This window comes from Loxodonta africana, chromosome X (genome assembly GCF_030014295.1).
Source record: "Loxodonta africana isolate mLoxAfr1 chromosome X, mLoxAfr1.hap2, whole genome shotgun sequence".
Classification (NCBI taxonomy): domain Eukaryota; kingdom Metazoa; phylum Chordata; class Mammalia; order Proboscidea; family Elephantidae; genus Loxodonta; species Loxodonta africana.
In genome coordinates, this window is record NC_087369.1 from 11,460,288 (window position 1) to 11,748,645 (window position 288,358).

General features: G+C 41.5%; 1 protein-coding gene across 1 annotated transcript; it reads right to left on the reverse strand.

Moving 5' to 3' along the window:
* Positions 1 to 6,509: 6,509 nt before the first annotated feature.
* On the reverse strand, positions 6,510 to 136,747 carry MID1 (midline 1). Its single transcript, XM_064278042.1, has 10 exons — positions 136,001 to 136,747; positions 135,820 to 135,829; positions 81,987 to 82,128; positions 50,395 to 50,502; positions 45,647 to 45,795; positions 38,110 to 38,237; positions 31,201 to 31,386; positions 18,000 to 18,161; positions 15,444 to 15,651; positions 6,510 to 10,166 (listed from the first exon to the last, which is right to left on the reverse strand). The coding sequence occupies exons 1-10, from the start codon at positions 136,692 to 136,694 to the stop codon at positions 9,818 to 9,820; spliced, it is 2,136 nt and encodes a 711-aa protein (XP_064134112.1). The 5' UTR covers positions 136,695 to 136,747; the 3' UTR covers positions 6,510 to 9,817.
* Positions 136,748 to 288,358: the final 151,611 nt, after the last annotated feature.

The following is a 288,358-nucleotide window of genomic DNA, read 5'->3' on the forward strand; positions in this document are numbered from 1 at the left end:
TTATTATGCTCCCTGTTAACTGAAAGGTTGGAGGTTTGGGTCCAGCCAGACGCACCTCAGAAGAAAGGCCTGGTGACCTGCTTCCAGAATATCAGCCATTGAAAACCTCACGGAGCACAGTTCTACTCTGACACACGTGGGGTCGCCGTGAGCCTGAGCCAGCTGGATGGCAACTGGTTAACTGGCTGTGCTCTTTGAGAATTATCTGGCCCTAAGTGTCTACAAGGCAATGGTGGTACAGTGGTAGAATTCTCACCCTCCATGCAAGAGACCCAGATTCGATTCACGACCGGTGAACCTCATGTGCAGCCACCACCCACCTATCTTTGGAGACTTGCGTGTTGCCATAATGCTGAACAGGTTTCAGTGGAGTTTCCACACTAAGATGGACCAGGAAGAAAGGCCTGGTTATCTACTTCTGAAAATCAGGCAGTGAAAACGCTGTGGATTTGCAACCTATCATGGGGATGATGCAGGACCAGGCAGTGTCTCAGTCCACTGCGCATGGGGTCCCCAGGAGTCAGGGGCCGACTCGATAGCAGCTAACAAGTGTCGGTAGCGCTGAGGCGAAGAAACCCTGCTCTAGAGAAGGGAGGGCTTGAGAAAAGACTGAACAGCGATGAAACTGGGCATCAGGAGATGTCCTTCACGGAACAAACGGGGTGAGAAAGGAAACATTTTTAAGTAAAATGTATTCAACAGATACTGGCTTTCTTGTTCTATGTGTCAGTGAAGGGGAGAAGATTGTACTTGGCAATCTCATTAGACCCAAACATATAAGCCAACCCCAAATTCACAATATCCTACATAAATTGAAAATGAAACCTCGACACCCAGATGGTAATTAGCAAGAATGAACAACTTCCTTGTTTTTACCCAATTCACCAGGGTATTTGAACACTCAGTCATCAAATTTCCTTCCAGAACTGTAAAGGTGTCAGGGTTTCAATCTCCATGAAGTGGGGTTTCTGTACAACCCGGAGCCTGACCATTCCGCTTTGGGGACCTTTTTCATGGCTGTGTCCGACAGCATTATGGAAAATTGTTCACATTTGTGTCCCGGATGCTGTCAGGAGCTGTGTTGATTTTTCTCGAATCACGGCTGTCCCTGAGGAGTTCCTGGTTTCAAGGGCAAAAGCCTCAGAAAGAAAGAGCTGCCTTTCAAAGCCAGCCACCCTGGGCGTGGGCAGTAGCTCTGTGAAGTCGTCCAGGCAGACAGAGCGATGTTCATTTGTTGGTCCAGAAAGTGCCACTTCGACCTGATTCCACAGGAAGTGGCTGGCCTGTGGAATTAGTTGCCCCAGGACATTTCCCAGGCTGCCATCTGTAATGTTAGCATTGTCCAAACAACTAAAAAAGGATTGATTGCCTTGGAAATTTTGAAAATACTTGGATTTCAGGGCCTAAAAATCCAGCCTACAGGGGAGGAGGTGGCCTCTTGTTTTTTGGCGCCAAATCCAGCAGCGTTGCTTAATGAGAAGTGCCTGCCTGGTGGCACCAAGGGCTGGGCTCTTCAGGCCAGTTGGCCCCAGTGAACCCTGGGGTTGAGGGTTCACACCCTGGCCCTTCTGATTTCAGTCAATCATTACAAGATTTCAAACATACTCTCAACAGTAGCCTTCTCCATTTCAGGATGTCCTGAGTGCCAGGTCTGGAATGTGGGGAGGGAGCAAGAGGCAACTGGTGACAGATGCTACTACTGGACACCCTCTCCTCCTTGCTCTGAGTATACCAAGTCCCCAGGGCCCAGGCTGTCAGAGTCCTTGACGAGGCTCATCATTCCAAGCTGACGGCTGGACATTTCTTCTTGCTGTCTCTCTTGCTGCTTCTGAACCTGGCCTGACCCAAGATAGACTCACAGGTCTGACATGGGGATTTAAACTAAGAATGTCCATCACCATCATCATCTACATTAAGTTATTTATTAGGTACCCACCACAGACTCTAAAAAGTATTAGGCCCACCAAAATCTACACAGCCAACTCCATTTGCATTAAAAAAAAATTTTTTTTTTGGCCTGCTCCAAATTTTCCAATGCCGGATCGTATTTTTCTCAACTGACTTTGTCTCTCTATTGCTGTCATTCTTTTGAAGGTGAAAGAAAATGAGGATAGAAAGGAATGATGCTTTATTAAGAAAGTGGATAGAATCTAATATGATTTAGGTTGAGTTGCAATAAAATAAAAACTAAAGTTAAAAACTAAATTCAGAATTGTCTTATTTAGATATATTTACTGTTTACATTTTAAGAATTGCCCCATCAGCATTTACAGCCTTCCATTCCACTTGAAAGACATGTAAGAGAATCTGATTTTTTTTTTTTGCATGTGATAAAGCAACAAAATTTTTATGGATTTTTCCCTTTAATTTCAAAAATTAAATACGTGCCCATTGCAACTAATGAAAGAAACCGAAGACATGAAATAGAAAGGTAAATTACCCACATCCCCTTTTCCTACTCCATTTCGATAACCACTGTTAGCTTTAATAACAACTTCTCCATGTTCATATAAAAAATTTGTTGTCGTTAGCTGCCATGGAGCCGGCCTCCAACTGATGACAACCCCACACACAACAGAAAGAAACACTCGCTGTGTTTGATTAGTGTTTGCATGCTATACTTTTTGCCATCCTTTGACTTTTACCCCATCTAGATCTTTACATTTGAAGTAAATCTTTTATAGGTAGCATATAGTGTAGGATAGACAAGCAGTTTTTTTTTCTTTTTTTTTTGGTTCAGTTTTAAATTTGGAAGGCATCTGCACAAATGGCAACTGAAGTTCTGGTGTGGAGAACATTACTTGGTGGGGGTGGTGGGAGCGGTGTTAGAACTAAGTGGTCAACATGCCAAAAGCTACTGTTTGTCAAGATGAGGCCAACCAAACATCTATGCGATATGTATTGATATGGACGCCATTTGGACGTTAGTGAGTGCTGTTTGATGGAGTGAAGACATTAAGTGCTTGTCGGAATGTGGGGAGGTGCAGTGAGAGGCGAGGAAAGAGAAATAGCAAGCCTTCGAAAAGCTTGACAGAGAAGAGGAGGTAAGAGAGGGCAGTAGCTGGAGGGAGGATAAGATTGGCGATGGAATGAGATAACCATTAGTCTGAATTCTTTAGTGAAATTGAACAGCTTTTAATGACCATCATCAAAACTGAGCTTTGAGAATAAACAGACTATGCAAAAGAACCGACGTTCATTAAATCATTTTTCTGTGCAGCTCCTTAATTGGTAAATGGTCTTCAGCCATGACATATTTGTTTGTTCATTGAGATGCTTCCTATTTTATCATACTTTCATAATTCCCTTAGGAGAACATGGCTGAAAAAGACCCAAAGGGAGACCAGAATTCCTTCCCATAAACTGCCTGTATTAAGACAGGACAACTACCGGAAAGGCTTTTTCATAAATCCTCAACCCCATTTTCATTCTACATTCTAGAACATTGGTCCCTCAGTGAGAATGATACTCGAGGGAAAGGGTATGTTCCTACAATTTATGTTCCTATTGTAATCATGGAAACCCTGGTGGTTAAGAGCTACGCTGCTAACCAAAAGGTTGGCAGAATCCACCAGGCGCTCCTTGGAAGCTCTATGGGGCAGTTCTACTCTGTCCTATAGGGTCACTATGAGTCGGAATCGACTCGACAGCACTGGGTTTGATTTTTGGTATTGTAATCATGACCAATTACACTTTTCCACATATTTTACTTGAATGTTCTTTAAAGTTAAAAACAAAAACAAAAAAAGATGGAGATGAACTACCCTCGGAGCGTATGACATGCCCTTCAAGTTGACTTTGAAAGGTGATTAATTACAACAATGTCCATTTAGTTTCAAAAGTTCCGATTAAATAAACTTCAGAACTCTTAATAAAGGGAATACATTTTGTGAACCTGTCACTCGTGAGCAGGGCTGACTGAAGTCAAAATGATGAAGGAGGTAAAGCAAATCATTTGAACCCCAGTACCTGGCACACCGTCATCCGCTGAATGAATGGGTCTCCCAATAATCCTTGAGTGGTGCTGCCTTAAGTGCTCCATGACTAATTCTTTCTGAACATTATTCTCTGTGACTTCTGGGATTTTGCAGAATTGATGTAATTTAAACTTGGAAAGGACTTTAGAACTCACTGAAAGATACTCCACCCTGATGAGAAAAAGGCCAAAGACGTGAAGCGAAGCAGCCGAGTCTTCAGTGAGTGAGGGGATAGTTAGAGGATGTCGGAGGATTTCTGGCTACCTGTCCAGTGCTGTGTCCATTACAGCAGGGGTTGGCACACTACAGCCCAAGGGCCCAATCCAGTCCAATGCCTGTTTTTGTATATAAAGTTTTTTTGGAACATAACCGTGCCCATTCGTTTGTGTTCTGTATGGCTACTTTCATGGTACCACGGCAGAGTTGTGTAGTTGTCACAGAGGCCATATGGACTACAAAGCCAAAAATATTTATTATCTGGCCCATTGCAGAAAAAGTTTGCTAGCCCCTGAGGTTATAGTATTCTCTGCCAATCCTGCTTGAACCTTAGAATCACCTTAAATAAAAGTGTAGGTTGCTGGGCCACAACTGTAACCAGACTAGTTGTCATGTGTAGTACTTGCTCCATAGGGTTTTCCAAGGCTGATTTTTCAGAAGCAGATTGCTAGAACTTTCTTCTGAGGGGCCTCTGGGTGGACTCGAACTTCCAACTTTTTAGTTAGCAGTTGGGTGCTTAACCATTTGTACCATCCAGGGACTCTGGGTTACACTCTTTACATTCTCATTCCTTCTCTTTCAGGAAGGGATCCAGGAATCAAAAAAAATTAAAAAAATTTTTTTATTGTGCTTTAAGTGAAAGTTTACAAATCAAGTTGGACTCATACAAAAAATTTATAAACACCTTGCCATATGCTCCTAATTTCTCTCCCCCTAATGAAACAGCACACTCCTCTATTTCTTTTCATGTCCGTTCAGCCAGCTTCTGACCCTCTCTACCCTCTCATCTCCCCTCCAGACAGGAGATGCCAACATAGTCTCATGTGTCTGCTTGATCCAAGAGGCTCACTCTTCACCAGTGTCATTGTCTATCCCATAGTCTAGTCCAATCCTTGTCTGAAGAGTTAGCTTTAGGAATGGTTCCTGTCTTGGGCTAACAGAAGGTCTGGGGACCATGACCTCTGGGGCCATTCTAGTTTCAGTCAGACCATTAAGTCTGGTCTTTTTACAAGAATTTGGGGTCTGCATCCCACTGCTCTCCTGCTCCCTCAGGGGTTCTCTGTTGTGTTCCCTGTCAAGGCAGTCATCGGTTGTTGCTGGGCACCATCTAGCTCTTCTGGTCTCAGGCTGATGTAGCCTCTGGTTTATGCGGCCCTTTCTGTCTCTTGGGCTCATAATTACCCTGTGTCTTTGTCAAAATTTTTAAAAAGGCTATTTTAATGCTCAGCCAGTTTAAGAATCACTGCATTGCATCATACTGCCTCTAAAGCACATTGCCATAATAACACACCGTAGGCCGGGTACACCTTAAACCTTCTCTGGTATCGGAATCCCCAGAGCACTTGTTAGAACTGATTGCTGGGTCCCACCCCCAGAGATTCTATGAGCAGGTGTGTGGTGAGGCTGGAGAACAAGCATTTTTAACAAACCCTTGGTGTTGCTTATGCTGCAGACCCCTGAACCCCACTTTGCATAGCACTGACCTAGACCACAAGGGCTTGTGGCTCTATTAAGAGGTCAAGTCTGCCGAGCCACAGGGTCAGGATAGGAGGTATATTTACAGACCAACTGCTGGAGTTGTCCCAGAACGCACCGTGAAGACCTCCATGCCTCTGCTTCAGTCAGCATTGCCCCATCCCCCAGTCTAGCTCCTTATGGTTACAACCCTCCTTGCTCTGGGTCTCTACTCCTATATAGGTTTTCTTTTCCTGTGGTTTTAAATTCCCTGGGAACTATTTTGAGTCTGGTAAAAGAACTGTTTGTACTTTTACTAGAGAGGGGTGGCATGGTGCATGCCCGAACGTTTCAGGCATAAAAGACAATGGAATAGATGTTGTAAAAGTAGTAAGAAGAAACAGCAGACATTGAAAAAAATCTTTGTAAAAATCATTAGTGTGGAGACACCAAATGATGGAAAGGCAACACAGGCAGGCAGAGAAAGAGGGCTTGGAACCCCGAAGATGTTTTGATTTTGTACCAGAAAGCAACAGCCAACAAGAGAATCACTGGCCTGAGAGAGGGGCAGTGGAACTCAAGTACCAGGGCTTGCATTTCTGCAGGGGAGAGGAGCGGTGGAAAGCAAACCGATTTTTCATTTCCAGACCAAGCAAAGCTCAGTCAGGTTTTCCTGACACACATCAGTGATCCTCATTCACACAGGCTTGGGTTCTTTGGCAGGTTTCAGATTGGGGTAAACATTTTTAAAGGTGAAGGAGCCACTGCAGTGGTTTTTTTTTTTTTTTTTTTTTTTTTATATATCAGACATTGAATCAATTACTGGAAAATTAAAAGCTTTTTGTGAGAATTGCTTCAAAAACAAAAAGAGTTTCTCCACCTTGGCACTAGTGACATTTGGAGTCCGATCATTATTTGTGGTGGGGACTGTCCCGTGCATTGTGGGATGTTTAGCAGTATCTCTGGTCTCTGTCCACTAGATACCAGTAGCACCCCCGCCCTCATTGTGACAACCAAAAATGCCAAGTGTTCCCTGAGGGAAAAATCACCTGGAAGGCGATTGTTAACATATCAATACCAGAATAAATCTCCACCCAGCTCCTCCCTCACCATTAGATTTCCACTTGAATTATATAGCCAGGCACTTTCAACTTTGGATCCAGATTTCTTTATTTATTTGAGTACAACAGGAAGGGAGGTACCAGGTTTGAGTTCTGAGGATGGGCTACATAATTTGCAGGGCCCAGGGTACAATGAAAACGCGAGCCCCTTGTTCGAGAGTTAAGAATTTCAAGATGGCAGCAGCAAAGCGTTCAACCAAGCGCGGGGCACTGCGAGACTGCAATGTTCATCCGCTCAGGACGCCGGCCCTGGCAGCCTTAGCTGGCTCTGCATCGCTTTTGCTGAATCGACTTTCTTGGCACTGCCATATTTCTCCCCTGCCTCGCCCGCATTGCTTCCTGTGAAGTGAGGACCTCAAAAAATAAAATACCATGACCCAATCCATTAAAAAAAAAAAAAGAGAGAACGCTAAATTGTACTGCAGCACATGTTTATAGAACATATTTTTTAGACTTTCAAAAAAAAAACCCACGTGGAAGTCTTTTCTACATCATTACAGAAATTAAACACTGTGGCCTTTCACCATATACATATTTTCCTGTAAATACGACAACCTGGAACATTAACTGCTACTATCCACAATGTGTTAAGTTAGCAAAGAGTGAGCTTTCCTCCACAAAATTATAACAAAATCTCTCTTATCCTTATAAAAATAGCCAAAACATACGCTAAACGGCTTGCAGTGAAAATTTGAGAAGTAACTTCTTTATATTGCAAAACATTATAGTCATGGAAACACTGTCCTTCTCATAAATGCTTTAGGTAAACATCGTAAGGCAAACTGTAGCATTTATTGGTACCTGGAGACTGTGATTTACAAAACTCAGAAGCTGAGTTTTAGACCCTTTCTATTAAGAACCTGTTAGTGTACAAAGTGCATTAAAATATTTGTTATCCAGCTACCCAAAACAATACGTAAAAATTACCGAGACAATCCTTTCAGTGTCTTCAGGGAAGGCAAATACACAATGTTTCTATATCATTAAAAAAAAAATTCCATTAAGTTTCCAGAGAATGATTAGTTTTTTTCCATTGAGGTGTTCATCATTCAGATGTAAAATTATCTGAAGTAGCTATCAAAATATCCATCTGGGTATAAATAATAGAGCAAATATATAGAATCTATTTGTTAAGAAAAGGAGTGTCTGCAAGTGGAGAAGACAGAAGACACGGTAACCCGGCATGGGCTCCTATGAATTCCAGATTCGCCATCACATAAGCTTTGGCCACGTGATACTGAAACAATGGGTCTATTATTTCAGGAAAACAATTGGTCGGTTTGGTTAAAAATAAAATCACTAGAAACAATGTCTAAATCCATCCCTCTGTTCAGTCAAGATGGCCAACCCAGTAGCCCAGATAAATATTTTCGTAATGGAAACAATTTTTACCCTTCTTCAGGTTGAACCAATGCCAGATTTCCACTCTAAGGGCCACTTTGGAAAGCCTTAATTCATGGACCATTTCAGTGTGTCCGATGAGCATGAAAAAAATTCCATCAGACACTTTATTAGCAGGTTCTATTAGGTCGTATGTGAGAATAACGAGTTTTTCCCCTCTTACAACTCTATGATAAACTATACTAGAATAATGAGAGACTTCTACATCTTTCAAGACATGTTTAATAAAGGTCTGTTTATAATAACTTTTGAGGCATGTGTACTAGTGAATAGTACTTTATGCAACGTCCCTCGTCATTACCAACTCATAAATATTGAGTGTTTTTCGGGTGACTTATATTTGGACGTGCTAGTGGCGGTGCCATGTGCTGACGTACTGGAGAGCAGAATCAAGCCAAAATGGGGCTCCATTTGTGACAGAACAAGTTTCTTTCCTCAGCTCCAGAGACAAAAGGAAAATAATTTGGGGAGGGTGGAACAGGGCAACTATTAAATGTAGTGAAGACATTTCACAAGCCTAAAGAAAGGTATTAGAAGGAAGAACGAAGTAGATTTTATACCATGAAGCAGAATCCTATTTCTGATAAAACACAAGTCAGTCTGAGTTTTTTAATAGTCAGTAGGATTCAAAGTGATTCCTTCTTTCAATTGCAATGTCATTCTTAATGTTATCCCAGAATCCTTAACCCTGGGAGAAGCAGGGCAAAATACAGCCCAAGGTTTCAGAGCCTTTCTTTCCAACATTATCCCACCAGCCATCAGAGGGTAACTAAAGACTTAGCCATGACTGGTCCATTCTCCAGAGTCACCTCCTTCCATCCTCATGCTCTGCATTCTAGTTGATCCAACAGAAGTATTTGACCTCACAGTTAACACATTTCAAAATAAACCAGAGTAAGAAAGCCTGTTCACTTCCCTAAACCAGTTGGTGTCGAGTTGCCTCCAACTCGTGGTGACCCCGTGGGCATCCAGATAGAACTGTGCTCCATAGGGTTTTCGATGGCTGTGACCTTTCGGAAGTAGGTCACCACGCCTTTCTTTTGAGGCACCTCTGGGTGGGCTCAAACCTCTAGCCTTTCGATTAGCAGCTGAGATCTTTAACTGTTTGCACCACCCAGGGACTCCTGTTCAGGAGACTTGAAACTATTTTTGTTTTGAAAATCACTGCATATTCTGGGGGTGTACTGTTGAGGTGACAGGACCTAGCATGGGATGACTATGAAAGCTTATGATGTGAGAAAATGAACAAACACACAAAACTACAAACGATGATTTTTTTTCTCAAGCCCATAGACTGTGATGCAATAAAGGTTCCAAAGAGCTGGTAAACTTGAACAAATGGGCTTCTTAATGTGCAAAACCAAAGAAGTCCTAGGAGTTGTAATCTGATTATGTTTCTTTTATAAATAATCTATAAATTTTCCTGTAAATACAAAAAAAAGTTTGAAGAAATTATTAAAGCCTGCACTTAATACAAAACACAGTAAAAGGAGGGGAGGTGCCCGTTTTCAGACCTATCTGAGCCAATTTTGGGACACTTTTTGGTGAGATTTCGTCAGGCTCTTGAAGCCTGTGCTTTCTCAGTCCCCTAAATGGTGGCCATGCACCTTTTCCTGCCCCAGACAGCGGCTCCACTTGGCCAAATGCTCAGGGCAGTTGCTCCGTGCAGTCCAAGTGGTCTGGGATCGGAAGGCCAGTTATAATGGTCAAACATTTGTTCCACACGGTGAAGGTTGGACACACCGGCTGCGCAAAGGCAATGTCGAAGGTGTAGAGGTGGATGGAGTTCAAAGCATCGTAAAAGGCGACGGAGCCGTTGTCGTAGTCTAGCAGGATGCCGACGCGCCTCAGGTGGGGGGCTGGCTCAATTGGGATCTCCTTGCTATTGTGTCTCACCACCCAGTTGTTGTTACAGCGGCAGAGTGCCCATGAAGCCGAGTTCTTCCCAATCCACTCGTGCTTCGGGGCTGATTTGTAGGCCAGGCCAATGGCATACCTGCAGAAACGAAATAGCGATGACAACAATGGTGAGCCTGGATGCACGTGTACTTTTACATCCACTTGATGGTCCTCAGGGGTCAAGAAACGTGATCCCCTATTGTCCCTGTTCCTTCTCTTTAAGTGAAAGCTTGGCAAGAACCCCGACACATGTGTTTCTCATCTTCTTCCCTCCCCAACATAGAGTGGGTGGAAAGAGGTCATTGTATAGTATCCACATTGCTGTTTTTAGTTCAAACCCTATAATAAAATGTGAACTATGTTTTTTTCTGCCTTTTTTTTTTTAACCTTATGAAAACCTACCTACACAATGAATTCTCTAGACGAGCACTGTCCAATAGAACTTTCTGGAATGACTAAAATGTTCTGCACCTCCAATATGGTAACCACGAGCCACAAGTGGCTACTGAGCTCTTGAACGTGGCTGGTGTGACAAATAACTGAATTTTAAATTATAGTTAATTTTAATTAAGTTAAATTAAATAGTCACATGTGGTTTGTGGCTACCATTATTGGATAGTACAGCCGTAGAGTTTTTCATTTTCATTTAAATGTTTCAACTGAACCCATGTCTGTCATTTTCCATGACTTTAAGTGCATTTTGCAAAAGGCAAGCTTGGAGAATGATTTCCACTTATGGGGATACGTTCCTTGTCATCTGTCAGCCTCAGTTTTCTCATCTACAACACAGGACGATGGTAGCATCCACCTCCGAGGGTTTTTTTGAGGACTAAGGGAGAGAATGCATGTAAATCCCTGGTCACAATGCCTGATATGTAAGATCCAACAAGTGCTATTTTATTATCATTGTTCAATGACACTTTAATATTGAGCCCTAGGATGACTCAAAAGGCCAGGAGCTTAAACAACACTCTACAATGCCTTCCCTCACCAAACCCTGAGTAATTCATCACTGCCAAGAATCCTTCTGACTATATTTCCTACCACATTAAAAAAAAAAATTCTAAATCTCTTCTCTGATGTTTTAATTTGAGCAGACAGATAACCTGGTTATTCAAAATGTTCTCTCGCTGCTCAAAAAATAATTTTAAGAGTTCTTTCCACAATGTTCTAAGCTTCTTAATCACTGTTTCCCCTTGAGGTATATCTCTATGATATTTGTAATATTTCACAGTTATTAAGTTAAGCAAAACCCATCACTTTAAATGAAAAGTGTATAATTCAGAGTCCATGTTTAATATGTCATAGTAGAAACCAGTCTAACTGGATATTGACATATGGCGCCTAAGAGAAAAACTTAGTCTTTGAGAAATGATATTCTTCAAAGACTTGTATGTTAGATTTAAAATACAATCACTGTAAAGGGTGGTCTTTTAAAAAAGAAAATACAAAATGCCCTCATTGAATTCACAAAGAGGATGGAATCGGTAATCTGGTAAGCCCAGCATGCCAGCCTGTCTACCATCAATCCAGCAGCCTCTCTTCCCTCTATATCCTCTCTGCATCATGGGGAGGAGCCTGGAGCTACATTTCTCAGAATCCCCTTTCCATTAGGGGCCCAGACCAGGTTCTGCTAGTGTGAACCTCTTACACAAGATCCAGAAGGTCTACAAGTAGGCAATAGACGGCAGACGGGAGGCTTGTGCAGCTTCTGGGGAAGCTCCTGGATGCACCTTCCTCTCTGCTTGTCAACCCCTTTCCCTTGACCACAGCTCAGCCCGACTTCATAAACTCCCTAGTCCTTCCAGGAGTCATGTAAGCTTCTGGCTCCTTACTCCTTGGAGTATGTCACTTTAGTGACTTCTGTTTCCCTGCTGAACCCTAACTCATATACCTAGGAAAGGTTTTCATTTTGCCATTTTAAGCATTTCCCCCAAAGACGCTCTCTGTGCCCTGGTAGACACTGTTTCCATTTTTCAGAGAATTTGGAACCTGCGTTTGCATCGCAAAATGATCCTTAGAGGTCTGTATTATTTCCTTCTTGTAGCACGTCATTTTCATTTTTTTTTATTAAAGAACGTTGACGTTTGGCTCCCATTTGAACCTTACCTGAACCCTATGAAGTAGCTGTGGCAGGTATGACTGCCTTCATTTAGCAAATGGGAAAACATATCAAAGGTTAATACAGTTAATGAGGAGCAAAATCCAGACTCCCGCCCCCCAGACTTCTGACCTACTACTCTTTGCAGGAGCCTACTGTTGCTCGTTTAGTTCACGCCATTTCATCAAACACCAAGCCCCCATTAACAGCATCAGAGAGTAAGAAAATAACTAAGTGTATAGTCCATTAACCAAAGGAAAATACCATTATATGATCATTAATCTGTACAACTATGTACATATTTCCATGGAGCTTGAAAGGTGCAGGCAGAATGTAATGTTCCATTAAGTCATGCAGTGAAACATAGAGAATTCCCAAAGTATAAAAATTACGTTTCACAGAGCAATGCTAGCACGCCCCATTGCACGGATCATAACATACATGTTCATTTAAAGTCCAGACTACATTTCATGAGAAAATATATATGTCATTAGCTGCTGCAAATCACGATGTCCATGGGCATTTAATCCTAGAGGTCACCTCTTCCTCACTAACGTCTCCCTGGAAACGGCCAACAACTTTCAACGTGAAGATTTTCAGGAATTGACAAATTCGGCTTTGGAAAAACCCAAAATGCCGTTATTAATTTTAGACCCCCCCCCCATGAGTTAGTTTTGACATCTGGAGGGTATTTTCAAGGAATACTGCTGACCCGTGTTTATATAACTGGAGTGGTCTGGTGGAATTTCCCGCGCTATTCATCAATGGCGGTGAGATCATAACGATCAGGTATCATTTATCATAAATAATTATTAATGGGGGTGTAATTATTTAGACACTGGATTCCAGCCCAGATTAATATAGCACACGAATTAACAAGAAACGTTTGCTTTTTTGCACCTGCCATCCACTGTATTTTCCTTTGTGCTTTTATCTTGCCCCAGTGCAGCTAAAAACTGGAAATGTCAGTGGAGTTCTGAGCCTAATGGGGTAGAAGGATTTGTTCTCAACTCTCTGGCAGTACATGGGAGCAGGAAATGATCTGGGCGAGAGGAATTGTGAGGATAACTTAGAACAGAGGAAAACCTACTAGTTCGGCCAATATTGGTACCATTATTAGGAGACATGATTCCAGTTCTTAGATTTTGATTGGCTTATCCTAACACTATATGAGAGCTACATGCATTGCATTATTTGAATAAACTTGAATCAAAAGGTTTTTTTAAAAAAATATATATATAAATAAGAAGTGTTTGATCATTACATCAAAAATAACACTGTTAGAATACTCAACACCTTCAGGTTTTGCAGTTTTAAATTTTGGTTTTATTTTTAAAGCAAGGATTAAGCTGTCGACTCACTGAGTATGCCATTGGAAGCCCTAAAGAATCCTTATAATGTTTCTAAAATATATCACCCTGTTTTGGATAGTAGCCTAGCCTTAGCATGGTGGTTAAGAGCAGGGATCAGCCATCTATGGCCCGCGGGCCAAACCTAGCCCACCTTCTGCTGTTGCTTTTTTAATGATGGAAACAAAACATTTGCCATTTCAATAATTTTTACACGAATGCTTCAGGGAAGTTAATTATGCTCATTATGTTGTGTAACCATCACCACTATCCATTTCCAAATTTTTCTATCACCCTTAACAGAAGCTTACTGCCTCCTAAGTCACTGGTTCTTATAAATAAAGTTTTACTGGGACGCAGTCACTCCTATTCATGTGTCTGTGGCTGCTTTCCCTCTACAACGGCAGAGTTGAGTAGTTGCAACAGAAACCATATGGCCCCAAAATCGGGAAGTACTGATTCCCTGGTCCTTTAGACAATGTTTGCTGACCTCTGGTTAAGAGCTTGAACCCTGACTGCAAGCTTCCAGGCTCTGCCACCTAGAAGCTTGGTGCCTGGGGCATGTGCCTCAGTCACCTCATCTGTAGAATGGGATAATACTAGCACCTCCCTTGTTAGTTCTGTTAGGATAAATAAATAAGTTCACATTTGTAAAACACTTAGACCAGGCCCTGGCACATAAAAAAAAATAGTTGTGCTAAATAAGGGCTTGCTAAATAAAAATAAAATTGCTCCCTTTTTGATCAATAGCAAGCAGACAGTTGTGAGGCTGACAGCCAGAGTAAGGGGTGCAGTTTGTGGCTATGGAGTAGGCTTTTCTTTGTGAGGTTAACTGACTCAAATGTAGAAAATGTAGATTGCTCTCTGACCTCTGTCCTTCAGCTTAGAGAACTCAGCGGGCTAAGGTCAGTGGCCTGGCTCTAACTGCCTTTGTAATGATTTCCAGTCTATAGTCACTGCTTCACGCACACTCCTCACCCCGTAGCTATTTGCACCAACTGGCTCAGTCTAGAGTCAGAAGACATAGAAAACAACAGAAATCAGTTTTTTTTTTTAATGATGATGAGTAATGTGTTAGAGCAGGGCTCAACAAACTTTTTCCGTAAAGGGCCAGGAGTAAATATTTTCAGCTTTGTGGGCGATACAGTTATGTAGTATTTACTCAACTCTGCCACTCTGCCCTTGTGGCTCAAAAGCAGCCATAGGCAATAAATACCTAAAAGACTGGAGGTGGCTGGGCTCCAATAAAACTTTATTTGCAAAAACAGGAGGCAGGCTGGATTTGGCCCATGGGCCATAGTTTACAGACCTCTGTTACAGGGCATGAAAGAGCAGTGTCAGCATACTAGCTCTTCCAGGGACCTGGGTTCTATAATCTTGGCTGCAATTCTTGCCATAAATAAAAAAAATGAGTGGATTTAAAACAAGTTATTTTTCGAATTGGTCAAATGGGGATTAGATGATTGCTTGGCAAATATTCACATTCTCCTCCCAACTCCATGGGAGGGATACACTTTGCTACACCATTGGCTTTGGACTTGGCCATGTGACTTGCTTTGGCCAATGTTCTTGGGTTTCTGCCACCAACTTGAGAAGGACATGGCTTGGGTAGCCCAGTGGTCCAAGTCAGACAAGAAAAAAACACAGAACAGACCTAGACCGAATCTACCATGTAAAGCAAAACCCCACTGAAGTTAGCCTCAATTAGCTAACCCACAGATGTGTGAGTGAGTAAAATGAATGATTGCTGTTTGAAGCCACTGAGTTTTGGGGTGTTTGTTAGGCAGCATTATTGTGAAAATAGCTGACTGATAAGCTTTTCTGCATATTATTCTTCACGATGGATCTTGGTTGATGCTCTGACAAGGTACAGAATGAGATATGCCTTCTCATAACTGGAGGACAGTAGATGTAAGTTGCCTACCACGTGCTTCCACTTATGACCACTTCCCAGTAATGCCGGCCACTATCAATGAACACATTTCCAGCTACACCATAGCTCCCTTGGCTCGTGAAGCGCTCAGGCGTGTGGCTCTTTTTGGATGACGACTCATCACGTTCTACTGTCAAGTTATCATGGGACACCTTCAGTTTTCGATGTGCAGACTTGGGGTCCAGTTTAAATGGTTGGCCTGGAAACAAGTTCGCAAAACAAAAAGAGCAAGGAATAGTTCATTGACATGAACAATAACATATTTTCACAACCAAATTTTAAAAATGGGAACAATTCAACTGTCCCTGGATCACGTTTTCTATCACAAGGTGACATCTGAATAGTGATTTCAAATTTATAAACAACTTTCAAAGACATTTGCTTGCTCAGTTTTCATGATACTTAAGGTATACGTAAGGAGCACCAACTCAGTAAAGTATCATGCTCGGCACTAAAGTAAAATGGTGAATAAGAACATGTCCCTGCTTTCGTGAGCTTCCAGTCTGTCCGTTCTAATGAATACAAGTACCTTAAGTAAAACCGATGAAGCATCAATCAGATGTCTCAGAGACATGCTCTGCAGAATTTCACCTCTGTGTATGTATTTAGTCTTTGTTTTCCTACTTATTCTCTAAAAATGTTTCCATCTTTACCAGGAGAAACATTGAGAGGTGAAAGAAGCTTAATGTTTAAAAGCATGCGTCTCAGTTACTTATTTATACAATGAACTTTTTTCTTCCTGTCCTACGGATTTGGGGACACAAGAGTGCAGGTATGTCCAGCCTGTTGCCTGACCTACAGATTTTGGACTTGCCAGCCCCCCCATAATTCCTTAAAATCTCTCTCTCTTTACACACACACACACATGCATACATACATATGTGCGTGTGCGTGTGCGTGTATTATGCTTCTGCTTCTCTAGAGAACCCTGACTAAGATGGTAATAAGGATTGATGGGCTTTATCCCCCAATAGGCTCCTTGAGGGAAGTATATCTTAAGGAGCTGAACGAGTTCAGTTTGCCATACTATCCTCAGTATCTTGCACACCGTCTCAAATACAGTAGGTGCTGAGTAAATTTTTTGAAGATACAAATACATGTTTTAATGCAATCAAATAAAAGCTGTTGATCTGAGTATGCATAGGTACTACGCCATGGGCTGTGCAGTTGCAAAGAAACCTGTATTTTCTTATGCATTTACAATTGTTTTGAGCTTGTCTTTGTGATAGCTCCTAAAACCAAAACCAAACCCAGTGCCGTCGAGTCGATTCCGACTCATAGCTCCTAAAAGAAACTAAAATGGCCCCATTTTAAAAGTAAAAAAATACTACAGGCAATGTGGGATCTGGAGGGGATCCTGGAACAGGAAAAGACACCAGTGGAAAAACTGGCAAAATTTGAATGAAGTCTAGACTTTAGCTGAGAATAATGTACCAATGTTATTATCTCAGTTGTGACAAATCTATCAAGGTTATGTACAATGTTAACATTAGGGGGAACTGAGTGAAGAGTATACGGAATTCTCTGTACCATCTTTGGCACTTTCACATAAATCTAAAATTATTCAAAAATATAAAGTTTATTTTTAAAAAAGTCAGAAAAATGAAGAAACCATCCACAAGGCCACATGGGTACCAAGTGGTGGAACCTCAGTCTTCTCCACCTGCACCCAGTGCTCGCTTTACACCCCCTTGCCATTTCTGAGGCCCAACCTGTGCTCTACAAGGTGCTGGGAAACCAAGGATATGGGTTAAATGGAGGCTTCTCTTGAAAAGCAGTTAATCGTTCCTGTTGACCGGCTGGCAACCCCATTACATGGCGTCATATTAGCATACTCCAATTTGCTTTCTCTTGGGAGGCCTTACCACAAAGAAATACCATGTTACATAACACAGCATTTCTAGACGAAAAGACGTTAAGAAGAAAGAGAAAACACAACAAACGTGGACAGGGACAGAGAGAGGGAAACGGCAATATCACAAGGCTCGCACATAGGCAGGATCATTCTCTGTGGTGGCAGCTGTCCTACGCATCGTAGACCAGCGTCCCTGGTTTCCACCTACTACATGCCAGTAGTCCCCGTCCCCGCCCCCAACCATGACAACCAAAAAATGTCTCCAGACATTGCCAAATGTCCCCTGAGGAGCAAAATCATCCCCAGCTGAGACCCACTGACTAGAGAGATAGCTGAAGCAAAAGAAACAATTTCTGAAGAGCTACTCATTTGCTGTTCTGCTATGGAAAACAATCATATCTGCCATTGATATAGCCCCTGTACTGACAGCAGATATTACTGTGCCAGGCTATATATATGTATATTTGGATTCTCACAGGAACCCTTCCAGGTTGATTTATTGGAACCAGGAAAGGCCGGAAGTGCAGAGATGTTAAATGGGATAGAGTTGGCTGGCTCCCTGCTTGCCTTGAGGGGCTTGCTAGCTTTGGTCAAGATGCCCAAGAGAGAAAGGAGGAAAAGAAAGGGGGAGAGAGGCAGCTGAAAGGAGAGCAGGTGAGGGAAAGGCATTCTGCTGTGCTCATGTCACTTACTGTTTGTCTTCAGCTTCCCAGGCTCGCTGCTGCGGCTGCCTGCCTGGTTGATGGCCTTGACGATGAAGATGTACTTGGTGCCACTCTGCAGACCGTGCACCGTGTAGTGGTTCTGCTTGATATTGGGCACGATCATCCAGCTATCGGCTGAATTACACAGACCTGCAGAGCCAACCAGACACAGCACTACTGTTTAGTGCAAGCGTGGGGCAAAATTCCCATGGCTGAGTAATTTCAGGTTATTGGAACCGTAAGAATTGGTAAATGGAGTGCTTTGTCACCTGCTCTTGTTCGCCCAGACCAGAGTTTGCAGCATAATAATTTCAGTGGCTTTTCCATCTAAAGCACACAATGTTGTTGGGTGCCGTCAAGTTGATACGGACTCATAGCGACCCCATGGGACAGAGGAGAACTTAGTTGAGTCAGTGAATAAACCTGGGTGCTCTTGGCTCAGGGCTCTGCCCATATGTGAAGATCAGCCTGGATCTATTCCCATATATTCCTATTGTGTTTTATGGCACTCTGGTGGCACAATGGTTAAGCACTCAGCTGCTAACTGAAAGGCTGGCAGTTCAAACACCCCCAGTGGCTCTACCGGAGAAAGACCTGGTAATCTGCTTCTGTAGAGATTATAGCCTAGGAAACCTTATGGAGCAGATCTACTCTGTCACAAGGGGTTGCTGTGACTCCGAATCGACTTGATGGCACGCAACGACACAACAACATTGTGTGCTTTAGATGGAAAAGGCACCCAAAATTATTATGCTGCAAACTTGGGTCTGCGTGAGCAGAGGCCGCAAAGGCAGTCTGCTCAAGGTCTTAAGCACTGAATATGTGCATAGGGCGTTAGGAGCCGCTGTGGGGGGAGGGGTGAAAAGAAAGCAGAAAAGAACCACTGATTCCTCCCACTCCACCCCATCACCATTCTTAGTACTTATGCTGAGCACCGAATTTTGGACCTCACTAAAAACAAGGTTGGAAGAGACCCAAGCAATGTATGAGAAACTGACTTCACTAAGATAGATGCAGTAGATTGCATTTTTGCTGCCAATTCTTTACCCAGCCCTTATCCAGGTCTAAGTGACTTTGCAGTTGCTCCCACTAAAGAGGGAGAATGCACTGCCTTGCCACATGATTTTGGACTTGCCCATATGACTGGATTTGGCCAACAGGATGAAGCAAGGATGACAGTCCATCTAGTAAGAGGGGTTACTTGGCCTTGAGGGTTTCTGCTTGCGCTCTTATTCCTCTGTCTTGCCACAGGGAGAACATGCCCTGGAAAGCCTGCTCATCCCAGCAGGGGGACAAGAGACTCAGGGAACGCCCAGCCAATGCAGAAGCAAGTCCCGTTGAGAGCTGTAGAGGGATGCCTTGGAGCTTAGCTTAGATCAGCCAACCCCAACCCAACCTTCAACAGAGGAGCTTAAAGGAAATGATCATCGAGGTTGCTTGGGATCCAGCATTACTGTGGTTCTAGTTAAATGACTTGAGGTAGCATAGGTGGTTCAGTGGTAAAATTCTTGCCTCACATGTAGGAGACCTGGGTTCGATTCCTGATCAGTGCACCTCATACGCAGCTACCACCTGTCTGTCGGTGAAGGTTTGCCTGTTGCTATGATGCTGAACAGGTTCCAGCACAGCTTCTAGAATATGACAGACTAGGAAGAAAGGCCTGGTGATCTACTTCCAAAAATCAGCCAATGAAAACCCTATGGATCACAGCGGTCTGATCCACAGCCAATTATGGGGACGGTGCAGGACCAGGTAGCATTTTGTTCTGTTGTGCATGGGGTCACCATGAGTCAGGGGTTGACTCGATGGCAGTTAACAACTGTTAACTGATTCAAGAGACAAATGCCTACAAGAGCCTTGGGGCAGCAGCACCTAGAGATGCTCAGGGCCGTCGACCTTGGAAAAGCATTGATGGGGATTTTTGACCAGTTGCATCCCTACGAGGGCTGGTCCCAGAGTTGAGGGGGGCTGTTGCTCTGGTCACGCTTCACAGGATGTGGGTTGGGGAGCCAGTTGAGGATTTATGATGCTTGGAGGGACATGTAGGAAAAAGGAAGCTGGTTTTGTTTTGTAGCTGGCTGAGGGTGAAAACATCGCTTTGGTACCAGGCCCAACTCTCCCCTCTCCACCCTTCATGCTCCACTCCAATAGGACCTTTTTCCAGCCCCTGGTGTCTGGGCTGTCAGGAAGTTTCCTCACTGTTGAATTTCCTTCGCCAGCCAGTCCGGGGGAGAGGGCTGGGCCCCTCCACTTCCTGAGCTGCTCCCAACTGGCCTCCAGCCTCCTTCCCTTTCAGTGTATTTGCAAGTCAAAGGGTTAGCTCTTTTGATCTGGAGGCACCTTCCATCTTAGGATACTCTCAAGAAAAATTAGCCCCTTAACCTTGTTTTTGGTTTCATCTCTTTGAGAATCTAACAAAACCTTTCTGCAGAAAGAAAAGCACAAACTCATACCTCCACACATCCACAAATATTTGCTTGGCATTTCAAGATATTCCCAGCCCTGCTAAAATCTGTCTTTGAATCCTACTAAACACTTTTCTACAAAGTTTGAGTTAAAATTGTTCACGGTATACTCATACTTAAGAAAAACTTAAAAGTGTTTTGTTGATTATGAAAATTCACCTCATAGGATCTGTATCTTGGGTGCATTGTAATTTTAGGCTCATCTCAGTCTTTTTTTTTTTTTTTTTTAACTTGATCTTGTCAATTTTCTTTCACCTCTTTTCATTTCCACCTGTGAATATTTTCACCAGGACTGCCAATCTTGATTTGAGTTTGAGTGTGTGTATGTGTGAGAGGGTGTCTGCTTATATTTGGAGAAGTAGAGAAACTGGAGGCACAATTCCCGCCCCCACCCCTCCAGTTTTCCCTAGCTCCTAGCCTTCTGTTCCTCTACCAGTTCTCACTGGTATGTTGTTAGTTGCCATGTTGAGTTGGCTTTGACTCATGGAGACTTTGTGTATAACAGAATGAAACATTGCCAAGTCCTACAACCTCTTCATGATCATTGGTGTGTTTGAGTCCATCGTTGTGACTATTGCGTCAGTCCATCTTACAGAAGATTTCTCTCATTTTTTGCTCACGCTCTGCATTACTAAACATAAATCCTTTTCTAGTGATTGGTCTTTCCTGATGACATGTCCAAAGTGAGTGGAAGTCTTGCCGTCCTCACTTCTAAGGAGCATTCTGGTACTATTTCTTCCAAGATTGATTTATTCATTCTTCTAGCAGTCCATGGTATATTCAATATTCTTTGCCGACACTACAGTTTGAATGCATCAATTCTTCAGTCTCCCTTTTTCATTGTCCAATTTTTGAGTGCATCTGAGGCGATCAAAAAACCGTGGCTTGGATTGGATACTCCTTAGTTGTCAAAGTGACATCTTTGTGTTTTAAAACTTTAAAGTGGTCTTTTGCAGCATAATTGCCCAATGCAATACATCATTTGATTTCTTGACTGCTGCTTCCACGGATGTTGACTGTTGATCCAAGTAGAATGAAATCCTTGATAACTTCTATTTCTTCTTCATTAATCATGATGTTGCTTATCAGGAATTGGTAACATAAGAATATATTCCCATGTATAGTCACACGTAGCAGGAAGATTCCCTACTATATATCCCTTCTGAGCCCTCTCACCTTACGTTTCCCTTGAACAAAGCTATAATAAATAGTACTTCTGGATAATCCCACAGCCAAATATTAGATTTTGATCCAACCCACGAAGGGTCATTTTGATCTCTGACTCTGGGCCCCAAGAGGCCTGTAACTCACTTTAGGTATTTAATAAGAGTATTATAACTACAGTAATAAAACAAAAAATTAAGTTTTTATATTGCCTAGGATAATCCACTCATATTCCTCGACCTCTGTCAACAGCAAGCAGGCAGGCAGGAATGAAAACAATCACAGCATTCAGTAGAATCAAACGAGAATCCTCTCAATTTTACTGGTTTTACACTGTTCCCGTTTAATTGCATATGTTACAATAAAATGACTATTGTGGTCAAAGAAAGCAAATGTAAAAATGTTTCAATAAACTTTACATCACTGAACAACCCAAAAGTTGGAGTTTAATGTGGTGGTGGGAATGCTTTCAGCAACATCAGAAAGCAGATGTCTGAAATTGCTTCAAACTGCCGCTTGGCCTATAATCCAAAGTCTTAACCCAACCAAGATTGAATGTTTCAAAAACCTTTTCCAAACAAAAAGAGGGACTTGGCTATCCTTATTATTTTGAAGAGGTCACTAATTTTCCTTGAATATTAAAACAGCAAGAATGTTATGGAGTACTAAAATTTGAGTGGATAGCTTTACACCAGTATAGTCTGCCTTCATGAATATTAATAACTATTACTGCTTAGGCTTGCCTTTATATTATTATTATCACCAGGATAATAATTGAGAAGTTGATTAAAAATTCCAAGAAAGCAACATTGGCAATTTTCTTTGGGTGGCTGGAGGAAGTGGGGTGCTTTGGAGTGCACCATTATTACCTTGCTAGTCTTGGTCTTCCGCCAGTACCGCTTAACTTCTTGCATATGGCATCTAGTTTGCTTAAGGGAGTCTTCTCTGCCTTGATACCCCACTGTGTCAGGACTGTTGACTAGGTTTTATTCATCTCTTTATGAAACACCCACACAACCATCCAAACTGAAACTTCACTTTTCTCCAAACTCGTTTCCAGTCATCTTTGGGAGTGTTCTAACAGTCACCTTCTCCAATCCAGCTTTCAAGTATTAAAACAATGGAACTTGGAAGATAATTAGTTTATAACGAAACTGAATTAAGTTATTCAGTTTTGTACCTTTTTTTTGTTACTGTTGTTCACAAAGCTTTTTGGTTGTGAGGTACAAAGCATTCCTCTGTGCAACGCTGCTCATTAAAAAAAATAGGAGATCCTAATTACACATGGGATTACAGAGCCTCCTACAGCAACCATCATCCTGCTATAAAACCCTGTGTGTAAAATGTCATGCGACATGGACACCCTTCAGACTGCACTCCAGCTTCTCACACCCTTTGTGTCTTCTAACAGATTGGACAGAAGAGAACATTCTTTTCCTTCTCTATAAAAATAGTATATGTCTAATAACATTCATGAACTTTTTCTAAATGACTAAAATAAATTAAATACAGTACTCTCTGCCATGAAGACTTGAAGGTTTTTAAAAACATTTTTTAAAAATAATAAAAGTAATCTATAATACTCCTGGGAAAAGGCCTCAACTTAAGATTTTACGTGAGGCATTTAAAGTCGTTTTTGAACATTAAGTACGTATCAATTTATTAATAAGCAATTCATTAACATAATTCTATTAATAAAAATTAACAATGTCATTCATTTTGCTTTTGAATTATGCATTAGATTAGTGATAGCCTTTTTATGAGATTAAAAAGTTCCACAAGTATTATCTAATTCTCCTTCACGAAACCCTATTGAAGGGAATTAACTACAAGTTACTATGACAAATAGAGGAATCTAGTGTTATGGTTTGAATTGTGTCCCCCCAAAAGTTATGTGGAAGTCCTGATCCCTGTACTTGAAAATATGACCCTGTTTGGAAATAGGGGTTTTCCTCTGTTATGTTAATGAGGACCTTAGGAGACTAGGGTGAGTCCTAAACCTAATCCCTTCTGAGTGGTGTCTTATAAAAGAAGCGGAATAGACACAGAGACCCACGGGGAGACCGGGGGAAATGTGCCATGTGAGGACCTGTTATCTGTCATATCCTAGGAGAATGGCCCACAGAAGGAACGGACATGGCTGAGACCCTGATTTGGACTTTTAGCCTACAGAACTGTGGCACAGTAAATTTCTACTCTTTAAAGCCACCCACTTATACCATTTTTTGTTACAGCAGCACTAGGCAACTAAGACTTCTAGGGACAGTAAAAGATTCCCCAGTGTCATAAGGAGCTACGGTCACTGTCTTAGTCACCTAGTGCTGCTATAACAGAGATACCACAAGTGGATGGCTTTAACCAACAGAAGTTTAGTCCATCACGGTGAAGTAGGCTAAAAGTCCAAATTCAGGGTGTAAGCTCCGGGGGAAGGCGTTTTCTCTCTGTTGGCTCTGGAGACAGTCCTTCTCATCAATCTTCCCCCAAACTAGGAGCTTCTCTGCACAGGAACCCCGGGTCCAAAGGACGTGCTCTGCTCCTGGTGCGGCTTTCTTGGTCGTATGAGGTCCCCAATTCTCTGCTTGCTTCCCTTTACTTTTTATCTCTTGAGAGGTAAAAGGTGGTGCAGGTCACACCCCAGGGAAACTCCCTTTACATTGGATCAGTGATGTGACCTGGCTAAGAGTGGTGTTACAATCCACCGTAATCCTCTTTAACATAAAATTACAATCACAAAACAGAGGATAACCACACAATACTGAGAAGCATGGCCTAACCAAGTGGACACATATTTTGGGGGGACACAGTTCAAGCCAAGACAGTTTTTTGAGTATTATATCTTCTAACTTGCAGTAGAGTGTTATAATTAGATCTGTCGTTCAAGGTAACATCTGCAAAGGATACTCCCCCAAATCATAGGATGGATGAAGTTACAACATTAAAGGAAGACTTTCCGCGTGAGATGGTGTGAAATACTAGCATGTAGGTAATTGTGGCAAGTTGCATGATGAACCTTTATTATCGTAGCATGAAAAATCAGCTTTTAAAAAAATACAATAAAAGGTAAGTACGGTTTCTCTTTTTGTAGGAATGATAGCTTTGACTACCTCTGCGCTACCACTGTGGGAACAGAATGCTAGGCTTTTACCTTCATTATCTCAACCATCTGAGGTTCAAATATCATCCCTTCTTATAGATTCAAAGGAGGTTAAATAATTTGCCCAACATTACAGAGCTAGTGAGTTCCAAAGTTAGGATTCAAATCCAAGTGTCCCTCAATCACTACAAATGTATATTATATTTAAGAAAAAAAATCATTTGAAAAGGTTAGCTTTTTTTCTCTGAATTTGCTCTTTCATTGTTGCGATTTATTTCCATAAGTATCGGGACTTCACTATATTGGTATAATGGCGGTAAAGAGACGACTAAATTCCGATTCTAAGGAAACCGATAAACGCCCCCCCCCACCCCATTTGACCAGCATTGCAGTTTCACTCTTTTCCATCCGGTCCTGGGGGAGAACAGGTCTTTTCAGCATTTGTGTGATAAATGAGGCAGGTCCATCAGTGTCAGTGAGCCACTTGCATTTAGTTTCTTTTGGGAACCAATTTCCAGGGACAGAATGCCTTCTCTAGAATCACCCAACATAGAGCTATGGTGGATTCATTATGCCCAGTTGTTTTGCTTTTGTTGAATTTCTCTAGGTGTGGCCTTTTTGCATCTATTCCATGTCTGTGTCTTATTTCGTTACTGTCCTCCACGCCAACAGCATGAAAGTGAAGTCAGTCACAGTTTAGCCAACTGGGAAACCCTAAGTTTTAAGCAATAGATATCGTCCATTCATTTCGAGGATGGAGGGAAGCTCTGGTATTGAGTTAGGGCTCTAAGGTAGATTATGATCGTGGCCCCAATTCCTCACCCCTCCTATTATCCATACCCTTTGCCATGTAACTCTGTAGGCCCTCTCACTTTGACTCTGGGCTCAGCCAGGGGACTTGTTTTGGCCAATGGAATGTTAGGTAACATGTCACAGACAAGGCCCGAAAAGTGACTGTGCAATTGAGTTGGCCCTTCCATGTTCACCTCTGCAATCACCAGGAGAACAAGCTGAGCTAGTCTACAGGAGGCTGAGAGAGTCGTGCAGCAGTCAAGTTGCACCAGCCATCAACCTGACTGTGAGTGAGCCTAACCAAGATCAGCGAGACCTCCCAGTTGACCCCCAGCTAACTCCAGATGAACCCATAATAAATATTGACTGGTATATGCTAGGGCCCTGGTGGTGCAGTGGTTAGGAGCTCAGCTGCTAACCAAAAGGTCAGTGGTTCAAATCCACCAGTCGACCCTTAGAAATCCTAGGGGGCAGTTCTTACTCTGTCCTATAGGGTCGCTATGAGTCAGAATACACTCGAAGGCAACGGGTGTGGTATATGGTACTTATGTTCTGTGGTACTGTCCAAACACTCATGGTAATTTGATTCAAGAAATTTCAGGAGAGACGTAACCATCTGCAATGGACACACCCTAGAGTGGCCTCCATGATTCCTACTTCCTGATATCTAATGACTTTGTGACCGGCTGTTAACCAATAGACTATGTCAAAGGGCACAAGTGATTATGTTACATTATATATCAAAGCTGAAGGGATTTTGCAGATATAATTAATGGTCCTAATCAGTTGCCTTTCTGTTATCAACAGGAAGATTATCCAGAGTGGGTCTGACCTAATCAAGCAAGCCCTTTAAAGAGGGTATCGAGGTGAGAGACTTGAGGCTGCAGAGACTATCTGTTGCTGGCTTTGAAAAAGCAAGCTGCCATGAATTCCGTAAGGAAGATAAAAAAAATTCTGCCAACAACCTGAAGGAACTTGGAAGTGGATTCTTCCCTAGTTGAGCCTCAAGATGACAGTGTGGCTCAGCCAACACCTTGATTTCAGCTTGTCAGGCCCTGAGCAGAGAACCCAGCTAAGCCATGTCCAGATTCCTGATCCATGGAAACTGTGAAATAATAAATAATGAGTGTTGTTTTCCCAGAACAACTAGACGGTGCCCGGCTACCACCACGGACTGCTCTGACAGGATTCACAATAGAAGGTCCCGGACAGAGCAGGAGAAAAATGTAGAACAAAATTCAAACTCACACACACACACAAAAAAGACCAGACTTGCTGGTCTGACAGACACTGGAGAAATCCCAAGAGTATGGGCCCTGGACACTCTTAACTCATCTACTTCCAAGTTCCTTCAGGTTGTTGGCAGAATTTACTTTATCTTGGTTACGGAATTCATGGCAGCTTGACTTTTCAAAGCCAGCAACAGATAGTCTCTGTAGCCTCAAGTCTCTTACCTCTATACCCTCTTTAAGTCACTCCTGAGGTTCACCCTTCATCCAAAGATTAGACGGGTCTATGGGGCAAACAACAACACATATGAGGAACGTACTTCGTAGTTCAATCATGTATACGAGATGAAATGTGCACACCAGCCCAAAAGCAAGGATGAGAGGGCAGGAAGGGACAGGAAAACTGGATGAATGGAAACAGGGAAACTCGGGTGGAGAAGGGGAGAATGTTTACACGTTGCGGGGCTGGCAACCAATGTTACAAAACAATTTGTGTATTAATTGCTTAATGAGAAACTAATTTGCTCTGTAAACTTTCACCTAAAGCACAATAAAAGAAAATAAATAAAATATATGAGCGTTGCTTTAAGCCACTCAGTTTTGATAAATTTGTTACATAGCAATAGAGAACCAATATGTCATCTTTTCTGGATCAAGAAAAAATAAAATAATCTCAGAGAAACGTAACATTCCTCACATGAGCCAAGAGCCACCCTTTAGATACAAAAAGACTCCAAATGTTTTCTTTTTGTAGTTAGACTATTCAGTTATTAGTAGACATTGATTCTTTTCGTCTCTGTGTTTTCAGAGAACCTTCTCTAAGTGTTTTTTGAATCTGACACAACACTCACCGAACACAGGACACCCTTTGCAACAAATCACGCCTCAATATTCTTCCTGTTCTCACACATTCATGCCCTCCTTTCCTCAAATTGCCTTGGGATTTCTGACCATCTTTTAAATTTCATCTTTCTTCAAGTGGTCATGATTGATATAATTCCCGATTCCATTCACCCCATATGCTACCACTGTTCATTTCAAAACATTGAGAGAGTAATTCCTTACGGCAAAAGGAAATTAACAATATTTTCTTCTTCTTGTGTTTTCCGTTCGATGCTGTATAATAGAGTGGCTTGTGGGTTAGTGTGTTAAGCTATGGTCTCACTGTTTAGAATGTAATCCTGTAGGTGCTATTTGTTTCCCTTGCTCTAAGTTAGGGTGTCTACTGACATTGTGGGCCAGATCATTCTTTGCTGTGGGGGCCTAGGTGGCCTGTACATTGTAGGGTTATTAAGCAGCATCTCTGACCTCTACCCACTAGATGCCAGTAGCACAACTGACCCAGTTGTGACAACCAAAATGTCTCCTGACATTTTCAAATGTCTCCCGGGGGGCAGAATGGCCTCTGGTTGAAAATCACTGCTTGAATGAAGGGTAACTATTTACTATTACGTTAGTGACTATAGAATCATTTCTATTTTGGCTTTATAGTGAAGTGTATTCAAGGTTTGGAAATCTTACTGGACTTTAATTCCACGTTAAATTGATGGTATATGCATCAAAGAACAGTGAAACATAAGCTCATACAGCTGGAAAGTCATATTTAACCTCTCCGAAGGGCAATTTGGCAATATCAGCCAAAATTAAAATGCAACAATCTTTGACCTAGCAATTCCACCTCAAGGGATTATGTGACAGATATAATTCCCCACGTGAGAAAGGAGAGATGCTCAAGGGTATTCGCTGCAACATTGTTTATAATAACAAAAGATTAGAAACAAGTGAAATATCAAGAAAAAATGGGTTAAATAAATCAGGGCACATTTTCATAATAGGATACTATACTGCCTTAAAAAAGAACCAGGCAACTCTTTATATGTGCTGAAATGGAATGATGTCACAGATATATTATTTAGTGAAAAAAGTCTAAGGTGAAGAACTAAAAATGTACCAGTGTGTGTATGTATCCTTGTCTATAAATAGAGTATCTTGGGTGGCTGATGGATATGGAGAAAGATATAATCATCACTCTGTACATTTATGTCCCTGTAATACTTAAAAAAAGAAAAGTACTTCATCATGATTTGCACATCCTCATCACAATTACATTCTAAATAGTGAGACCTTAACTTAATACACAACCCACGATAGCAGAGCATATAGAACCCAGGATGAGAAATGACACCAGAAGAATTCAAAATCCTAAAAGGAGAGCAGAAACGATGCCTAACTGTTGCCGTACCAGCATTTCTCAGACTTGCCCATTGAAATACTCCAAATATTGGAGGTCAGTGATGGTGTTTCCTGGGAATGTGAGCCAAAGCCTTTCTGGAATGGTCTTCTCTTACATGTCCCCTGCTAATGCCACTTTCAGGTCCTGGATATTTTCTGTTTATGTGAATTTCCATGAGTCTCCTAACCGAAGTCTGTGTTTCTGGTCTTGCTCTGTTCCGCTCTACCCTCCACAGTGCTGCTGGAGCCAACTTTCTAACTGCACATGGAATCATGGTATGGCACTGCATGCCTCCTAAGTGTGCAGGGTAAAAACCCAAACACCATGTGGCCTGGGTGTGTTCCATGACCTAGCTGTTTCCTGTGACTGAGGATTAGTGACTGGGGATTAAGAACACGCATTTGGGAGCCAAACTGACATGAATTCGAGTCTTGGTTCTATTTCTCTATCTTCATCCCTCACTGAATTTCCTTCCTCACTTGACGACCCTGCCATGATTAATTAGATGGCATTCCCCAATATGTCTCACCATTTTATGTCTCTGTAGGTTTGTTTATAATGATGGAGTTGTCTGGGATACCCTTACCTGGTTGATACACAACCACTCATCTTTCAAGACTTAGTTTAACCCTACCACCCCACCCTCGAGATCGTTTTATTCCACCCACCATTCTTGCCCTCGCTGTCTTCCTTACCTACTCGGGTAACTCACCAAAGCTGTTTTTGGTGTTTCATGGCTTCTTCCCCTTTCACTCCAAAATTACACATTCTTGGAAAAAGCCAAGTTTTTAATAACAACTTCCAAAGAAGACAAATTAGGGGGTGAAAATGAGAGGGCTGTGGTTGGGAAACTTGGAAAAGGTGATATAAGGAAGGTGACAGGAGCCATTGGTGTGCATGGGGTCATTTATAACTTAGTCACTTAGAAGCAGGGATCTTTCTGCCTTATTAATTCCAAATCACATTTCTATTTTAAGTATCATATACCTCAGAATTACTTGTACTAGGAAATCTGTGGAGGGTGCAAATGGTTAATGCATTCAGCTACTAATTGAAAGGTTCAAAATTCGAGTCCACCCAGAGTTGCCTCAGAAGAAAGGCCTGGTGATCTACTTCCAAAAAAATCAGCCATCGAAAACCCAGTGGAGCACAGTTCTACTCTGACACACATGGGGTGGCAATGACCTGGCACTGCCTCAATAACAGCTGGCACAGGTACTGGTAGGAAGGTATACTGTAGGGAAGAGAAAAAGGTTTATATAATAAAAGCATATTCAGTTGATAAGAATTTATTTAAAACATCTCTTTGTTGCAAGTGACTGCTGCTTTCCCCTTTGGCATATTTATTTTTCATTGCTAAAGAAGTTTCAACTTGCTCCCCTGAAAAGGCTATTTCTTGAAAAGGCTATTTCTTCTGGTCCTTTGCAATTTGCTCAACTCAACTGAAATAACTCCTTGACGTGGGGAGTACTTCCTCTATTATCATCTCTCTGGCCGGCTACTGCTGCTATTTGCTATCATAAAATTGTCCTTGATACCCAGCATCAAACCGGCCTCATGCACACCCTCTATGTTTCAGGCATGGCCTGGAATTCTTCCTAGGTAGGGAAGAATTGCTAATTACTAACACTTCCAGTGAAGGCTCCTGCTTTTCCTCGGAATGACATCAGGTATGTGGTGTTCTTTGGCTATTTTTTTTTTATTAAATACTTTTTTTATTGTGAAATAACACACTTACAGAAAAGTATATAAACTAAATGTATGGTATAATTACTAAAGCATGTCAATCTCACTCAGAAATTGTCGTTAACTTCACTCTAGGCCCCCATGTATTTCTTCCCAATGGCGCCACTTCCCTCCCATCCTGGAGGTAAGCATTTCCTTACTTTTAAAAATAGTTTTAACACAAAGTAGTTTATCACTAAGTTTTTGAAACTTTTATAAATGGACTCATACTGCAGATAGTCCTTTGTTTCCTGCTTCTCTCCCTTAACAATATGCAAGATTCATCCACGTGGTTTACCAGAAGTCATTAGTTTTCATGGATGCTTGACCAGCTATTTTTACAAGTGTAGTAGAAGTGAAAGACAATGAAGCCAATAAATATTGCATCCTCTTTCCTTCTTTGTCTTCCTTTGATGTTTAAATTCCAGAATGCAGTCTTTCTGAAAATCAGCACCAAAGACAGAAGTAGAGGTGGTGCGATACTCACTAACAACATTGGCTTGTCCGGTGAAGATGGTGTACTGGAGCTCGTAGGAGACCACACTGAACTCATCATCGGAGGTCCAGTGGACGGTGATGGTATCGTACGAAGCTGTGCAGAGCTCTTCTCGAATCGTGGGAGGGTTGGGAGCTGTGGGGTCAAGAATGCTCATCAGTTCAGAGATGTTGGATAGTCAAAGCAGGCCTTTCTAACTATGGCCACCAGGACTACCGTCCTAGAGATGGCGATCCCAATCCAAACAACATTTAGTCAGCTGATAATCTCTTTGACTTTTAACAGGCAGTGTGGCTGCAGTCAGCCAATATGGACTTGGCTTTGTTAGCCAGAGGTTTAGGAGGTTCCCTGTACATGATGGAAAAACACGTGAAACAAAAAGTAAACATACCACGGTTTCAAATACATTGGCTGTTGGCAAACTTTTTCAACCAAGGGCCAGATGGCAAATATTTTACTTTGCAGCATATGGTCTCCGTTGCAACTACTCAGCTCTGCTGTTGTAGTGTGAAAGCAGCATAGACAATACATACATGAATGGGCATGCCTGGGTTCCCATAAAACTTTATTTACAAAAACAGGCAGAGGGCTGGGTTTGGCCTACGAGCCAAAGTTTACCAATCCCTGATCTACATGATGCCAGGTATTGTTATATATTCATATGGGTTGGAATCGACTCGATGGCAGTGGGTTTAAATGGAAAATACTGATGCTTTGTTATCTCATAGCAAACAAGACAATAATTGAAAGTTTTCTTTCATTAGATGTTTTGATGCCTTGTAAGAAAAACTCGTTAGTACAGCCCTAGTTTCTTCTCATTTCTCAACTTAAGGTGTTATTTCAAATTAAGAAGAATGTGATTAACAATCATATCTAAGAAGTATATTTTCCTCCACACGGAAAACACAATTCCTTGACATTTGGTTAGTTTTATCCCTAGAGAAGGCTGCTGTTTTATTTCCTTAACACATTCTCCAACAGAGAAAAAGTCTAAATTCTATTCTGCATCCCACTTTGGAGAGTGGTGTCTGGGGTCTTAAATGCTAGCAAGTGGCCATCTAAGAGGCATCGACTGGTCTCAACCCACCTGGAGCAAAGGAGAATGAAGAACACCAAAGACACAAGGTAATTATGAGCCCAAGAGGCAGAAAGGGCCACATAAACCAGAGACTACATTAGCCTGAGACCAGAAGAACTAGATGGTGCCCAGCTACAACCGATGACTGCCCTAACAGGGAATACATCAGAGAACCCCTGAGGGAGCAGGAGAGCAGTGGGATGCAGACCCCAAATTCTCGTAAAAAGACCACACTTAATGGTCTGACTGAGACTAGAAGGACCCTGGTGGTCATGGTCCCCAGATCTTCTGTCAGCCCAAGACAGGAACTATTCCCAAAACCAACTCTCAGACAGGGATTGAACCGGACAATGGGGTAGAAAAATAATCCTGGTGAAGAATGAGCTTGTTGGATCAAGTAGACACATGAGACTATGTTGGCATCTCATATCTGGAGGGGAGGTGAGAGGGGAGAGGGGATCAGAAGTTGGCTGAATGGACATGAAAACAGAGAGTGGAGGGAAGGAGTGTGCTGTCTCATTGGGGGGAGAACAATTAGGAGTATATAGAAATAATATATAGCAAAGTGTATATAAATTTTTGTATGAGAGACTGCTTGATCTGTAAACTTTCAATTAAAGCACAATAAAAATTTAAAAATAAAAAAAAGAAACTAAAAAAAAAATTCTAAATCCTACCAAAATAATTATTTTAAAATGATTTCTACTGATTGATTTCAGTGACTGGTTTTGTGAGAAGAGTTTATGGGCAAGAAAAAGAACAGGCAAGGCAATGAATGCTTTCCACTGGCAATAATATTTTAGAGTAGGGATTGGCAAACTATGGCCTGTGGGCCAAATATGGCCCACTGCCTGTTTTTGTAAATAAAGTTTTCTTGGAACACGGTCATGACCATTTGTTTACATATCGTCTATGCAAAAGCAGAGTTGAGTAGTTGCAACTGAATGGCCTGCAAAGCCTAAAATATTCTGCATCTGACCCTTTACAGAAAAGGTTTGCCAACTCCCAATCTAGGGCCTTTAGTTTCACTCTTCGGTACATGTACCTAACTACAAAAGGAGAAAGATATCTGCCTTCTATAGACTAGTATCAAGTTTTGCTTACACAATTATAGACGTCTCCCCTGTTCTAAACTATGATCAGGATTCATGAGTCCAAAACAAATTCAAAGAGAGAACCAAGCTTATGAAAACGGTAACTTTAGAACTCTGATTATTTTAATATTCTTCACTTTGCCACCTGAAGATATATCCAGGACAAGTCTTATAAGAAGCAAGTAACTTTTAGGCCTGGATGTATTAAATCAAGTAGCCCAGCTTTGTCTATTAGCGATCGAATTCCATGGATATTACTGAGTCCCTACAATGTGGCAGGCACTGCGTTAAGTTCTGCTTTAAAATAGAAGGGCTCCACATAACCCTGGGAGTCCCTGGTTGGCACTCAGCTGCTAACCAAAAGGTGGGAGGTTCAAGTCCACCCAGAGGTGTCTTGAAATAAAGGCCTGATGATCTCCCTCTGAAAAATCAGCCATTGAAAACCCTACAGAGCACAGTTCTACTGTGACACACATGGGGCCGCCATGAGTTGGAGTCGGCTCAATGGCAACCGATTTTTTTTACATACACTGAAACTTTCTGGAATATGTATTTATACATCTGTCTCCCGAAGCCCCCACATGCAAGATTGAGCATGCTGTGGTGTAACTTGGATGCGCATGAGCCAGTTCCGCCAGCAGGAAATGCTTTCCATGGGCAGACCCAGCTGCATTGTAAAATGCGCTCATTGTTGTCTGGGTGGTCCCTGTGGGTGTGGGCTCAACCTTGCAGAGATCAGTGAAGAAATCCTTGTTCTTCCATAGTTTAAATAGTTCACTGAATCACATCTCCACCAAACATTGAAGAAAGATCTTGCTTTTGCTGCATCACAGTATTTGATTAAATATGAAGAAAACCTATGTTCAAAACAGGCAAATAACTGTGAGACACATGGCAGTAGCCAGAATCAAGGAGAAAATGTCACCCCTCTGGGTTATTAACTTGACATCCCACTTAAGAGTCATGACAGGGGAAAAAAAAAAATCTTGTTTTTGCAACCAGGCTGGCTAACTGGCATTAAACATAATCACCCTGTTTTGATTACAAACCCAATGGATTTTGTCCTGAAAAGTCAATATACAATTTACTGTAAATGGCAGCAGCAGCCTGCTGCCAATTTCAATATCCATGGAATGGGGACCAGAGCTGTTATTTTCTTGCCTCTTTCTCCAACAGAACATGAGGAACTGTGGGCTAATACTCTACAAACACTTCATTTCCTGCTTACAAATGTCTGATAAACTATTTGGACTTGGCAATATCAGTCAAGCATCGTATGTTATGGCCACGATCCATGTTATGTCTAGAAATGGACCAAATTTCTCTTTGGGGTTGACGGCTAAGAAGGCATAATAACAGGTACCCCATATGGGCTTTACTTTGGGATAAACAGCCATCAGGATGATATATGGTGTACACATAACATTCAACGCAAACAAATTTCACATTTCTCCCTTTAATCAGCACTTTTGTATTCACATGGAGCTTAGAATGGGCATCCATTGTTGAAATACTACTAAAAAATTATTGGGAAATTGAGTGGACACATTCTTGTCAACGGGATGCTTATTTTATACAAAATGGCCATCTCCTTAGCCAAATACTTAATTTTCCCGTCTCCTCTGCACTTGGCTGTGACCTTGCGGAATGGTTCTGGCCTATGAGACACAAGTGGAGGTTTACTAGGTGGGTCTTTGAAGTAGACTTTTTATTTTCCTGATAAAGAAGGACAAACTTGACTGGCAGAGTTTTTTGTCCATCCTCAGCCCCTTTCTTTTTGCCTAGAACTTCAGTATGATGCTTAGAGGTGGAATAGCTACATTGCGATTATGTGGCAAAAAGACAGCACAATTAAGATGGTGGAGCAGAAAACAAAAAAGAGCCTGGGGTCTAAGGTTATCACCGAACTGATGCCCAGCCCTGGACCACCTGCCTCTGTTCTCCTGGTTCTGTGATACGAACATTCCTTGATGGATTTGATCACTGCTAGTTGGATTTACTGTTACTTGTGATCAAGCTCATTCCCAAATGGTATAAGAAGAAAGGGGATTTTTAACAGGATGCCATAGTAAAAAACAGCTCAGCGTGGGAAAGTCTAGACGTGCACTGTCCAACACAGTAGCTCCTTGCACATGGGGCTATTTAAATCTCAATAAAAATTGAAGTGAAATCAAAGTAAAAATTCATTAGCCAACTTTCAAGTTCTCAATAGTCCCATGTGGCTAGTGGCCACCAACATACTGGCCAGTGGATATACACAATATACCCATTGATCTAGAAAGTTCTAACAGACAGTGTTGGTTGAGATAAATCTCAGAGTTAAAAGCTAAAAAAGGAGGGCATTATATTCATAAATATTTGAAACCAAATTCAGTAAATGTTTTTTGAGTCAATTTCTTTCTTCCTTAATAGGAGCGGTATGGTTTGAAAGAGAGAATTACAGAACATAAAAGAAGTTTGTGGGACAACTCGACTTCCTTGTAAATGCAGAAATGCAGGTCCTTGCAAAGAAAAAAAAACTCTGCTCTTGTGGGTACATGCTCCTTGAATACCCAAAGACTGTAAACACAAACATCACACGCCATTCCCTCTCTCTTGCTCCATCTTTCCCTACCACTCTTCTAAAAACATGCACACCCCGAATTGGAGCTGAAAAGCTGACGTGCTAAGTTAGAGATGTTGTTTTCTTGCAGGCTGCATGTCCTGAGCTCAGGGCACATTTCACTTCACTGTGTACATGGTGCCTTCCTGAAGTCACAAGCAGCAGTTGCTTTTGGCTAACTCAAACAATGTCGTCTAAACAGTCCGCACTTGACCAGCAAATGTTCTCATCAGACCTTGGTTCAGAGGTTGAAAGCAAAGAAAAGTTTAGAAGCAGGGTTACGAATATGAGTAGCACGAGGTTTTCCTTTTGGTTGTTGGTTTTGTTTTTTAAGCTTGACCAAAAAAATGCCTATGAAAAAAAGCACAGAGTTGAAACATGATACCTCGACTTCCAGTGGGATTTCTGCTACATTTGCCATGGATTTCCAAGATGGAATTTAGCCTTTTACTGGAAAAAGCAGAGGTCTTTGGAGTCTGTACAGAATGAACCAAACACCAATTCTGCCACTCTTTAGCTATCTGACCTCCCAACCAAAAAAAAAAAAAAACCCAAGTTAGAATACCTCATTCCTTTGCAAAATGAGGATTATAATACTTACCTCCAAAGGGGCCCTGGTGGCGCAGCCATTAAAGCACTCAGCTGCTAACTGGCAATTTGGCAGTTTAAATCCACCAGTTGCTTCATGGGAGGAAGATGTGGCAGTCTGCTTCTGTAAAGAGTCCAGCCTTGGAAACCCTATGGGGCAGCTCTACTCTGTCCTACAGGGTTGTGGTGAGTCGGAATAGACTCGATGGCAGTGGGTGGTGGGCGGAATACTCACCTCCAGTCGGTGCTGCGATTAAATGACATCATAAACACAAAAGGCTGGAGAAGGGGAGACGCTCAATCAAAGTTAGCTGCCAACTTTTTCTCTGCCGACTCACTGTGAGGCAGATGCTGTGAGGGTTAATTTTATGCGTCAACTTAGCTAGGCTACAGTGCCCAGTTGCTCGGTCAAACACTAGTCTCAATGTTGCTGTGGAGGTATTTTGTAGATGTGATTAACATTTACAAACAGTTGACTTTAAGTAAAGGTGATTTCTCTCGATAATGTGGGTGGGCCTCATCCAATTAGCTGAAGGCCTTAAGAGCAAAAACTGAGGTTTCCTAGAGAAGGACTCCTGCCACAAGACACAGAAATCTTATTGGAATTTCCAGCCTGCTGACCTGCCCTATATATTTCCAACTTGCCAGGCTCTAGAATTGTGTGAGCTAATTCCTTAGAATCAATCAATAAACCAGTCTCTCTTTATGTATATGTATATGTAAATGTATATCTATATGCACATGTGTGTGTCCACCACCTGTCAGTTTGTCATACTGTGGTGGCTTGTGTGATGCTATGATGCTGGAAGCTATGCCACTGGTATTTCAAATACCAGTAGGGTCACACATGGTGGACAGGTTTTGGAGAAGCTTCCAGACTAAGACAGACTAGGAAGAAAGGCCTGGCGATTTACTTCCGAAAATCAGGCAAAGAAAACCCTAGGGATCACAACAGAACATTGCCTGATATAGTGCTGGAAGATGAGTACCCTAGCTTGGAAGCCATTCAAAATATACAGTGGCCGCAACAATGGACTCAAGCATCCCAGTGACTGTGAAGATAGTTCAGGACCCAGCAACATTTCATTCTGCTGGGCATGGAGTCACTATGAGTCGGAGTTGATTCGACCGCAACTAACAGCAACAACATACACACACTGTATTGGTTCTGTTGCTCTGGAATACCCTAACTGATACAGATGTCTCGTTAACATGGTCTGAAAATACCCACACTACCCTGATGGTCATTGGAGCGATTATTTGTGACACCCCATGCTGATAGTTGAGGGAAACGGTGCTAGGCATATTTTTAATGATCAAGATTCTTGTTTTACTCCTGTCCCCAATTGAGTCTTGAGCTGTGTTGTTTTGGTTAAAAAAAAAAAGAAAAAAGAATGTACAGCGACTATTTATGACAATATTTGTATCCATTCTTAAGTCAAAAGTCCGTATCTCTGATTTTTAGAAAATTAATCTCTTGGCAAAGTGTTTGTATCACTTAATGTTTACAATATTAAAGAGAACATAAAAGGTAATACCTGTAAGGTAATCCAGACATTCTAACAATTTCTTCTCTCGGGAAAAATCTAAGGCAAAGGTATCAAATGTATCATTGAGGTTGATTTCAGGAATTAGAACCTGGGAGGAAGCAGTTGCCATGGACACTCTGTAATCAAAAAAAAAAAAAAAAAAAAAAATTAAATAGTGCTGTTTTTACACATGAGCCTTAAGAAGAATCTCGGCAGGGCACAACATGTTCAAAGACAAAACAAATGACTGCAAGTTTTTACAAAAAGGCAAAGAAACTGGAGCAACAACAGAATGGTTTGCTCCATTCCTTTTTTACTGGTGAAAACAAATTCGCCTGGAGGCGAGCGAATATTCATATTGCTGCGTATTAACAGCCTGGCCCGGTCACCATCTAACTCCGGAGAAGCCCGTTGCCCCAGGCATTTCTTCACACATCTGTCTGGGAAAATGGTTTCTTTCAGACCCAGGTCCTGCCCCGCTTCAAAGGAGAGAGTCCCCCACATTTCAAACTGCATAACAGGCAAAGTCAGATTAAAAAAAAAAAAATGTTTCCAGATATCGGATTAGTTTAATCAACTCCTAGCCTCTCTCTGAAATAAACTTAAAAAAAGGAGTTTGGGTCTGGCTCTCTTTTGTCTTCCTTGTATTCATTTTCTTGCACCATATTCCCAGCAGATGCCGTGGAAAATATTCATGAGCATTCCCACAAATTCCCTAGCAGATGCACGTTTCTCCTGTCCATTTAGGTTTTCTGGTTAGAGTTCTCACTCGCTAAACTAGAAAGCAAAGCATTGGTATGAACCAACCTCCTTCTATGTACTCTCAAGTTGATTTGAGAAGTTCAGTTATTGCAGAATATTTTGACTGATTGAAAAAAACCTGAGCGATTTGCTTAAAAACAAGAGAATTTTGGCACCAAGCACACCACTTCTGAGTGCATCAACCACGTTGGATTTGTAATCTTGTTTTTGACATTTTGTTAAATTCGGTAAACAACGCTTACTAAGGAGCTACTTACTATATGCAGGGTGGAGTCCCTGGGTGGTGCAAATGGGTGACCTATTGGGCTGCTAACAGAAAGGTTGAAGATTTAAGTCTACCCAGAGGAGACTGGTGACCTACTTCTGAAAAATCAGCCATTGCAAATCCAATAGAGCACAGTTCTACTCTGACACACATGGGGGCGCCCTGAGTTGGAAAGGACTCCATAGAAACTGGTTGGTTTTATGTTCAGGGTACTGTGTAAGGCGTTGTCAATTTTAGAGCAAAGAAATGACTCCGAAATATCTAGGTCTAAATCTAGATTATTACTCGTTTTCATTGTCAGGTCACAAACCTGGCTGCCAGCTGCCAGGAGGCAAATCCCAGGTTTGTGCTCTTCCATTTAATCTAGAAAAATTTCAGCCTAGTTATCACCCCCAGGGTTACATCTCTTCTTATGTCTCTTAAGGAAAATTCAAAAAAAAAAAAAAAAAAAACCATTGCTGTCAAGTTGATTCCAACTCATAGCGACTCTATATGACAGAGTAGAACTGCCCCCATAGAGTTTCCAAAGAGTGCCTGGTGAATGTCTCTTAAAGGCTCCTCAAAATTTCAGATTCTACAAAGATAATGTATCTTTGCTATAAAAATTGCACCTGTGAAACCTGCATATGAATGTTTACGGCAGCTTTATTCAGCAGTGCTAAAAACTGGCAGCAACCAAGATGTCCTTCAACAGGTGAATGGATAAACAAACTGTGGTACGTCCATACAGTGGAATATTATTCAGCAATAAACAGGAAATGAGCTATCAAGCTACAAAAAGATGTGGAGGAACCTTAAATGCATCTTGCTAAGTGAAATAAGCCAGTTTAAAAAGACTACATATGGTATGATTCCAACTCTAGGGCATTCTGGAAAAGGCAAAACTACAGAGACAGTGAGAAGATCGGTGGTGGCCAGGGGTTCAGGGGTAGGGAAGGAGGGAGGGAGGGGTGAATAGGTGAAACCCAGGGCATTGTTAGGGCAGTGAAACTATCCCGTGTGATACCGCAATGGTGGACACATGACATTATGTATTTGTCAAAACCCATAGGACTGTACAACACAGTGAACCCTAATGTAAGCTATGGACTGTAGTTAACAATAAGGAGTTAGTATTGGTTCATCAACTGTTGCAAGTGTACCACACCAATGTAAGATGTTAATAATAGTGGAAACTGTGTGGGTGGAGGGAGAGGTTATATGGGAACTCTGCACTTTCTGCACAATTTTTCTGTAAACCTAAACTGTTCCAAAAAATCAAGTCTGTTAAATAAAAATTTATACTTGTGAAATGCTCTAAATCTTTAGAAATCAATTTGCTACCGTTGCTGCATTTCCAGCACATGTTCAATATTCTGTAAATGTAGATGGGAGGGAGGGGAGGGAGGAAAGAGGCTGATCAACAACGTCATCACTGGAGTGATATTGGGATCCACTGATGAAAATTTGAAGAGGCATCAACCTTGGAGAGAAAGGCTTCAAGTGTTTGGATGAGGGTGGAGAATTTAACCTCGCCTCCTGACCCTTTCACCAAGAAGCAGTGAACAGCAGAAGCAGTGAACGGCAGAGTTGTGTGGTTTTGTTGGCTCAGTATTGCACCCAAGGGAATTGGGCTAATTATTGTTACTACTGATGGTTGAAGGGATGGCTGTTAGGCATTTTTCACAGATGTTCAAACTGCACTTAGGAAATGTTTTCTTTATCATCTGTAAAGAGAAAAAGTGCTGCAAACTCAGAGTTCATTATGGATTAAATTGTGTACCCCAAAAAGTTATGTTAAGTCCTAACCCCTGTACCTGTGAATATGACCCTCTTTGGAAATAAGAATTTTCTTTTGTTTTGTTAAAGAGGTCATACCAGAATAGAGTAGGTCCTAAACCTAATCCCTTTTGAGTGGTGTCTTATAAAAAGAGCAGACACACACACACACACACGGGGGAAGACAGACGCCATGTGACGATCGTCTACAAGCAAAGCAACACCAAGGATTGCTGAGACACTAGAAACTTGTAGAGAGCCCCACAGAAAGAATCGACATGGCCAAGACCCTAATTTGAACTTCTAGCCTCCAGAACTGTGAGAAAATAAATTTCTGTTCTTTAAAGGCACCCACCTGTGATACCTTTTGTTATGGCAGTACTAGGTAACTGAGACAAGGTCATAGGATTATTAAGCAAGTATTCAACAAATACCTTCCAAATACTTCAAGTATGCCACATAGCAAAGAGCTCGAGATATTTGCATCAAAGCAGAAAAGTTCAAAGAAATACTATGGTGCCATTTGATCACTTCAAATAAAAAATTTCAGAGGGAACTACCCAACTGATTCTGTTTTGTGGTGTCCAGCAGGAAGAAGTGCATTGAGCTATGCTGAAACAAGTGCCTAACTTTCAACTACCTGTTTCTACTGGTCATGCAGGGCACAGACCTTGCGCTCAACAGATTAGAGGATCTTGGTGGCTCTGGACACGGATCATCTGGCTTCTGACCTTCCTCTGCCCGGTGGCAGAAGACTCATGCAAAATAGATTTTCTTCTCAAGTTTCTCCTGGTTCTATATTGTTGTTGTTATTGTTAGGTGCTGTTGAGTTGATTTTGACTCACAGTGTCCCCATGTGATAGAACTGCCCTGTACCTGGTTCTATGGTCCCCCCCAAAAATTAAATTTAAAAAATGCTTTAGTCAAGTGGCACTGCTAAAAATGCCTGCCATCTTGATGGTGGGAACCTGAAAGAGCTCTGAAGACTAGGAAGCAAAGACTGACAGCCAGAATCTTTGGAGATTATTCGGGCTTTTAACACCTACATACTTTTTTAATGGCAGGAAAGATACTTATCTTTGGCTACCATTTCAAACTCTCCAATGGAATGACAGGCAAGGGGAAACCAGCGAACGTCAACATTTGCGGCCATGTTTTTTTGTTTCTCGAAATCCTTGTGACCCACCTTCTGGCTTTTCTGATAAACTGCCCAAATCTACCAGGGCTCTTAGTGCTATGGCACTTTCTCAGTTTCCGGCTTTATAGTCGCATCTGTGTGTGCATGCGTGTGCATGTATGCACTTGTTGGTATGTGTGTTCAGCTCTTTTTTAACATACTGGGGCACATAAGGACACTGGTTTCCATCTCGATGCTAAGAAGGTGGGGTGCACATTACTCTCTGGGCCACTAATCACAGCCAGAGATTTTCATTTCTATTTCTTTTATTTTTATTGTACTTTAGATGAAGGTTTACAGAATAAACTTGTTTCTCATTAAACAGTTAGTACACATTGTTTTATGACACTGGTTAACAACCCCACAACATGTCAATATTCTCTCTCTCGACCTTGGGTTCCCTATTATCAGCTTTCCTGTTCCCTCCTGCCTTCCAGTCCCTGCCCCTGGGCTGGTGTGCCCCTTTAGTCTCGTTTTGTTTTATGGGCCTGTCTAATCTTTGGGTGAAGGGTGAACCTTGGGAGTGACTTCATTACTGAGCTGAAAGGGTGACCGGGGGCCATACTCTCAGGGTTTCTCCAGTCTCTGTCAGACCAATAAGTCTGGTCTTTTGTGTGTGTGTGTGTGAGTTTGAATTTTGTTCTACATTTTTCTCCAGCTCTGTCAGGGACCCTCTATTGTGATCCCTGTCAGAGCAGTCAGTGGTGGTAGCCGGGCACCATCTAGTTGTACTGGGTTCAGTCTGGTGGAGGCCGTGGTAGATGTCGTCCATTAGTCCTTTGGACTAAACTTTGCCTTATATCTTTAGTTTTCATTTCTATTTCTAATCTGATGTCCCTAATCTCTGAGATGGAGTCCCTGGGTGGTACAAATGGTTAACACGCTTGGTTGCTAACTGAAAGGTTGGTGGTTGGAATGAAGGACTGGTGATCTACTTCTGAAAAATCAGCCACTGAAAACCCTATGGAGCACAGTTCTACTCTGACACACATGGGGTCACCAGGAGTTGGAATCAACTTTAATCATGTGCACCATCCAGGGACTCTTAAGAGCCTCAGGGATGTTCTGAAAAAGGGGCACAATTCAGAAGAAATTTTCTTTAGCAGATAATTCCTTGCTCAACATGATTTTGCTTTTAGATTTCTCATAAGCAGTAGACCAACCTTCCTAAGATTGGATTTAGTGACCAGTTTTTTTAAGCATAATTTTATAAGGGTGCATATACAATCACAGCAAAGACCTACATGTTGGTGTGGTTTGAGAAAATTGTATGTTATGTGTTTTATTTCTAGTCATATTAGTGAGGTGGGAACGAATGGAATTAGTTTTGTACGCTCCCCATGTGCAAGGAATTGTGCTTATATTTTTACTACATTATTTCATTTTATCCCTAAAAAAAAAAAACACCACCAAATTAGGTAGGATAGTTCGCCCTGTTCTATAGATACATTCATGCAGGCAGGCAGTTTACTATCTGCTGGGGCTATTGTGGGGCAAACAGATGGCCAGGGTCCTGCCCCTTTATAGTATTTGAGCGAAATTAGACTTGGCCACGCTAAGGAGCAGCCCCAATGCTACCCGTCATTACTCCACACTTAGAGCAGGGCCCAACAGTTGATTTCAGCAGGTAAGCAGCTCCTACCATGGAAAGCTTGATGCTTTTTCTCCTTTGGGTTCTTTGGATGTTTCTGAATAGAAGACATTTTTGCAGTTTTGATTCAGGTGGCAGAATAACATACCCCCTTCCAGTGACTTAATGATGCAGAAAAACTGCATGTTAAGTCTCACTTTTGGAATGCCTGCGGGATTAAAAGTTGGTATGGGGCAGTTCTACTCTGTCCTGTAGGGTTGATATGAGTTGGAATCGACTCGACGGCAGCGAGTGGGGTTGTACTGGGAAAAAAAAGTTGGTACTGGGCTTTCTCCACTTGAGTAGAAGAATAAAGATGGTTGGGAAGGGTACAGGAGCCACAGCCCAAGGCTGATGTGACAGGAAACAGAGAACTAGAACGTTCCATCCTACAGAAGAATGTTAAGTGACAGGCTGAAGAATAGAGGCATGTACAGAGACTAAGATTGGAAGGCGGAGACTAGGAGGGGTTGATTGACATGTTGAAATGTGAAAATATAGATTCAATTAACATATATGGGAGGCACTCGTGGTTCAGAGGTAGAATTCTCGTCTTCCATGCAGGAGATCCAAGCTCAGTTCCCGGCCAATGCACCTCGTGCACAGCCACCACCATCTGTCAGTGGAGGCTTGAGTGTTGCTGTGACGCTGATCACAGCAGTTTGATCTACTACTGGTCATGGCGATGGTGAAAGACCGGGCAATATTTTATTCCATTGTGCACGGGGTCGCCATGAGTTAGGGGCCGTCTTGATGGCAGCTAACAACAACAAATACTTGAATTACTTTTTTAGGGATGGCTGAGAAATGCAGCTCACAATAGCCACTTCATCGCGACATCGCACAATTTATAGCTGGAGGAAATTCCTCTCAGTTTCCAGCTGGAAACCATGACGTAAGTGTCAACACTGTCTATTGGAGTGTTCGGGGTACACTGAAGTGTTAGAGCATTGCTTGCGGTTTTTAACTTTAGGATGAATTTAGGGAAATTGAATGAGGTCCAAATGAAAGCAGCAAAGATAATTCAACACTTAGAACCTAGAAGTCAGGAGGGTCAGCATGAATGAGCTATCTGGGGTCTTCTAGTGATAGGACTTTATTATTACTTTGGGGCAAGAGCAGTTGACTCTGAAAATTAAAATGGATGAAAAGACAAGGTCACTGGCATTGGTGGGAGATGTCATTGACATGGCAATGGGTATAACCGGCGCAGTCTAGTGCTTCTCTTTGGATTCACTGGAATTGCTATAGGCATTGGCGTCAATGATGGAGACTAATTTTTATGCCAATCAAGTACAAGAGCTGAAGGAATACTCATCCCTGCCAATTTCATGGCTGAGCTGACTACTCGGATAACATCATTTTTAAGTCCCTGAAAGAATAGAGGGTGTTTTAAAATAAGGTTTGAGGTTGACAGTTTGGTCTTTTCTCTCCTACGTGAGTCAGCCTTGCCCTTTTAAGAAGAGGTGAAGTTTCTCAGCCAAATAATAATAGGCTAACAGAGAACAACACCCGTGTGATTTTTTTTTTTTTAATATATGTATATAGATGAGTCCTGGGATGGAAGGAAAGATTCCCTTTTATGTTGTTTACTTTCATTTTGATTCTCTTATCAAGTACGTGATAAGATCAGGTCTGAGAGTCTCAATAAATGCTGTTTTTGTGCCATCATAAGCTTTCTCCCACCCCCATCCCCCAAAAGCAGGCTGATTTTACTCTTTTGAACTGGTAGACTCTTGTTTCAAAGGCCTCGAATGCCAGGGTGTTACTGAAAGGCTTTTGACATGTCAAAGTCAAGCATCTTTTGCTGGAACAAAACAATCCCAAACCTCTATTCTTTCTGGTACTCAGTCCTCTAAGTGAGAACAAAAGCAAGGCGAGGGCAAGGCTAACCAATCGCATCTCAGATACAAGAGCCCAGTAGCTGAGGACTCCCAGCGGCCCCTGCACTCACCTCTCGGTGATATTCTTAGCAGTCTGCAGGAAGCGAGCATGGTCGTTCTCCTTTAGAGAATGTTCCGCCTGGGAGATGAGTGATGCTGAGCGCTCAATGCACTGCTTGCAGTTGGCGATCTGCTGAGCCAGTTTCCGGAGCCTCACCACCTTGAACAAAAGAAGCAATGAGATGGTTACACGGGTGGACTCGCTGAGTGAAAATGCACCAGCTGGACACTCCCGATGTATGCATTGTGGTGAATGTCAGCTATCCTTCAACAAAAGTTCACAGAGTGGCATCTGGAGACACTGAAACACGGAACGCCCCGTTACGGTACTCTTGTCTTACATATTCTTTATCTCCTTGGAGGAGTGTTGCTAATTTGTTTTATGAGGAAACACTGAATTGTGAATTACTTCCCTGTTGATGGGAAAAAAAGAGGTGTTGCCTGGTGGTAAATTATGCAGGGTCACCAGACCTCTTCCCTGGATTATTCCACACAATTACTTGAAGACCTTAGGGAACTCCGGAATTTTATACCTCTAGTGCTTCAGTTGTGCCATGAATAAAATAAAACACCTCGATAGTTGTGAATTTGTGGCTTAAGTCAAAACCACTTTCTAAAAAGTTCTTTGCAATCCATGTAATAAAATTGTGATGTGAAAGCATTAGGCATTGCTATTTCCCACACTATCTAAAACCCATGTGGTAATTAACAGAAAGGGAGCGTTTTTTCCATTGATTAATCTCTTTCCTGTTGAGCAGATGAGAGAAAGCCAAAAAAAGCACAGCTGGGCCATTTCCCCAGTCTGGGAACGTCATTTCCAGGCACTTTGTGCTTCCTTGATAACTCAGAACTATTTTGATAAGCCTTTTCCAGTCGGTATAACACCGCAGGTTTGGTTCACAACCTCCATTCCATATCCTGATTCTGTCTTGCTTGAAATGACCCTCAAACTTAATTGACCAAAACCTCTGGGGCAGGCCAAGATAAGACCAAGGTAGTGCACTTGACTATTCCCTTTGGTGCTTGGAATCTGCTGTGAGATGAAGACTGCTGGCCAGAAGCCAAGTTAAAATTAGAGTGCTAATTAGAAGTGCCGTGTGCCTAGTGCCCCCATCCACACACCCTTGGACAGGTCTTGGCTGGCTTTAAGATAATTCTGGAATGGAAAATAGCCCTGGGCAAAAGGGTAGGGAGGAGGCCGGTTAATCTGTCTTACACACAAGGCTGGTCCAAGCTCCTTCCAAAATTCCTGCTAACTCTAAGAAATTCCTTCTTTCTCCAAGTTGTCATTATCATCCTCGTATAGCTCTAATCGAAGAAAAGGAAGGAAAGAGATGTCAAAACTGAAGGCCTCTGAGGACTGTCCAACCCCAGCTATGAGCTACAGGAAACGAAGGAAATTAATGCTGAATTGAGAAGCAGCAGCCACAGTATTTCAGTGCAAAGGTGAGAAAATTCCTAAAAGTAAGGGGTCAGAAAATGAAGTGTTAAAACGTTTGGGGACATAGTATGTGATCTTGAGCCTGGTAGAAGATTTAACTCATCATAATTACAGTGACTTCTCCCAGAGGATTAACAGTGTTCATTAGCTGAATAAAATAACGCTTATTTTACACAAAATAGATTTTAGCTTTTGACATCATTATATCTAGAGGCAAAGCTAAGACAGGCATTCAGTCCAATTCAGGATATTAGAACACACTCAGAAGAAATTGTCAGAGGAAAGAAAATTCCAGAAGGAAAAATAATTTAGAGTCCCCAGAGCAACCAAGTGATTGGAATATTTAATCACACAACAAGAATGCTTTAAATATATGACAAAATTGAGGATGTTTAATATAATTCTTTAACTAACAAAAGAAAATAGGTCAAAATATTTCTTTAGAATAATTTTTATCCCAATCACATATCCTTTGGGTATGCCTATTAGCGACCACACAGATTATGACAATGTTTGAACTCTGGTTTCTTCTTTTGAATTCCATTATCTTCTTTTTCATCTTCTGTCATGATGCTGGACATTAAAGGGACATAAGGAAAAGAAAAAAAAAAACCCAACAAACAAAAAACACACTAAATTGAAGCAAGCCAAATGTGAGATTCACCTTTGAAAATACAGAGCTGCTCTGTTGAGAGTAATTGTTGAGCACCATTTTAATTTTAGGTCCATATACTATTCCAAAGGAACTCTAGTGGTGCAGTGGTTAAGTGCTCAGCCGCTAACCGAAAGGTTGGCAGTTTGAACCCACTGGCTGCTCTGCAGGAAAAAGATGTGGCAGTCTGCTTCTATAAAGACTTACAGCCTTGGAAACCCTATGGGGGCAGTTCTACTCTGTCCTACAGGGTCTCTAAGAGTCGGAATCGACTCGAGGGCTGTGGGTTTGGTGGTTTGGGTACTATTCCATCAATCCACCAGATTGGAGCTTCTCAAGACTGGCTGCAGAAGAATCAATTGGGGATCTTTTAGAAAAAACTGTAGATGTTTGGGCCCCGTTGCCAAGAGTCTAGCTAAGGCCTTGTAATCAACGGAGCAGTGGGAATTTGCATTTTAAGAAGCATTGAATGTTTTTTGACCTGCAGGTGGTGAGCCATTAGTAAGGTCAGGATTAGCATTAATAAAATTGAAGAGGAGAGCAGAAAACAAAATAGCAGAGGGCGCTTTGTAAAACTATTTTTCGCTTGTGTACTTATGTCGGATTGGAAATCATATGTACTTCTTACTATGGGTTCCAGTTTAGAAAGAAAGAAAGAAAAACACTGCTCTAAGATAAGAGATTCATAAACTGTTGTCTGGGGCCAAATCCAACATACTGCCTGTTTTTGTAAATAAAGTTTTATTGGCACAAACTCACACCCATCTATTTATGAATTATCCAGGCTGCTATTATGCTACAAGGCTGGGAAGAGTCGAATAACTGCATCAGAGACCGTATGACCCACGAAGCCTAAAATATTGACTATCTGGCCCTTTACAGAAAAGGATACCGACCCCTGGGTGAAGTGATTCTGACCAGATGGCTGTGATTTGAACCACAGTCTGAGAAACATGGTCCTACATGGTAAGAATTGTCAAAATCAGATACTGAACATTTAGCAAAATGCTTATTTCCTCATTACATACACACACACACACACATTTTTGAAGAACCAGGCAAACATGTAATTTTTAAACTCTAATAAGAGGAATAATTTTTTTTTTATTTTTTAAGAAATAGTAGATACACAGACACCAGAAGATCCTATATATGGATGAGTTACAGCTGCAGGGGAAAGTTTTCCCAGGTGATTATATCCATTTTTCCTTCCAGAAGTGAGCTTGCCACATTATAACTTTGAATTCACTTTATAATCGTCAAGGAAATATTTTGTCTATTGGAATCTCCCTTTAATGGGGACATAGGCCTGTTTATGATTTTGTGTGCTCCTTTTTTTTTTATTATACCTTATATACTCTTTCAAAAGCATCCTTTTATTTTACCTTAAATGCATTTTAAAAGCTTTTACGTGTGTGTATGTATGTATGTGTAAAACACATATCCCAACACTGCTGTGTTCAAACAATTCATCCTCAATTAACATATATTTAAACTGATGATGAGGCTGGTACTCAGTGTCAATTTAGTCCCCTTTAATTCTCTTACATTTTTGAGATTTCGAGTAGATAAAAGGCAGTGAAGAGAAGGGACTCTTTCCTTGTTTAGCTGTGGCCTTCAGCGTTCTACCACCGATTGGTGTCTGGATGTTAAATGTACAAATTGCTTAATCTGGTGTGTGCTATCAGTTTTCCATGTGTGGATGTGAAACTTATCCCCTACTACTGAAAAAAGGAAAAAAGTCTTTCCCTGGGAGCCTTTGGGCTTCTGCCTCCCCAGGCTGTCCAACTCTAAAGGCTGTCAAGCTATTTATTTCAAAGAGCGAACAATGGTCTGAGAGCAGGAATTGCCAGTATGTACTCATGCATAACATCACCCGCTTGGCAAGCTCCTCAGTTGGAGGATTTGTGGTGAGGTGGTTTACACCAGGTTTAACAGCCTTGTGGTTGGCCCCCAGAGACAGATCCAGGCAAAGGAATGAGGTGGATGTCATTTACCTTTGTGGTCCCCACCATTCTACATGGTTCTTCCACATGTCCCCACTTCTGAGAGAGGGCCCATCATCCTCCTCTTGACTCAGAGCCCTTAGACTGCCCTGTCACCACCTGCAGGCCCCCATGCCCCTTACTGGGGCCCCTTACCCATACTTGCTTTCCCTGCCTGGTTCCTCACATTTCCAGAGTCAAGTCGGCCCCTAACTCATGGTGACCCTGTCTGTGCACAACCTGATTGGACTGTTGTGATCCACAGGGTTTTCACTGGCTTATTTTTGGAAATAAATATTTTCTCCCAGTTTGTGGCTTATCTTTTTATTCTCTTAACAGTGCCTTTTGAAAAGAAGTTTTAAATTTCGATGAAGTCCATCAAAATTATAGAGAAGAGATAGATGGCAAACAATGGCTATGGTAGGTAAGGCCTCCATGCTGCCCCTGGAGGTGTGCAATGGAGCAGTCCTTGTGTTAGAGGTAGCAGAGGAGACCAAGATAATACAAAGAAGGGAGTGGAGAAAGAAACTGCTTTTGAACTAAGTCTTTAAGGCCTAGGAGGAAATTATAGAAAGTACAGAAAAAGAGGGTGTTCAACATTTTCAAAGTCACTGGAATATATGGGAATATGACATTTTCTCCAGGTAGAGAATATGAAATCATCTCCCTTAGAAATCTTACCTTTCCTTCTTTGATCTTGGTTCCAATAATTTGTCGTCTTTGCTGAATGATCTCAATAAGAAGATCACATTCCTCCATCAGTTTGGCTTCTTGACGTGATGCGTTAACCTACAAAATAGATACAATGGTTAAGTGTTAACTTGGTCTTTAGTTTCAGTTAAATGCTATTTTTAGCTTAGACTAGTATGTTTCTAGCAGTCTCTAAGAAGATATTTTAAATGTGAACTCTTCTTCCTATTATCCAGGGATGGTAAATACCCAACTTCCACGCCCACTCCTCTACTGTGCATCCCTGGAAGACATTATTATGCAATGATAGCAGTCTTTTCTGCTAAGCCAGACTCAGCCTCAGAATCTTTCTTAACACCACATACATATAGCCATTACTGATTAGTTAGAAATTGACACTTGAAATTAAATATATTTGCCACTCCTGCTTTTATATTTTGAAAAAAAAAAAAGTGTCAAATTAGACCGGTAAAAATAACTTGTTAAAAAAAAAAAACCTAATCTTAGTTTTTTAGTGCCAGATAGATTATTGTCAATGTCTTTTGGACAAATTTTCCAAAAGCAAGGTAGCATCATAGTCTTTTAATATTTATTTTAAATACTGGCATCAGTTTTGTATTTAATTGCTGTAAAAAACATCTGACAAGAAATAGGTTGGGTGAATCTTCTTATGAATCTTATGGCACTATTTGAAATTTAACTCCTGGAATACTTTTGAAAAAAAAGGAGCACCAGTGGCACAACTGTTAAGCACTCGGCAACTAACCAAATTTGGCGGTTCAAACCTACCCAGCGGCTCTGAGGGAGAGAAGGCCTGGCGATCTGCTCCCATGAAGATTACAGGCTAGAAAACCCTATGGGACAGTTCTACTCTGTCACATGGGGTTGCTATGAGTAGAAACCGACGTGAGGGCACCCAACAACAACAACATACTTGTGAAAGACCAAGGTTCGACAATGAAAGCATACCATTCTTGTGGAAATGTGGATCATAATCAAATGGCTTGTGTTTGAAGTGTTTGAGACTCATTGTATGCAAGAGAGGGTTACAGTGAGCTCATTCTTGGCAACTGGGCTTGGGAAATACTCTGTACACAGTTTCCTCCACCTCATGACGAGTCTGAAATGCTCGTTCACAAACAGAGACCCAGATTTTACAGCTGTGGGAGAGGGAGATAGCACGGGAGAGTGGTATTATGTTAACACAGGCACAGCAGAAGTTGCAGTGTCACAAAGAATGAGAATGGCACTGATCACTCTAGCATATTCCGGGGAGGAGAAATGGCCCAGTCATCAAGCTTCTGATTTGGGATACTTTATCTAAATGGGAGTCATTTCACTCTCTATGAATGAGGTAAACTGGAAGTAGGGTCATGAGTTCAGGATAAAAATCTACTGATGGCTGCTCTGAGAAACCATTTCCTGTTTCCAGAAGCCCCAGTATCCCTTGAATTTTATTCCTGGTGGTCATAAGACACAACAGAGACTGTGCAAGACATCTTCTGAGATGGTGATGGTCACCGTTCACACGCAGCAAACCATGTGATCGTATTCTACATCAGTTTAGCTAGATGTTTGTTCAATGAACAAAGGAAAAAAAAATAAACATGCATTGATCGACAAGAACAGAATGCCAAAAGCAGGCGAATGTTTCCAGGAAGTTTATCACTGGGCTTAATTTCTGTTACCATTACTTTTATGTTGTCATTTCTAGTTCCCCTGAGGTTTCCCAAACAAATTTAGCTATCTATTAAAATATTTACTTGAAACACCACTGCTCTCAATAAATTGCTTCTTTTTGACCTCAAACTGAAATTAATAACTGATCATTATTGAGCTGTGAAAAGGATGGGCTCGTATTGATAACGTGGGTACATTATGGTGGAGGAAGTAAAATTCTGAAAAGTAGCACCCTAGACTTAAGAAGTATCGACTAGAATGAGCCCTATATGCTAAAACGTACTTGAGTGTACAATAAAGGTAAATCGGATATAAGTTTGGTCAGGGCAGGGATCTTTGCCTATTGTATTCAATAATGTATCCCAAGTGCCTAGTGCCATGTCTGGCAATAAATAGGCACTCAAAAAATATTTTTTGAAGGGATGGATAGTGAAAATAACCTTTTAAGAAGAGACAGGGTAAAATACAATAAATCAAGTTGCTCTCACGATATACTACAAACATTTAATATGCAGGGATTGGATTTATTGGTTTTCTAGGAATGTGTAGAAATGAAATTAAGTCCTCAGGGTTACTTTTTTGTATTGTTTTTTGGTTGTCTTTTTTTTTTTTAAAGCTTTATTGGGATATATTTCACGCACCATAAAATTCACTCATTTAAAGCACACAGTTCTATGGTTTTTATTCACAGAGTTGTGAAACCATCACCACGATCTAATTTTAGAACATTTTCAATACTTCAAAAAGAAACCCTGTATCTATTAGCAGTCACCCTCCATTTCTTCCCAAAATCCCCAACCACTAATCTACTTTCTGTCTTTATGGGTTTGCCTATTTTGGACATTTCATACAGATGGGATCATATACTATGTGGTCTTTTGTGACTAGCTTCTTTCACTTAGCATAATGTTTTTAAGGTTCATCCATGTCATAGGACCGATAAGTACTTCATTCCTTTTTACTGTGGAGTAATAGTCTATTGTATGGGTATAGCACATTGTGCCCATCCATTCAACAGTGGACAGACATTTGGGTTGTTTCCACTTTTTAATTATTATGAATGATGCTGCAATGAACATTTGTGTGCAAGTTTTTTGTGTGTACATATGTTTTTACTTCTCGTGGGTATATAGCTAGGAGTGGAATTGCTGGGTCATATGTAAACTCTGTGTTTAACTTTTTGAGGAACTGCCAAATTGTTTTCCAAAGTGGATGAACCATTTTACATTCCCACCAACAGTACCCGTATTTCTACATAAATAATGCGCACCTCCTACGTTTGTCAACTGCTCCCTCCTCCACAGGAGGTATTTTCATAAAGGTTGCTATTCAATTTTTTTTTACATGTTGCTAATCTCAAAAGGTTGGCAGTTCGAATCCACCAGGCGCTCCTTGGAAACTACAGGGCAGTTCTACCCTCTCCTACAGGGTCACTACGAGTCAGAATCAACCTGACGGCAATGCGTTTTTTTTTTTTAATCTCAATAAGGCTATGATTTGCATTTCCATGATGGCTAATGATTTTGAGCATCTTTCATGTGCTTGTTGGCCATTTGTGTATCTTCTTTGGAAAAATCTCTATTCAGGTCCTTTGCTTATTTTTTAATTGGGTTGTCTTCTTATTAATGAATTATAAGAGTTCTTTATATGTTCTGGATACAAATTCCTTATCCTATATATGTCAAATATTTTCCCCCATCTGTGTGTTGTCTTTTCATTTTACTGGTGGTGTCCTTTGAAGCACAAAGGTTTTTAATTTGATGAAATTTAATTTATCTATTTTTTCTACTGTCACTTGTGCTTTTAGTGTTGTACCTAAGAAACCATTGCCTAAGCCAAGGTCAGTAGTATGTGACCCTACTCCAATTTGAATGAAGTATTTTGATGTCAAGCTGATAAAAACATGGTTTTTGCTGTTTTGTGACAAAATGTCACAGTAGTGTATCAATGTGAGTTTCTTTTCCTTAAATCTTTTGATCATTGTTAATTTTTCTGATTGTCTTTTTTAAAATGCTATACTTTCTTATGCCTGCTAGGATATTACTTCATTTTGTGACTGCTATTAAATACTATTTTATAATATTTAATACTATCCCCCATGTGTCTGTCAGTTTGTCGTACTGTGGGGGCTTGTGTGTTGCCGCGATGCTGGAAGCTATGCCACCGGTATTCAGATACCAGCAGGGTCACCCATGGAGGACAGGTTTCAGCTGAGCTTCCAGACTAAGACAGACTAGGAAGAAGGACCCAGAAGTCTACTTCTGAAAAGCACTAGCCAGTGAAAACCTTATGAATAGCAGCGGAACATTGTCTGATATAGTGTTGGAAGATGAGCTCCCCAGGTTGGAAGGCACTCAAAAGATGACTGGGGAAGACCTGCCTCCTCAAAGTGGAGTCGACCATAATGATGTGGATGGAGTAAAGCATTCGGGACCTTCACTTGCGGATGTGGCATGGCTCAAAATGAGAAGAAAGAGCTGCAAACATCCATTAATAATCGGAACCTGGAATGTACGAAGTATGAACCTAGGAAAATTGGAAATCATCAAAAATGAAATGGACTTTGGAAATCTATCTGGCGTTTTCTTAAAAAGTTAGAAAGAGAGCTACCATACAACCCAGAAATCCCACTCCTCGGAATATACCCTAGAGAAATAAGAGCCTTCACATGAACAGATATATGCACACCCATGTTTATTGCAACTCTGTTTACAGTAGCAAAAAGCTGGAAGCAACCAAGGTGTCCATCAACGGATGAATGGGTAAATAAATTGTGGTATATTCACACAATGGAATACTACGCATCGATAAAGAGCAGTGACGAATCTGTGAAACATTTCATAACATGGAGGAACCTGGAAGGCATTATGCTGAGCGAAATTAGTCAGAGGCAAAAGGACAAATATTGTATGAGACCACTATTATAAGATCTTGAGAAATAGTATAAACTGAGAAGAACACATACTTTTGTGGTTACGAGGGGGGAGGGAGGGAGGGTGGGAGAGGGTTTTTTTTTTACTGATTAGTTAGCAGATAAGAACTACTTTAGGTGAAGGGAAGGACAATACTCAATACACGGAAGGTCAGCTCAACTGGACTGGACCAAAAGCAAAGAAGTTTCCAGGATAAAATGAATGCTTCAAAGGTCAGCGGAGCAAGGGCGGGGGTTTGGGGACTATGGCTTAAGGGGACTTTTAAGTCAATTGGCAAAATAATTCTATTATGAAAACATTCTGCATCCCACTTTGAAATGTGGCGTCTGGGGTCTTAAATGCTAACAAGTGGCCATCTAAGATGCATCAATTGGTCTCAACCCACCTGGAGCAAAGGAGAATGAAGAACACCAAGGTCACACGATAACTATGAGCCCAAGAGACAGAAAGGGCCACATGAACCAGAGACTTACATCATCCTGAGACCAGAAGAACTAGATGGTGCCCGGCCACAACCGATGACTGCCCTGACAGGGAGCACAACAGAGAACCCCTGAGGGAGCAGGAGATCAGTGGGATGCAGACCCCAAATTCTCATAAAAAGACCAGACTTAATGGTCTGACTGAGACTAGAGGAATCCCGGTAGTCATGGTCCCCAAACCTTCTGTTGGCCCAGGACAGGAACCATTCCCGAAGACAACTCATCAGACATGGAAGGGACTGGACAATGGGTAAGAGAGAGATGCTGATGAAGAATAAGCTACTTGTATCAGGTGGACACTTGAGACTGTGTTGGCATCTCCTGTCTGGAGGGGAGATAGTAGGGTAGAGAGGGTTAGAAACTGGCAAAATTGTCACGAAAGGAGAGACTGGAAGGGCTGACTCATTAGGGGGAGAGTAAGTGGGAGTATGGAGTTAAGGTGTATATAAGCTTCTATGTGACAGACTGACTTGATTTGTAAACGTTCACTTAAAGCTCAATAAAAATTATTAAAAAAAAAAAAGACAGGAAAGAAAGAAATGGCCAAAATGATGTCAGAAGAGACTCTGAACATTGCTCTTAAATGTAGAGTAGCTAAAGCCAAAGGAAGAAATGATCACATAAAAGAGCTGAACAGAAGATTTCAAAGGGCAGCTTGAGAAGACAAAGCATTATAATGAAATGTGCAAAGACCTGGAGTTAGAAAACCAGAAGGGAAGAACACACTTGACATTTCTCAAGCTGAAAGAACTGAAGAAAAAATTCAAGGCTCAAGTTGTAATTTTGGAGGATTCTATGGGTAAAATATGGAATGACTCAGCATTAAAAGAAGATGGAAGGAATACACAGAGTCACTCACTGTACCAAAAAGAATTGATTGATGCTCAACCATTTTAGGAGACAGCATGTGATCAAGAACCTATGGTATTGAAGGAAGAAGCCCAAGCTGCACTGAAGGCATTGATGAAAAACAAGGCTCCAGGAATTGAGAGCATAACAATTTAGATGTTTCAGCATCTCAGTGCAGTACTAGAGGTGCTCACTCATCTATGCCAAGAAATTTGGAAGAGAGCTACCTGTCCAACCGACTGGAAGAGATCCATATTTGTGCCCATTCCAAAGAAAGGTGATCCAAAAGAGTGCAGAAATTGTTGAACAATATCATTAATATCACATGCAAGTAAAATTTTGCTGAAGATAATTAAAAAATGGTTGTAACTCTGGACAGTGTGGGGTCTTAAATGCTAGCAAGTGGCCATCCAAGATGCATCAATTGGTCTCAACCCATCTGGCGCGAGGAAGAATGAAGAATACCAAAGACACAAGGTAATTATAAGCCTAAGAGACAGAAGGGACCACATAAACCAAAGACTACATCAGCCTGAGACCAGAAGAACTAGATGGTGCCCAGCCACAACCGATGACTGCCCTGACAGGGAACACAAAAGAGAACCTCTGAGGGAGCAGGAGAGCAGTGGGATGCAGACCCCAAATTCTCATAAAAAGACCAGACTTAATGGTCAGACTGGGACTAGAGGGACCCCAGAGGCCATGGTCCCCAGACCTTCTGTTAGCCCAGGACAGGAACCATTCCCAAAGCCAACTCTTCAGACAGAGATTGGACTGGAATAGGGGATGGAAAACGATACTGGTGAAGAACGAGCTTCTTGAATCAAGTGGATACATGAGACTACGTTGGGATCTCCTGTCTGGAAGGGGGATGAGAGGACAGAGGGGGCCAGAAGCTACCTCAATGGACACGACTAGAGAGAGTGGAGGGAAGTACTGTGCTGTCTCACTGAGGGAGAGCAATTAGGAAAGTACGGCAAGGTGTATGTAAATTTTTGTATGAGAGACAGACCTGATTTGTAAACTTTCACTTAAAGCACAATAAAAATTATTTAAAAAAAATGAAATGGAATGCATAAACATCAATATCCTAGGCATTAGTGAGCTGAAATGGACTGGTATTGGCCATTTTGAATCGGACAATCATATAGTCCTCAATGCTGGGAATGACAACTCGAAGAGGAATGGTGTTGCATTCATCGTCAAAAAGAATGTTTCAAGATCTATCCTGAGGTACAACTCTGTCAGTGATAGGATGATACCATTTCCTACATAGGCAATTAATTCAAATATGGTAGGGTTTATTAGCTACTTTCAGTGTCTTCAGGTGTTTCTAGTTTCCAAGTTTGGTCTGGGAGCTAGTTGCTCCTGGTTATGATTTGAACTTTCTTTTCTAATTCACATTTTTCGAGTTAAAAGTCCTGGAGACTGATGGAAATTCTTGGAGTGGGGCCAACCTAAGGATGCCAGAACCAAACCAGTTGCCGTTGAGTCAATTCCGACTCCTGGTGACCCCATGTGTGTCAGAGTAGAACTGTGCTCCATAGGGTTTTCGGTGGCTGATTTTTCAGAAGTAGATGGTCAGGGCTTTCTTCCAAGGCACCTCTCAGTGCACCTGAACCACCAATCTTTCAGTTAGCAGCTGAGTGTGCTGTTTGTACCAGCCAGGGACATTTCTCACAAATCACATGTTTATTTACTATCCAGTATACCCATGATCGGAAACCCTGGTTGTGTAGTGGTTAAGTGCTACAGCTGCTAACCAAAGGGTCGGCAGTTTGAATCCACCAGGTGCTCCTTGGAAACTCTATGGGGCAGTTCTACTCTGTCCTATAGGACCGCTATGAGTTGGAATCGACTCGACGGCACTGGGGGTTATACCCATGATCACCTTAAGAATTCTGTGGTCAAAGAAGGATAGAGCAGGAAGGGAAATTACGCAGACACACAAGAACCAATCCATGCCTGTAGGGAGCTTCTGACCCACTGTCGCCTAATTCTAGGGCAATCTGGCTGCTTTTCTTTGACAGGCTATGTCCTTCTGACCCTTTACAGTCTGAAGAAAGAGAAATCAGAGTGTCAAATAATGAAGTGAGCACAAAACGCTGACACTCAGGTCCTAGATCAAGTTCACCACTGAGGGCCACTCGGCTGCGTTTCCACCTTACCAGACACCAATAATCAGTTTCAACACTGGTTGCCCAGTTTACCGCCCCTCTCTAGAAATGAAGTTATGCTCAAACATCCCCCAGATTCATTAATGATAAAATGAATGGGTTAGCTATTTCCTCCTGAGCACTTGGTTAGCAATGTCCAGTAAAACATTCTCCAGCTAAGTATTACGGTATAATCATCTGATGGTGTACAGTATTTCGGGGAAGGGGTGGGGTAAAGTGCACAATTAATTTCTTTTTTTCATGTCACATACATATAAACATGAAAAAAAAATAAACATTAAAGGGACTTAATTACACATACACACTGAAGAGTGAACTACGTGTGCCTGTGACATGTTCTTCAACAGTCTATAAATGGTTTCTAAGTATTAATTCTAAAAACTTACTCTTTTACTCAACTATGAAATGAGGTGTACAGTGCATAGTATAAATATCATTAGATTTCAGACATGCTTGGGCTTAAAACATTTAGGAATATTTTATTGAACACTTAGAAGGGAGTATCAGTGGGGAAAAATGTCTGGTCACTGCTCACAGGTGAAATTGGACGAGCGTGCACTTCAGAAATCCTCATGTTCTTATTTTGCAGTTCTTTGCTGGAATGAGTCGGCCATCTCCAACTTTTTCAGAATAAAACCTTTTCCAGATTTTCAGAATAAAAGCTTTTCCTTCCTATCATGAAAAGGATATGCTGACTTGATAGATGACTTCCGATTTGTACACAGAGGGAAACGTGGAGTGAGCGTGGACAGGATAACCTCAATGTGTTGGACAGAGGAAATTTTACTTTAGGATGTGGAGGAAAGAGGGGCGCCCACATACACAATTCCAGAGGCCGCCATTCACTTTGAATTCCATGAGAACGGTGCCCCCTGGAGTTGTGTGACCCAGGGGCTCACCACCACTCTAGTCCACCATGGGTATACTATCAACTGTGACCCTTCAGTTTAAGACTCTGAATCTTGTTATCCTTGAAATGACTATCAGTGAGATTGGGGGTTTAAAAGACAAATATGTACTCTACAAGTTTGCTTAGAATTGGCCCTTGTAGTAAAAGCCAAGGTGTACACTCTAAAGAGACTTAAATTTATCCTTGAAAAAGGTTAAAACCCTTTCTTATAGAATATTATATTGATGTTGTTATTTAGACTCAAAAGCACTTTTCTCTATTAATGTTTGTTGTTGTTAGTTGCCGTCCAGTCAGCTCTGACTCATGGCGACCCTATGTGCACGACAGAATGAAAGATTGCCCAGTCCTGTGCCATCTTTACAAACTTTAGTATGCTCGAGTTGATCGCTGTAGCCGCTGTGTATTTTGAGTGACTTCCAACCTAGGGAGCTCATCTTCCCGCACTATGTCAAACAATGTTTTGTTTTTGCAGGGTTTTCATTGGTTGGTTTTCAGAAGTAGTGCCAGGCCTTTCTTCCTAGTCTAGAAGCTTCACTGAAACCCATCCACCATGGGTGACCCTGATGGTATCTGAATACTGGTGGTATAGCTTCCAGCATCAAAGTAACACACAAGCCACCACAGTACGATAAACTGACAGATGAGTGGGTGTCACTGTTAATAGGCATATGTAATTTTGAGTCTGCACCCAAATTTAAAAGGGTTAATGGTATTATAAAATCTGGCACAATCGTCCCACCTCTCTGAAAAAGAACAACATTGGAGGAGTTAAATCCAATCTGCCCAGAGCTGGTGCAACTGAAACCAACAGAACTATTACTAACCTGAGATCTGACCAGAAAGACTAGGGGATGCGGACAACCTACCTACAAATGTCCCCCCTTCCATGTGGACTGCTGATCAGGTACTGACCAGGTGTGAGGACGAATATGGGAATCCAAGGGTGACTTTTGTTTTATTGCCAAAGGCATCTATGATGAGCATTCCAGACCCCGGGGCAGAAGTCAGACAGAGCTTCCAGAAGAAACAATGAAAAGGACTCTCGCACTTCTGTCTGTATATAAAACCGTGCCAAGGAGAACTGAATAACAGCAGACTGAATTACTGTGATTCACTTAATCTGTTTACATGTAATCTGCACCCTGAGACTCTCACAGCAAAGTCAAATATTTGTGGACCTCGTTCAAGTGGATAGAAGCAGAGGAGAATGGCCAAGTTCCCAGGGCCCCTGTCTTCGGAGGAGTTACCAGAGTACAGGACAGTATTTTTAATGTTGAATCTGTTCATAAAGTGTTTTTGGTGGATAGAAACTATGGACAATGTGGATAGAGGCCTTTAGCAGAGAGACAAGGTAGAATATTATCTGGCCCAGAGAAGACCGATTCTACATATTGGTTAACTATTCAGACAGCATTTTATTGTATTTCTGCTGTGGGATCAAAACATAACTTCCCAGGACCTCATGATAAATCCTCTTTTCTTGAGGTTTTCCAAGATCGTGAAGCCTGAATGTTGGATAAGGTAGCAAGATACCATTAAAAAAAAAAAGGCAACACATTCTTTTTATAAATGAAACATGACTGTAACAGTATAATACGCTGCCCAGCAAAAATGCCTTTGTTGAGGATATGAAGAAATTGGAAGCCTTGTCCATTACTGGTGGGAATGTAAAATAATGTAGCTGCTATGGAAAACACTTTGGCAGTTCCTCAAAAAGTTAAATACAAAATTACCATATGACCCAGCAATTCCACTCCTGGATATAGACTCAAAAGAACTGAAAGAAGGAACACAAACAAGACATTTGTTTATCGGTTTTCATTGCAGCACTATTCACAATAGCCAAAAGGTGGAAACAACCCAAGATGAAGCAACCCAGCATTCACCTGTCGTTATCCATCAACAGATGAATGGATAAACAAAATATGGCATATTCATCCAAACAATGGAATATTATTCAGCCATAAAGGGAAATGAAGTTCTGTACGTGCTACAGCATGGATGAACCTTGAAAACACGCTGAGTGAAATAAGTCAGACACAGAAGGACAAACATGTGATTCCACTTATAAGAAATACCTAGAATAGGCAAATGCAGAGAGACCCAAGTTTGTTACTGGTTGCCAGGGGCTGGGAGGAGGAGGAGGAATGGGGAGTTATTGCTTAAGGGATACTGAGTTTTCTGTTCAGGGGGATGATAAACATTTGGAAATGGATAGTGGTGTTGGCTGCACAACATGGTGAATGCAATTAATGCCACCAGACTGTACACTTAAAAGCAAAACCTTCAAACAAGCTAAAACTATTCAGAGGGTGTGTGTGCTAAAGAAGGCAGTGGTTCAGAGCTCAGGGGCTGGTGTGAGTCTTCCAGAATTGGAATGCCAGGTCTTTCTTACTAGTTGTATGTTTGGGGGCATTTACTTAAACTCTCCATGCCTCAAACTGCTCCTCTGCCTAAGGAAGAAAATGCCAACTCTTACCTGGTAGACCAGTAGTTCTCAAGTAGGGAATCTGGCAATGTTTGGAGACAATTTTGGTTGTCACAACTGGGGAGAGGGGTGCTACTGGCATCTAGGAGGTAGAGGACAGGGATGCTGCTCAACATCCTACAGTGCACAGGACGGCTCTCACAACAGAGAGTTATCTGGTCCCAATGTCACTAGTGCCAAGGCTGAGAAAGCCTACAGTAGACAGTGGTGAGCGCTGAATGAGTTGACACATGAAAGGCCTTGGCGGTGCTTGGCACATAGGAATTACTCAATAAATGTTAGCTATACTATTGTTAATAAACTGTTTATCTAGAATGCCCACAGAGAATCAAAACTACAAGTTCTAGAACCCATCAGTCTGTGCTGATTACCTGAGGACCTTCTGACATGAATCAAAACTTTTATCCACCTACATCTTCACTGAAACAATGGCTTTGGAAGATATGACATGAGGACTAACTCCAGAATTTTGGGAGCTACTTTTTAAACTCCAAATGGATTCCTTAAAGATTGCTTGTTGATGAAGCTGGGGGAGTGGGGCTGGCAGAGGAGATTATTCCACGGCATACAGCAGGGGTTGGAAAACTTTTCTTGTAAAAGGCCAGCTAGTAAACATTTTAGGCTTTGCTGGTCTTACTGTCTTTGTCGCAACTACTCAACTCTGCCACTGTAATGTGAAAGCAGCCATAGACAATATGTAATCAAATGGGCATATCTGCGTTCTAATAAACATTTATTTACAAAAACAAGTGACGAACCACATTTGGCCTGCCCTCTAGCATTTTTTTTTTCTAGCATAGAAGAAAGATTATGGACTTTGAGCTGTAGATGGAGAAAACGGGCTTAATATCTCTGAAAACGTTTCCTCATTTGCATACTTTCAACAAAAATATCTCTATATAACCTGGCACATAGTAGGTGCCTGATAAACGTTAGTTTTTGTCCTTCAAGGCATGAATAGTTGCAGTCACTGAATTAACAGGCTTTCAGTTTGAACATGACAATCTACTTGCAGTATGGTTTTTTTACTTTCCCTCATGAGGTGCTGCCTCCTTTTTGTCACAGGTACAGTAAACGTTGCTCCCCCGAGACTGGATGTTTCTCAGGGGTACACTCATCTGGTTTCAATCTTATGTTCTTGGCATGAAGGCCACAGACTTTTCTTTTTGTATTAATAGTAAACTTTATTCAAAGTAGTTCCAAAATGAAGAGGCAGAATGGAAGGTGTAGCTCATAATTCATTCAAAAACAATAACTCCTCCCTTCCTTTTTCTCATTAATTGCACACTTTATAAAACAAATGTCCCACACCCTTCCGTTTGGGCCCGGGCACAAAAATTAAAAAAAAAAAAAATCAATTAACTTGTCACGAGCACTTGTCTCTATTGAGTCTTTTTCATAAAGTTTCCAAAAGGTGATACTTTCTATTAAGTAACTTTGGACAAATGTATGCAGCAAAAATTGACTTTTGATGTTGTGGTCAGAGGGTAAAAAATAACTTATCGAAGATGATTGTTGACTGAGTACTGGAGAAGATAGACGGGATGTTTCTGAGAAGGGAAGTTATTGCTAACAAAAAGAGGAATCTTCTACCCAGTGACCTTACATTACTCATTTTCAATCTTACATGTCATTTCTCATTAAGTGACATTCTTTTTAGTTGTTGTGCCATCATTGCTGAATAGGATGTCCTGGAAAAATACAAGATTGAGCCCTTACTCAGGCCTGGGTTACTGAGGTATAGATGCCATCCACTCCCCTGCTAAGTTATGGAGAATGAGGATCACATGCCTGCCCTTTGGTATTCCTTCTGGTGAGTGCAATATATTTGATTATATCACTGATAAAACTTGAAAGTAAACAATGGGAAATGGTGAGCTGTTAGGCTTTGGTCTGTCTATGAAGTATCTTGCCTGGATGTTGTCACCACAGAATCCCAGCAGAGGCTGGTAGATTGAATTTGAAATATCTTTGGTGGCCAATGTTCAATGTGTAAATTTAGTCAAATACAGTGATAGAGAGGAGAGCTAAGAGAAATTGAACACGTGAGTTACGGTCACGATAGGCAAATGAGAGTAGTGCTATCATTCCATTTTACAGGTTGCATTCTCCCCAAAGCAGGGGGAGACACAAGGTTAGAAGCACAAGTTGTTACCGGAAACATCAGTAGGGGAGTCAGGAAAAGGTAGGAAGCCAGGAATGTGTGCCTTATCAAGACCCCTGTGGGGAAGCAGAGCTCAATCCCACCAGGGAACTCTGGAGAAACAGGAAGAACACTCCAGCTGATGAGGAGGAAGCACGGGCTTTATCTAATATCTCCTATCAGACACTGGGTTGAGGTCGTTGGAGGTGAGTGAGCATTAACCCCACTCTGGAATTAGCTGGTCCCTGGGGTTGTGGAGCAGAGAATGCCCCGAGGCAGTCTCAGTCTCTTGCATGTGGAAGCTTGCAGGTCAGGGACATAGGACAGTGCGGGCCCTGTGGGTGTCGCACTGACAGTTACAGACAGGAGAGCACTTCTGTTAGAAGAGGCTACAATCTGGACGTTTCTGAAGATGAGTTCTGGTCAAGGTCCGGGGGAGCTGGGGTCACAGTCACCTAGTTTCTTCTACAGCTCCAATGACTTAAGACTAATTGCAGGGCCAAATGGAGTTTGCATGTGATAGTACTTCCTGTCCTTGCCTCAGTCATTCCTAACGTCACGGCCAGAATCTACCTGCAAGCATGCATCTGCAACTGACCAAAGATGGGTCAAAATGGGAGCAAAGGCAGGCAAACTCGCCTGGAAAAGAAAACACAGGAAATCTAGTTCAACTCACATATATGCTTCTTTATCTTGAGACTCCTCGATTTGCCATCATTTCAACTCATGGTGGAATTATTATTGTCTTCCTAAAATAATAATGGTTTTAGACATTTAAGCCTCAATATGGACAGTTTTCTATAGTAAAACTGATTTTTAAAAAATCTGAGTTAGGGATTACTTGAAGTCTTTCTCTCTCTCTCTCTCTCTTTTTTTTAAGATTATCTGAAAGACCAACTATATTCCTACACACAAACCTGGGAGACCTTGCCTCCTCTCCAGTCCTACCTGGGAAACAGAATGCTCCATTTCAGTTTGTCAAGATCAGGGAAGAAAAAAAAAAAAAAAAAGGCATCCTGCCAGTACTGGAAACACTGCTTGCTTTAATTTTATTGCCAAGAACAAAGCCTTCTTACTGTTTAATAGGACCCTTAAAGGTGGGCCTCATCAGCATAGTTCTAATTTTTTTGAGACCACAAACAAGAGGAATTCTTTAAGGCCATTTCATGAAAAGCAGGAGGAAAAAAAGTACTACATACTGCAAAAATTAAAGCAATCCTCTGTTTAAGTAGCCAGAACCCGATGACAGGTTAGCTGTGCATGTGTATTTTTTTTTTCTAGACATGGGCATCTGTTGGCATCTCCTATCTAGGGATACTTTCTTTCATTAAGATTAGATAGGCTGTGCCTGAGATATGAAAGCATGTCACGGAAACCATCTTCCTTTAGCATACCATCTCTTTGGCATTATTTTCAGGTAGCACACTAAAAGGAGGACCACTTTGTACCAAAATCAAACAAGCCAACATTCTCCCTTGATAAACCCTATTTATAAAACTAGGAGCCCCACAAATCTCACTTCAATGCTTAGTGTGATTCCACGAGCAAACTAAACCTACTTGGTCCTGGCTTCTCAGCTGGAGGCTTTACTTCTCTCTCCACATAAAGTCTGAGGCATCGGTGGCGCAGTGGTGGAATTCTTGTCTGCAATGCGGAAGACCAGAGTCTAAATGCAGGAGATACTAAAAGAAGGAGGCCCTGGGTGGTGCAAATGGGCTTGGCTGCTAACTGAAAGGGTGAAGGTTCAAGTCCACCCAGAGGTGCCTTAGAAGAAAGGACTAGCAATATACTTCTGAAATATTAGTCCCTGAAAACCCTGTGAACACAGTTCTACACTGACGCATCCTGAGTTGGAATCGACTTGAGGGCAACTGGTTTTTTTTTTTTTTTTTAAACTAGGAGAAAAAAGATACCATCTTGCCTCTCAAGGAATCCAACTCAACTAGGAGAGGGAACAGACATGGACCTACAGACCGTGTGGATTTGTGTCTAAAGACTGCATTTTGATCAGCAAATCACTGTGTAGCTTTCTTTAAGCTTTTAAGATCACATTATGAATCTAATTATTCTATTCATAAATCCAATACATTTTATAAATCTAAGAATAATCACTCTCAGGGGTTCTTGAATTAACATTTGATTAACTCCAGTTGAATAGACTCAACTCATTAAACAATCAATTCCACCTATAAATGAGCCGATTAAATTCTTGCATGTCTTTTAAAACAGGTTAAATTTACATATAGGGAAATGCATAGGTCTTAAGGGACAATTCAGTGGATTTTGACAAATGCATACACCTGTGTAATCAACAGTCCAATCAAGATATAAAACATTTTTACCACTCCAGGGAGAGGTAGTGGTGGTTCGATGGTAGAATTCTTGCCTTCCATGAGCGAGACCTGGGTTCGATTCCTGTCCAATGCACCTTGTGCACAGCCACCTCCTGTCTGTCAGTGGAAGTTTCTGTGTTGCTATGATGCCGAATAGGTTTCAGCAGAGCTTCTAGACTAAGACAGACTGAGAAGAAAGGCCTGACAATCTATTGCCGAAAATCAGCCAGTGAAAACCCTGTGGATCACAATGGTCTGATCCATAACCGATCGTGGGAATGGCACAGGATCTGGCAGCATTTTATTTCGTTGTGCGCGGGGTCACCGTGAGTTGGGAGCCGACTCCACAGCAGCTAACAACAACCACCAACTCGGAAGGTACTCTGGAGTTACTCTTCCAGTCGACCCTCACCCCCAGGGGTAATCATTGTTCAGACTTTCATCACTGAATTCCTGTAGCATTTTAAACCACATTTATAAATTTAACATATTCCATTGATTTTGTAAACAACTTCAAATGCCTAATGGGGTAAAAGCAAAACCCTAATAAGTCAAATCTTCCCAAGTCATTAATTAACTCTTATAAATCTAATAAATTCAACTAAAAAATATAGACACTCAAGTTCTCTTGAATATTCTAACATTGCATTGAAACTTAAATTCTCTTACACTTTCAACTTAAAATCACGTATCTAAAATCAATTGCATATTTCAAATTGGAATCTCAGAGCTAATCTGTCAAGTTTGTCTAATATGTCAAATTCTTTTTAAATGTTACACTTAGTGTACAAACATATATTTTAGTCTCGTAACACAAAATATTGCTATCAAGGGTTTTATTTAGGTCTTCAACTTTATACATAATTCTCAATGTTCCTGGGGAGGAAGGAAAAAAAAGAACATTATTCACTGATGGAAGAAAATTTACCACCTCAAGGAAGTTGAGGTTACAGGTCAACAATTAATGGTTCCCTACTCAGGTAGGTGAAGAACCCTGGTAACACAGTGGTTAAGTTCTTGGCTACTAACGGAAAGGTTGGTGATTCCAACCCACCAGCTGCTCCACGGGAAAAAACTGTGGCAGTCTGCTTCCATAAAGATTTTCAGCCTTGGAAACCCTATGCGGCAGTTCTACCCCATCTATAGTGTTGCCGTGACTCAGAATCAACTTGGCTGCAATGGGTTTTATGGGCTCTGGTAGGTGAGGTTATCCTATCAATTGAGCTAAAGCTACTGGTTGACAACATATGACAGTTATTAATGTGAGAACAGTTCGTGGGACCCAAAGCTCACTGGCTCTGAATATCCGAAACGGGTATTCATTAATTCTTGTTATGATAGGTTCAACAAAAACAACTGTTGTGGTAGAGTCGATTCTAACTCATAGTGACCCCATAGGACAGAGTAGAACTGCCCCCATAGGGTTTCCAAGGCTGTCATCTTTACGGAAGCTGACTGCCACATCTTTCTCCCATGGAGTAGCTGGTGGGTTCGAATTCGCCCACCTTTTGGTTAGCAGCCACAAGTTTAACCACTGCACCACCAGGTCTCCTGTGGGTTCAACAGGGGTTTCCAATTCCCATCAAATGGGCTTTTTTCTCACTATGCTGCCCAGATCAAGAACGTAACTTTTTAAATCACCTCTTTCATTTCTATTACCTAGTCTGGGTAGCTGATGTTCAGTAACCACTCTGGTTGCTTTACTTAGTTGGAATCATACCATTTCTTTACTGGTTGATTCTTGTTATATCGGGCTTCAGACCATGTTTCTAAGGTCCTTTAAATGACATTTACCGTAAAAGGCTATTGAGAGAATTGAATCCGAAACTATCAGGAAATGATAGTTGGAGCTTATTAAGCGGTTCATTATTGTTTTTAGTGAACGTTTGCACAAGTCCTAGAACTTTTGCTTTCCCTACACTACAGGCTATACTTTGTCATGAAACCATAACTGCTCTCCTCCTGACACCCTCAAGGTTGGACCAGGTGCCATCTGCTCACCAAAACCAAGCCAAACCCAGTGCCGTCGAGTCGATTCCGACTCATAGCGACCCTACAGGACAGAGAACTGCCCCATAGAGTTTCCAAGGAGCGCCTGGAGGATTCGAACTGCCGACCCTTTGGATAGCAGCTGTAGCACGTAACCACTAGGCCACCAGGGTTTCCATCTTCTCAGTCCTATGTAAATTGATGGAAGGCTCCCTTAATGAATTTATCACATCCCAAGGCCTAACTTGTTGGGTCCGAGAATTAGGCTACTACGCTAGTTTTCATCACCTCATATATACAAACCTGATGTTATATCTAGTGAAAATGCTTTTAAAAGCATAGTAAAAGCTCTATCATAAATTCCTAGGGCAAGAAGTTACCTCACAGGGTTGTAAAAATCTTTATTATTTGTGTTATTCCTCAGTCAGAGCCTTTTAGATTCAGTGGTAACTTAGGCGTTTTAAAGAGTTGAATTTAAAATTTCATATTTCTGTTTCAAACAAAAATAACCAGTGCTACAATTGCACTCTTGTTAACAAACATTTTCTACGCATGACGCAATTATTTTGCTGGGTAATCTCAAAATTAGAACAAAGGCCTTCAGTGTTTCCCACAGCATTTAGCAATTAAAAATAGAAGTTGATCGAAAGAAGTTAAGAAATGATACATCCCATGTCTCTCTTAATCTGTAACTATCTTACATACAGCCTGATGGTCATGAAGAGAATACTTTCATATTCATTTATTAAGGAAAGTAATTTAAACTAGATAGTCAGACCCAGAAGCAAAAGAGGTTGATACAGTAACAAAATGGTGGCTTAATCATTGAGATCCTGCTGGTCTCTGAGTGGCATGAATGGGAGCAACAATGGGACCCAACCTTCCATCTGAGAGTCACCTTCTCCCCTGGGATCACTCCCCTCTCATATCTCACTCCTTACTTGGATCCAGCCAGCAACAACCATCTTGTAGGAAAGTCAAGTTAGAACTAACTGCAATGGTCATTTTGAATTTGTCGTGCCTGTCTCTACTATTGTTTATACCACGCATGCTGTCTTGGCCAAGCATTTAAATATTTCAGGCAGGGAGGTTGTGTGTGGAATAATGTAGGGGTGATGTGACAAAGAATTGCTATATTGTGGAAAGAGACCACATTAAGATGTACCAGGAAAATCACGCTTTCTCTCCTCCTTCCCACCACTCATCCATTGGGGCCTCAATTAAGGCCAATAATTTCACAATTAAGTATTCGCCTTGGAAACGTGCACTACTAACTCAAATATGTCAGAGGGACTGTCTTCAGAGGCAGGTATACATGATCATATTCCAATCCGAGCCACCTGGTAGAATTCTGAATGTGGCGCAATAGTTCATTCTTCCCAAACTGGAAAGACTAGCAGACGATGAAAGATTCGGATAATGTTAAAAAAAGAGTTGGAAGCTGAGACTTGGGAATGTTATTCTAAAAGTAATGCCAAGTAAGCCTTATATTCATTTATTCATCAGATTAACTCCTTATTCTAAAACTCCAGAAGACTTATTGCTGATATCTTCAGATTATTGCTCATGAATATACCCAAATAACAAGATCTGATGCCTTTTATGAATCAATTTTTTAAGGCAAGGGCATTGAATCTAAGGGTAGATATTTGAGTATGTAGTATTAGATCTTTCTTTATTTGGGTATCTTCATGAGTATGTAGTATTAGATAGTACTATGATAAAAAAAAAGAATGGGAATTCCAGAACACTTAATTGTGCTCATGAGGAACATTTACATAGATCAAGAGGCAGTTGTTCGGATAGAACAAGAGGATACTGATTGGTTTAAAGTCAGGAAAGGTGTGCGTCAGGGTTGTATTTTTTCACCATACCTATTTAATCTGTATGCTGAACAAAAAATCCAAGAAGCTGGACTATATGAAGAAGAACGGGGAATCAGGATTGGAGGAAGACTCATTAACAATCTGCGTTATGCAGATGACACAACCTTGCTTGCTGAAAGTGAAGAGGACTTGAAGCACTTACTGATAAAGATCAAAGACCACAGCTTGCAGTATGGACTACACCTCAATATAAAGAAAACAAAAATCTTCACAACTGGACAGATGAGCAACATCATGACAAATGGAGAAAAGATTGAAGTTGTCAAGGATTTCATTTTACTTGGATCCACAATCAACAGCCATGGAAGCAGCAGTCAAGAAATCAAAAGGTGCATTGCATTGGGCAAATCTGCTGCAAAGGACCTCTTCAAAGTGTTGAAGAGCAAAGATGTCACCCTGAAGACTAAGGGGCACCTGACCCAAGCCATGGTATTTTCAATAACATCATATGCATGTGAAAGGTGGACAGTGAATAAGGAAGACCGAAGAAGAGTTGACGCCTTTGAATTGTGCTGTTGGTGAAGAATATTGAATATACCATGGACTGCCAAAAGAATGAACAAGTCTGTCTTGGAAGAAGTACAGCCAGAATGCTCCTTAGAGGCAAGGATGGCGAGACTGCGTCTTACATACTTTGGACTTGTTGTCAGGAGGGATCAGTCCCTGGAGAAGGACATCAGGCTTGGCAGAGTACAGGGTCACCAGAAAAGAGGAAGACCCTCAGCGAGGTGGATTGACACAGTGGCTGCAACAATGAGCTCAAGCATAACAATGATTGTAAGGATGGTGCAGGACCGGGCAGTGTTTCGTTCTGTTGTGCACAGGGTCACTATGAGTCGGAACTGACTCGACGGCACCTAACAACAGCAACAACGTGATAAAAAAATTAAATTTAATCTCCAGAGACAAAAACTAAGTTTAGTTCATGAGTTGTCAATTTTAGCAAACATGGTAGCATGGACTGGATATACAGCCATTATACATGTATAGGAGTCAAACAAATGAATGGTCCCCAGAGACAATGAACTTCTGTGCAGGCTAAGAGTTCCTTTTTTCCCTTGTCTTGGGAATCCTAAGACCTGACCTTGGGGAGTCAGCCTTTACAACAGTGACTTGTCATAATCTGGTTTCTGAATGCTGCCATATTGGTGTTATCACATTGCCACCAAGCTAGAGCAGCTTACATGGAAAGCCGTGACAGACAGTGGGTTGTGTGATGTGGTTTAATGAAGCCCAGTATCTGATTCTAATTTCAGTGGAAGAGCACTCTCACAGAGGGTCACCTAGAGTGGGAACCTGACCCTTATCTGCAAGTGCCAATGGATTATAATGTTGGACATTCAAGTCTGCCCCCAGCAGGGTACGCTTCATCCAGGATCAGACACCTGTCCATAAGACACGAACTGCATGTTTTGAGTTTCAGTGCTGGTCCTCACCCAATGGCTGTGGATGAAGCAAGTGCCAAGGTTTCCATAGTGGGAGAGAATGCTTTGACATTATCAAACTGCACACCAAAAATAACTTTAAAATAAATATTTCTCTTTCCTTGTAACCCAGATATTTTTCCCTTATTTCAGAGTTTACAATAGAATGCTTTTAGAGCTTGGTGAAAGATTTTAGAAGTTCTTTGTCAATTCCCAGCTGTTTCTGAAGTAATTTTTTACAATTTCTTAGAAGCTACCGTAGCACATCACCCTCATCCCTCTTGACTCACAGAACCTATCATCTGAGCAGAATTCTCATTAAAGGGCAGTTAACTTGCCCACAAGGAGTTTGCTACTCTACATATCAACTAGCACTGGAAAAACTCAGAGAGAGCCAGTAAGAAAGCATAATTCCCATTAAAAAAATAGTTTAAAAACTTACCAAGAAAAACAATGGCATAAGGAATTTTAAAAAAGTGATTACAAACAAAGCAAGATTAGCCAAAAGGGTCAAGGCCTAGCCTAGTATTTAAAGGAAGTTTTTTTTTTTTTTATTGAGGGGATGGTGAGTTAGAGAATGCCCTTCCAGTATGACGTTGGACAAGGGCAGTGAGGTCAGCTGAGTCTTAGTATCCTCCTGAGACTGCTATGGCAGTTTCCCTTTCCCAGCAGTTCTTTACCATCTCACTGTGGGCTTAGTAACTGGTCACCAGAAATGCCAAAATGTGAAAGTTGGATAATGAGAAAGGAACACAGAAGAATTAATGTGTTCAAACTGTGGTGTTGGTGAAGAATATTAAATATACTGTGGACTGACAGAACAAACAAATCAGCCTCAGAAGAAATACAACCAGAATGTTCCTTAGAAGGGAGGATGGCAAGATTTTTCTACTTGCTTACTTTGTCACGTCATTTGGAAAGACCAACCACTGGCAAAGGACATGATGGTCGGTAAAGCAGAGGGACAGCGAAAAAGAGGGAAACCATTCATGAGATGGACTGACAAAACAGCCATAACAATGAACTCAAACATACCAATGACCGCGAAGATGGCACAGGACCAGGCAAAGTTTCTTTCTGTCACCATGAGTCAGAGCCAACTCTGCTGCAACTAACTACCACCACGAAAGGCTGAAGTGAACATGTCAAGGGATTGGAGACGCTGGGAAAGAACATGATTCACACGATGTGTGGAGAATGCACATCAGTGGTTCTAAATATTTGCTTGGCTGATAAAGCGGGTCTTCTGATTTTTAAAAGAAAATGGGGCGAGGGGAATGAGAACTCGTTCTTATCTGACCATAAAATTCCACAGCTGACCTCATTTTTGATCACTTTTCATAGGCTTGTCCTTCTCATATATAATTAACTCCAAACTCATCCCAAGGGAGTATTCTACTGTAGCCCTCCACTGAAGAAAATAAAGCAAAGGGACTAAAAACTCATTGGCTTTTAGAATCCCAGCTCCCAAATTATACAAACATTTCTTGGGAGTCTATTTGAAGTTTCTCTTTCAATGCCTCACCTTCTGAGTCAAACTGCCTTGGCCTTCAGACCCTCCGTTCTCTAGATTGAAAAAGTTTTGGCACTTACTATCAAAAAGCCAGATCATTTGCCCTCACTTTAAAAAATTATAAAAATAATAGGGAGGGCCTTCAAACCATTTTCCATTATAAAGAAAAGCAAGGGTGAATCTCCGAAAGTGGTGTAGACCTAAGAATGTGGCATTTCCTCCAAGAGTCTGTGGGAAGGACTTCATTGAATTAATTTTTAACAATTAAGAGTGGCCTCTATGCTTTGAGTTGTTTAGCTCCCACTGCCGTGGGAATTATTCTGATGAATGCTCCTATCCCAATACAAGGATACTCTCAGGAAGAGGAAAAGGAAGAACTACAGTCTAGGAACCGAGGATGTGAACGAGGAAATACTTTTCCACTGCACAGATGTGAAGAATAGTATGCTGCTGCCTAACAAATTCTACTACTTCTCTTGGAGCTTACTAGTGCTATGAAGTTTCCCCTTGGACTTTTCACTGTTGTGTACTAAGATACCCCTATTATTTTCCAAAAATAATCAAAAATATCATTTCCTAAGTAGCTGAAAAGAGTTTAGGGATACCAATTGTAACTATGAAAATTACACAGGTCTGTATGTTCCTTGAATTCTCAGCTAAGTTTCAAGGCCAAATAAAGTTCAAATTCAGATGCAGTATTAAACCCATCCAACTCTCCATCTCTCCAAAGCTGTTTCCTACTATCCCTCCTCATACACCTTCTGTTTCTTACAGAATAATCCACTTCCTTTGCTTATATGCCTTCCTTATTTCTCCATCCACATGGCTTTCTTTGCCCTGCGAGCAATGTCTCCCCTTAGCACCATATACCCAAAAGTTATGTACTCTTGGAGGTAGGCTCAGATTTGTGCTATCTGTCCCACTTCCCAGTTAGAAGTAATTTCTCCCTTGTCAGCAATTCCAAAGTATGCTGTCTACACCTATCTTTTGGTAATTATAGTTTTCTGCTTTATATTGTGTTAGAGTTGCTGTTTTGTCTTAGCAAGATAGTCAGCTCCCTGTGGGTAAGGTCCTTGGGCACCTGGCACTATGCAGCACACACCCAGAGCATACTTGATACACACTAATGTGATGAACGTCTAGAGTGATGCTGCAACAGATTAATTGACCACAGACAAAAATTTACACCTTCATCCAGAAAAACTTGGTTAGCAAACCCAGTTCATAGACCATCAGTCTCCAGAACAGAAAGAGCAGGATGTCAGGTTACGGAAAATTATCCAAATCTTGGAAATAAGGGCAAACAATGACTGGGGGTCTTCCTAGTGTCCTATTATAGCATACTCCACCGAGGCCGCCTCGATGTTTCTAGACTGGAATGTAAAAGAATTTGACTGTCTATTTACTATTGATTAGGGCTTATACTCTGCAAAGTTAGATATTACCTTAGAGAAAACTGATGATATGCAAGTGATTTTGCCCAAATGTGGTGGCTTTATTGACCTGTAGGTCATTAACCAGCTTTGTAACCACATCAGCTATTGTATTCTAGCATTCTTTTCTCCCAATAACTCCAAAAACATATGCATATGTTTGTATCAATTCCTGGTATTCTCCTTTGAACCTGCTTTATCATCCTGCTGGCTCCTTCACTAATGAGTTAAATAAATCTTTGATATGGACTCAGATATTTATACAAGGATTGTGTTAACCTTTTTGAAAATCATACTTTAAGAATATTAATAATTACAAATAAGGAAACAAATGTGACAGTTAATGTGATGTGTCAACTTGGCTAGGCCATGATTCTCAGTATTATGTAATTATCCTCTGCTTTGTGATCTGATGTAATTATCCTCCATTTTGTGATATAATGTAATCACCTCCAGGGTGTGACCTGATGTGATCAGCCAATCAGTTGTAACAGGAGATTCCCGGGGGCGTGGCCTACACCACCCACGCGCACACACACGTTCTGGCAAAACTTGCTTGCTTGCACTGGATCCTGTTTCCAGCTGACCTTGGGATTTGCCAGCTTACACAGCTCTGTGAGCCAGCAGCCTGCCATCTGACCTGATTCTGGGTTCATCAGCCCCTGCAGCCACGTAAGTCAGGAGAAATTTTCCAGCCGAAGCCTGACCCACAAACACTGGGACTTGCCAGTTTCAACAGCATGAGCCATTTCCTTGAGATAAATTTCTCTCTCTCTATGTATATTACATATATATATATACTTCACTAGTTTTGCTTCTCTAGAGAACTCAGCCTGACATTTGGTACCAGGAGTGGGGTGCTACTCTAACAGATACCTAAAATGTGGAAGGGGTTTTGGAATTGGGTAATGGGTAGAGGCTGGAAGAGTTTTAAGGTACATAATAGTAAAAAAAAAAAAAAAATTTTTTTTAATAGTAAAAGCCTAGATTGCCTTGAAGAGACTGTTGGTGGAATTATGGGCATCAAAGACAATGCTGGTGAGGGTTCAGAAGGGAGTGAAAAGAGCTGTAACACTGGAAATGGCACACATGGCAAGAAGCAGCAGCAGAGAAACGGTAGCAGCAGAACCAGGAAGCTGGAGTGAAAAGGTTCTGGAACCGATCCACGGAGTGAGAGTGCTGAAAGCCTTCACACAGGAGGCTTACTGGCAGAGTGGGATGCCTCCAGGCATTTACTGGTAGAGCTAAAGAGCTTTATAACGCTTGCCCACGCAGGGCAGAGGCCAGGATGGTCCAAGAGGTCTGAGGGGCCAAGGAATCAGGAAGCAGGATGCTGAAGAGACAAGGAGCATGAGAAGCAGAGCTGCTTCTGTCCCAAAGGGTGGGGCCATGTGACCTCTGGGGTCTCAAATGGTGGAACCATGGCCTGCTGGATCTCAAAGGGTGGGGCCATGGCCTCCTAGGTTTTAAAGAGTCAGATCTTCACCAACTAGGTTCCTGAGTGTGGGGGCTGCCGTTTTTGTGAGTGCCAGAGGGATGGGGCTGGAGCTGCTGCCCAAAGCTGAGGGGGTGGGGTTGCCATGCCCAAGGGCAGAAGAATGGGGCCTGCTGGGACTGAGGGGGTGAGTTTGCCACTCAGATGGACTAGAAGAATAGGGCTGCCCAAAGCTGAAGGAGCAGAGTTGCCATCCCAGTGGCCTGGAAGGCAGAGCTGAAGCCCAGGGCCAAAGGACCTCCATCCAGAATCCAGAAGGCATGGCCAACACCCAAAGTCTGGAGGGAAGGGCCACTACCTCGATGGTCTCAGAGAACAGAGGATTATTTTCAAGACTTGAGAACTAATGTGAATTGTTCTGCTGGATTTCTGACTTGTTTGGTGCCTGTTATTCCTTCTTTCCTTCCAATTTCTCCTATTTGTAATGGAAATGTCTACCTTGTGCTTGTTCCTCTTTTGTACTTTGGAAGCAGATAACTTGTATTCTAGATTTCACAGGTTCACAGATGAAGAGGAATTTTGACCACGATGGAATTTGGAGGTGGAGTTGATTTAAGATTTTGGGATGATATGATGGGGTGTAAGTGTTTGATATGTGGCAAGGACATGAATTTCTGGGGGCCAAAGGGTGGAATGTCATGGACTGAATTGTCTCCCCAAAATATGTGTCAACTTGGCTAGGCCATAATTCTCAGTATTGTGTGGTCATCCTCCATTTTGTGATCTGATGTAATTATGTGTTGTAAATCCTATCCTCTATGTCTGCGGTTATGGTCCTGTTTGGGAGTGAATTGTCAGTCATGTTAACGAGGCATGATTAGATTATGCCTAATCATGAGGATTAGGCTGGGATGTACCACCCTTGCTTTAGTCACACCTTTTATCTTACAAAAGATTAGAGGAGAGAAAAGAGAGCAGAATGACTTATTATCATCAAGAAAGGGGAGCTGGGAGTGGAGCAACATCCTTTGGACCCAGGGTCCCTGAACTAAGAACCTTCTAGACCCAGGGGAAGATTGATGCCAAGGCACATGAAGATCATCAAGGAATGCTGGGCCCATAGATGTTGAAAGGAGACGGGGACCTTCCTCTGGAGCCAACAGAGACAGAAAGCCTTCCCCTAGAGCCAGCACCCTGAATTCTGACTTCTAGCCTCCTGAACTGTGAGACAATAATTTCTGTTTGTTAAAGGCATCCACTTGTGGTATTTCTGTTATAGCAGCACTAGATGACTGAGACACCCACAAACATTTCTAGATAAGTAAGACAAATGTAAAAACAGGTTCTGCTAGTATCATTATTTATTTTTCTAATTATAATTAATTTTGTTAAATCCTTACCCAGAATAAATAAATTTCCCAAATAAACACTAAAGTTACTCACCCACTGTCATGATAGAATTGTGTCCCCCTAAAATATCTGTCAACTTAGCTAGGCCATGATTTCCAGTATTGTGTGATTGTCTACCATTTTGTCATCTGATGTGATTTTCCTACATGTTATAAATCCTACCTCTATGATGTTAATGAGGTGGGACTAGAGTCAGTTATGTTAATGAGGCAGGACTCAATCTACAAGATTAGTTTTGTCTTAAGTCAACCTCTTTTGAGATAAAAGAGATAAGCCAGTAGAGAGACAGGAGGACCTCATACCACCAAGAAACAACAGCCAAGAGAATAGCACGATTTTTGGACCTGGAGTCCCTGCACTGAGAAGCTCCTCGGACTGGGAAGATTAATGACAAGGACCTTTGTCCACAGCCAACAGAGAGAGAAAGCCTTTTTCTGGAGCTGGCACCCTGAATTCTGACTTCTAACCTCCTAGACTGTGAGAGAATAAATTTCTTTGTTAAAGCCATCCACTTGTGGTATTTCTGTTATAGCAGCACCAGATGACTAACACACCCACAAACATTTCTTTCCATTCCAAAGGATTTACAGGGAAACAACAGAGAAAGAATGAATATCCTTACTCCTTGTCTAGAGTAACTTCTAATGTCATGGATGTCTATTTGAAGTCTACTACAATCAATGCAGTGATAGCTTTATTTAAAAAGCCTATATATAAAAAAAAAACCGTTGCCGTTGAGTCGATTCCGACTCATAGTGACCCTATAGGACAGAGTAGAACTGCTCCATAGAGTTTCCAAGGAGTCCCTGGAGGATTTGAACTGCCAACCTTTAGGTTAGCAGCCGTAGCCCTTAACCACTGCGCCACCAGGGTTTCCAAAAAGCCTATGTAGCAACTCAAATATATAATCTCTGGAAATAAAACCAAAATTTACTTGTAAATTTCTTGACTGAAACATTCATCTATCATTTAAAATTACTCAACACCACACAATATAATTTTACATCATGTTAGGAGGAATACCATTTTGTAAATTCAAACTATACTGATACTGCATTAAGAGCAAAGAAGTTCTTCTGAAATTACTACTACAGGCCATAATGGAAACCAGACACTAATGCTTTCAAGTAACTAACTGAAATTGAATGAAATAATCACCCACGCCATAAAGCATTTATAAGACTTCCCTATAAAACAGGTAATTTTTTTACTGAGGAGAAATAATTCCTTCTTACTGTCCTAAACATTAAATGCCATCACATCATAAAACTAAAATATGGCACATGGATCATTCCATTTTGTTCATCCTTTTAGTCCTATAATACATATTCACTTTATAATAATGGAAACATGAGGCCTATTAACTATTATTTACAATGTTTGTTCAATCAACAAGGCTCAAAATGTTCCCTGGAGAGACCACTGCCAAAAGCGAATCCAGTCAAAACAGAGGATTAGAAAGGTCTGGGTTCTGCAACACGCCACGTCTACTGCTGCTGCTGGTACGCTCGCCTTGATTCCAACATGTGGAAGAGAATTGGTTCCAATTTGACAGTCATGACAGTTGTAGAAGCAAGGGAAGCTGCGGCATGAACCCATGGGTTCGCTGGACAGCTCCAACCTGCCCTCTCACCCACATGTCGCTTCAATAACCCCCCTTTTCTTTTCCCTTTATGTGTCTTTCCCTCCGCCATCTCTCGTCAGCACCCTAAATGGCGCAGAGATGAAGCGTGTGATCCGAGGAGGAGAGAAGAACACCCTAGTTCCTCCCATCCTGGAAACAACAGCAGAAGTCATAACAAATTCGGAGTTTAAAAGCATTGCCAACTCTTGCATTTCTCTCACTAACCAGTTTTAAATTTCCAATCCCAGAAAGAACGTTTGTCACTGGAAGTGCAAACCGTATAAGAAAAAGTATTTTAACCCTTTCATTCAAGCACCAGTGTTTGCACAGCAGAGATGTTTTGATACTGACTGGATCTGAAAACGTTTGGTCATTTTTATTATCCTGAGGAATGTACCATTGAGAGACATAATTGTGTTGATACAAATATCAGCACCCCAATTCCTGGAGTACTTTGAAAAATGGTTTTTGGAAAATCTACAGGATCTGGCTCAAGTACTCCTTCACAAAGTCTCAGGCAAAATGGACTCATTTTTTTCCTCTCTTTTAATCCCTACTTCCCATACCATGGAGCCCTGGTAGCGCAGTAGTTAAGAGCTTGGCTGCTAACCAAAAGGTCGGCAGTTTGAAACCACCAGCCACTCCTCGGAAACCCTTTGGAGCTGTCCTGTTGGGTCGCTGTGAGTTGGAATCGACTCCACAGCAACAGGTTTGGTTTTCTTTCTTCTTTTTTTTTTTTTTTGGTTTTTCTCATACCACAATCCACCCAATCTAAGATACCAGCAACTGTAAATCTCATCCTTACTTTACGTGCCAGTCAGAAAGAAAAAAATGCTGCCAATTACACTAGGTCCCACCATTAATTTTCAGATGCAGCCCAATTTCAGAGAGATTAGTTGATGAAAAAAAAATGCACCTTGTATACTAGCTTAGCATGTGATCAGCTACTCCACTGTTCTCTAATTATGTCGTGTGTGTATGTTTTTTTAAACACATTTTAAGCTATTATAATGTTTTTACTATATTGTCCATAGGCATTTAAGAGATCATAAACTTATAATTATTGATTAGATGACCAAAAAAGGATTCCAGGAAAATTGCTATTGTGAAACAGAGTTACTGTCAAAAATTTTAAACACACACTCAAAATGGTTTGCTTTTCCAAACTTACAAACAGTTCAATAGTTTTCAGATTGGCCATTTGAACAGTCATCATGCACATGTGTTCAAAGCAAACTCCCTGGGCTTCCACAGTGTGCAAACTACTGCTCTAGAGTCTGGGGATACAAAGACAAATAAGACCTCATGCCCATCCCGAAAGACTTTACGTTCTAGTTGGAAAAATGGAAACCAGTGCATGCAATAATGATCAAGGCCATAAGAAGATTATTGATAAAATGTTATGGGATTCAGAAAAAGGAGGGATGACTCTGGGGAACCAAAGAAACATTCACAATTGAAGTGCCACTCGACTTGGGATAAGAGGGATAGAGGAAGGATTCGGACAAGGAGTCATGGAGTGGGAAGGACGGGGTCAACCGACTTGGATGAAGGCCGGAAGACTTGAAAGCAGAGTACATAGGCAATCGGTTTGAGTGCATGGAGTGGAGAGTGGACAGGTTGGGAGAAGATGATAAAGGACTGTGAATATCGTGCCAAGGAATTGATGTTAATTTCTTTTTCCATGTACAGTGTGGAGTCATTAAATGTTCCACTACTGCTGGAATTGTGGTCGATTTCATGGAAACATACTAGATAACCAAGATGCATTTATAACATATACCTTTTAAATAATGCTTTTTTGGTTGTTCTTTGTAAGGGTGATTAAAATTGACAATATTAGGAGTGCTATGCAATGCTGGATCAGGGACAGCTGTCATGGAAGTGGGCTCAGGACAGAGATGGGGATAGGGACAGATTCTCCGAAGGCCTAGTCTCTTCCACTTTAATCCATCTCACATATTTGGCTTCTGCAAAAGATTTAACTTTAAGAAAGATTCCTATTTTGCAAATCAAAACCACAATGAGATACCACTTCAAACCTGCTAGGATGGCTATTATCAGAAAAACAGAAAAAAATAACTAGTGTTGGCGAGGATGTGGAGAAATTGGAACCCTCATCCATTGCTGCTGGAAATGTAAAACGGTGCAGCCGCTGTGGAAAGCAATTTGGCGGTGCCTCAAAAAGTCAAACAGAATTACCATACGACCCAGCAATTCCACTCGTAAGTATACACCCAAGAGACTTGAAAACAGGTTCTCAAACAGATACTTGTATACTAGTGTTGATTGTAGCACTTTTCACAACAGTCAAAAGACGGTAACAACGCAAGTGCCCATCAACAGATGAATGGATAAACAAAATGTGGTCTACTCGTACAATGGAGTATTATTCAGTCATAAAGAGAAATAAAGGTCTAATAGTTGCCATGACATGGAAGAACCTTGAAAACATTATGCTGAGCAAAATAAGTCAGACTCAGAAGGATCAATACTGTACAATTGATTGTAGAAATATCTAGAATTGGTAAATGCGCAGAGACCAAAGTTCATTAGTGGTTGCCAGGGGTTGGGTGAGGAGGGAGCGAGGAGTTACCGCTTAAGGGGTACTGAGTTTCTGTTCGGGGTGATGGAAAAATATTCGGAAATGGGGAGTGGTGATGGCTGCACAATACGGTGAACGCAGTTAATGTCATCGAACTGGACACTTAAAAATTGTTAAAAATGGCAAACTTTGTTACATATATTTCACCACAAGAAAATTTAAAAGAAAAGAAAGATTCCTGTTTTAAAAATACAGTGGGTGGGAGTGTGAGCATAAAAACCCCAGATCTAGCAGATTTCGTATGAAACGTACCACATAGAGATACTCACCTCGACATGTTGGCAGGTTTGGATGAGTTTAGCCAACAGGGTCTCCAGTTCCGTGTTCCTCTTGATAAGGCTGGTGAGGTTACTCTCCAAGTTTTGCTGTTCAAAAACGAGAGGGAATATATAATTTTGCATGATTTTAATACTTTAGCACACACAAAATTACTCATGCTCAGGAAACACCAAGACATTTTTCAGAAACTCCCATGCAATCTATGCAATTTCAAATATTTATAGATTGAAGCTGGATTTTGAAAAGCTGTATCTAAAAGGACCTACTGAAGTGTTCAAATTTCATTCTTTTTGTTACTGCTTCTTGCACTAACTCGACAATTAGTTATAGGTTACTTCTAGGTCATGAACGAGGGAGAAAGGTGGTAATTGGATTTCTACATTCCCTGACTGACTCAGAAATGGCAATAACATAAAGAATATATTCCTACATCAACTCAACTAGAATTGGATTTTTAGGATTTCACCATATCAAGGGCAAGCTGAGGTCATTCCCTGGAAGAAGGGCTTGAATGGCTCAGCTAGTGCTAACAACAGGGCCGTTTATTGGCATTTCTAAGAAGTCATCATCACTCATGTTTACTCAGCCACAGTGCATTTTATTGTATGTGCTTCCATTCTTTGCCTATAATGCCAGATCAAATTTCCTTAAGCACTACGTTTACCATGTCACTATCCTGCTGAAGAATCTAGAATTATTTTCTCTTCCCTTAGAGCATCGAATTTAAAGTTTGCTGGAATATCCATTTAATTTTATTTTCAACCACAATAACCCTGTGTTCTGGGTGAGACTGATTAAGATTTCTCATTGAGTTCCCCATTGCTTATCATTCCGTATGGTCTTCATTTATACCATTCGTTTATTTATTTACTCATTCATCCAAGAAGTATTACTGAGCTTCTATATGCCAGACATGAGAGAGATGCTGGGACAGCAAACATAAAAAGTATCTAGTCTCTGCCCGCAAGGAAATGGCTATGGCACTGGCAGAAAAACCTGTTGCCTTCGAGTCAATTCCAACTCATAGCGACCCTATAGGGCAGAGTAGAACTGCCCCATAGGGTTTCCAAGGTTGTAATCTTTACGGAAGCAGACTGCCACACCTTTCTCCTGGTTAGCAGCTGAGCACTTAACCACTGCACTGTAAATGACAGAAGGGGAAGAGCCCAGGGCTGCTTGCTGAAGGTTTCTGAGAGGATACAATCTTGCAACTGAAGCTGGAAGGATGAGTGGGAATTTTTTTTGTGGACAAAAATGGGAATTTCTTGGGAAGATGTGATGGAGGCAGAGTGAGGGCAGGGAAGAGTATTCCATGGGCAGGAAATAGAACAATGTCATGCGCCAACATCACAAGATGTCAGAAGTCCTGGGATTAGGGAAACTGTATTTTACTACATAGATAGTTTCACAAACACAGCAAAGACACGGAACAAAAAGACAATTTATGGAAAAGAAAATATACCTGAGATTTGTAATGGCATCTGAAGAAGAGGATTTGGAAGATTACAAGAGATTTGGAAAAGTAGCAATTTCATAAAGGTGATAATGGTTTATTATGCAGTAAAGTCTACTTGTGAAAATTTTCACTCCTACTTTCCTAAATTTTAGATTTTGAAAGGTATATTATGAAAAATAAGCATGTTTAACATGCTTAAAATGCACATGTTAGAAGCAGAAATCCTTTTGGTTCTTCTTAAAGAAGTTATGCTTATTAGTCTGTGGTTCATATAAACCCAGTGCCCTCGAGTCGATTCTGACTCATAGTGACCCTAGAGGACAGGGTAGAACTGCCCCATAGAGTTTCCAAGGAGCGCCTGGTGGATTCAAACTGCAGACTCTTTGGTTAGCAGCCGTAGCACTTAACCACTACGCCACCAGGGTTTCCGTTCATCATATATATATATTTTTAATAATTTCAATGATTGCATTTTTCATTTCCCATAGGTTCTTGATCACATCTCCCTGTTCTTGGTAAATTACTTTCTCTTCCTGTTCTGAGGATATAATTCCCTCCTCTATAACTTCCAAAGAACTAAACATACCTATTCTTAAGTTCATTTGAGAAAAGGCAAGTCTATCTTTTCCTGTGTTTGCTTAACACTTCCCGAGAGTCTGGATTTTGTCTTGTAATTTTGCCCAACAGCTCATCTCACCGAACTTAGTTCTCTGTGCCATGATTTGGGAATTGTCCGAGTCCAGACAGCTGAGGTGCACACTCTAGTGTTAGGCCTTGAGGTTCTTCCCTGAAGAGGGTACTCCCACAAGACACCCATGTATGATACAGGCAGAGATCCTGGTTCAGCTCAGCGCTCCTGCTTCCTTCCACAACAGTTTCGTGTCTCGCTCCAATTCCAGAAAAGGTGGAAGGTGCCCTTTGACCTCAGTGTATGGATGTAGACTACTAGCCTCCAGGTATATGAGGGGTTATAGTCCTAAACTACTGCCACATGCGGGGTGTACTCCACCATGTTTCCCCTCTTGTCCCACTGCCTCATCTGGTTTCCAGTCCTTGTGGGCGACTCAGCTTCTGCCTCCCCATACCATTCTTGTACCTCCTTTCCATCTCTGGTCTTTGGAAACTTTCCACTTATGTTTAAACATGGTTATACATTCTTTGGAGTCCCTGAGTGGTGCAAACGGTTAGCGTGCTCAACTGCTAACTGAAAAGGCTGGAAGTTTGAGTCCACCCATAGGTGCTTCAGAAGAAAGCCCGGCTATCCACTTCTGAAAGGTCACAGCTCTTGAAAATTGTGGATGCGAGTTCTACTGAGAAACACACGGTATTCCCACGAGTTGGAATGGAATTGACAGCAACTAGGTTTTTGGTTGCTGGTTTATGTATTCCTCAAAATACATTTTAAAATATTTTAGCTATAATTCTTATTGTTTAGAGTTCAGAGGGAGGCTTTTGTGTATATTTCATCTAGACTGAAACATCAACAAGAAATCTTCAAATCTGGCTTTGAAACACTCAAAGAGCCCAAAATAAGAAAATTTTAAAGAAGAAAAATAATTGTTTCTCACTTAAAGTATGGATACAACAAAGAGCCGCAGAATGAGCCAGAGAGAGTGACTTAGGTGCAAGTTAATGATCCCAGGTTTGCATCAAAGAGAAACTCGCTTTCAAAACTTACAGTTTTTCTACTGTTTGGGTTAAATGAATTGCAACTACTAATCACTTTACGGTCAAAGACTACAGAATAATTTTGAGGCATTTTGCTATTTAACATCCCTGTTACACCTGAGCATAAAGAAAACAAAAATCCTCATGACTGGACCAATAAGCAACATCGTGATAAACGGAGAAAAGATTGAAGTTGTCAAGGATTTCATTTTTCTTGGGTCCACAATCAACACCCATGGAAGCAGCAGTCAAGCAATCAAATGATGTACGGCATTGGGCAAATCTGCTACAAAGGACCTCTTTAAAGTGTTGAAAAGCAAGGATGTCACTTTAAGGACTAAGGTGTGCCTGACCCAAGCCATGATGTTTTCAACTGCCTCATATGCCTGCGGAAGCTGGACAATGAATGAGGAAGACTGAAGAAGAATTGATGCCTTTGAATTATGGTATTGCTGAAGAAAACTGAATATACTATGGACTGCCAGAAGAACAAACAAATCTGTCTTGGAAGAAGTACAGTTAGAATACTCCTTAAAGGCAAGGATGGCAAGGCTTTGCCTCACATACTTTGGACATGTTATCAGGAGGGACCAGTCCCTGGAGAAGGACATCATGCTTGGTAGAGGGTCAGGGAAAAAGAGGAAGACCCTTAACGAGATGGACTGACACAGTGGCTTCAACATGGGGCTCAAACATAACAATTGTGAGCATGGCGCCAGGCAGTGTTTCGTTCTGTTGTACATAGGGTTGCTATGAGTTGGAAGTGACTCAGCGCCACCTAACCACCACAACCACAACAACTCTGAGGTATTTCTGTCAACTTCTTTTGCTATGTAATCTCGGGGAATCCTTTTACCTTTCTTTTTGGATGACGTGTCACAACAGGAAATATCTAGGGAAATAACATCATCTGTTTTTTTTTTTTTTAACTGTTTAACGTCCAATTGTCATAGGTATGACTTTTCCAAAGCTGGTCAGCAAAAGAGGGCCAGATATATACAATCTAACACATTTAGATTTTACACACATCTGCTTGCATCCCCCTCCCTTTATCAAGTATACATCATGTGCAAAATCTGTTTTTAATCAAGTAATACCTACTCTAAAGCCTGTGGTTTAAACACATTGACCTAGCCAGATCCTTTGGGCTTATTCAAATTCAAATAGTACAAGTGTTATTCAAGTCCACAAAGAATTAGAGTTGGTTAGAAATATAATAAAGGGAAATTAAGCTGGGAGAGAGGCTTGTTTCCAAGTAGTACCAGAGGGGCTGACAACACTTTCGAAGAGACCCTGGGTAATGGGACTGTAACAAAATCCAGTCCTCAATTAACCATGTGTCCGTAGCTTCCACTACTGGACTTCTGTGGAGGTTTTCTGGACTTTAACTGTATTACTAACATCTTGTGTGGTGGTCAGCAGGTCCTGAAAGCTCTTGATTTTGACAGTGTCTTGTGCAAAATAGAAATAATATTCTTTGGTGTAGGAGTCTTGTGACTAAGTGGATATAAGTATCTAAATCCCTATGGATATCTAAAATATTCTGCAGAGTACAAAAAAAAACCCCTTCAGTTTCCTGTTCTCACTTTGAAAAGGTCAGTATATTTATGGTTCCATATGGAGCCACGGAGTCAGGTGTGAGTGACCACATATGTAGGTGAGGAGATTGGGATTACCATCCCAGCGGGACCTCTCATATCTCAATTATCTTGGACAAATGATGACTTTCGGGCTCAGTTTTCCTATCCGTAAGGTGCAGTTTACAATAAATCTACCAATCTACACGATTATCACAATCAAATGAGAAAATGAATACATATGCCAGACGGAACTATACAAATGTTTGTTTAAATTATAATTCCAGGATAAAACATCCCGTTTGGTTTTGGTACCAGACACCGTAGGGGCCCAGCCGTCTCCCTTGGCAGTCACCATTCTTATGCTTACTGAGAGCATTTTACTGCAAGCACCTGTGCCTCTTTCTGCCAGGAAAAGGTTTTATCTGGTCCCACACAGGAAGAACAAGGGGTAGGAGACTGGGAGTGGAGGGATAAACAGTCTAGCTTTCTCACCTTCTGGTGGGACCACTTCAAGCCAGGCAGTTCTATACTCTCTTCCAGTGGGCCCCAGTGAGAGGGAGCCCAGTGCCCATAGGCAACAACCTGCTCATTAGCATGCCCTCTTTCTGCTTCTTTCCCTTCCAGGTCTCACTTCCTCTCTCCCTTACTGGCACCTCCTGGACCTCTGTCCCATTCAAATTCTTAGTCAGGGTCAGCTTCTGAGACAGCTCCATTAAGGCCTTTTCCATAGACATCCTAATCCATTCTCTTTGAATATGCCTTCGTATGTGGAGTAGCCAAATTAACAAAATATTTTATTGCTTTTGAAAGATACTTGCAAATGCAAGAGATTGTTTTGTCTCTTCCCCCCCTTTTGGACTTTTTCTAGGGGTTACCTGTTCTCCGAATCCCAGGCACTAGACCAGCCCTGTCTGATAGAAAAAGAATGGGAACCACCAAGGGCTACAAGCTCTTGGAACAGCACCTGGCACCTGGTGTGGTGTGTTCTATTAGTGTTTGCTAAATCACATAAAGAACTTGTTTTTCAAGTTTTGAGGCTATACTGATAAAAAGTTTAATTTTTAACAAGTAAACCATCACCAAATTAAAAACATGTCCCCACATTTCATAAACTATTTCTTCCACAGATTTTCAACTTAATAGCACACTTCCTGAAAACACTGAATCCAATTTGTTCAATTTTCTCACAAATTTGTGATTTTTGTCAGAATTTCCAGCTCAGCAGCTGGCTCCTACTTTGGACTCTATGGGAGGAGGGAGGACTGGGTAGTTATTGCTAAACGGGTACTACGTTTTCTGTTTAGGGTGATGAAATATATCTGGAAATGGATAGTAGTGATGGTCTGCATAGGTCCTAAATCTCAGTGAATACAAATGTTAATATTTGATGCCACCTCACGTAGGAAGCCCCCCTCCTCTCCTGGTCTGAACAGGTAATTCCGTCTTTTTTGAGCTCGTATTATTTACACCTCCAGGCCTCCTCACTCCTTCGCTCCTCCGCTCTGCTCCTGACGTTCCGAGCCAGGCCTTCTGTGGAGCCAAGCATCTCTAACGTCCCTGGGTCTGCACACGTGCTCTTCCCTCTGCCTGGAACGCAACTGCATAGCAGGAAATCATCCTATTGCACAGTTTACATTGAGTACCTGCTGCATGCTCATCACTACTGAGTACATTCCCACTAAAAACCTGTTGCCGTCGAGTCGGTTCCAACTCATAGTGACCCTACAGGGCACAGTAGAACTTCTGCATAGGGTTTCCAAGGATGTAAATCTTTAGGGAAGCAGACTGCCACATCTTTCTCCCACTGAACGGCTAGTGGGTTAGAACCGCTAACCTTTTGGTTAGCAGCCCAGTGCTTAACCACTGCACCACCAGGGCTCTGCCTTCCCGTTAAAAACCCTCAGATGGTCACTGTGGGAAGATTTAGCATGGGAAACTGAATATTCATTGGACAACCCTTCTGAAATCTAATGTAGCGAAGCCACTGATGAGTTAATTTAATAACTACCACCACCAGTTGCCGTTTAGTCGATTCCAACTCAGGGCGATCCCACGTTTCAGAGTAGAACTGTGCTCTTTAAAGTTTTCAGTGGCTGATTTTTCAGAAGTAGATCATGAGGTCTTTCTTCCAAGGTGCCTCTGGATGGTCTAGAACTGCCAACCTTTGGGTTTGCCACTGAGCACATTAACCATTTGCACCACCCAGAGACTAAAGGAATGCCTTGTACCTGAACAGACATTTGTCCAAAGAAGATATACAAATGGACAATGAGCACATGGAAAGATGGTCAACGTCCTTAATCATTAAAAAAAAAAAAAAGAGAGATGCAAATCAAAACTACAATGAGATATCGCTTCACCCCCCCTAGAATGGCTATGATCAGGAAACAGCAAGTGTGGGCGAGGATGTGGAGAAATGGGAACCCTCATCCATTGTTGGTGGGATTGCAAAATGCTGCAGCTACTGTGGAAAACAGTTTGGTGGCTCCTCAAAAAGTTAAACATAGAACTATCGTATGACCCAGGAATTCCATTCCTAAGTATACATCCAAAAGCAGAAAGACAAACAGATACTCGTTTAGCAATGTTCACTGCAGCACTATTTACAATAGCCAAAAGGTGGAAACAACTCAAGTGCCCATCAACAGATGAATGGATAAACAAAATGAGTCTATCCATACAATGGAATTTTATTCAGCCATAAAGAGAAATGAAGTCCTGAAACATGCTACGACATGGATGAACCTTGAAAATATTCTGCTGAGTGAAATAAGTCAGACACAAAAGGACAAATATATGATTGAACTTATATGAAATACCTAGACGAGGTAAATGCATAGAGACCCAAGTTTATTACTGGTTACCAGGGGCTGGGAGGAGGAAGGAATGGGGAGTTATTGCTGAAGGGGTACTAAGTTTTCTGTTTAGGGTGATGAAAAACATTTGGAAATGAATAGTAGTGATGGTTGCACAACTTGTTGTATGTTACTGATGTCACTGGATTGTCCATGTAAGAAAATGCTGAAATGGCAAATGTTTTGTTATATATATTTTTACCAGAAAACAAGGCTTTCTACACTTAAGGGCTTTTCCCACCAGTAGAGATGAGTCTGAGCCCAAGATGAGGGCCTTGGCAGTTTAGAAGCACTCTCAGGGAATGTTACATAACCCCATCAGACCACTGGGAAGGCAAACACAACATTGTTGAACAAATTTTTATAAACGTGGGTTAATGTATTTAGAGTGATATTCTACCAATTGGTACTGATAAGTCTATTCAAATTCTCTTGAAAACTAAAGACACATTGCTGCTAGCCTAGGAAAAAATATTAGGAGTCTGAAGGAGAATTAAGGAATTTGTTACCTCTTCCCCAGGTGATTTTTTTTCAGAGTGCTCTTATTCTGGGATGGGGAAGAATATGATAATGGTCTTTGTTGGGAAGGATAAGGTTTTATTAAGCGTGTTACTATTTGATGCAATTCAATACCCCCCCAACCACTATCACCAAAGAAGAGGAATAAAAATAATTCAAGATGGTGTTTCTGACGGGTAACAATGAGAGTGAGCAGATTTAATTTCTTAATATTAAGCAAAAGATTGGGTACAAGTTAAATGTGTGGAAGACGAAGTTGTAAAACATGTGTTGCTTAAAGAATGCGGCTTCTCTATATACTTTATGGCAAAAAGATGATTTTTTTTCCTCATAATTTTTGGTTTTGATTCATAAATTTCTAACGGATTTTCATGGAGTGATAGCTCACCACTTCCATTTTGTGGAATCTTTAGTGAGGCACAAGTTGGTAATTTAACAGTCCCCGGAAGGGCAGCTGATTTTCCACAAATCTCAACCCAAGCTTTTTAGCATGTATACACACACCAGCTGAGAATAAGAAATCCAAGCTAACAGATGAGCTTTGTGCTTCTACATACACTGATACCCAATCAAATAGCAAGGTAAGCAGACAAATACCCCTAATTTTAGCCTTTGGAGGCCTGCACCTAAGAGTCAGGTTGCAGGGAATTAATGACTTGTCATTGAGCACTACTATTAAAATGGATGCCTGAAATAGGAGAGTTGAGTAATTCCTTTTGGATTTGCCCAGGTCTTAAAGAATGTTTGCTCTTACTCCTAAGTCAATGCTTCAGAATGTCTTTAAAGTATAATATTAGGTCTGGATACCTTTCAAGGCAAACAGAGATCTGGCTTGTTTCATTCCACAATATTCAGAGTGACATTCAGGAACCATATTCGTAGCCCTGACACCCAATACCGTCACTCCAGTGTGATCAGGATATGAACACGTTGAGTGCCACAACCCGTATATTTTTTTCTAAGAAACTTTAATCACACCCCTTAATATGAAAACACAGCCATATTAACACACACCACCTGCATAAAAGCATAAATTCTTTACATGTAACTCAACTCTTAAGATGTTTTAATTACGTTGCAGGAGTTTAAGGCTATCTTCAGGTTCGACTTACGACAGACCACAAATACATGTGATTTATATCAGTTTTATTTTTTGTTAAATGCCCCTTTTCATTGGGTATGATAGTTACCATTTCCAAATGCCCTGGCAAGACAGGCCGCCAAGGGAACTTCAGAAACCTAATAAAACACAATCTGCATACAAATTTAAGTCTAGTGTTCCATGGACTACAATTTAAGCAATTCTGATATGCGATACCATATTTACCTTGTCAAGTTTTATTGGAAATTTCTATATTAACACCGCAGAATCTGCTCCATATATTTATAAATTCCATCATCAGGGGTTCAGTGTTTATTATTCCAATCTGGTAGTCAATAACGTACAGAGAAAAAATTTAAAACACTTTTTATGGTCTAAAAGACCTTTCAAATTTTAATGGAATGAAATAAATAACTTTGTATAGTTATATTCATTTAGTTTAAATTTTATCAGATCTAATAACGACTACTTATTTCCAGGTATTAGAGATGTGGATGGTCTTTTCTGCTCACTTCCCACTCCTGGCCCCGTTTCTGCCTAAATGAGAGAGGTGAGCAACTGACCAACAAATACATTTCTCAGTTTTGAGAATCAATATGAAGTGAAGCAAGCTGGACTGCTAGGAACCTTTGAAATTCTCTAACTTATACATAATGACCTCTGTTGCAAAATTTACCTGGAGACAAAAGTTTCAAAGACATTGACTATAACCTCTCAATGGAATATACAAGAAGCATTTCAAAGATCATAGCATATGTGTAAGAGCCAAGGAGGTCCAACTGGGCAGCTCGCCTGCTGTCCTCTCTGCTCATTTGCCCCTGTTAAGCTTCAGAATCCTCAACACAGCACTCTGAGTTGCCACTTTCTGTCCATGGAGTTGATGTAAGAGATGAAACTTATCTGCCAACATAGAATAATATAGTGAAGGGATTATGGGAAAGTTGGAAAACGGACTAACAGTAATTACTTTTGCTCACATGAAAGCTCTCAAGTTGAGAAAATACTTAATTTCTTAAACCAGGGGTCGGCAAACTGTGTCCCACAGGCCAAATCCTACCCTTTGCTTGTTTTTTGTATGGCTAGCCAACTAATAATGGTTTTTGTATTTTTAAATGGTTGAAAAAAATTAAAAAAAGAATAAAATTTTGTGACACGTGAAAAAAAAGCATATGAAATTCAAATTTTTTACGTCTATAAAGTTTTGTTGGAACACAGCCACCCCCATTCATTTGCATATCATCTACTGCTGCAATGGCAGAGCTGAATAGTTGAATCCACAAAGGTTAAAATATTTACTATCCATCTCATTATAGAAAAAATGCTGTGTTCTAAAAAACAAACAAAAAAAAACCTTTTAAAAATAATCCAAGCAACTAGAAAGACAAGAGCAAAACTAAGCCTAAATCTAGCAGAAGAAAGGAGATACAAAGATCAGAGCAGAAATAATTAAAATTGAAAACAGACAAACAGTAGAATCAATAAAACCGGAAGCTGGTTCTTCAAAAAGATCAATAAAATTGACAAACCTTTAGCTAGACTGACAAGAAAAAGAAGAGAAAGATGACAATAACCAAAACAAAAAATGAAAGAGGGGCATTACAACTGACCCAATAGAAATAAAGAGAATTATGACAGAATATTATGAACAATATACAGCAACAAACTCGGTAACCTAGAGGAAATAGACAAATTCTTAGAAGCACACAACCTACCAAACTGACTCAAGAGGAAACAGAAAGTCTCAACATACCCAAAACAAGTGCAGAGATCAAATCAGTGATCAAATACCTCCCAACCAAAAAAACAGTCCTGGACCCAATAGCTTCCCTGGAGAATTCTACCAAACATTTAGAGAAGAATTGACAGTAATACCATTTAAACTCTTCCAAAAGATAGAGAAGGAAGGAATACTCCCTAATTCATTCTATGAAGCAAACATAACCCTGATACCCAAACCAGACAAAGATACCACAAGAAATGAAAATTACAGGCCAATCTCTCTTACGAACATAGATACAAAATACTAGTGAAGAGAATCCAACAAAATATTAAAAGAGTCATACACCATGACCAAATGAGATTTATTCCAGAAACGCAGGGATGGTTTAACATTAGAAAATCAATCAATGTAATACACTACATCAACGGAACAAAGGAAAAGAACCACATGATCATCTCTATGGATGCAGAAAAAGCATTTGATAAAATCCAACACCATTTCTTGATGAAAACCCTAAAGAAGATTGGAATAGAAGGGAAATTCCTCAATATGATTCAGGGCATATATGAAAAGCCAGCAGCCAACATTATACTTAATGGAGAAAGACTGAGAGCTTTCCCCTTGAAATTGGGAACAAGACAAGGGTGGCACTCTCATCACTTCTACTCAATATAATATTAGAAGTCCTAGCCGGAGCAATGAGACAAATAAATAAATAAACATATACAGATTGGAAAAGAAGTAGAATTATCACTATTTGCAGATGATATGATTTTATATATACAAAGTTCCAAAGAGTCCACAAGAAAACTTCCAGAGCTCATAGAGGAATTTAGCAAAGTTGCAGAGTAGAAGGTCAACAAACAAAAATCAGTTGGGTTTCTATACATCAGTAATGAGAAATCCGAAAGGGAAATTAGGGAAATGATTCCATTTACAATAGCATCTAAGAGAATAAAATACCTAGGAATGAATCTAACCAGGGATGTGAAGGACTTGTAAGATGAAAACTGTAACACACTGCTGAAAGAGATTAAAGAAGACTTAAATAAATGGGAAGATGTTCCATGTTCATGGATTGGAAGACTTAATATGGTGAAAGTGTCAATATTACCCAAAGCGATCTATAGATTCAACCCAATCCCAATAAAAATTCCAACAGACTTCTTTACAGAAATAGAAAAACCAATCGTCAACTTTATATGGAATGTCAAGAGGCCCCAAATAGCCAAAGCAATGTTGAAGGAGAAGAACAAAGTAGGAGGACTCACACATCCTGATTTTAAAACGCACTATATAGTCACAGTAATCAAAACAGCCTGGTACTGGTATAACAATAGACAAATAGACCAATGGAATAGAATTGAGAATGCAGAAATAAACCCACACATCCACGGTCAATTGATTTTTGACAAGGGTGCTTGCTAAGTTCATACAATGGGGAAAGAAGAGTCTCTTCAATAAATGGTGCTGGAATAATTGGATTCCACATGCAGAAAAATGAAACAGGACCATGCCTCACACCATACACAAAATCAAATTCAAAATGGATTAAGGACCTAAGCGTTCAAACAGAAACCATAAAATTCTTAGAAGAAAAAGCAGGGGCAAAGTTGTCAGGCCTAGCTTTTAATAATGGATTATCTAACACAATCACAAAAGCACAAACAGCAAAAGACAAAATAAATTAATGGGACCTTGTAAAAATTAAAAACTTTTGTTCATCAAAAGACTTTCCAAAAAAAGTGAAAAGACAAGCTACCATCTGGGAGAATATCTTTGGAAACCACACATCCGGTAAGAATTTAATAACCAAAATACATATAAAACTTTGACAATCTAACAATAAAAAGACAAATAACCCAATCATAAAACGAGCAAGGGACTTGCATAGACATCTCACCAAAGAGGACATTCAAATGGCCACCGAACACATGAAAAGAGGCTCAGCATCATTAGCTATCAGAGAGATGAACATCAAAACTACGATGTGATACCATTTCATTCCCACTAGGATGGCTAAGATTTAAAACAAATGAAGAAACAAATGTTGGTGAAGATGTGGGAAAATTGGAACCCTTACCCATCGCTGGTGGGAATGCAAAACAGTACAGCTGTTCTGGAAAACAGTGTGGTGGTTTCTCAAAAAAAAAAAAAACCCTAAAAATAGAACTACCGTTAAAAAAAAAAAACCTGTTGCCGTGGAGTTGATTCCGACTCATAGAGACCCTATAGGACAGAGTAGAACCGCCCAATAGGGTTTCCAAGGAGCGGCTGGTGGATTCAAACTGCCGACCTTTTGGTTAGCATCTGAGCTCTTAACCACAACACCACCAGGGCTCCAGAACTGCCCTATGGCCCAGCAATTCCACTAAGTATATACCCAAAAGACTTGAAAGCCCAGACTCAGAGACTTGTACACCACTGTTCATTGCAGTATTGTTCCCAACAAACAGCTAAAAGGTGGAAACAACCTAAACGCCCATCAAGAAATGAATGGATAAATAAAACGTGGTACATACGTACAGTGGAATACTACTCCACCAGTGGGAAAAATGAAGCCTTGATACATGCTATAGTATGGATGGAGCTGAAAGACATTATGCTGAGTGAAATAAGTCAATCACAAAAGGACAAATATTGTATGAGCCCACTTACATAAAAAGACAAGAAAAGAAAAACATATACAAAACAAAGTTTATTAGTGGTTACCAGGTGGGAGGGATGGGGAAAGGAGGGGTTGGTTAATGGTGATGGAAATCCTGCATTGACTAAGAGTAGGGTTGCACAGCCGGTTATTGTAATTGCTGTCAATAAGTTGCACACCTTTAAAAAGTTGAAATGGCAAAAGTTGTATGATAGATATAGTTACAAAAAAAGACAAAAAAAAAAAAAAAGAAACAGTAGTTGCTAAGGCTGCTTATGTACAACCAAAAGCCTCATGGGATTTGGTTTCTTGGTTTGAGGGTTTAGGGTCGTAATTACATAGGACATCCCAGTTATTTGGCCTAATAACATGATTGGTATTTTTGTTCTGCCTCCTAGTTCTTTGTGTAGTTCCTGGAGTCTTAAAAGCTTGCAAGTGGCCATCCAAGGCACAACAATTGATTTCTATTCACCTGGAGCAACAAAGGAAGAAGGAGAGTCAGGAATAGGAGGAGATGGAATGCGTGGCTAACTGCCTCCACGAACAACTGCCTCCTTTGCCATGAGATGAGAAGAACTGGATGGTGCCCAGCTACCATTACTGAACATTTTACTCAAAGATTCTGTAGAAGAATCCTGATCAAAAGGGAAAAATGCAGAACAAATTTCAAATTCTCATGGACTCCAGACTTCCTAAGGCCACGAAGGTTGGATGAACCCCTGAAACTATTGTTCTGAGATAATCCTTAAACCAAAAATATTCCCTGACGTCTTCTTAAAACCATAGTTTTGCTTAACTAGTAAAATATGTCTGCCTTGAGCATTATGCTCTTTTAAGAACTATCTATATGGAATCAAGCTGACAACAGCAAGTTGAAAGATTAGGTAGGAACCTTCAGGGGCCGTGAATTCCTGTTAATGGGGAGGAAGAACTCAGAAAAGGAGGGTGAGAATGGTTGTACAATTCGAACAATGTAATCAGTGTCACTAAGTGGTACATGTAGAAACTGGTGAATTGGTGTATGTTTTGCTGTGTATATTCTCAAGAACAGCAACAAAATAAATAAAATTAAAAAAAGCAATTCAAGCACTTTTTATTAATTAACACATAGCATTTTCTCTGTTGATCCAAACCATAAACCATTTAAAAATTTCAATTTGACTCAATTCCCTTAACGTTTTCAACTTCCTACCATGGAAGTGTAGCGGTATGCCTAAAATTTCAGTCTTCGGGGACATACTTCTAAAGAAGACTCCGTTATCAAAATAATCTTTAACACAAAAAGGACAATAAGAATAGCTGTATGTAATGGATAAAGTGCAATGACTGAATAAATGTATATGTTCGCTTTGCTCTAGAGGAGCAGAAGATTTGGTCTGAGGAAAAGTAAGTTATAACCTTAAATTGGGTCAAGGTTTCTAGCAAGATCGTGGTCAAGAGTAAGAAAGGCACAGCACTAGGGTTAGTCTGTTCTTCCCATTCCACGGCTAAGTATAAAGCTTTGGGTTGTAAGCACACACAGACTGTGGACTCTGAACTCAGGGACTGCTGTTCCATCAATTCTATTTTTTTCTGTCTCTTTGTTCTTAATAAAATATACCTTAAAGGGGAGCTTAGAGCGCTGGATAATTAACGTCTATAAAATCCCCTGATACTGATGAATGTCATACCCGTTGTTTGTAAATGTCACTTGAAGCTTTACTTCCTCCATCACTCAGGGCGGAATAATTTTGATCTTATCCCCTTTCCTCCCTCTTAAGCAGATGATGACATTGCCAGCTACTCACTAACAAACATGTTCTGGCCTTTCTACTTAAACAGGGTTTTAACTGATACCGTCACACATCTTTACCAGACTGAACGTCACATTAGTTTCATAGTAGATGCTTGGCCTTCAATGTATGAAGCTATATCTTTGTTTTTAAGATACTGTGGGAAAACCAAATCTTTTTATAAGCCAGAACCTCACACTCTGTAGGTACTTCATGGTGGTTGAATTGCATTTCAAGCTAAAATAGATTACCGTATTTGACCTAATAATTCCCCGCAAGTAAAAAATATTTAAGGCCTGGTGGAACAGTGGTTAGGTGCTCAGCTACTAAATGAAAGGTGGGAGGCTCCATGGGAGAAAAGACCTGGCAATCTGCTTCTGTAAAGAATACAGCCTAGGAAACGCTGTCGTAGGGCCACTATGAGTTGGAATCGATTAGAAGGCACACGACAACAGCAACAAATATTATTTGCTGTGTCTCTATACCAATTTTTCTCTCCCCAAATCTTTAGGTTTTAGAGGCCGGAAGTGGTTCTTAAACTTGAGTGCGTTAGAATCCTCTGGAGGGCATGTTCAAAAACAAATTTCTGGGTCCCACCCTTAGATTCCTGATTCGGTAGGTCCAGGGTGGGGCCCAAGACCGTGCACTTCTAGCAAGCTCCCTGGGGAGACTGATGCTGCTGGTCCTCGCTGTGTTGTAATTCTTGTCTATGTTCTAGACCAGGAGCCCTGGTAGTTCAGTGGTTAAGTGCTTGGCTGCTAACCAAAAGGCTGGGGGTTCGAACCCACCAGCCACTCTGCGGGAGAAAGATGCGGCAGTCTGCTTCCATAAAGATTACAGACTTGGAAACCCTATGGGGCGGTTCTACTCTGTACTATATATAGGGTTGCTATGAGTTGGAATCTACTCTATGGCAATGGGTTTTCTTTGTTACATTAACAAGACAGGATTAGTGTAGCCCTTGTCTTAAATCAATCTCTTTTGAGATAGAAAAGAAATTAAACAAGCAAGAGAGAGAAGCAGAGAGAAAGATAGATGCCAAGACACATGGAGATCTCCAAGGAACCAGGAAGCAGAAGCTGAAAAGACAAGGACCTTCCTCCAGAGCTGAAGGAGACAGAAAGCCTCCCCCTGGAGCTGGTGCTCTGAATTCAAACTTCTAGCCTCCTAAACTGTGAGAGGAGCCCTGTTGGCACAGCGGTTAAGAGCTGAGGCTGCTGCTAACCAAAAGGTCGGCAGTTCGAATCCACCAGTCGATTCTTGGATATCCTATGGGGCAGTTCTACTCTGTCCTGTGGGTTGGAATTGACTCGACAGCACACAACACCAAACTGTGAGAAAATGAATTTCTGTTTGTTAAAGCCAACCATTGTGGTATTTCTGTTATAATAACACTAGATAACTAAGACAACTATAGCAACATTTATTTTTTCTGAGAGTTCATTATTTAACATGCAGCCCTTTACAAAAAATTGTTAAAGACAGCTTAAGGGTCAATGCATTTTGAAGATGAACTAAATCTCATTTTCCTGGATATATTTTAGTTTACATATACAATGTTTTGCTAAAGTGAAAGTCAGAGAACAAACGTCTCTTAAAACAAAAACATAATAAAAACCAACCCATTCACTGGGCAGCTCCTGTCCGGAGGCGAGATGAGAAAGCAGAGAGGGACAGGAGCTGGTTGAATGGACACAGAAAATACAGGGTGGAAAGGAGGAGTGTGCTGTCACATTATAGGGAGAGCAACTAGGGTCACATAACAATGTGTGTATACATTTTTGGATGAGAAACTAACTTGAACTGTAAACTTTCACTTAAAGCACAGTGAAAAAAAATTGCTTTGAATCAGTGAGAAAAAAACTGTCAAATATTCCGAGAACTGGGACAAGACTTGTCAGTTATATCAGTTAAGAAGTCTCACCTTTTTGGTGAAGTCTAGCACATAGACCAGCAGTTCTCAAAACACAGTGAGGACCAGCAACATTAGTCTCCCCAGGGAACTTGCTAGAAATGCATGTTCGTGGGCCCTGCCCTGGACCTACTGAACCGGGAACTCTGGGACCCAGAAATCTATGTTTGAACAAATCCTCCAGCGGATTTTAATGCACACACAAGTTTGAGAACCACTTCCCCACGATCTTATAACACCCTTCAGCGTAGGAGTTTAAGGCTTTTCTTAGCTTTAAGAAAGAACTACAGGGAGAAGAGAAGCCAAGTGGGGAGAAATCCGATGCCAGTGCTTCTCTTGCATCTTTCCTTTCTCAGGGACACCTTTTGGTCCTATTGCTCAGTCTTTATCATCAGGCTGTTGTCTTGGCCTTTCCCAAGCTCCTTCGGTCTTCACTGGGGAACAAGAAGCATAGAGGAAGAGTATGGTATTCAAGCCACAGGGAAAACACGGCAAGGCTGGAGAATTTGGGGAAGGAAATGGGATTTAAAGTCCTGGCACAGGGAAGAGTATGTGCTCCTCAAGCACCCACGCATCTTATACCACCACCATCGACCATTCTGAATTCTAATCAAAATGTAGATAGAACTCAGATGTTCAGAATGTGCAAAAAAAGAAGAAACAAAAAAATCAGTCTTGGTGGAGCTGCCCCAGTGTATTCTCATTTACTTATAAACGTCATTTGAAAAATTTTTAAAGTGGTGTTGAAAGGAGGAGAGGGCAGTCAGCCAACCGAGGACCCAAACTCATCTGTTTATGATGAAGAAATGATGCCCTGCTTTCCCTGGCTGGACTCGACACAACATACATAAAGCAGAGAGCAAAGGCATCGAACTTTGTTTTTAGTGCTTTTTACTGTGATGTTTGTCATTTGATTTTCAAATGTCTGTGGCCTTGGAAGATCACTGTGATAGGATACTCTGGGGACACAGAATCTTACTATAATGACATCAGCGACAGCTTGATAATTGATGGAGACAGTAAGTCACACAGAGGAGTTTTGTCTTCTACTAACACTGTCTCTCTCCAAGTGTTATTTTTATTTGAATAAAGTGTCACTTGTACAGCTAATGAATAAATTTCAAATCAAATGCATTTACTATAATTAAAGGCAGACTTCAGCACCGCACACTTTTGTCTGCAAGTGAGTTTTCCACCAGAAGAACGTGTTCTTTCCATCTCCAAACAATTATGATAAAACAGTGACTTCATATATACATATCCCCCACCAAAGGCATTCTCTTTTACAGCTTTGGCTCTCTCCTCTGTCACAGTAACAATCAAATTTCTATTTCAGAGCTCAGCTCTGACCTAAACTTTGGTCTCTCATTTCTATCCCTACACCAACCTATACCCTGGGTGTTGCAAACAGTTAGGGCACTCGGCTGCTAACTGAAAGGTTGGCAGTTCGAGTCCACCCAGAGGTGCCTTGAAGAACAGCCTAGTCCCCCCAAAATCACCCATTGAAAACCCTATGGAGCACAGTTCTACTCTGACATACATGGGGTTGCCACGAGTCAGAACTGACTCGGTGGCAACTGGTATGGTACCAACTTTTTACTTTGACGTTCCGCTCTTATTTCAAGCTCAACTTACCCTAACTGCACCATCTGTCCCTTTGAAATTTCTTTCCACCTTTTAGTCTTTAAAAAGGATATTACCATTCTCCAGGTTAAAACAGTAACGTAATCTTAGATTACTACCTTTCCTCCAAGCCTTCTAACTAATCACTAAGTTTTTTTTTTACTTCTTAAAAAAAAAGAAAAACCCTTGGCTTTAGTCTTCCCTTTCCTTCCCAAGATTGCCACTCTAACCATCTTCTTCTGTGAATCGCTGGTTTTCACTCCTCCGATTTTTGCCCAGCCAATCTGGTCTACTCATGGCCACCAAGTAATCTTCCCAGTAAGCTTGCATTAATTCACCATTCTATACTGGGTTGAACAGCATCCCCCCAAAATTCAGGTCTATCTGGAATCCCAGAATATGACTTTATTTGGAAATAGTTAAGTTTAAGTAATTAGTTAAGTTTAAATGAGGTCATACTAGATTAGGGCAGGCCCTAATCCAACGACTGGTGTCCTTATAAGAAAACAAAGACATACAGGGAGGAGGCCACATGACGAGTGATGCATCTACAAGCCAAGGAATGCCAAGGATTGCCAGCCACCATCACAAGCTGGAAAAGACGAAGAAGGATCCTCTCCTAGAGCCTTCAGAGGGAGCATGGCCCTGCTGACACCTTGATTCTGGATTTCTGACCTTCAGAATGGTGAGAGAATACACTTCTGTTGTTTTAAGCCTCCACGTTCATGAGTATTTGTTATGGCAGTACTAGGAAACTAATACACGTCCCATCCTCAAAATTCCAAAAGCTGTCCATTCCTAAAGGATCAAATTCAAATTCAAAGTCCTCAAAAATATAAGAGATTTTTAATTTCCCCAGTAGAAGCTAGCTATAATTACCACCACTGTGCAAAATGAACACTTAACTTCAGCTAAGTTGGTCCCCTTATTGGCCAATAACTACCAAGTCTGTTGCTCCTTCTAAGCTCTCAGTTGTATCTTTCTTTCAACCTAAAATTTTTTCTTTTCCCCACAGTATCTCAGCATCTAGCAGAGGACTAGCTATGCAAATACAGGCACCAATAACTGCTTGCCCAATAAAAGAGTACATGAATAATATTAATGCCAATAAACGTTTTCAGTCTATAACAGAAATCACATACAGACAAATCTTCGTTGTATTTCAAAACTGGAGAGAATTAAGTCACATGGTCCTGAAAACATCAATACATATTTGAGACATCAAGCCACAATTCACTATATAATCAAAACACTTTGATTAAATTAGTTTGAGAAATTGCTCTCCGGCCAAAGAGCTGTCTACTACACAATGGACCATGCAATAAATCTTTGACTATATGTGCTGACAGGTATGAGGTGATTTATTGAATTACGGGACAAGGGATTGTGCAGCATTGCTAAGAAATACACATGCTCTTCCAACACGACATTATTTTACTTAATAAAAGCAATTTAGTAGGAAACTGTACTATGAAAATAATAGCAAACGCTTCCCATATATCTCTAATTCTACACATTAAAAGTAATCCAAGAATGAAATCATTAGATCGTGCTGCTGGAGCTACATCAGACGGATGACTTAATAATGATCTATCTCCCTATTGGAAAGCTCATCTCTGCCTGGTAATAATCAGGGAATTTACACTACCCGTGACCTCCAAAATCGCTTCAAGCACATGTTAGCCCCGTGGTTCTTATATTCTTTTATCTGATTTTTCTTTGCGATGGTAATCTACTTTACATAATGATAACTAAAGAAACTAAGCCACACATTTCACTTTTTCATCATAATTAAATTCAATTGTAATGGTCCTCTGAATTTTACCACTTAACTAGTTTGCTGAAAATTAACACTAACTTTTTGTTTTTTCTTTGTAGCTACAATTTCCATAATAGCCAAAAAATCAAAAATTTTAAAATTAAAAAATATGTATATTTAAAGGGACTTTCATGTTGGTTTAACGAAGTGTGGCATCTTTGGTGCTCATGATAGCAAAGTAACCTGATGTGCCCTGGGAGAGGCTGACAGGATTGTGCCACAAGAAATTCTCGTTGCTGCTTGGAGGTGCCTCAGTCAGAGAGGCACACTGTGTTTTGTCAACATAGAATGGTATTATTAAAGAATTTGATACTCCCGTTCTTGGTCTCTAGCTCTTAAAGTGTAGTTCTGGTTCTAGACAAAAGCCTGGGTCTAGAAAAAGAACGCCTCAGGAACCCACTCTAGGCTGGGATGCCAGAGAGATTTGATTCTGGCTATGGCTAGCCCTTGGGATCTGAAGGAGGCTGAAAGATAGTGAGTAGATGGGTTCCTGGCTCCCTGGGGAATCCTGATTTGTTTGCACGAACCTTAATGACCATTCAGCTCTTGATATTTTACAGACCAAATCAAGGCCAGAAGTTACTTGACATAGCAACACCAGGAAGGTGATCTGTTACTCTCTTGTCGTACAGATAACAGGGTAATTGGAACTCTGTTTGCCAGAGTTGCACTGCTTTGTTGGGTGGAGATGGAAGCTCAGGTAGGAACTCCCTAGACGCTGCCTGCAGACCTTTGGAGAATAGACCCTTGGCTTTTGCAAGGCTCCCAGACCTTGGAAACTGCACTGAGGAAACCAGTCCAAAGACTGCTGCCTGTGACCTTAGTCTACTTTCCGGGCTGTTAGTATTCCAGACAAATGGTTTTAGGTCTTGCCCTCCATAATGTCTGAGGTTCATAAAAAGAGGTTCACAGCTAATTATGGAGTCTCATGCATCATTTCAAAGTGTGAGAGTCAGTCTGAGACCCAATATCTCATCCTTGGAGTTGTAGGTCTATTACTCCAATTAAGAAGGTTCCATTCAAGATAAATGTATGGCATGTATCATGAGGGTCCCATTCAAATAGTAAATTGGCGAACATTAAATCTGCAAATGCCAAATGTCTCTAGTTGCACATACTCAGGCTCCCCCTGCCTCTTCCTATAGTTGGGGCTTCAGGCAGAAAAGACTCGTGAATTCCCCTGGGAGGAAAACATCATTAGGACAGGACTCATATCTTTCTTTTTCCCCACTGGATTCAAAGTACCGAACACCATGCTTGCTGCACAGCAGATGCTCAGCAAATATCTGATGATGAACTGAGCAGGTAGGTGGGAGAATGGGTGAGTAATTGGGGGGGGGGGTGGATTAGGGGGCAGACAGATGAGGGAATGGGGTGGGGGGTCGGGGCTTTTGCAGAGTTTGGGAAAATAATTTGGCACTTTAGTCCCAAATCCTGAGAATTAGGAGATGCAGAATGTTTTATGCTTGTGTGGCCCAAGAGTTGGAAGTTTTTCTAGTTCTCTTGATGGGGAACTTCTGGTTCTATTGAGATGTTTCTGGTTCAATTACTTGGCTTTCTGACACCCTATGGAAGATACCAAATGCGATGTCTATTGACCTCCTCCTCTGCCCAAAACCCCTATTCTCTCCTGGGCATGTGCTGAAAAGAAAGGCCTCCCTCCAAGGGCTACATCTTCCACTGTTTGCCCAGAGAATCACTGCCACACATCAGCACACAGCATTCGATGGCATTAGCAGACACCTGTTTTGGATTCTAGACAAAGCAGAAAATACAGAGCTCAGGTATAGGTAATAGGTCCCCCCTCCCCGTTACAATATCTCGATGTCTGAATTCATCAACTTGAGACTTAAATATGAAGAAAATATTCTTCTCTGAAGCAGGCTATCACCCTCTCTTTTGATAAGCAATTACACATACCAAGATTGAAAAAACTAAAGTGTAAGTTGTCAATTGACAGGCATTTTCTTTCTGTTAGTGCTAAAGTACAATGAGGGCTTTAAAATGCGGAGACGAAAGTAGTTTTACATTCTTTGAATTGTGTGGTATAGCAAAGTATCTAAGCCAAATAGCTCTGAAACACATAAGCCTGGAATTGTAGTTTAAAGAGCATCCATTTGAAACAGCTCTCTAGAAATGTGCAAGGAAAGCGCAAAAGTGTGTTTATTCCACAAAACATAAAAATCGCAAGGATGAATTTACTGAGCACATGGAGAACAGAGTCAGAAGAACACAAACGGGTGGGGGGCTCGAAGGGAGAAGCACTTTACTCCAAAGACTTTTGAGATACTTTATTGCTGTATATTTCCACTGGGTTTTCCAGGCCTAACCAGACTCTCCAGGGTTCTTGTTTCTTTATTTCCCAGCGGACATGCTCGATACCTAAGAGTCAAATCCATCAGGGGAGTTTTATCCCCATTAATAGACTCCAGTGTGTACAACAGAGTCCCTGGGTGGTATAAATGGTTAATGTGCTCAGCTGCCAACAGAACGGTTGGAGGTTTGAGTCTACCCAGAGGTGCCTTGAAAGAAAGGCCTCATCATCTACTTCCAAAAAAGCAGCCACTGAAAACCCTATGGATCACAGTTCCACTCTGACACACATGGGGGCGCCAAGAGTTAGAATTGACTTGATGGTGACTGGAAAACAACTGGAGTATGGACAATATTCTTATGGCAAAGCATGGAATTTGGTGAAATCAATGGCCATTTAAAATGGTTAACAGACTTCTGGATCATATCAATTAAAGCCTTCATAGAATTTTAACCTAAATTAAACATTGCAAATGTATAGCTGGAAGGCATGGGGGGGGGGAATAAAACAACCTTCAACTGTATACATTGCAACTATTAACATGTTTTGCAGATTTGTTTTAAGGCTGGGATGAATCCAAATTGACCATATGCATGCTGTCTTTGGCAATCATATGGTTTTCCAAAACAATTATAAAAATAAAAGAAACATTTGCTCATTGCTATTAGTGTATACAATGTCTCCATAGGGTACATTGTGCTATTGCATTAAATACTCAGGGCCTAAAAAGAAAAAAAAAATGTTGTAGCTCATTACTCAACAATGTCATCCAGTAGTAAGAAATGAAAGAGCCATGGGTGGGGGTGGGAACTTAAGATCTGATTAACATGGTAATTTAACATCAGAAATAGTGTTTAAACCAAAAGCTGAAGAATAAAAGCAGGTAAACTTGAACCTTAAACCAAACCTGTTGCCGTCGAGTTGATTCTGACTCATAGTGACCCTATAGGACAGAGCAGAACTGCCCCATAGAGTTTCCAAGGAGCAGCTGCTGGATTTGAACTGCCAACATTTTGGTTAGCAGCCATAGCACGTAAACATTAGGCCACCAGGGTTTCCAAACTTGAACCTTAGAGGTCCTTAATACTTGCCTTTCTTTACTAGTAACAAGTTTATAATGAAAAGCAAAATTTTAAAAAAGAATATAGACATAACATACCAGGCCTGGTTTACTAGCTAGTACCCTTGGTGGCATAGTAGTTAAGTGCTATGGCTGCTAACCAAAAGGCTGGCAGTTCAAATCCACCAGATGCTCCTTGGAAACCCTGTGGGGCAGCTCTACTGTGTCCTATAAGATTGCTATGAGTCAAAACTGACTTGATGGCAATGGGTTTTTTGGGTTTAACCTCCTTAGTGATAAAGGATCTTTGTGCTAATAGTGGTGACTTCCCATCAGAGCATTCCAGAGGATCAATAAATGTTGAATTGCACTGGAATATACAGGTACTCTCTGACTTACGATGGGGTTCCGTTCCCACAAGTCTGTGGTAAGTCAGTCAGTTCTGACATAAGTCGAATACCTCCATTTTTTTTCTTAGTTTTCATTATTATTGCCTTTTATTATCAGTATCTTTATAACACTGATCTTTGTTTGTCTCAGGGGTTGGAAACATTGTATGTACTATAGTGAGACAGACTCGGACAACTACTTCAAATTAACAACTGATGCTTCTCATGGTAGGAAGTGCTGAATAAGATCACGCTATACGCCTGGTCTACAATGAAGTTGGCGTTAGTGTTGGAATGATGAAGTTGGAGTCATAATGGCTGTTGGGTGTGTGCACAGTTTAGTTGTCGTATGTCGCTGGAGTTGAACATTGCCCAACTTTCTATCCATTACGACTGCTGACATCGACGCCAACTTCACTGTAGACCAGGCCTGCTATAGGGCAGTGTTCCGATCAAGTAAATCATAAAATTGGACATCTGCAAGTGAACATCTGAGAGTGATAACATCAGCAAATTACACGCTGCGACAATGCACGTAGTATATATTACTAACAATAAGACGTGCAAAAAACAAAAAAAAAACAGATGGTCGTGTGTGCGGTTCTTCCTCACTCGAATATGTTGTCAGTCGAACTAACTATAGGGTTTTCTAGGCTGTAATCTTCACAGGAGCAGATCACCAGGTCTTTCTAACACAGAGCCACTGGGTGGGTTCAAAGTGCCAAAATTTTGGTTAGCAGCCGAGCACTCAGTCGTTGTGTCACCAGGGCTCCTTACTAGAAATAGTAGCAGGAGCCGTAACAGTAGCGATATTAATCATAGCAGTTGTAGTAGCAGCCATAATAGCAGCTGTAGTAGTGATAATAAATAAAAAAAAAATTTTTTTAAATAAATAGCAGCTACCATTTATCGAGAGTATACTATGTGCCAAGTATTTTGCCTACTTTATGTCTAGTCCTTTCAACAACGCTCTATATAAGGAAAGCATGATTACCTCGCTTTTACAGATGAAGAAACTCGCTCAGATAGGCTCACTTTTCCCAGGCCACACAGTGAATGCCGGCACTGGGCCTCTAAGCCAGCTCCATTTGATCAGAAAGCCTGGTCTCTTCCCCTACACTAGCCAATTTCTGTCTTGATTACGACACCATATTTCTCTAAAGGTCAACTCATTTTATTCATTATTTGACTCCCTCGTACCATCTCCGGACAATGCCTATTATGAGTACAATGTGTTGTGCTGGTTTCACAGATTGAGATGCCAAAGACGAGTCAGTGCACGGAAGGGGAGGTTGGGATTTCTAAGATTACAATGTAGGCAATTGTTGTGTGCCGTCGAGTCAATTCAACTCATAACGACCCCATGTGACAGAGTAGAACTGCCCCATAGGTGTTTCCAGACTCTAATCTTTAAGGAAGCAGATCTCCAGGTCTTTCTCCTGCAGAGCCGCTGGTGGATTTGAACCGTTGACCTTTTGGTTAGCAGCTGAGCACTTTACCTCTGTGCCACCAGGGGTGAGCAAATAAGCGACATTCTTCGTCCAAGTGATACTGGTTAGAATCAAGAAGATTTGAAATCTAAGGCTGCACTAAATGTACCATCTGGAAAGACCTCTTGAGGAAAGGCATGCTTGGAACTACTTAAAAAAAAAAAACAACTCATTGCCATCGAGTGGATTCTAACTTATAGCAGCCCTGTAAGACAGAGCAGAACTGCCCCAGAGGGTGTCGAAGGCTGTAAATTTCATGGGAGCAGACTGCCACATCTTTCTCCCGAGGAGCAGCCTGGAGGGTTTGAACCACTGACCTTTCAGTTAGCAGCTGTGCACTTAACCACTGTGCCACAAGGGATCCTTTGGAATTGCTTACAAGGACTTAATTAAAAGACCTTAATTTGGGAAATGCTTCTCTACAGTGAATTTAACTCTTTTTCAGTAGACAAAAGGGAAATGTTGTTGTTGTTAGGTGCCATCAAGTCGCTTCTGACTCATAGCGACCTATGTACAAAAGAACAAAACACTGCCCAATCCTGTGCCATCCTAACAATCCTTGCTGTTTAACGAGCCTCTGATGGTTAAGGTTGTGTGTCAACTTGGCTGGGCCATGATTCTCAGTGGTTTGGCAGCTATGATGTAGTTTGGTAGCTATGTAATGATGTAATCACCTCCATAATGAGATCTGATATAATGTAATCACCTCCATGATGCGATCTGTTGTGAGCAGCCAATCAGCTGAAAGGGAGTTTCCTTGGGGGTGTGGCCTGCATCCAATATAGGTGGACTTTCCGGCAAAGTTCTTTGGCTTTTGCTAGTTCTGGATCCTGCAGTTGGCTCCTGTTCAACCGACCTCTGGTTCTTGGAACTTGAGCTAGCAGCTTACCTGTCTATTTGGGTTCACCTGCTCCTGCAGCTACATGAGTCAGGAGAAGCCCCAAGCCTGACCCACGGGCTTGGAAGTTTCCAGCCTCTACAACTGCGTGGCTCAAGTGTAGCAACAATCCTGAGGATGGTGCAGGACTGGGCAGTGTTTCGTTCTGTTGTGCATAGGGTCACTATGAGTTGGAACCAACTCGACAGCACGTAACAACAACAACTGCGTGAGCCGTGTCCTATTGATATAAATCTCCCTACGTACATATTTACCTGCTTCACTGGTTTTGCTTCTCTAGAGACCTAGCCTAAGACAGCGCCCATTGTTGCAGCCACTGTGTCAATCCATTTAGTTGAGGTTCTTCCTCTTTTTTGCTGACCCTCTACTTTACCAAGCATGATGTCCTTCTCAGGGACTGGTCCCTCCTTATAACATGTCCAAAGTATGTGAGACAAAGTTTCACCATCCTTGATTCTAAGGAGCATTTTGGCTGTGCTTCTTCCAAGACGGATTTTTTCATTCTTCTGGCAGTCTATGGTATAGTTGATATTCTTTGCCAACACCATAATTCAAAGGCATCAATTCTTTATTTTATTGTGCTTTAGGTGAAAGTTTACAGCTCAAGTTAGTTTCTCATACAAAAATGTATACACACATTGTTATGTGACCCTAGTTGCTATCCCTATAATGTGACCTCACATGCCTCCTTTCCATCCCAGATCCCGTGTGTATTCAACCAGCTCCTATCCCTTTCTGTCTTCTCATCTCGCCTCAAGACAGAAGCTGCCCATTTAGTCTCCTGTATCTACTTGAACTAAGAAGCACACTCTTCAAGAGTATCATTTTATGTCCAGTCTATACTTTGAAGAGTTGGCTTCGGGAATGGTTTTAGTTCTGGGTTAACAGTCCAAGGGCTATGCCTTCTCGGGTTCCTCCAGTCTCAGTCAGACCATTATATCTGGTCTTTTTACTAGAATTTGAGTTCGGCACCCCATTTTTCTCCTGCTCCGTCAGGGACTCTCTGTTGTGTTCCCTCTCAGGGTGGTCATTGGTGGTAGCTGGGCACCGTCTAGCTCTTCCGGTCTCAGGCTGATGGAGTCTCTGGTTTATGTGGCCCTTTCATCTCTTGTGTCTTTGGTGTTCTTCATTCTATTTTGCTCCAGGTGGGTTGGGACCAATTGTCAAATGCATCAATTCTTCGGTCTTCCTTATTCATTGTCTGGCTTTGCATGCATATGAGATGCTTGAGAATACCACGGTTTAGGTCAGGCGCACCTTAGTCTTCAAAGTAACATCTTTACTTTTCAATACTTTAAAGAGGTCTTTTGCAGCAGATTTGCCCAATGCAACGCATCTTTTGATTTCTTGACTGCTGCTTCCACAGGCGTTGATTGTGGGTCCAAGTCAAATGAAATCCTTGACAACTTCAATCGTTTCTCCATGTATCATGATGTTGTTTATGGGTCCAGTTGTGAGGATTTTTCTTTTCTTTATGTTAAGGTGTAACCCATACTGAAGGCTGTGGTCTTTGATCTTCATCATTAAGTGCTTCAAGTCTTCTTCACCTTCAGCAAGCAAGGTTGTGTCATCTGTATATTGCAGGTTGTTAATGTCCAACTCATTCTAAATAAAACCAACTCTGGGCCACTGACCTAATTTAGAGTTTCATAAATAGTAATAGGACTGAATATAACTTATGAGTAGAAGTATATATTGCATTCTATGTCCTCATCCCTTTAATGCCACAGACATCTGACAAACTCTTATTATGGACATTTTCTTATCTATATTCCTACCAATTCTCCACTACCACCATCACCAGCTGCTGTCAAGCTGACTCTGACTCATAGCAACCCCATGTGTGTCAGTGTAGAACTGTGCTCCATGGGGTTTTCAGTGGTTGATTTTTCCGAAGCAAAGCACCAGGCCTTTCCTCCAAGGTGCCTCTGGGTAGACTTGAACTACCAACCTTTTAGTTAGCGGCCATGCATGTTAACCGTTTGCAGCCTCTCTACCAATAGGGAAATTGATTTGGCCTGATGAAGGTTTTGATTTGAATTTGTGAAGAAAGCTTGACAGACAAACATAGATCAGGTGAAAAATGTTGCCGTCTTACACAGTGGAAATGCAACATATTTATAAACTCTAAATTTGGGGAAACACAGGCTGTTTCCTTTCAAAGATAAGTTTTAGATCGTTACATATGTACACCTTGACTTACTTCAGAATCTTAAGACGAAAAGAAAATCTGGATATAAGTGCCTTTCTGAAACCCAAGCTAGAGAACATTATGGAGGGTTTCAGCCCTCCTTTTCTTCAAGCAGAATCTCGAGCTCAGATGGATCCGACTTACAGCATGTAGTAGGCTGTCATGATCCAGGTTGACAAACCGAAGGTATTTTGAGAGCCTGTGTCTTTTCTCCTGAATATTTGAAATGAGAAGACAAAATCTTGTTCTTCTCCTTTTGCCCAGTCTACACTCAGAGAAAGGCTCAGGTAATGCCTTTCCCTGACAAAAGGGTGAAAGTTGCACCAATATTCAGGTCGCAAAATTAAAAGGAAGAAAAACGCCTGGGTGATGCAAATGGTTATGTCCTCGGCCACTAACAGAAAGGTTGGAGGTTGAAGTCCACCCAGAGGTACCTTGGAAGAAAGGCCTGGTGAGCTACTTATGAAAAAAATCAGCCATGGAAAACCCTACGGAGCACAGTTCTACCCTGACACACATGAGGGCGCCATGAGTCGGAGTCAACTTGATGGCAACTGGTTTCCGTTAAACATCTTCACAATGGGCTGTCTGCCTGTGTTTCCCCCAAATTAGTGACATGAAGACTTTCTGAATGAGTTTTTCTTTTGTTTTTTTAAAGAAATGCATTTTAAATAATGCCACTTCAATGCTTAATAACAAGGCTGGTTCTTCTGTTGTTTCTTAAAAACTCTGGTTTGTTAGTTTATAAAAAAACTAGCAGTCATAATTCTCATATTTATGTTCTCTTCATTTTTTTCTTCTTTGGCTCCACTCAGCAGTGTTGTGTGGCTGGAGTAGCTGACTAATAGACAGTGAAACCTGTGAGAGCCAGAACTCGACAGGACTGCCTTGTTTTTCTGGACCTCACAATTTTTCTGCCTTTGACAGGGTGCAGTCTTGCCCCTTTTCTCTCTCTCCTTTTAGTGGAAAATATTTGAGTTTTCCTTCTCTGATGGGTTTCCGCCTTCCGCAGGTTCCAGCTTTTACAGATTTTACTGTATTTGAGTAGGTTGTATTTTAAATAATCGGGTTTTTTTTTTTTTTTTAAAGAATATTGTCAACGCATTTTAAATGGAACTCCCAAATAAGAGCATGTCCTACAGGGACTCCTCGTTTAAGACTTTCCAAGATTAATGGCCAGTCCCCATAGAGTCACTTCCCCACCCCGCCAGATACGTTTGGGGCACACCCAAAATGTTACTCTCTCTGCCTCTTGGCTTTTGCTCCATGAAACTTATTACTTAGGAAAACTTTAAAAAAATATTTTAAGGTAAAACTTATTCTTTGAACAGCAACAGCCAAAAACGAAACAATATTTAGAAACAGCAAAATGAAAAACTGCCTCAATTTTGAAAAAAAGATGTTCTGTGCTCTGAAATGTTTTATTTAGCTTCTTGAGAATTATTTGCGTATACCTTGCAGCATTTATGAATCATCATTCAAAAGTTTGATGGCATGTATGACTCACTCCTTTTTTCTTATGGCTGTTTTCGTAAACCCTGGTGGCGTAGTGCTTAAATGCTACGGCTGCTAACCAAAAGGTCGGCAGTTCGAATCCTCCAGGTGCTCTTGGAAATTCTATGGGGCAGTTCTACTCTGTCCTACGGGGTTGCTATGAGTCGGAATCGACTCGACGGCAACGGGTACGGGTTTTCGTAAAGTAGTGTGAAAGGAAGAAGCAAACAAATCTATTTTTTAAATAGCATTTTCTAGGCCTATTGTCTAGCTTAGGAGCCTGGTGGTGCAACAGTTAAGTGCTCAGCTGCTAACCAAAAGGCTGGCTGTCCAAACCTACTCAGCAGCTCCATGGGAAAAAGGCCTGGCAATCTGCTCCCATAAAGATTAAAAAAAAAAAAAAAAATTTTTTTTTTTTTTTTTTTTTTAATCCTAGAAAAACCTATGGGGTAGTCGTACTCTGTTACATAGGGTCACTATGAGTTGGAACCGACTTGATGGCACCCAACAACAACAACAACAACATTGTCTATCCTACAAAGACAACCTTGAGGCCAGAACTTACTTGGCTAAGGATCACTTCAACTTTCAGCAGTCTGTCTTAACACTTCCTTATCAGAAGAACCGCTTGGCACTGAATCACATCACTCATCTTCTAGAACACTCCTTTGGAAAACTTTATTTCATAAAATCACTTACGGCTACATAACTCTCAACAGCACTGGAAAAATGACTCTCCCCTGAGACTCACACATCAAAGATTAAGGCAGCAGTGAAGTTTTACCAGGGTGGAGTGAGACAAAGTGAAATAACTTAGGTATTGCTGTCCTCACATACGTGGACGGGATAAAGTCATACTTCCAGAGTGTTCTTCCCTCCTACATTTCTCCTAACCTTTAGACCCTTCCTTGAAGAAGCCCCAGCTTACAGCCTAGGCTATGTTATGTCAAAGGGTAGAATGATAATAATAGCATTAGAGATAATAAGCTATAACTGTTTATTGAAAGTTTCGGGACTGCTAAGCACTTTACCTGCATGATCTCATTTATTCCTCACATAAACCACGAGAGGCAGTTATTATTGCTCCTGTCGTTAGCTGCCCTCAAGTTGGTTTTGACTCGTGGTGACCTTACGTACAACAGAACAAAACGTTGCCCGGTCCTGTGCCGTCTTCATGATCGTTGGTATACTCTAGTCCATTGTTAGAGCTATTGTGCAGCTTGCTTTTAGGAGCCTCATCTTCCAGCCCTATACTGAACAATATTCCCTTGGGATCCATAAGGTTTTCACTGGCTTATTTTCAGCAGTAGATCATCAGGCCTTTCTCCCTAGCCTGCCTGAGTTTGGAAGCTCCGCTGAAACCTGTCCACCATGAGTGTCCCTGCTGGTATTGGAAATACTGGCGACAGAGCTTCCAGCATCACAGCAACAGGCAAGCTACCGCAGTATGAACCACAAACTGACAGACAGGTGGTGGAGTTATTATTGGACCTGTTTTATAATTCGTAAACAGGTTTAGAGATATTCAGAAACCTTCTGAGGGTCAAGCTTATCTGAGGTACAGTCAAACCTCAAATGGAGGATGGTGGGATTGCAAACGATTAAGGAAAATTTACAGTGTTTGCTGACCCCTGCCTTTATGACTTACTTTGGGCCTGCCTCAGTTTCCCCATTTGTAATCGATTGAGGGTTTGGGCAAGACTAAGGTTTTCAACCCAGTTTGCTCATTAGAATCAGGGGGTAAGAGGCTGCAAAGTCTAAGTGCCTGGGCTATACCCGAGAGGATCCGGTTCTGTGGCACTGGGCCCATCCCCAAGGGGTTCCATAGGCAGCTAGGTTGAGAACCATTGGCCTAGATAATCATGAAGCCCCTTCCAGCTCAGTGCTTTCACGAAGGAGCCTCTTGTGAAAGAGGAACAAGCACTTGGAAACAACGGCTAAATAATTTCAGCCTCAGTACTGAAGACTTGTATTTGATTCATACCAGTCCAAAAGCTCTGACTTGAGTTTAGAATCTGCAGTTTTGCACGGATAAAGGCGCAGTGGTATATAAATATAAAGGGTTCATTTGTAAGACACGTTGAAAATAGATTAGCAGTTTAATGAGCGAGCTTTTGATCTATGGAAATAATTCACTTTTAATATATCATAATTAAAATGATGATAAATCACATATAAGCCACTCGGGTGGAAACCTCAGCTGGAAGCCCCCTTCTCAGCAGACTCCCCACTTGGACGGTGGCCCCAGGCTCTGTCTCTGACGCAGACAGCTACACCTGGAAGGTAGTTCTGAAAATGAGCTGCAAACTCAAGGAAATCTGGGGGATAGCAGCATAGATCAAGTGCACCTAAACAATGTTTTGGGAAGGGATTAAAGAATATTTAATAAGCCTTTGGAGATTTAAAGATTGCTGAAACAGCCTGAAGGACGGCATGTGCGGGCTGAGACTGTGCCAAAAGCCGGACTCGGGGCTGGGGGCTAGGGGGAAGAAGCCTACCACTCACAGAGCTTTGGGGCAGCTGCCAGGCTGCCAGGCTGCCACTCAGAGTACCCACAGATGGCGGGAGGGGACCTCCACAGGGTCTGTGCTTTCGACAGCCCCAAATAAATTTGGGTTTGGAGGCCACACAAACAAGGAAATGCCTTTAAGAGTGAAACTGAACATCCAGGTGTAACCCACAGTATCTCAGGCTCCGCACTACTGACATTTGGGACCACGTCATTCTCTGTGGTGGGTGCCATCCTGTGCATTGTGGAATGTCGACCAGCATCCCTGGTCTCCACCCATGACATGCCTGGAGCAGCCCTCCCACCCCACCCGAGTTGTGACAATCAGAAAAACTGGTCTCAGTTGAGAACCACTGGTTTAACAAAAGCTTAATTGTGTATTGCTAAGTTTGCCCTGGGTGGTGCCAACGGTTCACGCACTTGGCTGCTAAGCAAAAGGCTGGAGGTCAGAGTCCACCCAGAGGCATCTCAGAAGAAAGGCCTGGTGATCTACGGCGGAAAAATCAGCCACTGAAAACCCCGTGGAGCACAGTTTTATTCTGACATACATGGGGTCATTAGGAATCTGAATCGACTTGATGGCAACTGGTTAAGTTTACCCTCAGGTCCTCATGAGTTCTTACCATCCTGCTTCAAAGCGGAATTAGAGGAAACTCTACTCTGAGGCAGCAGGTAACAAAATATATATACATACAGGTACACATTCATATACATATAAAGGAGCCCTGGTAGCTCAATGGTTAAGCTCTTGACGGCTCACAGAAAGGAGGCTGGCAGATCAAATCCACCCAGCAGCTCCAAGGTAGAAAGACCTGCCAATGTAGTTCGGTAAAGATTATAGTCAAGAAAACCCTATGGGGCAATTCTACTCTGTCACCTGGGGTTGCCATGAGTGGAAAATCGACTCTACAGCACCTAAAAACAGCAACGTACGTGTACGTACGTATGTATATAGTATTGTTTTAGCTTAGTCCTTGGGAATGCCAAATATTTTGTCACTTCTGCCTGAACTAAAGTTTTTTAAAAAATTGGATGGTCTCTTGATAACTCTTTCCTGAAAGCAATCATTGCGGAGTAATTTGTAGATTCTGAAATGAATGCATAGACCTGGAAGGCAATATTTTGCTCATTTATGTATTCAAAATTCCAAAGAATGACTGGTGGGCTTTTTATCTGATGGGCAATTTCTGCCTAAATAGTAAGAGACTATAATCTGATTACCCAGTGCCGTCGAGTCTGAGTAAATGACTTAAATTATCACTGGCCATGCCATTTGTTTCCAAAAACACCCAAACCAAATGCAGCACCGTCGAGTCGATTCCAACTCAAAGCGACCTTATAGGACAGAGTAGAACTGCCCCACAGAGTTTCCAAGGAGCACCTGCTGGATTCGAACTGCTGACCTTTTGGTTAGCAGACGTAGCACTTAATCACTACGCCACCAGGGTTTCCTCATTTGTCTCAACAACTATTTATTCCTGATAAAATACTTTATAGTTTTTTAAGATGTTCTGGTCATTAAAAAATGAGCAGTCACATACAAAAGAACTATAAGATACAGTATTTCCTCTTAAGAAATTGACAAATGAGCCAGGAGGGAAGATCTGAGTACAAAGAGTAGTTATAAACAATGCATGAATTGTATGTGACTACGAAGGGGTAGTAAAGAGTCCAGGGAATGTCGGAGATTAGAGAACTCTATGAAAAGCTAAGTTAGATAGTCCACAGTGAGACCTGAGCTGGTCCTTCTAGAATAATCAGGGTAGAGGAAGAAAAGGAGCCTTAGTGGTGCAGTAGTTAACCGCTGGGCTAAGTAGTTAACTGCTGGGCTACTAACCAAAAAGTCAGCAGTTTGAACCAGCTGCTCCATGGGAGAAAGTCTGCTTCTGGAAAGATGAGAGCCTCGGGACCCCTGTGGGGCAGTTCTACTCTGTCCTGTAGGGTCGCTATGAGTCAGAGTCCACTCGACACCAGTGGGTTTGGTTTCTGGTTTAGTAGAGGCCAGTCTGGAAAGGTTGAGGAGGGAGATTCCTCACTTTTCTTTACATCTGTATCATATTGTCTTTATAACTCTAATAAAAGGTTTAAAAGTTGGAATAAAGGGGGAAAGAGGGAAGTCTGAAGGCAATAGTAACAGTAGTAGTAATAAGCAGGCTTGGTGGTGCAATGGTTAAGCATTTGGCTGCTAAGTGAAAGGCTGGCAGTTCGCACCCACCAGCTGCTCCATGGGATAAAGACCTGGTGATCTGCCCCTGTAAAGATCATAGCCTAGGAAACCCTACGGGGCAGTTCTACTCTGTCACATGGGGTCGTACGAATCAGAATCGACTCTACGGCACACAACGACAACAACAGTAGTAGTAATAGAGAGAGGAGCCACTAACCTTTGCCGAGGGCATAGTGGTTAAGTGTTACAGCTGATAACCAAAAGGTTGGCAGTTCGAATCCACCAGCTGCTCCTTGGAAACCCTATGAGGCAGTTCTACTCCGTCCTCTAGGGTCCCTATGAGTCGGAATCGACTCCACGGCAATGAGTTTTTTTGTTCCCGTGGGTCAAAGCATTGTGGGGTTTTACCGATGAAAAAATCAGGCTTAGAGAAGCTGGTCTTATTTTTTTCCTTAACCTAAGTTCACACAATTCTAAACTGGCAAGGCCAGGGCACAAGTTGAAATCGGACTCGAAACCCGCCCCAGACCTGCCTTTTAGCCAGATTCCCAAGTGGTGTGTGCACCACTGTTTGCGAAGCACTGCCCTAAGAAACAAATGTAAACCTACAGTTCGAGGGAATATGCAATCCCAGAAAGACCAAACTGGAATGGATTACAAACCAAAGAGCTTTGTTATTTCCTAATAAGTAATGACCATTTTTATTTGCATCTCGGTTTTGCCAAGAATAACTCAATATAAACGTGAACAAACTCATTTAGGTCTCTTAAGAGATTTGAAATGTCCAACTCATAGACTAAGACTCTCATATTTAATTTTTCACCAGGGCAAATACAGAACCACATTTAAAGTGATGAAATGAATTTAGGGTCATCAGAGATTCAATCGTTCATCTAACACTTTGATATAAAGTAGTTAATGAGAAAATTTTCCCCATAATTGTTCATATTTCAACTTTGTATTTTTAGCTCTTTGCTCTGTGTTATACTCAGATGAGAGCTAGATCGTTTTCAGTCACAGTCAGCACTTTAAAGGAACTTCTTTGCTCAGTCCAGGGAGTCCTTGCGTCACAAGTTAAGGTAAAAGCACTTTGTCTCTCCATCATCCAAGCTCTCTTTCCTTCTCGCTACGTTTTTTAAAACGGGGCATGTTTGCACCATAGTTCCCTCTGCCTTAATCGCAGGTGGCGCTCAGTCAGTGGCAACATGGGGTCCCTGGGTTTGACTCCTCTGACCATAGGCACTCTACTCTATTGAATTTCTCATGGCCTTGTTTTCCACATCATTAAGGAAGTCCCTATTTAAGGATCGTCTCCCACTTGCCAGACGCTGGGCTAGACACTTGGACCTATATTATCTCATTTAATCCTCCCAAGATCCTTAATGAGCAGGTATTATCATTCCCATATTTTTACAGGAGATATACGGTTGTTCCAAGGATCAGATCATACTTGAAAGTGCTTTGCAAACTGTCAATCTGGAGATTTGCAAATACTAGTTATTATTCTTGGTAATAGCTGGTTCCCAGTGTTGAATCAACAAATGCCCTTGAACCACATCTCAAAACGACTTAAAGTAGCGTCTTGAAAGACAACCCCTCCTTCCTCTACTACCACCTAGTCCTGGCCGACAGGACTTTTTCTAGAGGTATGGAGGCAGTACAAGTCCTTGCCTAACATATTTTCAGATGAATTTCCACTTCACTTGGTTCTTGTTTGGGGGACTCACTGGAGGTTAATTTTGTGTGTCAACTTGGCTAGGCTATGGTGCCCAGTTTGGACAAACACTAGTCTAGATGTTGTTATGACATATTTACATGTGATTAAATCAGTTGACCTTAAATAAAGCAGATTATTCTCCATAATTTGGGTGGGCCTGATCCAATCAGTTGAAGGTCTTATGAGCACAAAGAGAGGTTTCGTGAGGGAAGATTTCTGTCTCCAGACTATAAATAGATATCTTGCCAGAATTCCTCTTGCTCTGCCACTTCCTGACATGTGCAATTTGGGGACAAAGGACATGAAAATTTCTAGCCTGTTGTCTGATTACAGATTCTGGACTTGCCAGCTCCCCATAATTGTGTAATCTAATTCCTCAAAAATAAATCAATCTCTCTCCCTCTTTCTCTCTCCCTCTACATCTGTCTTATTGCCTATGTTTCTCTAGAGGACCCGAGGGTACAAGGGTACGAAGGAGAGAAAGAAGCATCTCTCTCTGGGCCCCTTGCTCAGGTGGAGTTCATAGGGGTCCGCTTGGTCTCCCATGTCATCCAACAGCAACAAGCCATACTCAGAGCGAGTCTGAAAGCCTGCTCATTTCATACCTCTCAGCCTTGAATCTGACCATGCCAATGATTTGCAATTGTGTTCTGGACAGCCATGTCAAGGGTCAAAGGAGAGGAAATAAACACTTTCTACTGGGCCAGGATATTTATCCTGATGCCTAAGTTAGGAAAAATCCCCTGACAGATGAAGCAAGTCCACCCACTGGCTTGGTAGCACAGCAGCATTTCCTAGAGTTTGCCTCTCATAATCGCTTCCTAGAGATGAGTCCTTTCAGAGTGGAAATGACATAAACCGCTTCTGCGCCTGGATATTTACCTGACCCATTTGCCCTGGTCAGGAAGGAAATAGAGGCCCGGAGGGAAAGGCATGAGAACAGTCAACAACTATGCAAGTGAACAGTCGACCATTAAGAAGAAAGCGGCTGAGCGGAGCTGGTCATGGATTGGAGCCCTTGTATCCTGCCGTTACCTGCAACTTGAAAGAAACACATAGTACGAATCTCACTGTCTGTCCTCTCTGAATGTTGCTTGTCACTGAAATGTATTCTCTCTTTAGCTTTTGGAATTCAGCAATTTCCAGATATCAACACTCAAGTCAGCATTTTCTGATGATTATTCACATTAAAATTTACCTCCTGGATTGAACTCCATGAAACTCTTTCCATAGCCCTTTTATATACTCTTATCATATGTTCTAATTACCTCCAGCCCACGGAAGCAGAGACATTATCTGTGTTATTCATTTCCTCATTCTCAGAATTTGCCCCATGTTTATCTCATAGTAGCTATACAACATGTATTCCTTGGGTGGATAAATAAGGTGTGTGTGTGTGTGTTTAAATAATGTAGGAATTGATAAAGCAGGAAGAGATAAGAGCATTTACAAAGGCACAAAAGGGGTAGAAGCTTTTCATGATTTCCACATTGTTTCAGAAATAAGAACCTAATCTATCCCAAAGTGAATAAAAGCCATTATTTATTCTGATTTCCCCCCAATAAGCAGCAATGGAGACATAAGGGAGGCAGCAGATGATAGATAACACTACTATTCTATGCATTCTGCTCAGCTGGGATGAAGAGCACACTGAGAAGAAAACACCCCAGGGCCACTACAATTGTAGGGGCTGGAAGCTGGTGCCTTCTTCAAGCTCCCTTCTCTACAGTGCCTTTCCACCTCTCCCAGCCCTAACCAATATTGAAACCCCTCCTTCTTCCTATTCCAACGGATATAGCCGCTAACACATAGCCCAGGGCTAGTTTCTTTAGTCGTGTGCTGAAACTCCAAAGGCAGCCCCACAATAAAAAAGAACACTGACAGCCTGAGCTCATGACTGGTCCCAGCAGCCCGCTGGCGTGTCACTTATATTTGCTTCATCTGTCTAGAAGTGTCTCTGACAGTCACAGTGCAACCCAAACACCGGCTTCTCTTTCCTAGGAGAGAGTCATGGGAGCTCCATCCATACCTTGGGTGCTGATTCACGCAGATAAACCAGGAACACGAAATAATAGCTCATCTTCATGGGTTTCAAGCCCTCTGGTGCCCCTACCAACTCTCAAAGATATGTTGTTAGTTGCTACGTCAAGACGGCCCCTGGCTTTGTCTTGACTGATGACATTGAGCTTCTCCATTGTCTCTTTCCAAAGATACAGTCGATTTGATTCCTGTGTAATCCATTTGGCGAGTTCCACATGTATAATCGTCAATTACATTGTTGAAAAAAAGTATCTTTGATGAATAAGTTGTTGGTCTTGCAAAATTCTATCATGGGATCTCCAGTGTCGTTTCTATCACCAAGGCCATATTTTCCAACTACTGATCCTTCATCTTTGTTTCCAACTTTCGCATTCCAATCAACAGTAGTTATCAATGCAAATATCATGCACAAATAGATACTCCTGTCTTATATTTTTACTGGCCAATTTTTTCAGAAATAGACTGCTGGGTCCTTTTTAATCTGTCTCAGTCTGGAAGCTCAGCTGAAACCTGTCCACCATGGGTGAGCCTGCTGGTATTTGAAATACCGGTGGCATAGCTTCCACCATCACAGCAACACACAAGCCACCACAGTAAGACAAACTGACAGACACGTCTTATATTTACTCACTTTATATATTCAAATAAAATGAAATAGCTCTTTATCTGTATACTTGGACATTTCAGCAAAAAAAAAAAATTATCCTAAGAGGGAAATGGTGAGACCGTTCAAACTGCAATTTCCAAATGGATATCTCTGTCCTAATCTCCTTTCCTCTGCTGTGTCCCTGAGGTCTTCTGGGCCCATCTATATAAACTCGGCTTGTGTGGAACCTAGACTCCATGGTTACATCATGGAGTCTTGCCCTTCAAAATATCGCAATCCACCCTTGCTCAACTGCAGAAAATGCCCATATGGGGATATCTTCAAAGGTAGCTTGATTGGTAGCCCAGGAGACACCATTCCAATGCCATGCCTCTGCTGTAATTTACAAAATTCTTGGCAAGGCACCATCCAACACCCATCAGGGGGCCTGCAGCCAGGCCAAGCGTGTGTTCGAAATCTCTGGATTTACTCCTAAAAACCTCAAAAGAGGCCCAGAATGACTGCCCCACTTGAGAGGTGCTGCTGCCAATGCTGCCACAGTTAACTGCAGCACGTGGTCACGGAACAGACAAGGGACTGAGCAGCAGGGGAGCTGTGGTCTAGCCCTGGCTCACAGCAGCTACCCGGCTAGGTGACTGGGGTCAACGCCTTTGCCCTCTCAGCCTCAATGTCCTCATCTGCAGAATGGGAATTGGATAGTATGAGCTCCATGGTTTACGTAGGCTTGAGGCAGGCATTCAGAGAATTTTTTAAGGCATCCTCCTTAGAGTAAATCAAAAAGCCAGAAGAAATAATCACATCATCGCCAGCGTGTCTTGCTGCCTGCAAACAATACATTCAGAAAGCAGGAAAAGGATCACATTTACACCTGGAACAGAGGGTCAGTCAGCAGCAACACTTCCTATTTCTTCTTAGGCTTCAGGGGCAAGATTTTGAATCTCACACTTTTACGTGTTTCTGTTGACAAGATGGTGGGTTTTGACCTATTTCACAAGTCACTCTGCCAATTAAAAGAGACCACAAAATCCAAACTAATGTGAACACCTCTTCCCCCTTCTATTTCTTCTGTGGACACAGACACGCTAATCTTTCTGATATCCTCACTTGACCTTTCCCTCACAAAACAGGCATGACATCATTCCTTCTCTCAAAAACAAAATTAATTCAGCAACAGTATAAAGAAGAATAAATGTGCCTGAAACCCTTAGCTGGCATTCAAAGACTTCCAGAATCTTCCCTCAAGGTGACATTTCCAACATTATTTCTCCTGGCCCCTCAATTGGCACCCCATGCTCTAGCCAGCATTGGCTTGACTCCCAAAGCTGTCTTGTCTGTTCCTGCCGACAGGTCTCTGCTGGCCTCCTTCCCGCAGATGCCTTGCTCTTCTTCTTTGATGCATAAGCAACCGATCTGTCAAGGCAGCTTAAGTCCCACCTCCCTGAAGCAAGGTTTCTTGTCTACTCAAAACCAACATCCCTTCCTTCTATGATTCCGAAACCCTCGTCCAAACCATCAATTCAGCACACTTCCATCAACAAGTATTTATTCATTGTTGTGCCTCTGTCCTTTGCCAGGTGCTTTAGTAAAAAACCTACATAACATCCATGAACGCAACAACATGCACCCTTATCTCACGCGGATAATAGCGGTGGTTATTAAAAAATAATTTGCAAAGTCCACACACTTAAGCACAACGCTGTTCTGCCCCCAGTTGATAACAGCAGTTCTAACACAGGTTGCAGGATTACTCTGTACCTGGCATGACGTTAAGTGTTTTCAGGAGACATTCGATTTTGTCCTCCCAGCTTTCTGTGCAAGTAAGTACATTATGAGTCCTGTTTTACAGACAAGTAAGCACAACACAGGAAGATTAAGGAACGGGCCCAAGAATTACATTTGTTTACACAGCCACATGACTAAGAGGCACCTTGTGTATTTGTCTGTGCATTTTCTGGAGCTCTCTGAGCTTATCAAAAATGATTCCACTAATAATAAATCATCAAGTAATAATACATTCCTCTCTGCAGGCAAAGGAGGGGCAAGGGGCCTCATCAGACACAACAGTCAGGTGAGAAGAGGGGGAGGCAGAAGGATACAACCTTGAGCTTACTGTTAAGAACACATCTCTGGAGATGCTCTCTTTTACTTGGTATACCATAAATATTAAAAAAAAAAACTAAAATATAGTTTTAATGTATTTTACAAATATTTAAAAACTTTATTTTCACCCCATAGGAGTTGTATAAAAACATGTATTGCAGGCTAAAGAAATGTTCCTGTGAAATAAACACAGGCAGAATTGCATTTTGGAAGGGCCAAATGGTACTGGTGAGATCTCATATCACCAAAGCATTTTAGAAATCTTTTAGAAGACATACGTATGATTTATTCATATATCCCAATAGCATTGCATGGTGTCTTAGGCTGGCTTCTCTAGAGAAGCAAAACCAATGAAGTGCATAGAGAGAGAGAGAGAGAGAGAGAGAGAGAGACGGAGAGAGATTTATCTCAAGGAAATGGCTCACGCGGTTGTAGAAGCTTGCAAGTTCCAAGTCCATAGATCAGGCATCAGGCTAGAGGCTTCTCCTGACGTGCGTAGCTGCAGTGGCTGATGAACCCAAGATTGACAGGTAAGATGGCAGGCTGCTGGCTCACAGGCTGCAGAGGCTGGTGAATCCCAAGATCGGCAGGCAATATGGCAGGCCACTGGCTCAAGTCCCAAGAACTGGAGGTCATATGATGACAAGCCAGATGCAGGATCCAGAGCAAACAAGCTTTGCCAGAACGTCTGTATATATATTGGATGCATGGCACCCCCCCAAAGAAACTCCCTTTTCAACTGATTGGCTGCTCATATCAGATCACAAAATGGAGGATGACTAACTACATCATTGTATTAACTGCCAAACTACATCATAAGAGGGAAACCACTGAGAATCATGGCCCAGCCAAGCTGACACACAACCTTACCATCACACATGGTGAACAGTCATATGGTATATCTACATTTTAGATTAGAATTTTACCTGAAATTATTGTGAACTAGTTTGAGAAAGGAGTTCCTGGGTGATGCAAATGGTTAATATGCTCAGCTGCTAGCTGAAAGGCTGGAGGTTTGAGTCCATCCAGCGGCACCCTAAACAAAGGCCTGGCAATGTACTTCCGAAAAAATCAGCTACTGAAAAGCATTTGGAGCACAGTTCTACTCTGACACACATGGGGTCACCATGAGTTGGAAAAGGCAAGAGAGAGAGAAAAAAAATATTTTCAAGGCTGGACAACGAAAAAAACTAAAATAGCTGAAAAGCATCCAGATGTATCTGTGTTCACAATCAATATAAATGGATTATACAATCCAGTTAAAAAACAAATTCTGTCAGAATAGATTAAAAAAAACTACTTGATATCCAGCTGTTTGATATTAATGAGACACACCTAAAATAAAAAGTCACAGGATAAAAGAACAGAATCACATACCCAGTAAATATTAATACTCCTCACAGCCAGCTCTGAAACTAGACAGTGATTATAGTATCTGCCAAAATAGACTCTATGGAAAAAAGTATCACGAATATTGATAAAAGGTTGAATTCACCAAAAAGAGATAAAGTTCTGAACTTGCATGTACTTAAAAACATAGCTTTGAAAAAACTGGGAGCTCCTAAAAATCAAACACCTATGCTCATCCAAAGACTTCGCCAAAAGAGTAAAAAGACTACCTATAGACCGGGAAAAAGTTTTTAGCTATGGCATTTCTGATCAGCGCCTGATCTCTAAAATCTACATGATACAGCAAAAACTCAACTGCAAAAAGACAAATAACCCAACTAAAAAATGGGCAAAAGATATGAACAGACACTTCACTAAAGAAGACATTCAGGTAGCTAATAGACACATGAGGAAATGCTCACAATCATTAGCCATTAGAGAAATGCAATTCAAAACTACAATGAGATTCCATCTCACTCCAACAAGGCTGGCATTAATCCAAAAAGCACAAAATAATAAACGTTGGAGAGGCTGTGGAGAGGTTGGAACACTTCTTCACTGCTGGTGGGAATGTCAAATGGTAAACCACTTTGGAAATCAATTTGGTGCTTCCTTAAAAAGCTAGAAATAGAACTACCATACGATCCAGCAATCCCACTCCTTGGAATATATCCTAGAGAAATAAGAGCCTTTACACAAACAGATATATGCACACCCATGTTCAGTGCAGCACTGTTTACAATAGCAAAAAGATGGAAGCAACCAAGGTGCCCATCAACAGATGAATGGACAAATAGATTATGGTATATTCACACAATGGAATACTACGCATCGATAAAGAACAGTGATGAATCTGTGAAACATTTCATAACATGGAGGAATCTAGAACACACTATGCTGAGTGAAATTAGTCAGTTGCAAAAGGACAAGTATTGTATAAAAACCACTATTATAAGAACTCAAGAAATAGTTTAAACAGAGTAGAAAACATTCTTTACTGGTTACAAGATGGGGGAGGGAAGGAGGGTGGGAGAGGGGCATTCACTAATTAGATAGTAGATGAGAACTACTTTAGGTGACGGGTAAGTCAACACACAATACAGGCGAGGGCAGCACAACTGGACTAAACCAAAAGCAAAGAAGCTTCTGGAATAAACTGAATGCTTCGAAGGCCAGTGTAGCAGGGGCAGGGGGTTTGGGGACCATGGTTTCAGGGGACATCTAAGTCAATTGGCATAATAAAATCTATTAAGAAAACATTCTGCATCCCTCCTTGGAGAGAGGCGTCTGGGGTCTTAAATGCTAGCAAGCGGCCATCTAAGATGTATCAATTGGTCTCAACCCACCTGGATCAAAGGAGAATGAAGAACACCAAGGACCCAAGGTAATTACAAGCCCAAGAGACACAAAGGGCCACATAAATCAAAGACTACATCAGCCTGAGACCTGAAGAGCTAGGTGGTGCCCAGCTACAACCGATGACTGTCCTGACAGGGAACACGACAGAGAATCCCTGAGGCAGCAGGAGAGCAGTGGGATGCAGACCCCAAATTCTCATAAAAAGACCAGACTTAATAGTCTGACTGAGACTAGAAGGACCCTGGTGGTCATGGTCCCCAAACCTTCTGTTGGCCCAGGACCAGAACCATTCCCAAAGCCAACTCTTCAGACATGGATTGGACTGGACAATGGGTTGGAGAGGGATGCTGGTGAGGAGTGAGCTTCTTGGATCAGGTGGACACTTGAGACTATGTTGGCATCTCCTGCCTGGAGGGGAGATGAGAGGGTGGAGGGGGTTAGAAGCTGGCGAAATGGACAGGAAAAGAGAGAGTGGAGGGAGGGAGCGGGCTGTCTCATCAGGGGGAGAGCAACTGGGAGTATGTAGCAAGATGTATATAAGTTTTTATATGAGAGACTGACCTGATTTGTAAACTTCCACTTAAAGCACAATAAAAATTAAAAAAAAAAGCAAACATAGCTTTAAAAGTCATAAAGGAAGAAAAACGACCGAGATATGAGAACTGGGAAATTTCACTATCTTAGAGGAAGACTTCTGTGTATATCTCCTAGTAAGTGATTGATCAGACCACCTAAAAAATCAGTGACTTATGGAAGATTTGAACACATAATAAACAACTTTATTCTAATGGTTAATATGGAATACTGCATCCATAAACGAGAACATGTCCATTTGTCTTAAGCCCATATGGAATATTGACAAGAATTGAGTATGCACTAGGCCTAGAATGTATGTACTGGGCCCTGATCATAAGGCATCAAAACTAGAAATCAGTAACAGAAAGGCACAATTTAAAAACAAAAACAAAAACCTAAGTTTGGAGCTTAAAAACAAACAGCTAAATAATTCATGGGTCAAGAAGAAACAATAATCACAATTAAGAAACACTTAGGATTGATGATAATGGAAAAAAAAAACTACAAATAAGAAACTTGGAGGATGTGGCTAAGACAGTGAAATGTGTAGTGAAGTTCATAGTCTTAAAGCCTGTATTAGAAAAGAAAAATATTTCAAAATGAATGAGTTAAGCCACCATCTTGAAAAGTTAGGAAAAGGGCAACAGAATTAACCTAGAGATAGTTAGAGGAAAGAAATCAGGATAAGAACGGACATACAATTAAGATTCAATAAACAGGAACAACCCAGTGAAAAGTCTGATCTTTGTAGTGGCCAATTAAAAAAAAAAAAAAAAAGACAAACCTATGACAAAATTGATTAAAAAAGAGAGAGAGAAGGCATATAAACAATATTTGGAATGAAAAGGGGCCATAAAAGGACATACAAAAACTTAAAATGTAAGAGAAAATGACAATTCATTAGCTATAATACTGACTGAAAAAAAGATAAAATAGAAAAATTCCTAGAAAAATATAAATGACCAAGATTGACTTAGAAGAAATAGGAAATCTGAATATTTTCCATTAAATAAATTGAATCAGTAGTTAAAACTCTTCCCACAGAGGTCATGCTAAATCCAAAACCGAATTCTACCAAATATTCAAGGAATAGAAAAAATATATTGGGAAATGGGAATATAGGTTTTTTTAAATTAATCAATTAATTTATTGTGCTTTAAGTGAAAGTTTACAAATCAAGTCAGTCTCTCATTCAAAAAGTTACATGTACTCCTAGCTGCTCTCCCCCTAATGAGACAGCACATTCCTCCTCTCCACCCTGTCTGTATTCCCTGTGTCCATTCAACCAGCTCCTGTCCCCTTCTTCCTTTTCATCTCGCCTCCAGAAAGGAGTTGCCCACTTGAGTCATCATTGTCTGTTTTATAGTCCAGTCCAATCCCTGTCTGGAGAGTCGGCTTTGGGAATGGTTACAATCTGGGGCTAACAAATGGTTCAGGGACTATGACCTCCAGGGTCCCTCTAGTCTCAGTCAGACCATTAAGCCTGGTCTTTTTATGAGAATTTGAGATCTGCATCTCACTATTCTCCTGTTCCCTCAGGGATTCTCTGTTGTATTCCCTGTCAAGGCAGTGATTGGTGGTAGCCAGGCACCATCTAGTTCTTCCATTCTCAGGCTGATGGAGTCTTTGGTTTATGTGGCCCTTTCTGTCTCTTGGGCTAGTAACCACTGGAATATAGTGATTTTTGATATATTTGGAAACTGTGGTGGCGTAGCGGTTAAGAGCTATGGATGCTAACCAAAAGGTCAGCAGTTCAAATCCACCAGGCGCTCCTTGGAAACCCTGTTCTACTTTCTCCTATAAGGTCGCTATGAGTCGAAATCGACTCGATGGCAAGGAGTGTTTTTTTTTTTTTTGCTACATTTGTTGTCACCTCTTGCCTCAAGAATGAAATATCCCCAGTGAAATACTGGTCACTTGAATTTGCTTCCATATAATTTAGGTTGAGCAAGTGTCTAATATTAAAATAAATAATATATGTATGTACACATGTGTATATGTATGCGCACATGTGTTGTATGTGTATGTACGCACATACACTCTCACTGGAAACCACCCTGTGCTAGCTAATATTTTCAAAGAAGAAACATGTTTTAGAAATTCTAAGGAAAAAATAAAGGCATCTAGCTCTCTTTCCAATTCTCCTAATTGCAAATAAATAAAGTACGAGACTATCGAAAATACAGAATACGAGACAATCTATAAATTAAAACCCAAGAGTTAAATTCCATGTCTTCACTCTCAGATGAGAAGGGCTATATAAAAAAGTTGAGTTTTAAGTGGAAGCTTTATCAAACTATAAAAAATTGTCATGGGATAATCCACTGAAACACCCGTTACACAAATAAACTCCCTTCGGCCAAGGTTTAGAGTCAGAATAGCTATGCTGGAACTGAAGGGCAAGGAAAGGCCACTTTTTCTTAGTTTGCATATTTTTATAGGTGGAACGAGGGAAAAGAAACACGAGCTCCAACACAGTATGCTGGAACGGACAAAGGAATAATGACACTGTAATTCCATTACAACTGAAGAATGCATTATATTAAATTCACTACTGTGTTATGTCTACCACTTGTCTGATGGTTTGTCGTACAAGTGCTGCCTTGCTTGTTGCTGTGATGATGGAAGCTATGCCACCAGTGTGTTAAATACCAACAGGGTCACCCATAGTGGACAGATTTCGGCAGAGCTTCCAGATTAAGGCAGTCTGGGAAAAAGGACCTGGCAATCTATTTCTAAAAAAATTGAACAGTGAAAACCTTACAGATAGCAGCAGAATATTATCTGATATTGTGCCGAAGATGACCCCCGTAGGTTGGAAGGCACTGAAAATACAACTGGGGAAGAACCAGCTCCTCAAAGTAGTCGTTGTTATTGTTAGGTGCCGTCGAATTGGTTCTGACTGATAGTGACCCTACGCACAACAGAACAAAACACTGCCCAGTCCTGTGCCGTCCCCACAATTATTGATATACTTGAGCCCATTGTTGCAGCCACTGTGTGAATTCATCTCATTGAGGGACTTCCTTTTTTCACTGATCTTTTATTTTATCAAGCATGATGTCCTTTTCCAGGGACTGGTCCCTCCTGATAACATGTCCAAAGTACATGAGATGAAGTCCCACCAACCTCACTTCCAAGGAGCCTCAAAGTAGAGTCGACATTAATGACGTGCATGGAGTAAAGCTTTCCAGACCTTCATTTGCTGATGTGGCATGACTCAAAATGAGAAGAGCTGAAAACATCCATTAATAGTCGGAACGTGGAATGTATGAAGTATGAATCAAAGAAAATTGGAAATTGTCAATAATGAAATGGAATGCTTGAAGATTGATATCCTAGGCATTAGTGAGCTAGAACGGACTGGTATTGGCTATTTTGAATCTGACAATCACATGGTCTACTATTCCAGGTGTGACAAATTGAAGAGGAATGGCATCTCATTCATAGTCAAAAAGAACATTTCAAAATCTATCCTGAAATACAAGGCTGTCAGTAACAGAATAATATCCATACGCCTACAAGACCAATTAATACAAATATTACTCAAATTTATGCACTAAGGCCAAAAATGAAGAAATTGAGGAGTTTTATCAACTTCTGCAGTCTGAAATTGGTCAAACATGTAATCCAGATGCATTGATAATTACTGGTGATTGGAATGCAAAAGTTGGAAACAAAGAATCTGTAGATGGAAAATACGGTCTTGGTGATAGAAACAAAGTGGAAGATCACATGATAGAATTCTGCAAGACCAATGACTTCTTCATTGCAAATACCTTTTTTCAACAACATAAATGGTGACTATACTCGTACACCTCACCAGATGGAATACACAGGAATCAAATTGACTACATCTGTGCAAAGAGACAATGGAGAAGCTCAATGTAATTAGAGCAAGGCCAGGGGCCAACTGGAGAATAGACTATCAATTGCTCATATATAAGTTCAAGTTGAAGAAAATTAAAACAAGTCCATGAGAGCCAAAGTACAACCTTGAGTATATCCCACCTGAATTTAGAGACCATCTCAAGAATAGATTTGACACACTGAACACTAAAGACCAAATACCAGGTCAATTGTGGGATGACGTCAAAAACAACATACACGAAGAAAGCAAAAGGTCATTAAAAAGAAAGGAAACGAAAGAAAAGACCAAAATGGATGTCAGAAGAGACTCTGAAACTAAAGTGAAAGGAAGAAATGATGAAGTAAAAGAGCTTAACAGAAGATTTCAAAGGGCGGCTCTAGAAGACAAAGTAAAAAATTATAGTGAAATGTGCAAGGACCTGGAGATAGAAAACCAAAAGGTAAGAACACGCTTGGCATTTCTCAAGTTTAAAGAGCTGATGAAAAAATTCAAGCCTCAAGTTGCAACACTGAGGGATTCTATGAGCAAAAAACTGAATGATGCAGGAAGCATCAAAAGAAGATAGACGGAATACACAGAGTCACTGTACTAAAAAGAATTGGTCGATATCCAACCATTTCAGGAGGTAGCACACGATCAAGAACCTGTGGTACTGGAGGAAGAAATCCAAGCTGCACTGGAGGCATTAGCAAAAAACAAGGCTCCAGGAATTGATGGAATACCAATTGAGATGTTTTAGCAAAAGGAGGCAATGCTGGAATTGCTCACTCATCTATGCCAAGAAATTTGGAAGACAGCTACCTGGCCAACCGACTAGAAGAGATCCATATACACGTGCCTATTTCAAAACAAGTGATCCAAAAGAACTCGGAAATTATCAAATAATATCATTAATATCATATGCAAGTAAAATTATGCTAAAGAGCATTCAAAAGTGATTACAGCAGTACATCGACAGGGAACTGCCAGAAATTCAAGCCAGATTCAGAAGAGGACATGGAACGAGGGATATCTCTGCTGATGTCAGGTGGATCTTGGCTGAAAGCAGAGAATACCAGAAAGATGTTTACCTGTGTTTTATTGACCATGCTAAAGCATTCGACTATGTGGATCATAACAAATTATGGATAATATTGTGAAAAATGGGAATTCCAGAACACTTAATTGTGCTCATGAGGAACTTGTACATAGGCCAAGAGGCAGTCTTTTGAATAGATCAAGAGGATAGTGAGTGGTTGAAAATAGGGAGAGGTGTGCATAAGGGTCGTATCCTTTCACCATACTTATTCAATCTGTATGCTGAGCAAATGATCTAAGAAGCTGGACTATGTGAAGAAGAATAGGGCATCAGGATTGGAGGACGGGACTCATTAATAACGTGCATTATGCAGATGACACAACCTTGCTTGCTGAAGGTGAAGAGGACTTGAGGCACTTACTGATGAAGATCAAAGACCACAGCCTTTAGTATGGATTACACCTCAACATAAAGAAAACAAAAATCCTCGCAACTGGACCAATAAGCAACATCACGATATACAGAGAAAAGATTGAAGTTGTCGAGGATTTCATTTTACTTGGATCCACAATCAACGCCCATGGAAGCAGCAGTCAAGAAATCAAACGACATATTATTACATTGGGCAAACCTGCTGCAAAAGATTTCTTTAAAGTGTTAAAAAGCAAAGATGACACTTTGAGAACTAAGGTGCCCCTGACCCGAGCTATGGTATTTTCAATCAACTCACATACACGCAAAAGTTGGACGATGAATATGGCAGACCAAAGAAGAAATGATGCCTTTGAATTATGGTGTTGGCGAAGAATATTCGCTATAGCATGGACTGCCAGAAGAATGAACAAATCTGTCTTGAAAGAAGTACAGCCAGAATGCTCCATACAAGCAAGGATGGGAAGACTTTGTCTCATGTACTTCAGACATGTTAGCAGGAGAGACTAGTCCCTGGAGGAGGATATCATGCTTGGTAAAGTAGAGGATCAGTGAAAAGGAGGAAGCCCGTCAACGAGATGGACCGACACAGTGGCTACAACAACGGGCTCAAACACACCAACGATTTTGAGGATGGCGCAGGACTGGGCAGTGTTTCGTTCTGTTGTACGAGGTCACTGTGAGTCAGAACCGACGCAATGGCACCTAACGACAACACTGTGGCTCACAAACCAAAACTTTGAATCCAAGTTTGGAGGACTGAGAGAGAGGCTTCTTAAAATTAGATTAAAATGACATTAAAAAAAAGAGGGGGGGGCCTGTTTTGTGATACATTTAGAGACTTTTGCATTTGGCAGGAGAACTTTTCTCTTTTTGGTTAAAATATTTTTTGGGAAATGCTAGCTGTTTTCTCTTTGCTTCACTATTTTATAAGTGTTTCCCAATGCATAGTCTCTGAAAGCATTAGATTTCTGACAAGACACCACTTCAGATCATGTGGACGATTTTATTGGCATGAATTCCACATGTTGTCCTTTTTATGTACTTTTTTCTTTTGTATTGAGAAAAAAATTGTAATGTCTAAAGAAGTATATTCCAATTCTTTTTATAAACACCATATTGCTGAAATCTAAGAGGAGTAAAAATACCTCCCAAAGCTTAGCATTATTGCAAGGCACAATTATTCTTCAAAATTATTGTTGAATTGTCCTCTTCATATAATGGACTTTTCCTAACAGAAAGACAAAAACAGGAGGCACCTGTGTCCTTACACATGCAAATAAACTAAGACAAACCGATCATTTTATTGATGAAAGCATCCTCAAATTTCTCCAGGCTCTATTTGTGCCCCACATCATCTCAAATCCCTATCTACTCAAGGCGGTTGAGCCTCAGAAAAATACACACACAGAACACATTTTTTTTTTTAAGGTCAAAGTAATAATTAACAAAAATATATTTCCCTGGTATGCTATTGCTTCCTTCAAAATTCCATGTTTATATTGTACTTAAGTTACAATAGCAAGGAATAACAATAACATAACAGGCAAGTCCATATGCTCACAAATATGTGATCACTGAAATATAGACACCCGAGCGTCATATACTTTTAGTGATTTTTTTTTATTCTGACAGAAACGGCATGTTTTGGAATAAACATACTCTGCCAGTATGTTAATTGTTCCAATGCTCATAAGCACATGTGGTTGAATGGCTATAAATAAATGAAGTGTATTTATCTGAACGGCTGTAAACACGCGTTGGTGTACTGGGTGCTGTTTATATGCTTCAATTTCTGTAATTAGAAAATAAAATACGCTATACAGTTAATTGTCAGGTCCTGCCTGTGATAGAACCAGGGACGGCTAACCCAGGGCCTTGATTAGACCAGTGAGCAGGGCTTAATTGAAGCATTGCATTATCATCACAAGAAGGGCTGGAGCATGACAAGATCTCCCCATAAATTTGGGGATGCTCTTTAAAGAATTAATAACTCCACCGTGACACTGCACAGGTAATGAGCAGATCTTGATTCTCGGATTGAAATCTCAAGGCTGGAGGTTGCTGAATATCGAGGCTCATTATGGTGTTTTAACAGACAAATCATTAAAAGGCAATAATGTTAGTCCAATCAAAGGAACATTTTGGATAAAGAAAAAAAAAAAAGAACGGTCTTGCATGGGTTTTTATTTTTTGTTTTTGGGAAAACAAAAATCGAACACCCCCATCAAGCATCCTAAATACTCCCCAACTTCACAAAAAAGAAGAAAAAACAAAGATTATCTTGGTTTCTAAAAATTGAGAGCCATATCAATTTCTGAAGAATTTGTTTTGAAGACACAACTCATCCATCCAGGCATCACCTCTGTTATGACCTTTAGTGTCACTTTCTGGAACGACTGCTATGTACTGCGCTACAAAAGTGGTCAGTGTCTTCCGTTGTCTGTATCGCCTCAATCCTTGAGTTTAACCTTCTCTACCTGGTTTACAGATGGATTTGCCCCTGTCGCTCTTTGGACACCTTCAGTGAGCTGTACTGCCCGGGAGTTGCTTTTGTTCCCCAACTGACACTTAGAAGCAGGGGTTCGCGTCCAGCATGTCTACTTCCCTCAGCACATCATGAAATAGCCATGCGGAATCCCAGATGGGCTCTGTTAATCCCACATCCCAAAATAAACAACGTGGTCCAAGTAAACACAGCCCCCCATTAGTGTGAAGAAGAAGTGATAGGAACCATTCGTTGAAGGTGACGATTGTCTCTGAGTGGTACTACTCTTTTGTCCAAGTCATTTGCTGTTTGCGCAACAACATGGTGTCTATCTTTCCTGAGAGGAAGGACTTCAATGTATATTTACTTAAAACTTTTAATATATATTTCCTTTCCTTTTCATTGGTGTCCCATGATCTAAAATGAGCTGGTGAACACGGTCTCTTGCTATCAGAGGCAAACTCTCTCAGCTGAGTTTTCAATAATTACACCCACAGCCGCCTGCGGTTGAACAGCCAGCTGGAGACGTGGCTTGTTAGTTCTTCCCTGGCGCATTCTATCCACCTTTAGAGAGTGGTTTTTTATTTGACATAGAGTTGTATTAATTATTATACCCCGGGCTAGAGTTAAGTTAATAATAATTTCACATTAAAAGTGAAGTTCAAACAGTCTTGCCTGTAACCTTACTGGATAAAGAGACTAGGCGAAAAGAAATTCTTTCGTGAAACCTGAGATGGCCGGAGATCTTAGTTCACCAATAAAGCGAATATCATTTACACAAGGCATAAGAGGTCCCATGTCTCCTAAAACCCCACATTTGCTACAGACATTCCTCATTCTCTTCTTTTGTTTGTGCAGTAACTAGATACAGGTACAATGCGAGGGAAATTAGTTTTTCCTGATGAGTGAGGAAAACAAATGCCCAAAGCCAGATTTTAGATTTTGTCTGCCAGCCTTTCTTGTTCATTCTCTCTCTCTCTCACTCTCAGAAAGAGGCAGCAGGGATTGAAACGGAGCCAGAGTTTCAGACTTCGCCCTCACCTTGACAACGCTAAAATTACAAGCAGCAGTCAACTTTTACAAGATAGCCTTATTGTGTAACATTTATAGGCTGCCAAAAACATGCTAAAACGAATCAGATAACAAAGGTGAAGGGAAAACCTTCACCGGCCATGTAGCTAGCAGTGAATATACACTTTTGATTCCCATGACATTTATTGGCAGAAAGGGGTTGGCTTAAGGCGGGTCGGACTAACCTTCAATTTGTCATAGCGCTCACTCAAAGCTGCCACCTGATGATCGCGGTGCCGCCCAACCAGCTTACACAAGGCACAGATTAACTGGTCATCAGTCACACAGTACATATTCACCTTCTCCTCCTCGTGCTCCAGACACATCAGGCCCCGAATGTGGGAGTCTGGAATGGGCTCAATCAGACGGTGGCCTGTAAAGGGCTTCTTATTTGGGTGAGTGGCTTTCAGGCACTCGTCACAGTAGGACACTTCGCAAGTGACACAGGTCTTCACAGCATCCTGGGCGGGCTCCTGGTCACAGAACTGGCAGAGAACTTTCTCGGTGGAGGTCATGGTGTTGGCGTCAAATGCCCGCTCCCGGCGGGTCTCGCTGGGGGAATTGGGCCCGCTCACTGACGCCTTCTGGAACCTGTCAATGATGTTCTGCAGGGTGACGTTGCGCTTGAGCCCGTCTAGACCTCGCTGGCTGAGGGTGATGACATGCCGGCAGGTGGGGCACTGGAAGGCGGTGATGGACTCCACAGGCTCGTTGGTGGCGCAATGTGACACGAGGATGCGGTGGGCGCAGTTGAAGCAGAGGCTGTGTGCGCAGGGCAGCAGGAGAGGGTCCTCAAAGAGCTCCAGACAAATAGGGCAGGTCAGTTCCGACTCCAGTGTTTCCATCTTCAGGCGAAGCTCTCCTGTGTCATCAGCAAAATCCCAGGAAGCTGATCAGCTATCTGGAAACAGAACGGGAGATCTGATTAGGCATGCAGGGGTCAGCCATGGGGGGCTGTCAGCTTTGCCTGCCTCTGCGAATCACTCCAAACGCCAGGTCACCGGAGGGGGGCCTGGTATACATTCCAAGTAATTCTCTTTCTATTCACTGGGAACATAAGTAGGGAAAAAAACACCCCACGCCAGCACACCAGCTCACATTTTCTCAAGTTCAAGACACTGAAAATAGTAATTTTTCTTTTTTTTTGCAATTGTGTTTTTTAAAAGGTCTTACTCCAAACCGGCACGTTATCAAAACTGTAATTTCCATAATTTGTATCCGATCACATCTTTTTGTGTCATACCCAGATTTTAAGTTGAAAATGCAAATGCAAAAATATTCATTAATGAGCCATAGATTCCTTCAGAACTTTGAATGTGTGAACATATATATTAATGTCCATGTGGGATTTTTTAAATAACAAAATACAATTTTTTATTGTGGTAAAAATCTATTTAACAAAACTTTTGCCAATTCAATATTTTTTACACTTATAGTTCAGCGACATTGATTCCATTCACTCCCGCTGCGCAACCATCGCCACTAATGTGTATCTGTTTTGAGAACTTTTTACTCTGCGATAGCAAGCCAGGCTTTAGGGCAGTGGAAAGGCAGTTAGTGTATAAACAGGCACGAAATGCACATGGAATGAAATGCACGATTTCGGGGGAAATGATAATGCTTAAACCTGGGATGTCAGTTTCCAAAATACAGCGCCGAGAAAAAAACACTGACTTCCACAAAGGTGATCGTGGCAGAGGCAGTATTTTTAGCATGTGTTGGTTACTCTTCTGAATAATTCTATTGTTTAATTCAGCAGTGGGATGCGGATGGGCAGGAGGAAGCAAAGAAAAATATCTAGGAGTCTTTTTAGTGGCTATGGTGAGCCTGGGTACCGGTGACTTTATTAATTAGAATGATCGCAGTAATCAGATCAAGGATCTTAGGGGTTGTGGGCACCCATGGGCTAATGATCACAGTTTAGAAAGGTTAGGCAAACTACATCACCCCAAGGAGGCTTCCAATCCAACCAAAACCTGTGGCCGTTGAGTCGATTCTGACTCAGAGCGACCCTATCGGACAGAGTAGAACTGCCCCCATAGGGTTTCCAAGGAGCAGCTGGGGGATTTGAACTGCCGACCTTTTGGTTAGCAGCCGAGCTCTTAAGCACTGCACCACCAAGGCCTTCAAGGAGGCTTACAAGGACCTAAAACTCCAGTCAAGGGTTTGTCACTGTTGCCAGTGACAGACTGGGGTGGCAGGAGGCCCAGCCTCACACCAGAGCTGTGGCAGCCCGGGCACGACCTCCGTCAGCTTCATTGCTTCCCTTCAGGCTGCCCCCGGGTGGCCCAGCTGCACGCTCCCCTCACTGTGAAGACCTGGACGCTTTTGTGAACGCTTGCCTGCCTGTCCTTCCAAACCGGCAGGGGCAAGAATCCCACACAATCCTGGGTTCATTAGGGGTGAAGAGGTCTCATGCTCATTAGCAGGCCTGGGAACCAAGCCTCTTTGAACCTTCTCTCTTTCAAGGCCATTAGCAGAGATCTGCAGTAACAGGGATGGGAATACTATAGGCGGCCTACTGCTGCTGTGGGAGAATAGGGCAGTTTATGCAGTGGGCACAAGCTCAAGCCACTTGCCAGGGGGTTTTCTCAGCTGAATTTATGAGACGGCTTCACATCCGAAGCTATGTTTAGTGATTCCAACAATCCACCTTTTTGTATTCATACTTTCATTTATTTGCAAAATTACCGATTTCTATAATACCTTGACCCTTTCTGAAATAGCCTCCCTCCAAATGACCACGTGGTGCTTTCGTTAATCTGATGCTCATCTGGCTACCAACTGAAGGGTAACTGGTCATTAAATATAAAGTATGTGCTGGGTCTGTTCAAAATTAAAGAGCTCCTGGCTTCACTGAAGCCTGTCATTAAAAAAAAAAAACTTCAACCATTTGCTAATATTTACTACATTAGAATGGAGGAAGGAGCAGCTGAGATTTGAAATATGAAAGCTCGTTCATCTTTCCAAAACCTGTGATGCAAACCCCAAGGCTGCTGTTGTAAGAAACTGAACCTCCACACTTAGTCCCTTCCAACTCTTCCTGTAGATGACCAGGACGAAATGGAAAGGTCGAACTTTATAATTGGGGGCAGTGCTAGCTCAGTGGTAGAATTCTCACTTGTCATGCGTGAGACCTGGGTCCAGTTCCCAGCCAATGCAGCCCATGCTCGGCCACCACCCGTCTGTTAGTGGAGGCTTGCGTGTTTCTAGGATGCTGAACAGGTTTAAATGGAGCTTCCAGACTAAGACAAACTAAGAAGGCCTGCAAATCTACTTTTAAAATTCAGCCTATGAAAATCCTATGGATCACCGCTGTCTGATCCCCAAGGGAAGTGCCAACATTTTATTTGCTCATTCAAGGGACGGTTACTCAATGTCAGACACTGAAATGGTTTGAGACGGCCAAATCTGATCATTCTCGCCACCCCATCTCTACGATCATGGGCCAAGTTAGACCATCTCTCACATGGGTTATCACAAGACCTTTCTAACTGGTCTCCTGGATTCCATCCACTCTTGCCACCAAACCCCATAGTCTAGCATTCATTCAAAAGCCAGAGGTCCTGAGAAAATATGATGGCAGAGCCTGCCTTCCCTCTGCTCTGCCTTCCAAGCCCTTCTCATCTCACCTAGAGAGAAACTCACAAGACTAAAACCAGCCCAGAAAACATGAGCTCAGCCGGGGACCTCATTTCTTCCCAGGCTACCCCTTGCGTGTTCTGTTCTGGGCAAAGAGCCTCCTCGTGATTCCTCAAACATGCCAAGCACGGCCCATTCCCCTAACACACATGACTCTCTGTTCCAATGTCACCTTCTCTGTGAACTCACGTAAAACCAAGACTCCTGCTCCCATAAGACCACCACCCATCGCTGCAATCTACCACCCCGTCCAGGTTTATTTTCTCCATACCATTCATCAGTGACCTATTTGCTCTCTGATACAGAATATAAGCTCTGTGACAGCAGACTTTTTTTTTTTTTTTGCTCTTTGAGGGATGGATCCCCAGCACCTAGAACTGTACTTAGCACACAGTAGGACTCAAACATTTGTTGACTGACTTCAACAGCAGGACTCAAACATCTACTGACTGAATTAATAAATGTACTGATGTTTGAGTTGAAATCAAAAAGAAAACATAGCCCTTATCTTCAAGGATCTCTCAACGTATACCAGGAGCCAAACAGTGACATTTTAGGCTTTGCAGGCCAGAAGGTCTTGGTCACAACTACTCAACTCTGCTGTTGTAGCATGGCAACAACCACAAACAATACACAAACAGATGGGTGTGGCTGTGTGTTACTAAAACCGTATTTACAAAAACAGGGATTGGGCTGGATGTGGCCTGTGGATCTTAGATTGCCCACCCAGATATTAGAGGACAGAGGCAGGTATGGCTAGCCAGAATACAGAATACAATCACTCTCAGAGAGGTATGAGTGAAATGCTGCGCAGGTGACCACGGCAACAATAGTAAAGCAAGACTTGGACAAGTGCGTGCAAGTCAAGAGCGCTAACAGGAAATGATATGCGATGGGATTTCACCCTGACATCAATGGAAATGATGCGCGTCTACTGCTCCAGGGCAACTAACATAAGAATGACTTAATAGCAGCAGCTCAGAACTGGATAGTTTCCTTTTACTGCCATAGCGCTTGGCATGATGCTTTGTGCAAGTGTCTAGGCTGTGAGTGTTGGTAAACTGCACTAACTGATGACAAAATACCTAGATGCAAAGTGAAGTTTATCCAGTTTTCTAACTCCTTTGCCTGTAGGCTGTCAAAAAGAAAGTATTTTGACTTAATAGCTATAAAAAAAAAAGCAGACCCCATTTTTCCCACTTTTCTTCTGATTTCGTCATGGTATAGATAATTTTTGGTTAAACTACTCACCAATATGTTGCTTGCAAGCATGTGTGCCATTTCCTGCCCCCCCCCCCCGCCAATTAGCACGGTTTATCTTCTAGCATTCTTTAAAATGTCTTTTTTGAAAAATTAGACAAACTGCATTTCATTCTCTCACCAAATATTTGGGCATCACTCTGTGCTTGGTCCTGGGACACATAATGATAATGCCTGACCCTGCCTCAGCAATCTCCTGGTTCGTTGTGTTGTTGTTAGCTGCCTTCAAGTCTGCCCCAACTCACGGCCACCCCACGCACAACGGTACGAAATGCTGCCCAATCCTGCACCATCCCCATGATTGGCTGTGGATCAAACTGTTGCCAGGCTTTCCTTCCTAATTCACCTTAGTCTGGAAGCTCCGTTGAAACCTGTTCAGCATCCTAGCAACACAAAAGCCTCCTTTGACAGACAGGTGGTGGCTGTACATGAGGTCATTGGCCGGGAGTTGAACCTGGGTCTCCCACATGGAAGGCGAGGATTCTACCACTGAACCACCACTGCCCCCTATGGTCCATTAGGTGGGATAAAATATGGACAAATTGCTATGCAACATAATGGTAGACATATGTCAAAGATCGCTGTGTGCCGTTGAGTTGATTCCCACTCATAGGAACTCTATAGGACAGAGTAGAACATGGGGTTTCCTAGGCTGTAATTTTCATAGGAGTAAATCGCCAGGTCTCCCATGAGGTGGATGGTGGGTTCAAATGCTGACCTTTCGGTTAAGCAGCCGAGCACTTACAAACGCTGCACCACCAGGGCTCCTTATGTCAAAGAGAGACAGGGAATAATTAACTCTATAATGGGGCAGAAAGGCTTCCTGAGGAAGCACTGTATGAGGTGGGCTTTAAAAGATCATCAGTTCACTGAGAAGATAGAAGTGGGTGGGGCTGAGATTTTGTGCAAAATGTTATCTTTTTTTCCCCCTTAATTCTAGTGATTTAATTTCTATGTCTTAAAAAAGGAAAAAGAATGAGCTACTTAGCCTTCACTACAAAGGAAGGAAATCACATGTGTATAGCATTGTCAGGTAAATGCCAGGGCTTCCAACTGCTTTGTTCTGGTTCAAACCCCTGCCAAGAACTGTATTTCCATCCCAGTTATACTGAATCAGAATCTACAGTTTAACAGGATCCCCAGGTGATTCTTATGTATAATAAATTTTGAGACCCACTGCTCTACTAGTGGTTCTCAGAATTGGTCCCTAACCAGCAGCATTAACATTGCCTGAGAACTTGTTAGAAATTCAAAATCTCAGCAGGAGTTCAAACCAGACCAGCCCTCGTAAATCCTATGGGCTGGTGGGAGGGCCTTGGTCCTCACTGCAAGAAACTGAATGGCAGGGCTGCTTGTCCACAGTTGGTAAGTCTAGAACAGGCAGTGGAATAGTGAGTGAGAGGGGAGAACTGGACAGGTGGTCAGACAATCTAGGCCCTTCCCCAGCTCTGCTACTTATCAGCTGTGTGTCCATGGGTGAGTTTCCACAGATATTCCTTACAATTCCCTCAAGCACTCTCTCCAATCGTGACCCCAAGCCAGAGGCTCCTCAGCGACAGGGACACAACAGATGGACGATAGCGTTACAAGAAATTTTCTTTAAAATGGAAAATTAATAAATGGATGCTTTGGGGTGAAATAATGAAGGAAACGCGTTCACACTGACCCCCTTCCTTCCCTCCCTCTCTCCTTCTGTGTATCATTGAAATCGACTTTTCTGATTTTCCTCTCCATACACTGTCAACTTCTTCCTGCGAATTTTCCAAGCCTAGGGGTTTTCTCATGGTCTGCAAATGGATAACGCTCTCAGCTGCTAAGCAAAAGGTTGGAGGTTTGTGTCTATCCAGAGGTGCCTTGGAAGAAAGGGCTGGCAGTCTACTTCAGAAAAATTAGCCAGCAAAAATCCTATGAAACAGTTCTACTGTGACACATATGGGGTCGTCATGAGTCAGAGTTGACTCGACAGCAACTTGTCACTTTGGGAGAGAGAAGGTAGTCACACCATTGTTGAAAATAAGGACTGTGGGTGAGAGACTAGATTGGGGACAATGGAAGGTGATAATGACTTCGTATTATGAATCACTGAGTTTGAGGAGGCTGCAGGACATCAGGTAGGCATGGCTCAATGGAAATACCCATTAAAAACCCATTGCTGTTGCGTCAATTCTGACTCATAGCAACCCTATAGGACAGAGTAGAACTGCCCCATAGAGTTTCCAAGGATTGCCTGGTGGACTCGAACTGCTGACCTTTTGATTAGCAACCGTAGCACTTAGCCACTACACCACCAGGGTTTCCTCAATGGAGGTGCCCAAAACCCAGTGCCGTCCCACAGCGACCCTAGAGGACAGAGTAGAACTGCCCCATAGAGTTTCCAAGGAGCGCCTGGCAGATTCAAACTACTGACCTTTTGGTTAGCAGCCGTAGCACTTAACCACTACGCCACCAGGGTTTCCTCAATGGTTTCCTCAATGGAGGTAGGATCCGTAAATTTATAGGTGGAATTCAAGAATATATCATGGAGTGATAAGTGCATCAATGAGGGGTGAGATGAGGTGGGCACATATAGACACTCCAATGACATGCAGAAAGAAAATACTACAATTTATTTACACATGTATTTTTATCTCCTTTAACATTTTCTATGTGTGTGTGTGTTTCATAATGTAAGTAAATACAAGTTACATATATAATATTTAAATCAATATATTTGATTAAACCTTGTGACATAGCCATTTATATAAGATGATGATTGAATAATGGCAGTTTTGTAATGTTCAAAAATATGTCAATATTCTGGAACTACACATTCATATGATTTTTTTGCTGGTAAGACAACATGTCCAAAAAAGTCTGGGGAGGAATGTTGTAGAAATGAAAATGCCCATGGGCAGAGAAGAGTAAGGTGATGACCAACAACCATGTGGGGGAAACTAAGTCAGAGAAGACAACAGGAGACTCCAAGGCTCAGCCTCCCCCTACTGAGGAAAAGAGCCTGACCTTATTCAATGTCCCCAGTGCTCAATCAGCTCCAGCAGCAGTCCCTTCAGTTCTGTCATTTCTGGGTCCCATGCCACGATAGTGGCTAAGAGCTACTGCTGCTAACCAGAAGGTCGGCAGTTCAAACCCATCAGGTGCTCATTGGAAACCGTACTGGGAAATTCTACTCTGTCCTGTAGGGTTACTATGAGTCGGAATCGACTCAATGGCAATAGGTTTAATGCCACCCCTACCTGTGCCTTGAGCACTATCCTCAACTGACTTGTGATAACCAGAAAATTTGCCCCATGTCTCAACTCTCACCTTAGCAGAAGGCACTTGCCTAAATAAGAAGACCCAATCGAGGAAAAGGAGCTCATGGATTCCCAAACCTCTGAATTTTCCTGAAAAAGGCTGTCATCACCATTTCCATTAATGTGCATTCGAGGCAGAGCCCTCACCAAATACACTCTATACCTCCAAGCAAAAAAAAAAAAAAAAAAAAGTGAGGCGAGAGAGAGGCCGCAAGTCTTGACAATGAACTTTACGTTATGGGTGAAGGAGCATAAGCACAGAACAGACTGGGAGGAGGAATATCAAGAGGGGAAATGCCCTCGGCCAAAAGCCAAGACAAGTAAAAATGTCAATAACTGTGTGCAACAGTTCAAGGGCAGCCTTAAATTCTGCAGTGTACAATGTAGGAAGGCTTAACATATGACTTTGGGCTCGGTAATTGGGCAGTTCTGGTGCCCTTTTTTTGTTGCTGTTAGATGCTGTCAAGTTACCCCCAAGTCATGGTGACCCCATATGCTACAGAAGGAAACAACGCCCAGTCTCATACCATCCCCATGACGGACTGTGGATAGGACTGCTGTGATCCATAGGGTTTTCATAGGCTGATTTTCTAGGCAGTTTTATTTGAAGTGGAAACTCTGTATCAATGAGTTAATGAACAAATGCAGGGTGAGTAAACAGAGTGCGAATTCAGGAAGTTTGGCTGGTACTAGAAGGGCAGAGAGAGGTGAGAACAAGAAACCTAAGTGAAAGGTAGAAAAGAGAGATTTTTTTGGTTCCATATTTCTTTTCTTGTTTTTTTTTTGTGTGTTTTAAGATGAGAGCAGAGCCCTCCTGAGGTCCAAAGAGCCCTGGCCACTGCTGTTTTTGGCAACTTCACATTAAACAAAGATCTGTTGAAAAAGATGGCTGTAAATAGTGTGGCTATGAGAAGGCATTCGACTCCATGGATCATAACAAATTATGGATAACACTGTGAAGAATGGGAATTCCAGAACACTTCATTGTGCTCATGAGGAACCTGTACATAGACCGAGAGGCAGTTGTTCGGACAGAACAAGGGGATACTGATTGGTTAAAATCAGGAAAGGTGTGCGTCAGGGTTGTATTCTTTCACCATACCTATTCAATCTGTATGCTGAGCAAATAATATGAGAAGCTGGACTATATGAAGAAGAACGGGGCATCAGGATTGGAAGAAGACTCATAGTCAGTCTGCAATATGCAGATGACACAACCTTGCTTGCTGAAAAGCGAAGAGGACTTGAAGCACTTACTGATAAAAATCAAAGAGCACAGCCTTCAGTATGGGTTACAGCTCAACATAAAGAAAACAAAAATCCTCACAACTGGACCGATAAGCAACATCATGATTAACAGAGAAAAGATTGAAGTTGTCAATCTGGGTCCGGTACACTCTGTCATATAATAGGAAATAATATTTTTAAATAAATACTTTAGTTAGGTTGTGAATAGAATAATTATATTTGTGTTTTTCAGTTAAAAGCTTTACTCGGCTAAATGTAAACATGTATTCACACTATTTGTTGTTGTCGTTAGGTGCCCTGGAGTCAGTTCTGACTCACAGTGACCCTGTGTACAACAGAACAAAACACTGCCCAGTCCTGCGCCATCCTCACAATCATTGCTATGTTTGAGCCTGTTGCTGCAGCCACTACGTCAGTCCATCTGGCTGAAGGTGTTCGTCTTTTTCCCTGATCCTCTACTTTACCAGGCATGATGTCCTTCTCCAGGGATTGGTCCCTTCTGATAACACGTCCAATGTATGTGAGACAAAGTCTCGCTGTTTTTACTTCTAGGGAGCATTCTGGTTGTACTTCTTCCAAGACAGATTTGTTAGTCCTTCTGTCAGCTCATGATGCATTCTTCACCAACACCAAATTCAAAGGCATTAATTCTTCCTCAGTCTTATTCCTTGTCCAGCTTTTGCATACATATGTTGTTGTTGTTAGGTGCTGTTGGGTTGATTCCAACTCATAACATGCACATGAGGCAACTGAAAACACCACGGCTTGGATCAGGTGCACCTTAGTCCTCAAAGTGACATCTTCGCTTTTTAACACTTTAAAGAGGTCTTTTGCAGCAGATTTGCCCAATGCCATACATCGTTTGATTTCTTGACTGCTGCTTCCATGGGTGTTGATTGTGGATCCGAGTAAAATGAAATCCTTGTCAACTTCAGTCTTTTCTCCGTTTATTATGATGTTGCTTATTGGTCCAGTTGTGAGGACTTTTGTTTTCTTTATGTTGAGGTGTAATCCATACTGAAGGTTGTAGTCTTTGATCTTCATCAGTAAGTGCTTCAAGTCCTCTTTGTTTTCAGCAAGTGAGAGTCCTAAATTGTCCTAATTGGTAGATTCCTAAATTTGAGAAACATGGCCAGGTCAATTTACTTGCATATCCACACCTCCTATCCTTCTCTTCACATGGTAAGATTTAGGCAACTGATTTACTGCTGTTTGATTTTTGGTAAGAAATTGTCCCTATTATGGAACCATGGGTGGAGTATTTTTCAAGCCCTGCGGAATGGTGTTTCTATCTCGGATCAGCAGAAATACGGACTTTCATAAGCATCCACTACTGAGCTGGGAAACATTGGCAGTCAACTCTGGTTTGGGGGGCAGACACTGCAGCCGCCACGGAACTCAGAAGGGACCTGCTCTCATCTCAGATAAGCATAATCTCTTGACTCAGTAAGAAAATTATCCAACAGAAAAGCAATCAAAACGGGATGCTATATCCAAGATGAAATCACCGCAGCTATTTTACATAACATAATGCAAGCACTTGGCGTGTTCATATTCAATCATGGTTTAAGATTGAATTTTGAGTTACAAAAACCACAGAATAAACACAATACCCCGAAGCCACGTTACTGATGAGTGCCCGGGCTGACTGGGGAAGCCGGAATGTCTGGAAATGCACAATAAAACAGGGCGCTGGAGTGAAAGAAAGAGGGTGAGGGAGAACCAATTAAATCAATGGCATTCTGAAAGACTGGAAACTCACACCACAATATAAACTGTTTCTCACCCCCAAAAGACGGCAGAGAATAGTAAAAATGCCAAGTGATTCTTAAAGCAACAGTATAAATAATCATGGAGTAGGAACAGGTGAAGGAAAAGGTGATCCAGTAACATCCTATATAGGTAAAAATGCCTCTGAAACATCAGTGAGGTTAACCTCAGACTGTCAGATACTCAAATTCAGTCACTTAACTGGGAACGGACAAGTAAGAATTTCTGCCAACCCAGTATTAGGGGACCAGAAGGAATGATTGAAAAAAAAAAAAAAAAGCGACAAGCAGATAACACTATGGCACCAGCCTCAAGTCTTATAATATTAGTACAATAAGTATTTTGGACTAATTCATCATTTCATCTTTATTCTACAGAGTGCTGCAGTTAATCTATTATATTTCATCATTTTTTTTTTTACCTGCTACCTAAAGTGAGAACCAGGAAAGATTTCTAATTTCACAAAACATCCACCTGGTAGAATTCGTGCAAATTGAATTAAATGGTTAACAAAGGCTTTTCTGTATTTCCACATCTGTCTAGAAATGCTCATTTCTAGTAATTGGATCTCTAAGACAGTCTTTAAAATAATCACACACTTGCCTGACCACACAACCTGATTAATAATGAATGAACATTCATGAAAAGAATCGCTTGGAAGCCTGGCAGATGTCTTTAGGGAGAGAAATGCTTTCATGATAAAAATTAAGGAAAAAAAATGGGACCAAGGTCACACGGGCTGGTTATTTTAATTGAAACCTAGTCGTCCAAATTTACTTAACAGTATGCTTAAATATACCTTCTGGAGGTTCATTTATGCAAGCAGACAAGCCAAAAGACAAATGACAATGCAACAATGCAATCCTGCTTTCTTGAGGAACAAGGCACTATCCCGCTCTTTCTTAGCAGTGAAGAAACCCACTCCAGCAACCTAAGAAGTGCAATTTGTTCTATTGAAAGACTGATAAACATGGTAAAAAACAGGAAGTAGTCAGTACTTTTGTCCTTAATAGTTCTCGTCTCATCTGCCTAGATTCTTATAAAGAGATCGGCGTGAATACCCACCAATGGACTGCACCCTAGTTCTTTTTGAAGAAACATCGCCGTAGGCAGAAGATGGGGACCCACAAAACGACAGACAGGCCACCGAGCCCAGATGGTGGGTGGCAGGCAGAGCTGGAGCAGTCCTGTGTGTCTGTGAGCGCGTCAACAGCGAAACACAACAGGAAAATCGACCCGACAATTCCAGGAAGGCCAGCTCCACCTCGTCCACTCGGCCAGGGTTGCTGAATTGAAGCCTCCAGACTCCCTCTGCTTTCCAGCTGCCTTTTTCACAGACCCCGCCGTGACTTTCCTGTCCCCTCGCCCACTCAATGTTCAACTACAACCAACTGAAAAGGCAGCTCAGGTCAGGTCGACACCCACTGCGTGGCCCAAAGAAATGATGACTTGGCGCTGGGTTCTGCACTCTTACTGCTACAGGGAGCGGCAGAGGTCGCCTGCTGGGTCAGTATCCTGGAGCTGAGCGGGATGCCAGCTTTCCATGCTGCCCACAGGGCAGGGGCCGCCCAGCTACCAGGGCCAGCAACGCAACTGGACGGCCTCCCTTGTGTCGGGTCCTTCCAGCTTTGGATGCTGGCTTAAGTTTTTGTTATTAATATTATTATTATTTTGTCTTTATCTTCTAGATTAAGGTATTATGTCTGGAAGAAGTTTCTTTAAAAGTTACAGCAGGAAGAACAATCTTCTGTACAGACACAATAAAACAGTCATTTTTTTTTCTTCCAGACATAGAGATGTAAATCTATCATCTTCATAAACTATTTAAAATATATGTAAGTATGAAACATTATATATATGTATACACACACAAAGACAGACTTTGCACATACACACACTCATATATGTATGCTATGTATGTACATATATAATATATACATCTCAGATATATCATATATAGGACATATATCTCTGTGCATATGTAGATGTATACTTGTATATATGTGCATGTATGTGTATGGGCCCCTGGTGGGGCAGTGGTTAAGCACTCCACCTGTAACCAAAAGGTCAGCAGTTCGAACCCACCAGCCCCTCCAAGGGAGAAAAGATCTGGCGATCTGCTCCCATAAACATGACAACCTAGGAAACCATATGGGGCAGTTCTACTCTGTCCTATATGAGGTTGCTATGAGTCGGGATTGACTCGAAAGCACACAACATGTGCATGCATGTGTCAGGGAAGCACTGAACTCCATAGGGTTTTCAGGGCTGTAACCGTTCAGAAGCACATTGCCAGGCTTTTCTTCTGAGACATCTCTGGGTGGGTTTGAACTGCCAACCTTCCTGTTAGCAGTCAAGCACCTTAACCGTTTGGCCACCCAAGGACTCCATGTGTGTGTGCTAGTGTGTGTGTATTAGTAATCTATGATGGGGATCCCACATTGCAGCCTCAAAAATGGCAAAGAAAGGGTGAGTTGAGTAGGGAAAATGGTCTTTTAAAGATTTATTATCTAAAGGAAGAAGGGGAAATAAATGTCTCAAAAAGCAAAAAAAAAAAAAAAAAATTGTCCAGCACTGCAGTTCTTTCAAGGATGTTGCTTATCAGGGTGGAAGACAAGAAACTGCAACTAAAGTAATCATCAGGAAAGTGTAAAAAAAAAAAAAAAAACTGATGGTAAACCTGAACAAATCAGTTTACATACCAAACATCTGGACTCCACCAAAAGTGTTCTAAAAACAAGTCTTGATAAAGTGGGAACGGGGGGCATCAACCACTTCCTTGGGGTGCCCAGTTTTGCCATCGCGATGGCTACCTTCATGCTGTTGCAACTTCTCACAGTAAACCGAAGAGCCCTCAGATGTTAAGACATAAAAATGCAGCCATATGTCTCTCGGCTTATGCCTCTCTAAATCATATTTCCATTTGTCTTTTGACAATAAATAAAGCAATTACTCAGCTTCACATACAGATGACTTCCTTAAGAAGTCCTCATTGTCCACATAAGAGACACGCATATATCATCAAATACAATTTTAAAGAACCTTTCATCAAGAGATTTCAAAGCATTGTGTTGTTAAGATGACATTAAAATTGTCAACATTTCTACCAGACACGCCTCACTTGTCCAGACTTTGGCACTGCAGTGGAAAATTAGCTTGAACAGCTCAAACTGAAACATCAGGAAACAAACATTTACTCCACCCTTCCAAAAAAATAATGAAAAATGAAAAACAACAAAAAATGTACTTCTGGCTGATAATCTCTAAGGAGCATAATTGACAACTTCTATATGAAATTTCTGCTATCAGAAGGTCTCAGACATTTCATGTCTTTTTTAAGTAAGGAGCCCTAGTGGTACAGTGGTTAAGCACTTGGCTGCTAACCGCAAGGTCAGCAGTTGGAACCAATCAGCTGCTCTGGGGGAGACAGCTGTTCCAGCTGCTCAGTGGAAGAAAGATGTGGCAGTCTGTTTACATAAAGATTACAACCTTGGAAGCCGTATGGGCAGTTCTACTCTGTCCTTTAGGGTTGCTAGGAGTCGGAATCCACTCGAGGGCAACAAGTTTTACAGACGTTTCTATACGCGTTCATGGAATTATTTCTATATACGTGTACAATGAAATCAGTCTTTCTAGCCATACACCATATGTATGTGTATATAGGTACACACACACACACACTAAAGCACCTTTTTCAAATGACTTGGGGCTTGACCCACAAGACAGAATCCATTTTTCAGAAATGCCACAGTGATAGCATCCCTCCTGCATTAGAGAAACGTTCCTTCCTCTGCAAAATCAGAAACCTACAGACAATTCATATGTAGAACTGGTAAAGAGCTGCCCACTTCTACCAGAAAAGGGTTTATGTAGAAATTAGGAAAGTGACATGAGATCTATTTTCCGAAGAACAGACTAGTCGAGCTGGATTTTTGCTGCAAGTCGATTCCACCCTGGAAAACACTTGGCACTCTGGGAGCGTTTTCCTTACTTCGCTTATACGGTATTACTCTAGAAGGCAGAGAAAGGACAAGTTCTTCCCTTATTATCCACCAGGGGAAAAATGTATCAATAAATCATTAAATCATAGCACTTCACAACTGTTCTCTGGATACCGGAACGCTTGAAGTTCAACAACAAGAACAAAAACTTCAGAGCCCAGTGACTCAGTGAGGTGAAGAGGATGATTCCTATTGTATGGACACATTATGAAATTCTCTCCAATGTGATCGCTCCCTTTCTTAAAGAAAATCGTGTTCTCGCAACTTCAAAGTCAGCCAGTCACAGAAAACCTCATGCTCACAATACCCTGAAGCAGCCTGTGATCATAAAAAAGAGAGAGAGAGAAAAGGAAACCAACCCTTGCTAGCAACTTCTGGTTAACTATTATGAGGAACGAGCTTTAAACATTTCCCGTGATCACTGAAGCTCTACAATCAGGGGATGAAGTCTTTGGTTTTTCGTTGTTTTTTTTTTTTTAAGGCAACAGAAAGAGGAGTGATTCTTTTGTTCTGAGTTGTTATTGTAAAGCACCACGTGAAAGCAGGGGAACGATGGGAACAGGGCAATGAATAGGAGGACTGCGCTGACACAGGAAAACAGGATATTGGTGCAGCATCGGGCCTGCCCGGCTCACAGAACAAAGGCTGGCCGGCTTCTTGGGAGAAATTTAAGCACAAATACTTTTACCAGACATTTAAATGCTAATGGATGAGCTGCAGTTTTCCAGAGAGTAACAGATCTTTAAATGTTGGGGGGTAAAATTAGGTTATCATTTTTAAAACACCAGGGTTTCCATCTACGTACGGCACACTCTAATTTAAACTTTAAATATAATCTGTGCTTTCAGGAACTCCCCGGAAAGCTATGGAAGAGTATCCGTGTTGAGAAACAATCACAGCAGCTAACTAGCTAACATTAAAAGACTGCTTTTGTCCAGTCATGCTTGTCTTATCTGATACGTTTCTGCTGATGCAAATTCTGCTAAAGCTGCTAGCACAGTGATAGACTGTTAATAAGACATCGTCTGAGTTCACATAAAGTTTATTGGACTTGTCACAAAGTAATGAATTATTATTGCAGGCTCTAAGCTAAAGGGTTTCAGAAAAATAAATAGCATATCCTAACTTGCACTGCATCGAAAATTTCAGACCTTTTTTCTCTTCTTTGGTATGTTACTACCTTTTGCCCCTTTCCCCATCTTTTTCTTCTATTGTCAGAACGGACTGCTTTCTTCTTTTTAGATAACGCATTTCATTCCGTTTTCTCTTTGATGTGCTTTCAGAAAACACAGGGTTAATCCCTGAGCACCACTGGCCCAAGTGTCCTTGGTCTAGTTTTGGGGTGAGACATCAGTGTGGTGTCATGCAAAGAAACATGTACATTGAAAGGAGATAAACCCGAGTTCAAGCCCCGACTCTGCCATTTCTGAGCAAAGGCATGGAGGAGCCGGATACTCTACATAATCTTATGCTCAGTTTCCTTATCCGTAAAATGTGGACAATGAGAGCAATCTTAAAGGGTCCTTTGAGGACGAAGGGAGGCAAAGTCTTAACAGTGCCTGGCAAAATTGGAGCTCTCATATCCTTCTCCCCCTCTTCTCTCATGAATCACCTGTTCTCACTCCTCATTAAATAATTACACATATACTTTATTGGAAACCTCTTCAAATCATTTTTGGAAGCCGAAAGGATAGAAATCCATTTATTTATACGATAATACTTATTGAGTGCCTTATGTGAAACCCACTGCCGTCGAGTCGATTCCGACTCATAGCGACCCTACAGGACAGAGTAGAACTGCCCCATAGAGTTTCCAAGGAGCGCCTGGTGGATTTGAACTGCCGACCTCTTGGGTAGCAGCCGTAGCACTTAACCACTACGCCAAGGAACAGTATATAAATAACAAAGGAACTAGCATTCCTATTATTAACATTAATTTATACTTTAATAACTGTCTTCACATAGGCCATCACATGCATTTCCTAGACGTCTACGTATCTCTGTTCATTACCGTTGGATCTCCCACTGCAATACTGAGTCTTCAGTTCTCTTTTCCCCATTGAAGGTCTTCCTGTCCTATCAGGATTTTTGATTTTGTAGATCAAAAATCTACAGAGATCCTGGCATGGACAGGGCATGTGAAACTACTAAGAGCAGTAAAGAGTTTCAGATTTTTCCTACTTAAAAGCTAAGCAGTGAGCCTGCCAGTTTTTTACTCATGGCACAGCAAGCAGCTTTTGTTTTCATGTTCATGTTGGTTCTCCTTGTCCCCCAAGTCCATCGAATCCCAGAAACATGCTACACACAGTGGGTTGGCATCACCACTGAGCAACCCTATGCTTAGTAAACTCTAATGTTTTCTTATGGTCTACAAACAAACCATTGCCATTGAGTTGATTTCAACTCATAGCGATTCTATATACCAAAGCCAAACCCGTTGACGTCAAGTCAATTCCAACTCATAGTAACCCTACAGGACAAGGCAGAAGTGCCCCATAGGGTTTCCAAGGAGCAGCTGGTGGATTCGAGCTGCCAACCTTTTGGTTAGCAGCTGAGCTCTTAACGAGTACGCCACCAAGGCTCTGACTCTAGGGTCGGTGAAAAAGGGGAAGATGCTCAGTGAGATGGATTGACACCGTGGCTGCAACAATGGGCTCAAATATAGCACCGATTGTGAAGATGGCACAGGACAGGGCAGCGGTTTATTCTGTTGTACATAGGGTCAGTATGAGTTGGAACAGACTGGACAACACCTAACAACAACAATAAGCAAACTTGCCTAACCTTTGCCCTGGAGGGAGACTTTATTGTACCAAACAGCAAACAAACCTGCCCTCTGCCCTGGAGGGAGACACTATCTCTGTTTTCCAAGGCTGTTTGCTATACAAATGTCTTTGGAAAGATCGTCCAGGACAAAGGCAGTCAGGGCCTCTCATCACAAGATGTGCAGAAATGTGAGACATTCATGGGGAATTATTTCCCTATAGACAGAACTCCTGTCTCCCCCTGGGGATTTGGCCAATAGTAGTCACTTGAAATCAGATCACCACTGAGCTTTCTAGTGGTTACTACAGTGGCAAACTTTAACTTAGTATTGAATGACCCCTAAGTCAGGGAAGAATAGAAGCAGAAAGAACCTGCAAGAAAGGGATGACCCGTTCTTTACCACTGCACCCCCTACCATCAGCTGAGAGCAGGTAGCCTTTGCCCACAGACTTGGCCCAAATGAACAGAAACCACCAGTTGCCACTGAGTTGACTCCAACTCTTGATGACATCATGTGTGTCAGAATATAACTTTGTTGACAGGGTTTTCAATGGCAGATTTTTCAGAAGTTGATTGCTAGGCCTTTCTTCTGAGACGCCTCTGGGAGGACGCAAACCTCCATCCTTTCAGTTAGTAACCAAGCATGTTAACCATCTGTACCACCCAGGGACTCCAAATAAACTGACCCATTGCCATCGAGTCAATTCTGACTCACGGCGACCCTATAGGACGGAGTAGATATAAACTAAAGTCCTCAATAATTTCCTTATTAATCCCAAATTAGCCTGTGTCTGGTCTGCAACTTCAACTCTTCACTTTTAACGTAATTTTAAGAGCTTGGAAGAGTAAGCTAGTTTTCTTACATTTATGATGTTAGAAATCCTATAAGTACATCCATTTGGCTTACTTTAATTAATCATTTTTTAAGTTTTATTTTAGAACTACTTCTTTTGGAGTAAAACTGGAGAGAAAATCATTGCTTTCATAATTCTTTCATTCCATAAGTATTATTTGAGTCCTTGCTGTGTGCCAGGCACTGCTCTTGGCACCAGGAATGCCATGGTGACTACGACAGCAAAGGCCCACCCTCAGAGAGCTTACATTTTAATGAGGGAAACATAAAATAACCCAGAAACGGGTGAGAAAACACCATGATTTCAAAGAACCATACACAAAATGAAAGAAAAGGGTGATAGGATAGAAAGTAGAAGGAAGTACAGGTCTATTTTAGCTAGTGGGATATTTTTTTTTTTTAATCTGGGCATACTCTCTTGATAGATTGGCTCTTTTTTTTTTTCTCCCAATAGACAAGCAAAGAGCATGCTGATTTCAGTATAAAATTTTCCAGCACCTGGGCAGAGAACTGTGATTTAATTTTTCAAGTTGTTAAATGTTTAGCTTCAGATTTCCTCAAGGACAGATTTCTTTCAAGAGCATTAAAATCCACCTCATCCTATTTCTTACATGAAAAGGCAACATGATGAATTGTTGGAAAGCAGTGGCCTCGTTGTTTATTTTAACAATTAACTAAGAGAGCAAAAAGCCACGAACTCATAAGGGACCCCCAAAGCAAGAACTATGGTCCTTAGAATTACCTGAAAGTGAGATCAAGTTAACCCAAAGTTTACAACAATTGTGGACATGTAGTCTAGGTTACCAGGGAGAGTAGGAAGGAAATTAACAGAGACATTTAAAGACTCGAAAGTTTTATAAAATCAGACCCACCTGCTGGTTTTATCTGGACTTACCTGCTTTTTGTGTGTGTGGTAAAATACATGTAACAAAACATCTGTCATTTTAACTATTTTTTACATGTACAATTCAGTGACATTAATTACATTCACCATGTTGCATAACCATCACCACTATCAGTTTCCAGTGTTTTTCATCTCCTTAAACAGAAACTTAGGAGTCCTTCCTTGCGGGGTGCAAACGGTTGCTAACTGAAAGGTTGGAGGGTTCCAATTTCTCTGCATCCTTGCCAACACTTGCTATTTCCCATTTTTCTGAGAATAGCTATCCTGGTGGGAGTGAACTGGTATCTCATTGTGGTTTTGATGCACATTTCACTAATGACCTTGAGCATTTTTTCATAAGCTTACTGGTCATTCATATATCTTCTTTGGAGAAATGTCTATTTAGTCCTTTGCCATTGTTTAATTGGGTTGTTTGTCTTTTTGTTGTTGTACCACCTGCTTTGCCTCTCAAGAAGAGGGCATTTCAGGAGGGGAAAGGAGGGAAGTAGGGGAACGATGCAGGGGGAAATGAGGAGGTGCAGCTAGGTCTTCATGACTCAGAAGGACCAAGGATGCACTCAGATCTGAAGGTCCCGTTGCCTGAGAATTCCTGTTTGTACTTGTGTCCCCCAGAGAGGTATGGTGAAGTCCTAAGCTCCAGTACCTGTGTATGTGACCTTGTTTGGAAATAGGGTCTTTGAAGATGTTATCAGTTAACATGAGGTCATACTGGAATAAAAAAACCAAACCAAACCTGTTGCCGTCAGTCGATCCCGACCCATAGTTCTAATTCAATACAAGTGATGTTCTTATAAAAGAGAAGAGACACACAGAGGGAAGATGGACGTGTGAAGAGGGAGGCAGATATTGGAGTGATGCGTCTACAAGCCAAGGAACGCCAAGGGTCACCAATCATCATCAGAAGCCAGCAGACAGGCATTGAACAGATCCTCTCTCAGAGCTTCCAGAAGGAATCAACATGGCTAACACTCGGATTTCGGACTCCCAGCCTCTAGGACTGTGAGCCAATAAATTTCTGTTGTGTTAAGCCACCTTAGTTTGTGGTACTTTGTTATGGCAGTGCTAGACAACTGATACAGTGTCTTATTAACAACAACAAAGAGTATCTCAAAATAAATTCAATGGCTAGGTAAAACTGCAATAGCTGGTTCATGATTTTTAGAGCCCATATCTTTAAGAAGCAGCTAGGAGGGTGAAGACAACAAAGGCAATTTTTGTGGGAGAATAAAGAGTTGCTATTGCAGCTACAGCAGAGGCCAAGAGAATGGCTTTGGAATTCTGGAGGTTGGTGGCAGATACACGGCAGTGAAGCAAACAAAGGTTTATGGGAGGATGGGGTGGTGGGGCAGTGGGGTGTGTAGGGGGTTACAAAGCACATCATTTTCCAAGGATGAGTTATTCCCCATCCAAAGACTTTTTGGCCTAAAAACCGAGATTTAAACTATTTCCTCAGGGGCTCTAAATCTGTAAACTATAGATATAAAAAAAAATTGTAATCCAGATGAGAGAAAAAAAATCCCACAAATGTTATGAGAATTTATTGGCCTCTAATGACTTTTAAGAGCCCTGGTGGCACGGTGTTTAAGAGCTCAGCTGCTAACCAAAAGGTCAGCAGTTTGAATCCACCAGCTGCTCCTTGGAAACCCTAAGGGGTAGTTCTACTCTATTCTACAGGGTCGGGTTTAATGACTTTTAAAAATACTCTCTAGGTAGACTAACTGCTGAGAAATATATATATAAAAACCACTGCCGAGATATATATATATATATATATTGCATTATCAAAATACGTTTCCTTGTTATATTTTTGAGGGAAATTAAACGTGTATTTTATAAAACATGAATATAAATTGCTCACTTGGAATTAATATCAAAAGGTGTGATATTAAGGACTTAACTGTAAGGACTGTTGTTTTGTATCTTGCACCTTATTTGTTTTCTTCTTTGGAATTATCTGAACCCAGAATGAAAAAGTTCCATTTTAAGCTAATACGTGTGCACTTCACTCTGTACATTTTATCCGTAAATTGATAGCTATAAATACATAAGGAGCTGGCTTTTTGCATACAAAGCCAAACCAAACCAAACCCATTGCTGTCGAGTAGATTTTGACTCAAAGCGACCCCACAGGACAGAGTAGAACTGCCCCATGGGGTTTCCAAGGAGTGGTTGGTGGATTTGAACTGCTGACCTTTTGGTTGGCAGCCAAGCTCTTAACCAGGGCATACAAAGAAAGGTAAAATCAAAAGAAGTTGGTCCTTAATGTGAAAGAGCACTCTAAAACTGAGTTGCTTGGCATAACTAAAATGGCTGACACAGGTCTGAATCAGGCTCCATTTTGTCCTAGGCCCCCGCTTCTGATTTTTAAGAGTACATGACCTATGACCACACTCTTGACCAAAAAAAGTTGGTCTGCAACATTCTGAGGTGGCTCACCCAGATCATTGCAAGAACCAACTCTGGAATGCAGGTAACTGTGGCTAAGGTTGATGTGATGGTTAATGCTATGTGTCACCTTGGCTAGCCCATGATTCTCAGTATTATGTAATTATCCTTCATTTTGTGATCTGATGTAAGGGGGGTTTCCTTGGGGGCGTGACCTGCATCCGGTATATATGGATGTTCGATTCTGCATCCGACTGGTTATCATCTGACCTCTGGTTCTTGGGACGTGAGCCAGCAGCCTGCCTTCTAACCTGCAAATTTTTGGAATTTGCCAGCTCACGCAGCCCTGTAAGCCAGCAGCCCACTAGCCGACCTGCCGATTTTCATTTTCGGTTCCTCAGTCCTTGCAACCACGTAAGTCAGGAGAAGCCTCCAGCCGGATGCTTGACTCACAGATTTAGGACTTGCCAGCCTTCACAATTGCGTGAGCCATTTCTTTGAAATGAATCTCTCCCTCTCTATATTTATATATATACACACTTCACTGGTTTCGTTCCTCTAGAGAACCCAGCCAAAGACAGTTGAGTAGCCCAGCCAACAGAAATTCTTGATAAATGAGTCTTACAGAGCATGTTGAATATCAGCGAGTCAAATGCGCCCTTTCTACCCTATACAAAGGTCTGATACAAGATGTGCACTTTATGCTCCCTCTTTGGAACGTCCTTTTGAACTTTCATTTTGGCACTTCCTGGTTTGCGAATCTTTGAATTTGAATAAAACTCCTATTTTACAGAAACTCTGTTTTGTTTTTAACACTAACATGCTCTCTAAACCAAACTAAACCAGCTGCGGTCAAGTCGATTCTGACTTATAGTGACCCTATTTTTTTTTTTATAGGACAGAGTAGAACTGCTCCATAGGGTTCTCAAGGAGTGACTGGTGGATTTGAACTGCAGACCTTTTAGTTACCAGCCGAGCACTTAACCACTGTGCTACCAGGGCTCCAACATGCTCTCTAAACCCAGTGCCCATGCTCTCTAGTGCTAAAAAAATTTACTTATGAAAAAAATGTCTAGCTTTAAGAACAGTGAGCTTTCAAGGCTGCTAAGCTATCTTAACATGGAGGTATATTTATTTTGAAATAAATATAAATGATAATGGGAGAACATATCATGCAATTATATGAGAAAACATTGCATCTTTGAACAAAAAATCTTCAGTGCCTGATTTGTGATCTTTATGGTAACAATTGGCTTGTTCCTTCTGGTTATATAGCTTCATTGGCTTGTCTTTATTCAAGTCAAAAGACACTTGATTCAGGGCATGACTCCAAATGGTTCTGCCCGATGTTTAGATCTATTCTTTCCATCCCAAATTCTTTTAAGTGTCTCTTTCTCTTATAAATCAATGCAAATATTTCATTTCACACCTTTAGTTTTCTTCCTTAGAATACAGATTGTGAAATCGCTCACTCCTGGGGCACTGAGCAGAGGTGCAAGATGGTATTGGGGATGCTGGTGACTTTGACAAGTCACCAAGCCAGCCAACTTGTTCCAAGCTACTGCCGGCCAACTTCTCCCTGAACAGCCACTGCCAAATCATCACCTGTCCAAATCAGGGCCCTCCCATTTCCTCCCACCACCAACTCCGACCTATCAGCCTCCAGAAGCAATTCTTTGGATGGATGATTCCTCATCGTGATGCTGACTGGCAGCCCAGAGGATTAAACTCAGGTCCTTTTGAGCAGTTGCTTTATGCACATTAGCCCCCTGGGGTGGTGAACTCCAAAACCTCTATTTTCTCCCCCTGGGTCCACCCTGTAACTCACAAAACCCTAGTGAGTCTCTGTGGTACGCAGCTTTTCTTCCCTTCTGGGTTATCAAAAGAAAACAAAACAAAACACCAGGCCCTACAACAATATGATGAATATGGTAATGATGGAGGCTCTGTAGGGCGGTGGGCAAATTCCCAGTTCTTTCACAGCGAAGACATGGGAGCCCATTTTCTTCTTGATCATTAAAAAAGACTCCACATTGTCATCGGTGAAGTCTTGCTCACAGTGGCACAAATAATCATTCGGCTGAATAAAAAGTTTGTATAATGTGTGTGTATATATATATCTCCATTAAAAAAAAAAACACTCAAAACTGCTAAATGAAAATCAAGACCAGCGTCTTTGGAATCAAGCAAAACGTCCTGCTTAGTGACAGTGTAAAAAATACACCAGCTGGCCCCTCTGTTACTTGAGAACTTCTTGCTCCTCGCTTCCTGGTTATCTTTAGCAAAACATTATCATTTCACTTCTAAATTATTTTTATCACAGTACATTTCCTTCTGTGCACTACTATAAGAAACAGAGTAGGAAGTATTCTTCAAATGCTAGGAAAATACTTTTCAGTTCTAAACGGAAGGTCTGAAAGGGGGAAAGATAGAAGAGAAAGATAGAAGTCAAATCATAGAGCACTAACTGCTCATGTCTCTTTAAACACCTCTGCCAGCGAGCTCTCTTGTGTATATACAGTCATGTACCGCATAATGTCTGTTTGGGTAACGTCAATGACTGTGGTCCCATAAGGTGATATTACAGTTCAGAAATCTTGATCGAACAATGGAACGTATAAAGGTACAGTACACTACAGTATCCCATGCAGTTTTGTTAAGTACTGGTATCCTCAGATTACCAACGACTTCCATCCCTAAGCCTGTCTTTAAGTCAAATTGGTACGTAAAACAGAACAATTAGGTACGGTTTGCATCTGACGTCAGTTAGTCAAATGTTTGTCTTATTATATAATATATAGTGTACCTTTCTATGCATAAAAAACATTAAAGATACACTTCCAGATACACATTGAATACAATAATATGATAATGATAATAATGTTGTGATGCACTTCACAAAGTAGCACCTGTTTGTTATCGTGAAGCATTGTATGTACCTTGGATTTTTAATAATAGGCTTTATGGGGATTGATTGGTAGCTACGGGTCGTACATAAGCCGAACGTTTGAAACCCAGGGACCAGGGATGTACACGTGTCCAAAAGGATGTTATGCACTGTATTGGGCACCTATCAAATTTCAGGATTATTTTCTATCCCCAGGCAGCTAAAAATATACTTTACAATTGTATTTTCACAATTCTATTTACAGAAACGTATTGTGGACATTGGAAACCCTGGTGGCATAGTGGTTAAGTGCTACGGCTGCTTACCAAAAGGTCGGTAGTTCGAATCTGCCAGGCACTCCTTGGAAACCCTATGGGGCAGTTCTACTCTGTCCTATAGGGTCGCTATGAGTCGGAATTGACTCGACGGCAGTGAGGTTATTGTGGACGTTACACAATGCGTGTCTGTATCGTGGTCATAAAATTCCAAAAACAGAAACAAAACAAACCACCCTCAGCCTGCTCAGCCCTGCTCATTCCAGGTTATGACTGTGTTAAGCACTCTCCAGGAAACTCCTGGGATCATGGAATTAAGTTCTGCATGGAAACTAAGACTACAGTAAAAGTACAGTCAAACCTCAATTAATTTGCATTCTCTGGATATGGGGGGGGATAGGGAGGTTTCTGGTTAATTTGATTTTCCGGTTAATTGAACTGTAACTAGAAAACGCTTTTTTCAAATCCTCTTTGAGAAAATGTTTCTAAAATGCTTGAGTCCACTTTACACCAAGACCGTGACCTGCATACTGCATCTAACGTAAAAAAAAAAAAAAAAAAAAAAGGTTCTTAAAAAAAAAAAAGGTTCTTAGGTAATCCTAAATCTCATTGTTCCTCAAGCTCATCATTGTAAAGATCTATTTTCGTTTAATAACAAATAGAAAAGATTTAAGAGATTTAGAACAGTTGAATATCTACCATATCCATGACAATGGATTTTTATAGTAATCCATAGTATCGACTTCTTCCTTGTATTTCACAAATCTCCTGGGAAAATATAATGTATAAAACTTGTGGTTAATGGACAGGTGTGATTATTGTGGCAAAATTTAGGTAAGCTCAGGGTTTTGTACATTTGGATGTTAAAGAAAACTGATAAAAATCGCTCCATCTCTATCTGATGTTCAATGAATGCAAAAAAGGAAAAATAATTCTCTGGTCCAGCTCTCACTTGGGGCTCCCCGTTCTGATATCCCACAGTACTTTGTACAGAGCCACCTGAGCTACCAAACAGAATCATCATACCCATATCCGCTTCCATAAAGTCGATTCCGACTCATAGCGAACCTACAGGACAGAGTAGAAGTGCCCCACAGGGCTTCCAAGGACTGGCTGTGGATTCGAACTGCTGACCTTTTGGTTGGCAGCCAAGTGGTTAACCAGTGTGCCACCAGGGCTCATCATACTCAATCAAATTATTGCTGAACAGAAAGAGATCTCTAGTCTGACTTCAGGTTTCCTGCCCTTTGGTGAAGATGATTGTAGAAGGAATTCCTTCACTGGGTAAGAAACTGGAAAAATGCCCAACTTTACAATTCCAAATAGCTTGCATTGTATTTGGGGAAAGAAGACTAGAGCTCCTGCTCACTCTCTCTCTCAACACACACACACACACACACACACACACCCCTCTTCTAGGGGAGGAGGAACATTATCTCTTCATCCCCAAAGCAGCACTAGGCAAAATCTAAGTCACGTGCACTGAAATCCTATTATGTGCCAACAACTGTGTTAGCTACTGGGCATAAGTAGGATCTTCATAGAGATTTCCATAATGTACTGAATGAAGCTGAAAAGATTGGCCAGATCTCACTTAAAAAAAATTTTTTTTTTCACTTACGGGCATATAAATGATCTCCTTACAGGGCAAATAAGTTTCATGACGTATTACCTTGGTAACTGTTACTCCCTGATAGACTAGTGTGTTTCTATTGATTCTTAACTGCACCAAAAATAAAAATAAATAAAAATCTATCTATCTATGGAGCCCTGGTGGCAAAACAGTTAAGTGCTCAGCTAGTAACTGAAAGGTTAGCAGTTCAAACCCACCAGCGGTTCCAAGGGAGAAAAGACCTGGCAATCTGCTCCCGTAAAGATTACAGCCTAGGAAACCCTACGGGGCAGTTCTGTCATACAGGGTCACTATGAGTCGGAATCAACTCAACGGCACACAACAACTATGTGCCATATATATATATATATATATATATATATATATATATATATATATATAACCTATTGCCATCGAGTTGATTCTGACTCATAATGACCCCTGTATGTTACCATAATGGAAGTAATATTTGAGATGTTGGAGAATACTTTTACGTACTTAACAAATGGTTGACATGTAATGCTATAAGGCTTCCTTTGAACTTCCTTTTGACTATTCCTTCATATTATGATAGCTGCCATATACATTTTTTTTTAGTACCTACAATATGTCAGGCACTTTATAGAAATTTTCTCTAAGCCCCATCCCAACCCTAAACAGTAGGTAGCATTTTCCCCATCCTGCAGATGAGGAGGCAGCGGCTCAGAGAGTTAAGGCACCTTGCCCAGGGCCACACAGCTGGCATGTGTAGAGTCCAGTTTAGAATCTGGGTTTCTTTGGCTCTTCAAGATTTCCTCCTTCCTCAGCACCATGCTGCCGTGTCCACAAGGAACTGGGAATTATTGATACATGAATGTAAAGGAAACTTGGACTCTAGAGATTCTGGCAGTACTCTGACTACTTCTAAACTTTAATAAAAAAGCCTAACAGTGGAGCATCGGTCATGCGTCCTTTCTTCATCATAAGCTGTTCAGGAATTTCACAGGCTGAATGCTCCCCATTCGCCCTTAGAAAGGCTGACATCTGGATCATATTGGCAAGTGGGTGCTTTAAACATGAGAGAAATTAGGAGAAAAACGTACAACTGGATGGCGTCCATGAGTTCACTCACCAATGTCTCCCAAGTATTATTTTTTTAAAAGAACTAGCTTGTCACCCATCCTTTCTACTCAGTGAACAACTGCTTGTGACCTCCCAGTTAGCAAGTTCACAGGAGAAACCTATCAGTTGTAATTAATGTTTACTAGAATAAACGTAAATATTTAAAAACACACAACAGTTCCAAGCACATGTGATTTCCATTTTATTTTATGAGACACTAAAAATCCACTTGTCCACCCCATTAATTACAACCTGCTCTCAGCCCTGACCTGGATATAATTCCCCCTGACATAAATTGGAACAAGGTCCTCGGAATGGCAGCAGCCTACACCCCAACTTGGCTACGAAATGTCAAATTTCCGACCCTCTCAAAAAGTGTAACCTGACATTTTTCTAAGATTACAGACAGTTTATGAATTTAAAAAGAGGGCTTAAAGAATCACCACAAGTTCAATCCTACAGTAACTCCTGAAATATCCAAAGTAAACAGGACTAAGGGGGCCCTGGGGACACCAGAACCTTGCTTTCAGAGAAGGAACACTCTTTAGCAGGTGGTGTTTCCTTGCAGAAAATAATGTACGTGCGTTCAACCAGAATTAGGAAGAATGCAACAATAAACTTTGAGGCCGGAAGCCCTCTAGAGAGCTGAAGGAGTCATGAGTGGGCCACACAAATATTTCTCCTCTTGCTACACATGAGTGATTGAGGTTACACTGCCCATTAATCCTAAATGTTGAAGGAAAAAAAAAAAAGGAGAAAAAGGGAACGGTTAGCTTTCTTTAATAGTGCTTCTTTTAATAGTCATGTAATACGTATTCATTTATAACATTCCCAAAAAGCAAAATGCCCAGAGAAAAATCTCACCACCCAAATACAACATTTGGTAGCTTGATCTTTCTCGTCTTTTTTCTATGCATTTTATCCACAAAATGGGATCATGCTTTACATTTTGTTTTGCAAGTAGTTTTAAAAATACATTGGGTTATTATTCATGTTCATATACTCTTCTGACTTCTGAAGATCAGTCTAAGTACTTTTTAGTACAACTGAAGTATCGCTGCCACTTGGCAAATCAAATAGACCATGTAAACTGAAGCTGTAATAAATATTAAAATGTGAGTAGTTTCCTTTTTCTCCCTGATAAAATATACATTGTCAACAGGGGTCATATTGCCCCCAAGGGGGTGAAAATTAGTTCTTGGTGAGTGAAAAAAATCTTACCTTTTTTTAGTGTCTGAAGTACAGACATATATAAAGCTATACAGTGTATTTGTGGCATTAAAATTCCATGGAGGGGTGATTAGGAATAAATGTCAGAAAAGGCTTGTTGGTGGGAAGCGATAATGAAACATAGGTTGAGAAACACTACCCTACAGCATTAGACTTGTACAGAGTGGCCTTTACATTGTTGACATTCAAAAGATGAGTTCTTCCATTTTAAATTTCTCATCCACGAAGAAATTCTGGCCCATTTCAGAGTTGGAGAAATCAAAGTCCCTAAGAAGCAGATCTTTAGACAGTTTACTTTTGGTTATGCTCACGGTCTGAACATATTATATCTGCCATGTTCTTCCTACAGACTCATTGGTGTCTGGGTTAGGAAGCAAATGTTGGGTGAGGGAATGTTCTGGAGACAGAACAGATCCTCTCAGAAAGGGCTGGCACCCCTGAGTCTCCATCTAAATATTTACCAGCTTTTGCTCTGTGCTGCCCTCTTGTGCTCTCTGGGACTCCAGCATGCCTCTTTCCGACAACCTTAAATTGCCCCAACTGAAGAGATATCTCCCCTCCAGCACCTCTTGGTACCAACGCCCAGGGGGTGAGCAAGGAGAGATGGGAATGCCAAAAGATGTAGACTTTCTTACAGGAAGACGTAAGCATCAGAAGATGGGTGAAAAGCCAAAGTGTCTCTTCTGCCATTTAACCCCGGGAGAGGATGGGACGATTGCCCACAAACTGCTGTCAGAGTAGGCCAGTGAGCTCACAACGGAGCAAAGCAGCAGCTGAAAATCTCTATCCCCTACTGTGGTAAGCAGAATTTCTAAAATGGTCCTCTCTAATCTTGGAACTTGCATATGTGACCAGTTATCACATCCTTGATTGTGCTATGTTATATGGGACAGTTGACCTTAGGGTTGGGAGATTGTCCAGGTGGGCCAGACCTAATCACAAAAATCACAGGAGCCCTTAAAAACATAGAGCTTTTACCAGCTGGTGGCAGAAGAGGAATTTGAAGAGATGTGTTGGCTGAGAAGGACTCCGTATGCCGTTGCTGCTTTGAATGGAGAGGGCTAGGTGAAATGGAATGCTGATGGCCCCTAGGAGTGGCAAGAGGACCCCACCTGACAGTCAGCAAGGAAATAGGGGCCTCAGTCCTAAAACCACAAGAAAATGCATTCTGCCAAGGACTGGAATGAGCTTGGAAGGAGATTCCTCCCTGGAGCCTCCCAACAAGAGCCCAGCCTGGCTAACACCCTGATCTTGGCCTTGTGAGACCCTGAATAGAGAACCCAGTTAAGGCACCCAGATTTTTGACCTACAGAACTGTGAGTTAGTAATGGGTGCTGTTTTAACCAGCTGATTTTGTGGTAATTTGTTAGGCAGCAACAGCAAACAAGTACACTTTCCCTTCTGTACTCTACAATCATACCAATGGATGATGTCTCAGCAATGTTAGTCTCATGGGCCATAGATTCTTGCCAGTGACAATCTGTTCAAATAAGTTTCCAGTCTTGGGCCTCTTAATGACCTCCTCAACCCTTGGAAAGCCTACAAATCCTAGCACTTGACCTCTGCTCTGACAAATTGTTTGCTTAGGAGGATTTTAATCACCCTCCACTAAGGACCAAGTTCTCTGTGCTCATCACCTTCAGGCCTTCCACCACCTGGTTTACTTAGTGTTTATCGTCTTCTCCAACTCATGCATCCACCCAATGTATTTCACTCTAATTGTCTTTCTCCTGCTTGGAACTTCTCTTTCTTTATCTAGAACATTCCTCTGCCTCTCCAAGTCTCAAATGCCCCCATTATCCTATAACCCCATTCTCAAAGGATTGTGTAAGAAGATAAGTAGAAATCTGAATATTCTTCAATGCCTTAATTGTCCAAATTTTCCAGTGAGGAAAACAGAAGCAGTGATTGGTAGGTCATATGCTAGGCTGGAAAGAGAAGGAAGGGGATTAGGAGCCAGGCATAGCTTAATTTGAAGCTTCCTCTGCAGTTTACCACCCCTGGGACCTGTGGCTAGTTTTTAAATTTTTCCAAGCCTCCACTTGCTCATTTGTCAAAGGATACTAGCAATACTTAGGGTTAGAATGAGGAATAAGCGGGCTATGCAGGTAAAGGTCCATATAACAGGGCCCAGCATAATGTTGTTGTATGTAGTCAAGTCGATTCCAACTCTTAGCGACCCCATGTGACAGAGCAGAACTACCCCATAGGGTTTCCTAGGCTGTCATCTTTATGGAAGCACATCGCCAGGTCTTTCTCCCACGGAGCCACTGGGTAGGTTCGAATCACCAAACTTTCAGTTAGTAGCAGAGCACTTAACCGTTACACCACCAGGGCGTCTTCCCCGCATATACAAACACTTAAATATCATGAAAAGAAGAACTCAAATTCTTTGAAGTTTTCAGAGGAAGCATCTTCGTAAGTAATCTCTTTAACTCTTTATTATCATTAGAACAAAGTCTTAACCTCCTTTAACGTAGACTTTGGCCTTGACACTTAGAGCACTATATGATACAGAAACAATTATTTGACATTAAGGTACAGTATCTACTACTCTGGAGTCCTGGTGACACACTGGTTAAGAGCTTGGCTGCTAACCAAAAGGTTGGCAGTTCAAATCCACCAATCGCTCTTTGAAAACCTTATGGGGCAGTTCTACTCTGTCCTACAGGGTCACTATAGGGTCACTAAGAGTCAGAATTGACTCAACAGCAACAGGTATGGTATATAAAAAAAAACCTATTACTCTGACCCAGAATAAGTAAAGTGAGGTTTAAGGATTAGGAAGAAAGTTCTCCAGCTGCCATATTTGTTAGGATATTTCTGTTGGGTTTTCTCTAAAGTTGACTTCACTCTAAGCCCCATGAGGGCACAGCCCATGTTTAATTCATCTTGGAGATCTATAAGGTCAGGCAGACAACTGTGCCCAAAGTAGGCACTTCATGTATTCATGCATCAAAAAATCAGTTCAAGAGGTAGGGAGGGAGGGAGACAGTTATTTACTAATTAGATAGTAGATAAGAACTACTTTAGGTGAAGGGAAAGACATCACACGGTACAGGAGAGGTCAGCACAACTGGACTAAACCAAAAGCAAAGAAGTTTACTGAATAAACTGAATGCTTCACAGAGCAGTGTAGCAGGGCAGTGGTTTGGGGACCATGGTTTTGGGGAACATCTAAGTCAATTGGCATAATAAAATCTACTCAGAAAACATTCTGCATCCCACTTTTGAAAAGTGGCGTCTGGGGACTTAATTGCTAGCAAGTGGCCATCTAAGATGCATCAATTGGTCTCAACCTGCCTGGAGAAAAGGAGAATGAAGAACACCAAAGACACAAGGTAACTATGAGCCCAAGAGACAGAAAAGACCACATAAACCAGAGACTACATCAGCCTGAGACCAGAAGAACTAGATGGTGTCCGGCTACAACTGATGACTGTCCTGACAGGGAACACAACAGAGAACCCCTGAGGGAGCAGGAGAGCAGTGGGATGCAGACCCCAAATTCTCGTTAAAAGACCAGACTTAATAGTCTGACCGAGACTAGAAGGACCCTGGAGGTCATGGCCCCCAGACCTTCTGTTAGCCCAAGACAGGAACCATTCCCAAAGCCAACTCTTCAGACAGGGATTGGACTGGACAAAGGGATAGAAAATGATAGTTGTGAACAATGAGCTTCTTGGATCAAGCAGACACATGAGACTATGTTGGCATCTCCTCCCTGGAGGGGAGATGAGAGGGCAGAGGGGGGCAGAAGCTGGCTGAATGGACAGGAAAAGAGAGAGTAGAGGAAAGGAGTGTGCTGTCTCATTAAGGGGAGAGCAACTAGGAGTATACAGCAAGGTGCGTATAAATTTTTGTACGAGAGACTGACTTGATTTGTAAACTTTCACTTAAAGCGCAATAAAAAAAATCAGTTCAAGAGTGACGTTTCAGCTGAAACCTGTTGTGAGCGCATCATTTGGCTTCTTTCTGAATTCTCTTCCTTTATGCCCCTAGTGAATATAATTTTCACCTTGCTTCGAATTAATACACCTTAATGCTTCTATTGCAGAACACAGTGGAATTTCCTTCTGGGGAGGAGGATAAGGGGAAAATGAGACAGACTCCCCAAACGTCCATGTTCTTCTACAGAAATTCTGACTGTTACTCAAATCTGAAAAGAAAACTGAAAGGCGTAGTATAAAATGGTCAACAGATTTCAAACCGTTTCCTTCCACTTGCATTTCAGGCTCATTACACAGGAAACATTTCTAGTTTCCTAGTGGCTGAGTCATGTCCAAACCATTTGACTCACACAACTGCTCCTTCACGGAGCGGAACATCAGGGCGTTTTACTTCCATATTTAAGAGACAAGCTCCCTGAAGAGATTTTCTCTTTCTCTGAATTATTTGTCACTAAATTAATAAAGGGTACACTCATTAGTCAAATTAAAGATCATCTTTCTGGAAGTGTATCAAATGCAGATAAAGTATAAAGAAGCATTGTTAATAGTTTCAAAAAATGTGGACTTAATGAATAACTTTGCTGTTAAAATTCAGCGGCCAGGGGCAATGAAAAATTCCCATGGCTTTAAAATTCACAGTCTTGGCAGACTTCTTAACGGACAAAGTTCGAGATATTCATAGCTTCTCTGACTTAAAAATAAAAATCTCAAAGTCACACAAAGTAGCATTATTATACTCTGAATACTCTTTAGAAAAGATCCTACTAGCTAATTTTTCATAATTTTCTAAAAAGTTGACTGTTGGAATTTAGTCTCTCAATAGCTCTGCCTTTAGACATAATGAAGCATTATTGTTTAAGTTGTACACTGGCTTCAGGAATTTAACATGTTTCACAACAACAGGAATGATTAGCAGAGAATATCTCTTTTTCTAAACTATTACCCTAGAGCAGAGTTCTGCAAACTATGGCCTGGGAGCCAAATCTAGCTCTCTCTCTGTCTGATTTTGTGGGGCCCACAAGTAAAGGATATGATGACATGTGCAAAGACCTGGAAATAGAAAACCGAAAGAGAAGAACGGGGTCAGCATTTCTCAAGCTGAAAGAACTGAAGGAAAAATTCAAGCCTCAAGTTGCAATACTGAAGGATTCTATGGGGAAAATATTAAAAGACGCAGGAAGCATCAGAAGAAGATGAAAGGAATACACAGAGTCACTATACCAAAAAGAATTGGTCGATGTTCAACCATTTCAGGAGGTAACAAATGATCAGGAACTGATGGTACTAAAGGAAGAAGTCCAAGCTACACTGAAGGCATTGGTGAAAAACAAGGCTCCGGGACTTGACGAAATACCAATTGAGATGTTTCAACAAACGGATGGATGCAGCACTGGAGGTGCTCACTCGTCTGTGCCAAGAAATGTGGAAGACAGCTACCTGGCCAACCGACTGGAAGAGATAACTATTTATGTCTATTCCCAAGAAAGGTGATCCAGCTGAATGCAGAAATTATCGAACAATATCATTAATATCATGTGCAAGTAAAATTTTGCTGAAGATCATTCAAAAGCGGCTGCAGCAGTATATTGACAGGGAACTGCCAGAAATTCAGGCCAGATTGAGAAGAGGATGTGGAACCAGCGATATCATTGCTGATGTCAGATGGATCCTGGCTGAAAGCAGAGAATACGAGAAAGGTGTCTGTGTTTTATTGGCTGTGCTAAGGCATTCGGCCGTGTGGATCATAACAAATTATGGATAACCTTGTGGAGAGTGGGAATTCCAGAACACTTAATTGTGCTCATAAGGAATCTTTACATGGCTCAAGAGGCAGTTGTTTGAACAGAACAAGGGGATATTGCGTGGTTTAAAGTCAGGAAAAGCGTGCATCAGGGTCGCATCCTTCCACCATACTTATTCAGTCTGTATGCTGCGCAAATAAGCCAAGAAGTTGGACTATATGAAGAAGAATGTGGCATCAGGATTGGAGGAAGGCTCATTAACAACCTGCGATATGCAGATGACACAGCCTTCAGAACTTACTGATGAAGATCAAAGACCACAGCCTTCAATATGGATTATATCTCAACATAAAGAAAACAAAAATCCTCACAACTGGACCAATAAGCAACTTCATGATAAATGGAGAAAAGATTGAAGTTGTCAAGGATTTCATTTTACTTGGATCCACAATCAATACCCACGGAAACAAGAGTCAAGAAATCAAAAGACACATCCAGAGTAGAACTGCTCCATAGGGTCTTCAAGGCTCTGACCTTTTGGAGGCAGATCGCCAGACCTGTCTTCGAGGCACTTTTGGGTGGGTTCGAACCCCCAACCTTTCAGCTAGTAACTGAGAACTTAACCATTTGCAACACTGATCTACTTTCTGTCTCTGTGGATCTGCTGTCCTCTTATCAGTGGAGCATACAATATGTGGTACTTTGCAACTGGCGTCTCTCACTTAGCATAATGTTTTTAAAAACCTCTTCCCTTCTAACTTTGTGAATGCCTAGGTTTAAAAAAACCTGATGTAAATAATTTAAAAAGCAATGACTGCATAATTTTCCTTGGGTTTTTGAAACACAATAAAGCTCACAAATTTTTCTTACACATTATGTTGTTGTTGTTGTTAGTTGCCATCGAATTGGCTCCAACCCATGCCGACCCTATGTACAACTTAACAAAACATTGCCTGGTCCTGCACCATCTTCATGATCATCGGCATGTCTGGGTGTGTTGTGGTGGCCATTGTGTAGTGCCTTCCAACCTAGGGGGCTCAGCTTCCAGCACTATATTGGACAATATACTCTCGTGAACCATAGGGTGTTCATTGGCTCATTTTTGGAAGTAGATTGACCGGCCTTTCTTCCTAGTTTGTCTTAGTCTGGAAGCTCCACTGAAACCTGCCCACCATGGGTGACCCTGCTGGAATTTGAAATACTGGTGGCGTAGCTTCCAGCATTCACAGCAACATGCAAGCAACTGACAGGTGATGGTTACACTCTATAGGGGTGCCTATGAGTCTAGCAATGTCATTCCACGTGTCACTCTGCCGCTATCCACTCTTTTTTTGTTTGGTTTGTTTACTCAATAAATTCTATAGAGCAGCTGGCTTGATCTACAAGCCCTAAACATATTCTTGCCAACACACTGTATTTTCCAGTTTTAGACTTTTATATAAAAAATGATGTTGTTTGTGAAGATGTTCAAAATTAATTTAAGTTGCCTTCAACTTTTCAAATTTCTAAAGAAAGTTCCAGATTCCTCATTCCCTTCTTCTTCCTACTTATCTGCCCTCTGCATTTTTTTTTTTCCATCTCAGGACTCCATCTCTATTTTGTTAATATTTTGATTCCTGTAACACAAGCCAACAAGATATTGGGAATATCCATAGAGTATCAGACAAGCATAGAAGGAAATGCAAACTTGGTCCATTACTGACTTTTTTTTTTTTTGGTATTTTCATGCTTGCCATCACCTTATTCCAGCTCCCGAAAATCAATCAATGAAAACCCTACGAATCACAACAGAGTATTTCCCAAAATAGTGCTTGAAGATGGGCCCTCTAGATTGGAAGGCACTCAAAATAAACAGTGGCTACAGCAATGGACTTGAGCACACCAGTGATCATGAAGATAGCACAGGACTCGGCAACGTTTCATTCTGTTATACATAGAGTTGCCATGAATCAGAGCCAACTTGATGGCAACTGACAACATCATATTATTGCTCACATACTAGCAAAGACTCAGAATTTCCATTCTAGAAGTAAACTAGGCAAAGTCTTTCAAATCTCTGTAGGCAGAGAGAATTTAAAATGGTGGCTTTAAGCTCACTTGGCATTAGACACAGAATGGTATTTCTTCCCTCAATCAGGGGAGTCTCTCTATGGACAGATCTTTTAAGTACTGGGCATTTGTACTTACTAACATTGTTTGATCTTACAGCAGAGTCAAAATCAAACACATCTGGACATACTTAACCTGGACAAATGCCCCCTTAAGGTTACGTTAGCTTTGTCTTTAAAGGGCTCTCAGGGAACAGAGGAAATGCACGTATTCTGTGCTGTAGTGAAGGCCAAACATGAGTAAAAGGAGTAGGGAGACAGACATCGATTTAATCCAAATAGGCACTGAAAAGGGGTTGACGGTGATGTTATGGGAATCCGGACATGATGAACTCCAAGAGATGAGCCTAAGACCTTAACTCCCAGTGATGGCAATTCTTGGGCAAAGGTGATGATAAGGAGAGATCTTTAGTTTAAAAGGAAATAATGCTTCAATGGCAAAGACAGGCACATATATGGAAGTGATAAAAGATGATGTCTCAATGTCAATGATAAGAAAAATTTTGAAGTATTTATACAGCAATTTAGTGAATAAAGAGGAAAGGATTAAATAACTTTTACACCTACTCCTCACTTATTGACTATCTCCTTATCTGACGTTTTGCATTCACGACAATAGTAAAAAATCTACTATCCAACTATTTTGCACATTAACAACATAAGTCTGGCAGTAACGAACACTGAGGTGTGAGGAGAGAGTAACGCTGGCTATGATGGTTAAGGTCATGTGTCAACTTGGCTGGGCCATGATTCTCAGTGGTTTGGCAGTTTTGTAATGATGTAACTTGGCAATTATGTAATGGTGTGATTTGGCAGTTATGTAATGATGTAATCTGGAAGTTATGTAATGATGTCGTCATCCTCCATTTTCACATAATGCCAATTTTTTGCATACCAACCTGGTCTTTGAAACCTAACCATGTCGATAAGTAGGAGTGCATGTGTAGGTAAATGCTGAGGATTTTTAGCCTGTTCAGATATAGACAGATACTCTTTCAATATAGATTCTTAAAACACATTATAAGCCCAAACTTGTTTGATCATTACACAAGAACTGCAAGAGAAAACTTGAAATTTTTTTTATCAGAAAATCATGAACCATAGGGAAGAAACCTACCTTGACACTAATTACGAAGAACAGGATAACTTAAAATCTAGTAGCACTTCATTGCCTTAGGTGAGAAGTAATCTGCAGTACTCTTTGGTTCTTGAAATTATATTTTCTACCCTTGGTTCAAGGCTAGAAATCTCAAAACTATTGTACACTTTGAAATGGTTTTAAAAGGCTTTGTTATCAGAAAAAAAGAATTGACATATAGATATACACACACATATATAGATGTATAAAAAACAATTTTTTATATAAAAATAGATATATAGATACGTACAAATATATATAAAACCCAAAACCCACTGCTGTCGAGTTGATTCCAACTCATAGCCACACTATAGGACAGAGTAGAACTGCCACATAGAGTTTCCAAGAAGTGCCTGGAGGATTCGAACTGCCAACCTCTTGGTTAGCAGCCATAGTACTTAACCACTATGCCACCAAGGTTTCTATATATATATATATATAATTTTAATCTGACAATCACACTTTTCTCTTATTGGATTCTTATGTTACAACTTAAGTGGCTATGATGAGATTTATTACTAATATCATGTGATATTTAAAAATCTTCACAGCTTCAATTATGAGCTCCCATTACATGAAAGTGATATTTGATCCCAATACATTGCACTTTAAAAAGTCACTCTCCGTTAATTAATTCAATAATCCATGCCTTCAACAGATAAACCTAAAAAACCAAACCCATGGCTGTTGTGTCAATTCTGACTCATAGTGACCCCACGAGACAGAGTAGAGCTGCCCCATGTGTTTTCCAAGGCTGTAATCTTTATGGAAGCTGATTGCCACCACATCTTTCTACTGTGGAGCAGCTGGCGAGTTTGAACCACCAACCTTTTGGTTAGCAGCCAAGCACTTTACCACTGTGCCTTCAGGGCTCGTATTCAACAGATAGGTCAGTAAATTTTATGCTAGGTACTGGGGAAAATTCAGACCATCCACTGTACAGGTTTCAAAGACTAATTCACAAAGATGTTTTAATGGGATTGCCAAAAAAAATTAAGCTTCTTTTTTTTGTCTTTACTGACATTTTATGGACTTGCCAATCTGCCTGTTGAGTTGCGGTCTTTTTAGGAGAGAACGTTCAGCTGTTGTTATAACCTTAGCAAATCAAACACAATTTGTAAGAAGATACTGTAACCCTAAAAGGTCACCTTATACATTCCTTGCACATAAGAGGCTAAAAGGTGAGGATGGTTGGTAACCAAGGTGGGGTTATTAGGTTTATTCCATGATACTGTACATTTAAAACATACAGCAAGAGTGCCGGGTAATTATTGGAAATTAGAGATGTTTTATTTTGGGTTCTAGCAACTCCTTGGAAACCCTGGTGGCATAGTGATTAAGTGCTACGGCTGTTAACCAAGAGGTCGGCAGTTCAAATCCGCCAGGCGCTCCTTGGAAACTCTACCGGGCAGTTCTACTCTGTCCTACAGGGTCGCTATGAGTCGGAATTGACTCGACGGCAGTGGGTTTTTTTTTTTTTTTTAGCAACTCCTTGTTCTATACCTCCAAAAATAAATGAACCTACTGCTCTGCTCATAAGGACACTGTAGGAAATGGAAGGTGGATGATGTTATTATACCATAGATTGCAAAAGATGTTATATGAAGGATACACTGAAGTCATAATGCTAAAACTTCAGAGACTTTCTGGAGGAATATTATATAAATAAAAATGATGTTTCCAACGTGAAGGGAGATTTTGGCTTATTCTCATTTTATAAGTAAAAATTCTTCTGCATATTTCTATAAATAAAGGAGGATCCCTTGGCTTATATGGGTATGTTTCTTCCTCCAAAGCCTTCTCTCAATATGATCTACAAATCCCTTCCAATATATTTTTTAAAGAGAGTCAAGTCAAAAACATTTTTTGAATGTTATTTGTGATGCTGTGAAACTGATACACTTACAAATGCACCCTATTATTTCAGAGGTCAATTTGTATTTCAGAGCATTTTTTTCTTGGTAAATTTTCTTATTAAAATTCATTTCCTCCCAAGAGGCTTTGCTGTATTGAAATGCCACTTGAGTTTAGTAGGGCTGGGATCACAAACCCATGGCAAGGAACGAGAACACTTCAGGACACATCCTTGTCTACAAATAGCAATACCTCGAGGCGGCTTCTAAATCTATATTACTGAGAAAAGAATACTTCCTTGGTATTGGTTTAGCAGTCCTGGGAGACTCGGAACACAACTCTATTGTGTATTTTACCGGCAGGGCCACAAGACAGCAGTGAGTTAACGCTAGCTACTGTAGAATCAGGGCACACAGTGGCCACTTACATTCTACGACTAATAAAAATGAGTGAAGATAAAAATTCAAGTAGAATTTAAATTGTATAGCTGATACAGAAATATTTTGTTTCATACGAGATTATAGTTTATTCTCTTCTCCGGTAATTTGTATATAAATGTAAGATACATATTTTAACTCTAATAGAGATGATATACTACTTACAGTATTTCAAACAATAACTATTTCATTATTTCTATACTATATTAAAGAAGCGCTCGTGGCGCAGTGGTTAAGGGCTCCGACTGCAAACCAAAAGGTCAGCAGTTCGAATTCACCAGCCGCTGCTTGGAAACTCTATTGGGCAGTTCTACTCTGTCCTACAGGGTTGCTATGAGTTGGAATCGACTTGACCGCAATGGGCTTATATGATACTAAAACATAATAAATGTATTTTTACCCTATAAACATAAAGTACAAAACACAATATTTTATATAATTTTATAATAAATATATTATTTTTATCATATAAGCATAATTTCAATTTTTAAAAACTACCATATACTCTCTTGCTTGCTTTAGCGTTCTTTAAATGCCTTTTTGAAGGCCCTGGGTGGTGCAAATCAACTACTAACCAAAAGGTTCGTGGTTCGAACCTACCTAGAGACAGCTCGGAAGAGAGGTCTGGCAATCTGCTTCCAAAAGGTCACAGTCTTGAAAACTATGGAGTGTGACTCTACTCTGCACACACAGGGTTGCCATGAGTTGTAGTCAACTCAACAGCAATGGGCTTTTTTTTTTTAATGTCTTTGAGAAGTTTTACCATTAAAGAATTCAAAGAGTAAAACTTAGGATAAATCAGAGGAAGATCCAAGAATTGTGCCAATATTTGTATGAAATTCTGCATGCATATATAACATACCTTCTTTCATAGAATAAACTGATTTTGTTAAGATAATAATGATATCCAATAAGTGATAAAATATCAATACAAAGACAAAATCATGCTTGAATGAAAAAAATTAATTATATGTGTTCAATTTGTATTTTAAAGCACTAAGAAGCATCATAAAGTCTTTAAAAAAAAAACAAGGGCTGATTATCTTTCTCCATTAACCATAAATCTTCAGCCATAAAGTGCAGAAACAATTTTTTAAAAAAGATTCTGGTTATCAGAAGTGACCAGGTGGGCACCCAAACCTGCCCCTCCCAGAGAAGAGATTCTCATCAAGTCACAGCAACTCAGTGAGCCACCTTGAAGCCTGAGCGTCTCCTCTTCCACCCAGACTAGTGGTCTCAAAGAGGAGGAGGTATCTTTGCCTCCAGAAGACACTGGGCAATGATTGCAGACATTTTGGGTTGTCACACCTGGGCGAGGGAGGAGGGGTGCTACTGGCATCTAGTGGGTAGAGGCCAGGGATGCTGCTAAATATCCCACAGTGCACAGGACAGCCTCCACCACAGAAAATTATCCAATCGCAAATGTCACTAGTACCGAGATTGAAAACAGTGCCTGACCTAGAAGAATCTAGATTGGCTATTGGGGAACATTTAGGACTGGGGCCAAAGAACTCCTGGTAATGGTAACCCCACGCATCACACCCTCTAAGATGACTGCTTTTCCATTTTTACCTTTTGTATTTCCTGCTCCATTTGCTTATTACATGAGTATTTATACTCTTACACAAGTATAAATGTCATTGGATTTCTGAGTATAGTCTTAAACATAAGGTGTGTCATAATGCAAGAGAATTCAACCATTGTGAAGAACAAAATAAATGAAGAAGAAATGCATTTTTGAGTCGTGTTATGAAACTTAATGATAACCTTTGAAATGACTGTCTCCGTTAATGAGATTTGGTGCTGTTTTAGCACAATAGGAGAATTTGTCCTACAAGGGTGTTTCTTGGCAACAAATTACAGTTTTCTCATTTGACAGGGTAGGTATGCAAGCAGCAAGCCAAGCCCAGTGCCATGGACATACATACATACATACATATATATATATATATATATATATATATATATATATATATACAGACCCCCATGAGTTGCACTGGGCAAACCTGCTGCAAAGGACCTCTTTAAAGTGTTGAAAAGCAAAGATGTCACCTTGAAGACTAAGGCGCCCCTGACCCAAGCCATGGCATTTTCAATCACCTTATATGCCTGAGAAAGCTGGATGATGAATAAGGAAGGCCAAAGAGGAATTCACACCTTTGAATTGTGGTGTCAGCGAAGAATATTGACTATGCCATAGACTGCCAAAAGAACAAACAAATCTGTCTTGGAAGAAGTACAACCAGAATGCTCCTTAGAAGCAAAGATGGTGAGACATAATTTGGACATGTTATCAGGAGAGATCAGTCCCTGGAGGAGGACATCATGCTTGGTAAAGTCAATAGTCAGTGAAAAAAGGAAGACCCTCAAAGAGATGGATTGACACAGTGGTTGCAACAATGGGCTCAAGCATAATAATGATTGTGAGGATGGTGCAGGACCAGTCAGCATTTCATTCCGTTGTACACAGACTCACTATGAATTGGAACTGATTCGACGGCATCTAACAGCAACAACATACATATGGAGGTGCACATGGGCACACACACATATAAATATTTGCACAAAAAGATATCTTTAGATCATCATATCCATGTACTACATTACTTTATTATGTGTTACATGGGCATACATACACACGTCTGTGTGTGTGTGTATTCATTTGGAGGCTAACAGATGGAACCAAAAAAAAAAAAACCCATTGCTGTCCAGTCGATTCCAACTCATAGCGACCCTATAGGACAGAGTACAACTGCCCTACAGGGTTTCCAAGGAGTGGCTGGTGGATTCGAACTGCCGACATTGTGGTAGCAGCTGAGCTCCTAACCCCTGTGCCACCAGGGTTCCTAGATTTCTCTGAAGCCTTAAGTCTGTTCCCATAAAAAGAGTTCCTGATATGGAACTGATACTCTGTAAAGTGCTTCATATGTGGTTTTTTAATATATCGATCTTCATTTAAACATAATATAAACCCTATGAGTTGGGAATAGCATTTCCATTTTACAGGTAAGGAAACTTGAAAGGTCTAAGCAATCAGCCCAAAGTCGCAGAGCTAGGAAATGGCATGTTAGGGCCCTAACCCAAGGTCTCTGATATTATGCATCCAAATCTACTGACTGGAGTGATTCTCTTACTAAACAACAGTAGTTTTATCATTGTCAAAATAATGTCACACCATTGTACTAAACCAGGCATTTTCTTTCCTTTTTTTTTTTTAAAGAAATGCCTTTGTTCAAATGAGATCTTAACCAGAAGCCTACTATTCTGGAAGAGCAGAAAAGTGGAAGGAAAATATCAGAACTCTTCTTGTTGAGATGGCAGGGGATTAGAGGGCACGTGTTGTCTGCTCATCTCTTCCCTCTTCCTGTATCTGTGCAACACGTTTCCTTCTGCCCCAAGGATCTCTGTGGAACCCTCAGAGCTCCGAGGAGCAAAAGCCCAAAGACACTTCACCAGATTCCTATCGAGAGACAACTCACCATGAATCTCCTGGTGCATCTTATAAGCAGAAGCACTGACTGCCTTTGTCGTCAGCTATATTTTCAAGGATTTTTAAATAGCAAACAGCTTTGGAAGATAAGGATAGTGTCTCCCAGCAGAGCAATGAATAGGCATGCTTACTGTCCATTACAAAAGATTTGGCCGGGTTCCCTAAGCTCAGGATTCCTCAACTGTCAGGCAAATTCACAACTTGCACAGCATCCACCTGGGCTGCCCCCTGTTGCCCTCATAGGGCTTGGGGAGCAAAAAGAACCAATGCAAACATGAAGCGCATGCTGCTTGTTGTGTGTGAGTAATAAAATCCTTTGTTTCTGACCCAGGAGTCTCATGTCTTCTTCCAGCATCCATGAAACACTGGCAGACCAACTTGTTAGCTTGCAAGTATGGTAAAGTATCAGATTCTTCACGAATATTGACAACAACCATTCTATAACTTACTTAACACACACTTATGTAGTACTCCGTACCAGGTGTATTCTAACTGGTAGACAAATTCTAACTCATTTAATCTTCATAACAACCCTATAATATAGGCACTATTAGTATTATTCCCATTCTGCAGAGGAGGTAGCTGCAATCACACATGATTAAGTCATTGGATCGTTACCATTAAATGATAAATGCTTGTTGTACATATTTATAAGCACTAAAGTATTTTTCTTATTAAAAGAATAAACACACATTGAAAACTCAGACCCATGTAACTGTTTCCCTCTAGTCAGTGTCAATGTTAAAGTCCTGGTCTTCAAGAAGATTGATACATAATCACCCCAACATGCAGAAATATTAAAAATCACTCTTATAAATGGTGTGCCCTGATGTTTAGTATCTATTTCCTTAAAGACACTTCCAGGATCTTGGGTGTCTAAAACGGAGCCTTGACTTTCTTGGAAAATAGTCTCAATTTCAACACCTGAGTATTAGCAATATGAGCACCCTCCTAATATGCCTAGAAACCTTGACTCTGAGATGACTCTTTGCCCTGAACTAGTGAGTCTCCACTTCCATTCATGTGAAGTCTTTAGCATTAGCTTGATGACTATAGAACTCACCTGCAGGTTATTCCCAACATACTTGGGAACAGTCAACAAGTTACATGACTCTAGTGAATGATTATAAAGATAAACATGTTGAAAAACGAACAGCAAAAGCAAAAAGCAGAGGATGCGAATAGATATTCCACACACAACACAAATGGCCCTTAAATATACAAAGAGATGCTCCACATCACTCTGCGGAAAATACAAAGCTACCCAGAGATATGTCTTTCCACAGATCAGCTAGTCAAGGACCCACAAGCTGGACAAGGCACTCTGTTGGGGAGGCTTTGGTGAATCACACACTCTCCCACGTGCTGGTTCAGTTTTTTATCAAAATTAGAAAACGCAATCACCCTTTGGCCCACCAATTCCACTTTTGGGATTTATGATACAGACACACCTGTCCTTGTGCAATCTGTTTTAGTGGCAAAGATTGGACATAAAAAGTTACCAGTAGAAAAACCAACCAAACCCGTTGCTGTGGAGTCGCTTCCGACTCATAGTGACCCTACAGGACAGAATAGAAGGTTAATTATGAAGCTGTTTAAAAAAAAAAGAGAGAGAAAGCTCTTTGTGCACTGTTATAGAAAGATCTCCAGGACATAATGTAAAGTGAAGGAAAAAAAAAATCGAGATGCAGAATGGTGTATATGGAAGGCCACTCGGTGTAAAACTCATTGCCATCGAGTCAATTCCAACTCATAGAGACCTTACAGAACAGGGTAGAACTGCCCCGTAGGGTTTCCAGACTGCTACATCTTTCTCCCATGGAGCTGCTGGTGGATTCAAACTGCTGATCTTTTGGTTAGCAGCCAAGCGCTTAACCACTGAGCTACCAAGGTTCCTCACTCTGTAAGACAAGGGCAATATATTTGTATCTGCCCGCAGCAATCGGAAAAATGGCTGTTAGCCTGCTGTCAATACCTAGACATGTCTATCGGCATAGGAAACTCATCGTTTATTTCACAGCTTCTGGCAGCTTAGGTGGGACAATGTTTATATACCAATTAGGGAATCAAGAAATCGTCTGAAGAAGTTTTTCCTCAGGATGCTAGTATTCAAATTAACATGTGGAGCAGACAGAAAATGCAACACCTGGAGTTGACTGCTTCCAACAATGTTTGAAGCCTCCTGGGACCCCACAGTGAGGACATGTACTGCTTCCAATTACTTTCCTACGGTTTCTTTAAAGGATCCCAAGCTAATCAGCAATTTACCTGGCGAAATGCAGTTGGTGCGGTTGTGCTTTGAAGAAGACAAGTTTTCTGCATTCAGGCCGAGGATTTGCAGAGGAGCTAACAACAAAGGGATTTTTAACCTTCAAAGCCTTAATTAGAAAACAAGAGCAAATGGTAGGTCTTTGAAGAGGAACCACAAACTCATATTCTTGTGGGCTTTTGCCTGATTACATTTGTTAATAAGGAATGCCAAAGCCTGTGCCTCAAAACCCGTTCAAGGCCTTCTGGTAGCAAATTATACTTGTAAATTTTCTGTAAGTCGATCATTGGAGTAACTCATACTCTTTGAAGATTAGAATTCATAAACGTATAAAAGAATTAAATGGTTCTTTCCCCTCGTGATAGAAAGTATTAAATGGTGGTGGTGGGGGGGGGTGTGTTTGAAATCAACTGAGGAAATCATTCATTTTGAAAATTATTCAATAAAAAAGTTAAATCAGAAAAATATGTTAAAGCCAGTGTCTGCTGGGTGAGTAAGTCAAGCAGAAACTGGAAATGGGCAAATATCAGGATGATGGGTTGGAAATGTCTTGTCAATCGCTGTTTTCAGGAGAGAAGTGCTCACTGTTGGATTTTTTTGTTATTTGGTTCAGTCCAAGCCCAGCAATCTCTCCCACCCCTGTAAGATTAAAGAAAGGCAGACTTATTCTGATCCTCGGGAACCCGGAAGGCCCCTCGGAGCCCAAACTTCAAGGATTCCTTTGGAGACAGCATCTTAGATTGTTTTGTTAAGGCAGCAAGTCCTCACTCTTTAGCTGGCAGAAGCCTCATTGCAAAAAGAAAATGCAAGTCAATGGAATTAGTTTGGCTTCTCGGAGGTCAGAACTACAGGGACGCAACTGATAATATGACACTGAAATAAAAAGAATGCAAAATTGCTCATCCGCGGGGGTGATGTAACTAGTACTGACATAATTTCCAGGCAGAAAAAGCAAAACTAGGTCAAAGCACGTTGGCCGAACATAATCAGCATTTTTGCTCCCAGAATCTGACCATGTCGGCTGTGTCTGCGGGCATTAATGTCTTCTGTTATCAACGTTCGGGGCTGTCACCGACAATTCATGTCTTATCACTCTTTGTTAGTTAAACCAAAACAATGTCATTTGCATGTGAACTCGTCAATTCTGACAGCTGAAATGTTAGAAAGGGGCAACGTTCAGGAGGCTGAGACACACATCTACTCAGAAAGTCATCCTCTTCGCAGTTGTTAGGACTTTTGTCCTTCTTTCACTTACAGTCATCTGAAAAGGGCAACAGCATCAACACCCCCTTAGAAATGCACTTTCAACATTGATCACTGCAAAGAAATTCACCGAATATCCAATTTTTTCTCTTCTGCTTTCCCCATCCTAGGTTGAGTGAAAGAATTCTTCTCCCTTTTATTTGTTCCATTTCACTTTCCTGCACTGTTTCTGCAAAGGACATCGGGTTAATTCGTAAGAAGATGACTTCTCTCACTCCCCCAAACTTTGCTGTGTAACACAATCTGCCTAGTTTTGACTCTGACATTTTCACACCTAACTAAAATCCTAGCAAAGAGTATAGCTGCATAAGTAACACAAAGCCCAAGTCTAAGACCATCTGAGGATCTAGATTTTTGGAGCAGTGGTTAAGCACTCGGTTGCTAACCAAAAGGTCATCGGTTTGAACCCACCAACTGTTCCTAGGGAGAAAGATGTGGCAGTCTGCTTCTGTAAAGATTACAGCCTTGGAAACCCTATGGGGCAGTTCTACTCTCTCTCATAGGGTCACTATGAGTCGGAATGGACTCGATGGCACACAACAACATTTTCTCCCAAAGATGATGCAGTCTTTCCTGACTCTTGGGTCTCTGTATTAACCCACTCAAATTGTCTCAGAATTTATTAGCACATTAAATTATAGCATGTGATCCCTCCCAAAAACCTCAAAACTATATCTTACTAGAAGGCATCTAGTACAGCAAACAGAGAACTGAACGGGGAACTCAGGTTCCGTTCTAAAACTTCAACCCACAAATGCTAAACTCTTAGCCAGAACTTTTGTCTGAATTCCTCTGCATCTCCTGTAGGAGACTTGGTCCTGTGTGCTTACGTCAATTTCTGATAATTGTTGATGCCTTCCATTTATACATTGCTTTGTCTGGCCATTCTTCTAGTTATTGCTAACTCAGCAGGCAGTCAACGAATCCCATTCATCCACGAACAACTCTTTTCCTCCTAATTTTTTGGGAAAGGCTGCTTAAAAATTCATGTAACTGAAACACACTCCAAAGCTTGACATACGACAAGTCATATGGTCTACCGCATGGACCCCTTGAAACTGTGTTTGTCCCATATTTGCTTCCACAAGCCATTAAATGTCTCAGAAATTTCTATTTCATCCTTTTGGCCATAATTCTAGATGGTCTGTCACATCCAGAAGCAGTACAAAGGCTTTGTCTAGCCGCATGTCTTGAATTTCACCATAGAAAATGTGGCTGCCATATGCACGGAGTGTTCTCTCAGTTGCTGAGTGACCTTGGTCATGCCACTCACCCACCCAAATAAACCAACCGCACATGGGCCAAAACCAGGCTAGGCTCAACAAGAGCAAGCAGCAGATTCTCTCTTTCTTATCAGGCTTTGAGCTCTGGGCAAGCAGGTCCCATTTCCTAAGAAATTTCTGTAGCCTCATCAAGCACAGTATAAGCCAAAGTGCCTGCCATGTTCCGGGCTGTATCCTCACCCAGAGCAAAATCGAGTGGATTAAATCATTGCCGCCTCTTTTAATTATTCTCTAATATAGGGTCGCTATGAATAGGAATCGACTCAACGGCACTGGGTTTTTTAATATCAACCAATTTATTCCTTGCTGTTTCCTCAACCTTTCTAATGCCCTTTCTTCCTCATATCCCTCTGATCTGCAGAGCATTTTCCATCCTTTTCTCCTCAAATTCATCCAGCATGCACCTGCAAAGCATTTAATGATTTCTACCACTTGCCAGGGAGTCCCTGGGCCGTACAAATGATGAACACACTCAGCTGCTAACTGAAAGGTTAGAGGTTCGAGTTCACACAGACACACCTTGGAAGAAAGGCCTGGCAATCTACTTAAAAAAAAATCAGCTCTTGGAAACCTGTGGAGCAGAGCTCTACTCTGACGCACATGGGGTCGCCACGCGTCAGAGTCAACCTGACAGCAACTGGTTACCATGTGTCATGTGTTGTGCTTGGGCCTGAGTATTCAAAGATAATTAACATGTGACTCTGGCTCTTAAGAACTCAGCTCAAAATACCCATGAGCCGTTGCCGTCCAGTGAATTCCGACTCATAGCGATCCTACAGGACAGAGTAGAACTGCCCCATAGGGTTTCCAAGGAGCGGCTGGTAGATTCAAACTGCCGACACTTTGGTTGGCAGCCGAGCTCTTAACCACCAAGCCACCAGGGCTCCCAGCCCAAAATGGGTAAGCTAAACAATCAACTGGAAATGAACACTGTCTCAATAATGGGTAAGAAGAAGGTCCAAATAGACAGTGCTCAGCCTACAAAGAGTGCACTTATCAACAACCTAAATCCATAAATGCTGATATCCCCTACTGCCCCCATGGTTCCCTGGCTGTCATGCACAAGGACTCCAGTGAGACTAGAAGTGCAGGCAAGGAAACTGGGAAAAGAGGAAGGAAGGGAAGAGGTCTGACCCATGGGCAGACATACAAGCAGGTCCTGTCTGCCAAAGGCATGACCATGCCTCCAAATACTGTCCTGGAAGGGGCCATCATGTATTTTGAAGCTCCAAACCGCACTGGCTGAAGCCTTTTGATTCATCCTGGGGTTAAAGGGCTAAGAGGAAGGAGCTTCAGTTCATCTATATTGTTGCTCTCCCAAGACCTGGTTAAGCCCATTGCCTACAGGAAGTGGGAGTGTGGTTTGGGGGTGGGGGAGGGGAGGGTGGGAAGATGGACCATTAACAACACTCAACTCCCTGCATATTAGGATAGGCCTGGGGGCGATATGGAAACCCTGGTGGTGTAGTGGTTAAGTGCTAAGGCTGCTAACCAACAGGTCAGCAGTTCAAATCTACCAGGCGCTCCTTGGGAACTCTATGGGGCAGTTCTACTCTGTCCAATAGGGCCGCTATGAGTCGGAATCGACTCGACGGCAGTGGATAGTGGGTGGGGGAGATATGGAAACTAGTGCAAAACTTGTCCTATTTCAAGTTTTGCCAAGACTGGCCTGTTACCATAAGTATGGCAACTCTTTCTCTATGTTCCTGTCCTGTATAATATGGCGCCTGTCCCCAAAACTCAGAATTTAACCTTGCCTTAATTAGATAGACTACTTTTTAAGATAGTGTTCTTAGATTGTTCCAATCATGGTATCATTTCTTGCTGGAAAATGGTCTGAGCCTCAAACAGCAAATTCTTAGAGCATAAGGATTCCTAGATCGGGGACTGCCTATGTTATATAATAATAATTATTATTTAATAATTATGATCAATTTATGTAAACTGTTGTTGTTAGTTGCCATCGAGTCAATTCCAACTCATGGAAACCCCAGGTGTGTAGAGTTGAACTGCTGCATAGGGTTTTCAAAACTGTGACCTTTCAAAAGCAGATTGCCAGACCTGTCTTCTGAGATACCTCTGGGTGGGTCTCAACCACTAACCTTTCAGCTAGTAGTCAAGTGTCTAACCATTTGCACTATTTATTTTAACTAGGAAATCATAAATTTCTACAAGTGGACATGTGGGTAAAAATTAAATTTCAAAATTATAAGCCGTTTCTTAATTCAGTAAAGTTCTGGATACCATCAATTTTTCAAGCAGGATTTTCTCCATAGAAAAATAGCTATAAATGCGCAGGCATTTTGCCCACAGAATAACTTACATTGTGATATTGGTACAATAAACTTTATACGAGATGAGAAATTCTTTGCGGACAGGGACCAGATCAAAAACATCCTTGGAGCCCATATGTGACCTGGCATATAATAATCACTTAATGCAGCTTTAAGGAGCCCTGATGGCACAATGGTTAAGCGCTCGGCTGCTAAGTGAAAGGTCAGCAATTCAAAACCACCAGCTGCTCTGCAGGAGAAAGATGTAGCAGTCTGCTTCCGTAAAGATTACAGCCTTAGAAACCCTACGGGGCGGTTCTGCTCTGTCCTATAGGGTCGCTATGAGTCGGAATCAACTCAGAGGCAATGGTCAATGTAGCTTTATGGGATGAGCAACCGAATACATTAATTCTGTGAGTGGTCAGACAATGTTGTTGAATGTCGTATCAAATAAAGGAAAGTATATTATACTCATCATAAACAGTTGACTAAACATAAAACCTTCAACATCCACTTGTATGACAAATGATTGGCACCTCTTCCATTTTTTTTGCCCTAATTACCAAGAACTTCACTTTGATAGCACAAAGCAGATACATTCTTAGGCATCTTTCAGGAAAAGGTTCCCTGTGCATTTTTTTCAGTGCCTCAATCTCCTAAGTTCTTAGTGCCACCTGGCCTTCTATAGACTATTAACCACCCTGATCTAGTGCCACTAGAATATTTCTCTCTGGAGGGGGGAAAAATCTTAGAGATGCTGATGGGTCCCTAATATGTTGACTTTTTGTTTAAAGAAATTTCTAGAACATGTTAGTTCATAAAACTGGGCAAACAACCTTCTAAAACAAAACCCCTGAGATTGGTTTCATCTGAAGTAAAAAACATTGATAATGAGCAGGAAAGAAAATCTTACTGATACAACTCTCCCAAATCTCAATGAAGATAAGATTCCCGTTTGCCTTAAGTCTTACAGCCCTTCTTTAATCACAGCATACCGGGTATTCTCTGCCTTGAATGCATTCATTTTCACAGTTGCTTTTGTCATAAGATTTAAGAATAGCTAACTAATTGCTCCAAATAGGAACAGCAATTCTAATTCAGCGCCCTTAAGCGACGTCCCCTGCCTGGTCCTCCATTATAGAAACTTCAAGTCTGCCCTCTGCAGGTGCAGAGGTGAAGTGCATGCTTCCCAATCCCCGAGAGCTCTCTAAGGTCCCACCAAGTTCTGAAAAAAAAAAAAAAAAAAAAACTTACACAACTACAACAGGGATACTGATGATAATACGTGGGGCTCCCCTTTCATTTTATAAATTGCTTTTTGAAAGTAGCAACCACTTGATTAAAAATAAATTATCTATAAAAAGACTCTGGTCATGGGTAGCCATCAATTCTTTTTGCCTATCTTGAAAAATCCAAATGGTTTGGATGAACCGTGGTCTTCAAAGCATGTGCGTTAAACATGTCTTGACTGGCCCCACCCTTTTCTAATCAAACAAACCACTCTTTGTCCAGTGACCAAATCCCTCGATTTCACCAACAGCCCAGGTTGCCATAGCTACCTTGTGTGTCTATTTACTACACACAAGGGATCAAAGCCAGGAGACATCCATGTCCACACATACTCTTAAAACTTGCTGGAATGTCTGTGGATAACATGCAACTACCAATTAACGGATTTGCTCACAGTCCATGCACACCACAGCCAAGCAAACTCTGAACACGCCTCATAACGAATGGCAAGGAAAAGCCAACACAAACCAAGGAAAAAAAATGACCGAAAAGGATCTGTAAGCTGATAAAAAGTCTTACAATTATAACATTTCCAGCAGAGAAGAGATAAGGAAGAAATTAACATTTTAACGTATGTTAATGTATGTTGCCGTATGTCCAAGACATTAGGGTCCACAAACTGGATGTAAAAACTTAAAACATCTGCTGTAAAGGGAATACTTCTCAGATGCATACTTACAATTTCAGTTAGTTACAGTACCTTCCTATTAGGTGTCATAATGGCGACCTGATCTCAGAGTTGCAACAAATGAGAACAGCAGTGTGTTTGAAACTTTCAAAGGCTTGACTTTCAAAAATAAAAGCAACCAGAAAACCTACCTGGCGACTACATGCGGCTTACAGAGCGATTAGAAATCGGTGTTTGAATCCTTAGAATATCATCTGCAATCCCAAACCTGCACAGGTAGCCTTTCTGGGTGGGGAAGGATCCCTTGTCATTCCAGGACTTGCCCCTAACTTGCTATGTATCTTTGTACTTAACCTTTCTCTGCCTTTGCCTCTCCATTTGTTCAATGAGGATCAAATTGCCACCCGCTTCTCTCCTGGGGATGTGGCAAAGAATAAATAGATCATGTTTGTAAAGGATTTTCTAATCCTCAGAGGAAAGATTAATACAAAGACTTTCATTATTAAACCAGATGTCCTTGGGCATTTTAATTCCAGCCGAAAGAATGCCAAGCCAGCTAATCAAACCAGAGCTCCTAGTAACGGCAGCATCCGAGCCTAGGAAGAGTTGAACAGCTACTTAAAACACTGGCTAACTACCTTATTTTTTCCCTTCTCATTATAAGGCAACTGCACAGCCTTGCTTTTGTCCATGGGAGTTCGAGTGCGTGCCCTCTTCCCTTCGAGGTCTTTCCAAAGTTACCAGAATGTTCAAAACACAAAATTTGTCTGCTAGGCAATTTAGCCTGGAGATCTGATCTTCCCCGGCCACCACCACCACCCCCCCCCCCACCCCGCCCGAGACTAAAGTATTTGCTCTTCTCCTGTATGGGGACAATGGGTGTCTTGCTGTGTAGGGAGGATATTTGCAGTTGCGGCAATGCCACGGGCAAACCTGTTGTTTTTGGCTGGGCTTCTAGAACAGGTGGCCGTGCCTCCCTTTTTGCCTGGGAACACAGCACATTCCTTCTCAAGGAAGTTTCAGGAAAGTTTCCCATTAGGATCAGAGTGGAGAGAACGGTTGGCACACACTTTAAAACTGCTTCCCAAGAAAAGTGAATTGGGCTTGCACTTTTCTTTTGGCCTGTTTCAGTGCTGCCTCAGGAAGGCTCCACGTACACCGTCCTTCTCCATGGTTCTTTTTTTGGCCAGCCTGGCAGAACCCCCAGCCCCTCTGAATGTAATCACCAGGCAGGCAGCTTTCTAGTTCTGCTGGCCAGTCAGAGTGGCCAGTTGGTGGCAGGTCTGTCCTGGGCTGCCCCTCCATTGTTCAGCATTTTGCAGCCCCAGGGACAGACTTCTCATCAGCGTGAGATTGAATTTCATTGCGGAGCTGACGACACGCAGGCCTGTTCGATAGTTAACCCTGCAAACCCAGCGGGGGCTGTGGGGCTGAGATGCCAAATGGGCTGATGGGTGCTATTCACCCCACCTGGATGCATCAAGCAGTTCCCCCAAAAGAAACTCCCATAAAGTTAGGATTAACCCAGGCCAGTAACTCCACTAGCTCATTTCCCCCAGTACACTCTTGTCCCAGCTGCCGTGGAACAATGTGTTAGGTTCCTGAAATGTACGACTGTCCAGGTCCTTGGGGCCAGCAATGATTCTTCCCCTCTCTTTCCCATCCTCTCCCATCCCACTCTCCTTTCAAGTACTGAACAGGCCCCCAAAAACGACTAGACATACAGAGTTGTCAGCCATTAAATAACTGAGGAGTCACAGCACATGTATACCTGCACCCTGGAAACATCAATACTCGGCTGCTTTCCAGCTTCAAGTCAAAGCCACAGTGAGCTAGGCATGGGACCAACCACCCCACAGGCAGGACAGCGTGGCTTGGGCATCAGGCTTGGGGAAGGCCACTGTTCCAGAGGAACTGTGTGGAAACAGGGATTCTGAAAATCGAGCTCAGCCACCAAAGACAGGACAGGTGGCTGCGTACAGGATCAAATGACTTCTTTGTTCCAGCTAAGGACCTTTTTTCAGAACCTGTTTTGGGTGCCTCTTTTTCCTCTTAAATTCTTCCCATTGGGGCTTCGCACTTCTTTCCCCCATCCCAGCTGATTGCCTGGCATGAAAAGAATGAGGTTGGACCGTGAATTTTCAGAAGTTAAAGCTAGTGGCCCTCCATCTAAATGCCTCTGGTCAGGAGCGGGTGCTTCATTCCAAGCACACGCCCCTTTCGAGCCCAAAAGTACTCTTCTGCAGTGCCGAGGCTTGCCACGCATGCTTCCTCAGGGAGCAAGTGAGGGGCAAAGAAGCTAAGCGGCTGCCCATTTGGTGGGGGCTTGGCTTCCCCTGCACAAGCTGCAGAAGGTGGGCCAAAAGTTCCAATCCCCTCCACCCCAGCCCCTTTACTAAATGGAAGGTTTGCTTCCTATGCAAACTGCTTCACCCAAAGTGTGAGGGGCAGCATGGGTGCAAACCCAGTCAGGGAAGAAAAAGTGAAGAGCTTGCCTGGTGGCAAGACAGATGCTAACTTATCCCACCCACCCAGGCAAAAGCACTATCATCCCTCTTGGAATTCCTTGCCTTGGCCAGGCTACTGGCATGTTTTTTCAGTCCAGCCTTCCCCTTGTATAAGTATTGACTCTTATATTTAAATATTGACATAAAAGTCTTCTCTAACTTTGAATTGTGAATTACACCTTCTTCTTGCTTTCGTACGCCCGCTTTTTTTTTCTTAACGGCAAAGCTATAAACTTGCCTGGGCTGATAAGGAATTTTATCACTATGCCTCGGGGCCAAGGAAGGAGCTGCTAGTTTAGAATTCTTTTTAAAATCACACTGAAGTAACCCCCTGGGCCCTCTCTCCGCCAGCCACTTTCAAGGCTGTCTTCTCACGCCCAGAAGCAATACAATTTCCAAACTGCTAGGAGAGAGAAACAAATCTGCATTTTTCTGGAAGGGCCTTCAGTGCTCATTTCGGACTGGTTCCTCCCTTTCAACCTACAAACACAGTAAATGCTCAGAATGGGGAGGCCAAAATGAGATAAGAGGCCCCGTGTAATTCTTTTTCAGGACACTCCCTTGTCTTTATTGGAAGGCGAGGCATCAGGATACAGGCTAAAAGAATGAGATAGGTCCTGCACAAAACGCTGCAGCCACCGCAAACTGGAATTGATTTACATATCCCACAAACCGCTTTTATACCCTTTACAATGACGGCCTGACATCACCAATCACCATCAGAGGCCAAGTGGGGAGGGGGTGCCCAGGACCGGGGGGACTCAGGAAACCTGCTTCTTTGGTTCCCTTTGGAAAGCGCAGTCCTGTCTCGATGCCAAACGCATCAGGTTGGACAGGCGTCCACTAACTCAGGCTCTTCGGGTAACAGATCCCGAGGGTGCAAGCTGCACCCCACCTCTGTACCCCCCAGGGCAGTCCCCCAGAGCTTACCTGCCTCATGTTTAGAATCCCATGATCCATCCGGCAGGGAGCGAGCTGCATGGAAGCCCACACCACAGTCCTAAGAGAGCAAACCCCGAACCCCCAGAAGCCCGCAAGACAAAAGCAACTCTAAGCGAAATCCGCCAGCAGCTCCGAGCACGTTTTCTGCCTCTTTTTCTTTGATCTGTTGCTACACGCACTCTGCCCAAGACAATGTCAAGTTTCTCAAGCTTTTCTCCCTCAGCCTATGAAAAGTCGGGCGCAGGGAAGCGAGGACCGCCTGGCTCTTATTTCAAATCAGGGCTCAGAGACGTCGTAGGTGGCTGGCTCAGGCCCCCGAGCCGCCCGGCCAATCAGGAGGGAGGGGCGGGCCGGGGCAGCCAGAAGGGCTGCCTCCACCAGGATTAGGAGAGCTTTCAGGATTTAAATGGCTGGGAGCAGCTGGAGACAGGGTCTCGAGCTCCGAATCGGGCAGTCCATTTGTGCTGTCGGAGTTCTATTCTTATCTAAGAGCTCTGGGTCCGCTCGGAGCTTAACGAGCTTCAGGCCTTAAGTCCTCGCATTTAAGAGCTCCCTAAAAGCACAGTAGCATCGGGGAGGTGTAGAAACACTTCAGCCAGAAAAGTTCAACACTCAGAACCCAACTGGATTTTTAAAAGGGGATCTTGCTCGGAATTCGAGATTTTTGCCAAGACACTGGGGAGGTACCCAAATTGTTCTGCGGCACACCTTAGCTGACACGAGCAATCAAGGAAGGAGGGGGCTCCCCATCTCATTTCCATACAGATGAACCGTGTAGCTACTCGAAGAAAAACCATCTCAATGGAATGTGCACGCAAATCTTTGAGGAAAAAAAAAAAAAACAGCAAATGAACAGAATTTTTATCGATTAAAGTCCCAAAGCGTAATTTTAGGGATTTTTGTTCCTATCGCAACAATAAACACCGAAGTTTTGTTAGGCACTTTTTTTTTTTTAAAGTAAGTATATCTACCTTTCACTAATGTTCACCTGGCCTGCAAAATTGATCTGAATTTATTAACAGGGGAGAGCTGGATATTACCTTGGCCAGATGAGAGGAGAGCTAGCTAGTTTCTTATAAACTTAAACCCAGACGTGAACAGAATTTTCAAAGTTGGCTTTCTTAACTCTGTATAAACACAACGTCGTTTCAACTCTTAACCAATATGATTTCAATGCAAATCTACATTTTCTTTTTCAAGAAACTGCAAGTCCAGCAAAAAAGGCTTCGTTTTGCATGAATGGCACGTATTTTTTCTCCTAAAGAAGTAACCAACATTTTGTGAAAATAATTCAATAAATATTTTTAACTTTGGGGAATCAGAGGGAAGATGAGACCAACTTAACTAATGATGAATCAGCAACGTTTCCAGTGCTTTCTGCGTGGGTTCAATATGTGTGAGCTTTGCCCAGTTCAGGGAAAATATGGTAGGCCTAGATCCCATCCTGGGGGTCCATAAACCTCTCCCAGCTCCCCTCTCAGCAGTCAGTGACACCAGCTGACTTCAGTCCACCTCTGGTACTTATCTCAGAGCCCTTCACTACGACATCAACCAAGGGTTCTCGCTCTCACCACTATTGACATTGGAGGCTGGATAACTCTCTATGGTGGTGCTGTCCTGTGCTTTGTAGGATGTTTAGTAGCATCCTTGGTCTTTAACCTTTAGATGCTGGAAGCACCCCCCCCCACCCCCACCACATCATGGCAATCAGTAATGTCTCCAGACTTTGCCAAATATTCCCTGGGGTGGCAAAATTGCACCTGGTTGGGAACCATTGGAAACCTTGGTGGCGTAGTGGTTAAGTGCTACAGCTGCTAACCAAGAGGTCGGCAGTTCAAGTCCTCCAGGCGCTCCTTGGAAACTCTATGGTGCAGTTCTGCTCTGTCCTATAGGGTCGCTATGAGTTGGAATCGACTCGACGGCAGTGGAGTTGTTGAGAACCATTCATTTGCAGGCTTTGAAATACTGGTTCCCAAAATTGAGTGTGCGAAAAAATTTCTGGGGAGATTGTTTAAAATCCAAATCCCCAGGCCCTTGCTCCAAGGGAATCTGATTCAGTAGGTTTGAGGGGCAGCCTGATAATCTGCATTTTACAACACTGCCAAAGGATTTGGATTCACTTTGAGAAATACTGCACCTAAGACAGGCCTGGTGATCTGCTTCCAAAAGGTCACAGCCTTGAAAACCCTATGGAGCAGTTCCACTATGCACACATGAAGTTGCTCCCGGCTGGAATGGACGCTCCGACAAGGCTCTGACAACAAACAACAATACTGGCCCAAGGCATACTCTTAGTCCTAGGAGCTACCCAGGGCTATGGCCATTAAATATCATTAGAGATACATTTCCAGGGAATATGTACAAATGGCCAATAAGCACACAAAGAGATGATCAAGGAGATTAGTCATTAGGGAAATGCCAACCAAAACCACAGTGAGATACTTCTTTGCTCCCACTAGAATGGTTATTAAAAAAAGAGGAAAATCAAAAGTCTTGGCTAAAGTTGTGGGGAAATTGGAACCCTTGTTTATTGCTGGCAGGAATGCAAACTGGTGCAGCTGCTGTGGAAAACAGTTTGGCAGTTCCTCATAAAATTAAACATAGAATTACCATTTTTTTTTTTTTCTATAGGACCCAACAATTCCACTCCTGGGTATGTACCCAAAAGAATTGAAAGCAGGAACTCAAACAGATACTTGCACACCAGTGTTCATTGTAGCATTAGTCAAAATATCCCAAAGGTGGAAACAACCCAAGTGTCCATCGATGGATGAATGGATAAATAAAATGTGGTCTATCCATACAAATGGAATACTACTCAGCCAGAAAGAGAAATGAGATGCTATGACATGGATGAACCTTGAAAACATTATGTTGAGTGAAATATGTCTGACACAAAAGGACAAATATTGAATGATTCCACTTATATGAAATATCTAGAGTAGAACTGCTCCATAGGTTTTCTAGGCTGTAATCTTTATGGGAGCAGATCGCCAGGTCTTTCTCCCTTGGAGTGGCTGGTGGGTTCAAACTGCAGACCTTTCGGTTAGCAGCAGAGTGCTTAAGCAGGGCTCCTTTGAAAGCGCATAGAGACCAGTTTATTAGTAGTCACCAGGAACTGGGGAAGGAGCCCTGGTGGCACAGTGGTTAAGAGCTATGGCTGCTAACCAAAAGGCTGGCAGTTCGAATCCTCCAGCGGCTCCTTGGAAACCCTATGGGGCGGTTCTACTCTGCCCTATAGGGTTGCTATGAGTCGGAATCCACTCCATGGCAATGGGCCTTTTTATTTCTTCTTGCTTTGGGGCTGGGGAGAGGAGGGAATGGGAGTTATTGCTTACAGGGATCTGAGTTTCTGTTTAGGGTGATGAAAAAGTTTGGAAATGGATATTAGTTATCCAGTGCTGCTGTAGCAGAAATACCACAAGTGGATTGCTTTAACAAACAGAAATTTATTTTCTCAGTTTAGGAGGCTAGAAGCCCAAATTCAGGGCACCAGCTCTAGGGGAAGTCTCCCTCTGTCTGTCAGCTCTGGAGGAAGGTCCCTTCTGAGCTTCTGTTCCTGGGCAATATTCATGTGCTTGGCATCTCTGCTTGCTTGCTTGCTTGTTTAATCTTTTATACCTCAAAAAAGATTGGCTCAAGATACACCCTACACTAATCCTGCCTCATTAACATAACAAAAAACCCATTCTCAAATGAGATTATAACCACAGGCATAGAGGTTAGGATTTACAACATATATTTTGGGTGCATACAATTCAGTCCGTGACAGATAGTGATGACAGTTGTACACCATGGTGAAAGTAATTAATGTCATTGACTGATACATGTAAAAATGGCTGAAATGGCAAGTGTTCTGTTATATATATTTTACCACAATAAAAGCAATATCACTGGAGTTAAATCCCAAGGCACATCTATTTATCCCCTTCAATAGAAGTTTCTCACAACTGTGTTTGCCTTCTGCTGTCATCACCTGAAAGGTCAAAGTCAGCTGGGATTTCCTCTGTCAAAGATGTGCCCTTTCAAAGTTTCATCCATTTGTCTTCTCCTTTGGACCACTCCCTCATTATCCTAGAAGCTCAAATGTCACTACCTCTTTCATGGTTTCCCTGAATGCCCCCAAACGAGTTAACTCTTTCCCTTCTCTATGGTCATAAAGCAATTTATATACACACAGTGGTGTGCTGAGAAATGCTTAACAACCAGCTTCCCCCCCCCAAAAAAAGAGTCCAGATTTGTAGTAGCCTTTGCCAATTTCCATGGTGCAAATACTCTAACCCTTCCTGCAGTGAGGAGATGAGGGGGAAGTTGGGAGAGCTGTGCCCACTCAGGAGATGGTAAGCACCAGATTGGGTGTGCCACAGTACACTTCTGCTGTTTCTCTTCCACTCTGTACTCTAATGATATATTCTTGAATCTGTCTGTCCTACTAAACCATAAAACTCTCAACGGCAAGAGTGGTACCCTACTTATCTTTATAGTCCCAGTTACTTTCACAGCCCCTACCATGCAGCAGATGGTCAACAAACATTTGTAGAAAGAAAACAAATACACTGTGTGGCTTCGCCCAGACATCGAGACCAACCAGACTGCTACCACAGCCATATTGTGGAAGGGAAAAGAATCTCCTGAACAATTAAACTATTAAGTTACCTTTTTACCAGAATTTAATATCTAGTCTGTAGTTATGAAAACGATAAGCTAACTCTCTCGAATTTGAGCCATATCCAGATCAGAGTGAAAGAGAGGAGACTAGCTTTCTAAAACAGGACCTCACATTTTTTTGTGAAGGCACTGCAATCTTTACAAACATAAACATCTGTCTTACTCTGGACATGTTATCAGGAGGGATCAGTCCCCGAAGAAGAGCATCATGCCTGGTAAAGTAGAGGGTCGGCAAAAAAGAGGGAGACCCTCAGTGAGATGGATTGGCACAGTGGCTACAACAGTGGGCTCAAGCATAACAATGACTGTGAGGATGGCACAGGACCAGGCAGTGTGTCATTCTGTTGTACATAGGGTCGCTATGAGTTGGAACTGACTCGACGGCAACTAACAACAACATGAAAGGGCATTTTCATAAATAAGCAATACAGTGATTGATGGTGATTATCCCTGTCGCTTTTTCATAATGCATCAGGATATGAAGGTACTGCCATTAACAACACCATTTACGAGTACCCACTGGGAGCCAAGCATTATGCCAAGCACTTCACAAATGTGCGCTGTTTAATCTCTACCAGAATACCAAAAGGTAAAGTATTACCATTATCAGATTAAGGATGAATAAACAGGACATTGGTACAAAATAAATAACCCAGGCTCTTACTCTGTGGTTCAGGTTAGAATAATTCTGTTTTTTGCCCTAAAATATGCTTCAGAATGATTCAGAAAACCCCTAAGGAAAATGAACAATGGAAATAAATGGAAGTCATCTTTTTCATCTACAAACAAACAAATGTAATAAAAAAAATTCTAATTAGACGAATGGCCCATTGGGGATTGTCCATTAAGTGAGGGTTAGATCTGCTTATTGGAAACCAAGTAAAGAAATTTGCTACACTAAGTGAATGGACGCCTACCTGCAAGACTGTGGTTCACAACGTTTGCAAATGTTGGCTGAAGGGGTGTTGTAGTCTTGGCAGATCTTCTGAAAAAAGGAGCCTAAACAATACTGCTCCGTAGTTATGTGAAGGTTTTATTGCAAGCAGTACCCCACACAGCAGAGCTAACATAGTTTCCTGGGCACATGGTCATAGACAGGTCATAGTGGACAAGTGGCTCCCTTGGAGGATAGCTAGAAGTGCCTATGTGCCTCTCTGTGTTCTATTAGGGCAAAGCATATAAAACTAGTGTTTGTGTAAGTAAAAGTAACTGAGTATCAGCAATTTCATGTAGTTAATTGTAACATATGTCAGGATACATTATCAAAAGTCAATGATATTCCAGGAAGCCAAAGTCTCAGAGAAGAAACTAGTCTACAAAGCTAACAGCCTACATGAGCCATGGCTGCATCTACCCTGAGACCAGAAAAACTAGATGGTGCCCGGCTATCACTACCAACTGTTCTGAACAGCACCATGATAAACCCTGATAGAATGGGAGAAAAACACAGAACAGAACTCAAATTCTTAAAAAAATCCAGACTTACTGGACCAATTGAGACCAGAGGACTCCCTGAGACTATTGCCCTGAGATACTCTTTAAGCCTTGAATTGAAACCATTCCAAGACCACCTTTTAGCAAAATAACAGAGCGATACACAAAACGAAGGATACTACCCATGAATATGGTGCTCTATTAAAAAAAAAAAATCTTTTGAGACCAAAAGGTCAACAATTACCCTAAAGCAAAGATGAGAAGATAAGGGGGTAGGGGAACTAGAGTACCGAAAACTGAACAAACAGAACACAATGAAAGAGAATGCTGACTCATTGTAAAAAATGTAATTAATGTCACTGAACAAATTATATAGAAATTGTCAAATGGGAATCTAATTTACTGTGTCAACTTTCACTGAAAACACAATAAAATATTATTAAAAATAATAAAAAGTAAAAATAAAATAAAAAATTTAAAAAGTCTGTGACATTCCAAAAACCAAACCCATTACCGTCCAGTTGATTCCGACTCACAGGGGCCCTACAGGACAGAGTAGAATTGCCCCATAGGGTTTCCAAGACTGTAATCTTTATGGAAGCAGACTGTTACATCTTTTTCCCACAGAGTGGCTGATGGGTTCGAATCCTGAATTTTAAGCCAAATGCTTAAGTACTGTGCCACCAGGGCTCCTTTCAATGATAGAGAAGTAAAGTTCTGATTCATGCTACAATGTGGATGAACCTTCAGTCAGACAAAGACTCAAAAATTTTGCATCCTTGTACTCTTCCTATAGAACCCATTCAATGATGAAGTGTTTTAGCAAACTGAGAGAATTACACCAAGAAGGAGTTAAGTGAACGGGGTTCAGAAAACAGACAACAAACATAAGTGGCAGTAAGAAAAGTCCAGGATGACAGTTCAGCAGTCTTAGAAAGGCCCCTGTCTAGATTACAGCAGGAGAATGAAGGGCTCCTGGAGGTAGGTCTCCAGGGGGGAAAAATGGAACTGATAGAATATATTTGAGAATAAACAGGTACATACAAACAAAAAATGAGGCCATTATTAACTCCAGGAAAAACTAAAAGGATGCACAAATAATGAAGGATGGTTGTAGACCACTCCTTAAATTGTCAGTGATCTTTGATATATATTTCGCTAGAGACTACGGTAGACAATCCAGTATTCATCTCCCTATTCTTAATTTATTTGGGGCACAAACATAATGTCCTTCTGTAGCAACTGGTTTTTCCTGATGACATGTCCAAACTAAGCTAGCTAAAGTCCTGCCATCCTTGCTTCTAAGGAGCATTCCAGTTGTATTTCTTCTAAGACTGATTTGTTCATTCTTCTGGCAAAATGTTACTTGCTAGTTATTAAATTAATTTCTTGTCCTTAAATTCACTTCCTGTAAGCTTAACAGTGTTTTATGATTATCTTGCCCATAGTTGGCCAAAGAGTCATGGTAGAACATTAGAGAAATTACATGCCTAATGGCCTATTCTGAATCCAAAGTGCTAATGTCACCACGCCATGCGCATATAATCTGGTTGGCATTTCCTATTTCCTCCACCACAGTTTGAATTTGCTCAAGGTTTATGACTGATTTACATTATAGCTAGAAATGCATATATTAGACAGCTATGATCCAAACTCTTTTAGATCTTCAGGAATAAAGATTCCACAAACTAAATGTCTTAATAAATCATTTGAGTCATCGTAAACTCCCTTTTCTTCTTACTTCTAGTTGGCATCTTTTTTTAAATTAAAGCCAGTTTTTTGTGGGTTTTTTTTGTTTTTTTTTAAGTCAGGCTAGGAATAGCTGCTTACTATTCTTCATATTATAACTATTTTATATGCATTATTCTTATTCTCCCATCTCTCTTATTTTCCTTCTTTGTGAAAAGGATGAATCCATCAAGCCTTTAATATTTTAATGTCCAAAGCTGACTTTTAGTTTGGCCATAGAGATTAAAAAAACCCAAAACATGAATTGTCGTGAGCCAGATCTCATTTTTTTATGTCAGAAACAAACGAATCAGGCTGGCTTATTGATAATCACATATATGGAAGGATGTGAATAGAAATTTTAATCAAAAGAAGCTTTGAACAGGATTTGAGCTCCTTGCTTTCCCAATAAAAAGACAATGCTGAGTCTGTGTGATTGGCACTTCACAAATACACAAAATGACTGGCAAGACGGTAGTGTTTTATCCGATTAGCCAAAACCCTCGCCCACTTTAGCCACATAATATCTATGCTTGGATTTAAAATGATGGTAAAGATAAAAACATGGTTTACAAGTCTCTTTCCTTTGCTAGACACAAATCAGGTATTTTTTACTCCTTTTTACTAGCCAAGGAAAGAATGCTGTTATTAACTGTTGTGGAGTTCAACCTCTATTCATGGCGACCCCAGGCACAACAGAAAAAAACACTGCCTGGTCTTGCGCCATTCCCATGATTGATTTCGGATCAGACCATTGTGATCCACAGGGTTTTCACTGGTTTATTTTCGGAAGTAGATCACCAAGTCTTTCCTTCTAGTCCGTCTTAACCTGGAAGCGCCACTGAAACCTGTTCAGCATATCATAGCAATATGCAAGCTTGTACTGCCAGATGGGTGCACTTATGCTTGTACTGGGCATAAGGTGCACTGGCTGAGAATCGAACCCAGGTCTCCTGCATGGAAGATGAGAATTCTACCACTGAACCACCAGTGCAAATAATTTGCACCACCCGGATCCTTTATTTGAGAAGACCCAATGCCATCAAGTTAATTCCAACTCATAGTGACCCTATAGGACAGAGTAGAACTGGCCCATAGGGTTTCCAAGGAGCACCTGGTGGATTTGGACTGCCGACATTTTGGTTACCAGTGGAGCTGTTAACCACTGTACCACCAGGGCTCCTAAGGAAAGAATACTTGCCCTTATTTCCTTATAGCTAGATGGGTCATCGAGAGCTTTTCCTCTGCCGAGAACCACTTGTGAAAATTCGCACGTAATGAGTAAGGCTTTCCTGTGCTACTCCCTTGGCGTAAGATAAATGCTAGAGTCATGGCAGAGTAAAAAAAATGCAAATGTTGGGTATCAGTGCTTTAGCTTTCTCCATATTTATCAAAGAGATCTAAATGTCTAAAAAACTGCATTCGAATGAGGATTTGTTTGATTTCTCTTTTGATTTATTAATTCGCAGAGTTTATATTGCCTGTCTATTTCATAGAGTGCAGTCATTTAGAATTATTTTAATGTGAATGATTTAAATAACATCATATAGTGAACAAAATAACTGTACTCTTAGTCATGGCATTATCTAAGTAGTACCAAAAAGCCCTAATAATATTCCTCCTAAACTATATCTATGTGGGGGAAAGATAATTTCATTATGGTTATCTTTAGAAACCAACCAATTGGTAGATAGGCGAACTTACCTTCAACTGGGCAAATTAATCCAGTCTAATTAAGGGAATCCCAAACCAGCTGATACACCAACACACGAAGAGGTCTGACAAAATTTAAATGTGGCTACCTGCAGTAGAGAGATGTGGAGATGTGCTACGCAATATAATAAACTTAGCAGGAGGTATTGGTGCCGAATTTGAAAGCAGGAAATGAAAGGAATCATATCTATCAGGGACTCGTTATGCCTCAGGCCCTCTTGAAGATGCAGCAGGTGTATGGTCTGCACATGGAAAATTGGAAAGCATCTTTCTTACGCCAAAACCCATGTTCTTTCCAGTACATAGTGCAGCCATGATAGTCCAGATGCAGCTCCCCTTTGGAAACAGGCATCAAAACCCAGCACATCCATAATGAATTCACCACAACGAAATGGTGCACATGAAAAGTTACCCAGACTCACTACTGTCTGTGTGTTAGCTACTGCGGGGTTGGCTCCAACTCATAGTGACCCCTTACACAATCGTCCTGTGCCATCCTCATGATTGGTTGCAGATCAGAGATTGTTCCGTTGTGATCTACAGGGTTTTCTTTGGTTGATTTTTGGAAGTAGATCACCAGGTCTTTCTCCCTGGTCTGTCTTGGTCTGGAAGCTCCACCGAAACCTGTTCGGCATCATAGCAAAGTGCAAGCCACCACTGATAGGCAGGTGGTGGCTGTATGTGAGGTGCATTGGCTGAGAATCGAACACAGGTCTCCCACATAAAAAAAAAATTTTTTTCCTACAGGGGAGAGGACAATTCTACCACTGAGCTACCAAACACTCACCACTCAACACGCCCACACCTAACATGCCCTAATCTCCTTGTCTTGGCCTCCTTGCTTTATACTAGAGCATTGAGATTCGCCACTTAAATCCTGAATTGGCTCTGAAATTCCCAACCTCAATCCATCTCCAGAAGCCTCTCCTGCAGCCTTCAAGGTAAGCCAGGAGCTTCCCACACATTTGAAAACAAACCAAAGCACTCTCATGATTTTTATTTACCTTAAACATTTCTCTGAATTTGGGTTGTGTCCAACAGATCATCGGTAGGAAGAAGGAAAAAACAACGTATATGCCTACCAGTGGGGTATCCCTCATGGAAAAAGATGGTTTTTTTTTTATGAATTTCAGGGCTATTTCTCTAGGAGTGTGAAGGAGGTTTTCCTTCTCTGTGCAGAATTTCTCAATGGGTTTCTCAACGGAATACATTTGTGACTTATTTCCACAGTCAATAATACAGCCTGTGAAGCGTTTCTCCTTATTCAAAGTTAAGTGGTGCATCTGTGGGTTAGCCACTGATTTCATTAGCAACACAGAGCCATCTGTAGATCTCAATGGATTGATTTTCCTCATTCTCAGGGCATCCAAAGACCTCAAGTGTGGAGACAAGTATCTCATAAGAAGTGGCTAAGAGATTCTCGTGCCTTAACCTCGTGCTAAAAAAAATGCAATGGTACACCTTCCTTATGCTGGAATGGTCAGTCATTCATGCAATAAGTATTTACCGAGTGCCTACTACGTGCCCAGCATTGCTCTAGGTGCTGGAGATGCAAACCAGTGGCCTTCAAGTCGATTCTGACTTATAGCAACCCCAAGTGTGTCAGAGTGGAACTGTGCTCCAAAGGGCTTTTTCAATGGCTGAATTTTTTTTGGATGTAAATCACCAGGCCTTTCTTCTGAGGCACTGCTGGGTGGGCTCCAACCTCCAACCTTTCAGTTAGCAGCTGAGTGTATTAACCATTTGCCCCATCCAGGGACTCCACACAGGTACAAATAGGCTAAGCATAGCTTCTAGTGGAGAGCACTAGACAAACAAATCAACAGATAAATGTAAAATAGGTGACCCGGTGATAGGGGCTATGGGAAGGCGGGTAGGGAGTGCTGGTGGAGGGTGTGAGGAAGTTATTTTGAATACAGTGACATTTGAGGAGAGTTCTAAGGAAGTGAGGAAGCAAGACATTCAGCTATTGGGGAGGATGGAGCAGAGTTATCCAGGAGAAGGAACGGCACTGTAGAGGCTCTGAAGCCAGGGCACACTGGCTGTGTTTCAGGAAAAGCAAGGCAGCTCTGCTGGTGGGAATGGAGCGAGTAAGGGTGACAGCAGAAGGCGCTAAAGTCTCAGGAACGTGTGTGCCTGACTGTGTGTGTGTGTATGAGTGTGTGTGTGTGTCTGCAGGTTATGGAGAGTCTAACAGATCACCAGAAGAGTTTTAGGTCCTCCTCAGAGCGAGATGGGGGACCTAGAGGCTTCTGAGCAGAGGAGGATCCACAGGCAATTGCCTTTGTAGAGCTCAGTCCACCTGCTGCAGGGAGAGTGGCCTGCAGGGCAGCCAGGACAAAAGCAGAAAACAGGGAGGAGGCTCCTGTAGTCAACTCAGGGACACATGATGGTGGATTGGGACAGGAGAGTGGCACTGGAGGTGGGAGACGTGATGAGATTCTGGATATATTCTGACAGTAGAGCCAATGTGGTTTGCTGATGGAATAGCTGTGTGAGATAAAGAGAGAAGCCAAGGATAACTTCCAAGCTCTTGGCCGGAACAGCTGGAAGAGTGCAGCTGCCATTTGCTGAGAGGGACGCAAGCAGGGGGGTCTTTGGAAGGAAGGGCCCCTCCCTGATTCAGCAGGAGGCATTGTCAAATCATCCTGACAAAAGAAAGGTCCAGGGTCATGTGGACCAACCCAAAATGCTCATATTATACAAGAGCCCTGGTGACACAGTGGTTAAAGTGCTAAAGTGCTTGGCTGCTAACCAAAAGGTTAGTGGTTCAAATCCAGCAGCCACTACAAAGGAGAAAGATGTGGCAGTCTGCTTCCATAAAGATGACAGCTGGGCTAACCCTGCTCTGTCCTACAGGGTAGCTATGAGTCAGAATCGACTCAATGGCAATGGGTTGGGTTATTTTGGTGTGCATGGAAAAAGGCTCTGCCCCTAAATGCTTGACTTGTTGTTCCCAACCAATGGAGGCAGCACTATGGCTAGGAGTGCTGATTCAGTGAAAGAAATAGCTCCTGTCCAAATATCAACTCTGTCATTTAATAGCTGTGTGAACTTGGCCCATCTGTTCACTCTCCCTCAAAGTGATCGTGCGAATTGAATGAGGTGATTCGTTTAAAAATAATAATATTATTGAACACTTATTGAGTGGCTATTAGATGCTGTTATGGGTCGTTTAATCCTCCTTGACCCATACAAGAATAAGAAACCAAAATGAAACCTATTGCCATCGAGTCGATTCCAACTACAGGACAGAGTTGAAGTGTCCCATAGGGTTTCCAATGTGTGGCTGGTGGATTCAAACTGCCAACCTTTTGGTTAGCAGCCGTAGCACCTAACCACTGCGCCACCAGGTCCCCATATGAGAATAAGTACTAATAGTATCCCTATTTTCCAGGAGAGGAAACTGAGGCAGGGAGAGGCAAAGGTCCCATAGCTAGGAAACCACAGATCCCGGTTCACACACTCAGGCTGACTGGGGCCAGGAAACATGCATTTAACCACAGCACTATGGGAATTTAGCACATACTGTAAACTTTCATCTAAAGTACAATAAAATAAGTAAAAAAAATTTGAAGCAGCTATAGGGAACTCGGAACTCTCATGCACTGCTGGGGAGAATATAAAATGGTACGACCATTTTGGAAAATGATACGACGCCTCCTTAGAAAGCTAGAAATAGAAAGACCATAAGATCCGGCAATCCCACTCCTAGGAATATATCCTAGAGAAATAAGAACCATCATACAAATAGACATATGCACACCCATGTTCACTGCAGCATTGTTCACAATTGCAAAGAGATGGAAACAGCCTAGATGCCCATCAACAGATGACTGGATAAACAAACTATGGTACATACACACAATGGAGTACTGCACAACAATAAAGAACAATTATGAGTCTGCAAAGCATCTCATAAAATGGATGAATCTGGAGGGCATTATGCCGAGTGAAATAAATCAATCACAAAAGGAAATATTGAGACCACTATTATCAAAACTCCTGAAAAGGTTTACACAGAAAAAGAATCTTTGCTGGTTTTGATGGTTACTAGGACAAAATTCTATCTTACAAAAAAAGCCCAGACTTGCTGGTCTGTCAGAGACTGGAGAAACCCTGAGAGTACGGCCCCCGGACACCCTTTAACTCAGTACTGAAGTCACTCATAAGGGTCATCCTTCAGCCCAAAATTAGACAGGCCTATAAAACGAAATGATACTAAACGGGCACACCAGCTCAGGGGCACTGATGAGAAGGGGGCACACCAGCTCAGGGGCACTGATGAGAAGGCAGGAGGGGACAGGAAAGGTGGTAACAGGGAACCCAAGGTTGAGAAGGGAAAACTGTCAACATGCTGCGGGGTTTGCAACTAATGTCACAAAACGGTATGTTGATTAATTGTTTAATGAGAAACGAATTTGCTCTGTAAACCTGCATCTAAAGTACAATTGTTTTTTAAAAAGGGGGGCAAAGGATATGAACAGACACTTGCCAAACAAGACATTCAGGCGGCTAACAGACACACGAGTATATACTTGACATTATTAGCAATTAGAGAAACGTAAATCAAAACTACAATGAGATATCATCTCACCCCAACATTACTGACACTAATAAAAAAAAAAAGACAATAACAAATGTAAAAAAACAAAACAAAAAAAGAGAATTTAGCACATAGTAAAAGCAAAACAAAACAAAAAACCCATCGTCGTCAAGTCAATTCCAACTCACGGCGACCCCACGTGTTACAGAGCAGAACTGCTCCATAGTTTTCTTGGCTGTAATCTCCACAGAAGCAGATCACCACACCTTTCTACCAGGGTGCCGCTGGATGGGTTCAAACTTGGAGCCTTTAGACTAGTAGTTGAGTGCAAACTGTTTGCACCACCCAAAGACCTTAGCACATAGTAAGATCTTGAAAACAGTAGCTTTTATTACTATCAGGTAGCTAATCAAACAATTTGGAATCAAACAAATGGAAACTCTGGTGGCGTAGTGGTTAAGAATTCGGCTGCTAACCAAAAGGTCTGCAGTTTGAATACACCAGGTGCTCCTTGGAAACCCTATGGGGCACTTGTACTCTATCCTATAGGGTCGCCATGAGTTTGAATCGATGGAAATGGGTTTTTTGTTTTGTTCTGAGTCAAACAATCTTAACATTGGGCATTTGTACAACTCCACTTGTAATCTTCTGTGCCTCCCTTTCTCCAGCTCCATTTTGGGGATCCAGTTTATGTTCTTCTTTCCTTGAAATGCACAGATACGGTGGACCCTTTGCTAAGGAATCGGAACAAAGTATTCAGCATTTTCAAGTTCCCTTAGACATGCCAGGAGGCACAGGAATCCTTAAAAGTCATAAAACTAACCCCAGGTATGCAAATATTTGTTTCTTATTGTCATTACTGACAGTTAAAAACCTACTGCCGTTGAGTCAATTCCGACTCATAGCGACCCTAAAGGACAGAGTAGAACTGCCCCGTAGGGTTTCCAAGGAGCGCCTGGCGGATTTGAACTGCCGGCCTTGTGATTAGCAGCTGTAGCTCTTAAGCAGAAGACTGTAGCATATATTTGTGTGCTCCAGACATGCAACAGGAAGCGGGGGTTCAGTTACACTGGAAAGTAGTTCCACAGCGTGTCCCGCCACCTGACATTCCATAGCAGGCCGGCTTGACCTCCATCTGAGTCTTGCAGATCTGGTCTCAGCAACGAAGTGCTTTCAGATGGAACTTTCCTGTGCCTTGGCACCTTAGTCCTTCCAATTACAGTTGCATTGTCTGGCCCAACGAGTTTCCCAAACTAGTTTTAATTTTATTTAGGGCATGTTTCCAGATGTGTTATTAAGTTAACATAACAGGACCTCTGAAGCTTCTGGTAAATACTTTCCATTACCCAACAGACTATTTTAACCCTTGTGTATGTAAAAAAAAGTGTAAATGGGCTATGTTGTGCCTATTCTTGTTGTGTCGCTTAACTCCCTTAACAAAATGCCGTTGCCGTCAAGTTGATTCCGACTCAAAGCAATTCTATAGGACAGAGTGGAACTGCCCCATAGGGTTTCCAAGGAGCGGCTGGCGGATCTGATCGGCTGACCTTTTGGTTAGCAGCCAAGCTCTTAACCGCTGCATCACCAGGGTTCCTTAACTCCCTTAAGACTCAAAAAACAAACAACAAAAAAACCTCAAAAAACCAAACGTTGTCCTAGAGTCAATTTGGACTCATGGTGACCCCAATGTGTCAGAGTAGAACTGCTCGGTAGGGTTCTCAAGGCTGTGACCTTCCAGGAGCAGATCACCAAGCCTTTCTTTCCAGGTGCCTCTGGGCAGGTTCAAACCGCCAACCTTGCGATTAACCATTTTCGCCACCCAGGGACTCCTCTCTTAAGTCCCAAATCATTTAAACATCCTGGGCTACAGTTCCCTGGTTTGTGAAATGAAAGGACTCTGTAGTCTTTGCTTCCCTACTGAAATCACCTGAAGGAGATTTTAAAAATACTAGGACTGAGTTCCACCCAAGGAGCCCTGGTAGCACAATGGTTAAGCACTTGGCTGCTAACTGAAAGGTCAGCAGTTTGAACCCACTAGCCGCTCTTCAGGAGAAAGATGTGGCAGTCAGCTTCCACAAAGATCACAGCCTCAGAAACTCCATGGGGCAGCTCTACCCTGTCCTATAGGGTTGCTATGAGTTGGAATTGACTCCACGACGGTTTGGTTTTGGTTATGCCCTTTCTGGTGACAAATTCCCATGAAATGATGACCAAAGGCCCCTATGCAGCAAAAACTGCGGGAAAATACCCACCGGGTATGCTAAATGAAGGATCTTTCTGGGAAAATGGTAGTAAGGAATGCTTGGCCAGAAAAAAGAGGACAGATATTTACTCTTAAATATCTGAAATCGAAAGGTATTTCATGGCATCTTAATAAAATCCCTATGACTAAAAGCTCTTTGATGATAAAGAAGGCATGAAACTCATTTTACTGGAAAGAAGCATGCAAGTTGGACTTGTAAAGGGCTTGAAAGTCATCGTGTCTGTCCTCATGAAAAAAAAAAAACTAAAAATCAACAAAACTTTTTTTAGATCCGTCATGGAATTGAGGTCACAAGGCAAACTGCCACACCAAAAGTGGAGATACAGGCAAATAAAGAAAATCACAGCTTCCCTAGTGAACCACAGCTGGCCCCAGCATAGGGTTGTTGTGTTGTTGTTAGGTGCCATCGAGTCAGTTCCAACTCATAGCGACCCTGTGTACAACAGGACAAAACACTGCCCAGTCCTGCGCCATCCTCACAATTGTTGCTATGTTGGAGCCCAATGTTGCAGCCACTGTGTCAATCCATCTCACTGAGGGGCTTCCTCTTTTTGGTGATCCTCTACTCTACCAAGCATGATGTCCTTCTCCAGGGACTGGTCCCTCTTGAGAACATGCGAAAACGGCATAGGGGCAGCATCTGACCTCCTCTCTCTTCACAAGGAGGAAGGAGAATCAAGATCAACAGCCCAAGGCTGATTCCTATGAGGCGGTGGTCAGACATGCCCTCTCTCTCCGAATCTTTACCAGTGCTGACACCAGCTGTCCCTCCCACGGCACTACTTCTCTGCTGGGTTAGATAATTCATTGCAATGGCCACACAGAACTCACAGACAATACTCACAATTATGGGTTTATTAGGGAAGTAACAGGTTACAATTCAGGTTCAGGAACGCTCAATATACAGTTCTTTCATCAGGACAGTCTCTTTCCAGCTGTGCTCACAGGCACGTCTCTCCCTCGCCCTCTGCACAAAGGCACACAGCTTTCTCTCTCCATGGGCTGGGAGACCCAGTGCGCCATCTACTGCTGGTCTTTCCTGCCACTGCTTCTCACTGTCTTTAGGGTTACAGCTCTCTCCCTCTCCCTTTCTCTCTCTGTCTCCTGTTCTTCCTATGTAATGGTGGGATCCTCTTTCTCCCGTCCCTGGGGAGGCTCATTTCAAGCCCAGGGGAGGGCAAAACCGACCAATCCCCTCGTTAGGACACAATTACCCTATCTGCACAGTCCCACCTGATCACTTGGGTGGGAGTTAAAAGACCATGGCGAGAAAGGCCACACAAAAGCAATCCATCGCACCGTACATGTCCAAAGTATGTGAGACAAACTGCTTCTTCTAAGGAGCATTCCGGCTATACAGATTAGTTCGTTCTTCTGGCAGTCCATGGTATATTCAATATTCCTCACCAACACCATAATCCAAAGGCATCAATTCTTCTTCGGTCTTCCTTACCCATTGTCCAGCTTTCGCATGCACATGAAGCAATTGAAAATACCATGGCTTGGGTCAGGCACACCTCAGTCCTCAAAGTGACATCTTTGCTTTTTAACATTTTAAAGAGGTCTTTTGCAGCAGATTTTTCCAATGCCATACATTGTTTGATTTGACTGCTGCTTCCATGGGCGTTGATTGTGGATCCAAGTAAAATGAAATCCTTGACAACCTCAATCTTTTCTCCGTTTATCAGGATGTTGCTTACTGGTCCAGTTGTGAGGGTTTTTGTTTTCTTTATGTTGAGGTGCAATCCATACTGAAGGCTGTGGTCTTTCATCTTCATGAGTAAGTGCTTCAAGTCCTCTTCACTTTCAGCAAGCAAGGTTGTGTCATCTGCGTAATGCAGGTTGTTAATGAGTCTTCCTCCAATCCTGATGTCCTGTTCTTCTTCATATAGTCCAGCTTCTTGGATTATTTGCTCAGCATACAGATTGAATAAGTATGGTGAAAGGATACAACCCTGGCGCACTTCTTTCCTGATTTTCAACCACTCAGTATCCCCTTGTCCTGTTTGAATGACTGCCTCTTGGTCTATGTACAGGTTTCTCATGAGCACAATTTACTGTTCTGGAATTCCCATCCTTCACAATGTTATCCATAATTTGTTATGATCCACACAGTCAAATGCTTTTGCATAGTCAACAAAACACAGGTAAACATCTTTCTGGTATTTTCTGCTTTCAGCCAGGATCCATCTGGCATCAGCAATGATATCCCTCGTTCCATGTCCTCTTTTGAATCTGGCTTGAATTTCTTGAAGTTCCCTGTTGATGCCCTGCTGCAACTGTTTTTGAATTATCTTTAACAAAATTTAAGTATCCCTCCCAGCATTGGGTAGGGATACTTAAAGAATAATTTACTAATTGCTGGAGACTGAGCCTGGATAAGCTTAAGCGAGACAAACTCCCAGAGGCCCAGCCTTACAGGGGTCCCTGTCAGACTGTCCCCATCAGGCTGTGAAGATCAAAGAAAAATTCCCCTGGTGCTTCTGGCAGTGGGAGGGGAAAAGTCACAAACTGGAAACCTACCCTGAGCTTTCTGCTCTCCTTAACATCGGCCCCTGCCTTCAGTGAAAACTACCAGAACCTAACCAATGTGGGTTTGACATGAGCTATGGGCTTGACCAGAGCTGTGGGCTTTACCAGAGCTGTGGGTTTGGGTTTTTTTTGTTTGTTTTTTTAAGCCACGTGAGAAGTCCCTGGGTGGTGCAAATGGTTAACACTCTCTGCTGCTAACCAAAAGGCTGGAGGTTCAAGTCCACTCAGAGGTGCCTCAGAAGAAGGGCCTGGTGATCTACTTCCAAAAAATCAGCCATCAAAAGCCCAACAGAGCACAGTTCTACTCCGACACTCACAGGGTCACCGTGAATTAGAGTCAACTCGACGGCACCTGGTTTAACCCACACTGCTGTTGGATGCTGTGGGCCCCCATGACAGAGCAGAGCTCGACGGCACCTGGTTTAACCCACACTGCTGTTGGATGCTGTGGGCCCCCATGACAGAGCAGAGCTCGACGGCACCTGGTTTAACCCACACTGCTGTTGGATGCTGTGGGCCCCCATGACAGAGCAGAGCTCGACGGCACCTGGTTTAACCCACACTGCTGTTGGATGCTGTGGGCCCCCATGACAGAGCAGAGCTCGACGGCACCTGGTTTAACCCACACTGCTGTTGGATGCTGTGGCGCCCCCATGACAGAGCAGAGCTTTCCCGTAGAGTTTTCCAGGCTGTAATCCTTATGGGAGCAGATTACCAGGTCCTTCTCCCAAAGAGCTGCTGGGTGGGTTCAACTCCAACCTTTCTCTTAGCAGCTGAGCGCTTAACTTTTGGGCCCCCAGGACTCCTTAACCTATGTGTTGTCGTCGTGTGCTGTCGAGCCTATCACAACTCATTGCAACCCTATATGGCAGTAGAATTGCCCCATAGTATTTCCTAGGCTGTGATCTTTATAGGAACAGGTTGTCATGTCTTTTCTCCTGTGGAGCCATTGGTGGGTTTGAACCGTCGACCTTTTGGTTAGTAATCGATCATTTAACTATTGCACCACCAGGGCTCTTTTAACCTATGTACCCATTGCTGTCAAGTCGATTCTGACTCATAGTGACCCTATAGGAAAGAGTAGAACTGCCCCACAGGGTTTCCAAGGCTGTAATCTTTACGGAAGCAGACTGGCCACATCTTTCTGGTGGGTATGAACCACTGACCTTTCGGTTAGCAACAAAGCGCTTAATTTAACCACTGTGCCACCAGGGCTTCTTATCCTATGTCCAAAACCAAACCCGCTGCCATTGAGTGGATTCCGACTCATAGCGACCCTATAGGACAGAATAGTACTGCCCCATAGGGTTTCTAAGGAGCAAATGGATTTGACTGCCAACCTTTTGGTTAGCAGCTGAGCTTTTAACCACTGCGAGCCTCTAACCTGGGCTCCTAACCTGTGTAAAACCTGTGTAGGGGGAGGGAAATACCCAAGCCCAGCCCTCTCTAGCCTTCCTGTCTCACCTAAACAGTGAAAAAAGTACGTAAGTTGTAAAAGTTTCTTAAAAGTCGCTTTTCCTTCTCAATCATGCCCCTGATTAAATTTAAACATAAGGAATATCATCCACGGTTAACTAATAATGGTTTTGTTTCTCCCTGGTTCTTTGAAAAGATGTACATACTATTCCCTTGACAAAGAGGTTGCTATGGATACATTTTTTTTTTTTTTAGTGGAGTGTGGGTATTTTAAAGTCTGTGCAATTTGAGTGAAGTATACCTGGCCCGAGGGTTATACTGATTTAAGAGGCTATCTTCAAGCTAACAATTTTAATACAGTTGCTCCATGCATTTGACATGTGGTGTCTGAGAGTGGTTGGAAATGGCGTGGGAGTTCCTTTAGGAAAAGCAAATAAGACAAATATCACACCATCCACCTAACTACAGTTGACTCACTCAATGCTTCACTTGCCTGGAATTTGTCTGTTCTCAGCATGTTTAATAATGAGTCATGCAATGCATTTGCAAGGCAAAGAGTCCACCTCCCAGAGCCCAGGGCCCAGGGCCACGTTATCACTTTCTGTGCCTAACTCTCCCATCTCTGTTCAGACAGGCTGCTAATGCATCCCACAAAGCTGACCTAACCTTACTTCGGAAACCCTGGTGGCGTAGTAGTTATAGAGCTACGGCTGCTAACCAAAAGGTCAGCAGTTCAAATCCACCAGGCGCTCTTTGGAAACCCTATGGGGCAGTTCTACTCTGTCCTGTGGGGTCACTGTGAGTTGGAATCGACTTGATGGCAATGGGTTTTTAAACCTTACTTCAGTGGGTCTATTTTTCTTCTGTGGCTCAGCTTAAAGGTGAGATTGAGGAAGTCAACTGTCTGGCATGCAAATTGACAGAAAAATATGCCATATTAAATCATGATGGTTTAATAAGGGCTTACTCATGGGCAAATGCCTTCTTGTATTCTCCTTAGTAGGGGCAAGTTGAAAAGTGTTAACAAATTGCAATGAAGGGATCTAGCACTTTCTTTGGCGGCCCACCTTTCTGAACGCAAAGAAATATGCTCCAATTTACATAACACAACTGCCATTATTCTTCTGGAAAATGTAGGCGACCATGGGCCCTATTTAGTCGTTAATGTTTTAGGGATCTCCACCATTGTGATTTAACAAATATTTCAAATGCTTTTAATAGCAAACATTTCAAATGCTTTTAAGGGTAGTTCTACTGTATAAATATAATAACATGAAACACTTAGCAATGTTTGATGGTATCTTCTGAATTTTTTCCCAGAGCAAAGAGAAATGGTTAAGTTCTCTCTTTTTAATATACATAAAAGCGAACAGAATTGGTATTCATTTTCCCTCAAGTTCAATTGATTTTTCCAGAATCTATAGAAAATGAAGCATATTTAAGTAGATAGATACTTAAGTTATATTATTTTCAATCAGACACAGAATTTTGCCCCGCCCCAATTTAGTCTAGAATTAAAGACTTGCAGTGTTGAAATTCTCCAGTCATCTATACATTGATGACTTAGTCTGTTGCAAATCTATTTAATACTTGTCATGGCTTTAAAACTTTACATCTTTATTTAGGAATTTCTTTTCATAAACTTGGAAGTATAGTAATTAGGGCAGCACATGTAACAATAACATAAAAACAGTCTTTTCTGATGAGCTGGTTGTTGTCTACCACAATCAGCCTTCACTCATGAAGACTGAAAGCAATTTCACGTTAAGAAGCTGGTTTCACTCTTCAATTAACAATTTAAATCAGTGCGTCATTGCTCAAGATTAAACACAAAATCCATTACAGGCAACAAAACCATTTTTAATCCTTCTTACTTAACTACAGATACTTCTCGGTTTAATTTTTGATTTGTTTTGTTAGATAAAGAGGGAGACTTAAAGGAGAAAGGCAACGATTGAAAAAAATTAAACGGAGGGAACAGCATGAAAGCAACTATAAAACGCTGGTAAAATGTGGAAGAATAGAAACCATGTGGAAGTAAGGATTGTGGAAGAAAGGTTTAAAAAAAAAAAGAAACTTCAGAAACGTGCTTTGAAAATACAGTAACACAGACAGAATAGAAATGACGAAAAATTAGCAAATGCCAGTACGAAAGCACCCCGTTTCCATCCTTGCCCAATTTTCCTTTACTTGAAAGAAACAGAACAAGAGTAAGAGTTTAAACAGAGAGAGGAGGGCAAAACAGTCATCTGTAGTTTTTTCCTTCCTTCAGCGGTTCCTCTTTAACTATAATTAATCATCTTCTCCACACAGCAGACCACCAGGGAACCACAGTGAACAAGGAAAATCCAAAGCAACGGAAGAAGCAAAATCAGTCCTTACAGGTCCCCTGCTGGGATTTGGACCCTCCCTGGAAGGAGGATAACGGTCTCAGAGCAGCCTCTGGTGGCTGAATGTCAAAAGCTCAAGAAGTCATAGGCCACCTCGCCAGTGTCCCCTTGACCTCCAAGTCCTTCAGATTTTGTGCAAAGGAAGATTAATACTTAAAGACTTCAAGGTGGTAGCCCAGAATTAACTTCGTTGGACTTGAAATTAATTCACTAGTCTCAAGAACAATCATATAGATTTGAAGCTGACAATTTCAGCCCTTCAATCAATGGGTAGCGCTTTACTTCCATTTGCTTATCAATTAAGCAGTGTGGGATACACAATTATTTACGATTTTCCAAGTATCTCAAATGATGGGCCAGTGGAAATTCTAATTTTAGTTTTTAAACAATAGGTATTTTTATGCAATCTATTTTTCATTCTTAAAAGGCTGTGGGTGTGTGTGTGTGTGTGTGTGTGCGCGCGTGTGCATGCGTGCATGCGCGTGCAGTGATGTGCCCATTAAAAGCGTTTGGGTGAATTTTCTTGTCATAGCTTTCCCAGCTGGAAAACATCTGTTTAGGACAGAGGCCTATAAATTCCATCTGGTAGGTTCCCCATTGAGCCACCTCATCTTGGATGTTTCCAAGGGTCCCTTTTCAAAATCTTGAATATTATAATCTCACCTGCCTCAAATGCCATGTCCAAAATACAGCTGCTGTCTTCAGCTCCATGTCTCTGAGCATGTCACGTTGACTCAACAGGCTAGAATGTTTTGTTCAAAAACAGATATTCTATGTTCCAGAAAGGAGTTCAAGGTTTCCAACAGAATTAACATAAGTTTATGAATATTCAAACACACACGGAAATTGGTTTCAAAAGGGTCAGCCTTATTTATTTTTAGTAATAAACCAGTAGTTCCCTGGGGCAACTGGAGGCAATGGAATTCTGATAGGACTACATCTATCGGACCAAAGACCTGAGGTCGTTTCTTTGTACAACGATAAAATTAGAAGGCCCGCTTACAGCTCATTCACAAAGACATCTCCTGGTTCAATCAAGTATCAACACTGCAAAGATCTGGGCTTGTAATTAATGCCTAAAAAATTGACAGCACCGATTTAAAAGTACAGGGAATTAATAGTAATCTACTAACGTTAATTTCTTAGTCTTGGCAAATGTACCGTGGTTACATAAGATGTTAACATGAAGGGAAGCTGGGTGAGGAATATATGGGAACTCTCTGTGCTATCTTTACAACTTTTCTGTAAATATAAAATTATATTTAAAAAAGAGGGGAAGTAGGAAAGAACAGACAAAATTCTCTTGTAGAAAAAGAGGATTAAAAGTAACAGGCAATCATTTACTGTTGTTTGTTATGTGCCTCGCACTCAACTACTCACCTTAACAGCATTAATCCATTAAAATGGTGCCCTTTAAGTACATCAATAAAGGAATAATGATAACCACTCTGATTAACACAAATAACCATTCATAAGGAAGAAAACCACATCAAATACTAGAAATTGGGGCTTGAATTTCAGTAGGACATCCTTGGTTCCTCCTTCCTCTCAGTTATCTCCCTATTTTCTCCTTCGCCAGGGTCTTAGCTCGCTCTAAATCCTATCTTCATTGCTTCCAAACAAGATTTTTTTTCCTTATTCATATGTTTGAGTATCAGAATCACTGAACATACAATTACTCCTGATACTCCAACATTTGAATTTAGCCATCACTAAATTCTGGTACTCAGATGTTAGAATCTGGAGATCACTAGCACACGTTGCTGTTTTCCATCTTAGAGATCAAGGGTGGTAGATGTGCTGGTGATAATGCAAGAACGTGAGTTAGAGCTGGCCTGGGTCCAGCCACCAGGTCGCGCATTGTGAATTCTCTGGATCTGGTAAGTTCCTCTTCAGCACTCCTCAGGTAACCTAATTAATATCTCAGCTATTCTTAGCTACAGAATAGGGTCTGATGTTCCCGCGATGCCAGTAACAGCACAATTTCCAAGCATGACACAGAAACATCACTCCTCTACTCAGAGAAGCACACACTACACGACTCTTGCTGTGTGCAGGCAAGTCGATTCTGACTCATAGTGACCTCATGTGACAGAGTAGAACTGCCCCTTATGGTTTCCTATAATCTTTACAGGAGCAGATCACCAAGTCCTTCTCCCATGGTGCCGCCAGGGGGGTTTGACCCAACAACCTCTAGGTTAGCAGCCAAGAGCCTAACCACAGTGACACCGGGGCTCCTCCCTCATTATATGCCTAAGTAGTAGGTATCCTCAGCTCAACTTCCTTTTAAATGCTCTTGCTTTCTTTTTTATTCCAATGAGACTCACTGTCCATATCATTCATTTAATTATCAGTCCTGTTGTATCTTGCACTGGCTTCTCTGTTGTTCTTACCATCATAGATATCACTTTTGACTTCTTCCCAAGCTTTGTGGGTCTGACTGCATGGTATCTTTCTTTCCTGCTTTCATACAGCAGTGGGGTACAATAAGTCTTGAGTGGCAGCAGTGCAATGTGGCTAAAAGCCTCAGGGAACGGGGCGTCAGGAGAGCTGTCTTCACTTCTCGCTCTGCCACCAGCAAGCTTTGTGTCCTGGGATAACTCGGTTAACTTTGCAGGGTCTCAAAGTGAGGGGTTGGACTCCACTCAGATTCACCTCAGGCTGACTGAGCCCTGAGTTGAACATCTCTTGGGCACTGAGTCCTTTCATTTTCACTTCTTCCTCTAGCCCCTGCTATGGTGATTGCTTCTACATGAGCTTTGCCAGCTTCCCTTGGATGCCACCTGACACTCTCTTGCCTCTGGTTGTACCAAGGACCTCCTGATTCCTGCCTGGGGGGCTTTTCTGACAGGGCATGGGACTCCCATGTCCCCGCACTCTTATATGTACAACCCAGATATGCAGGAAGTTAACTCTCACGGGCCATCCAAGACCAATGGAGCTATCAAGAAATGCTTCCTCCTCTTGTCCCCCAATTGGGGAGCTCTGAGATACATTTGACAAGTTGCCTGAGGACATTCCCCGGATTGCTGTTCAGATGCCCATGGGAGGTGCCAACTTGGCAATGCCCCTTGGCCTGCCTTTACCACTTTCTCAGTTTTACTGCCCCAGCCTGCCCTGCTGCTCCTGAACTCACTGCCCATAAAGCTCTCTGCACCAAGGCTTTACTTCAGCATTTGTTGTGGGGGGACCCAGGCTATGACAAGCACCTCCTCTACACCAGGCATTTCCATCCTTCCTGCTCTCAGTGCTGATGGTTCCACAATTGCTTGCTGGCAGAGTTCATTCTGCCCACTGGTCCTTGTAATAAGAAGAGGCTGGGAAGAGGCTGAGTGGCCAGGATAACTGAAAATTACTTCCAGCTTTCTGCCTGACTTCAAGAGGCCACCAGGTATAAGGCACCGGTACTGCCCCAGCGGGTATCTGGCTACATCACATGGTGACCTCGTATAAGTGGAGAGGAAATACAGCAGAGAGTAACTGAAACTGAAATAGGCTAATGAGAAAGACCCAGAAACTGCTCTTATGTTTTTGCTTTCCCTGATGTTAAGCAAACTTTAGGAGAAGGGAGTTTTCACCTCCATTTCTGCTCAACACAGAAGATGTTTTGAAGTTTAGGAGAAAACTTTCACTAAAAACACACGATAAAACATTATTTTTAAAAAAAGTTCATGAGAAACATCTTTGAAGACTGCATTTTTATGTGATATCAAAATGGGAGAAGTGTGTCATTTCTCCCTTTAGAACAGAATCAAGGGACATCAATAATTGTTAGGGGAAGAAAGAGTATTCTTTGTCATTTAAGTTTGGGAAATACATTTAAGAGTCTTTTATATATAAACGGCAAAGTTTCTGTGAGCCATTATAATATTAATATATATGGTGATTCTTTGAGAGGGAGACACGGAAGCAGCTTTTCCTTCACTAATTTGTCCACAGAACCTTTTCTCCAAAGGCCATTTTGCAGAACAAAAGAAGTATGGAACGGGCTTAGAGAAATGAAATGTAATCTGTCTTTCAGCATGATTTGAATATTGTTCTAATTGGAGGATATAGTAGGTAAATAGTTGAGGTTTCTTCGCTCACTATGATCCTGATATAGTACCTACTGGATAAGATATAAAAATGACTGAATATTTACATGGCGAAATCGTGTTTACATAGCTTCATCCCATCTCACCTATACCCATGAGTCTTAAAAAAAATCTGAGAGGTATGTGTAACAGGAATCCTCCCTCTTTAGTAGACAAAGAGGAAGTTCAGGGTTTGCCAACATTTAAATAACAGAAGAAGGCGGGGCCAGAGAATAAGATCTAGGTCTTCTAGATCCTGGCCCTGCATCTAGATTTTGACATTGTAACTAGTCTGTTGACTTAGCTCACCACCCTATAAAAGAGGAATCACTTTTTTATTTTTAGTCAATGTTTGGTCTTTTCTCAATACTACTCTGACAAAATCAAGTAGACGAGGTTGGAAAGGTCAAACTCACCTCCAGAAAGCTGCTAAGAGTATTCCGTGTCTTTTAAGTTTAACATCAAATCGAGAATTAGACTGTAGAAAGGTTGATATTTTAGAAGTGCTAAAAATAAGAAAATGAATAATAAACGATAACTTGAAAATGGAGGAATAAATGGCATATACTATGACGGCACTGGGTTTTTGGTTTACTATGATAAATAAACAGATAGACTGTGATTTGGGGGTACTTACGGGTTTAAGAATTTATCGCCCAGCATGTAGGGAGTCTACTCAGAACAATTCCATCCCATTGTGCTAGAAACCATGGAAAATATAATCATCACCATTAAAGTGGGGCCCTGGGTGAACTCACTGAACTTGAGAATAGTCTTCTCTCTACGTAAAGGAGAGACAGGACTACTACAAATCAGTCACATCTTTTATTTTTCAATCTGGGGATCTCCTCCAGTTGTCAGAATTTAACTCCCCCCTTTTTATTTTTTATGTTGTACACATCACTGTGTAACTACCTTCTTTATAAAAAAATATTGAATGAAATTTCTCATTAATCTCCAGTCACTGGTTCTGATTTCTTTTTTCCATTCACCTCTGGATTAGTTTCTACCGATTTTATTCATGTACACATAAGCAGGAAACCCTGGTGGCGTAGTGGTTAAGTGCTACAGCTGTTAACCAAAAGGTCAGCAATTCGAATCCACCAGGCGCTCCTTGGAACCTCTATGGAGCAGTTCCACCCTGTCCCGTAGGGTCGCTATGAGTCAGAATCGACTCTACAGCAACGGGTAACACATAAGCACCACCACCCACCTGTCTGTCTGTCATGCTGTGGTGGTTCACGTGTTGCCAGGACCCTGAAAACTATGCCACTGATATTTCAAATGCCAGCAGGGTCACCCATGGTGGACAGGTTTCAGCAGAGCTTCCAGACTAGGACAGACTAGGAAGAGAGGTTTGGCGATCTACTTCTGAAAATCAGCCAGTGAAAATCCTATGGATCACAAGGACTGGCCGATGTTTTGTTTTGTTATACACAGGGTCACCATGAGTCAGAACTGACTTGATGGCAACTAACAACTACAATAACATGTAAGTAGCAACAGTAAGGGAAACCCTGGTGGCATAGTGGTTAAGTGCTACGGCTGTAACCAAGAGGTCGGCAGTTCAAACCCGCCAGGGGCTCCTTGGACACTCTATGGGACAGTTCTACTCTGTCCTACAGGGTTGCTATGAGTTGGAATTAACTCGACTGTAGAGGGTTTGGTTTGTTTTAGCAACGGTAAGAAAGATTTCTATGGGGGAATCTCCCTCTATTTATATATTTTAGCACATATTTTTAGTTATGGTATTGTTACAATGCCTCAGTGACTGTAACTTTGGGTACGTCTCTTAACCTGTCTGCTTGAGTTTCTTCATCTGCCTCCAGGGTTGTCGTGAGAATTAAAATGAAAACAGCTGTAAAACACTGTACAAACATGAAGTCTACTACTCTTGTGTATAGACACTGTGCTGGGCACTGGAGCTCAATAACCTGCTCTTTTCCCTTGAGGAGTTCATAATTGATTGGGCAAAAACCACAGGGAAAAAAAAAAACCCAAATAAGCAAGTGCAATGTCTCATCATATTGAACCGTCAATTAAACAATGACATGTATATACTGAACTGGCCATCAGAAAATTCAGTTTTAGTCCTACTTCTACTCTCGTCTAGCTGTATAACCTAGCGAAACCAATTAACCTGTTTGAGACTCAGTTTACCCACCTGTAAAGTGAGAAGGCTCAATTAAATCCTTTCCAAGGTCTCTTATAGTTTCAATATCCTTTGACTCAAACTCATGCTCTCGAGTTGCTCATCATATGGCTCATTTTGAGTACCTAATAAGGGATGCAATTGTGTCTGTGGTAGGCATTGTCGGGTGACCAAGAGCCATTGCCTCTTCATCTTTGTTATGTTTTGCCAGGTCTAGAGTAGTGACAAGGAGCCCTGGTGGTGGAAATGGTTAAGCACTGAACTGCTTACTGAAAGGTTGGTACTTCGACTCACCCAGTGGCTCGACGGGAGAAAGACCTGACAATCTGCTCCTGTAAAGATTACAGCCAAGAAAATCCTATGGAGAAGTTCTACTCTGTCACATGGGGTCACTGTAAGTAGGAATTGACTAGAAAGCACCTAACAACAACAGGGCAGTGATCTCCTCAGGAAGGTGTGCTCTCCTCCAACCTCAAGGGATGAATTGGATTGTCAAAGCCAATCATGGTAATCCTGTTGACTTGTGCCAGTGACTGGTTTAGTGATGGGCGTGAAAATCACTCTTGACCAGTGAAATAATAAGGGCAGTCTGCTAGCAGGTTCAAATCTACTCAACAGCAACAGGCTTTTTTGGCTGGCTAGTAAGTTCTGACTCATCTCAAAGTGACCGTACAGGACAGAGTAGAACTGCCCCATAGGGTTTCCAAGGAGCGGCTGGTGGATTCGAACTGCCGACCTTTTGGTTAGCAGCTGTAGCTAACTCCACCTTGGAATTGACTCAACAACAGTGGGTTTGGTGTTTTGTTTTTTTTTTTTTGGTGTAGTAGGTTCTGGGGAAGGTTTTGATACCTAATTAAAAGAAAAAAGAGGATGCGTGTGTGAAGATTAACTCCACTTCCTGCCTTTGGATATGGGGGAGTGAGGAAGTGATGCCTGGAGCTAACAACCGTCTTCTAATCACTTGATGATGAAAGCTGACTCACTGAGGATGGCAGAGTGGAAAATTGAGACACACCAGGATTCTTTTTGTCGTTTTTGCTCAGGATATACACATCAAAACATGTACCAATTCAACCATTTCTACATGTATAATCCAGTGACACTGATTACCTTCTTTGAGTTGCGTAACCATTCTCACCCTCTTTTTCTGAGCCGTTCCTCCCTTATTAACGTAAACTCACTGCCCCCCACAAGGTTCCTATCTTGAGTTGCTGTTTTCACTTTGCTCACATATGGATCTTAAAAGAGAACAATGCTCAAGACAGAGATTTTTTACTAGTTAAGCTAAACTATTGTTTGGTTTAAAGAAGACTTCAAGGGATATTTTTGGATTAAGGTTTAAAGATGATCTCAGGGAAATAGTTTCAGGGGCTTGTCGAGCCCCCATGGCTCCAGAAAGTCTAGAGTTCATGGAGAATTTGAAATTCTGCTCTGCATTCCCCCCTTTTGATCAGGATTCCTCTATAGAATCTTTGATCAAAATGTTCAGTAATGGTAGTTGGGCACCACCCAGTTCTTCTGGTCTCATGGCGAAGGAAGCAGTTGTTCATGGAGGCAATTAGCCACATAGTCCATTTCTTCCTCTTATTCCTGACTCTCCTTCTTTTTCTGTAGCTCTAAGCAAATAGAGACCAACTGTCGTGCCTTGGACAGCCACTTGCAAGTTTTTAAGACCCCAGGCACTACACAATGAACTAAGAGGTAAAACGGAAGCACTAAACATGTTTTTAGGCCAATTAACTGGGATGTCCCATGAAACCGTGACCCTAAACCTCCAACCAAGGAACCAAATACCATGAGGTTTTTGGTTGTTCATAAGCAGCCTCATCAGCTACTCTTGTTTTTTTGGTCATTTTTGTAAATACATCTATCACACGACTTTTGCCAAATCAACTTTTTATAGGTATACAACTTATTGATAGCATTTAGAATTATTGGCCGTGTGTTTTTTAACCCTACTCTTAATCAATGCCATTTTTCCATCCCCGTTAACCCCTCCTTTCCCCCTTGCTCCCACCCCCGGTCGCCACTAATGAACTTTGTTCTCTATACATTTGCCTTTTCTTATCTTTTTATATATGTGAGTTCATACAATATTTGTCCATTTGTGATCGACTTATTTCACTCAGCTTAATGTCTTCAAGCTCTATCCATACCGTAGCATGCATCAAGACTTCGTTTCTCCTACTGGCTGAGTAGTATTCCATTGTACGTATGCACGACACTTTTTTATCCATTCATCTGCTGATGGACATTTAGATTGTTTCCACCTTTTGGCTATTAAGAATAGCGCTGCAATGAACATTGGTGTACAGGTCTCCTTGAGTCTCTGCTTTCAAGTCTTTCGGGTATATACCTAGGAGTGGAATTGCTGGGTCGTACGGTAGTGCCATTTTTAGTTTTTTGAGGAACCACATTAGGATTTTTGATGGCACTTTTATGCCAAAGAATTATTCAACTCTGGAACTAACTGTGTTTGATTTTTTTATATGTATGAAGTTTTCAAAAAAAGAAAATTTATGTTGCTGAAGCCACCAAAAGCAGCTAACTAAACATAAACCCCAAAATGCTGAATTACGATACTTTGCCATGTTTGCTAACTCATCCAGAAGCCCAATTTAATATTGTGAGAAAGTAAATTCATTTTGGAACAATAAGAGCATATGATGAGTGACTCAAGGAGAGAAAAGTCCCTTAACATAGCTGATCTTCAGCTTTCTCATCTGCAAAATGGAATCCAAAGTTTACTTACCTCATCAAGATTGTAAGTGCACAGTAAACATTCACTAGCTATTAACTATTTTATTATACCTTAGAAGGCGGTGTGGCAGAGAAAATGCTATATGCCCACCAAACCCTGTTATATTTCGTTTTTTTCCCCCCCTTGGGCACACAGGAAGATCATGATTTCCTAGTTTCCCATGTGGTTAGGCTGTGATCACGTGACTGAGTTCTGGGTTGTGGGAAAAAGTAAGGAACACCACTTCTGGCCTGACTCTCATAAATATCCTGCATAACCCTCCTGCTTCCTGCCCTCTCTTCCAGCGTCATATTACTGTTAAATTTGAATACACAGATCCAGGCAGGACATGAGTGATACCAATTCTTGCTATTGGCAACTAGATAGCAGTTGAGTGCTAATACTGCAATAGTTTTGCTTTATTAAAGTATTTAATATGGTTGCATTAGGGCTACAATTATCTCCTTCTCACTCATGCTTCCTGCTTTCCATTTAAAAATATTATGGTAAAATAAGAATTAAGAAAGCCAGCTCAAAATCTATGTTAAAATAAATACGGGGAAATGACTTTAGCGTATCAGCTAAATGTTTGCAAAATCCATTGGCAAACTCTCCCCAGGGTGGCCAAACAGCTACTCCTTGGAAAACAAGTCTGGCCCCTATAAGTACATGCCCATAAGTGGGCATCATTTATGCCTAAAACATCTACTAGCAAGGCCGCCTGTAAAGGAAATGATGGCCTGAGTGTCCTTTTTCTTTCTTTTTTTTTTTTTTGTACTTTTAAGTACAGCCTGGACAGCTTATCTCCTCCTGCAGCTTTTAACACTCCCTTTGCATTTCCAGGAGCCCCGGTGGTGCAGTTATTAAGAGCTTGGCTGCTAACCAAAAGGTCGGCAGTTTGAATCCACCAGCCACTCACTGGAAACCCTATTGGGCAAGTTCTACTCTGTCCTATAGGGTTGCTATGAGTCTGAATTGGCTCAACAGCAACAGGTTTGGTTTTTTGATTTTGCATTTCCATTCCCTCCCTGCATGGCTGGTTGAAAGGAAGAGATGGGGTTACGGGAAGTGCCAAAGGAGAAATCCACCTCTCCTCCTAGCTGGATCAGGGTTGTTTCGTGTGAGCAAATAAAATGTGTGTGCCCACTAACCTCACCATGGTTTTGGTTTTGTGAGTCATATCATGTTTACAGCATTCTCTTCCTTTTGTAGGGGGGCATCATAACAGAAGTACAATTTTTATCAACCTAAGTTAGTGCTTCCAGACAAAGACAGACTAGAGAGAAAGGCCTGGTGATTTACTTCTGAAAAGTAGCCAATGAAAACCCTATGGATTACAATGGAATCATACATACCAATTGGATCATGAAGATGGTGCAGGGCTGGGCAATGTTTCACTCTGTTATACATAAGGTCGCCATGAGTTGGAGCTGACTAACACTAACAAGTTAAATAAAATGCTATGAAGATAATTTCTATATAACAACCCATTGCCGTTGAGTCAATTCCGACTCATAGCGACCCTTCAGGACAAAGTAGAACTGCCCCATAGAGTTTCCAAGGAACACCTGATGGATTTGTACTGCTAACCCTTTGGTCAGCAGCCGTAGCACTTAACCACTAATGGAAAACTACAAGGTTTCCAATTTCTATATAAGTGACCTAAAAAATAAAGTTCTATCCTTTTCCAGCAAACCCTAGCTGGCTTATAATTTTTAATGTGAACCATACAACATGGAATACTATTGACTTGACATAGATATAGATATTAATATAGCTACAGTTTTTTTTTTTATAGTTTTTTGGGGGGTATAGTTATATGGATAATATATAGTTATAGAATCAAACAAAAGCAATTTGGGTTTATTTTATATAATACATTTCTTCACGTACTTCCTTTACCTTGAAAATATAATTTAAATATTAGAGAAAACACTTTTCTCCTGAAAAGAACTTTCCTTCCCATTAGCATTAGCTACTTTTCATTGGCCCAGTAATTCAGTTATTCATTTAAGAACAATGTATGGGGCTCTGACCCCTGCCAGACTGGGGTTGGGCACTGCCCTGGAGCACCCACAGTACAGTGGGAGACAGTCGGAGGGCAACAATAGCAGCATGTGGCCCAGAAGACTCAGCCTGATTCAGTAATTCATTCAGTACTAGCCAGAAGGACTTTGGACTCAAGGCCAGCAGACATAGCTGAGACTAAGTATATTGAGTTGAAATGGTTAAGTGCTCAACTATTAGACTAAAGGTTGGAAGTTTGAACCCACCCTGAGGTGCCTCAAAAGACTGGCCTGGCGATCTGCTTCTGAAAGGTCACAGCCTTGAAAACTCTATGGAGCAGTTCTACTCGGCACACATGGTGTTGCCATGAGTGGGAACTGATGTGGCAACTAACAACAACAAAATTTCCAATAAAAATATGTTTTTTCAGCTCCATTTAGCTTTCAAAATGCTAAAAGCCGGGTTTATGTCCCCAGTCCAAGAGAAAATATCCACTTAAAAAAACAAATGTACAAAGATAGCTGAAAGCCCCACAACAGATAAGGTCAATTCCTGCTCAATGTCCCATGGTGAAGCCCACAACTCATCAAGACTTGCCCATGCACACAGGATTTCCCACTAGATTTGAGTGTCTCACTCTTAAATATGAGTTTGTTTTCACTTTAGCAGCATTCCTGTCAAAAATGCATAATCTGAATCTAACAATGAGGAAACCTCAGACAAACCCAAGCTGGCCCGTATGCTTTAAAAAATGTCAAGGTCAAAAAACACACACACACAAAAAGCTAAGGAACTGTTCCAGATGAAAGCGGGCTAAAAAGACAAGCAACTAAATGCAATGGGTGATCTTGAATTGGCTACTGGGCCAGGAAAAACAACTATAAAGAAGAACATAATTGGAGCAATTGATGGAATTTCAATGGACTCTAGATTAGATCATTGTACCAAATCAATGTTAAATTTCTTGATTTTGATAATCAGACTGTGGTTGCGTAAGTGAATATACTTGTTTTTAGGGAACACTTAGGTATTTATTCTTAAAGGTTCAGAAAGAAAATACCTATCTCTATTTTTTGACAGAGAATGATAAAAACAAATGGGGCAAAACGTAAACAAACCCAAATGTAGGTAAAAGATGCGTTACAGCTCTTTGCACTATACTTGCGAATTTTCTATAAGTTTGCAATTACGTCAAAACGAAAAGTTACAAAAAATATGAGCATGTTTTCAGAAAGTCACTATGAAATACATAACCAAAAACCCAATACATAGACCAAAACAAATACACAGAATAAGGAAAATCAGAGGAAAGTTGGAGAGTACAGAAAAAAATTTTACAGAGGCTATAATTAGTATTTTCAGAGTGATATCATGTAAGAGAGAATATTATATTCCATGAAACAGGATCAGGGTACCAGATGATCATTCCAAAATAAGAAAAGTCTCCTGGGAATTAAAACTATGAGTGCAGAAAGGTTGGAAGTTAAAGTTGAAGCAAATTCTGTAGAATTTTATACCCAGGCTAATTATTCTTCAAATCTGAGAGTGGAAAAATGGACATGCAAAATCTAAAAATTTGAATATGCAAAATAAGAACAAAAAATTACCTTTCATGCAACATTTCTCATGATGTTTCCAAGAAAAAAAAAAAAAAACAAGAAAGAAAAAAAAGGAAACTAAGAGACAGGGAATCTAAGCCAAGAAAATGCTGGAGGAACAAACAGTTCTTACCTCTCCTCCCATTATATGGGTTGAATAGGAGCTACTCATCTTCATTCCCCAACATTCAAGCCCGGCCAATCACCTTTATTTTCAGGATTTCTTAATTGGGCCTAAGAGAAGAGAGTACTTTCCTCTCAAGTTAGGATGCAGTGAGGTTGTCAGCCCAAGAGCTAAAAGTGACCGACCTCCTGACTTGTCAAGACATATGGCCCAAGAGACTGAATTTGGTAGAGAATAGAGATGGTAAGCAGAAAGATCATTCTACCGGTGTTGTATCCCTGATTCTATGTGCTCTCAGTTGCCCCCCTTTTCTAGATGGCAAAAATTGGCCACAAATTCCATCAAAAAGTGTAATCTGTCCACTCCTTGAATCTGGGTTTGGCCATGTGACTCTCATTGGCCAATGGGACATCAGCGAACACGAAGCAAGCAGAGGCTTAAAAAGCGTACTTTGGGTGTTGCTCACTCTTGCTGCTGAGAACCCTTCCATTAACATATGAAGTGGTCCAGGCTAGCCACCTGTAGGATGAGAGACCATGTAGAGCAGAGACCATGCAGACCATCTTAGCTGATGCTTCCTAGACCTATCAGCTCCCAGATGACCTTCCAGCTGGCTCCAGCCACATGAGGGACCCCAGGCGAGACCAGCAGAAGGACTACTCAACTGAATCCAGCTAATTGCTGATTCACAGAATCATGAGCTAATAATTGTTTTAAGCCATTAAGTAAGTTTTGGGATCATTTGTTACGCAGCAATGGAAAACTGATACACTCCTCTCAAATAGTTCCCCCCACAACACAAATTTTCCTTTTTTTTCTAAAATAAAGCAGGTTTCTGCTATGTACAACCAAAAGAAGTCCTGACTAATATTACAGGGCTTTCTGTGCTTGTGTCATTGACTTGGTGCCTGATCCTTTAGTTTATTCGGTGACTTGAACTATGCCCCTGAATCCTAAGCTTCCTCTTCCAACCTGTATGTTGCCATTACCCACCTATGTTTTGTCCTCACAAACTGCTGAAGAAATTTCTCCTCCCTCCTCCTTATGCCCAAACCTGCCATGTTGGACCCCTTCCCATGGCCTTTGCCAAGAGCCTGTACCTGCCACTTCCTGTTGGCTCTTCTTGATGCCAACTGCTTGACAATGTGACTCTCCATCTGTTACTGACTGCTGGACCTACTGCTACCACACATCACTTGTCTATCCAGGCTTCCTCCTGCAAGCAGGAGAGCTATCCATCTGATAAACACTGACAGTCAGCTTCTGCTCTGGATCCTGCCTCTCTCCAAGCTGTTCTGTTCTATGAGGTACAGATTCCCCCACTCTTACTATCCTGGTTTACCGGTTTCCTGAGATAGAGCTGGATCTAAGAAGTTGTGCGAATCTCTATGTTCTTATTCAGAAGACAAGTTGTATACAGCAGAAGTACATGGCAATTTATTTTTTAGACAAGTCATGAGGAAATTATCTCTTCCTGGTGGAACATTGGCAAGGCTATAGCAGGGACTTGTGGAATATGCAACACTTGTAGGGTGTTGGTAGGCAGTGAAGTTCGTTCTCAGCAATGACTGGACTAGATAGGCCAATGTCCTGCTCATATTTCCTTACCTGCTGCTGTTGAGTAGATTCTGACTCCTAGTGACCGTGTAGGACAGAGCAGAACTGACTCGTAGGGTTTCCAAGGCTGTAACCTTCACGGAAGCAGACCGCCACATCTTCCTTCTGCAGAGCGGCTGGTGGCTTCGAACCACTGACCTTTCTGTTAGCAGCTGAGCACTTTAACCACTGCAACACCAAGTCCCCTTCATAGTCCCTTAGGCCTTACCATTTCTGTGCCCAGTAACCTGATGTCCAACTGCCAGCCTCTGCATATTTTTGCCAGAGGGCTTTCTTGGGTGCTGGAACCAACTTTACTTCCAGATGTGCTGGAGGGTTAAAGTCCCACCCCTAACCCTTCCAGCCCTCACCCAATACTAAGCAGAGCTGTTGTATAAGTACCCCAGTTCCCTTGCCACTGGGTGAGATAACCCTGAGGAGTAGGTTTTACACTGGCTCCCAGAGTTCCCCAACAGGATTAAGCTCCAGTTGCCCATAATGATAACTTGATAATGCACACCTTATTGGTTTCCTTCCCTCTCGTCTTTCTCTCCCAAGTAAACTACTTGCACTTGGATTTTTATATAAAAGTCTCCATCCAGGAGAACCCAAATGAGGACAGTAACCTCACCTATTGAATACCTTGTAGAACAGGGGCTGTATCTATCTATGAAGGTGGTAGTAACAATTTAGGAGGGAAGAGGACATAGTGTTATGGTGACCAGAACCAGCCACCTGGTTGCTCAATAGGATTAAAGTTGCCTCTAAGCCCTCTTTGTTCTTCATTGGAGAGCCTAGGTGGTTTTCCTGACTGTAGAGTAACCGAACCAAGGATGAGTTCTAGGGACATTTTGGTTATCACCTGATTCATCTACAGCGTGGGTATCAGTCACTTTGTCCAGGATTCATAGAGATATAAGCTTCTCGTGGAATTTAATTTCTTATAATGTGGAGCTACTAAAGCGTTCTTTTGCAGACTTTTGGCGGAAAAATGACACTCTGATGTGGTTACTTGTCTAAGAACAAAGTACAATTTAAAAAGATAATCAGGGTGTTCAAATAGCTGTGTTCCAATAATTATGAATCATCGACTTGTTGGTTGTAAGCTAAAACAGAGTTTAAATTAATTGTCCTTAGGAAAGTTCTACCGCCAAATGCCTTCAGACTTCACTGACTTTTTTGGAATTAGTACAAAAACAGGGTTTGGATCTGAAACTTGCACAAGGAGTCTGTGTGGTCCAGAAAGTTATGAGTCTGCACTTGTACATCTGAATGAAATATTAATCATTTTTACTCTCCCATCTTTTGAGACCGTGAGCAATCAAGGCTCTGAATTCATTGGGGGAAGACCTCAACATAAATCCACAAAAAGGAAAAATTCTCAATAGTTCTGAATGATGATCATTCTAAGGAAAAAAAAAGAAAGAAAGAAAAAGCAATTTCAGCATCTGGGAGGCAACGGGGACCATCTGAATAGGGCTTACTTTGCTTGCAGCCAGTATTTCAGTCATGGCTTTGTCAAGGGTTCTGAGATTCTTCAAGCATGAAAGCAGGATAGGGAATCAAATCCTCTCTCTACTTAATAGGGAACATCTTAGAACTGCTTCAAAATTAGCCTTGGCTCAGCTTAATGACACTTCTCCGTTGTTCAGCAGTGGCTCACCAAATCCGCGGCATTCAGATGGCAGCCCTTAGACTGTGAAAAGCCCCCAAAATTACAGAACATAAAAATAAAATAAAATAATTATTCCTCTTCCTCAGGTCCATGAAAAGAGTCAAACCTGCTTAGCCTTTTGAGTGGGCTAAACACTAGGGGCACCCCAACTCAGAGGGCGCACTTTGTTCTCAAAATGCGCAATTTAACCCATAACATACTTATGACGCTGGGCCAGAAACTTGCCTACTGGAACTCACCAGCCCTGCTGAGCTGCAGAAATCATTTTCGATGACAGCAGAATAACCAAGGAGAGTGAGCTGGGGCCACTCCTCGCTGGTGTCACTGGAGTTTCTCCAGTGGGATTTTATCCAGAAGCTTCTCTCTCTTGAGACTTCTCCCCAGCTCTGGTTACATTAATTTGCCTTCACTGGACTGGGGATAAGAGAATTGTAACTGCTGCTCTAATCCCTTCGCCTTCCACTCTGCACCCACACACACCCTTTGTGTTTTCCAAACTCCTCTAAATGCCACTGTGTATACATTCTCTCTCTCCATATGACATCAATACATGCACAAAATGCACTCCAAGCTCTCCTCTAATGACTCCCTCTCTGTCTGTTCTTCTCCCTCTGGTCTGAACAAGAGTATACTCAAACTTGCCATCTTGGAAGCACAAATCCATTGAGCGATGTAGCAAACAAAGGATCCCCTGGTTCAAATTCTACCAATGCCCAATGCTAAAGGGTGTAAATAATTGATTGGGTCTCACTGGCGAGTCCAGTTTGATCTTTCATCACTTGGCGACCCCTGGGGTCTGTGGCTCGCCGAGAAGCAGGAACATTTAGGATTGTTTATTACCAGCTCATAACTAATTTATGGGTTAGTATGGAGTCAGGTGCACAGATTCAAAGTCTCATCTATCACTGCAGGCAGCCCCAGCATCAAGGGATGGCTACTTCCCAGAAGTCACCGAAGGGGAACGGAGGTGGGGAAAGGGCACAACATCGTGTATACACCATAGAGGGCACATCTTTTCAGAAGAAGCACCAAGGTATCAGGGAAAAGAATTTCCTTTCCACTGAGCCAGACCCACTCTCAAGTTCTCTAATGATCTCCTAAAGGCAAAACACCACTGTATTCGGCATAGCAAGAAGACACTCAACTGTTATCGCTGACCATTAAAATCTTGGTCTGTGTTCCCACTCTGATTTGCCTTCTTCAGTGACATTTCTCAAGACTCTAATAGATCCAGGCTTGTAGAAAGTATTACTGCTTAAACAAAGGGAGAGGTGATGGTGGATCTTCTTAACAGGACAAGTTTATCTTGCCAGGCAATGACCTTCAAAGAAGGAGGAAAGTATTGGCACTTAATTACAGCATTGATAACATATGTGCTGTCTTTTGGAGCACAGCATTGAGTGTGGAGTGCATTTCCTTCCGATTTGCTAAAATCTGTTGTATTATATGCACATGTTGATATGTGACAGAAAGAAGTGAAAAGTGCAAACACTAAAAGGGCCATTTATGACAGAGCTTCAAAGCAACCCCAAATGGCTTAGGGATGGATGTATATTACATTCCTGATTTTTACATGAGTTCCTGGAGAGTGTTAATAGTTTTCTGTGAACATACACAAGAACTGTATTTTCCATCCCAGCCACAGATGTATTCCAAGCCCTCCGACCCCCTCAGTTGCGTCTCCCCCAACATCTACACACACAAAGCGCGTTCTCACCAAGCAAAGGAAAGATAGGGCCGCGCAAAGAAAGCCTCAACCCGGCGGAATCTGAAACAAGTCCTGCTGGAATAAAGAAACGGCTGAACATATTCATAAGGAGTGTTTCTTTAGGGAACTTTTTCTATGTCTCGGGGACAGCACCGAGACTGTGCCGCATTCTGAAGCTGTTGCTATGGCAAAGCGTCTTGTTTTATTGACTGTGGAGCACATTGTTGTGGTAAAGTCATGTAAATGACGACGACACAAAGGAACCAGGCCCACAGCAGCCCCTGCTCAATCACGACAGGGCTAGGTCTCTTCCCCTTGACATATGCCATTTACTCAGCCTGGGAAGGCATTTCTTTCGGAAAGCTCCGCTCCCTGGGTGCTGTGAACAGGGATTTGGAGACATTTTAGGAGAGCTTCATTTTTTTTTTTCACATCTTTCAGAACTGATTCTGCAGGGGGGAAAGACTACACAGCGCTAGGCCCCTTCTTTTGTTTTAAGGCCAGGCTACTTCTATCGAAATTTGGCATTTTCGACCAATTAGAGCACTTTTTTTCCAGGCTGCTGATCTTGTCTAACATTGCAAGGTTCTATCAGTTTCTGTCACTTAGAAGCAAACTAGGCGAGCATCTCCTTTGTTTCCCACTTATATCTCAAATATGTGTTTTTAATTAAGTATTTTACTACAGCATCAATTCGCACTGATTAGACATAATTACAGAAACAAAATATGCAGAATACATTTTAATAACGCCTGCCACCTCTAAGGGAACAATGAGGAGCTAATTTAACTATCTAAGTGTTGCTTGAAAGCAACTGGGAGTTTAAAAAATAGTCATATATTTTGCAATGGAGCTTATTAGTATTTTTGGATACAAATGTCAGCTAAAAGGCACTGTGATCGGTGTTTCAATACTTATAATTAAAAGAACCAACACTTAGGGCAACATTTTGTTTACATGAAGAATCAAATTACCCCTCCCCTCCCCCACGATCATAAAAGCTTGAGCCAAGGAAACGGGATCAAATTGTGACACTGTAGACTTGAGCTGCTGAGATGATCTGCCGTCCAATTTCTAAGGGAAATTTACCACTCTAAAAATCCTTTTTGGATCGTATTGGGTCAATGTCAGTTTCCTGAGTTGGACAATATACTACGGTTAGGTAAGCCATTCCCACTGGAGAAGCTTCGTGAACGGTACACGAGAACTCTCTGTACTAGTTTTGCAATCCCTTTCAGGACTTCAAAGATTTCAACATAAAAATTTAGCACCTAGATCTGTTTTTGAGGCAGAATCAAGATGTATTTTTCTGCCTGTACTTGTGGAGGAATGTGCCTTGTCAGTCGAGCTCCGCTAATTATTACCTCAGAACCATATGCCATCATCCCCAGTCCTGGTCCCGCCATCTGGCCTCCAAGGAGTTTTGGACAATTGAGTTAACTTTCTCAGCTAAAATTCTATCTACCCTGAATTGTCAGTGCAGTCAGAAAAGAATTCCGTAAACAATGACGGACGGGAGATTTATTGACTTTTACCGCTCCAGATGCTCTGCCAGTCGTTAGGAAAACAATATTCCCAATTCCCATAAATCTGGCTGTGTAACTGGATCTCTCACTTTGCCTCTCTCTCTCTTTTTAAAAACTCTTGGTACTTAAAATCATAGTTAGCTGCTTTCTTCCCCCTCAGGAGTGAAGTTCACAGATTAAAACGTGTAATAATATAAGGCGTACCTCAAACCAAAAATGATATCCAACGTCAATGTCTGTTCCTGTTTTATTTGGGTGTGACTCTGTGTGTGTAGAGGGAGTGGGTGTGTAATCACACAACCTCAGGATCAAGAGGCTCAACTGAAACATTAACACACATATTAAAATATACATTTAACTGATATTTATGATCCATACTGCTGGCCATTTAAGAACATGCGTTTGTCTTTCTGTGGCATTCTGTAAGATGCCATCATAGAATATACCTACCTTTATCCTAACATTCAAACATAATTCTGTGTGCTTGCTAGAGGTTGCTGCCATTATTCCCACGGTATAAAAGGGCAGCCAAATTTCAAAGAAGTCCAGCCACTTGCTTGATCTTGCACAGCGTGCTAGTATGAGGCTGGGGATTAAAACCCAGATTCCTCGTCTTTGCACAGGGCACGTTATTGTGGGCTACACTTCTCTAAAGCTGCAACTGAACTTAAGTTGTCTTGTATAAGATCTTCAATAGTGCCACTTGGAGGAAAAGTTTATTATAATAAAAGGAATTAATTCTCCCTTTTTAAATCATGACAATTAGAAGTGTTTTGTGAGTCCCCTAGAAACACTTGGCTCTGTATCAGAACCTCTTTTCTTTCTTTTTTTAATACCTTAGTTGATATATAATTCATATAGGATCCAGTTTATCCATTTAAAGTGAACAATATTTGTTTAGTATATTCACAGGGTTGTACGACCATCACCACAATCTAATTTTAGTACAGTTTTATTTCCTTTAAATGAACCCATTAGCTGTCACTCCTTACTTCGCCCAGCCTCCACTCTCAGCCCTAAACCAAAACCCAGTGCCGTCGAGTCGATTCCAACTCATAGCGACCCTATAGGACAGAGTAGAACTGCTCCATAGAGTTTCCCAGGAGCGCCTGGCGGATTCAAACTGCCAACCCTTTGGTTAGCAGCCGTAGCACTTAACCACTACGCCACCAGGGTTTCCCTCTCAGCCCTAGGTAACCACTAACTTATTTTTCTAGTTCTGTAGATTTACCTAACCTGGACAGTTCACATAAGTGGAATCGTACACTATATGGTCTTTTGTGACTGGCTTCTTTCACTCAGCATAATGTAGCACGTATTAGGACTCCACTCCTTTTTGTGGTTGAGTAACCTCCCACTGCATGGATAGACCACATGTTGTTTATCCATTCATCAGTTGATGGGCATTTGGGTTGTTCCCGCTTGTTGGCTATTAGGGATAATGCTGGTACGAACATTCATGTACAAGTTTTGTGAGGGCATATGTTTTTGTTTCCCTTAGGTATACACCAATTGCTGGATCATATGGTAACTCCATGTTGAACTTTTTTAAGGGATCGCTAAAGAGGCTGCACCATTCTTCATTCCCACCAAAAATCTCTTTTCTTCAGCCGAGCTGTCAAAGCCACTATGAGGGCTCCTGGCATTGCCTACTATTAGTAAACTGCAAAGTCCCTTCTCTCACACACTTCTGGGTCTGTCCAGGTGACAGGTGGGAGATTGTATTTGCCTCAACATGGCTTTAGAAAAGTGGTCAGGAAGTAAAATGGGAAATAAGGAAATTAAAGTTTTTTTTTTTAATTATACATCTAGAGTGTAGACCCACCTTTTGGTGAGGAAATGTAAAACTTTTGGTTGCAATAAATACACCCTCCTGCTCAAAAAAATTCAATTGGCCATCCAAAACTCAGAAACAAAAACAAATGAACCAACCAGCCAGACAGAAACTCCCAATGTCATCCTTGGCATCTGATCTTCCATCAGTAACCCTTGAAGAAGTGCAATGGTAAGAACTATTTAGACTGTTTATATATTTGTCAATAGTGTGAAGTAGTTTTTGCTATAAAGGCACCAACGCAAAACCCCTCACACCTGCTTCTTGCCCACAGACACACAATTAAAAAAAAATCTCCAAAAGCATATGAGTAAATCTTTTATAATTGCAAGGATTCTTAAGCTTCTAGACAGGGATCAATACAGACCCTAGCTTTTAGGGCAAGGTGCACCTCTTTCTGGAATTTAAAATACTTTATTAGCCCCTTAGCCAGGTGATCTACTTCTGAAAATCAGCCAGTGAAAACCCTATGAGTCACCATGAGTTGGAGCTGACTTGACAGTATCTAACAACAAAAAAAGGAGCCCTGGTGGCACAGTGGTTAAGCTCATGGCTTCTAACTAAAAGGTCGGCAGTTCGAACCCACCAGTGGCTCTGCTGGTGAAAGATGTGCCAGTCAGCTTCCATAAAGATTTCAGCCTTGGAAACTCTATGGGGCAGTTCTACTCTGTTCTATAGGGTCGCTATGAGTCAGAATTGACTCAATGGCAATGAGTTTAACAACAAAAAGCTAGGCCCCTCACACCAGCCCAGGGGCAAGGACTAGAAGGCAGCAGGGAACAGGAAAGCTGGCAATAGAAAAGCCAAGGTAGAGAAGGGAAGGTCTTGACATGTCGTGGGGTTGGCAACCAATGTCATAAAACAAATATGTGTATACTAACTGTTTAATCAGAAGCTAGTTTGTTCTGTAAACCTTCATCTAAAGCTCAATAAAAAATATACACATATTTAAAAAAAAAAAAAGGCGAGGACCCTGACAATTAAATGAGGGTCTGAAAGTGAGTTAGATTGGTTCTTTTACACACAAACTCAGCAACACTTGGATTAGTTCTTTTTGTGTGGCCAGGAGGGTGTGAGCTAGAAGAGGGGTACTCATATTTCCTGTGTGGGCACTCCTCGGAGCCAGGGCTGAATCAGCCATTTCCCTTCTTCACCTTGATCTTCATAACATCCATTAGCCCATGCTTTCAATTTGTTCTTATCTGTGACCTATGTGGCCAGATTTCAGCTAATCTAGTACCAGTCTAGAAAGGAAAACTGGTATGTTTCTCTTATTCTATTATCCCCTCTGTGTCACTCCTAATGCCTATAACCAGATGAATTTTCTGGCTGAGGAATAATCTCAAGCAGAATTGGCTGGAAGGTGTTGAGTGAAAATGGAAGTGATGAAGAACCAAAGAGTGAAAGGGGAAAAAGAGAGAAATAGGGACAGAGAGACAAAGGTCAAAAGTGGGAAAATGTGTCAGAAAGCAGGAAAACAAAAAAGAGATGAGATGAATCCTTTGGGTTGGAGGTATTAGCAAGGGACAGTCTCCTGGGATCATTCCTGTCCTCACTGAGGTCTTTCTTCATCTCCCTGGATTTTGAAGTAAGTCATTGGGTGGTGCTCAAATTGAGTTTGCAAATGACTTCAAACTTTACCAGGAGATTCCAGTGGTTTATAGCTTTGGGAAAAAGCCCTGGTGGCACAGTGGCTAAAGCACTCAGCTGCTAACCCAAAGGTCGGTGGTTCAAGCCCACCAGCTGCTCCACGGGAGAAAGCTGTGACAGTCTGCTTCTGTAAAGATTTATAGCCTTAGAAACCCTATGGGGTTGCTATAAGTCAGAATTTGATTAGATGACAAAGGATTTGGTTTTTTGGTTTATAGTTTTGAAAATTGAAATTGAAACTCCAAATGCTCTTGATAAATTGCGAGCAATATTACAAAGAAAATAGAAGAAACTCCCTCTAGATTACAGAATGAAACACAAGTAGAAAAATTACTTTAAAAAATAAATAATGGGAGAAGAATAAGCCAACCAACCCAGCCAGCTAACTAAGAGCAAGCACTGATTATAAAAGTAAGCAGCATATAGAGGTAGGCTAAAGTACTGGATATCTATCCTGAGGAAATCTTGCCATTCAAATTATTTCATAAGGTACTCTGCCTAGTTTTGAGCTCCACAATTAAAGAGGGGTGAGGAGAACTTGGAAAGAGTTCAGAGGAAAATCACTAAGAAGATTAAAGAGTTGAAGAAAAGGGACCTCAGAGGCAAGAGTTAAGGGGCTGGAAAAATTCAACCTGAAGAAGAGAAGGTTAGGGGGATAATTTAATTCTGGACCTCAGCTATATGAACAGCTTTCCGTAGGGGAGGTGGCCACCTGTTCTCCATTTCCACAATAGGTGGACAGAAAGGCGAGAGGCTTGAATAGGCAACATGGGGGATTTCAGTTAGGTGTAAGGAATTTACGGACATGAGGGCTGGTAAATGATGAGATGGGCTCCCAAGGTGGGCAGGAATATAGAATATTCTTCTCTAGTGGGCTTTAGTGGGCTTAGAAAATAGAAAAGATTCTCTTATGTTCAGGATGGCTTACAGACCTCACTACCTAGAGTTGCGCAGTGGGTGTATTCCAACATTCTAGAAGTATACTCTCTAGTACTTTGGTTTTATTTCAGACTGTGTATGTACTACTTGCCTGGCCAAATTTCTCACATTTCCAGGGTTTTCCACGAAATTCCTTGCTTGGCATAACACTTGGAGATGTAACCATTTTGTCTGTGAGGAAGAGCACTAGAAAATATCTTTCGAAGAGCTGGAATTTGTTGAAGACAAAAAAGTCACCTAACCAAGATGCAGTGGGGGTGGGTAAGGCACCTCGGAGTGCATGCTGGGATTAGGGCTAATTAAGATATTGACTGAATCTATGCTAATCAGGTCCCACCAGACTCTGCTGGATTAGTATGTAAATTGGTAAACTCTGTTCTAAAATTGTCCTACCAGCTGAGGTCTAATTACTACTAGACATAACAAATAGTAATGGGATTTGTATTTTGGGATGTTTAATTACGGAAATACATGTCTGGAAAAAATACCAGTTGTATCGCACAAAAAGAGAATTCATAATGTTTTACCAAAGGTTTATGAAATTTTACACCTTTAATAAGAGCAGAGAGGGCAGGGGTGTGGAGGGGAGTTCTTTCAGAGAACTTGTATTTGTTAAAGGGGACCAGAATTACAATGATTAATTTGCTGCTTGAGTAATTTTCCCAAAGCTCCTCAAAGACTAATTGTTTAGTTGCTGATACACAGCATCTTGTGAGCTTTTAGTTCCATCACTAAAAGAACTGGAACTCATCCATAAAGAATCACAGAGATGCGATGGATTTAACTCAACTACTTGGTAGCATACATTATCACGGAATTAAAAGCAACAGGCCAACAATACTTGTAGGAAACAAAGCCCCTGAAACAGTTTTTCTTAATTGAAATGATTTCATAATATTGAAATCATTAATTTTATAAATCAGAAAATGGTTCATCTTATTCCGAAGCAAGAGAGTGTATTGCATGGTTTTAGGGAAAAGCAGCTCTAGAATTCACTGAATGGGTATCTTGGGAAAGAAATTTCTTTCCAACCATTGATTACATCATTCTGTGATCCACCCTTTCCAGAAAGTAACATATAAGCAGCTATAAACAGAGTTTTAGACAGAGTTGTGGTAGCTGCTTGTATCTGCCCACCATATTGAGATTACCCACATAATTTTAAAGGCTTACATGATTTTTTTTTTATGGGGGATCATGAAATTTTTATTAGGTTTTACATCATAAAATAAATTATTCATGTTGTTCTAATGCATACCGATATCTTACAGCCCTTCTGCCCACATTTAGCTAAACAAATCTTATTTGCATATCATTTTTATTTTATTTTAGGACAGTTTTGTTACAAAAATATAAGGCTTAAATGCCTATTATGTTCCAATTATGTCCCAATTTTCCACATTTTTCTTGGGTCCATACAGTGCGTTACAAATGAAGGAAAGTTCAAATAATTAACAAAGATGGGTGATTTTCCTTGACTTACATGAAGTTGTAGAATGTTTGCTCTTGCTGTTACATTGCAAAAGGGATAGCTATTATCAAATAAACTTCAGTGGGCAAGCTTGGTTTTGCAGTAGCTTCAAGTCTCTATGCATTTGAAGTTATACATGTATATGGAAATGTAATTTGTTGATCACATTTGTTAATGTGAGGTAGCAAGTATAAAGTAGAAATTCACCCTTGTGGTGTAGAACTACAGGGAAGAATAATACAGTATCACTGTGACCTGAGGGTATATGATCTTTGTCACGGAAATTCACTGAACAAAAATTTGAGGGCTCATGTTATTTGTGTTTTCAGATCTTATTGGCATATTGTTAGCTGTATTTATTTAGGCTTCTGCTATGGATTTTAACTTCTTTTTTCATTACTCTTAAAAATCTAAGATCTATAAGATGGTGGATGAATAAATGTGAACAAGCTTTCCCTTTCAATATGATATTGAGTTCTCACCTTCAAGCACTGGCATTCAGCTTGCATGATGGCATCTTCCTGTAGGCAATATATCACTGAAAACATCATTCTCCTTGATTTTTCCCAATGCCCAAGGGCACCTGTCAGGAATTACGCATTATTTACTACTAAAACGAGTTGTGATCTACTCTAAGCACTGAACCTAGGGTCAAGCACTCAGGGATGATAATTCTACCTCTGTCCCTTTCTTGTCATGAGTTTTGGGAGAAGTCAATGTGGAGTGAGAAGTCTTGGAAAAAAGAAAGCTCGAAGGAAGCATTTTTGCAAACACATATATAAGCAGCAGGCAAGACTGAGCAGATGTCATTTTTGAATGTAAATCTATCAGCAAACTATTGGAGAAATCTCATATTTTTTTGAATTCCCACTTTGAAGTAAATTATAAAAATTTTGGTGATTTATCCTTTCAACAAGTAGTAGACTTTGAAATCCTGTCTCTTGAAAGGGTACATAAACCAGAGACTCCCTCAGTTCGAGACCACAAGATCTAGATGGTGCTCTGCTATCAACAATAACCTCCCTGACAGGGAACACAACAGAGAGTCCCTGATGGAGCAGGAAAAAAGTGGGGTGCCAAACTCAAATTCTAGTAAAAAGACCAGACTTAATGGTCTGACTGAGCCTGGAGGGGCTGCAGAGGACATGGGCCCTGGACTGTCTGTTAGCCCCAAACTAAAACCATTCCTGAAGCCAAGTCTTCAGACAAAGATTAGGCTGGACTATAAGACATAAAATGATACTGGTGAGGAGTGTGCTTCTTAGCTCAAGTAGACACGTGAAACTAAGATGGCAGCTCCTGTTTGGAGGTGAGATGAGAAGGCAGAGGGGGACAGGAGCTGGTTGAATGGACACGGGAAATACAAGGTGGAGAGGAGGAATGTGCTGTCACATTATAAGGAGAGCAACTAGGGTCACATAAACATCTGTGTATAAATTTTTGTATGAGAAGCTGACGTGAATTGTAAACTTTCACTTAAAGCACAATAAAAAAATAAATAATCCTGCCTCTGTTATTAAAGCAAGTTGTAGTTTATCTTGATCAATAGGAATATTAGCCAGGACAGCATAGATAACTGCTGCCAAAACGTGCCTGGCTTTGGTCAAGGGGATATTGCCAAACTCTCCTAGTTTGCTGTTCCAAATGGAGAGACATCATGGAGTCCTTCTCCAGTGGCTCTGAGGGCCCATCTTAGCTAAGCAGGCTGAAGGGCACAGGAGCAAGGATCCGGGCTCAGGGTCAGAAGCCAGGGGTTCAAGTCCGGCTGGGCCATTCTTCAAGGCTCCCCTTTCTTCCCTGTACAGAGAATCCTCTGTAACAGGAATTGTAAGGAACAAATGCAGACCAGAGTGTGCTCAGTTATTGCTGTTAGCTGCACTTGAGTCAGCTCTGACTCATGGCAACATTATGTATGACAGAAAGAAATGCTGCCCGATCCCGCACCATCTTCATGATTGTCGGTATCTTTGAGTCCCTTGTTATGGCTACTGTGTCAATTCATCTCACTGAGTGTTTCCCTCACTTTCATTGGCCCTCTACCAACCATTATGTCCTTTTCTAGCAAAAACCCATAAAACCTCTAAGGATCAACACACAGTTGATACCAAATAGTTGTTAAATAAATGTCCAGTAGAAGGGTTAAACAAATCTGAATATTTCCGTTACATAAATTAAGGAGTTACTTAAGTGGTAAGGTCTCATATTTTCCTGGTGATCTAGTTATAAAAGAAAGAAACCATTCCCATCTGCAATAGCTAATGGTAAGGACTTGCTACGAAATGATTACTACAGCTTTTTTAAAAGAACCCCACGAGTTCATGTTCTATAATTTCATGTTATAGCTTCTACAAGGATTCTAGCATGGCTCAAGGAAGAAAAAGGAGATCGTAACAAAGAAGTTTACATACATCTTTCTGGGTAAGGATGGTTTTCTCTAAAAACCACATACATTGAATGACACTCAAATCTGGCAGGGAAGCTCCACTCAACAGACTAGTCAATCAAAATGACAGTGATGATGAACAACCATATCAAGACATCAGGACTTTTAAAAATAGAAAAATCATTTTAGGATTCCTGAGGCAACCCAACAACCTTTAAACACACAATGCAGACACGGAAACAAGGTATTGTGGTTCCAATTTTGCTCTGACCATCACTGCCTTATGACCTTACTTCCCCGCTTGCTGCCTCAATGTCTCCATCTGTAGGGCAGAGGTCCTTTCCTAGTGTTGTCGTAAGGACTACACAAGAGTCTTTCAAGGAGCGTACGTAATGCTGTGTACCTGCTCATCGTGACCTTCGCATTCCCTGACTCTTGCCCACTCCCTTCTAGGAAAGGACTATATTCTCGTTTCAGATTTATCCAGCAGACCTTGGAACCATTTAGCATGTGATCATCTATTTTTTATGTCTGCAGTATTGTTTTCTCTGTGTGGACATAAATTCTTAGAAAGCCAGGAAATAAGGTCTTTCTCAAATTTTGCCCCTTTGCCCAGTCCAGTGCTCTATATCAATGCTTTATTTCATCAAGAATCACTCCTACCCTATGGCCAGAAGTCCTCAGGGACTTACCCCAGAAAAAGTTACAGTTCATCTTGATAGCAGCAATTGCTATCCCTGCTGCCCACCCATGAAAATATACAGATAGCTCCCGTACGGAACATCCCATAAAATTATAATTATTTATTTATTGAGGCAGTAAAGTCTAAGAATTAAAACCACGGAGCCTAGAGGCAGGCTGTTGTTGTTAGCTGCTGTGCAGGGAGCCTACGACTCATGGTGTGACCCCATGCCTAACAGGACTGGACGGTTTTGATTCATAGGGTTTTCACTGGCTTGTTTTTCTTTTTTTTGATTCATAGGATTTTCACTGGCTGATTTCCTGAAGTAGATTGCCAGGATTTTCTTCCTAGTCTGCCTTAGTCTGAAACCTCTTCTGAAACCTGTTCAGCATCCTAGTAACACACAAGGCTCCACTAACTGCTGGGTGGTGGCTGCGCATACGGTATACTGGCTGAGAATCGAACCCGGGTCTCCCGCATGGCAGGCAAGAATTCTACCACTGCCCCACCACTGCCCCCTGGGAGCCAGACTTCAAATCAAAACCCACTGCTATCGAGTTGATTCCAACTCATAGTGACCCTCTAGGGTTTCCAAGGCTGTAAATCTGTACAGAAGCAGACTGCCACATCTTTCTCCCGCAGAGCTGCTAGTGGTTTTGAACCGTATACCTTTCGGTTAGCAGTTATTCGCTTTAACCATTGTGCTGGAATATTTGGTTTCAAATTCCTTCTTGCCCCTTTCAAGCTGTGTAAGCTTGGGCCTCAATTTCTTAATTCAAAAAATAGGATAATAACAGTAATAATAATGTCTACCTAAGAGGGTTGATATGAGGATTATTATTTTTTTTTTTACTTGTTGCTATTATCATTACTAGTGTCATTCCTGATGGGTTTGAGCTCCATGAAGGAACGGGTGTTCCTGCACAGTCTAAGTGCATTTTCTCAGTCACCCACCCTCTCTACCTCTGCATCATGCACCCAAGTTATTCAAGTCACAGACGTCCTCCTCGCAGCTGTCCTGTCAATGGGCTCCCTCCACTATCTCTCAGTCTCATACCCACCCCCTCCTCTGCAGACTCTGCCACCAGCTCTTTCTCTTGCATTTCAGCTGGTGTCTCAGTTGTACCTTCATCTCCATAGGGCTCTCTCAGAGAGCTTTCTAAAACATGAGCTTAGGTAGTTTTTCCACCTCTCTGCTTGAAATCCTTCTGTGGATCCCCATTGCCTTCAAGATCATGTACTAAATATGAAGTAGCTATAAAGAAATACAGTAGAAAACAGGGTGTAGTAGGCAGAATAATACCCCCCCCAAAGATGTCCATATCCTAAACCCCAGAACCTGTGAATATGTTGTCTTGCATGGTAAAAGCATCCTTGCAGATGGGATTAAGTTAAGGGTCTCGAGATGGGGAGATTTTCCTCAATTATCCTGGTGGGCTCAATGTAATTACAAGGGTCCTTTCCTTTATAGGAAAGCAGAGACAGGACAGTCAGAGTCAGAGGAAGAGACATGATAAGAGAAGCAGAGGTCAGAGTGATGCATCCGCAAGCCAAGGGATGCAGATGGCCTCTAGAGGCTAGAAAAGGCAAGGGGCAAATTTGCTCCTAGAAATTCCAGAAGGAATGCTGTCCTGTGACACCTTGATTTTAGCCCAGTGTGATCCACCCATTTCAGGTTTCTGATCTCCATGATGGTAAGATAATAAGTTTGTGTTGTTTTAAGCTGCCAAGTTTGTGGTAATTTGTTACAGCAGCAATAGGAAACTGGTACACAAGGCAATTGAACAGATAGTGCTGACTGAACAAATGGGATGAGATAAATTAATGACTATGCTATGAAGGTACCAGACTAATGCACTGATACGTTTAAAAGTCCTTTTATGAAAGACATGCCATGATTTTCTTTCTCTCAACCAGCAGCACTGGAAGGGAGCTGGGGGCTGGGAGTGCATTTCCAAGATCTTCACAACCCCATCCTTTTCTCTGTTCCCCTGCTGGAGGCAGAAAGTGAGGCCAAGTGAGTTTGGGCCTCTACAGAAATACAGGATGAGAAATAAATGTACCCCAGAGAGTAGGCAAACTGGGGCCCCCTCCGGCTACAGGGTGAAAACCAGGGCAGACGTGACTCAAAACCAAACCAAAATTATTTTGCATTTCTCCTAACCAAGCAAATCTAACACGTTGCAGTCCATATTTTAGTCTTACATGTTGTTTCCACGTTGACATTTCAAAAGCAATTTTACAGCATCTTTCCAATCTGTGCCTACATAGTTATTCTGTCTGCTCATAAGGGAAGTCAAGGAAACAGGCAGAATCTTTGCCAAGGAGAATTCTCTGGAAGCATTAAGATAAACTGAAGGGAATTAGTAGTTGAAATGGGATCTGAGAAGGGAGATTATTGTTGTTGTGGTTGGTTATTGGTAAGTTGACTCTGACTCATGGTGCCTCCATGAGTGCAGAGTAGAACTGTGCTCCATAAGGTTTTCAAAGCTGTGAACTTTTGGAAGCAGATTGCCAGGCCTATCTTCTGAGGTGCCTCTGGGTGGGTTTGAACCACCAACTTTTCAACTAGTAGTTGGGAGCTTAACCGTTTGCACCAGCCAGGGAATGGGAAGGAAGATAGGCCTGGCTAAAGAGCAATCAGAAGTGTGCTAAGAAATGCTTTTGTGGAGCGAAGGACAGATCTGGGTTTGCCACCTCTGTAGTGGTATGGTCTGATTTAATTCTTAAATTCTCTGGACCTCAGTTTCCTCATCTTTAAAATGGGGATAATAATATCTATTTTGCAGTGTTGTTGAGAAGGTTAAATGATAACATGCTTGTAAAGGGGCCAGGGCAGTGTGTGGCATTTGGTAGATTCAAGAAATATTTCTTTCTTTTCCCATGATTTCCTTTTCTTACTGATATTATTTCAAATTATGTATATTATTGTGATATATCAAAACATTTTACGAAAGCCATATAACAGGAAAGCCTAGCAAGGGAAAAAATGAAAAGGAACAGTAATTTCTAAGATGTTAAGATTAAGCTTGATGAAAGGTTTTGGTCCATATTTTTTCCTGATATGTACAATGGCCAGAGAAATTCATGAGCAACCTTCCTTCTGAATTATTTAAATGCCCGGTGATGAGAATAATACACAGAGGGTCTTGTGTTATGTGAGAGGATTACTGATGAACTCAGCTCCAAGGTTCTAAGTAGCCAATAATCTATTTTAATGTACCCATAATTCAAAAGAATTAGAATTTTCTATTGCTGCTGAAGCCACGCTTGCAAGTGAACAGTGTGAGCAGGTGAACAATTGTTAGAACAGCAGAAGTTGATCTTTTCCCTTGTAGTCTTGGCTAACTGTGCACCCCAACCCCACCAAAACAGAGTTTTCATCTCTAACAGCAAAGGCGCACAGTATTAGGGACACCTAAAAAAAAACTCAATAAATCCATGCCAGGTGAAGGGAACTCTCAAAAGGCAGTAATGACAAATGACCATCAAAAGTATTTCTAAAAGATTACTCTGGAACAAAAACCCATTCTAATAAACTTCATACTCTCGGGCCCAAATGTTATGGAGTTAAATAGTCTTTGAAGCTGGAATGAACACGAAGCAGAGAATAATGAATTTCATTGATCAAAACCTGGAAACCTCCCAGGTGTCCTCACAGTTCACAGATACATTGATTGACCGTTATCTCACACTCAAGAGCCCCAAACTAACTGCCCGTCTTCAGTAAACAATTCCGACAGGCAAAGATAAAACTATTCGGTTGAACTAGCATTTTCAATTGATAAGAGAATGAAAATGAAAATTGAGAGGAAACTGACTTTTTTTCTTTTTTTGCAAGATACCGATGGCAAATAATTAGCTCATTTTAAAGAAAGAGCACCTATAGTTTTTCAGACTTTCAATATCCCTGGGTGGCACAAATGGTTAGGCGCTCAACTCCTAGCTGCAAGGTTGGCAGTTCGAACCCACCCAGAGGTGCCTTGGGAGCAGGCCTGGAAGGTCACGGCCTTGAAAACCCTACGGCGCACGGTTCCACTCTAACACCCATGGGGTCACCAGGAGTTAGAGTAGACTCAACAGCAGCAGCCAACAGCAAAGTGCCTTGATTTAAACAGTTACACAATTAAAAAAAAGACGAAACCTTAATTGGTTATAAATGAAATAAATGCCAAACAGTCTCAATCTTTTACTATGCGTATAATCAGGTCATTTTAAGACTGTAAAGTAGAAAAAAAAAAAAGAGCCCTCTGGACCTAATTTCAATTGAAGTAAAAGTTGCACATTTGGGTAATTTATTTGCATGGAATCATTTTCTTTGATCCGTGTTTTCGTGATGAGCAGATTCAACTGGAATGATAGCAAGGGTATTATTTGGTGTACGTTAAGTTTAGAAGCCAAACAACTGCCATCAGGACTTTGCATAGACCAAGGTTTTCCATTTTATTTTCGTGAGGGGGGAGAAAAGAGCAGCGAGCCACCTAAATTAAGCAGCACCCAAACTTTCTCAGAGAAAAACAACCCCAACTCTGTGTGGTGGGGGAGGGGTGGGCAGGGTTTTCAGGAATTTGGGTCTGAGCTAAGAGGACAGGCTTCTGGAGTCACCATCGCAGAAGCAACAGCTGTTGGCCGCTTATCTCTTCTCCACACCCCCAACTCCAAACACATGCTCCTCACAAGGATCTGTGTCGTTTGCTTGAGGGATAGTTTGCCTCAAATAGAACGAATACATTTCTAAACTAGTCATGCTCAAGTTCCCCGGGATATAAGAATAAAAATATATATATGTATATGCATGCATATGTATATATATCATGTAGTATCCTATACATATTCATCAAATACCAAAGTCAATTCTAAAAATAACAGAAGAGCATCATTAGGGAGCAAGAAACAACACTGGCCAAATACGGCTGAGTGAATGAGCTGACACCGTGAAAATGCTGAAGGAGACCTAGTCTTTCTAACCTGGGAACAGGTTCCTCATTTCTTCTCTCCCGTGCAGCAAATAGAGACTGTAAGCATCTTCATGACTAACTCAGAATCCCACTTTCCTCATTTTGGCGGAAACGCTGGCCCCTCCTTGGTTTATCAGCAGTAGTTTCGCCTGCACAGCCCGAGTCACCAAGCAGGTGAAGCATACAAAGGTAAAAGACAGTCTGACAGGAAACAGACGATGTGGAATTTTCCAGAAAGGCCCAATTTCCTCCCGCCCTCATGCAGTTGAACCCCCAAACAAATCAAATTTAGGTATAAATATTGCTTTTAAAATGCAATTGTCTTATAAATAAGTGCATTCCTGTATTTCCTGAGTCTGGGGTATAGCGCCTGTATGTGTATGTGTTTTAGGTCAGTGGCTCACAAGTGATGCTAGCCAAGTTAGAGAAGAAAAGTAAAATTGTTCGATGGCTCCCAGCCCTTTGTGCAGGAAGCAGCGCCTTTCTCAAACACTAGGCAGACCGCCTTACGAGAGAGACAATACAGGGTGTCCCAGAATCACTGAGCTTCCCTTCCTTCAGACACCGCACTGCAATCAAGCAATCACAGTAGCATCACAGAGCAGTAGAAAAAACAAATTAGCCTTACCAGTTTTCACTTCTGCAGGTAGACGGAAGCAGGCAACCCCCAGCTGCTCTGGGCCAGGCAACTGGGTTTCTTGGGATCACTTGACTGATGGGACTCCAAAAGCTGAAGCTGTGTCTCTGGGTAGTTCCTCCCCAGCAACCTCTCCTGGATTTTCCTCACAAAGCCACTCTCCTCCTCTCTAATCCTCTCCCCAGGAAAACCAGCACACACATCAAATGACTTCTGCAGAAGCGCCTCTCTGGGGGTGGGAGGGGAAGGGGGCGGACGGGGGCTGCTGCTGGCACTCAATCCCTGCTGGGCGAGTCCCGAGAGAGGCATCGACCCCAGCCTTCCGGACTCCTCAGCGACTGAAACACAAAGTAGCGAGCCCTGGGATATGACAGGTCCGTGACAAGGCACGGAGAGGTGAGGCTGCTCGTTGGTGCTCGTTTCTAGACCCTCCCAACGACAGCTGGTGTCTCTCAGGAATGCAAAGGAGACAACTCAGTCGCAAACTTCCTCTGAGTTTTATACCCCGTATATGGAGCCTGGAAATCCTGGTTTTATATGGAGCCTGGAAATCCTGGTGGAGCAGTGGTTAAGAGCTATGTTTGCTAACCAAAAGGTCGGGAGTTCGAATCCACCAGGCACTCCTTGGAAACTCTATGGGGCAGTTCTACTCTGTCCTATAGGGTCACTATGAGTTGGAATGGACTGGACGGCAACAGGTTTTTTTTTTTTTTAAATATATGGAGCCCTGGTGGTGCACTGGTTAAGAGCTCCGCTGCTAACCAAAAGGTCGGCAGTTCGAATCCACCAGGCGCTCCTTGGAAACCGTATGAGGCAGTTCTATTATGTCCCAGAGGGTTGCTTGGTGTGGGAATTGACCTGATGGCAATGCGTTTTGGTACACTGACCCCAGAACTAGCTAATGTCCACCAAGTTATGTAAAAAATCAGCTCAAAGCTGCCCTAATATATCTAGCTTTTGATTTTAAGGGCTTTTGACAACTTCTAGGTCTCTGCTTGTTTTTCAGTTATCCCCAACTTGAAAATCAATTGAACTCGTCCAGAAAAGGCAGAATCTCAGATCTGAAAACATGACTCTCAGTGATCCAGAAAGCCACTTTTTCTTTTTATAAAAGTTCACTCTTTAAAATTGTGTTTTTAAAAGATTAAATAAAAGTAAATGGCTATGATGTGAGGTGTGGCATTTTTCAAGAGCTAAAGTTGGCCCTCTCTTCCCAGGACAGGATTCACACTTGCAATTCAAAATCATATTCACACCTTAGAAACACAAATGCCCTTCTAACTTAACACAGAGAGCTCACTTATCTTTGCGAAATGAAATGCTATCATCCATCTGAAGTCCCTCCCCCACCCCATCTCTGCTTCTGTTGTTAAAAAGGAAGCTTACCTTTCTATTACATCATTTAAAACCCCGGCACGACTCAATCACCCAGGAGGAAAGCAGACGGCTCGGTTCTACAGTTCACAGGGAGGGCTGTTTGCCTTGGCTTCATCCTTTCTAAGGAGCCGCTGCTGGGCTTGCGTCTCTGCTAGGCGGCATGCCATTTGGGCCTTTGAAAGAAAATGAATCGGCTCCACCCCACCAGCTCTACTACACACTAACACTGCAGAATGCCTCCACTGGGGCAGGCGCCTCTCTACTTAGTGACCCCGCACAGAATCAGAGGTGACGGCTTGATGGATGAGTTGGCAAGAGACAATGCAATCTGTGACATCATGGCTCTGTCTGCACCCCCCATGCCAGGCCCCCAGTCAGCCTCCCCCTCTCTCATAAGAAAATAGCTTTTGCTGGGTGACAATGCCACCTCAAAAACAAGAATGATCCTGGGGGGCCTAGCAAATGCTATAACTTCTCTGTCCCCCTTAACTTCCATTTTCTGATTCCCGTTTGCTGGGGTAACAGAAGTAGGAGAAGGTCTGAATGTTCTGGGTAGAGAACTCAGACAAAATAACACAAAAATGTACAAGTCGATGCTCTAAAAGTTTATCATCGGACAGCAGAATAATAACCTTCAAAAGGAAGATGTTGGGTTTTTTTAATATCGCAAATAACCCTGGTGGCGTAGTGGTTAAGTGCTACAGCTTCTAACCAAAGGGTCGGCAGTTTGAATCCACCAGGAAAAAAAGGAGCTCCTTGGAAACTCTACGGGGCAGTTCTACTCTGTCCTATAGGATCGCCATGAGTCAGAATCGACTCGACAGCACCGGGTTTGGTTATTAAACACTTGCCCTATGGTGCTAATGTTTTTCACTTCCACTCAATTTAAGAGATTGCACAATAAAATTACATGTAAGCAAAGATATTTAAAGTGTCTATATAAAGACTGTTGATCATGAAGATGGCACAGGGCTGGGCAACTGTTTGTTCTGTTGTACATAAGGTCGCCCTGAGTCGGAGCTAACGCCATGGCAACTAACAACAACAACAAAGACTTTCAGACATAATGGAACCAGTTAGCTTTAAAACAGACTCATTTAATATCACATTTTTTCTTGATTAGAAAAGATTTTTCTTTTCCTCATTATCAGGTAATATGTAAACCAAAACTGTTGCCTTCGAGTGGATTCCAACTCATAGCGACCCTATAGGATGGAGTAGAACTGCCTCCTAGGGTTTCCGAGGCTGTAATGTTTACAGGGGCAGACTGCCACATCTTTCTCCTGGGGAGCTGCCGATGGGTTCTAATAGCTAACCTTCTGGTTAGCAGCCAAGCGCTTAACCACTGTACCGCCAGGGCTCCTTAGGTCATATACGGATCTTGATTAACCTTGGCCATTTCGCTCTATTCTATGTCTTAGTTCTTCTCTGTACCAGTGCATGCCACCAGTCTTAACACTAAGAATAATCCATTTGAACTTCTAATCCAAACTGACTTGCAAATAAAAGCTCTAATATCTTTATGACTCTTATCATTGCCTCATTCATCTATTTAAACCTCAAATTTCAGAACAAGGAAGATTTTTTAAAAATCCAGAAGATTACATATATATATATAGATATATATATTTATATACATATGGATTTATCAGATTTATCAACCATTCGTATATATATGATAAATCCATCTACATAAAAATCAAAACCTTTGCGTGGCAGAAAACAGCATAAGCAAAGTCAAAAGAAATGATGAATGGGGACTGAATCACCATCATGTTAAAACTCAAAAAACTCACTGCCGTCGAGTCGATTCCGACTCATAACGACTCTACAGGACAGAGTAGAACTGCCCCATAGAGTTTCCAAGGAGCGCCTGGCGGATTCAAACTGCCAACCTCTTGGTTAGCAGCCGTAGCACTTAACCACTACGCCACCAGGGTTTCCATCATGTTAAAGAACTCCTAAATTTTGAAAAGAGAAAAACCTACTGCCCAAAAGAAAAATGGGCAAAGGATATGAAGCAGAAGGAGACATATAGTCGGTCCTTAAATGTACAGAAAGGTGTTCAATCTCACTTGCAAGAAAATAAATGCAAATCAAAACTACACCAAGATCTCATTTCTCATCTAGCAGAGTGGTCTAATTTCAAAGGTTTGTCCATATACACTCTGTTGGGGAGGCTCCAGGGAGAATAGGCACTCTCAAAGGTTGCTGGTGGGGGGACAGAAATACTACCACAAATATGCAGGGGGCTTGGCAATATGCAATTATAAATTCATGTATTCTTCCACACAGCAATCCCACTTCTAGGAATCTCTTCTGTGGTATCACCAGTACAAGCATAAAATGTCACACATTCAAACACAACAATGGTAGTCAAGCAAATGTCTAGCAATAGATTGAATAAACAGTGGAATATCTAAATAATGAAGCACTATGCAACTGCACAAAGGAATGTCAGGTCTCTGTGTATTAATATGGACAGATGCCCAGGTAATCAAAAGGACGTGCAGAAGAGAAGATGGGGCCGAGGGAGATAAGCGTGGTTCAGTGGGGGGACTAAAAGTCAATATATGTATTTGCCGGCATTTGTGGAAAAAAAAATCTCTAGAGGGATAAATAAGAAAACTAATGAAAATAGTGGCTTATGGGGTAGGAAGTGAATGGGGTGGAAAGGGCAGGAGTAGGCTTGTGATTTCTCTGTTTACTCATCTGTTACGTTAGGAGTTGGGAAACTACAGCCTGAGGGCCAAATGCGGCCCAAAGACTCATTTTTGTAAATAAAGTTTTATTGGAACACAGTCATGCACATTTGTTCACATCTAGTCTATGGCTGCTTGTGCTACAAGGGCAGAGCTGAGTAGTTGTGACAGAAATCTCATGGCCCACAAGCTGAAATTATTTACTACCTGGTCCTTCACAGAAAACACTTGCGGACCCCTGCTCAATGTGATGAGTTTTAGCATAACACAAAAGACAATCTTAAAAGGTTAGGGAAGAATTTCCTGGTTTCTACTTTAAAAGGTGGGACCAGAACACTTGTGTCCAAGTCCTGGTTGTGTCTTTGTCTGGTTACTCCACTTCTCTAGACTTGCTTTTGTCATCTACAAAGTGATGAAAATAATGCTGACCCCTCAGTTTTGTTATGAATGTTAAATAAAACAATGAAAACAAGTGTGCGTGCACTTTGTAAACTTTAAACTACTATACAAATCTAAGATATTATCTTATTACTATTATTATATTGGAAGGTGACGGGTTATGTGTGTGTGTGTACGTGTATATACGTTGTTGTTAGTTGCTGTCGAGTTGATTGCAGTTCATAGCGATCCCATAGGACAGAGCACAACTACCCCATAGGGTTTTCTAGGCTGTAATCTTCACAGGAGCAGATTGCCAGGTCTTTCTCTCACGGAGCTGCTAGGTAGGTTCCAACCACCAAATGTTCAGTTAGCAGCCAAGCGCTTAACTGTTGTGACACCAGGCTCCTTGTGTGTGTGTGTGTGTGTGTGTGTAATTAGTAAAGAGAATTGATATTAGAATAGCCAGGACTTTAAAGATTTGCAACATCTAACACAAAAACTTTGCTTTTAAACTTTGTAATCTTTTCTTTACCCAACACTTTTCAATAAAAATTATAAACAGCTAAGGTCCTGGTGGCACAGTGGTTAAGCATTTGGCTGCTAACCAAAAGGTCAACAGTTCAAATCCACCAGGTGCTCCTTGGAAACCCTATGAGTAGTCCTACTCTGTCCTATAGGGTTGCTATGAGCCGATTTTGTTTGTTTGTTTCTCTGTTGTTGTTTTTTTTTTTTTTGGTAAGGTCACATGATAACTATCAGCTCTTGGCTATTCTCCACAACCCATCAAACCATTGCCTTTGGTCACCTATATAACGATCTGAACCACTGTTTCCTCGTTGGAAAAAGAATGGCAATATTGACTGCGTGGTAAAACCTTATTCAGGACAAGGTCTTCAGACCGCAATAGAATTATTCAGTCTTCAGAAAGCTCAAGGGAAATTTCTAGACTTGAAGATATCTTTGCGTCCAAGAAGTTAATTCATTGGATAAAGGTTATCTTACTATTGCAGAATGGTATATTAAAGTGAGTAAATGCAGTTGGGATCCATCTGGGGATTATATGTGACAAAAACATAATCATACTCCAGTAGGAGAGTCTCATCTTGATGTTCATGTTTGCATAATCACTTTTTCCCCTTAATTTAAACATTTGAACCAATTTTCTTTAATTTAAAAGTCAGATTTCTTTCTGATAGAAATATCAGTGGATTTTCCTGTCCTTTCCAGTCAACGGATTTGTAAGTATTGATTTTGCCAAGGCATTTTAGGTTTAAATATTTCTATACCATACCTATCTGTGAGCTGCTAAACTACATTAAATTGAACTGCCCTCAATCTGTAGCAAAATTCCTTAAAAAGTGCTTATTCTTTGACCTGCAATTCTACTTCTGGGAAATAATGTTGAGGAAATAATAATACACACACTACTGTGTACAGAGATGTATATACAAGTGATGTTTATATTAGCAAAATAATGTCAAAAGACTAGTAATAGTATAAAAAAAATAAGGAATTGGCTATAAAAATTGTGGTATGGTGGCCATTCAAAGGAGCATTACTGTTCTTGTTATCCAATGCTGTGTAGCAAAAAAGCCACCCAAAAACTTGGTGGCTTAAAACAAGCCACGTTTATTTTGCCCACAAATCTGGAATTTTGGAAGGGCTCAATGGAGATAGCCCCCTTTGCTGTACTTGGCATCAGCTTCGCTGGCTTGAAGGCTGGAGGCTGGACTCATTTGAAGAAGCACTCACCACATGGCTGGCACAGTTGATGCTGGCTATCACCCAAGGCCTTGGCTAGGGCTATCAGCTGGAGAACCTACATCCACCCTTTCCATGCAACTTGGGCTTCTTCACAACATGGTGGCTGCATTCCATGGGCAAGTGTCCTGAGAGAGAGCTAAGCAGAAGCCATATCACCTCTTATGGTCTCCCTTGGAAGTTATATGGTGTCAGTCCCACTGGATTGAGCGAGTCATAAAACCTCACCCATGTTCAAGGTGAGGGGAAATACATTTCACCTCTTGGTGGGGTATGGCAAGGCTCAAAAAGTAATATGGAGGAATGGAAAGATTGCTTTAGCCATTTTGGAAAACACAATCTGCCAATTATGTGGCCATTAATGTGATACCGCACATACAAATTTATTGACGTAGAAGGACATTCACATGATGGTGAATGCTGACTTGGCACAGTAGCAAATATGGTACCATCCAGTGGAAACAGCCCCATGAGAGCAGTGCTGGCTCATAGAAGACACTCAATAAACATGTGTTGAATAAATGTGTAAAAACGAATTATATCTTTTTATGTGTGAGTCTGTGTTGAAAGCATTTTGAGTGAAGCTACACCAAAATGTTAACAGTGGTTATCTTTGGCTGATGCAATTCCAATTTAACTTTTTTTTTTAGCGATTTTTGTAATAAAAACCCGTTAACCCGTTGCCATAATAAAAGGATAGCAAATTAAAAGATATTTCAAAAGAAAAAAAAGATGAACCTCAAAGGGCAATAACCTGAGGTGATTGTTGGAAAGGTTGACCTAATTTTTTTTTTTAAAGATAATTGAAAGCTAATTAGAATGCTCCCTGGCAAAGCACCTTTTCCTATTTCTGCTTATTGCAAGAATTTAGTTGTTTAGGTATCTGTAAGCATTTGATTGATACAAAGTACTTAAAGTATTTGAGAGATGTACAAATAAGAACTTTTTTTCCATTTATAATAACAAAAAAGCACTAGCAACTAAAAAGCAATTTAAAAGGGAGAGAGAGAGAAGATATCTCATTAAAACAAATATAACTTGCCTGTTCCAACACAGGACTCATGTCTGGGGGCGTGTCCAAGATAGCCGAGCTGGGGTGGGTGGGAGGGGGTTGGAGCGAGGTGGAGGGGGTATGAACATGTGGAGAACCACTGCTTATCCTTTTTCGTGATTCACTGTTCTCTTTGGTCCTCCAACCCTTTAACTGGTGTCCAGAGTTCTGAGATTGTCGATTTCACCACTTTTTGATTGTTTTTTTTTTTTTTGATTTGTTGTGGAGGTACAGATGCATGCAACTGTGTACGCCCCCATCTTGCTCTGCCTCCCATTAAGCACTTAAAAAAAACTTTTTTATTAGGAGAAGGGGGGCAAAATTGTATTGTTCTTTATACATTTTTGATAACTTATGGGGCTGTAAATATTTTTATATGTTCACTAGCTATTTTTTATGTCCTTTTCTCTGGATTGTCTGTTCAAGTCCTTTTTTCGCTTTTTTTAACCAGGGTTTTAGTACTTTTCTTACTAGTCAGAGATCTTTGTGCAAGGATATTACTTCTTTGTCCTGTTTCTTGCAACTATTTGCCTTCTCGTTGTTGCTTGCCTTTTTGTTTTCTTCTTCATGTTTTTGAACTTCCAGAAGTTAGAAATTATGTTGGCAAATATAAAATAATTTCTTTTCTTGTTTTGTCAGCTGTATTTACACCTAGGCCATCCTTCCATATTTAGTAGCCAGATAAATGTACAAATATGTTTTCTTATATTTTTAATAGTTTTTTTTCATTTGATTATTGAATTCATCTTTAATTAGTTTATTGCATGAGGGGAGATTCAATTTTCTTCCCAATTTTTTTCATACCCATAGGTTGAATAATCTATCCCTCTTTCATTGATTTGTGTGATATTGCATTATATGTTACGTTCATATATTATAGGAGAACAAAGGCTGTACATTAAGCAAATTCTTATTTCTTTCCCACCTTGGCACATATGAATCCAGACCAGTGGTGGGCAAACTATGACCCATGGGCTAAATCTGGCTCACTGCCTGTTTTGAAAATAAAGTTTTATTGAAACACGACCATGCTCATTCCTTGAGATATTGTTTATTGTTACTTTAGCACTACAGTGACAGAGCTGAGTAGTTGCCATAGAGATCATATGGTCCAAAAAGCCTAAAATATTTACTCTCTGGTCCTTTTACTCTTACTCAAGGAAATGAGCATGGTCGTGTTTCAATAAAACTTTATTTACAAAACAGAGGGACTATAGGGTTGCTATGAATTGGAATTGACTTGATGGCAATGGGTTTGGTTTCAACAAGTTTGGGTCCTTTACTGAAAAAATACGCCAGCCTCTAGCCTAAACGATATGTATTTCTGTGCTCCTTTGTCAACTGGAGGTTTTGACTCTAGCCAAGGTCTCTGAATATCTAACGGCATGGAGAGCCAGCAGATGGAGGGAACCTGGGCCTCATTTGACAACAAAGCCCCCAATACAAGTTACACCCTAATTAATTTAGAGGGCTTTAGATTTCACAATAGTATTTTTTTAATCTTCAGTGGAATTCTTTAAAATAGACATGACGGGTATTACTATTCTTGGAAGGAAATCCAAACTCAGAGAGACTAAATGATGATCAAATATATGTGGCGATCTGCGATTGTGTAAGCTTCAGCACATCTATTTTTAGGAATAGACACACTGATATTTAATATCCTAATAAGTATTGCTATATACACACGCGAATGCACATGTAGCATACTTATATTTGGTTTAGTCATTCCACAAATATCTATTAAGCATCTGTTATATGCTAACCCACTATTCTAAGTGATAAGTTCACAGTAATACACAGGTTATGTAGAGCTGTTCCTGCCTTCACATCCATTATAGTCTATTTAAGAAGACAGACACTAAACTACCGAGTACAATAAAGTGAATGAGAACTATGGAGTGTGGAGTACAAGCAGCACTAGAGCATGGATTAGTGAAAGCTAACTTCTCCTACAGTTCTTCCCACAGGAACTATCCTTTTTTGAAGGATAAATAGGAATTAACCGGGTAGTGTGGGAGGGATGGTGGAGAGTGTTCTAGGGAGAGACTTATACAAAGACCAAGAAATAAAAGCGAACAACACTTGGGGCAAAGAAGGAGTTGAAAGAGGTTCACCCAGGCTGGAAGATGAATTTTACAAGGGAGAGTGAAAAAATGAATGCACTAGGTGGGGGCTAGACTCGGCTGCCCAATATGGTAGCCACCAGCTCCATACGGCTATTGATCACTTGGAATGTGGTAAGTCTGAACTGAGATGTGTTGTAAGTATAAAAATATACACAGAGTTTGAAACTTAGTATGAGAAAAGAATGTAAAACATCTCATTAATAAATTTTAAAATATTGATTGCATGTTGAAATGATAACATCACGGATATATTAGTTAAATAAAATTTATTACTACAATTAATTTTATCTGCTTCTTTTTATTTTAATTTGGCTGCTAGGCCATTTTTAATGACATACGTGACTCACGTTCTATTTCTATTGGACAGTGCTGCTCTAGACTGGGCAGGGCCTGAAAAGCTAGGTTAGAATTTCTTTGTAGGACGATGATGCATCCAAAAATAACACTGACTGTAAATGGTCCCAATCAACAATTTCACCCAACTCCATCCTGGCTAATGATTTTGTTTCCTGGAACAACATACAGCTGATTCTTGTCCATAAACAATCCAACTGCTTTTTTTTTTGAAAAATCATTATTAGTACATTTCAATAAGAAACCCTTACTTTCTTATACATTTACTAACCCCCTTCATTTTAAGAAGTTCAGGAACACCTCTAGATTCTCAATACTATTTCTCCCATGTATAAAAGAATTGAAAGATTGGTTATTGTTGTTTGTTACCATTGAGCTGGCCTGGCTCATGGTGCCCTTATATATATCAGAACCAAACGCTGCCTGATCCTGCACCATCTTCATGATGGTTGATAAGTTTGAGTCCATTGTTGCAGATATTGTGTAATGCCTTCCAACCTAGGGGGCTCATCTCCCAGCACTATATCGGACAATATTCTGTTGTGATTCATAGGGTTTTCACTGGCTTATTTTCAGAAGTAGAACTTCAGGCCTTTTTTCCTAGTCTGTCCTAGTCTGGAAGTTCTGATGAAATCTGTCCAGCATGGGTAACCCTGCTGGTATTAGAAATACTGGTGGCATAGCTTCCAGCGTCACCGCAACACACAAGCCACCACAGTAGGACAAACTGACAGGTGGGTGAACAAAAAAAAAATTTTTTTTTTTTTGGAAACTGGAAATTCCATTTAATACAGAAATCTACCAGGTAGTTTTGCTTTTCAGTTGCAGAAATCTGCTCCTTCCTCCGATGAAGGAGGTGAAAAGGTATACTATTGTACAAAGGGACCACCGGCCAGCTCTTTAATAGATCTTCAATGACCCATCTGAGGATCAATAAGCAAAGGACTGGATCCCAGACCACTGCTGGGGAAGTTCCCTAAACTCAAACTATGAGTCCAAACGAAACCAAAGAGACAGTGAGAAGAACCATAAGAAGCTTGGGGACGGGGGGTATGGGAATGGGAATCCTCTCAATTAGGAGGAGCCTTCAAAGTAAGGAGAGTGAGGGAGACACTTTATACAGGAGTGCCTGTGATTACTCATTGCTGATCACCTTTTATTTTTTTAGTGAAAATTTCACTCTAACTGAGATTAATAACAAAGGAAAGCTCAAATATCTTTACTCGTGGTGTAGTGTAATTGTTTAAAAACTCGTAAGACTCTCAGGACTTTGTTGAAGGTTTTGGTCTTTTTCTAAATATTTGGTGTAGCGTCAACGAGAGGCATCTGTCAAGGTGTCTGTGGGTATCCTGTGGTGGTGGTTTGTTTTGGGAGCTGTGGTGGGGAGGCAGGGGGTGCGTCCCCAGTGACATATATGCAGGATCTAATCCAGGGTTTCTCCACGGCAGCCCTATCCACTTTTGGGACCAGGTCATTCTTTGTCACATGGGGCTGTCCTGTGTACCGTAGGGTGTTTAGCAGCATCCCTAGCCTCTGCCCACTAGATGCCAGTAGTACACCCTCCCCAGTTGCGACGGCCAAAATGTCTCCAAAACCAAACCAAACCTATTGTCATCCAATCGATTCCAACTCATAGCAACCCTATAGGACAGAGTAGAACTGCCCCGTAGGGTTTCCAAGGAGTGGCTGGTGGATTCCAACTGCTGACATTTTTGTTAGCAGCTGAGCTCTTACCCACTGAGCCACCAGGGCTCCAAAAAGTCTCCAGAGATTGCCAAATGCCCCCTGGGGGTCACAATTGCCCCCTGTTGAGAACCAGTAAGGAAACAAAAATCTCAGCCAGGTAGCCCCATCTCCTGACTACAGTATTTAAAGGTTGCACTTCAAAGGAGCCATGCATATTTCCCTGGTTGTGCAATGATGCATATCCCGATTTGTGTATTTTTAAAAATCCCTGGGTGATGCAAACAGTTAAGTGCTCAACTCCTATCCAAAAGGTTGGATGTTGGAGTCTACCCAGAGGCACCTCAGAAGAAAGGCGTGACAATCTACTTCCAAAAAATCAGCCATTGAAAATGCTGCAGAGCACAGTTCTACTCTAACACACGTGGGGTTGCCGTGAGTCAGAATCGACTTGATGGCAAATGGTTTTTACTGGTTTAAAAATCTTTCCTGGCGGGTTGGACAATGATGGAGAGAACCCATTTTCCACTGGGCCACAGCCAGGTCATGTAGATGGAGATTCCAGCTGAGGTCCTGAGGCATGGTGTCACTAGAGGAGCATGTGGACCGCACCAGGTGACACTATCCCTGTAGCTAGTTATAACAACAAAATTTTTATTTATAAGCCTACCTTACATGTATCAATATATCTACAAGGCTAAAGCTCTATGCCAATTTACTTTTGGAACCTTCTAATACCCTCTGGTCAGAGCTCTCATTATTACCCAATTACTGAGACGCTTTCAATCACGTGGTTTCACTTGCACGCCTAGAAGCACAAGCTGTTGTTTTCTTTGCTGCCAGCATTTTTAGAGTCACTGGTTTTGTCAAATTATCTGGTGTTTTAGCTACGATATTGCCATAAGTAGTATTTGCGAACTTATATCAATAACTTCTTGAGAATGAAAATTTTCACTTTAGCCGTATGAAACTATGTAAATGTAAATACATTTAGGCTGTGCGTATGATATTGGGAAACCCTGGTGGCATAGTGGTTAAGAGCCATAGCACTTAACCAAGAGGTCGGCAGTTCGAATCCGCCAGGCGCTCCTTGGAAACTCTACGGGGCAGTTCTACTCTGTCCCATAGGGTTGCTATGAGTCAGAATCGACTGGACGGCAGTGGGTTTGGTTTGGGTATGATACTGTAATTTAAATGTGTCATTTTGCTTTCGGTAGTTGTTTATGTCACCACTATTGCCATTAAATTCAGTCACATAAGAGAATTATGGTTTAGCGGTAACATTAGTACAAAAAACATTACTAAGAATTCTGTATAGTCTGGTGTGGGAGGAGGTTCGTGGCCAGGGCGTGGCGACACCAGGAGTTACTGCACTGGAAGCACCAGCCCTAGTGACACCACTGGTCTGGAGGGACCACTTACTGGGGAGGCTTGGATCACACATTGACATTCTAATACAGTGATACCCCATCCTCTGCGCCGAGTCAAAAGAAACAGAGAAACAAAATCATCTTGTAACACCAACTTGTTGTGTCTCCTCTTGAATTAAACAAAATGTAAACTCTGTGAAAACAATCTTCCAGCTTAGTTTTTTTAAAATAATTTTTATTGTGCTTTAAGTGAAAGTTTACAAATCAAGTCAGTCTCTCACATATAAACTTATATACACCTTACTACATATTCCCACTTACTCTCCCCCTAATGAGTCAGCCCGCTCCTTCCTTTCAGTCTCCAACTTAGTTTTTAAAAAATGAATGTCATGCGACAAACAATACAGGAGAGGTCAACACAACTGGACTAAACCAAAAGCTAAGAAGTTTCCTGAATAAACTGAACCCTTCAAAGGCCAGTGTGTGTGGGGGGGGAGCTGGGGACCATGGTTTCAGGGGACATCTAGGGCAATTGGCATAATACAATCTATTGAAAAAACATTCTGCATCCCAGTTTGGAGAGTGGCGTCTGGGGTCTTAAATGCTAGCAAGCAGCCACCTAAGATGCATCAATTGGTCTCAACCCACCTGGACCAAAGGAGAGTGAAGAACACCAAAGACACAAGGTAATTATGAGCCCAAAAGTCAGAAAGGACCACATAAACCAGAGACTCCATCAGCCTGAGACCAGAAGAACTAAATGGTGCCCAGCTACAACCGATGTCTGCCCTAACAGGGAACATAACAGAGAACCCCTGAGGAAGCAGGAGAGCAGTGGGACGCAGACCACAAATTCCTGTAAAAAGACCAGACTTAATGGTCTGACTGAGACTAGAAGGACCCCAGAAGGAGGTCATGGTCCCCGGACCTTCTGTTAGCCCAAGACAGGAACCATTCCCAAAGCCAACTCTTCAGACAGGGATTGGACTGGACTATGGGATAGAAAAAGATACTGGTGAAGAATGAGCTTCATGGATCAAGTAGACACATAAGACTATGTTGGCATCTCCTGTCTGGAGGGGAGATGAGAGGGCAGAGGGGGTCAGAAGCTGCCTGAATAGACTCAAAAATGGAGAGTGGAGGGAAGGAGTGTGCTGTGTCATTGGGGGGAGAGCAATTAGGAGTATGTAGCAAGGTGTACATAAATTTTTGTATGAGAGACTGACTTGATTTGTAAACTTTCACTTAAAGCACAATAAAAATTAATTAAAAAAAGAATGTCATGAAATACACAGCTCATGTCTCGACAAGCACACAGTTCCAGGAAAAAAAAAAATAGTCTGTATTTACAGTGCAAGGCAGGCTGCATTTAAAAGTGTGTGTTATCCTGAATCTTGGGCTAAAAGAGGTAATGGGTATCATTTTATAGAGAAAGATCAACATGCTCAGTGTCCCCACTTCTCACTTCTACAGTCATATCCCCTTGTTGGCGCCTGGAGGAGGCCTCCAAGATAGCTGATACAGAACCATACCAAATGGACACTACCTGCTGCAGTTGTGCAAATAGGCCAGGCTGCTATCATCTCCTAGCTAGACAAAACGGTACCAACACTTTTATTTCACCAGCTAGCCTCTCCAGTTTTAACCATCATTAAATCCCTTGAACGAAGCAGCTCCATTGGAAACTGAAGGCGATGACCCTGTGACTTGGCTTGGAGGCTCACTTTGGGAACCAGTTTGTTTTCTGGGGCCATGTTTTGATAGATGTGGCAGGCCTTTCCCCAGAATGGTTATGGGTTTGCCCTAGCTCCTGAAGGATCACCGTCTATATCGTCTGGTGCCACCCTTGCCTAGCCTCTGTGAAGCAAAGTAAATTTCTGAATATCACAGAGCCTATAATTTAAGTCAGGTGATCACAAAACCTCTCTTCGAATCTGTTAAAGACCCGCCTAGATCATGTCACATCATGTAGGTTTTGGACAAAGTGGCCGGCTCAATACTTTAATAAACTCTTAGGATATAGTTTTAGTGTAACACAGTTAAAAGGTAAAGTTATTCATCGATGTAGCAAAAAAAAAAAAAACCCTAATAATTTTCCTTATATTTAATAGATTTTATACCTCATGGACTGTGCAAAAGATGAGTAGAAGAGATGAGATAAAAAGAAGCTTTCAAAAATTTCTTTACATTTTGGAAAGCACAATTTCAAATAGTAGATGAAGGGGTACAATCTTATGTGATAGAGGGGCAAAGAAAGGAGAAGGTAGCTTTAAGGCACCTTAAGAAAAGAACTGGATCTGCCTTGGATAAGTAGAATTAAAGGAGAATCATATTTGACGAAAGGATTGGAAAAAAGACCACGTTATTGCTAATCTGTGAAGATGGGGAGTCTACACAGGCAACGGTAATTTTCTTTTCCAACATCGATGGAGAAAATGAATTTGTAGACTTTAGCATTATTATTTTTAATGCCATCTACAAACAAACTTCTTTGAAATTACGAAGGCAACAAGTCATTTCTTTAGACTTGAAGAGTGGCTGGCAAGCATGAATACAAATCATTGAGAATGCGGTGCTGGAAAAAGAATTTTTTTTTTAAACATGAAATCCAGAACAGGCAGACCATTAAGCTGTAAAAAAGAAATTAATACAACCTCGCAGGCAAGCGGAAAAGCAAATATTCACTCTAAAGGAGCCGCTGTTGATGCAAGCAAACGTTACAGCAACAAGGCTGTTTTCTAACAAAGTATGGATCCCATTAGTGTTGACGTGTTGTCCCCTCCTTCCGTCCTTACATCTCAGCCAGAATGGATTTACAGTTTTACTTCCATCTGCATCTCAAGGCTGGTAAATAGGACGCAAACCAGTGCCCTCGGGTCGATTCCGACTCATTGCGACCCTATAGGATGGAGTAGAACTGCCCCATTGAGTTTCCAAGGAGGGAGACGTGCAAAAATAGTGAAGCCATTCAACAGGCGTCTTCATCTGTCTTCGTATCACATTGTGACATATGCACAATAGACAGTGGCCAAAGGCTGGCCAAATACCCCTTTAGCATGCTTATGTGGATGAAATAGGGAGCCTACCTCTCCCAGTTTCCCAACTTCCCCTGCAACCCCCATTATCTCTTCCCAAATACACAATGATGCCATTCCTCATGGGTAAATTAGAAATGGAGCACTTTGGAAAAGTTTCTTTGGGGAGCTCAGAATTGAAACTTCGTCCCATTTAAAGAAGAAGGGGGAGGCAGAGGAGATGTGGCAGCAGCTAAAAAAGGGAAACATCTGGAAGTTATCAAGGAGTTACTTATTTGTATGCCCAATACCAAGGTGATATACTAACTTTAATATTGGAGCCAAATGGACAGCAATTGTTTATTATAGCAGTTCATCTGCAAGGATGTCTAATCCAAATCCTTGCATTCATTTTTCTCTTTATCAGGATCCGTCAGATCTTTCTCCAGAGCCAGGTGATATCATTGAGCAGGACGAAATAAAACCACGACATGAAGTTACCTATACTCATAAAGAGAAGTCCAATAAAAGAAAAAGTCATACCTCCACAAAGATTTCCAACATGGTTGCAATCAAGTCATTTTCCAATTGTTTAAGTAAATAACATTGGCCACATGGAATATTCTGCCAGAAGTCCATAGTTGCTATAATTTCTTTTTTGCTAGCAGTGTAAAGCTAATCATTCAAATCTGAAATTATTCAACTTGGGTATATGCAGAGAATGTGGGCAGCAAACGTATAGGATAATTACATTGTTGCACATCAAATACAAAGAGCATTTCTATCTCGAGGAAAAACTTTGAGATTCCCAACTGCACAGAGCTGTACCAGCTTGCCAAGAATGAGGAAATAAAAAATCCACTGGAAATAACATTCGGTTGTTCACATTAGCATTGGAGACGACTGTGGTTTAGAAATTTCCCCTTTTTTAATTACAACCAAGTAAACTAGTTTGCCAACTCTCTTTGGGCAGCTCAATTTACATCTGAGCTGACTGGCCTGAAAATGAAGCTGTCAAGAGTTCTAGGTTGAAATTGTTTTTCTGAGAAGAATGTTGATTATCCTATGTCTCCAAAAATTGAAGAGAATCTGCTCAGAAGATACATCTTGTTCACACTGAGCCCACTGAAGAGTTTGATTATTAAAAGTAGAGATCTTTTTTTTCTAATTTGAATTATGTATATAGGTAGTCCCCGACTTACGATGGGGTTTCGTTCTGATGGCTCCGGGTTCTAAATCAGTTCTGACGTAAGTCAAATACCTCATTTTTTTTTTTTAAGTTTTCACTCTTGTTGCCTTTCTTTATCAGTATCTTTATAAGTCCAATCTTCATTTGTCTTCGGGGGTTTAAACTTATAGATATATTTTAATACCAGAAAAAAAAAAAACCAAACCCGTTGTCGTTGAGTCGATTCCAACTCATAGCGACCCTATACATAAAAACAATACAGAAATCATAAAAATTTACTCCGACGATGCAAAAGAGTTGGATAAGGGCATCTTGTCAGTTGCGGTAATAACTCCGCCTCGTGAAAGAGTCCGGACCATCTGGATTACTCCTGGGAATGGGAATGGAGTTTCGAGCCAGAAACACCTTTCTTTTTTTCTTCATATATTTTGAGGTAACATTTCACTGCTTCCCAACTCTATTTATCGACTGTAGCAAAGAGATCATTGTTTGGGTCCATGTTTTCAAGCAACTGAAGCCCCTGATTTAGTTTAGAAAACTAAATCTATACGGCAGTGTTTGGAACAGTAAGTCATAAAATTGAGAATCTACAATTGAACATCTGAGAATAATAACATCAGCAAATTATGCAGTACAGCATTGTATGAAGTACACATTACTAATGATAAGATGTACAAACAAAAAAGAATGGTCGTAAGTGCAGTTTGTTGTAAGTTGAATATGTCGTAAGTAGGGGACTACCTGTATATCAGGACATAGTTTAGTTATCTTACTTGTTTGCCTTTGAACACACACAGTTATCAGAATCCATGAGCCAGTTGGATAAATACTTTTTTTTTCCTAAGGTAAATTCAGGTTTGCACCAATACGAATTCTTTCCTAAAGTTCGTTTAACAACCAGGAAAGTTAGTCAATAGTTATCAAGAAGTCTATTGGCTGCTGGTGGGAATGTAAAATGGTATAGCTGCTGTGGACAACAGTTTGGCTGTTCTTTAAAAGTTCAACATAGAATTACCATCTGACCCAGCAATTCCACTCCTAGGTATATACCCAAAAGACTTGAAAGCAGGAATTCAGATACTTGTACATCAGTGTTCATTGCAGCATTACTCACAATAGCCAAAAGGTGGAAAAAACCTACATGTTCAACAGGTAAATGGATAAACAAAATGTGGTAGAGACACACAATGGAAAACTACTCTGCCATAAAGAGAAATGAAGTCCTGATACATGCTACAACATGGATGAACCTTGAAAATATTATGCTGAGTGAAATAAGTCAGACACAGACAAGTGCATAGGAAAACAAAGTAGATTAGTGGTCACCAGGGGCTGGGTGGGGAATGAGGAGCTACTGACTAATGGGGCAGAGTTTCTATCTGGGGGGACAGAAAAGTTTTGGAAACAAATAGTGGTGATGGTTGCACAACGTGGTGTGTGTGATTAATGCCACTGGACTGTACACTTAAAAATGGTTAAAATGGCACATTTTATATTGTGTATATTTTACCACAATTAAAAAAATTAGCTCTTTATCTCTCAAAAAAATTCTGTTGGACAGTACTCTTTTCCGCAACTAATGAACAACACAATCTAGAACCTCAAATCTATTTTAGTTGGAAATGGACTGCAGCAGCAGGGTTCCTGGAGCAAGCACAAGAAGGAAAAGTAACCTAAAATCATACCATCAGCAACTTTAGCCTTTAAGAATTGTTATTATTTCTCACTAAAATTGTACAGTTTGCAATATCAATACAATTAGATGTTATACTTAACTCCCAGTGTATATCATTCATACCGAGTAACAGCACAATATAAGCAGATAGCCATAATTCCATTATATCTAGAGTCAGTCGTTTTCTTTTGGAGCCATTGGAGGCAATGTTTAATACATCCTTTTTGCAACACTAAATAAAAGCAATGGGTAATGCATAAAACAAAGTTTGCTGTGGTCTAAGGATTTCAGAGGTGCTTTGAATCTCCTCTCCCAACACAATGTTCCCATTTTATAAATGCGGAAGACCAGAAAGTGGAAACAACCTAAATGTCCATTAACTGGTGAATGGGTAAGCAAAATGTGGTCTCTCCATATGATAGAATATTATCCAATAATCAAAAGGAACAAACTACTGATGAAGCTCAAAAACATTATGCCCAGTGAAAGAAGCCAGACACAAAAAGACCACATACTCTATGATGGCATTTATATAAAACACCCAGAATAGGCAAATCCCTAGAGACAGAAATTAGATCAGTGGCTGCCAGGGCCTAGGGGAAGGGGGTAAAGGGAGTGATTGCTAACAGGTACCAGGTTTCTTTTGCGGATGATGTAAATTATATCTCAATGAAGCTGTTTTTTAGGGCTTGCATATACTAAGAAACATGCCCAAAGTCTTTGTTATAGTTTGAATTGTGTCCCTCCAAAAATATGTATTGAAGTCCTAACTCCTGTACCTGTAAATATGACTGTGTTTGGAAACGGGAGTTTTCTTTTGTCATGTTAGCGAGGTCATACCAGAGTAGAGTGGGTCCTAAAACTAATTACTTCTGAGTGGTGTATTACTAAAAAAAGCAGAATACACACAGAGACACAGACAGAGGGGAAGACAGATGCCATCTACAAGCAAAGAAACACCAGCAGTCACCAGAAGCTAGGAGACAGGCCCATAGAAGAAACCAACATGGCCAAGATGCTGATTTGAACTTTCAGCCTCCAGAAGTGTGAAAGCGACCCACTTGTGGCATTTCTGTATGGCAGCCCTAGCAAACCGGGACAGTTGCCCATTGGCCTAAATGAAAACATGGCTTATCTTGGGTTGGGTTTGATGGTATCATGAGATGAAATCCTCAAGACTCAGATCTTCTTTCAGATTCACCAACATTTTTGTCAGCTTTGGACCTAGTTTATCCACATACAGTCTTTCTCTTCCCACTTTTTAACAGGAAACTGAACAAAGACCATGGAGTACAGTGGGTGGTTTCTCTGCCTTTGTAGTTGAGTTTTCATTCAGTAACCCTAGCCTCCGAAAGCTTTTTTGATATACGGCACAATCAGGGGATGAGAGTGTTCTGTTAAGAGAAGGTTACTGATATCGGTAGATTACCATTTTTTTTTTTTATAAATAATAAACTATATCATTCTTTTAAGATTCCAAGACACTGGATGATTTGTGGAGTGCCTTGCTTTTCAAATATCCGTTATTACTCTCGTGAAAACCGATACTGCTTGCTGTTTCTTTGTATTGAGACGGCACCAAGTGGTTTATAGGGTACTCTCCCCCTCTGCAAGGGTATGCACACGGACACACACATGCACACACGCACACACACACACCACCCTACACTGATTTTTACCTTTAAACCTCGGCTGGCCCTTCTGCCTTGAAAGCTATAATTACCCCTCCCAACCTCACCCTCCCCCTTTTTCTGGGGGAAACCTACCCTTTCAGGTAAAGGTGTGATATCACCTTTTTGGGAACGTCTGCTCCTGTTTCCCACCAACAGACCTGCTTTTCATCCTCTGAGACCATTAAGCATACCTCTCCTCTGGGACACCATGCTCTGGTTGTACTGCTCACATAGGACTGAAATGAGATGCACAGCTGCCTCTGCCTCTAGATATGAAAGCCTTGTGAGGCAAGGATTATAATGCCTTATTCGTATACGTATCCTTAGTGCCTAGGATGGAGCTTAATATCAGTAAGTGGTCAAGGAATGTCAGGAGAAGGTAGGGAAGGGAGGAGAAAGGAGGGGATGGAAGGAAAATAAGAAGGGAAAAAGAGAAAGAAAAGGAAAGCCAAGGAAAAGGAAGGAAGGGAAGGAAGAAAGAAGGAAGGAGGAAAGGGAATGGAAGGGAAGAGGGAGGAAGGGAGGGAGAAAAGGGAGGAACAGAGGGGAAAAAGGAAGAGAAGGGAGGGAGGAAGGGAGGAAGAAGGAAGAGAGGAAGCTGCCATAGTATGACAAACTGCAGATGGGTGGTGATGCACATGATGTTGTTTTTTTATCTAGCTATAATTATTTATTTATTTATTTTTATAATTTATACCCAATGATTGGGCAGCCTCAGCGTCTAGATTGAATGTGAGTGAGGAGCATTCCAAAGAGTAGAACGAGTTGCCCCCAAAGCCCTTGTCAAATGCAGTGACTTCTAAAGTATGTTTCCTTGAGATGCATCCCATTAAGAATGTCATGAAACCCGGTAAGTTTGCCATCACCAAGGCTCTGACAGGTCCCACATAAGGACACCTGTATAACTTTGTTCAAACATCCCCTCAACTTACGTGACCCATGGTACCTACTGTGTGTGTGGATATGTGTAATAACCCACTTGAAAAAGCTGGTTAAAAGCAATGACTTAAAGTTCCTTTACTATGTCCGACGTCAAATACCCCAACCATTCCACCTTTGAGGGAAGGAGAAAGACAGAGGGGGGTGGTAGAAAACGAAAGATAGAGAAGAGAAAGGAAGAAAAGGGAAGAGGAGGGGAGGGGAGGGGAGGAGAGAGAAGAGATGGGAAGGGGAGAAAAGGATGGCTTAAAATAGGATAAGCTTTGTCCTAATGATTCCTTCTTTCCCTTGGTGGGTTCAAAACACCGTCTTTTTCTTTAAAAATATCAATACATGAAAACAAAACATCAGTTCTGTTTCATCTCCAAGATCTGACAGACGGGAATGAGATCTATCCTAATATAAATCACTAAAACAAATCTATCACAAAAACATCTCTTAGGTACATTTTGGAGAGCTGTTATAACATCATTTTTGTTCATAGACTAGTTATTACCTGTCATACCACAACCATATGATGTTAGTTTCACATGAAAAGAAGGTGTAAATAAATGCATTAAAATGAATAGTTAAATGCTTTGCTGAACCCTCCCTGCCCTCCCCCTCCCCAGTGCCTTATCCAATAGGCACAATAATCTCTATCAGGGCCCTCACTTTTTGAAGTGGTTATGAAGTCTTTCCTAACTACTTATACTTTAGTTCCTCTACTTAATTGTGACATTTTAAAGGTACATTTAGCTTTAAGCTTCACTTATTGTGTCATTAGCAGGTCAAAACTTTCCCGTGATTTTTTTTTCTAAAGAAAAACACACTTCGATGAGAGCCCAGGGACCACTGTGTTGCTACCACCAGTGGTGGTTGTTAGCAACACATCAAAGGGAACTGCCACATTCAAAATGGCCTCCCACCACTAACATCACCGGTAGCTCTGTCTTCCTAGCCTTTATGGGCCTCCAGACTCTTCTAAACATTGCTATAATTTGCTTGTTTGAAGCCAGCATGCTCTATCAAACTGGTATTGCATGTGAAACATCAATAAAAGTTGAAACAGAATCCAAATGCCATTGTACCAACAAATATTATTGAGAAAGGAGGTGAGTTGAGAAATATTAAACTCAAAGAATGAGAGAAAGAAAGGAAGAAAGAAAAAGAAAGATTAAGATCACCTGGTCCTCCTTTCCTTTACGATTTTATTTTGCTTGGACTCTCAAAACATTGTCAAATTTAATTTGCTAAATCTTGTTAAGCATAAGATGGATGTTAGATAAGCTTTATTAGGAAATTTAAAACTTTATTAAATCCCTTTGTTACTATGAAGTCACTCTAAGTATTATGTTACTTTGGGGTCACTTTTTTGCATCTTAAAAATTGACACAACTATGAAAATTATATCAAGACAAGTAAACTTCATTTCTGTCAGGCAGCATGGCAATAGCTTTGCTCTGATATACTCTCAGCATCCTTGTTAGTAGCACTGGGCCAGGTATTGCCGCAAAAGGAAAAGAATACAGTGTTTAACCATAAGAAGCTTAGAATCTGTCAGGTAAAGTAGGGCAGGCAGAAAGCAATGGATGAATATAGGTATTCCTCCTTCCTATTAAATCTAAAATTTACCTTTGATTCTGAAAGAATAGTCCAATACCGGGCCAACAATTTTATAACCCATGGAACATACTGGGCAGAGTATATCAACACTACATGAAAGTTCTGGATAGTGGGATACGGCCACCCAACTCAGTAAACATTGTCAATATCACATAAAAGGAGCTTTGTAAAGCCGAAAGAGATCACCTTTACACCCTTTGATTTTACAGAAAATACCAAGGTTCCAGGAGTTTCATAAAGAAGTCAGAGTGTTGTGACAGAGAGAACCTGGGGTCTTATGGTTCATGGGCTATTTTGACTCTCAACATCTGTGTGATCAGGGGCAGGTTGCTTGGCGTCTCTAAAACCCAGTTTCCTCTTTCATAGAATGGAAACGAAAGTCCTAGTCCAGGGAGATTGCTGACACGCTTAAGTGAGATGATGAGCGTCCTTAACTCTGTGCCTGGCATGTGGTGAAAGCCCTGGAAATGTTGGTTCCTCTCCTCTTAGTAATAATAAACACTGCATTTATTGAGGGGATCTCAGTCACTGCGTCAAGCACTCTACTATCTCATTCTGTCTTTACAACGGCTCCCTGAAATTGATACTATTGTTGTGTTGTTGTTAGGTGCCATCGACATAGCGACCCTATGTACAACAGAAGGAAACGCTGCCCGGTCCTGCATCGTCCTCATAATCGTTGTTATCCTTGAGCTCATTGTTGCAGCCACTGTGTCAGTCCATCTCGTTGAGGGTCTTCCTCTTTTCCGCTGACCCTGTACTCTGCCAAGCACGATGTCCTTCTCCAGGGACTGAGCCCTCCTGACAACATGTCCAAAGTCTGTGAGATGCAGTTTCACCATCCATGCTTCTCAGGAGCATTCTGGTTGGTATTATTATTGGCCCCAATTTACAGATAAGGAGACTGAGGCTTAGAAAGGTGGAGTCGCTTGCTCAAGAATGCATTCCTGTTGTGAGGTAGAGCTAATGTTCTAGCCTCAGCAGTTGGACTCCAAATCCTGTCTTACCCATTGCCCAAGTATGGTCTCACAGACCAGTCTACTAATTAGAAAGGGATCAGTCCATGTACTCATTGAACAAATATCACTGAGTATCTAACATGCTTCAGGTATTTTAAAAATTACTAGGGATACAATGATGAATTAAGCAGACGTGGTCCTTGTCCTTAAGGAGTTCATGCTCTGTCTCCACGTTTCTCAACCTTGACATTATGGACATTTGGGGACTGGCACATTCTTCATGGTGGCTGCAGTCCTGTTCATTGTGGGATATTTAGCAGCATCCCTAGCCTCCACCCACTAAATGCCAGTAGCACCCCACCCCAGTTGTGACAACGAAGAATGTCTCTAGACAGAGCCCAATGTCCCCTTGGGGGGCAAAATTGCTTTGGTTGAGAGTCACCACTCTAATGAATACAGTACTTGAAGTCTGTGCCTAAGGACTCATGGAACCCCTACTCAGCCTGGGGCTTGTCTAAGATATCAGGCTTCTCTATAAGAAAAAAAAATCAGGTGCCAAAATGTACAGCCTGACATGTAATAACCACCTCAGGAAAGGTTTCACATTATTCTATTGAAGGCTTTCTTGGTGGACCTAGCTCTAGTTTGAAAAAAGAAGTCAATCAAATTTGCTCTGTAGAAATGTTTTATAATCAACTTACCCAAAACCCTAGTGGTGTAGTGGTTAAGAGCTACAGCTGCTAACCAAAACATCGGCAGTTCGAATCCACCAGGCGCTCCTTGAAAACCTTATGGGGCAGTTCTGCTCTGTCCTATAGGGTCATTATGAGTCAGAATTGACTCAGGAGCAATGGGTTTGTTTTTTTTTTTTGTTGTTTGTTTCGTTTTACCTGAAACAGGGGTGTAACATAGATGACTGTGTTATGGGGGGAAAAAAGGAGTATAAAGATATAGCCCACTTACAATATAAAAACCAAAAAACCAGTTGCCGTCAAGTCAACCCCACCTCATGGTGATGCCACGTGTGCCAGAGTAGAACTGCACTCCGTAAAGTTTTCATGGCTGTGACCTCTCAGAAGCAGATTGTCAGGCCTTTCTTAGGAGTCACTTCTGGGTGGGTTTGAACAGCCGAGCTTTAGGTTAGTAGCCGAACGCTTAACCATTTGTGCCACCCAGGGACTCCTACTGATAGTATGTTGTTGCTGTTGTTATTTGCCATTGAATAGATTCCTACTCATGACAACCCCATGTGTGCAAAGTAGAACTGTGCCTTGTAGGGTTTCCAAGGCTGTGACCTTTCAGAAACAGATCATCAGGCCTATTTTCTGAGGTGCCCCTGGGTGGGTTTGAACTGCCAACCTTTTGACTAGTAGTCGAGCGCTTGACTGCTTGTGCCACTCAGGGACTCCTACTCATCACATGTCTATTTCGACTCATAACCATCCCATGTGACAGAGTAGAATGTCCCCATAGGGTTTTTGAGGCTGTAATCTTTATGGTGAATAAGGAAGACCAAAGAAGAGTTGACGCCTTTGAATTGTGGTGTTAGCGAAGACTATTGAATATACCATGGACTGCCAGAGGAATGACCAAATCTGTCTTGGAAGAAGTACAGCCAGAATGCTCCTTAGAGGCAAGGATGGCGAGACTGCATCTTACATACTTTGGACGTGTTGTCAGGAGGGATCAGTCACTGGAGAAGGGCATCATGCTTGGCAAAGTACAGGGTCAGCGGAAAAAAAGGAAGACCCTCAATGAGATGGATTGACACTGTGGCTGCAACAATGAGCTCAAGCATAGCAACGATTGTGAGGATGGCGCAGGACTGGTCAGTGTTTCATTCTGTTGTACGTACGGTATCTATGAGTTAGAACCGACTTGACGGCACCTAACAACAACAACAATCTTTCCAGAAGCATATCGCCAGATCTTTAGCACATGGAGCTGCTGGGTGGGTTTGAACAGCCAACTTTTGATTAGCAGTCAAGTACTTAATCATTGCGATACTTTTCAGAATTCAGTCACATGACTATGGCTAAGTACAAGGGAGGCTGGGAAATGGAGTCCAGCTTTGTGTCCAGGAGGGAAAGGACGTAGTTTGGGGAACATCTAGCTACACCTTGCCAATATGGTCAAAATCATATTCATTGCCCAAGAGCCCTACACTGTCCAATTCTCTGGTTTAGAAAATCTAGAATATTTTACACTTCACAAGTGTGAAGGCTAACGAACGATGTGTAAGCCCCATTCTTCCCAAACACTTCATGCAAATGCTATGTATGCATCTGATATCTGGAGAATAAGTACTCTGTGCTAATTTACAACCCCTTTATGAATAGACACATTCTTAATCCATGGCAGACATGGCGATGTGGCCAATCCGTTATCATTCGTTAAGGAGACGAGAATGTGCTATGCAGTGCGGAGTTCATGTCCCCCAGCGATGGTGTAATATTTTCTTTTGCTCTAATGTGTGAATTATTAAAAAATAAGCTAGCTACAATGTCATCATTTTTGATTATATCAAAAATGAAGGCAGAGACAGGGCTGCTTCCAATCTGTGAAGTTATTCAGCATTTAATATTCCCTTTGGGAAATCAATATGGTTTGGGGGGAGATTATTTATATACCACTAGTCAAGTGTGGTTTAAATAAATGCACTGGGTTGCTAGAGCTCTGTGAATGAATCTTGCAATGTTAAGACCTTGCTATGGAATAAAGAGATACAATCATAAATCAGCTAATGGGAATATGGTTAAGGGGAATTATCTGGCCATTTTACTCATAAAGATGGATATCATAGATATTCTGTTTTTCTAGTATTTATTAAAATCGTATAAATGAATGTCTGGGCATTGTATACCAACATGTTAACATTTATTAGTTATTTAAAAAGACTTGACGGCAGTGGTGGGTATTCTATGTAACTAAATTGGTTTTGGTGGTTCACGCACGTATAAATGATTCATGTTTTTTTCTTTTTCTTTTTTAAACCAATTAGGTAAAAAGAATTAATGGAATGGCAACAAATACAGCTCCTGTTCTTAAGCAGTCAGGACGGGGTGGTCTAGTGGTAGAATTCTTACCCTCTATGTTTTTTTTTTTTATGTGAGAGACCCCGGTTCCACTTCCAGTTAACGCACTTCATGTGCAGCCACCACCCTCCTGTCACTGGGGGCTTGCATGTTGCTAAGACGCTGACCAGGTTAGCTACTTCAGAAAAGCTAACACAATCGCAATCATCCAATAAGCAACTGATCGTGGGGATGGCACAGGACTGAGCGATGTTTTATTCATAGTGCCACTTAATGTGTCATCAAGGTTCCTGGTGGCGCAAATGGTTCTGCACTCAGCTGCTAACTGAAAAGTTGGTGGTTTGAACCCACCCAGGGTTCTGCAGGAGAAAGACCTGGCAACCTGCTTCTGTAAAGATTACAGCCAAGAAAACCCTACGGGGCAGTTCTACTCTGTCACATGGGGTTGATATAGTCAGAATCGACTCGACGGCACTCAACAATCACAACAACAGCATGATATTGAACAGGTTTCAGCTGAGGTCTCAGACTACGCTGGGCTAGGAAGATAGGCCTGGGAGTCTCCTTCCAAAAATCAGCCAGTGAAAACCCCGTGGATCACAACAACCAGCTCCTCACTCAGTCATGGGGATGGTACAGGACCCGGCAGCATTTCATTCCGTGTTGGGCACGGGGCTGCCATGAGTCGGGGCCCACTCAATAGCAGCTAACAACGTCTGCATAACTCAGGATACTGACTGATTCCTTCCAAGCTTGATGGCTGTTTGGTGCAGAGGTCAGAAAGAAAAAGGGAAAGGAGGAGAGTCTAGGGTCTCTGAGCTAAGCCTCGAATAGGCTCATTTCTCTTAAGGCCACTTCAATAAAGCCCTGACTCATATTAGAGAGAAGACAGAAACTGCTAGGTGAAACCAGAAGAAAGAGCAATTAAAAGGACCGACGGGCATTTTGTGAGTGAGAACCTACGAACTTGTCTTTCAACAGAAAGCCAACAGTGGTTTTCCTTTTTCTCTGGTACAATGGGTATGCCTCATATAATGCAAATAGACCAAGGACCCAGAGGAATAATGCATTAGTCATTATTACATTTACAAAGGGATTCCTCGCTTCACTCTGACCTTCACTATAAAATGTATCTCACTAGTGAATCTCTCCTAGGGCTGAAGAAAAATGTTCTCATATTTAGGTTGAACCCTATGAAACTGTCGATATTCGACCATTTTTGATCTGCAAAAATGGCAGTTTCTTAAGGTTCAACTTTAAGGCTCCGCTTTCCAGGAAGGCATCATTTGTGTAAAATAAGATATGTCCTGTGAGAAATCCTACAATACTCCTGATGGGGGAACACTTGAATGGAGGAAAATAATTCAAAGAATATTTTATCTGGAGGTAATTAAAAATCTCCAACATTCTGAACTTCAACACTCATAGGCATGAGTACACAAGAATTTTTCCTCCTAAACATTATTCAGATTCAATGGATTTAAAATAAAATTATAAATGATATAATCTTTGGTTCGTAGACAAGAAGATATCCATTTGCAAAATAAAACATTGGACCATTAACTAATATTATTAACAAACAAAAACATTCCAAATGGATGCTGGGGCAAAAATGAAAAGTTATAACCCTCAATGTATACCAGTGGTAGAAGACAATATAGGAGAATATCCATGATTCAGGAAGTTTTTAACCTAAAGACTGACATGGTCTAAATTAAGTCACTGACCATGCCACTTTGCAACAACAACAGCAATAACCAAAAAGGTAGATCAGCCCTTCACTTTGCAAAAGAAAGAAATTGTTGACTGATGATATCTTTCCTTTTCCCACCGTGAGAAGTATTACGTGTGCAATGGACTGTGTGGTTGATATTATAGAGTTCCGGGTCTTTTCATTTCTGGAAGAGGCAGAACAGCAGGCTTCAGGCGGGTTAGGCAAGTTTTGCCCTTTTCTGGCTCATTTGTCTAAGAAAGAATTTGGTGACTTGACAAGTTTCTCAAAGTAGATGAAAATTATTTGAGTGAAGGCAGCCAGAGGCAGTTAGCATACTCTGACCACCATCATCGTTGTCACCCACTGAAATTTAAGCTCAAGTTCAAATTTATACAAGTGGATTCACTTATATGGGAGAGAATCCACATGCTGTTTATTAACTATCACTGGTTCCTTTCTTCTGAACCCTGCACAGCTTTGGATGACATGACATTTTGGAAGCTGTAATCCTCTTGTGACAGGTTATAAGAGCCAGGTAAAAAGTTCTTATTTTGCTCTAATGTAGTATACCCAGCTTTAACTGCAGTGACAATTTTGATTCCAAAGACAAACTTCAGGAAAGGAAGTTAAACAGTCAGAAAGGCTGGAGAAAGTTGAGGAGGGACTGTGTGGGGGATGTGGGGAGACAGGAAGACAGCAGATTCTTCTTCCCTTTTTTTCTTAAGTGATCATTCACTTCTAAATGAGACAGTTCCATTTAACGGCCCTGAATTTATGGGTCTGACCGTTGGGGAAGATGATGTGTATGGAGTCCTCTGGGGAAAGAAGCTACCTGGCGGCCCAATGTTCGTGGGCCATTGTTATTACAGGTGTGGGGACTCGTCGTTGGCAGTGAGAGAATTCCTAGGGCAGGAAGCACAGGTGGGGGTTGGTTCGCCAATGGGGTGGTGGGAGGCCGCCAAAGTCTCATGCTGGTAATGGGTTTGGGTAGCAACTGCAACTATCATTTTCTGCTCTATAGTTTAGAAGAATCCAGCAATCCATGATTTGTCTCTTTATAGAAATGCATGGCTAATTTAATGTCCATTGACTTTGCTTTTACTAGAAAACCAGAAAAAAAAAAAAAAAACCATCGCCCCATTGCTTGTTGAGACTATTCTGACTCATAGCGACCCTATAGGACACAGTAGAACTGCCCCATTGAGTTTCCAAGGAGCAGCTGGTAGACTCAAACTGCCAACATTTCGGTTAGCAGCCATGGCTTTTAACCTCTGCACCACCAGAAGTTACACCAAAATAAGAAGCTTCTAGAGAGATAAAAAGATTATATTCTATTACTAAGTACATGAGTTATTGGGCAACAATTATATTCTTGCAATCAAAACCTGTGTATGATGAAATGGCATAGCTAATAAATGTATGCTTTGAGAGTCCCTTAGAATAACTCATGAGAAAAGGTTGTTACTATATTAATCAGTTTGTGATCAGAATTAAGAGGATGAGGTGGGTGCGCACTGAATTGTTTTCTGAATACGTCTTCATTTTTTAAGTTACTCAAATAAATTGTGATCATTATTGAACTATTAGAAAACCCAGAGAAGCAAATCAAGACGACTTATGAGCTAGTCCACCTTCCAAAGTCAACCCACTGGTAGCAATTTATTGTGTAAACTTCCAGAGTTTTTTTTAAATATAATATATATTTTTTAATTGGAATTATTCTATATATACCAGTCCATAATATGCCTTTTTTTTGTTATCATTATCACTTTTAATTGATGTATAGTATTCCATTGTATAGACATACCATATATTATTTTAACCAACCTACTTTTGTTGGTCCTTTAGATTATTTATAATCTTTTGGCCCTAATATAGATTGTTATTAACATCATTTTATACTCCTGTCTTAGTTATCTAGTGCTGCTGTAACAGAAATACCACAAGTGGATGGTTTTAACAAACAGAAATTTATCCCCTCACAGTCTAGGAGGCTAGAAGTCCAAATTCAGGGTGCCAGCTTCTGTCTCTGTCAGTTCTGGGGGAAGGTCCTTGTCATCAATCTTCCCCTGGTCTAGGAGCTTCTCGGTGCAGGGACCCTGGGACTAACAGACACACTCCACTCCTGGTGCTTCTTTCTTGGTGGTATGAGGTCCCTCTCGTTTCTGCTCAATTCTCTCTTTTATACTCAAAAGAAATTGACTCAAGATACAACCTAATCCTGTAGATTGAGTCCTGCCTCATTAACATAACTGCCTCTAATCCTGCCTCATTAACATCATAGAGGTAGGATTTACAACACATAGGATAATCACATCAGATCACAAAATGGTGGACAACCACACAATACTGGGAATCATGGTCTAGCCAACTTGACACATTTTGGGGGGACACAATTCAATCCATAACAACTCCTGTTAGCACATCTGTCCAATGATTTCCTTAGGATAAATGCCTAGAAGTAGGATTGATTGGTAATAGCATATGACATTTTTAATACAGATGATAAAGTTACTTTCCTTAAAACTTGTACCTATTTGCAATTCCACCAGTCACATGAGAGTTATTCCTTTGTCTTAGAAGTTTCTAGTCAGGGCACTCCCTGCTTTGGAGGAGACCAGGGCACAGTTCCCTCCTGGATCCTTCCCTCTCATCCTCCTTTTCTTCTTTCCTTCCATCCTTCTTCCATTTCTCTCTCCCTCCTTCCTTTGATAAACACTGACCACCTACCTGTTCCAGGCGTTGGACACCAAGTCTCCAATCATATGCCAGAATGTGTTGGAGAGTCATGATTTCCTATGCTCTCTTCTTTTGCCCTCCTACATAATCCATGTAAAAATCATGGGAAATTCCAACATGTCCACTTCAATCTCCCTTCCCAGATGCTTTTCACCGTCGGAAGTAACACAAAGCCTTGTGTCAGGCCAGTGCCTTGATTTTGCTTTGGGAATAGTATGGCCATAACTGTGGGAGATAGAAGCCAGCCCGTCTCCAGGCAGATTGCAGAATTCATTAAGGGGCTCTTCCTCAAGGAAGGTACATCCCAGCCCCAACCCCCGGGTCCGAAGTAGTGGAGAGGCAAGAGCTCATGGGTGATGCAGCGGAACCCTTCAATGCCTTTCCTCCCTTACTTCAGACTCTCTATTGTATTAATAAGATGAACTATTTTCACGGTCCTCTAGAAAGCCAGAATGAACAAGGGTCTTCTTGTCAAGGAAAGTGACAGTTGGTTAATGAGGATTTTCTGTGTTGTTTTAAGTAGAAAACCCCCAAATGGCTTTTCCATTAGTGAGAGAAGCTTCAGAGCTCACCCTAGGCAGAGAACAGTCTGACGAGTTTCAAGTCCTTAAGGGACCTCATTCAAACCCCTGTGATGTTTGGGCTTTTTAGAGTGACAACTAAAGTCAAGGAGTCCCTGGGTGGTGCAAATGGTTAACATGCATGGCTGCTAACTGGTTGGAGGTTTGAGTCCACCCAGAGGCACCTAGGAAGAAAGGTTTGGAGATTTGCTTCCAAAAAATCAGCCACTGGAAACCTACAGAGCACAGTCCTACTCTGACATACATGGGGTCACCATGAATTGTAGTTGATTCAATGGCAACTAGTTCTTCCACTAAAGTCAAACAAGCCACTCCAAAATTGCAAGTTAATAAAACACATTGAGTTGTATATGACATGAACCATGATTAAAACCCTCCTAGCCACATTGATCTCATACACAACATTTAGGAGTTTAGGAATTCTGGCCATGCATCTTTCAAGTGGCTCGAAGTAAAATTACATTATATCTGTTCTTTTTTTTTTTAATTGTGCTTTAAGTGAAAGTTTACAGCTCAAGTTAGTTTCTCATACAAAAATTTGTACACACATTGTTATGTAGCCCTAGTTGATCTCCCTATAATGTGACAGCACACTCCTTCCCTCTACCCTGTATTTCCTGTGTCCATTCAATCAGCCCCTGACCCCTCTGCCTTCACATCTCGCCTCCAGACAGGAGCTGCCCATTTAGTCTCATGTGACTACTTGAACTAAGAAGCACGTTCAAATTACATTACATTTGAATTGTGCCTTTTTTTTTTTCATCTTAGAAAGAGAGGGAGCAAATGTCAGGAGCATAAAGTTGATGAGCCAAAGGGTAAAGATGTAATAGGCATTTTATAGGTTTTCATTGGTCAGATGTTGAAAGGGACGCTCAAGTGAGCTATGGTGGTCGTGTTCTTACAAATACACCATGTGGTTTTTTGTCTACATTTCAGTGGCCTTGTGAGTGATCTAATGATGTGGTACTTAAATCGGGACAATTTTGTCCCCGCCCCCCCCCCCCAGGGAACATTTGGCAGTGTCTGGAGACATCTTCGGTGTGACAGCGGGGGGGCAGGTGCTACTGGCATCTAGTGAGTAGAGACCAGGGATGCTGCTCAACATCCTACAGTGCACAGAACAGCTCCCACCGCAGAGAATGATGCAGCCCCAAATGTCAATAGAGCCAAGGGTGCAAAATCCTAATTTAATGTGCTTCAAATTCAGCTTATTGAATTCAAAGTTGACATTTGAACAGTTATTTCAAGCATTATCAGCTGTGACAACACGAGATCTAACAAGATTTAAAGGTAGCACATATTTAAGTTAGAAGTCTTCACTCGCACAAGAAAGTTCTATAGAAGGGCAATGCCTCAGCAGCATTTGAGTTCATAAAGATAAGAGTTGAGGGAAGAAAATCAGAAATGTGCCTTTTCTCTACATCCTTGGATTCTAGAAAAATATCATGTATGGTTTGGCTGCTTTCCTTTGTAAACTCATCCTTATTATCAAATGAGGAATTAAGGAGGATTCTTATTGAAAGCAATCCAATCAGCAGGCCTCCAAAGAATGAGAGCGCTACATGATGAGAGTGTAGCTCAGTGGTTCTTAAGGTGTGGTCCTGAGACCAGCAGCATCAGCATCACCAGATAGCTCATTAGAAATGCAAATTCTCAGGCCCTGCCCCAGACCTAAGGAGCCCTGCTGCTGCTAACCGAAAGGCCTGCGGTTCAAACCCACCCAGCAGCTCCCAGGTGAAAAAGATCCGGCGATCTACTCCTGTAAAGATTACAGCCTAGGAAACCCTATGGGACAATTCTATTCTGTCCTATAGGGTCGCTATGAGTTGGAATTGATTTGACTGCACACAACAACACCGTAGGCCTACCGAATCAGCTCTGGTGGTGGGCTTACTGTCTTTTAACAAGCCTTCCAGTTGATGTTGATAACATGCTCATTCAAGTTCAAGAACCATTGCTTTAACTAAAAAAATGACAGAGAGATAGAGACACAGAAAAACAGAGAATTTGTTAAGGAAGCTCTAGGTTTGGCTACTGTTAGTCAAGAACAAGTTAAGATGTCCCCTTAACCTCAACAATTCAAGTTAAAAATATAAAATCTGGGTTGAGATTTTTCACTTGGAATCTTGCTGCCAATGCAGCCTCTGATCTCATGGATGTGTAGACTTAAAGGCCACTAGTTCAGATGGTCTGAAGATCTTCAGAATGTAAGTGTTGCTATTTAGTAGGGTTCAGGCCAGGGCTAGATGGGGTATCCAGTCTTGACAAAATGTCCTGAGCATGCCCAGTCTTTTTACAATAATGATGGTAGTAGTTTAAGTTTCCTGATCACCTCTGCATTCATCTCAACCTCAATCTTTGAAAACATATCATCATGCATGTTGGCATTTGGGTGACCTAGGACAATGGGACTGGGAACATGTAGGAAAGAAAACACCATGTTTCCAATTACTATTACAAGGCAACCCTGGTTTAAGAACTCATTCTTCCCAGGGGCATCACTGTATTTAGAACCCTTAGGATTTATGCTCTATCAGAATTCCCTCTTATAGGCTTCATAGCAAGATGCTTTTCCTTGCATTTGAAAGGACTACTACTCTTAAAAGAGGAAGCCCTGAAGGCACAATGGTTAAGCACTTAGCTGTTAACTGAAAGACCAGCAGTTCGAACTCACCAGCCACTCCGCAGGAGAAAAATCCTGGTGACCTGCTCCCGTAAAGATTACAGCCTAGAAAACCCTATGGGGCAGTTCTACTCCGCTCTATAGGGTCACTATGAGTTGGAATCAATGTGATGGCACACGACAACAACTCTTAAAAAACCACCACCCATCTGTCAGTTTGTCACACTGTGGTGGCCTGTGTGTTGTTGTGATGCTGGAAGCTATGCCACTGGTATTTCAAATACCATCAGGGTTACCCATAGTGGAGAGATTTCAGCAGAGTTTCCCGGATAAGACAGACTAGGAAGAAAGGCCTAATGATCTACTTCCGAAAATCGAAAACCTTCTGGATCACAACAGAACATTGTCCAACTCGCGTGCTTTGGACACTTCATCAGGAGGGGTCAGTCACTGGAGGAGGACATCGTGTGTGATGCAGTAGAGGGCTGATGAGGGTGAGGGAATCCCTCAGTGAGATGGATCAGTACAATAGCCGCAATGATGAACTCGAACGCCGTAAAGACTGTGTGGATGATGCAAGACCAGGCGATGTTTTGTTCTGTTGTACATAATAAGGTCACCATGAGTAGAAGTCAACTCAACTGCAGCTAACAACTCTTTAAAAAAAATGCAATTGAAGGGCTAGTGAGAATCCCCGTTTGTGCCAGTCCTTGGCAATCCACACAGCCAGAAACATTCATTTGTCTGCCAGCCTATGGATAACGCATGCCTTCCTGGAGGCACAGCTCAAAGCAAAGCCCGGGTTAAAGTTGAATCAGAGAGGATATGGAAGACACTCAACTCCAAAGGGAGCCCTAGGTCATGTGGCTGTTGATCCCTGGGCACCTATACAGCTCACAGTGCCTCGGTGGCAAGAGAAAGAATTCCTCTTCCAAATTCACCTCTGACAGTTGCTGATCTTGTATAGAACACACACAGTCTTTAAAATTTAAGTGAGATCTATTTTTGCTAATCAAATCTGGAACCTTCTAACGTGGCTCATGTATGAATTGTCTTAGCGGTGTTGCTTATTTAACTGTAGCCCATGCTCAAAGATAGCCATGGATTAAAATTAGTCACATGTAACATGCCAATAGCCTCGTTTCATAAAACTCCAAACATAATGAAAAAAGAATGAAAATGAAGCAATGTCTGGTAGAGCTTGAAAATATTTTACATTGAAGGAGCCTGCCAAGACGTTAACATAAAGGAACAATATCATCAGACAAAAGGAAAAAAATAACCACAAAAGCAATTAGTGACAATATGTAGAATACCAAGCTTTGTTTTAAAAAGAAAATCTACCACTAAGATACAACAATTTCAAAAAAGTGTTTATCATTCCAATTTTATTCTATTCAAAACATAATATTCTATTTTGTATACTGTATATATTGCAATTTTTAAAGAACTAATTTAATTGGCATGCATTAGAAAGTTGGTCTTTTTTCAAAAATGACGTTAGGTGCTAAGAGGTTTTCTTGTGTTAAATAGGACATTTTCCGGACATATGTGCGTATGTGAACAGATACATTTATCTGTAAGCAGAACAAAAGGACAGCTTTCCGCAGTGTGACTTAAAGAGTAATTAATCCAATACCATATTCACAGAACTGAGTAGAAACAGATGTCAAATGTTTGTCTGTTTGAAACTCAGGGATAAATTAATATAAAGTTTAATTTTGTGAGTCTCTGGCTTATCAGATCAAAAGATACAGCATTCTTCGCTAACGCTTCAGCAACGTTATCAAACAACAAGTATTTTCCATGGCCGTTCTGCACCCAAACCCCGGGATCGAATTTCCCCTCACCCAAAGCACAACTTGGAATGTAAGAATCCTGGGGGTGAAAAACTTTCTTGACAAATAATGCTAGCAAAACCAAGAATCGTTTCCTTGGGCAAAGGGGATTAAAATCTAAGAGCATACCTTTCTGAAAAAATTCGGGCCAAATCGGTAGCTCTGCATTCAGTAAAGAAGATCTTTTCTTCTTTAGGACACAGGCTTGTTATTTTAGGGATTAAGTGTAGAAATATTTCCAAATTGCCACCCACACAGCTCTTTGGCCACCTCCTTATACTACTGAGTAAATGTATGGTTAGAACAAACATTTTGATGTTATCCTATGTCAAATATAATATTAAAAGCCTGTAGCTGCATAAAACTCACATAATAGATGATGCTTCTTGTCTAGAGCTGGGAGACAGGAGATGTAAATTTCTCTAAAGCTCCTTCTACCTCCACATTTTCTTTTGCTATGCAAAAGGGTCCACCTTACTGCCTCTCTCCACCGAAGTCCATGTTGTTATTATAAACAATAGCAAATTACATAAGCGATTTTCAATTTGGAGTATAAGAAATGCCTTGAAGAATAGCTTATGTGATCTGGATGGCTGTCAATGCCGGCCACTTGTTTATTACAAATCAATTGGAGAAGATAAATCTTCAACTCGTCCCGAAGGACACGATGACCATTCCAGTGGGGCAAGACAAAAATCTAAGACCAACAGGAATTAGCCCATTGTTCTCCCCGTCCAAATCAGTGATGAAAGCAACAAAAATGCCTCCCCTGGCTGAGAAAATCTCCGATCCTTTCAGTAGCAGGGTTAATGGAAACAAGCCAGAAAGAGGAAAACCGAAATGTATCTTAATGTGCTCGTTTTTATTATTTATTTAAGCAGAAAAGAAATTTCTGAGATGACTGGAGGGACTGGCTCAGGAAATAGATAGGAACAAAGGGAGGCTATACATTCCGCAACCGGGCCCAAAGCACGTCTTAGTAAGTTCTCTGGGGAGATCCCCTGTAGCAACTGCTGACACTGCTAGCTAGCACTGCAGACGCTGCCGTCCCTGGAAAGTGTAGCTGTCTTTTCTTGCTAGATTTTTTTTTTGCTTTCTTATCTGAGCGATTGGGTGCCCAGGTTGAGGGGTCTAAAGAACCTCTTTGAGACGTTTCAGGAAGGATCTTGCAGAAGCCAGGGAGGTGTAATGATGCCCTCTGCTGGGGAGAATCAGAAACGGTTGCCCAGTAAGTTTCCTACAGGGGCTGAAGTAATTTTTTTTCTTTTTTTCCCTACTCAAGGGTGTTTTTGGAACAAAAAGTCCTGAGAAGTACTCTGCAAAAAAGTAGTTGCAAAAACCTCAAACCACATGAAATTAGCTTGATTCTGAGTTGACAGTGGAATTCGAAACCAGCTGTATTTCATCCTAAAATGCTAGCACTAGAAACCCTTCATCAAACCTGGAGACAATTATTTTCTCACTATCTGGACAAGACCACATTTCATGAATTTTTCCGGTGCTGACTGTGCTCTCCAATTTTCCTTTCGTAGAGCGCCCCTCTCGCAGCCCTGCAAAGGCAAGCCTCACCTACCAACTGAGGGCTTTCTGAGTTAGAGCCCCGTGTGCCCTCCGTACTTCTACTATTAGACACCGTAACAGGAATTTGCCAAGACAAGCACACATCACACTGACATTCCCAGGCTTCTGAGAAATACATGATGAAGCCAAAAATTGATAATAAAACACCAACGGTCATTTGAGAAAGTTCAGGGAAGCAGCGGTGTTTCATTAAAGGTGTAGTTGCTTTACCTCGTTTATCAGTTCTTGAACTATTTTAATTACCTGTAACTTCAAATGGCTAAAAATAACTAAGGGGTAGTAAAAGGAGACTGTCACTATGTATTGCAGACTGATCACGCTTTTAGTAAACAGCACACTGTCAGCAAATTCTGATGACCCCCTCAATGGCGGCTGTTAAGCTCTGAGATACAAAAGAAACAAGCCATAAGTAAAGGAAGACAAAATATAATTGCCTCAAGGAAGCAAAAAAATTGGCTCCTGGATATTTTGTATGTGTGTGTTTTCTTTTTGTTGTTGCTTGATTTTAAACCCAAGCCATGATTGTTGTTTGTTGTCGTATACTGTCAAGTTGATTCTGACTCATAGTGGCCCTGTAGGACAGAGTAGAACTGCCCCATAGGGTTTCCAAGGCTATGATCTTTACAGGAGCAGATGGCCAGGCCTTTTCTCCTGTGGAGCTGCTGGTGGGTTTGAACCACTGACCTTTTGGTTAGCAGCCAAGTGCTTTACCCATTGCACCACCAGGGCTCCTTAAAATTAAACTGTGATTAGACAACTAAAAACCATGGCTTTGGCTGGTTATGTGAGTAGGACTGATGGATTCATTCATTCATTTATACATATGCAGCACTGGCTTCATGAGCGTGCAACCTGTGTTCTTGCACAGGGCCTTGTACTTTGAAGGTCCCTGAGCTTGCTTTAAGGCTCTGCTGGCACCATCTTGGAGTCCCTGGGTGATGCAAACGTTTAATGTGCTTGGCTGCTAACTGAAAGGCTGGAGGCTTGAGTCCACCTGGAGGTGCCCTGAAGAAAGCCTTGGAAGTCTACTCCCCCAAAATTAGCTGTTAAAAACCCTGTGGAACACAGTTCATGAGGTTGCCACGAATCGGAATTGACTCTATGGCAACTGGTTGGTTGGTTGGTCGTCATCTTGAAATTCTTAATTTTTAAATGAAGGGCCCCACATTTTCATTTAGCACTGGGTTCTGTAAATTATATTTTTATCCTGTACCCTGGTGGCATAGTGGTTAAGTGCTATGGCTGCTAACCAAGTGGTCAGCAGTTCGAATCTGCCAGGTGCTTCTTGGAAACTCTGTGGGGCAGTTCTACGCTGTCCTGCAGGGTGGCTATGAGTCGGAATGGACTCGATGGCACTGGGTTTGGTTTTTGGATCCCGTACCTATGCTTATTCAGCATTCATTTTTTAACTGCTGACAGAGCAAGATGCTGGGCTTTTCGGAGAATACAGTGATGTCCAAAGTATGATTCTCATGTCGAAGGAGTCTAAGAAAAGAGATGAGGCATGCACAGGAATGATGAGAATATGTAGTCAAATTTAATAATTCAATAAAAGAGGCCTGGATGCTATGCTAGTTCAGAAGACAAGGGCAAGATCATTTCCAGCTGGGAAAAACCTGAAAGGCTTCATGAGTGGGGTGTCATTGGAGCTGGGACTTTCAAATAGATTCATTAGTGCTTATTTCTTTGCAG

Coding starts and splice junctions, on each gene's coding strand:
- MID1 (XM_064278042.1), bottom strand. CDS start 136,694: ATGGAAACACTGGAGTCGGAACTGACCTGCCCTATTTGTCTGGAGCTC. Junction 31,387..38,109: donor ATGTCTGGATTACCTTACAG/GTATTACCTTTT, acceptor GCCTGCTTTGAC/TATCCAACATCTCTGAACTG. Junction 10,167..15,443: donor GTCATAAGTGGAAGCACGTG/GTAGGCAACTTA, acceptor TCGTTTCTGCAG/GTATGCCATTGGCCTGGCCT.